General features: G+C 51.2%; 6 protein-coding genes and 1 long non-coding RNA gene across 15 annotated transcripts; 4 read left to right on the top strand and 3 right to left on the bottom strand.

Moving 5' to 3' along the window:
* The first annotated feature begins 22352 nt into the window (after window positions 1-22352).
* Window positions 22353-94888, top strand: KCNG2 (potassium voltage-gated channel modifier subfamily G member 2). 3 transcript variants are annotated; one of them, XM_057526735.1, is made up of 5 exons: window positions 22353-22520; window positions 47643-47735; window positions 50687-50997; window positions 62505-63194; window positions 93510-94888. In XM_057526735.1, exons 2-5 carry the CDS (start codon window positions 47705-47707, stop codon window positions 94296-94298), a joined length of 1821 nt encoding a protein of 606 aa, XP_057382718.1. In that variant the 5' UTR covers window positions 22353-22520; window positions 47643-47704; the 3' UTR covers window positions 94299-94888. The 3 variants fall into 3 exon arrangements, with proteins under 3 accessions (XP_057382718.1, XP_057382721.1, XP_057382720.1); XM_057526738.1 differs by lacking the exon at window positions 47643-47735; XM_057526737.1 differs by lacking the exons at window positions 22353-22520; window positions 50687-50997 and having other exon boundaries at window positions 47657-47735.
* Window positions 94889-97446: 2558 nt separating this feature from the next.
* SLC66A2 (solute carrier family 66 member 2) lies at window positions 97447-146135 on the bottom strand. 3 transcript variants are annotated; one of them, XM_057526739.1, is made up of 6 exons: window positions 146048-146135; window positions 145430-145749; window positions 140227-140360; window positions 132976-133026; window positions 110990-111206; window positions 97447-99180 (listed from the first exon to the last, which is right to left on the bottom strand). In XM_057526739.1, the coding sequence occupies exons 2-6, from the start codon at window positions 145630-145632 to the stop codon at window positions 98973-98975; spliced, it is 813 nt and encodes a 270-aa protein (XP_057382722.1). In that variant the 5' UTR covers window positions 145633-145749; window positions 146048-146135; the 3' UTR covers window positions 97447-98972. The 3 variants fall into 3 exon arrangements, with proteins under 3 accessions (XP_057382722.1, XP_057382723.1, XP_057382724.1); XM_057526740.1 differs by lacking the exons at window positions 132976-133026; window positions 146048-146135 and having other exon boundaries at window positions 145430-145775; XM_057526741.1 differs by lacking the exons at window positions 110990-111206; window positions 132976-133026; window positions 146048-146135 and having other exon boundaries at window positions 98969-99180; window positions 145430-145775.
* A 97-nt stretch (window positions 146136-146232) lies between these two features.
* On the top strand, window positions 146233-167007 carry HSBP1L1 (heat shock factor binding protein 1 like 1). The gene is made up of 4 exons (XM_057527387.1): window positions 146233-148431; window positions 162203-163071; window positions 163998-164064; window positions 166049-167007. Exons 2-4 carry the CDS (start codon window positions 163021-163023, stop codon window positions 166156-166158), a joined length of 228 nt encoding a protein of 75 aa, XP_057383370.1. The 5' UTR covers window positions 146233-148431; window positions 162203-163020; the 3' UTR covers window positions 166159-167007.
* On the bottom strand, window positions 148392-163458 carry LOC130704673 (uncharacterized). The gene is made up of 2 exons (XR_009005128.1): window positions 163328-163458; window positions 148392-148795 (listed from the first exon to the last, which is right to left on the bottom strand). It is a non-coding gene; the product is annotated as an uncharacterized LOC130704673 (long non-coding RNA).
* An 8485-nt stretch (window positions 167008-175492) lies between the features above and the next one.
* TXNL4A (thioredoxin like 4A) lies at window positions 175493-188104 on the bottom strand. 5 transcript variants are annotated; one of them, XM_057525965.1, is made up of 6 exons: window positions 187557-187695; window positions 185367-185436; window positions 183053-183140; window positions 181825-182006; window positions 179856-179959; window positions 175493-175903 (listed from the first exon to the last, which is right to left on the bottom strand). In XM_057525965.1, the coding sequence occupies exons 5-6, from the start codon at window positions 179897-179899 to the stop codon at window positions 175732-175734; spliced, it is 216 nt and encodes a 71-aa protein (XP_057381948.1). In that variant the 5' UTR covers window positions 179900-179959; window positions 181825-182006; window positions 183053-183140; window positions 185367-185436; window positions 187557-187695; the 3' UTR covers window positions 175493-175731. The 5 variants fall into 5 exon arrangements, with proteins under 5 accessions (XP_057381948.1, XP_057381945.1, XP_057381947.1 ...); XM_057525962.1 differs by lacking the exons at window positions 181825-182006; window positions 183053-183140; window positions 185367-185436 and adding an exon at window positions 188004-188104 and having other exon boundaries at window positions 187557-187725; XM_057525964.1 differs by lacking the exons at window positions 181825-182006; window positions 183053-183140; window positions 185367-185436 and adding an exon at window positions 187956-187980 and having other exon boundaries at window positions 187557-187725.
* On the top strand, window positions 187949-207234 carry LOC103000706 (glyoxylate/hydroxypyruvate reductase B-like). Its single transcript, XM_057527027.1, is given in 7 exon segments — window positions 187949-188449; window positions 200324-200708; window positions 202255-202426; window positions 203897-203967; window positions 203970-204149; window positions 205447-205579; window positions 206635-207234. Coding segments are annotated over 7 exon segments (1026 nt in total). The 5' UTR covers window positions 187949-188422; the 3' UTR covers window positions 206693-207234.
* A 2075-nt stretch (window positions 207235-209309) lies between these two features.
* On the top strand, window positions 209310-224226 carry RBFA (ribosome binding factor A). Its single transcript, XM_057525961.1, has 7 exons — window positions 209310-209652; window positions 212596-212638; window positions 213675-213851; window positions 214422-214534; window positions 217125-217209; window positions 222239-222309; window positions 223365-224226. Exons 1-7 carry the CDS (start codon window positions 209336-209338, stop codon window positions 223723-223725), a joined length of 1167 nt encoding a protein of 388 aa, XP_057381944.1. The 5' UTR covers window positions 209310-209335; the 3' UTR covers window positions 223726-224226.
* The last annotated feature ends 26802 nt before the right edge of the window (window positions 224227-251028 follow it).

Here is a 251028-nt window from a genome sequence, read left to right as displayed (position 1 = left end):
AGCGTGACAACAGGAATTTTAAACATGAACAGATGTGTGATATTAATGAATATTGTTCACTTATTTTAGGTGAAGTGTAGCTCTTTTAGGAGCCCCCTTTTTAAGAGAATGTACTGAAAGATGTATGATGGAATGACATGATGTCTGGGGTTTGCATTGGAACAGTACGAGGCACAGCGGGCGGGCTGAGGCTTGGAGGGGAGCGAGGTCAGTGCGATTTTCACTGGAAAAGCTTGAGTCCTGCCTACTTTTTATGTGTTTGGAATTTTCTGTAATAAAAAGTGACAACAACATGAATAAAGTCGCTCGGTCTGAGTTTTAAAGATGCACAGAGCAAGGCCAGTTGCTTTGTAGTAAAAGGACGGTTCGGTTGGTCCCGCATCCCAGGCTGCAGACCCAGGCCCCAGTCGTCCCAGACCCCAGGTGGGCAGCTGGGCTGGCCCCCGTTGTCTGCCTTCCTCCCAAGGGGCCCCTGGGGCCTGAGGCCAGCAACGTCTGTGGCCCACACTGGACCCGCTGTAGTGCTCGCTCAGTCCTGCTGAGCGTATGACCCGCCCAGACACACGCACACGTACATGTGGGAGCACGCGTGTGCACACACGGCGGGCGTGCACGCACACGCTGCCGCCCAGGGTAGACTGACGCCGCATCCACGGGAGATGGTCTCCCGCGGGCTCTGACCTCTCCTGACAGCTGAGCGCCCGCCACGTCCTGGCACCGACCAGGGGCCATCTGTGCGGAGACGAAGGCCCCTAAGGACCTGGCCCTAGAGTCTGAGCTCCGAGCAGCAGCACGAGTTGACAAGGTCACCATGTGACGTGTCACCCGAGAGGCTGGACCGAGTTCCAGCGCACTCTCTGGGCAGCTGCTTCCAGGCTCTCTGTCTCCCCCGAGACGACAGTGCTCCAGAAAAGTCGGCCTGGACTTGAGGTTGGGGACGTCCTGGCTTCCTGTGTGTGCTGCAGGGATCACGGTCAGGACCCCCGGCTCACGCCACAGCAGACGAGGGGCCGCGATAGGTTGGGTCAGCCCTGCAGAGAGAGCCCCCCGTGAAGTCTGGGGGCCCCGACCTGCTCTCCCCGTGAGGGGCCACCTCAGAGCCCGTCAGGGTCTCGGCCTCTCCCCTGCCCTCTGCAGAGGCCCCGGTCGCTGGGGAGAGGCTCAGAGGCAGGTCCCGTCCAGCTGCATCTCTGGGGGCGGAGCTGCTGCCCAGCACTCGGCCGCCATCGTCACCTCTGCTGAGAAGGAAACAGGTCAAGGCCGATGGATGCCATCCTGCTTGCCCTCGGGGAGGCGGGAGCCGCTGGGGGGGGGGGCAGGGCGCGGGGGCATGCGGGGCAGGAGAGGAGGGCACCGCCCACCCCCATCTGGACCAGGGTCTCCAGGGGCCACCCCGGATTCTGCGGGGCAGCTCAGCCTCTGACCCCCCCTGGAGGGTCCCGGGGTAAAGACCCGGGGCTGCGGAGCCGGCAGCCCCTCCTTGCCCACGGTGATGCCCCCCAAACCCCCCAGGGTTTCCTCATGGACTTTGTGAGGAGGCGCAGCCTCCCAACTCTGGGCTGAGATTAACGTGTGGCCTTGGTTCCTCTCTGTCCCCACAAGAGAGAGCCACCCCCTCGACCGGCACGGCGAGCACCGAATGCTGCTGTTCCGAGATTCAGTCCGACAGCAAGTATGTCGTGGATTCTGTTCCCTCGGGACGAGGGGGGCCAGTCCACAGCCGCTTTATCATTAGAAACAAAGCGAAGCCACGGGCCCCCGGGGGTGACAGGAGCCCAGCTCCCGGAAGCGACTCCACCCGTGCCCCCGGATGAAGTGACGCGGGAGCCCCCGTCTGAGCCCTGAGTGCCGGCGGCGCCCGCCAGGGCCCAGGCAGCACCCAGTGACCTTCTGCTGCTCGGGTTCCCGGAAGCCAACAGCATCCGTGTTCTCCCCCCGCCCCCCATGGCTCCCGGCCCCTGCCTCCCTCCCGGGACTCCGTGCGGCCCCATGGCGCCTTCGCGGGCACCTGGCGGGCGCAGTGGGTGCTCCCCGTCTGTCTGTCGAGTGTCTGAGAACGGCAGCGACGGCAAAAAGGGAGCCTCTGGCTTCGGGGAGGGTGTCGGCTGGACCGATGGATCCCGGACGGCGCCTTGTTGGGACCCCAGCGGTGGCCCGGCTTGTGCCCTTCCGGAAAGGACCTGCTGCCCTTCTGTCGGCTCACGTGCAGGTCTGCACACGGGACCCAGAGCGAGGAAAGGCTTCCTGCTAAATAAGTAAGTGATCAGAACAACAATGGGACTAGCAATGCCTGAAACATCGCTGGCTTAACGCCCCGACAGGTACTTTCAGCGCCGAAAAAAAATGAGACATCACCTTTTCCTCTGCTGAAAAAGTCACTGGATGTGAAAATGCAAACCCAGGGGAGACCAGCGCTCATCGTAACAGGTGTTGGTCTTGACGAGCGTTTCTGGTCAATGCAGTGTCGTAAGTGGCTCGTCTGTCCAGGGTGTCACAACCTGCACTTAGTGACTGGAGAGAAAACAGTGCCCGCGCTCTCAGCGCCCACACCCAGAGCGCCTACAAGGAGCACCTCGGGAAGAAAACAAACCCTCACCTGGGCCCACCCAGAGCCGACCTTGCGGGGCAACGCAAGGGCGTGAACTCTGGGATTGAAAGCCTGGGAGGGCGGGTTGTGTTCGATCCCCCCCAGCCGACGTGATCCACTCGGAAGAGCCAGGCTGGGTGTGGGCAGCGGGGCTGTCTCCAGCTACCACCACCTGCTCGTGCTGTCCCTGGGGGGCCCGGGCGGCCCATGGCTGTGTGTCACCGGGGTCAGTGGGTGAGGAGCTGGTGCCAGGGGCCCGGCCGCCTGACCCCCTGGGGACAAGGTTGTCCCCTAGGGTCCCCTGTCTGTCCCCTGGTCCGGCCCGGCTCCGGCGTTTCCTCGGTCGTCAGGCCCCCTCACCCGCTCCAGGTCCTCAGTCTTTTTCTGTCACGACCCAGACCTTTCGACGAGCACAGCCAGGGGTTCCCGGACGGTCCCTCCAGGTGGGCTTTTCTCAGGTTCCCGGGACCACGCCTGGGGGGGCCGGTCAGCCTGTGTCGGGACTGCAGTCAGAGCAGCGGCCGCCAGCTTTCTACTCCGCTTTCAACAGTTTCTGAGACCTGCAGTTACCCTGCCCATCATGGAGCTTCTGCACTAATTTTAGCCGCTGTGGATGGTCTTACAACAGTTACTGCTCTGGTTTTTGCCACATAGCGGGGCCTTGAGGCCCAGCCCGCTGTCCGGGGGCCTCTAGCAGCCACGGGCCCCTGAGGCCCTGCCCGCCCAAGGTCTGGGCGCACTTGGGGGTGGGCTGGGCCGCGGCCGGCCGGTGGCGGTTACCACAGCAACACAGGGGCTAGAAGACAGTGCTGGCCTCCAGCGCCCAGGAGAGCCTCAGAAGTACCGTCCAAGTGAATGAGCGAGCGGTCGTATTTGCTTTGAGCAGGGAAAACTAGACTTACCCCTCCTAATAGCTGAGCTACGTAGAGGAGGGTTTAAATTCTTTTTTGGTTTGTCTGTGTTCTTTTAACCCTCGCCCCTTGGGGAGCGGCACGGATGAACAAGCAAGCCGTACACCACAAGATTTCCTGAACGCCGGGCCAGGCCCTCCATCCCCAAGGCGGGTCCAGCTGTCCGCGTGGCGGGCGCCCGAGGGACCCTGGAACCGGCAGCACCTGCTCTAGGCAGAAGGTAAGCTCTCCGCGGCTGTGAGGACCACCCCCGGGTGAAAACGCTAAAGACGCAATGCCGCGAAAGTGCAGAGACCTTTCCCACGCGCCGCACCCCAGAGAAAGAGACCCTGTGTGACATGACGAGGTGGGCCCTGACAGCGGCGCCTTTGAGAATTCCAGGCGTGCTCGGAACCATGGAGGACTCGGCCATGAGAAGGACCTCCCGGGTGATGACGGCCAGAGTCAGGGGGGCCTCGGGACACCCAGAGGAGGGGAGACACGGGCTTCACACTCACCTCCAAGAGCCCTCACTGCTGGGACAGACAGCCTGGGCCCGGCTTCGCCCCACATGCCTTAGTGGTGAGAGCAAAGTGGGCGGAATGTACTGAACGAGATTAAGGCGGGATTAAACTCGGGGCCTGCGAGGCCAAGGCGCGCGAGGGCTTGAAAACTGGAGGCCCCAGTGGACGCCCCTCCCCGAGGACGGACACGGCAGCCTCAGTGTCTGGTCCCTGCACAGCCGGCTCTGGAGACAGGATCATCAAAGGAGTAACAAGGGGGCCCTGAAGCTTCCAGAAGGATAGGCAGGCACACAGGACGCAGAGTCAGACCAGTGCCTGGTGACCAGCATCAAACACGCCGTCGAGCTTCTAACGCCTTCGGGGGCTGTGTCCTGAGGACACAAAAGTATTCGGCTAGGCCGGAAAGAAAACCCAGCGAAGCCTGCAGCCCAGAGGCCAGAGCCCACTCTGCCGGCCTCTCCGCGCTGGCCGCTCCCTGCGGCTCCTCCTTCTCCGGCCCGGCCCCTCCCCTCCCGGCTGACCTCTCCTCAGGCCGCCTCTCACGCCCCTGCTCCTCGGCCTCCGCCCGTCGCCAGCCTCCTGGCTGTGGTCCCCACCGTGGAAGCCAGGGCCACGCTTCTAGAGGGACACGTGTGTGGTGTCCAGAAGGGCCGGGGGAGCCTCCACTTCTCTTAGCGTGATCTGGGGTCTCTGCGGCCAGCGGGGGGCGAGGGCTGCCCTCTGGACGGCAGCCTCCGTGCCCTGGAGCCCCCCCGGCCCCTCCTGTCTGCGCCCGGCTTCCAGGAGACCCGTTGGCTCATTTCACAAACCTGTGCTTCTCTGTTTCGCTTCCACTGACAGTTACTCAGCTGCCCGTTGGGCCCAGGGCACTTCCTTTGTCACCTTGACGCAGAGCCTGCGCTTTCCCATTTAAGAGGCTTTGTGGGGACAGCAGCTTTTACTGACCTCCACCTTCTCTGATCTGTGAGCCGCAGACCCGGTGCGGCAGCCCCTCGGACCCCTCGGACTCTGCCTGACCCGGGAGCAGCCTGTGGTCCCGCAACGGGGCCTCAGCCGCCCAGCAATGCTCAGGGGAAATCTCTACACAGAGCACACGAGGAAAAAGGAAAATCCGACCCCGAGCTCCAGAAGAACCACCGCAGGGGTTCGTGTCCACTGTTCAAACATCAGTGTTGTCTGAAGTATATTAAAAAGATAGAATATAAAAATACGCTGGAGACAACACAATCCGTGTATCTATGATTTATTTATATATATGTACGTATAACATATTTAGCAGTAGTTTCATTTCTGCAACGGAAAAACATAAACGTGAAGCCCACACGCGTGTGAACTTAACTTTTGCTTGCGTTTCTTCCACTGTAAACACATACGTGCATCGAGAGGAGAACGGCATCTGGACCCGGCCCAAACGCAGAGCCTGGGGGGCGGGGCCCCTGCGCCTCCATCCAAGTCCATGAACCTTCCTCCGCGGTGCGAAGTGGGTCCTGGTCAGACCCTCCGGGCCGCTGAGTCATCCCGCCGGCTCCGAGTGCCAGGCCAGGGGGCAAGCGGGCCCTGAAATCGGGCACGAGGCTTGGTTTTGAGCTCTCGCCGAAAATTCCTCCGACGCCTGTCAGCTGCGCCAGCCCATGGAGCGTCCGGGAACGCCCGCCACTCACGCCAACAGCACGCCCTTTGACACGCGTGTTAGTGCCAGCGGGCCGGTGACAGGACAGGACAGCCCCTCCCGGTGGGGTTGCTTTCGTCCTCATTCGTACGTTTAACACGTAGTTATTTGGTGCTGGTCACTGGACGTGCAGCCACGAAGCGAGGCAGGATGGCTCCAGGGGAGAAACGCTCTAGTGGTCATCACTCAGCAGGCCGGGCCGGGAGGAGGGCAAGGGGCAGCCCGGGAGGAGCGGCTCCGCCTGCCCCGGGGCGACCCGGCCATCTCCCAGCTCCGGCGGCCAGCGTCCCGCAGCTGCTGCTGAGGCAGGGCGAGCCCCCTTTGGCTTCTGGTGCAAAAGTCTCCTCCTAACCACATCCAAGGAAAGAGGTGCACACGCAGAGCCCCGGGCTGCTCGCAAGTGATCCTGTGACCCCGCTCGCCTTCTGTCTGAGACCAGGCCCTGGAGTTCCCGCATCTCGCTGGAAGCAGCCTTCTCCCTCCACTCACCGCGAGACTGTGGACAGACAGACGCCCGGCGCCGGGAACGGGTCAGGATCCACTGGGGCTGGTCTGTGGCATCTGCCGTCTCCGTGCTGTGAGTCCTCCCACTTGGGGCTGGTTTCAGACCCGACGCAAGTGACCCAAGAGACAAAGCAGGACAGCAGACAGGAACTGATGCGTTTTGTTCTGTGGTACATTATTTCATGGTCAGGTTGCGAATGTTAAATGGTCAATTCACAAACGTTCATTTTAGTAACAGCACCGCTGCACGGGGCCACCCGCACTTGCCCTGCGCACACATTAAACACGAAGGCTCTTCATCAGCATTGTGCTGTTGCCCGTTGGTGAGAGATTCTCTCTCTGCTGGTCCCTTTATGGCCTCTTAAGAGCCTTCCTTCCTTTCATAGAATCAAATAAATGCAGAGCTGGACGGACTTCAGAGATGGGGAGGCCCAGCCTCCGGCACGTGCTTGCGCGCGGATGAGTGGCCTGGGACCTTATAAAACGGAGATTCTGATGCGTGGTCGGGGCGGAGCCTGAGCCTGAACCCCCAACAGGCTCCGGGGGTGCAGGCCTACCCTGTGCAGACCACACGTGGGCAGCTGCAGTCCATTCGTTTCACATCCAGAGAGAGTCCGTAACTTCCCCCAAATCGCACTGCTAGGCACTTGGACAAACTAACTGCCTGCCTTTCCTCCAACTTATTACAGATCTTCAGCTATTTTCAGTACACTCACCTACACACGCACACACTTATTAAGCAAAGCTCAAGAATGATCAGAAATCCCTCTGTAAACAGAACCCCCCGGAGATATTTGGCTACGTAATTACACAGCGTGAGATACGCAGCCCCATACCGCGGAGTAACCCATGGGGCTCCGAGCCTGCAGACACTCGCTCTCCAGGGTTTCACCCCCCAGCAATGACCTCGGGACACGTAGGTGCCAGGACTGTGCTGCCAGGACGGTTCGGGAACGGCCACCATTGGGCCTGAGTTGTGCTGGCCTTTCTGGACCCGTTTCTCACAATCACCACGAGGCAGTAACCCGGCCTGCGGTTTATCAAACAGCAAATGTCCCCGTTCTGGAGCCGAGCGGACCACCCTGCTCACTGAACACAGCACAGGCACTGCTTCAGGCTCGGTCTGCAGCCACCTTCTTGGCCCCGCCTCTGCCCACGTCCGCCGATCCGTCCTGGCCCAGAGGCCCCGAGCACCAGGGCCTCCCCTGAGAACCCTGCTGCATGAGTTTCCCCGTGTGCAGCCCCCTGGGTCCAAGCTCACGCTTTGCGATTGGCTGAGCTGCCCCTCCCAGGCTCTGCGTCCGCTCCTGACACTGCCCTCTGGCTGCACGCCGTCCAGGGCAGGGCAGGCTCCGTCCGCTGGGGAAGCCGAGACCCACACCCTCCCCTTCGTCTCCGTGGGGCATGAGGGCAGGACCAGCCGGGTACGATCTCCGTCTCAGAGCCTCAGCTGCGGGCGAGTGGGGGGGTCGCCCTCCGGGGAAGCCTGTGTAGGCCTCTGGGCGTGAGGACTCCCCACCGAGCTCTTGCCTCGCAGGGGCGTGGACTCCGGGGTACGTCTGCTGCTGTGGTGAAGGTAATAACGCTGGGAAGTTTTTAAATTATGCGCTGGTTATAACTGGAAACAGTGCAGGGTACGGTTCATAATGAGGGATCTTTCTCTCTGTATGTGTTTCATAACATTTGTCTTCTGCAAGACCTGGTATCACTCTTGAACCCGTGGGCTGTAGCGTTTCCTTCTAAAATCTAAATGTTCAGCTTTATAAAGTGGCCAGAGTCCAATCTGATAAAAAAGAAGGATTTAAAGCTAGCAGCATTTGGTACTTTTTCCCCCAATAGCAACTGTCTCTCTAATTGCTTGGCTGTCTTGGAGGCCCTGATGGGGCCGGTGGAGGAGGGCTGGGGGAGCCTTCAATCACCTCGCTGCTCCTCTTTGAAAAGCTGTGGGTATCTTTTTATTTTTGGTTCTGGTAATCTCTGGCTCGTAGGCGTTGAGGGATGGGGAATTTTCCAGTCACTCACAGCAAATACAGGAAAATAAGCGAGCAGGGTAACCATTCAAGTACCGGGCCTCTGCCTTTCGAGCCTCTGCAGGGCCGTGATTGTTCCCGAATTGTGTTACCAGAGCCGCGTACCAACCAAGGGAGGGGTCAACCACAGACGCCCCAGCGCTGCAGACCCCTGAAGGCAGGGGTCTGTCTTTCAGCTGCTGAACCAGTCCCAGCGAGCGGCCCAGCACCCGGCCCTGGATGGGTCCCTGGAAACTACCTTCGCGAGAATAAACGAGGGGACAGCTGAGTGCTCACGGTCAACCTGAGCAAAGCAACACTCTCCTAGAAGCGCCCCTTTCAGAACGCCTTCACGCACTGCACGGCTGGGTTTAGAGACAACCGGGCCGCGTGGCTGCAGGCAGGAGGGGCTGGCCTGTCTCTCCTCTTGGTCCCTCGTCTCTTCCAGCCCTGGTCACCCCTCCTGTGACGCTGACCCCGATTCCTGACCCCGAGGTCGCTGTGGGAGCCTCACTGCTCTGTGCTCGGGCCGGCGGGGGTTGGGGGCGCCCGGGGCTCCTTCTCAGGCATCCGGGAGCTGCAGGCTGAGCCCAGAGCTGGGCCCCGATGCCGCACCTGCTCCCCCGCCCTCAGCAGACCCCCAGGTCATGTGCAGCGACACTCCTTGCAGGAAGTGAGGCGTGCCCAGGGCATCACTCGCCTGGCTGTTAGAGCCCATCCATTCCGCCCGGAGCTGGACAGGGACTCGGGGCCCAGCTGAGAGCCGGTGGAAACGTCTAGAAAGCCTTTCCAATGTTCTTCAAATAGGTCTTTCCAAAAAGTGATGTCCTGTCAACGCTTGTTATCTTGCTGTCAAACAAGTAAAACTTTCTACCCAAAGCAAACTTGTAACCAGCACCCTTGTCTGTTACCTACGATTCCTCACCTGGTAATTATCTTTCCCACTTCCGATAATAAGTAGGAGAATCCACCCCACTGGGGGAAGGAGGGTGTGCATGGGCAGAGAGCGAATCGAAGGGCAGTAGAAACAGCCTGCAACCAGCCTAAGGCTAATTAGCCCCCTGCCCCCGCCCCCAGCAGCATCGCCCGTTCACGGCGCGCCTGTTCCGCTTGTGACGTCACGTGGGTGATGATGTCACACTTGACGTCCCACAGTGACAGGCCCATCGCCTGTCCCTTAGACCGCCAGTCCAGCACTCTGCAGAGAGCCGCAGGGGGAGATGCGACTCAGCGTCTGAGTCACCAGGTCCCTCCTTTCCACGAGGGTCCCAGAGCCACCTCCACCGCTCTGTCCCGCAGCCTCGGCCTCCCCCAAGGACACCCACCCCAGACACCCAGGGCCTATCGGGCTCCGTCCTGTCGTGTCGTGAAATGACCCTTCTGACCCTTCATCCAAATACACAGCCCACCACCGCTGGGTGTGCCCTACATGTGTCCTCATGGGAGGGGATCGGGGGGAGGAGAGGTGCCAGGGCCAGAGGCCTTCTCAGCGTCCGACGGCGTCCCAGCTGGGAGCTCGGGGGAGGGGGGATGCATCGCAGAAGACCACCCTCAGGCTGGACTCGAGCCCACAGAAGGCTGTCACGCTCGGGGCTGTGCTTCGTCCCAGACAAAGGACACAGGCACGGCAGGCAGCGGGGGAGCCCGTGGCAGAACCCGGCGGGGCACCAACCTCGGGGCCTTCATGGTCCCGGCCCTCGGAGGTGGGCAGTGTCACCGTCCTGAATCTGTGCGCGGCCGCCGCCCAGGGCGTGTCCCCCGGGAGGCAAGCCGAGCCCGGCGCCCACTCTTACACGTGGCTCGGCTGGGGGCGTCCCCCCCGGGCTGAGTTCTTCCCTGTGGATGCACGAACTGCTCTCCACCGAGGAAGCCCAGCCCAGAGAGGGTCTGGGCCTTGCGCTCTGCACCCCAGCACCGTGACCATGAGCTTCACACCCCGTGATGTCCCCGCCTGCAGCCCAGCACCAGTGGGCCTGGGGTGAGTCTGTGTCTGCTGCCAGCTGAGAACGTTCTAGCATCTCTGCTTCCTGGGGCCGTCTGTAAAGAAAACGATAGCTCTTGTTTGTTTTGTTTTGTTTTCTGTGGACCCTGCTTTTTCAGACCACACATGCTCCTCTGAGAGTGGAAGCCGGGAGGGGCCCCGGGCCCTGCAGGCACCCGAGTTTCTGTGAGACCTGGGGTGCTGAGCAGGGGAGGGGCTCGCCCGCCCAGGAGGGCATCGGAATGCAACCTTTTCACCATCTTCGCCATCCTCACTGTGCTTAACGCTGCAGGGCTGGGTCACGGTTCACCAGGGCTTCTCCCCGAACCCTTGAGGGAAAAGGGCATCTCGGTCCTGGGATCTTCGGGACCCGGCGACCCCCATCAGGTGGCCATGGGGACTTGGCGTGATGAGTTGGTGCGGCGGCCGGAACTCAGAGGCCTCGAGCCCATTCACACCTTCGCAAAGGCCCTGAAAATGCCTGGTGCAGAGGAGCACCCAGTCCCGCCCGGGTCCAGACAGCGTCCAAGGAGCATTTTAACGACAGTGACGCGTCTGACCCCAGGTAGCCTGTCTCCTTGGACAGCAGGAGGGTGAGGACGCAGGAGGAGCCTTGTTTGCAGCAAGCTGTAGCTTCGTAACCAGGGCAGAGGCTGCGAGAGGGACCGCTGTACTCAGCGCCGCCCAGGAACTTCTGAGAGCGTGAAGCAAGGGGCGCAGGACCGTCAGAGGTCATGAGGCAGCCTCGGAAGGATGTGGACGTGCAGAGAGAGGTGCACTCGGAAAATAGGCCAGAGCAGAGTCAGCAAAGCGGGAGTGAGGGCGGGAGCGGGAGGGTGCCCCAGGGGTGTCTCTGGCCACTTCACCTCCCCTCCCCCCATGGCTCCGCCCAGATGAAAGGGAAGCCGCACTGCCTCGCTGCGTATAAACGCAAAGGCCCTCCGGACATTCCTTAAAGAACTTCCTGCCTGGCCAGGTGCCAGCTCTCCCAGGGGTCTCGGCTAACAGATGTCTTTCCCGGCCCTGGAGGAGAGACACTGAACCAAGGCCTGCGTGTGACAAAGGCAAGGGCATCCCGGTGGTCCGGATGCCTGCACAGTCACACCTGGCCACCTGCAATGTCACACGTGTCTACCTGCACAGTCACCCCCGTCTACCTGCAATGTCACACCCATCTACCTGCACCATAACATCTGACACCTGTCTACAGGTCTGTCTCCCCGACAAGAGCAGAAGCTCATTGGTCACAGGAACCCTTCGCATGACAAGCGTCTGGCACAGACCCAGCGCCGAGAGGGTAATTAAGGAAAGTTCATAAATGACAGAGAAAAAACTACAAGAATGGAAAATGAAACTAAGGACAGCGTCCACGCACACCAACAGGTGCTTCCACTGTGGATCCAACGGTCGATTGCATAGGAAATGGGAGCCTCCCAGGTAAGGGCGTCGCTGCTGGTAAAGGGCGTGTGGGCTGCGGTCGCAGGACTGGCACTGCGCCCCCTGCCACACCGCGCAGGGCGAGTTCCCCTGGAGACGCTCAGCTACAGCTCCTGATGCTACACGCTCTCTGCCGCCACCCGGGCCTCGAGCCGACTGGACCCACTTCGCGCGCTGGCTCAGCCCTGGACTCCCACAGCTTGGGAGCGAGAGGGAGGACTTGGGGCCATTTCATCCAGAGCCACACACGGCAGGTACAGGGCGGCGGCGAGGGCTTATGAAACATTGTAACAGAGTTGGGATATTTAGCTGGAAGAAGGGAGGAGACAGGCTGCATTTGTCACAGGAACATGTCTAATTTTAGCTCCTGCAACTCCCATTTTTGAGGTTTGGGGCTTCAGAAAACTATGGGGGGCCGTGGGTAACCAGGAGGGGCACACAGGGCAGCTCCTGATGTGGGCACACATTCTGCCCCTATTTTCTCCTGTGCTCACGTTCATTCGTTGCAGTGAATAGTCAGCCCTAAGGCAATGAAAATAAACCAGGGTTTGCCTTTTCTATTCCTCTAAGTTGTATTTGAGACATCAGTAACCTTTCCTCACCTGTAAATGAGAGCAGGCCCAAACGACCTCTGAGATTAAGTCCAAGCCAACTCATAACCGATTGCAGCTGCGAAACAGCGATTTCCTTGCTTCATTCTGACAGAGAATTCGTGACGGCTCTCACCCGGGGTGACTCTGCCGCCCCTCCGCGGGGAGACTCGGCAGCTGCTGGAGAGCCTTGGTGACACGATGGGGTGGGGGGCACTGCATCTCGGGCCGGGGGCAGGGATGTGCTGAACCTCAGCCCCAGGACCCCGGGGATGACCCGCCCCGGAAGCTGGGGGAGCGAGGCCCCGGTCTCCACCTCCCCATGGTCCCAGCCTGATACGCCGGGAGTCCATGCCTCTGGACGCAGTGACCCGAGCTTAACCACCCAGATCCCTCCTGGAAGTGCTGCCAGAACCTTCCCTCCCCTTGGAGCCGTCAGGGCCTTGGCTCAGGTGCAGTCCTGCCAAGAGCAGACCGAGGGCACAGGCCAGAGAGACACATGGGCCCCGAGACGCCGTCTGAAGCCTCAGCTCACGTCCTTCGCTGAGAGGAAGTGAGGTGCGGAGCTCGTGCCAGCCCACTTACCTATGTAACAACTGTTTCCAGTAAGGAGGCAATCTGTGTAATAAAATATAAAATCACTCACCATTTAATAGCGCTCTAGGGGAACAGGGAGTGTTTTGGCCAAGCCCACAATTCTCTGATCTGAAGTTGGAAATGTGATGTAATTCCCTTATCTGATCTGAGGCTGGAAATGTGATTCTCCAGCAGAATTAGTTTTCGTTCCTTCTTCCCTTTTTAATGTGAGGCAGTCAACACATTTGGTTTTTCTCTGTTGAACTTTTTTTCTTCGCTCGGCTGGTCTATGGTTAGAAAAACCACTTTCGATCCTCAGTTTTTACCAGATTGTAAAAAGAACCTGTTCTCAGAGCAGGGCTAGGCCTTCCCGGAGTAAACCTTGGGGAATCCTCAGGTTTTCCAGGTTAAAGCACAGGCTTTTCACACTGAGGGAGGACCCAAGGCTAGGAGGACCCCTACGTGCTGTTCATTTCCCACCGTTTATGGTTATGAAAGTTACCCAAATTCTTTGCAGGAAATAAGGAAAATGCATAAAAGTAAAAGTCACTGCAACCCACGAACGCAGGACACAGCACCGGGCGCCGATGCTCCCGTCCTCTGTTCTCTGGAGCAGACGCCCTGCCTCACCGTCGACCCCTCACGGTTTCACATCCTGCCCCGAAAGCAGGTGCTCCCAAACACCGAAGCACGTTCCACGAGCCGGGATCCTCGGGACAAGCTGAGCTTGACGCTGAGTAAATCCCCGTTTCCCAATATGATGAATGTGTCTCCTGTAAACACTCTTAGACCCCAACATTTCCATCTCCAGCCTGTTTCCTTCAGAGGGGTTTTCACCCAGAGGATGACTGGGGCCGTTGGAAGATATTTCTCTTCATAAGGAAAAGCGGCATCTTTTCAACTTGCAGTTTTTGCTTATAAGTGAGCTTAAACAGTTTTTCCAAATGTTTGTTGACATTTTTATTTTTTGTCACTTTCATTTTAGTCCCTTGGGAAGGAGCCACTATTCCCAGAAAGCAAACAAGCAGAATTAAAACATCCCCTGGACCCTGAGCGGACGGCTGCCCTTGCAGGGGAAGCAGCACCGTGAGGTGCGATGAGGTCTCAGGGGCCTTGGTCACAGTCTCCACGGGATGGGGTTGAGCCGTCCCCCGCCCCCCGTCGCCGCGTCCCTCCCCCACCTGCACAGAGGACCCGGCACAGAGAAGAGCCTCCTGCTGGAAGGGCTCTCTCTCATCCCCGAAACCAAACGCCACCCGAGGTCGCCATCAAGCCGGTCACGGGACAGAGGGTCGGGACCTGCTACTTCTAGAAATTCACACTAAAGCTCTGTCTGCCTTGAGAGGTAAGTCATGCAGCCCTTCTGATGAACAGAGAGCTGGTTTACTACTTTTCAGCGGGAAACTGGGGGTGGAGAGCCGCCACCCCGACTCTCAGAGAAGCTGGGAGCAGGGGCCACCAGCACCGGGGCCACGGCCGGGAGCCCGGTCCAGTCCGAGGGCGCGAGCGGCGGCCAGCCCATCAGCCAGTGCAGGGAAACCTCCAGACGCTGGGGCTGTTCCCCTGGCCACCACGTGGGCCCTCCTCCGCGCCTGGCGACATCCGCGCTCCACGGGGGGAGGACAGACCGAACTCTGCCCAGAGGCTGACCCCACCCTCGCCGCCCTAGAGCCACAGCCCTGGTAGCCCCCACCCGTGTCCCCGCTCCTCCGCCACAAGGCCCCAGGGGGCCCTGAGCCGGAGGGGCAGATGCAGACCCTCCCCGGAAGCAGGGGGACTCCACCGCCCGCCCGCCTGGCCCTGCTCCTTACAGGGTCCACCTGGGGCCGTCCTTCCGGAGGGTTCGTCCCACCTCAGCCGCTCCCGGACAGGAGGTCCGCAGGGGGCTCACGCCCAGGGGCCCGCCCTGCACCCCACACCGGGCCCAGCATCTCTGAATCCCGGAGGCTTCCTCCCCCAGGACGGGGAAGGGGCGCGGAGGGGCGGGGGACGGAGGGGAGCGGCTGACATCAGGACAGAAGGAAGCCCAGCATTTCCCACGCAAAGCGCCGTGCTCTTCCCTGAGCGCGTGCACCTAGCGCCTGCCATGGCACGGCGCACACGCACACACGCACACACGCACACACGCACACACACGGGCTGGCTGCCCAGGGCCCTCATCTTGTCCGAGGGGGGCGTGACCAGCCTCCCAGCGCCCCTAGGAAGCACGATAATCCTAGATGACTTGGCTGTTTCGTAACCAGGGCAGGAGCTCCGCCCCGCGCGTGTAACCGCCGTGGGCGTTCTGTTCTCTGGTGGCAGATGCGAGCAGGCCAGCCACAGATGGAAGTGTTGTGAGAACAGTGGGGACTCCTTGTAATTAGGGCCGGGCCTTGTTATTCCTCAGCAAAGAAAAGCCCCGAAGCCAGCATGGGAGCACGAAGCTTGCCTCCCTGCCAAGGCCTTCAGACGCCCCAGAGCCACGGCGCTCGAACGGTAATTAAAGACCAGGCAGGCTGAGGCACCCACCCTAGATGTCGTGAGGATGAATGTGTACGAGGGAACTGTTAGCAAGGGCGCGAGGCTGAAAATTTGCCCAGGAAAAAGGCCAACAAACAGGCATTTCTGCCTGAAACATAGCACGCTCTTATAAGCAATGGTCTTGCTGTGTGTTGGGGGGAGATGCAGCAGAGTTTTTAAAAGGCAAGTGCGGGAAGAACGTGCGTGATGAATGGCAGTCCGCCGTCCGAAGGAGGGAGGGAGCGTCGTGAGCGAGGACCACAGACGGACGGGGTCTGCGGCGAGGCCACCGGCAGGTCTGACCTTGGCGCCTGACAGCCGGCCACCTGGGTGGACTCGGGGAGACCAGCTTAGGCCCTGATAGCAGCATGTACGGGCAGGCAAGGGTCACAGCGCTGAAGGAGGCTGGATTTGAGGTATTTGCTTGCCTGCTTTTTAGTTAGGAAGCTCTAACCACCACCCCAGCGAGAAGAGGCGGCTGACCGGCCAGGGCAGCGTGGGGCGCGGGGAGGCAGCCCTGCTCTGCGCTTGGGCCTGACGGGGACGGTCACCCTCCTTCTGAGGGACGGAGGACAGTGCGGTCAAGCGCGGTTGGGATGTCACTGCTCGGCGTCTGGGTTCGTTACTGTCGCACCCATTCTGCTAAGCCTTTTCCAAGCGTCTCCTGCACCGCTTTTATTGTTACTTGCAGGAAATCCTTCCACGCAGCTCCTCTGATTCACTCATCATTATCTGGGGAAGGAGCCTACCTCCGGTACAGGCCATCAGGGGCCTTCTGCCTGCTACTGCTTCGTCCAGAAAGGCTCTTCGCTCTGTCCGGGTTTGTGCGTGTGTGCCGGGGCTGCGGGGTAGGCCGTAGCTTCTCCCTGTGTCTCTCTGTCCCTTTCTCACCACTGTTCTGCAGAGCTTACCGGTGGGGTGCGGTGGGTTCCTGTTTGCGGAGGAGAAATTTAAAGCTCGTTTAAAGGCTGAGCCAGGACGGAAAAGCCCTGCGTGTCAACATTCAGGCTCTTCCCATCCGCCCACCGCACGGCTACCGCAGAGCAAGGTTTTTCCAGCTGGGTCCAGTGCATCTTTCAGGCTGCAGTGCCCAGCACGCCCGGCACCGAGCGGGTGTGAACGAGGATTTACTGAGCTGGATGGGGGTGACTGGCCTGTCCCGTGACACTTGAGCCGCCGAGGGCTCTGCCCTATTCGCAAAGGCAAGAGAAGTATTTCTCTTCAGAGTGTCACCTGATGCCAAGTAACTCGGGAAAAAGCAAGTCCCAATCAGCCAGACCCTTACTCAGTATTCTGTACAGGATTAAGCAATTCAAACAATTTAAAATGTTATTGCATCAAATTTGAGGCCGCTTTCGAGAAGCATGACACAAGTGAAACTGCATGTTAAATTCATAAGCACAAAACAGAGAGGCGGCAAGACCCTTGCATCCCACTGTAGGTTTAAATTAAATGATGAGCGACTCCTGAAGAAACCCTGCTGCACTTCTGGGATCACGAGCATCTCATAATAACAAAAGCCATGTTGAGAAGTGTTGCACGAATCGCCCACTGAGGCACAGATTCTGAAGTTCACAGATAAAAAGCAGCAGAGCCGGGCCCACGGGCCTGGACCACAAGTGTGTCTGCTCGTTAGGACGAGAGGAAGACCCAGTCCCGGGAAGAGCCTCGCTCCTCAGATGCGTGGAGTTAAGAGAATTCGAACGTGTGAGCCGCCCACCCCCCAACCGTGGAGACAAGCTGGTTGCTTACACTTGGCAGGAATCCACCACAGGCCCCTGTCCTCAGAGTCTGCCCTAAAGCGATGCACGCGTTTCAGAAGGACATCTGTCTCCTGTTCTTGAACCACAGGCATGAGGAGAAGGCCCAGGGCCTCCTGGACAACGTGCTGAAGCAAACGATCTACCTTTTAGTAGGTGGTGTCCCTGTATGGAGCTCAAAGTAAGATGAGGAAATGGAAGAAGAGAAATGCAGAGCAGGGGAGTGCGGGTGGAGGATGAAAGGGATGAACAAAGGGGCAATTCTGGGGAAGCTCAAAGGCCCGGCCTCCCGTGATGGGGGGCGTGTGATCCATCAAAGCAGGAGGACGGGGTGGACACAGGGGTGGGACAGCCGCCAGTGGCCTGGGGGTGGGGGGAGCACAGATCATGGGCATCTGCGGGAACTACAAAGTGAACAGAACACGTGAAATGCTGCAAACGCTCCGGAGAAAGAAAAATCAGAGAACAGAAAGGCAGAAAGAGAAATGTTTTCAAGTAGCAGCTGAGTGAACCAGGAAAGGTGATTCAGGTGGGGAGAACCACTGACAGGGAGAGGGCTGGTTCCCCGCAGCACTCAGAGATGAAGGGTGACACACGTCAGAAACGGACATGAACAAGAAGAGACAGCAAAAAAGAAAGCCAAGAACAGGCAGATAAACAAACAAAAGAATGCAAGTGTCTGAAAGGCCGACAGACTCTTGAACGGAGCTCTGAGCACCTTGCATGCAAAAGGGACATGTGGACAGACAGACAGATGGACAGAAAGTGGGTTCATGTCACCAGGGTCCGGGGTTCTTTATGCGGAGGTGAAAGTGCTCTATCGCTGACTGTGACGGTTGTACAGCTCTGTGGGCATCCTAAAATCCACTGAATCGCACACCTGAAGGGCACGAATTGTGCGGTACCTGAATTCTTCCTCAATAAAGCTGTTACCAAAAAAAGAGGAGGGAATGTATCACCTTGTTTCAAAAAGGAGCCAATTCATGAAAATTATAGTTAAATACCCAGAAGAAAAGTACTAACTTGGAAAACATTGGTAAAGAATGTAATTAGACACGTACGTTCATAACAATATTCATTCCCTTCCTCACTTATACACTCACAGTAAACACCTTCCAAACACGTACATGGGTGCCAGGTCCCATCTATGCTAAGGACAAGGAAGCAAAAATAAAAATGTCCCTGCACAAGGGGATTACTATCTGCTAAGATAGAGAGAGAAATAAATGCATATGCAAACTTTCTATTTCTTCAAGAAAAGGATTTCATTCACAGCAAGGATTTTCCACTAATAACATACCAGTCAGTATTTACTAATATGCTACTATAGTCAAGAAAGTGGGTTAAGATATATCTAGAAAGCTGTTTTGGCAGAAGTATTTTATAATAGTGGAAAACTGGAGAAAACATAGATGTCAAACAATAGAGTTTCAGTTACAGTATGGTACCAGCCACAAGAAGGAATCCTGTGCAATCATTTAAAATGATGTTGGAGCCTGGAAAACACTGAAGATGTTCATTTCCTGTTAAATCCAGTGAAAATCCAGGAGCTATTATGATGCTATTTTTGTATAGAAACAAACAAAAATATATTCTTACATTTAAAAAGTCCAAAATGTTTTGGTACCAAAATAGGTCCCAAATAGTAGCAGTGGTAAAGTTTGAATGGTGGAGATGGGAAGTACAGGGATTTCTTATTTTCTCCTTTGTATTTTTCACAGAAGGTTTACTAATTTTCAACAATAAGCATGTATTATGTTCAAAAAACATTTTGTAAATGTTTGCTCCTTTCCTAAAACAGAAGCTACACGAAAAATGCAAATGCATCAAACAGCAATGAATTTAATATTATTCAGAAAAAGCAACGATGAGTCTACCGGGGCTGATGGTACCGTCTTTTGCAACCCTGTCCCTGGTTCCCGTCCTGTGGACCAGCAGCGAATTTATAAAATACCAGCAGTGCTGGATCCCCAGACACGTGGCTGCCAGAGGGTCTAACACCCGCAGCGTTAGCTCCTTACTGACGCTGCCTAACCGTGGTTTCAAAACTATCAGAAATACAGAGCAAAACATTCAGAAGTCCAGAAACAAAGCAATAAAAATAATAAAAGGGAATGAGACACACATAATGAAGGAAGTTAAGGGGCTTAGAGAGACGAGAAGAGTACTTTAAAAGGAAGTTTGAGAATGGTCTGTCCCTCTCCGACACGCTGAACTATTTGCTTGGTTTTAGGGAGAGGAGTTGGCCCACGTGGAAGGATGCCCACGGTGCCCATCGCATCTGCGGGTGCCAGGCAGCCCTCGGGCGGAGGCTGGACTGCGTGTCCTCCCCAAGGGCCCCTGGGCCCGGAGTTCAAAGCTCCTCGGTTTGCAGACGTGCTCAGTCTCTCGTTTCAGCATTCCTACCACATTCTAGATTGTTACTGCTCTGTAAGCGCCTAAAATAATGATGATAATTGGTTTTGTTTGCTATGGCCCAGATGTGTCCTAGCATTAACTCATTTAATTATCAAAACAGTGAAGGAGGTTCTACTGTTATTTCCATTTTATAGACAAGGAAAGTGACGCACAGAGAGGTAAGTGATTTGGCCAAAGATGCACTGAGGCTACTAAGTGATGGACCAAGATTTGCAACCTCTGCCAATCAGTTCACACTGCACTGTTCCTAAAACAAAGTGCTGACGGTTAGTCCATCACGACAAAGTCAAATTAAACAGACCACGCGTGTTATCCTTTCTTTTTCATTTTTGTAAAATTGGTAGACTTACCAGTTCAGATGCCTAATGAGTTTTGTTTCTATCTCAGAAAGGCATTCAATTAAGTTTCCCAAAGAAAACAGAAAATGTGCGTTGCTAGAACAGTCTAGATGGGGGTAGAGTGTCCCTGGCAGCACGATAAGGCAAGGTGATTGTCGTCGGCACCAAACAGAGGCACAGCTCAGTGGGGGCCCCAGCCCCTGGGCGTCCTCCTCTTTGGAGAGCGTGGAGTTACCGCTTTTCCACCAGCTCAAGGTGAGGACTAGAGCTAATACACTGTATGATAGGATTAAGCTTCTGAAACACCTGACGGGCTCACCAAAGAGGTTAGTAAAAACTAACAAACAGGGCTTCCCTGGTGGCGCAGTGGTTGGGAGTCTGCCTGCTAATGCAGGGGACGCGGGTTCGAGCCCTGGTCTGGGAAGATCCCACATGCCGCAGAGCGGCTGGGCCCGTGAGCCACAATTACTGAGCCTGCGCGTCTGGAGCCTGTGCTCCGCAACAGGAGGGGCCGCGATGGTGAGAGGCCCGCGCACCGTGATGAGGAGTGGCCCCCGCTTGCCGCAACTAGAGAAAGCCCTAGCACAGAAACGAAGACCCAACATAGCAATCAATCAATCAATCAATTAATCAATAAAAAAATAAATCTTTAAAAAAAAAAACAAAAAAACTAACAAACAAAATTTAATAGAAACAAATATACTGCACCTAGATTTTAAGGAACCCAATAGCTGAAAACCACAGATCAGGAGAAACCAAGAACAACTGCACCAGTAGAGACTGGGGAGATGGAGAGACTTTTGCGGACTGAAAACGCAGAGTTGACTGAGAACGTGACGTGGTGCCAGGGAAGGCTAGTGAGTGCTTCGGCCGGATGCACAGAGGTCTGGAGAGGGGAGGGGGAGGGGCATGGGCTCGTGCCACTCTGCACAGCACCACCACGGCACAAGCTCTGAAGCGGCAACCGCGGCGGAGCTGGGGCTGGAAGTTTCCTCCCGTGAAGGGTACGGGGCCGGGGAATACTTCGCCTGAGAAATCATACATACCCATCCACACTCAGACCTATGCAGCCCAGAGGCTGGGCACTCGCTGTGGGTCAGAGAGTGCCGAGAGATTTCCTTCCATAAGCCTTGTTTGCTCATTTATTGTTTAGTGTTTCTAGAGTTGGAGGGCTTCTGTGTTAAACGGATCCTCCACCTAGTTCTGCCTCAGCGGCTGCAATATCCATCCCCAGGGGGCAAATGCCCCACCACCCAGGACGGATTCTGCTCAGCCTAGGACAGATTCTGTGCCGAAAACACGGGACAGCCGGCGCCCAGAAGCCATCACTTTCTGGGGGAGAGGTGGCCTTTCAGGGACAGAGAGGCGGCCAGGCCTCTCCGGCTCTGATATTCAGTGAGTGTTTCTATGGAGAAAAAACCCTTCTTTCCAAGGTTTCGGTGTCCAGGCGCAAGCTGGAGAGGAGCATCCGCTTCGTGTAAATGCACGTGGTGAAACAGTCCCTCACAGAGGCCGTCAGGATCCACGACACACGCATCTGGCAGTGCGGCCCCCAAAGCAGGCCCTCCTGGTGACCGGCCGAGCATCTCCAGACCCCTCAAGTGCCCTTCCTCCGGGCTCTCGCGACCGCGCCCATTGGAGAGCCCCTCGCCTGCCCCTTTCCCGCAAGGGCCGCTTCCGCGTGTGGTTATGGAGGGGGCGGGGGTCGCTGCGCCTCTGGAGCCGCCCCTGTGTCGGGGGGGTGAGCGCGAGCGCCTGTCGCATCGGTGGGCGCGGGGCGCAGAGCGGGATCCGCGCCTCGTGCGCCCCCGAGAGTTCGCCCTGAGTGGACACGTCCCTGGACTCCCGGCTCCCGGCCGGACCGCCGCGCCTAGGGGTCGGCTCGCCCTAGGGACCCGCGGCCGGGCGCGAGGGGGCGCCGCGCCACAGCAGCCGGGCGGCTCGCCGGGGCCGGGCCGGGCCGGGGGCGGTGCGCGGGGCGGTGCCGGACTCCGCGGGCTGCGGGCTCCAGAGACGCCGCGCTCCTCCTGGAGGAGGCCGCCGGCCCGGCGAGCCGAGCGGCAGCCCGCGGAGTCGGGGGCCCCGAGGTGAAGCTGCGCGCGCGGTGGGGCCGGGGACCCACAGGGGAGGGTGCCGATGCCGGAGCGGGGCGGGAGGGCGCGAGGCTTCTGCGGTGAGGGCTCCGAGCCGGAGCGGGGACCGGAGACGCAGTAGGATCTACACCGGGGGGTCCCGAGGCCAGAGGGGAGACGGGGGGCGGGCGCGGCGGGGAGAGAGACCTACGCTGGAGTCTCCCGGGGCCGTAGCGGGGACAGGGGGTCTACACCGTGAGATCCTGGCGCGGGAGCGGGGGCGGGAGGGGCGCGGGGGTCTACACGCGAGCTTCTGGGCGGGCGCAGGGCAACGGGGGCGCAGGCACCTGTCCGGGAGCGGCGACAGTCCGGCGCGCGCGGTCTCTACTCGGTTGCGCAGGGGGCTGGGGCCAAGGAGATTGCGGGAGGGACATTTAAGCGCCCCTCCCCCACCCCCCCAGCCACCGGAGCGGCGGGCGGGGCTGGGCTGGGAGCCGCCCCCGGCCCCCCGTCAGGCTCCAAGTCCCGCGCTGGGCCGGCGCCCGGCCGCAGGCGCGCGCGGGCTTCGCCAGCTTCGTGCGCTTTCATGGAGGTCCGGGCGGCCTTGGCCCGAGCCTGGTTCCAGCTGCCGCCCCATCTGTCTGTGTCGGATCTGCAGGAGCCCAGGTGAGGGGACGGAGGGGTGGGACAAAGCGGCGTCCGCGACCGGGAGCGGGGCTGTGACCTACGGGGAGATCGGGGTGGGGGCACCCGAGTGGGATGACCAGGGATCTCCCAGGCACCCTCCCTGGCTGGCTGTGGGCGCACCCGGCTCCGCGGAGAGGGCGCGGGACGTGGGCGAGTCCCCGGCGCGCGGGTGCCCTTTCCTCGCCCCTTCCTGCCGCCCCTGCTGTGCAGAGGGGAACGTCGCCCCGTATACACAGCGGTGCGCGCAAGGGTAGCCTTACACACACACGCACACACGCACGCACGCACGCACGGCCGCCTTCCCAGCCTTGCCTTCTCTGGCCCGGGCGCGGAGCCGGGGCACGGACCTGAACCCAGGAGAGGGTCCACGAATTCTGCCAACTAGGAGCCCAAGCGCTCCCTGCGCCCTCCCCGTCCGAGCCGAGCCCAGGGGGCTCCCACACTCGCTCTCTGAGCCCAGCCCGGGGTCCGGATAGTGGCTCCGGAAATGAGGGGGGCGGGTGCTCAGGGGGTCCTGGGCTTCGGCAGCGATGACAAGGACGTCCAGAAGGGCGAGCCGGGGTCTCTCTGCGCCCCTAATGCTCTCCCAAGCCCCCGAGTCCCTGGGGACCCTGCCGTGTCCCTGCGCCCGCGCGGGTTTGCTCTCCAGGGGTTTCGGGTGACCGGTGGAGCCCCCTCCCAGGCTGCTGGTCCCAGCAGACTCGGTTTCTGATTTCCGACTCTCCGGGCAGGGCTCTGATCGGGGGCTGTGTCTCCTTTTGTCACCGTTTGTCACCTCATCCGAAACTCCAGGCCAGAGCTGGGTTAGGGCTGGGTGGATTCTACTCGGCCTTTGGAATTCCCTGCCTGGGCCTCCCCTTCTCCTCCCTCTCGCTGGGCTGCAAAGATGCCAGTTTCCTGAGTCCTGTACTCAAGGCCAAGATTTGGAGCCAGTGGCAGTTACCCCGCTGGGAGGTGGCCTCGTGGAGGCGGCGGTGGCAGCTGGTTTGCCCCCAGTCCCTGCCCGGGGCAGCTGCCGAGGGGGGTCAGTTAGTAGAACCCCCAAGTTCTCCCTGTCCACCAGGGGTGAGAGCACAGAGACCCTCCGTCTCTGCAGCGACCTCCAGGGCGATCTCACAACCCAGGCAGTTTAAGCAGAAGAGGGCGCCTTCCTTCCCCCACCCCTAATCTCTAGATGGTGCGGTGTATACAGCAGGCCTCCCGAGGCTTCACTACATCTATGATTCCCAGTTAGTCAATGGATGGACTCGTTCTGGCTTCCCTTAAACTGAATGCGGGGGGAGCATTGTGGCTCATGTGGGGCTGGAATCCCCTTGCTGCGGATCCCCGTTGCTTACCAGCCACACACACACTAAGGATTACACGGTATTGCCAACGAAAGGCTAGTATATCTGCACCTTCCGTGGGGACAGGTTAGGAGAAAACTCCCAGATCCCTTCCAAGGCCAGTGCCAAAGTGTCCTGATCCTTTTCATCTTACAATTTGTGTATTTCCACTTTGCAAAAGTTTTTTTTTTGAATACCTTGAGATTTCCATAATTTAAGAAAAAAATTGGATGTTTTTGTAGGCATGGGAGAAAAGGAGGGACACGAGTTCTTGCCTGGCACCGAGGCCTGCGCACACCAGATGCTCAGAAAATATGTGCTGGTTGATTCATTGTTTGAGTTTAATTAAGAGTTTCTAGCCAGGGTGTGGCTGGGAGCTGCCCTATCGTCATCACAGGTGTAGGTGAGATGATTAGCAGGTCGTGTGGAACACATGGGTTGGTAGGAAATGATAACATGTTGGGTTTGGCCCTGGCCAAAGCAGGTGGGGCCTGTGTCCCTGGAGGATTTGACAGCCAGGGGTGCGGGCAGCCCCCCTCCTACCCCAGCTCTCCCTGCACGTCGCAGCTGAAAGGGGGTCCGCTTGGGCGTTGAAGGGACAGCCGTGTCTCTGTCACCTCCCAGCGGCTCTCCTGAGAGCTCCAGCGCTTCTCAGCCGAAGCAGACGAGACAGAGGCCCGCTCCCGCTCGGCGTCGCGCCTGTGGGCACCTGCCAGGTACGGACGGTTACTCGGTGCCCCGTGCCATTCACGCAGCCAAGCAGGACCGGGTGCGCGTCGCTGTGAGGCCAGACACACGCGTACTGGGCCTCCTCGGTCGGGAGCCGGTGGGCAAATGTTTCAGCTGCTGCTGTTTTAGCTTTTCTGATCCCTCCCGTGTCAGACGAGAAGGCTGGACTGAACCATGCCAGCTCTCTGACTTTCGGGGGAAAACTCGTTTCTGTGAAACGGAGCCGGGCATACATTCACGCAAAATCAAACTCCTAACACTTTAATTTGATGGTCTGTTTAGAAAGAAGACAAATTGAAATGTCACATATAAATAGTACAGGAGACATTACGTTGTTTTTTAAATTAATGAAGCTAAGACGCAAGAGGAGACCACGCGCACCGAGGGGCAGACGGTGCCCTGGGCCCCCGACGCCCTGCGCTGCTGCCGAGGGGCTCAGGCTGGGCCCCGGCGCTCTGCCCCCGCCTCACCCGCCCGACACCTGCTCTGGCCCCCACCCCCCGCCTCCCTCCTCCCTCCTCACCCACCCGGCACCTGCTCTGGCCCCCACCACCCCCACCCCTCCTCCCTCCTCACCCACCCGACACCTGCTCTGTGCCCCCCCCACCCCCACCCCTCCTCCCTCCTCACCCACCCGACACCTGCTCTGTGCCCCCCCCACCCCTCCTCCCTCCTCCCTAGACAAGCCTCCTGGGGAGGCAGCAGATAAGCCCGGGTGGCGGCAGAGCCAGAGCCCTGGGCTGCAGTTCCCAGAATTTAATGACCTTCCTGGATATTTTTAACCTTCTCAGATATTTAAACGATGGAGTTTAAACCTTAGATTAGACTTGGGAAGTGTTGGGCACATGAAAGTCGAGGCTAGGATTATGGGGCCCAGCGGAGCCTCAGAAACCCTCAGGCTGACCTGAACGTTGGGTTTTTTTACTACATTCTAGCTGGAAGAGGCAGATTTATTTTTGTAAAGGATTAGCCTTTTCCGGTGGGAAAGGCTGTGGTCTCCGTGTTCGTGACTCAGTCCTCAGCGGCCGGCAGCCACCCGGCCCCAACAGGACTCAGGGAGCGGGTGTGTGGACGGAGGGTCTGCCCCCGGCTGGCGTGGCTTCCCGGGCCTCTGCACTCCCAGCCGGGGGTCTCCACACGCACCCTCAGCCCTCCCGTCCCCAGAGGGTGCCTGCCTCCATCCGGGGTTCTGTGCGGGGCTTGGCATGGGGCCTGGGATTCGGAGCTTCAGCCGGAGTCCAGGTGATTCCCATCACTGGGACGGCGGGAAGCTGGTGTGTGGGTTTTGGCTGGCGTCTTTGTAGCAGAAGTGGAACAGAAAGTACCGGCATGTCACGTATTATGGGTGCAGCTCTCTGTGTTCTGGGTCACGACGTTAAACGGGTTCAAAATAACGGAAAGGCCCTGCCCAGAACGTGTGTCTAGAAGCCGGATCTCCCCGCTGAGTTCAGCGTAGCCGGGCAGCCGAGAGCGGCCAGGCTCACAGCAGAGCGCAGGGCTGCCCACTGGGGTGGGGCCGGCCTTGGGGGGGGCGGGGCGCTGGCTCAGGCCCCGCCCCTTGCTAAGCGGGCACCTGCCGGACTCCCTGGTCCCGGAGTCCCACCCCCAGTGCGGGTCAAACTCAAGGGTGCCTCCGCCGGCCCCTGGGGCAGAGTCCCCGTGCGCTGTCTGAGCCCCCGACCTCCAGGCCAAGCAGATTTCAGATCGTCTCCCTGAACACACAGCGGCCAAACCGGGTCTGGTAACAGCCAGGAAGAGGGTTCCCTTCCTTTCCGGGGATCGAGGAGGCGTGTAGATTAACATGGGAAAAAGTGCATGACAAGTTTTAAATCCGAATGCTTTATGTAACATCATAGCAATTAATGCAATGGAGTGTAACGCTTCAGTGAAATAAAACGCATTAAAAATTAATGCCCGTTATGTAGATTAGCTACTTAGTCATGGGAAGGGAACAGTCTTGCTTCTCAGCCTCAGATGTTTGATTGTGGTGCTGTAATGTTGTGAGGCCCCTTTCTGGACAATTTAGCTAGTTCACAGTTACTTCAAGAAAATGACCGCTTCTGACTGTGAACAAATTTTCTTGATTCTTTTTTCCACCAAAAGAAAAAAAAAAAAGACATCTTTTAGATGAGGAAAGATAGGAAATATGTATCGTTGGCTTCTTGAACACTCACCAAATTGGAAGTAGAAAAATTCTAGAGTCTCAAGAAAATGCAGAGGTGTGCAGGGCAACAAGCACGATGAACAAGGTGGATGTTTATCTCCTGGAATCGTGACGTGTTGTTTTAACAAGAAACCTACAACTGGGGGGCGGAGGCTTGGCGAGTAAGAGGCTTCCGAGGGGCTGTCACTCCCGGGAAACACCTGCCGGCCCGCTGGGGGCCATGACGCACCTGAGCCCACACCTGGTCCCTGGGGAGGGGGGCACCCGGTGCGTCCACCGGAGCAGAGCTGCAGGCAGACAGGCCATTGGGAGGGAGAGGGGCCCGCTCTGCTCAGCGGCGTCATGGGTGGGTCACATCTGGGCTGACGCCCTTTTATGTGAAGAGATTATTTCACACCGAAGGAAACACGACCAAAAAGAAGCCCGCTCCGAGCCCGAGGAGCAAGTGGAAAGGTGGTGCCTCATGTTTCCAGATACAACAAATGCAACTAAAAATACCTGCTATTGCTTTTCCTTCACCATGAAAGAAGTACATTTTTATCATAGAGGAACTGGAAACATAGATTAAAGAGAAGCGTAAGTTTAGGCAAAAGCTTGTGTAATTCCACTCCTAGAGGGAACGGCTACTGATTTGTCAGGGTATGTCCTTCTTTCAGGGTTTATACACAGAATTACCACCCACATTCCCATGTCCACACACTCTCATACAAGCGTGTGGGATCATTTTATGTCTTCATGTTTTCACTTGTTAAATTGAATGTTTTTGGGTGGATTTGTCAAAATGTGTTTGTGTTTCCTTCTATTGTTGGCCATGTGGGTTGTTTCTCATTTCTCATGTTCTATAATAGACATCTTTATCTTCAAAAAGCATTTCAGGGCTTCCCTGGTGGCGCAGTGGTTGAGAGTCTGCCTGCTAATGCAGGGGACACGGGTTCGAGCCCTGGTCTGGGAAGATCCCACATGCCGCGGAGCGGCTGGGCCCGTGAGCCACAGCTGCTGAGCCTGCGCGTCTGGAGCCTGTGCCCCGCAACGGGAGGGGCCGCGATGGTGAGAGGCCCGCGCACCGCGATGAAGAGCGGTCCCCGCACCGCAATGAAGAGTGGCCCCCGCTTGCCGCAACTGCAGAAAGCCCTCGCACGAACCGAAGACCCAACACAGCCAAAAATAAATAAATAAATAAATAAAGTAGGGAAAAAAAAAAAAAATTATAAAAAAAAAAAGCATTTCATTTGGTCACAGTGCATGAGCTCTCAGGCTTTTGATACATGATGCCAAATGGTTTCTCGGGGAAGTTGTGCCGAAGTTCCCTGCACGTCCCCTTGACTCTCATCACATCTCGAATCTTAATCTCTACGTTTCCAAAGCCAAGGTCTTTCTGTCGGAAGGTACCACAGGGTCGTTACAAAACACTCGTGCAGGAGAAAGCGTGAATCAGGACGTGTGCTGCCACTGAGCTGGCCGGCTCCTGGGCTCTCTGTCACGCATGTCCCTGCATGTCCTGCACCGGGAGACGCCTGGTTTCCTGCGTGTGTTTTCAGGGATCATTGCTGCCTCGGTTGTCCCGTCTGTCTCCCAGGAAGGCTGAGCTGCTTCCCCCGCTGCTTTTCGCTCCTGTCCTCTGTATCTCTGTGGCAGCCTCGCTTCTCCCATTTTTGGCGTGTGCTTCTCCCCGGACCACCGTTTGCCCGCGCTGTTTGCATTTCCCTCCAGCCCTGCAGTGGGCCACCAGCCGTGTGAGCACCAGCACGCGGGCACCCACCCGCTGGCCTTGGCCACATGTCTGTGCCGCAGGGCCCAGCACGCATTAGGTTAGCAGACGTCTCTGAGTGTTCACAGTGAGCTGGGTTCTGTGCTAAGCATCAGAAAGTATATCTTGAGCCTCTAAAATCTGGAGTCCAGTTGTGGAGGAGGAGATGTATACAGATACAGAAGGATGGACGCAGCTACACACACATGCACATCCATACACACGTGTACACACCCACATATACACCTACATGCATGCATATCAACACACGTATATATGTATACACACATACATACCCACCCACATGTGTACACACATTCACACACACACACGCATGCACAAGCCTGGCGGGCAGGGGAGACCCTCAGAGAAGTCGCCGGGCAACGCCCCGTGAGCCACACGGCCTGGAGAACTGGAGCGGCGCCCAGGGGTGGGGGGTCTGAGCTGGGGGCCCGTGTGCGCTCATCTTGCTCACAGACCTCTTCTTGGTGTCAGTACGTGGGGGGAATGTAGGCGACTTTGAGACGTGTCCCCACAGAGCGGTGTGCGGCCGTCTTCAGGCCACACGCCTGCCCTGGGGCTCCCCCCCGTCCCCCTCCACTCCGCGTCCCCAGTGCAGGGAGGCTGCCAGCGAGGCCCTTTGTCCGCGCTCGGTACTCAGTCGGCCTCTCGCTGCACCTGCCCTGCAGCCCGTGCGGCCCTCGGGCCTGGCACGGGCTCCTCCCCTCCCACCGCCGCGGCCCCGGGGAACAGGAATTATTCTGTCCCCACACACACAACGCGCCGCCTAACTCGGCCTGGACAAGAAGGACCCCAGGATCGGACGTCTGTTGGCGCCGTCCACGGCTGCGGGGAGGAGGCCTTGGCACGCGGCTCTCCCACCACCCCGGCCTGTGAAGGGACATCCCGCTGTGCCTTTGGCGGTGAGACCAGAATAAGGGCTTACGAGCCTCATTTCAGGCAGGTGGAGGCCATGTTAATGGAGAACAAACAGGGCAGTGATGGGCATCTGTTTTCAAAACTGCCATTGGCTCAGGGCCAGAATTAGAAGTTACCGACTTGAGTCTTGCAGCATTTTCTTTCTTCACTCTCCCCATGGGTCTAGGCTCCATGTAGAGTCTCAAGGCTGAACACCCTCATCTTTTTTCATGTTTAAATATTAGAATTAGCCCCAAACCTGGGCCACCTGAGACTCCCAGGTGTTGAGCTGGAAAGAACTCGGGAAGACTCACCGTAAGGACAAGGAAGCTGACCTGCCTGCGACCGGTCACGGCCCTGGGCTCAGACCTTGACCTCGGCGCGGCGCCTGGGGTCTGCAGGCAGGGGGCGGCCGTTCTCTGCTCGCTCTCCCCCAACAGTGGGGCCTCCGGGGCGGTGTTTTGAGAGGTCTGTGCGCCCCGGGGCTTGTCTGTCCTCACCGTCCACGTGACTCCTGCGTCTCGGGGCTCCGTCTGCCTGGGGGTGTCGTCACCCAGATGTCCTCTCGCTGGGGGGACAAGCCCTGCCGCCAGAGGTCCTTGGGGGGGTCGTTTGCTCCGTTGGATGATGAGAAACGTCTGAGTGATGAGCTCAAGGCCACACAGCTCCCGAGTGAGGGGCCAAGGCTCACATTTTCTGACTCACAATCCTTTCCAGCCTCCGTGGTTGCGAGGCCCCAGACCCGGGCTGGAGTCTGCACTTGAGAGCCTGGTGTGCGGCCCCCAGCCCCACGCAGACACCCCGGCACACGGGCACCTGGCGGGGCATCCCTGCCACCCCTCCCTCACAGCAGGGCGGGCACTCGGACCCACTGATGACACCTCTAGAAGGCACCTCTAGGCGTCCCAGCCTAGAACAGAAGGCTTCACTTCTCCTAGGCAACGTTAACAGGAGTCTCGCCGAATGCCCGTCGACTTGGGGCCCAGCCTCCCTGCCTCCGTGATTCACTGCTGTGGTTTCCAACCCCTCCTCCTGCATCATGGGCGCCCAGCCTCCAGGGGTCGTGAGGTCGCTGAGCTGGTGGCCAGTGTCCATGTCACTCAGGCACCTGCGGCCGGGTTCAGTCTGGTCCCACACTGCTCACACGACTGCTGTCCCTGTCCGTGGCGTGGAAACGACCCCCGTGGCCTTGAAGGGAGGAGAGCAGGCAGGAAGCGCTGACGGCACCCAGTGTGGAGCGTCTTAGGTGAAACGCCTTTCTGTCTTTCAGGGCAGAAGCTGATATTTCAAAAAGAGGAGGAACTTGCAAATAGTCTAAAAGAAAAAAATCAAAGTGAAGAGGGACAAAAAGAGAAACTTAGAAAGGAAGCGTTGGGAAAGAGACAGGAGAGGCTGGAGAAAGAGGCCCATGTCGGGAATGCGGCATTCGTGATGGGGCACAGGCTCTCCTGGGACATGGGGTGGGGCTCCCTGGCACTGAGGGAGGCTCATCCTAGCGCTCCAGGGAGCAGGGCAGGCTGACCAGGATGCTGGGGCCGTGGCTCAACCAGTAAGAGGAGACCGACTTTGATCTCATCCAGTACCAGGTACTGAGTAGTGGCAGTACATACTGAAATCAACCATTTTAAAACAAACTAGAAAAATCTAGAAGTTACTATTTATAGTCTCTGGAGGGACAGGACTTTCCAGCCTCAGAAGCGGTGGGTGATATCAGTCAGCAATGACTGTAATAAAAACAAACCAGAACTTAAACAATACTCAAAAGCTGGTTGTGTTTCTATACACTAGCAGTGAACAATCTGAAAAGGAAATTAAGAAAACAATTCCATTTATAACAGCATCAAAAAGAATAAAATACTTAGGAATACATTTAAGCAAGGAAGTACTTGTACACTGAAAAATACAAAGAAATTAAAGACCTAAATAAATGGAGAGACATCTTGTGTTCATGGATTGGAAGGCTTAATTATCAAAGTGTCAGTACTCCCCAAACTGCCCTACAGATTCAGTATGCTCCCTGTCAAAATCCCTGCTTCCTGTTGGCAGAAATGGCTGGTCCTAAAATTCATATGGAATTGCAAAGGACCCAGGTAAGTCAAAAAAATCTTGAAAAAGAACAAGGTTGGAGGACTCACACTTACTACTTATTGAAACTTACTTCAAAGCAACAGTAATCAAAATAGTGTGGTCTTGGCATGAGAAGAGATGTATAGATTAATGGACTAGAGTGGGGAGTCCGGAAGTGAACCCCAAAATCTGTGGAGGTTGATTTTCAACAGAGGAGCCAAGACCATTCAGTGGGGAAAGAATCGTTTCTTCAACAAATGGAGCTGGAACAACAGGATTCAACATGCAAAAGAACATCCAAAAGTGTCTCTGATACAAAAAAAAAAAAAATCGCTCATCATACCAAGAACCAGAAATATCAAAACCTGACTGAAAAAAGACCATCAATAAATGCTGAGATGAATCAGATGTTGGAATTATCTGACTAGTCTTCTAAAGCAGACTTCACAAAAATGCTTCACCAAGCAATTACGGGTTTTCCTGAAACAAACAAACAAACAAAAAACAGAAAATTTCAGCAAAGAAATGCAAGTTATAAAAAAATATACAAAGAAATTATAGAACTGAAAAATACAATAATTGAATGTAAAAACTTGCTTCATGGGGTCAAAAGTAGAGAGGACATAACAGAGGATAAAATCAGTGAACCTGAGATTAATCAAAACTGACCTGTCAAAAAAAAAAAAAAAAAAAAACTGACCTGTCTCAACAACAGAGAGAAAAAAAGACTGAAAAAAAAAAATGCACAGAGTCATGGGGACCTGTAGGAAAATAACAAAAATATCAACATTTTTATCATTAGGCCTCAGAAGGAGAGAAGAAAGGGAATGGGACTGAAAAAGTATTTGAATAAAGAATGCCTGAAAACCTCTCAAACTTGGCAGAAAATACAAACCTACAGACTCAAGGAGCAGAGCAGAAAAATGACAGAAAAATCTCTAAATTCTTGGGAATTAGATAATACACACAAACAATTCATATGTCAAAGAGGAAGTCTCAAAGGAAATTTTAAAATACATAGCACTGAAAGGAAATGAAAACACAACAAATCAAAATATGTGGAATGCATCCAAAGCAGTGCTGAGGAAAATTGATAGCACTAAAATGCTTATATTAGAAAAGAGGAAAGATCTCTATATATCATACTATATCAATAATATAACTTTTTAAACTGTGTTAGTTCTTTAAGAACTCCTAAAAAAAAGAAATCTCCAGGTCCTGGGGGTTTCACTGGAAAATTCTACCAAACATTCAAAAAAAAATTAATCCTACCAAACATTTAACAAAAAGGAGGGAACACTTTCTAAATCTCTTTGAGGTTAGCATTACCTGGAGACCACACTAGACAAAGACAACACACAAAAAAGAAAACTACAGATCAATATCATTCATGAACTTGGACACAAACTCCTAAACAAAATATTGGCACTTTGAATCTAGCAATGCATAAAGTTACCAGACCAAGTGAGATTTAATCCAGGTATGCAAGTCTGGTTCAACATTCAAAAATCAGTCAGAATAATTCACCTTATCAACAGAACAGATATACAATCACATCAATTGATGCAGAAAAAGCATTTGATAAAATACAACATCCACTAATAATGAAAACTCTCAGAAAACTAGAAATAGATCCTCAACTTGATAAAGAGCACCTGAAAAAAACATACAGCTAACATCATACTTAATGGTGAAAGGCTGAATGTTTTCCCCCTCAGATCAGGAACAAGACAAGGGTGTCCCCTCTCAACCTAGTACTGAAAGTTAAATAAAGCAAGAAAAGGAAATAAAAGGCACACAGTTCAGAAAGGAAGAAATATAATTACCCCTCTTTGCAGATGCCATGATTATCTGTGTAGAAAATTCCAAGGAATGTACCAAGAAAACTCCTAGAACCAATAAGTGAATACAGCAAGGTCACAGGGTAAGATATTAAGACACAAAAATCACTCACATTTCTGTATACCAGCAATTAACATGTGAAACCAATTAAAAACACAGGACCATTACAGTCACTTGAAAGAAAATTAAATACTTAGGTATGAATGATGCAAAACACTTACAGGGTCCATATGCTGCAAATTATAAAATGCGGATGACAGATATCAAAGAAGACCTGAAGAACAGAACGACATACCAGGTTCACGGATTAGAAGACTCTACACAGTACAGTTGTCTATTCTCCTCAAACTGATCTATGGGTTTAATACAATTTCTATCAAAATCCCAACAAGAATTTTTGTAGACATGTACAGCTTATTCTAAAATTCATATGGAAAGGCACAGGCTCTAACATAGCTAAAACCATCTTGAAAAAGAAGGATAAAGTGGATAATTACTCTACCCAATATTAATGCTCACTATATAGCTCCAGTAATAAGACAATGTGATGCTGGCAGAGGGATAGGCAGATGCGTAGAACACGCAACCCAGTAGTGGACCCACACAGGTACACCTAACTGATCTTCAGCGAAGTTACAAAACCAATTCAGTGGAGAAAGCGTAGCCTTTTCAACAAATGGCAGTTCAGTTGGTCATCCACAGGAGAAAAAAAGAACTCATCCTTAACTTCACACCTTCTATAAAAATCAACTCAAACACAACACTGTAAATCAGTTATACTCCAATAAAATAAATGTTTTAAAAATTAACTCAGAAATGGATCACAGACTTTAATGTAAAATGTAAAACTGTAAGACTTTTAGAAAAAAATAGGAGAGAATCATCTGGATTTAGGGTTAGGCAAAAAGTTATTAGACTTGACACCAAAAGCATGGTCTGTAAAAGGTAGACATGACAAATTGGACCTCATCAGAATTAAAAACTGCTTTTCCAAAGACCCTTTGAAGAGCATGAAAGGAAAAGCTACAGAGTGGGAGACAATATTTGCAAACCACACATCCAATAAAGGACCCAAATCTGTAACATATAAAGAATTCTCAAAATTCAATAGACAACAGCAACAACAAAACCAAAAATATCCAATTAAAAATGAGCAAAATATATGAACAGCTATTTCACTGAAGAGGATATACAGATGGTAAATAAGCACATGAAAGATGTTCAGCATCATTAGCCGTTAGAGAAATGCAAATTAAAGCCACAAAAAGGTATCACTACACACTTATCAAAATAAATAAAAAATATACACCAAATGCTGACAAGGATATAGAGAAATGATCTCTCATACATCGCTGGTGGGAACGTAAAATGGTGCAATCACTGTGGAAATTTGTTTGGCGGTTTTTTATAAAATCGATTATGCAACTACAATATGACCCAGCAGTTGCACTCCTGGGCATTTATCCCAGAGAAACGACAACTTCTGTTCACATAAAAGCCTGTACACGACAGTTTATTGCAGTTCTGTTTGTAATATCAGAAACTGGATACAACCCAGATTCTTTCTATGGGTGAATGGTTAACTGTGGTCCTTCCACACCATGAAATACTACTTGCAATAAAATAGGAGTGAGCTATTGATACATGCAGTAGTTTGGATGAATCTCCAGGGAATTTGCTGAGTAAAAACACTTTTTACGATGAAAAATCTATTTATGTGTTAGTAATACACTTTAAAATATATTTCTATTGGGGGTAGGGAAGGCTTCTCAGAGAAAATGACTTGAATATGCAAAAGGGGGTTCTCTGCAGCCTTCATACAAGTGTCTAGCTGTAAAGTAACAGTAAGATAGTGTCCAGCGATAGGGCAGTGCTGAGGGAGCGGTAACGGCCCATCCTCGGGGTGAGATGCTCCCCAGTGCCCACCCACACGCTTACAGGCAGGCAGAGGAGCTTAGGTAGGACTTCGAGTGGCGTCAAAGAAGAGCCAACGTCCTATTCCCATGGGGTTCCCAGTGCCAAGGAGAGAACCACGATTTAGCAAAAATGTGGGCATTTCCTTACAGCCCTCGCTGCCCACCGACCCCGCCCCACCAGCCAGACCTCTGCGTGGAAGCCTTGCTCAGCCTTCCTGTCTGACTGGGAGGGAGCAGAGGAGAACTGTGGAGTCTGAGGACGTGTGAGCTCCAGTGCTGCCCTGGGGGCTTTCTTGCCTCTCCTGCTGTGGACGCGGGGCCTGCGGGCAGCCACTCGTGCATCTCCCTCCGCGCCGGGCACCATGCCCACCGCAGCTGCCAGCGGCCAGAGGTCAGCTCAGCCAGCTGTGTCAGAATATGCAAAGAAAGGGGTGGAGGACCCCCGGATCTACGACGGTTGTCAGTGGTGATGGGATTAAAGGTAATTCTTCCTTCTATGTTATTGTACTGTCCAATTTTCCCCTTTTCCCATGGCTTAGTTTTATAATTGGAACATTATTCTTTACGAAGATGAACATCTAAGACTCATTTATGCAAATTAATGTAGAGATGAATAAGAAACATCAAAACATATCCTTCTTGCGGCTGAAAAGTGTTGCGTCCGCGGTGGGAAGTCTCGTCCCACGCCTTTCTGACCAACCTCCCCCTCTGCACCCAGCAGCTGGCCAGTGACACCTGGGGCTTTTGCAGGGTGGACAGGGCAGATGCCCCCCTCACGGCTGGGCGCTGGATCGCAGGGGGATCGTAGTGATCTGTTTGGGCTAATTTCACCCTCTAGTCCCGTCGAAGCAGCTGCACCGCATGGGGCGGGTTGGGCAGGGGCTCGGGGCGGGGCGTGTCGTCTCGGGGACTCGGGATGCCGGGAACCACGTACACTCACATCCTCCCGTGAAAAGTTCGGAACCGCCTTAGGACCCTGCGACGCTCAGGATGCCACATACCTGAGACAGGGTCCGGCAGCCCCGCGTGTCCCCTGGAAGGCGGCCGCTGCAAAGGCCCAGTGCCGGGAGGGCTGCCAGGAAGCTGCTAGGATCAGGCGGTGGGCTCTTCCCTGATGGAAGGCTCTGGCGGGAGCGGCCCCCAGCCCCCTGCCCCCTCCTGACTGGGGCTGCTCCGAGGGACCTGCTCGCGGCCTCCGCCACACGCCCCCAGGAAGACTTGGCCTCTGCTTGGCGGTCATCCCAGTCAGGAGTGCGAGGGGCAGTGGACCCCCGTTTGTCCTCCCACCCCAGGTCCATCCGGGCCACCCTACGGAGGTGCCGGCGGAACCCGCTGGGTGGGACCCACAGGTGAGGCGCCCGGGTCATGGAGTCCCCTCCCTTGGGGCTGCCCTGGGCCTGTTGAGCCCCTCCCTGCTTCCTCCTCATCCTCGCCCCCCCACCAGCTCTCCCGCCCTCTTAGAACGAGTGTGCATTGGTAACGTGAGAAACTATTTGGGGGCTTCCCTGGTGGCGCAGTGGTTACGAATCCGCCTGTCAATGCAGGGGACACGGGTTCGAGCCCTGGTCCGGGAGAATCCCACATTCTGCGGAGCAACTAAGCTCCTGCACCACGACTACTGAGCCTGCGCTCTAGAGCCCGCGAGCCACAACTACTGAGCCCGTGAGCCACAGCTACGGAAGCCCGCGCACCTAGAGCCCGTGCTCCGCAACAAGAGAAGCCACCGCAATGAGAAGGCTGCGCACCACAAGGAAGAGTAGCCCCCACTCGCCACAATTAGAGAAAGCCCGCGCACAGCAACAAAGACCCAACACAGCCAAAAATAAATAAATTTTAAATATCTGTGTATATATATTAAAAAAAAAGAAACTATTTGAACGGAAGAGAAAATGTTCTTGAAGCAAGTGGCACAACTGTTTATTTTTGGGACTCTGTTAACATCAAGCTGTATAAAAATTAAATGACACCAGTTCACCCCAAGTAGATCATCGTGTGCGACAGCCCCTCCCCAGTCAACGGAGTTTCCTGCTGTGCTTCCACACAAGCCTCACCTGATCTGGACGCCTCGTTCAGAACTGGCCCGAGGGCCTGGGTAACCCTGGGCCATCGGAGAGCGGCTGCCCGTTGGCAGGACCTGCCAGCAGTCCCACAGGCAAACACGTGGGCTTTGTTGTCATTGTAGAAATGGTCACATCTGGGCTGCAGGAAGGTGATGGCGCTGCCTGAAATGAACAGCGATGGCCTCGCTGGTTCCCTACCCAGTGATACGGGCGCCGTCACTGCCACCCGCCGTCCCGGGTGGAGAAACTGGGACACAGGGTAGGCAGTTGACTTGCGAATGTCACATAGCTCTCGAGGAACAGACCTCGACCCTCAGACCCCAGGCTGGAGGCAAGAGCCCTTAAGTCTTTCTTGGCTGGGTTTCTGGAACCCAGCGGCAGGTGTTGACCTTCATGTGAGGAACACCAGGTGTGACGCCTGCGGAGCCGTGGCAGCCCAGCTTTGGGAGCAGACCAGAGGGTTGAGACTCGGGCCTCTGGTTTGTGTGGCTTTATCAGCTGGGCTCCTTTGTTATTTATCCTGAATAATTTCAAAAGAACAGGGTGCTTGTGGTCTTGTCACTGATTAGTTATTCAGACTGTAGGGATCATGGTGAAGGGGCTGACATGTTCATTGGTGGATGATCCCACAGGTTAAAGCTCAAGTATCTGGACAGGTGCCGACCCTGGCAATTCCCCAAGGGCCCCTGAGCACAGCCTCAGTGGGAGCAGGAGTGTGACCTGGGGAGGGGACACAGCTGGGAGGGGAAGGAGGGGGTCTCGGGATGCATGCCAAGGAGGGGAGCCCAGGGACCGGAGCTGAACCTGTCGGCAGGCTGACCCATGCGGGAGACCCTGAGGCCTCCCAGAATAGCCTCCTTTGTGCTGAGCCCAGGTCAGCCTCTAGCCCCAGTTCCCACCACCTCCTGGGAGAAGTGGCACAGCTGCCAGCTGTGGTCCCACGGGGACACCCTCGCGCCCCTCAGATGCCGCAAGCTTGCGAGGCCCCCAGGAGAGCAGGTGGGGGGCCCCCTAGGGAGGGGGTAGTTGTCAGTTTCTGGGAAGGCTGAGAGTCCCTGCTTGTGACCTCACAACACAAGACACAGCGGGTGTTTCCAGCGAATCTAGTGCGCGTCCCTGGGAACGTGAACTGTGCCCGGTCTGCTCTGGGTGTTCGGAAGCAGTCTTCTGAGCGGGACATCTTAGCTGAGAAGAAAGAATGGAAAGAGGGAAGCCTGAGGAACCACCGGGTGTACCAAAAGGAAAGTACAGATGCCACGGCCAGGGTTCCTTAAACATGACCGAAGTTTCATGTTTTGGGCGTCTAAACACTGCTTTCTTCATGATCCCTGTAATCTGAAAACTAATCAGTGATAAGATCTAGACAACTACATGGCTAATTGCAGTAAACTATACATAACGTAAAATTTACCATTTTAACCATTTTTAAGTGTACAGTTCAGTGGCATTAGATGCATTTGAATTCTTGTGTAACCATCCCCATCCTCCGTCTCCAGAACTTTCTCATTTTCCAGTTGACACTCTGTCCCCATGAAGCACTCACTCCCCCTCCCCTGCCCCAGCCCCCGGCCCCATCCTGCTTTCCGTCTCTGAATTTAACTCCTCAAGGGACCTCCTACAATATTTGCCCTTTTGTGACTGGCTTCTTTCACTCAGCACGGTGTTCTCAAGGTTGGTCCACGTTGCAGCGGGATTTCTTTCCTTTTTATAACGTAACATTGTAACATTCCCTGTGTCTATCACCACCTGCTGCTGATGCAGCTGTCTGCTGATGGACACCTGGGTTGCTCCCACCTTTGGCTGTTGTGAATCGCGCTGCTGTGAACGTGGGCACACAAGTATCTGTTCGAGTCCCTGCTTTCAATTCTTCTGGGTAGAGACACAGAACTGGCATTATTGGACCATACAGTGACTCTATTTTTAATTTTTTGAGGGATCCCTGTACTGTTCTCCACAGTGATTGTACCATTTTATATTCCCACCTCCAGTGCCCAAGGGTTCAGATTTCTCCACATCCTCGCCAATACTCTTTTTCTGTTTGTTTTTTCTCTTTATAATAGCCACCCTAATGGATGTGAAGTGGTATCTCATTGTGGTTTTGATTTTCATTTCTCTAATGATTAGTGTTGTTAGAGCATCTTTTCATGTGCTTATTGGCCATTTATATTTTTTTCTTTGGAGAAATATCTATTCAAGTCCTTTGTCCATTTTTAAAATAGGTTTTTTAGGTTGTCATTGAGCTGTAGGAGTTCTCCATATATTCTAGATAGCAGTCCTTTATCAGATATACGGCTTGAAAATATTTTCTCCTTTTCATCTGATCTGTGGGCTGTCTTCCCACTCTGTTGATAGTGTTCTTCGGTGAACAAAACTATTTAACGTTGATGAAATCCAGTTAATCTACTTTTCCTTTTTTTTACTTGTGCTTTTGATGTCATATCCAAGAAATCATTACCAAATCCAATGTCATGAAGCTTCAAAGAAAAGCCCCATTTTCTTCTGAGAGTTTTATGGTTTTAGCTCTTATGTTTAGGTCTTTGATCCATTTTGAGCTAATTTTTTTATATGGTGTAAGGTAAGGATCCAACTTCCTTTTTTTTTTTTTTTTTTTGCTTACAGATATCCAGTTTTCCCAACACCATTTGTTGAAAAGACGGTCTTCCACATTGAATGGTCTTGGCACCATTTAACCATGTATTCGAGGGTTTATTTCAGGGTTCTCGATTCGTTCTTTTGGTCATAAATCCGTCTTTATACCAGTGATGCACTGTTTTGTTTGCTACAGTTTTGTAGTAAGTTTTGAGATCAGGAAGTGTGAGGCCTCCACCTTTGTTCTTTTTCAAGGTTGTTTTGTCTATTTCGGGGCCCTTGAGTTTCCACATGAACTTCAGGATGGACTTTCCTATTTCTGCAAAAAACCTCATTGGGATTTTGACAGGGATTGCACTGAAGCTGCAGATCTCTTTGGGTAGTGTAGGTATCATCATATTAAGTCTTTCAGTCCATGAACATGGGATATATTTCCAATTATTTGTGTCTTCTTTCATTCCCTTTAACAACCTTTTGTAGTTCTCAGGGAACGGGCTTTTACCTCCTTGGTCGGGTGTATCCCTAAGTATCTTGTGCATGGAAGTTTCTTTCATTTACGACGGCCGGGCCTTGACACAGCCCAGCTTGTCCAGCAGGGGCCACACCAGCAGCCTTTTCAGGCACTGTGCCCCCGCCCCCATCCCCGGCCCTCCCCACACACGCCCCCCCCCCCTCCTGGGGCCCTGCTGCCGCGCCTCCCTCCCGCTGCTTCTGCCTGGAGGTCCTCTGGGCTTCCACTGTGGATGGAGGCCCCCTCCACCTCTGGTCCAGCCGTGTCCCCGGTGAACCCTGTCCAGTGAGGTGGGACCATGATTGGGACACATCCTTACTGCTAGTGCCCTTTGCCTCCGAGGAACTGACTTCCCAGAGGAGAAAATGTAACCAACACAGATGTTTCCCAGGAAGGGATCTCCCATCACTGACTGACACCTGGTCCCTCCAGAGCCTCATGGCTGGCACCCCATTGAAGGGAGGCGCACGGGGCCTCCACGTGGCAGGGGGCCCTCATGACTCTGCAGGAGCAGGATGTCAGTTTTTGCTTATTTTGACCCATTTTTATCTATAGCAGCTGTGGATAAAGGAGAAGGGGGGGAAAAGTCTTCCCATTGCTGACAGGAAGCAACATTTCTTCTAAAAATGTTGTTTTCTGAAGCCTGAAGTCACACCGGGGGCTCCCCCCACCAAATCACTTAAGGGCTGCGAAGGCGTCTCCTCAGGGGTCCTAATTACGGAGAATGTGGGTTGCTGTCAGAGCAGCTAAGTCATCACCTCTGGGGACGTGCGATGCTGAACCAGCCCAAACCTGCAGAGCCTCTGCGTCCCCAGACAGAACCTCGTCCTGGAGGCTCCGCAAGGCTGGCGCGGTGCTCTGCGTGCCGCTTTCAGGGTGAGCCGCTCCCAGGTAGCAGAGGTGGGCGTCCAGCAGCCCGAGCTCTGGCCAGGCTGCTGGGATCACCTGTGACTCTCGGGCCAGCCCCTCGGAGCCCAGGGCCCAGCCCAGTGCCTGGCGGTATAGCACCTCAGCGAACGTGTGTCAGACAAGAAACTGAGGCATCTGCAAATACCCAAGAGATGAAAGAAGCAAAGTAAGAAGAGCAGAGAGGTCACAGCCATGGTGGAAGGGGGGTAGGTGAGACGCCCTTGACTCGAGGCCAGCGAGGGGCAGGGGCCACATGGGGAGGCCAGCGGACGAGGCCACATGCCCACAGGGCACTGGCTATGGGAGAAGCCGGCAGAGGGACGCTGGGCAGGACAACGCGGGCAGGACCCCGCGGGCCATGGCCGCCTGGGACAGCTGCTCCGCCAGCACCGCCTGGCTGTCCCGGGCACCTGCCCTGGGGCAGGGCACTCGGCCTCACTGTCCTGGGAACTTCCCTGGTGGCCGATCGGGTACAGCTGGGGCTCAGGTCACAGCCTTGTGAGCAGATGGGGAGGGTTCCTGCATACCCGCCCCAGGTCCCGTCACTCACAGATGTGGGTCCACACCGGGTACCACGCTGAGCACACGGTCTACACTGGCTGGCGACTGCTGTCTGCTCTGGTTGGGCTGCGTCGGGGCCGTGTCACCGGGCAGGGTCACGAGTCAGCTCAGGCCACAGCTGGAGGCTCCCCACCATGTAAAACGTAGAGTTGGCTCTTTAAACGATTTTAAATTGTACTGTTGTGGCATTAACTACACTCACCGTGTTGTGTGACCATCACCACTATTTTCAGAATTTTTTCATCACCCCAAACAGGCCCTGTGCCCATTAAGCAATAATTCCCTATTTCCCTTCTGCAGCCCCTGGTAACTTCTTTTTTAAAAAATTTATTTTTATTTTATTTATTTTTGGTTGTGTTGGGTCTTCATTGCTGCGTGCAGGCTTTCTCTAGTTGCGGCGCGCGGGCTTCTCATTGCGGTGGCTTCTCTTGTTGCGGAGCACGGGCTCTAGGCGCGTGGGCTTCTGTAGTTGTGGCACACAGGCTTAGTTGCTCTGCGGCATGTGGGATCTTCCTGGACCAGGGCTCGAACCCGTGTTCCCTGCGTTGGCAGGCAGATTCTTAACCACTATGCCACCAGGGAAACCCCATCCCCTGTTAACTTCTAATCTACTTTCTGTCTATACAAATTTGCCTCTTCTAGATGTTTCATACAATATTGGTCCTTTTGTGTCTGGCTTATTTCGCTTAGCACAATGATTTCAAGACTCATCCACGTTGTAGCAGGTGTCGGTACTTCATGTCTTTCTGTGGCTGAGAAATATCCCCTTGCGTGGATGGACCACATTGTTTATTTGTTCATCTGTTGAGGGTTGCTCCCAATTTGGCTATTGGGAATAATGCTGCTGCAAACATTGGCTGACATATAACTGTTGGAGTCCCTTCTTCCGATTATTTTGGTATATACTTAGGAGTGGAATTGCTGGGTCATATGGTAATTCTGTGTTTACTTTTTTGAGAAACCATCAAACTGTTTTCCACCGAGGCTGCACCATTTTACATTCCCACCAGCGCTGTGTGGGTGTCCAGTTTCTCCACATTCCAGTCAGTGCTTGCCACTGTCTGTCTGTCTGACTAAAGTCATCCCCACAGAATCTCACCGTGGGTTTGGTTTGCATTTCCCCAGGGACTAAGGATGTGTGGCATCTTTTCATGTGCTTTTTGGCTGTTTGCCTTCTTTGGAGAAATGTCTATTCAAGTGCTTTGCCCATTTTAAAACTGGGGTGTTTCTCTTTTTGTTGTTTAGTTGTAGGAACTCTTTATATATTCTCAATATTAAACCCTGAAGAGGTATGTGATTTGCAGATATTTTCTCCTGTTCTGTGGGTTGTCTTTTCACTCTGCTGATAGAGTCTTTCAATGCACCAAAGTCTAATTTTAATCAAGTCCAATTGATCTATTTTTAGATTTTGTTGTATATGTTTTTTGTGTCATATTTAAGCACTGCCAGATTTAAGATCATGAAGATTTGACCCCATTCTTATTTAATTTTTATAGTTTTAGCTCTTAAACTTAGATCACTGACCCATTTTGAGTGAAGTGTTACATGTGGTGTAAGGTAGGGGTTCAAGTTCATCCTTTTGCACGTGACTGTCCAGTGTTCCCAACACCATTTGTTAACAAGACTGTCCTCTCCACGTTGAGTGGACCCGGCGCCCATGTCTAAATCAACTGACTGTGATTGTGAGGCTTTGTTTTGGGTTCTCAATTATGTCCATGTGCCAGGACCACACTCTCAGTTACTGCAGTTTTGTGGTATGTTCTGAAATTGGAGTGTGAGATCTCCAACTTTGCTCTTCTTTTGTAAGATTGGCTGTTCCGAGTCTCTGGTGTTTCATGTGAATTTTAGGGTGGTTTTTGATTTCTGCAGAAGGCGTTGTTAGGGTTTGATAGGCCACACTAGAAGTGGGCTGAGTGTCCGGAGGTTTTGCCTTTGAGAAAATCCCAGCGCTGCTATCTGGGGAGGGGGTGTGAAGGCTTAAGTGAAACTCATCAAATTCAGACTCAAGGTGCTTTTCATTCCAGTGCCTCAGGGTTTAAACAGAAAAAGTTAGATTTAAAAAAAACTTCTTATTTGAACTATTTTAAGCTTCCAGAAAAGCTGAAAAATTAGCACAGAGTTTTCCTGTATCCCCACCGAGCTTCCCCTCATGTTAAGATCTTCTGCACCAACACAGTGAAACCAGGGAATCAACACCGGTCCTGCACGGTGACCGCGCTGAAGCCCGTTCCGGTGTCGCCCGTTCTCACTTGGGCTCCAGGACCCTCGGATCCCTCCCCCCATCTGGGTTGTGTTTCTCCTTCATCTCCTGAGTCTGCAGGTTCCAGTTTTTCTTTGCCTATCGAGTTGCTGACACTTCAGAAGGGTGTTCTCAGCCTGAGAGCTTACCTACTCCACACAGCCTTTCACGCCCAGCTCTTTTGTCTGTCGCCTGGCAGCCATCAGTGCTGTTTCCCACGGCTTCTCAGGCGGGGTCTTGTCCTCCTCCCACCCCTACTGTGAGGCTCTTGCTGTTTTCTCTCCCACCTGGCTGTTGCTTGTTGGTGGCAAAGGGAGCGTGGAGCGTGTGGCCCTGGGAAATCAGGGGAGGCCTCCGCCCTGTCCCCCCACCTGCCCAGCCGGGGCCCAGGCCCTGTGGTTTCTGCTCATCCTTCCTAAATGTCTCCTGCACAGGCGGGCCCTGTGTGCTTTATGTCTCACCAGACGGCGCGTCTGCAGCTGTGCCTTTGGACACACGTCCCGGAAGGCGTCAGGCCCGGCTGCAGACATCTTCCTCGTTCTCTTTGCCGCTGCTGGTCCCCCACTGCGTGGGCCGCGGTAGTTACTCGGTCACTCTCCTCTGTGTGGGCAGTTAGTCGGGCTGTTTCTGATATTTTGCAGAAACACCGCGGCCGAACTGGAGAGGGAATTTCCGGTGCGTGAGGTCCTCACAGTGAGGCAGTTGCTTCAGACTTGGACTGAAAGCTTATTTCTGCGGGGAGTAGGCAGCACCCCCTCTCCTGAGGTGCGCTGCTCCTTCCGTGAGGGGCTCGGGGTGCACAGGAGGCCACTGCTGTCGGGGCTCCCTGGGGAAGGTGGCAGCACAGCGGTGCCCCGCAGCCTCGCAGGGGCTCACACGGAGGTCCAGTTACGTGCATCACGTTCTGCTGCAGACGGTGTGGGAGTGATTAATTACTTGTTTAATAAAATTGGTTTGAAAAAGGAATTACCAATTAAGAATTGTCCTGACTGGGCTTCCCTGGTGGTGCAGTGGTTGAGAATCTGCCTGCCGATGCAGGGGACGTGGGTTCGAGCCCTGGTCTGGGAGGATCCCACATGCCGCAGAGCAACTGGGCCCGTGAGCCACAACTGCTGAGCCTGCGCGTCTGGAGCCTGTGCCCCACAACAGGGGAGGCTGCGATAGTGAGAGGCCCATGCACCGCAATGAAGAGTGGCCCCCACTTGCCACAACTACAGAAAGCCCTCGCACGAAAAGAAAACCCAACACAGCCAAAAATAAATAAATAAATAAATAAAGTAGCTATTAAAACAAGCAAACAAACAAACAAACAAACAAAGAATTGTCCTGACTAAAAAGTAAAAATTCAATTATCTAGAAACTTTGCTCACTTCCTGCTCAGGGAGCTGAGATCTGATGTTTGGAGCCTGTGAGGAGGCCGCCTGCTCTTACTGGGAACACTGGGGGCCTCTGGTCTTTTATGGGGATGCGGTGGAGGCCTTGGGCCTCCTTCTGGGGGCCAGCCTGGGGACCCTCACTTAAGGCCCCGGAGAGTCCAGGGGCCCCGGAGCTGGAGTTGGAGGGTGTGGGGGCTGGTCTGGGCCAGCCCTGTGCCCTCAAGCTGCAGCCCCTCCTCTCAGGTGCCAGGGATATTGGTCCACACAGGGACACCCCCCCGACCCCCTATGTGATGGGCAGAGGGCGGTAGCGGGGAGCGGCCGTGACCCACGTGAATTTCAAACCATCATCTTTCCATTCACTGCAGTTTCAGTAGCTCCGTCCTGTACAAACAGCTGCTCTGGGCTCGGTGTCCAGGGCCAGGCTGGACTGCAGGCTCAGCCTCTTAGCTCGGGAAGTCCCCCGGGGCCCAGCGAGAGCTCAGGCCCCCACCAGCGGGGCAGGGCCAGGGGGCCCGCTAGCTCAGGACAGCAGCTCTCAAACTTCGCGGTCTATTTTAGACCATTCAAGAGCTTTTATTATGTGGGTTTAGAAATTGATAGGGGTGGGGACAAACCCACTGGGGGCCCTTGACACACTGAGGGTGCATCCCCCGTCCCCGAGAGATACTCAGGATGGATCTGGGAAACGCTGCAGAGACAGAATGCCAGCGTGAACCCCTCCCTCGGGGCCATGTTTCCTCCAAATCACAGGCTGGAGACCAGGAAACCACGCGTAAGGGACGGGGCGACTCCCTCCCCCCGGCTGCTGCCACAGCTCCGAGGCTGGGGGGAAGCCCCTCTCCTCTGGGCTCCAGAAGCAAAAGCACCTATGCCAATAGCTATTTCAGAGAGAAGATGGATGTAACAGACATCTGCATACAGATGTACTGACTATAATCCTCGTACCTGTACACTGAAGCAGACTTAGCAGTTACGCTTGTACTGGCACACAGACGCTTCCTCCAGCCCGTTCGCTCACGGGCACAGGGAGACGCACTGAAATCCACGAGGAGGGCCGTGCTGAGGACCAGAGGCCCTGACCCTGCTGAGGGTGAGGCCCAGGCCGCCTCTGAAATGGCCGTTCGTCCTGTGAATCACGCAGCAAAGCCCAGGGCCTGAGCGAGCCCAGAGGCCTGGCTCACGGGCAGGTGCTACAGTGCACACACGGGTCAGCTGGGCTCCGGGCGGCCGAGAGTGGTGGGCAGGTGGCCTGAGCCCTGGGGACGCCTGGGTTTCTGCCCCAGTGGCTCCTCGACTCGGGGACAGTCACTTACAACGTGCAAGGGCGCAGCTCACAGTCGTCCAGGAGGACGTCGGGCCCGTAGGGGCAGCGGGGCAAGCAGGGGAGCCCCGGGTGGGCCCAGAGAGGGGAGGGTCCCAGAGGGACGCGCTGCTACCCACCGAGTGCTCTGTGGGGGGGGGCAGGTGCGCGCGGTGGGGACTCTGGCCCAGCAGGGAGGGCCAGAAGCGGCTGTGCTGGGGAGTCGTCCTAGCGCTGGGGGCAGGGGTGTCCCTCTGTGAATTGTTCTTCTGCTGATTAGAAAGAGCCCACGGGGGGCTTGGAAGAGGGAGTAATTGGGGAGGCGAGGCGGGATGAGGACGCAGGACACACACTGGCCTCCAGAAAGAATCCTCTCCCTGAAACAGGGAAGACGTGGTCAGGGGCCTTGCGTTTGAGCCTGGAGGTGACAGTTCTTACATTTATGGAGCGATAGCCGGGAGACCGAGAGGAGATAAGAAAGGAACAAGTTCTGAGAAGCTATTATGTTTCCATTTGTCTCGTCAAAGCCCTGCACTCAGAGCATGTGCACACCTTCGAGACGCGAGTGAGAACGTTGATTGGGGAAAAGTACAATAACCATCACGATGTCATTAAGTGGGTAATTGGAATAAACATAAACATTCCCCTGGGACCGTGGGGCCCTGTGACCACGGCAGATTTCAGAGGGTCCTCAGAGCCCCAGACCATGTACTTTACATGGTCTTTATGTACAGACCGTGTACTTTATGAGGCAGTGAACCGTGTTTCCTGGGTTCTGTAAGAAGTCCATGACCAACCAAGGTCCAGACACGGCGCCCTAAAGGAGGGCCGACCTGTCGTTTCAGGGGTTGGAGAAGCACCCGCAGACGGCCTGGGAGACAGCAGCTCTGGAAGAGGGCTCCCTGGGATGAGCCCTGACGCGGGGAAACCAGCCAACGGTAAGAGGGTCCTGCGTGTGGCCCAGACGCCCCCGGGGAGAATGGGCTCATCGAATTAAAACCATCGCCTAAAGAGTCTCAACATGTGGACACCTGAAAACAGCGATTTCCTCAGAGGTTAATGCACAAGAGGGAGGGGAATAGAGCTTTGGGGAAAGAACCAGCAGGATGGACTGGCCACTCGGACGCCTGTCCCCACCGGACAGCTCCCCAGAGCCTGAGGCTGTGCTGGGGAGGAAGGAGAGAGACAGAGACAGAGGGAGAAAGACAGAGACAGAGAGAGAAAGACAGAGACAAAGAGAGAAAGACAGAGGCAGAGACAGAGAGAAAGAGACAGAGACAAAGAGAGAAAGACAGAGACAGAGTCGAAGAGGGAAAGACAGAGACAGAGACAAAGAGAGAAAGACAGAGACAGAGACGAAGACAAAGAGAGATGGCCATGAGGAGCTCTGAGTAGAGAAGAGTGGGGTGGTGGCGAAATGAAGAACTCGGGGCCCCCAGAGAGCCTGTGTCCACTGTCCCCTCCCATCCTTGTCCCCTGGGTGCCCCAGGCTCCAGCCGACCTCATTCTCCTCGGGGCTGCCTCACCCCAGGACACAGAGGTCACAGAGGAAACATCATTTCGTCCCAGGACCCGGACTGAAAGTTGAGCTGGTGGTCGAGGGTGCTAACCCCCGGGTGGAACTGTGTCTACCTGCCCCCAGGTGTCCCCCGCCTGCCCAGGTCTCTCTCTTCTTCAAGCTTTGCTGCTACTCTCCTCCTCCATCTTCCCGCTCTCTTTTGCTTTTTTCCAAGAGGCCAGGCTTTCCATCTTTTCCACCCTTATCTGGTATTTATGGACCTTGAGTCTGGAAGAAGCCTAGGGATCATCTCATCCAATCCCTTGATTCACCGACCGGACCCTGAGACCCTGAGAGATTTTAAGTAACTTTTAAGTAACTGACCCGGGCACCTGGCTTCTGGCTCCGTCCCGGGTTTTCCTGCCTACACGCGGGAACCTCGCTGTGTGCAGCACCTGGCAGGCTTACCAGGCGTTCACACATTTACATGTGTTGTTTGCAAAGAAATACCGTCTTGGCTTGTCCCCTCATCGCAGCACGTGCCGGCCCTGCGAGGGCTGGAGCTGGGACGGTTCCGCCTCACCTGCTCTCTGCCAGCTGGTACCTCCCCCCGTCGGTGGGGCAGCCAGAGGCCCGATTTCCCTTAAAAACTGGCCGGGAAGGATGTTATATAACTTTTCTCAGTGTTTCTCAAGCTTAGAATGAGTTGAGGCTCTCTCACCACGTAACCTAAATCTCTCCTGCTGCAGTTGGATGTGACTGTGACGGTCCTTGGGAATTTCCCTTGTGATTCTAATTGTTTTCCTTTCGACACCCACGGTGTGAGTGATGTTTGCAAAGTGAGAAATTAGTAACGACGAGTTTATAGAACAAAACCCAAATCTGTGGCCACGGTATTTTAAAAGAAACAGACTTTCGCAGAGCTCCCCACGGAAGGGCAGGAGCCATTGGGAGTAGGTCAAAGTGTGCTGTAAAAGTGAATGAATAATGGACAAGTCAATATGTGTGAAAGAGTCATTTGGCCCATGTGGCCAAGACCAGTGTGGTCGGTTCTGAGTGATGGTTCTGACTGAAATAGCACAAAGGCAGATCCACACAAGCAAAGCTGAGTCCTTGACCGGGGCCTCTGTGTCGGAGGGTGTGCGGGCTCTGTCCTAGCGCAGTTGGCAGACGCCAGGAAGGGAAAGGAAGGTGGGGTGACCCACAGCCGACGTAAGCTGCCAGCTCAGAAACGCCTCGAGCAGCAGAAGCAGGGACCCGGCGTCGGGCGTCGGTGGAGGGGGGAGTGGGGACCTTGCAGGGCCGCGAGGCAGCGGGCTTGGCTACATAGCAAGGTTTTTATCTCTAAAAACCTTCATGCTCAGACATAAGATGTAAGACACCCACGTCAGGGAGGGCAGTCTGCTTTACTCTACAGATTAGATGTTAATCTCATTCAAAAACGCCTCGGCGGAAACACCCAGAAAAGTGTTTGACCAAATATCTGGGCACGCCGTGGCCCAGCCTAGCTGACACAGCATAATCGTTATTAATGTTTCCATAAATAAAAGTGGAGGCGTATGTTGTTCTGCATCCTGCTTTGTGAGGAGAAAAGTAATGTCATTAGAATTACGTTTTGTTGGTTTTGGCAGGGGGCTGCTTTTTCCTAGCTCTTTTTTTAAATTTATTTATTTTATTTTATTTTTGGCTGCGTTGGGTCTTCGTTGCTGCACACGGGCTTTCTCTGGTTACGGCGAGTGGGGGCTACTCTTCGTTGTGGTGCGAGGGCTTCTCATTGTGGTGGCTTCTCTTGTTGCGGAGCACGGGCTCTAGGTGTGCGGGCGCAGTAGTTGTGGCTCGCGGGCTCAGTAGTTGTGGCGCACGGGCTTAGTTGCTCCACGGCATGTGGGATCTTCCCGGACCAGGGATCGAACCCGTGTCTGCTGCATTGGCAGGCGGATTCTCAACCACTGCGCCACCAGGGAAGCCCCTTTCCTAGATCTTTTTAAGTGAAAAATTTCAAACATACAAAGAAGTTGAAAGAGTAGCACAGTGAAAACCTAGCCATCTGTGTGGAAGTATATATATATATATGAAATGTGTATATATATATGTGTGTGTGTCCATATATATATGAAATGTAGGAACCATTTGGAAGTAGTTTACAGAAACCAAGACAATTATCCCTGAATAGTTAAGCATGCATCTACTAAAAATAAGGTCATTCTTTTCTGTAACCAAATTCCACTGTAACACCTAAGAAAGTTAACAATAATGAATATATCAGGTCCAAATTCAGATTTTCCCAGTTGTCCCAAAACTGTGTTTTGTAGGGTTTTTGGAGAAAATCTAATCAAGATTTATGCACTTCATTTGGTTATGTCTCTTGATCTCTTTTACCCCACATTCTAGAACATCCCTCCCACCTTTTATTTTCCCTGGTCATTGACTCTGAAGACCCCAGGCCAGTTGTCTCTCCCTCTTCCCGTATCCTCCGGACGCAGGGACTTGGGTCTGGACACCTGCTGGAGCTCGTCCTTGCCCAGGGCAGAGCCGGACGGCTGCTGGAGACTCTGACCGCTGCACCTTCACCACAGCCCAGACCCTTGGCGCCAAGTTCGGCTACGGGATTAGGGGTGAACATGGTTCGCACCTGTCGTGAAGCCCGCCCCCCTCTCGATGACCTGGTAGCCAGCACCGTGCGGATGTCTTGTTTTCCGACGGTGAGTGTTTTTTCTCTTTCTTCCTCTCTTTGTCACTGTGTAGACTGTATGTACCATAGACTCGGGGGCTTTACTCACTCGTGTTTTAAGTCCAGTCACTATGTATTTAGACTTTCAAAGTCTGCCTGACGGAGCCCTTCTGTGCCACCCTCGACCTTTGACACATGCCCTTTCACACTGGAGCTCTGCTTTGCTTTCTGGCACACGGTGTCTGATCTCACGTTGGACCTGGCCTGCTCCCATCAGAAATGAGCCGCTTCTGGTGAGAAACGGTTCTTCATTGGGAAGAAGTGGTCCCAGGTGGTGAAGTGCGATTGCAGTAGAAAGACAAAGCGTTTAGCTGTACGAACCTACAAGCTATGCTGGGCGTGTTCACGTCCACGCTCTGAGCAGATCGGATATTTCTTTCCTATTTATTCAGTAGAACTATCTGAGCTTAATAAACCCTTAGAGGTAAATTAACCCAGTCTAGGCTTATTGATTTCAAATCCCCAAAAGGCAGAGGTTGAACAGAGGGGTTTGAGTGAGAACTTGCACATTACTGCCACCGGGTACCGGTACAAGGTGGGTGGCAGGTGTCACAGGCTGCTGGAACCAAGGCCGGATGTTCCCTCAGAACTGGATGGAATGTAGGTGAAGATTGCTGTTAAAATTCTGAGTCATCCTGGGGAGACCAGAGCCACTTTCAGTGACTACTATTCTAAGAATAATTTTAGAAAAAATATTTGTTTAGATATCAGAGTCAATGGACATCTAAAACATCTGTTTACATATTTATATTTAGACACAGCTTCCAAAAAATTTGTAAGATACTGAGCAGCTAGAACATGAAGACACACTAGATGCTCAATACATATCATTTAATTAAATTTGGTAAAATTTTTAGAGGAAAAATTACATTGGTTTTATTTTATTGTAACTTGTTTCCAGAGCCGGCAGAATTTCTTTAAAATGACTCTATTATAAGTCACAAGATTAGCGAACATTTTATAGCTTGCTTTCAAAATCTTTGGGGGCTTCCACTTCTGGGAAGATGGTGTAGACGTATTTTCCTGCTGAGCACCTAAGTCCCACACCTTATACAAAAATTAAGTCAAATTAAGTCAGACTTAAACGTAAGTCAAATTAAGTCCGACTTAAACGTAAAATGTAAAACTATTAACTTTAGGAAAATAACAGTAGAAAATCTTTGGGATGTTGGATCATGCACATCATTCTTGATACCAAGAGCACAGTGAGGAAAAAAAGAAAAGTAAATTAGACTTTATCAAAAGTAAAAACTTTTGCTCCACTGGCTATTTAACCCAGAGAGGGGAAAAAACCTTTATGGAAATGTTTATAGCAGCTTTGCTCATAACAGCCAAATCCTAGAAGTAACCCAGCTGTCCTTCAGGCCGTGGGTGGTTAAAGAGCTGTGAGCATCTACACCAGGAGAGCTCGTGGAGTGAACTGTTGGTACAGCAACAACCCGGTCAATCTTCAGAGAATTATGCTGAGTGAAACGAGACAGTCCTCAAAGGTTACATAACAGTGTGGGTCCTTTTATACACCATTCTCGGGGTGACAGGAGTACAGGGACAGAGAACAGACCAGCGGTGGCCGGGTTAGGTTTGGGGGTGGGGCTGGGAGGGCTGGAGGGGGGTTGGGGGGCCCTGGTGTTGATGGACGCTCTGCGTCTGGACTGTGTCAGTGTCTGCACCCTGCGGTTTTGCGAGATGCTACCACTGGGCAAATTGGGTAAAAGGATCTCTACAAGCTCAAAATTGAAAGTTTAATTTAAAAAAAATCTTCGGGGCCATTATATGCAGCTCTGCGGTATATATATACATCATGCTTTGTGAATAAGAGTTATTAGTTACCAAATGTCTATGTGTCTTACAGATTTGGAGATTATATGTGGTTCTCATAAATCATAAGTGAAAAATAATCATCAATCTTTCTGTGAACAACATGGCTAAAAATTAGATCGATCTAATCAGCAAGTTTTGAGTTCTGTTCATATATACACTTTAGAAGCCTTTTGTAATTTGTGTAACTTTGACGTATAGAAAATAAATGCATTTCAAAACAAAATAGTTGAACACACTGGAGTTTAACAATTGCAAAGAAGTTATAGGAATGATCCTAATAGTACTTATTTTTAAGGCTGAACTTTCCTAAGAATCATGTTTTATTTAAAATTAGTTCTTTGCCTTTGGATCTTTGTTTTTAACCCATAGATGATTTTTATCTTAATTCATCTGATGTTTGCCTTGGTAGGACAATAAGAATTGAAAAACAAAAAATGCAGTGGCTCACCAGATATTAACCTGTGCTCTCTTTATCGTCAGGAAGTTAGATGCATTTTTATTTTAAACTAGCTCAGCCGCAGTCATCTGCTAGTTGGTTGGTTGGAGAAAAGCGTTTCTTATTTAGATCACTTTTTCCATACTGTCACATGGCCTGTTTTATGTGTTCGTTCTCGTGAACCTGTGTCAGCTCAGAGGTTAAGCGTTTCAGCGGTAAAGCAAAGCAGGTACCTGGAAGGAGAGACCAGCCGAGAGGCTGGAATGGTCTTTGTGGAAGGGCCGGGTCACGGCCCCCTTTTCCTGCAAACCACCGGGCGGCTGACGGTGAGAAGAGGTGAGGGAGGAGGTGGCGTGTGAACTGAACTTGTGAAGATTCCGAACCAGAACTGAGGCAGGGAACAGTTTAGCAAAGCCTTTAATCACTGGATTAACTATCTGGCAACATTTACGGTGTGAAATAATGTTTTAGATCCTAAAGCCACTGGCTTTTAAGCTGAGATGAAACGCCCACTTTTGGATGCATCTGAGGGCCTCCTGTGCCCTCGGGGTGCCTGGTCCCCCCTCCCCACCCCCACGCCCCACCCCCTATCCCCTCCCCACCCTATGCCCCACCCCCACGCCCCACTCCCACACCCCACCCCCACCCCACCCCCCACGTCCCACCCACCACCCCCACGCCCCACCCCCACCCCACCCCCCACGTCCCACCCACCATCCCCACACCCCACTCCCACACCCCACCCCCTACCCCACCCACCACCCCCACGCCCCACCCCCCTACTCCACCCCCACGTCCCCCCCACCACCCCCACGCCCCACTCCCACACCCCACCCCCTACCCCACCCACCACCCCCACGCCCCACCCCCACCCCACCCCCACGTCCCACCCCCTACCCCCACGCCCCACCCCCTACCCCACCCCACCCACCACCCCCACGCCCCACCCCCCTACCCCACCCCCACGCCCCACTCCCACACCCCACCCCCTACCCCACCCACCACCCCCACGCCCCACCCCTACCCCACCCCCACGTCCCACCCACCTCCCCCACGCCCCACCCCCCTACCCCACCCCCACTTCCCACCCACCACCCCCACGCCCCACCCCCCTACCCCACCCCCACGCCCCACCCCCTACCCCACCGGGGAGCATGAAGGCTCGAGCATCTGTGGCCTGTGCTGGGCAGGCAGGCAGAGGGAGTCCAGCAGAGACAGGTGCTGACAGCTGGGAGTCCACCAGCGGGTGCACAGGCCGGGGACGTGGGGGCCACAGGGGGGTGCAGGGTGCCCAACAGCACGGATCCCTCGTCCCAGGTTCAGCCAGGGGTCTCATTTTAAAGGTCACCTTCTCCAAGTAGGAAGCTGTCTGTTTTGTACAAGGAAAGAAATCTCTCCTGGAGAATACTTCGCTTGGTGACACCCAAAACTTTATCTATGCTAAAGAGGTTTTAGTCTGTTCCAGTTCATGTATTTAAGCCTAAATTGGTAAATTCAGCTACAGAATAAATATTTCCTCCGCTGTGGGTTGACCTTCTGGTATTTGAGAACCCCTTCCTAATCATGTGTGGTTTTCCCCCTTGTCATTTTCATTCCCACACACCCCTCTGCTGTGCTCCCTTGCAGGCCCCCCAGGAGACACATCCCTAAGCGGCCCCCCTCCTGCCCGCAGCTCCAGGGACCCAGGGACGGAATGCGGGGGTGCCGGCCGGGGCAGGACCCGCTGGGCGCGCAGCGTGCTGGGCAGACGCCTCCCTCTCCTCTGGCCACGGCTGCCTGGGAGGCAGCGGACCAGGCCCCTGGCCCTTTCTGCGGTGACCGCTGAGTGTGTCCAGCCCCAGTTACAGTGTCACGGGGCTTTGCGCTGAGGGAGCGGGAGGGAGGCTGTGCCGGACACGGTGGCGTCTTTCCCCAGAGAAGCTACGAAGCCAAGTCCCACAGCACACATTCCTTTAGAGGACTAAAGCCCCCAGGTCTCCCTGTAAAGTGTCAGGCGTGGAATCTCCTCATCCTGTTGGTCACTGAGCCTTTGCAGCTGGATGTCTTCCATCTTCACCACATTTTCGTCACTTGGTTTATTTTCACCTCTTCTTCTGGGATTCCTAGTAAACAGAATTGATCATTTTCCTTTCTCCTTTGCTTGCTTTATGTGTCCTTCTCTGTGATGTCTGTCTTCCATTGACCCCTTTTGGAGGGTTCCTGGGAGAGAATGCCTCCACCTGACCCAACCTGACCTCAAGCTGACCCAACCTGACCTCAACCTGACCTCAACCTAACCCAACCTGACCTCAAGCTGACCTAACCTGACCCAAGCTGACCTCAACCTGACCTCAAGCTGACCTAACCTGACCCGACCTGACCTAACCTGATCTCAGCCTGACCCAACCTGACCTCAGCCTGACCCAACCTGACCTCAACCTGACCCAACTTGACCTTAACCTGACCCAACTTGATCTCAACCTGACCCAGCCTGACCCAACCTGACCTCAGCCTGACCCAACTTGACCTCAGCCTGACCCAACTTGACCTCAGCCTGACCTCACCCTAACCCCAACCTGACCTCACCCTGACCCTAACCTGACAGACTCTACTTTCAGTCTCATCTGTTCGCCTCTGGAAACTGTCTTTCTTATTCAGCTCCTCCTGGACTTTGTGATAATGTCTTTCTTCCTCTGGGGTTTTAATTCCTTCTTTGATGTCTGTAAAGATTTTTGATAATCCTATCATCTCAGGTTCCCCGGAGCCTGATCCTGTTATTCCCGTGTCTGCTGGTGTTTGCTCGGCTGGGATTGGGCCCTGTGTACTTTATAATTTCGGTTTGTGAATTCATCTCAGTTGAGGCTTCATCAGCGGGAAGCTGAGGCTTGAGTGGCGAGTGGTCCCTCTAGACCAGGGGCGCTGATGGCATTGGGCTGGGTCTGCCCTTGTTCTGGGGTGTCCTGCACGTGTGCTGTAGGGTTTCACGGCACCCCTGGCTCCTTCCCACCAATGCCAGTCACACCCAGTCACGACAACCAAAAATGTCCCGGGCCTTGCCAGGTGTCCCGGGGGCAGAGTCACCCCAGTTGATTATGTGTGTCTCCAGGATATTGCCAACCTGGGACCACCTTTCACGGGAGATAATTTCTTAGCTTTGAGTTTCAGAGACAAAAACTTTCAACCTCAAATCCATTGTGCAGGTAGGCTTTTCGACACATATTCTTGTAGAGCCGGGCAGAGAAATCTTGTAATCCTCCTATCCCATAGGCAGATTTTTTCTAGTTTACCCTTTCACTAGGGTGTAGGGACAAACATCGGTGCTTCCTGTAGGATTAGTTCAAACCCTCCACCTCCTGTCATGATGGTTTACCAGTTTACTATCTATCAGAAATGAACACGTCCGAGAGACCCCACATCCTTGGCAATAAAGTGTGTCATCAAACCTTCCCACCTTACAATGTGGTAATTTGAGATGTTTATTTTTGCTATTAGAAATGAACTGGAGGGACTTCCCTGGTGGTCCAGGGGTTAAGAATCCACCTTCCAATGCAGGGGACGCGGGTTCGATCCCTGGTCGGGGAACTAAGATCCCACATGCCGTGGAGCAACTAAGCCCACGTGCCGCAACTACTGAGCCTGCACTCCTCAACTAGAGAGAGAGAAAACCCGTGCGCCACAACTAGAGAGAGGGAAAACCTGTGCACCACAACTAGAGAGCCCGTGCACCACAACAAAGCCCTCTTGCCACAACAAAAGATCCTGCGTGCCGCAACTAACACCCGAGGCAGCCAAATAAATTAATAAATTTAAAAAAAAAAGAAATGAACTGGATCATCTTTTCATATATTTAAAGTCTGTGTTTTCCCTTTACTGTAAACTCTGTGACAATTTGCCCATTTTTTCTATTGAGTTGTCAGTCTTTTTCTTAAAATCCAGGGCACCTGAATGCCTCTTACGCCCCAGACAGCAGATAGGGACGCACTTCAGGGCTCTCAGCAGTGACTGTCAGTCTCTTAAGAGAGAACCTGACTTAAAAACACTTAGTAACATATGTTATGTTTATATTTGTAAATGTATATTCCGGGGAAGAAAACCCTTTGCAGGAAAGTTGTAGGATCTGGCTGATTACCCAGTTATTTTAATGACCAGGCATCCCTACCTACAAAGAATTCGGAGCACACATTTGATGTGACAACAAAAGGCGCTGATTAGCCTGTGCTACAGCTTCGTCACGTGGCTCCCCGGGGATAGGAAGACGTGGAGGGCCCCAGCCTAGCGCAGGCAACGTGGGCTTCCCCGCTCCACACTTGTCTCTGCCCCTCACGGTACTCCAGGCGGAAGCTGCCGTCAGCTCTGGTTCTGACAGTTTTGGGGAAAAGGATGTGAGGTCACGGGGCACTTTCCCTCGGGCACAGCTTGGCCTCAGCCCAGAAACTCGTGAGCCTGCCCTGGAGGCTCCCTCCTTCCCGGTGGCCTCGCACGGCTCCAGAGAGTGGGGCGCCCCCCGTGAGGACCCCCGCCTGCCTCCTGGGCAGATGCTGAGTCCCCCTCCGAGCTGCCTGGGAAGGAGGTCGGCCGTGAGCCGCTCGCATCCTTGATGTGGAACTCCGAGCCGCTGTCCCCGGGTCCTCGATGAGAAGCAGCAGCTTGGGTGATCTCTGCAACAAGTTTCCGCCACCTAAACAACTGACTGCGTTTGAGGAAAGTAGGATCTTCCTCCTCAGCATGACCTCCTCAGATTTCCCCAACCTCCTGCCCGGCCAGCGAGCCTGCAAAGCCCTCGGGGCAGCCTCTCCTGTGCGCAGAGCCAGCCTCGCGGTGTTGGAAGCACCGGTCGTCCTCATGCCCTGACTCCCCCCGCTCCCCCCGCCATGAGCTCCAGCATCGCGTGTCCAGCACCAGCAGATGTTACCGACATTTGCTGCATGAAACGCCGACCCCGAGGCATCAGCAACCCAGCTGAGCCCTGAGCGCCTTCGCCCTCGAATCCTGCAGTGACTGGGCAGGCACGCTGGCTCTCTCCCCGCGACCCCTTCTATTTGGTTTTCTCCCCCTCCCAAATCTCAGGGTCAGTGGGCATCCGGGCTGCATGCTGAACACCCCTTGGGCGCCCCCCGCTTTACGCTTCGTGAGTCGCCCTGGTGGTAGGTTTGCCCGGCAGTGGTTGGACCATCAAATCCTTAACAACAGTGAAAGGTCTTGATTTTGGCAGTTGAAGCAGTGGTTCTCGGGCTTTAGTGCACTACACCTGCTCATTGACATGCACGGAACCGGATGTCAATTTTTTTTTTTTTTTTTTTTTTCAATTTTTTTTTAATTGAAATGATAATGTCCATTTTAATGTGTACAATTCAGTGTTTTTAGTATTTTAACCCTCACCACTACCTAATGCCAGAGCAGCCTCATGACCACAAAAAGAAACCCTGTAACCATTAATCGGTCACTCCCCCACCCCCCAGCCCGCAGCCCCTGGCAACCACTAACCTACCTTCTGTCTCTGCAGATTTGCCTGCTCTGGACATTTCCTTTCTGTCCGGCCTCTTCCACTTACACCATGTTTCCAACGTCCATCCGTGCTGTGTCCTGTGTCAGCACTTCACTCCTTTTTGTGGTTGATTGTGTCCCAGTATGTAGATGGCGCATATTTGCTTATCCATTGGTCAGCTGATGGGCAGTTGGGTTGTTCCCACATTTTGGCTATTGTAAATAATGCTGCTGTGAATATTCACGTACACGTTTTTGCGTGAACCTAGGCTTTCATTTCTCTTGGAGTAACATTGCTGGATCCCATGGTAAGTCTATGTTTAACTTTTTGAGGAACTGCCCAACTGTTCTCCACAGCAGCTGCACTATTTCACATTCCCACCAGCAGCGCACGGGGGTCCTGACTTCTCCACGCCCTCGCCGACACTCCTTTTTCCATTTGTTTGGTCGCAACCAAGCTAATGGACGTAAAGTGGTACCAAGTCGTTTTGATTAGCATTTTCCTGATGACCGATCACACTGAGCATCTTTTCAAGTGTCTATTAGCCATTTTTGTATCTTTTTTGGAGAAGTCCTTCAAATCCTTTGCCCACGTTTTAATTGGGTTGTTTGTCTTTTTGTTTTTGAGTTGTAGGAGCTCTTTATATATTCTGGACACTAGACCCTTATCAGATATATGATTTGTAAATTTTTTCTCATCCCATGAGCTATCATTTCATTCTCTTGATAATGTCCTTTAATGCACAAAAGAGTTTAAGTATGACAAAGTCCAGTTTATTTATTTTGTTTTTGTTGCTTATGCTTCTGTTGTATTTCAGAAACCATTGCCTACTCCAAGGCCATGAAGATTTACTCCTGTGTTCTTCTAATCAGATTCTTCCCCTCCCCAGGGTTTGTTGTAATTGCTGTTGTTTGTTTGAGTGACTTTTCTGGACGAATTAGGCAAAGTGTGAATGTTTTTGTCTTGTGTGGCCACTGATATCTCTGTCCCATTAGCTTAATGGTCAGCAAGTGACTGGACAGAGATTCTCAAATGCCTGGAACAAAAACAAAAACAAACCAGTCTTTGCAGATGGGCTCTGTGTGTCAGGGCACCCTCAACACCCAGCAGGCCTGTCCCTCGCCTCCCCCTTCACCTCCTGCTTGCGCAGAGCTGCAGGTCAGCTGGGGTCGGGGCGGGGGGAGAGTGTAGGGCCTTCTCAGGTCTTTCCTGAGCATGCACATGGCCCCAGGCACGTGAGCAGCATTCTAGATTTCGAGCAGTTTGTTGGAGCATTTCCAAAGCATCTCATTCCCCAGCCTCTTCTCCCAAGCTTTCTGCTTAGTCTATTTTTTGCCCCAACAATAATGTTCATCCATTGCCTCAGCAAACATTTTCGTGTAAGTGATTTCCACAAACTGCCCGGGTGGCCACTTTAGCCCTGAGAGAGTCCCGAGTTAGGGGAGGTACAGGCAAGCCTTCTGACGGGTCTTTTGGGGGAACCACCAGAAGGGTCCAAATAGTTATGGTTCATCCTGAGTCGGGTCCACTCCTCTTCCAGTAGCAGTCGTGGTACCAGGAACGCAGGCTGTCACCTTCAAGGCAAACGCTGAGCTGGGAAGCAGGTTAAAATGCTAAGAGCTCACTGTAGTTACCAAGATTCAGCTGTTTTTACTCAAGTGTCCCCCTGGCTGCTGCTACCCTTCGGTTAGTGTCCAGAGTTCCAAAAAAAGTTGATTCTGATGGTTTTTACCGGTTTTCTCATTGCTTTAATGGGGGGATATTTGGGGGTCCTTACTATGCAGTTTTCTAGTCACTCAGAATTTTAAGTGTAGAGCCAGGAATATACTTTTTTTTTTTTTGCAAGTTCCCTTGATAATTTTGGTGCTGTTGGCCCTCAGTCTACACCTTGAGAACAAAACTGGAACCGTGCCCCTCCCCTCCAGATTACTGCCTAGCCGATGTCTAAGATATACTCCCTGGTAAATGGGGCCTTTGGAGTTTACGTCCCCGGATTGGTATTTGCCTGTTTTCTCTGCTGTGTCACTGTTGCCACAGTGCAGAGAAGTGCCTGGTACCAAAGCGCTGACCCCACTGTGTTAACGAGTCAAGGGGGGCCAGCCTGAGCGGGATTTGGAGGAGGAACAGAACCGCCCTCCAGCGGTGTGGAAAGGAGCCCACAGGAGCCTCTGCAAAGGACAGAGTCATCAGCGTTACCTGTGGACCCTTTCTGATGTGGTCCCTGAGTCGGGGACCCTGTTTCCAAACAGATACATAGACGTTAAGGGGGGACCCAGCACCAGGCAGAGGAAGGAATGTCAGATGCAATCGTGGGTAAACACGCCACAAAACTTTAAATGTCCACATTCAGGACGAAAATGATTTTGTCTCAGTAACATATTTTGTGACACGTCCTTTTAACAAGTGCTGAGTAAACCAACACATTTAGGAATTTTGGTTGCTGGTCTATGCACAAGCTATGATGAGATACTCATTAAGAAGAAGAATATGATTTCTTTTGTGAGTTTCTTGAACCCTGGTCAAAGAGTAAAACAAGTAATCATTCATATAAGAAACTCACCTGGAATCTTACCTTTGCCCAAGCATTCTTAAGAAGGCATCTGACAACGAATGCCAAAGTGCACATGCCCACCAACTAGTGTGGGTGACCCATGTTCAAAATATTTTAAAGGGGATCCGGGCTAGCAATTCCCACACTACAAAGATATTTCCCTCCCTTATATGTTTGGAGCTGTGAGCTTCATTAAGCTTTGGGGCCACAGATCCCTTTGAGAATCTGAGGATCCTCTATTAGAAAAATGTGTACACACACAAGTTTGCATCTAATTTTAGAAGGCTCATAGATCCCTGAAGAATTCCCATGGACAACAAATAAAGAACCTCTGGTTTAGAGAATCAAGGCAACCGAAGCATCGTGAGTTTGTCTACATCAGTGCCTCCCAAACCCAGCTGTGCAGCAGAATTATCTGGAAGCTTTCAGAAAGCAAAACAAACCCGTTTTTATTAGGGACGTTTGTAAATGTACGTAAAAGCAGAGAGAAAATATAATGGCCCCAGTGTTCTCATTACCGGGCTCCAGCAGCAGGTGAAGTGTTTTGTCTGCACACCACTTGAGAAAGATTTGCTTAATGAAGATCCAGACCTCATTTCACGTGAATACCTCACTGCGGGCCTCTAAGGGGCCGAAACCCCCTGTTTTTCACGAGTGCAGTACTAGTCTCATGCCTTTAAAAAGGCTTTAAAATCATAGATAGTGCTGGGATTTTCTTATTTACTCTTAGATGTCTTTTTATAGTTGGTTCCCTCTAATCCGAATCCAAACATCGTCCACAGGCTGTTCTGGCAGTTTGGCTGACGCTTCTTAAGGATCAATACATCCGTAGCAGCCCCCTCCCCTGGCCCCCAGTTGTTAACCAGCCGGAAACCCCCCAGGTCTGGCCTTGCCATCATCTCCTGAGGCAGCATCTCCAGGGCGGCCCGCCCTCCTCCCTCGTGCTGCCCCACGTTGGCCGTGTCCCCAGTCTCCAGGCAAGAAATTAAGGCGGGTCCCTCGTAAGCGGGGCCTGCTGGAAAGCTGAGGGGCGGGCTCTTGGGACCACCTGCAGGCGTCAGGGATGCAGGAGAGAGGAACCGAGCGGCCGGGCCGACGGAGCCCTTGGTTTGGTTCGCTCCCCAAGCCCCAAGGTCGTGCGTGGGCGGGGGTGTCCGTGAGCTGCCGGCCGGTCTGCGGCCTAACGCGCGCTCCTTTCCTTCGCAGGCCCAGCCTCCGGACCCCGGGGCGGCGCACGGGGCCATGGCCCTGCTCCCCGGGCCCGCGGAGCCCCCGGGCCCCGAGCCCCCGGTTGGCGGCGGCGGCGGGGCCCGCGCCCGGCACGTCATCATCAACGTGGGCGGCTGCAGGGTGCGCCTGGCCTGGGCCGCGCTGGCCCGCTGTCCCCTGGCGCGCCTCGAGCGCCTCCGCGCCTGCCGCGGCCACGACGAGCTGCTGCGCGTGTGCGACGACTACGACGTGAGCCGCGACGAGTTCTTCTTCGACCGCAGCCCGTGCGCCTTCCGCGCCATCGTGGCGCTGCTGCGCGCCGGGAAGCTGCGGCTGCTGCGCGGCGCGTGCGCCCTGGCCTTCCGCGACGAGCTGGCCTACTGGGGCATCGACGAGGCGCGCCTGGAGCGCTGCTGCCTGCGCCGCCTGCGCCGCCGCGAGGAGGAGGCCGCCGAGGCGCGCGCGGGCCCGGCGGAGCGCGGGGGCCCCGGCAGCCCGGCCTGCGCCCCTGGGCCCGGCGGCGGGCGGCTGGCGCGCGGCCGGCGGCGCCTGCGCGACGTGCTGGACGACCCGCGCTCGGGCCCGGCCGGCAAGCTCTTCGCCTGCGTGTCCGTGGCCTTCGTGGCCGTCACGGCGGTCGGCCTCTGCCTCAGCACCATGCCCGACATCCGCGCCGAGGAGGAGAGGGTGAGCGCGGGGCCGGGGAGGCTGGGACGGAACCGGGGTGGGGGGGAGGGGCGGCGGCAGCTGGGCCGTGGGGCGCCCGCTGGGTGGTGGTCTTAGGCACCGCGACCCCGTTGGTCGCTGAAACTGCAGGCCCTGGGCCCCCCTGCACCCGCCCAGGGCAGGTTCGCCGGGAGTGAGCCCCTGGCGCGGCTGCCCCGTCAGGCCGCCCACTGCGCTGCCAGCAGAGGCTCCAAATTCCAGCCAATTTCGAGAACTCGGCAAGGCTGCCGGGCCAGCGGGCCTTCTCACGGAACCTCTCTGACGGCCAGGCCTTGAGGCTTGGGCAACTTGGAGTTAAAACGCCCGGTCTAGAGAGTGCTGTGCTCTGAACCCAAGTCCCGTCGTCCTGGACCACAGGGGCAGGACCTCTGAGTCCTTCCAGGCGCCCAGCTCTGGCGCACCCGGGGCCGGCTTTGTGGAGGTGCCGGGGCTCGCTTCTGAGCGGACGGCAGACTGCCTGCCCCCTCTGTTGTCCCGTGAGGCTGCGGGCAGAAGTGTCATCCTGGGGTCAGGATGTCCCCCGATGCGCACACTGCGGAATGTCTCGGAAACACTCGGGGAAGGCCCGAGTGGGTGTCGTCCGGGTCGGGCTTAGGCGAGAGGAGGTGCTGCAGTATTTGAAGCGTGTGGCTGCGTGTTGCCCTCAAAGCGTTGCCTGTGTTTTCTCACGGGGTGGCGGGGGCGTCCTGCCTTAACCTCCCCAGCTCCGGCTTCCAGGGCTGGCGGAGGCTCGGACTTGAACCCCCGGCCCCAGGCAGAGCTCATGTCAGCCTCTCAGTGAGAGCCCCTCCGCAGTCCGGGGTAGTGCCCGATGCTCGCCCGCTGCCGTCAGCTCGTTATTCAGAGACACAGAGCTCGGTTCTCCTGGAACATCAGGTGTGAGCGGTCTTGACCAAGAGCCTGGTGATCCTGACTGCAGATTAAACTTAAATGTAAATTTTAGGAAATTGGTTTGGCTTCCTTCGTTGTTTGGGTGTCTGATTCCTGAGCTGTCATTTCCAGTTGTCTTAACTAGGCTCCAGTTGGGAATTCTGCTTGTAAAGACACTCGACATGTTTGGACTTTCTCAGTAGCAGTAACTCCATACAATCCGAGGAAGGAAATCATTTACACAGGAATCAGGGAACTGAAGTTAGGGCTGCGTCAACTAATGACAGCATCACCAGAGGTCGAGCTGAGAATCCTCTAGGCGTCATCTGGTCCCCACGTCACCCACCATTCACATCCGTCACCCACCTCTTCCCCATTTCCAGAAACACCGCCTCACACCACCCAGATGCTGTCTCACCACATCAGTCATCAGATTAGGAAGTAAGGATCCCAGTGTTGGTGAGCACGTGGTGGGTGTGTCCATGTGCTTGTGAGGGGCGCTTACGAAGCCCCTGGCCCGCTGCACACGGTAGGTGCCAAATAATAGTAGGTGTTGTCACTGCCACAGGAAGAAAAAGTTTTATGTTTTATTAGCTGTGTGTGTGGTAAAAAAAAAAAAAACGTAAAATTCACCGTCTTAGCTGTTTTTATGTGCAGTTCAGTGGCGTTAAGTACGTTCACAATGGTGTGCAACCATCACCACTCCTCCGTCCCTAGAAATCTTTCATCTTCCCAAACTGAAACTTTGTCCCCATTAAACACTAACTCCCCGGCCCCTGGGACCCAGCCTGTACCTTCTGCCTCTGTGAATTCAGCTGCTTCAGGGACCCATTGAAGTGGAATCATACAGGCATCATCTTTCTGTGACTGTTTCACTGAGCACAGTATCCTCCGGGTTCATCCGTGATGCAGCAGGTGTCAGACCCCTTCGTGCTCAGGGGCTGAGTAACACTCCCTTGTATGTGTCGCCTCACTTTGTTCATCCATCATCCGTCCGTGGACACTTGGGTTGCTTCCTCCTTCTGCTGTTGGGAGTAACGCTGCTGTGGACACGGCACAGACGTCTGGCGAGTCCCTGCCCTCGCTTCTTTGGGGTTTATCCCGGGGGCGCGCTAGCTGGCTTCTGCGGTGATTCTGTGTTTACTTTTGCGGGGAGCCTCCCTGCTGTCGCCTGCAGCTGCACCCTTGACGCCCTGACCGCAGAAGTTTCCAGGCACGAGGCGTCAGGGATGGAGGGCAGAGAAGGGAATAACTTGGAATCGTTCATTATTTTCTTGTTTGTTGGGGTTTTTCCAGTAGAAATTTTTATTTTATTTTATTTACTTATTTCTTGGCTGTATTGGGTCTTTGTTGCTGCACACGGGCTTTCTGTAGTTGCCGCGAGCAGGGGCTACTCCTCGTTGTGGTGCGTGGGCTTCTCATTGCGGTGGCTTCTCTTGTAGCAGAGCACGGGCTCTAGAGCACAGGCTCAGTAGTTGTGGCTTGCGGGCTCTAGAGCGCAGGCTCAGTAGTTGTGGCGCACAGGCTTAGTTGCTCCGCGGCATGTGGGATCTTCCCGGACCAGGGATTGAACCCGTGTCCCCTGCATTGGCAGGCGGATTCTTAACCAGTACGCCACCAGGGAAGCCCTCCAGTAGAATTTAGCTTGAAAGTCACAAGGCTGAAGTATTATCTCTGTGTGATCTCTGATTTTAATTAAGTGGCTGCATAATTTCTTAGTGAGATGTCAGGTCTTCTCTTGAAGGCTCCAGAAAGCATCCTCTGAGAGGCACAGCACCGACAGCTCCGTGGGCCTGAGGTCCTCATCCTCCAGCAGTGACAGGCAGGGACGCTTCCCCGACGCACCCACGTTCTAGTTGGCACTCCAGTTAAACGCACCCAGTTCCCTCCTGGAAAATGATCCTGGGGGAGCAGGGAGTGTCGTGAAGAAGCAGGGGCGAGCTGGTGCAGCTCCCTTTTCATCAGTCTGTCTGGTGACATCTCTTGTCATCTCTGGCAGCGTTGGCATTGGTGGTTATTTTTGTGTGTTGGTGCAGAAAAGCATCGAGGGAGAAAAAAGATTATCATCCTCCATTATTCAGGGACTCAGAGGAAAGTTGATTCGTGCTGCCGATCCGTGAAATGCCCCTTGAGTGGCCGGGCCCGCGCCCGGGCTGGAAGGAGGCCCCCACTGCGCAGAAATCCCAGCCGCCGGCTCCAGGGTGGCCGGGACACGGCCTTTGGGCACAGGGCCCAGCTCCCTTCGCCTTCTGTCTCGGCCCCAGGACAGACTCTGCAGCCAGCCGCCCAGGTCCCCTCCGGCCGGTGACGTGGCCTGAGCCCCAGGGCGGCTGGCAGAGCTGGGCAAAGTCCCCGTGCTCCCGAGGCCGCGCAGGCGCCGTGTGCTTGTGGGTGGGCGTCCTTGCGGTCCGCCCTCCCCTAGAATCCAGGCTCTCGCTGTCCAGCGCTGCCCCTGTGTCTCCTCGGTGCCCTGGAAGCCCCTGTGCCCGGTGGTGGCTCTGTCCAGAATTTGCTCTCACGCATTGTAGCTGAGTGAGAGCTAGGTCTCCGCTTTCCGCGGCTTATAGGAAGAAGGATGGGAAAAGCATACCTGCGGGACGAATCTTGAGGACGTTTTGCCGAATGAAACAAGCCAACTGACAGTTCAGTAGGACAAATCCTTTCTGATTCCACTCCTATGAGGCACTTAGAGCCACCAGATCCGTGGAGTCGGAGTGTGGACGGGCCGGGCGGGCGCAGTGATCCGCAGGGCACAGGCCGTCCCAAGTCAAAGCAGCTGGGGCTCCGGTGCGTCCGACCGACTCAGGAGGCCCCGAGGACCCTCGGCCGGGGGGGCCCAGGACCCCCCCTCACGCTTAGCGAGAGCAGGGCAGCCCCGGGCCGAGCAGCCCCGGCATGGCTGCTGCAGGAAAGGCCGCAGGGCCCACAGCCACACCGGGACTCCTTGCTGCCTCCTGTGTCCCCGTCGGGGGGGGGGGGGGGCCCGGGCAGAGCCGCCTCCCCGACTCCATGGCCAGTCGGTGTCAAGGTCGGCGCGCGGGTGGGGCCGGGTCCCCAGGAGCGTCTGCGGGGCAGCCCAGGGCCGGGCTCGGCCTTGGGGTGGGACCCGTGGGGCCCCCACGGCCCCTCCTCTGGCTCCTGACGTCCTGAAGGCAACACGGTGAGCACTTAGGCCTGCTCCTTGTTCACAGTGGGGCCTTGATGGCTCCGACGTGGACCGCGTGTGTCCCCTGCCGCCGTGAAATAAACCCCCACGAACTGCCTCATGAAACGGCACGACTCGCCCTCGAGGCCCCAGTGGGACCCGGGCCTCAGGTCCAGGGCTGGTTCCTACGGAGGCTCCGGGGGACCCGTCCCCTCCCTCGTCCCTCGGCCCCTCCTCTATCCTCCCAGCACGTCACCTGGTTCTCCTCTCCCACCACCGTCCCCTCCTCGTGATGGGCTGTGAGGACCCTGTGCTGACATTGGCCCCGTAACCAGGACGCTCCCGGCTCCGGCCTCGCCGTCATCCCGCCCTCCACAGCCCCTTCTGCCATCGGAGGCGACGCAGCCGTGGGCCCGAGGACCAGGAAGTGGGCGTCTTCCAGGCATTACGTGGCCGACCACCGTCATGAAAACACTTGAGAGCAAGACTCCTGCTGCATGTCCCCAGGTCCCCGCCCCGGTCGGGGCCACGCCGGCGCTGCCCGAGGAGCTGTCTCCCTCCTGCACTGAGGTCTCAGCCAGGAGCCCCTCCAGTGCTCAGCTCTGCCCTCGTGGACGCCTGTCCTCAACCTCCCGTGTCGTGTTCATAATCTCAGACCCAGCAGACGTAAGGATGCCACGCCTGTCTAAGGGCTTCCAAGGGTTCGAAACCCCAGGTGACATCAGACTTGTCCATGCAGAATCTCCAGGCCCAGACACTGGTTTTGCTCTGGAGATGAAGACGGGTGTTTGCAGGGCGAGGAGCTGGCCAGCGGGAGGGAAGGAGACCGCCACCCGGAAGCCCTGTGGAACGCACACCAACCCTGAGTTATCTTAGCACAGCGTTCGCTGTGTGTTGGCAACAGCTCTTAGGAGCGTTGCTGTGGCGTCTTGGGTGTTTACTGGGTCAGGAGCACAAAGAAGAAGGACCAGGGACCACCTGGCCCCGCCCCACTGCTGCACTGGCGTCCCCCCAGCTGAACGAGACTTCTGGGGCTATGGGTGCTCTTGCCTCCGCCTGCAGGACCCAGGGGCAGGGGTTGGGGGCGTGCACGCGGGACACGCTCCATCCTGTCCCGGGAGGGACCCGCTCCGTCCTGTCCCGGGAGGTCCCCGCCGGAGTGGGCTCAGTCCCCAGTGTCTGGTCCACGGCGGGACCATCCATGCAGGAAGGAAGGCTCCCTGGTATCCAGCGGGTCTCATGACCTGGCCTCAGGCTGTCTGCTCAGCAGTCCCTCCTTGTCTGCAGAGATGAAGGTTAGTAATACCAAACCCCTGAACACCGTGGCCACAGGAAGTTACCCTGAACTCTCTGACCCCAAGAGTACATTCTGAGCCAACGCACTGCCTGGTTCCTGGGAGAAACGATCACAGCGGTCCTCACCCCGAGGTGCCCCCTGTCTCATTACTGGGCTGGACCGTCTCCCCTTGGCACACGAGCAGAAGTTTTAATGCCAGGCGCTCGGAGGGAGCAGGAGGGGTCTGTGGCCCCCGACCCAGTGAGGTGAGGCGGGGGGCCAGTGCTAAAGGGATGCCCCCCAGCTCCTGTGGACGGCAAGGCGGCTCCAGCTCCAGGGCTGACCCCAGACCCCACCTGCAAATCGCTGTGGGAGCCCCAAGCCAGAGGGGAGGCGAGCCCCCCGACCCGCTGCCTCAGGCGTCTCCAGTGGGCCTCTGGCCTCACTCCTAGGGTGCTGGGGGCTCCGTGAAGGAGACAGAGTGTTTCTCCAGCCCTCCCCTCCCCACCCCACCCCCTGTTGGGCAACACGCAGGCCCAGGGCCTGGGCACCAGGCCAACCCAGAGCCCACGATTGCGGCAGGATGGTCCATCCTCCTGAGGCTGTGTCGGACGTGGTTAGGTGACCGCGGGGACAGGTCGTGCCATCGGGGCCCTCCCCGTGCTGGACGTCACCCCGTGGCGCCTGCCCGGCCATCAGATGCTGAGGACAGGCCTTCGGAACCGCTGGGAGGATGGGACAGAAGCCTCTGTTTCAGCAAACAGCTCGCAGATTCCTTCATGCGGTGGCGGCCGTCGTTGCCTGGAGACAGTGCTGAGCCTGGCGGCGGCGGGACGGGCTGCGAACCGGCCTGGGGGGAACAGCGCGTCCTCACGCAGGCTGCGCTCAGAGCCAGCACTTCCTTTCCACGGAGGCTGGTGTTTGGCTTGCGAGTCGGTTTTTTCCTTTAAGCTCATATGATTAAATCAAGACCCACATAATTAGTTATGGGTTTCATGACTGGGACTTCAAGTATTGAATTCACTAAGGCATTTGGTAACAGCATCAGAAGCTGGAGACAGAGCTTCTGCTGCGTGTGGGCACAGACACACACGTCGAGTTTGCCAGCCTGGAGCTGGGGTGAGAGCTTTGCTGCTCCCGAGCTGTGTCAGTCAGGGTTCCCGGGAGAAACAAACAGAACCAGCGCAGCGGGCTGTCTCTCCTTGGTTCTCCTCTGTGGGACCCCTGGCCCACCGTGGTGTGTGGAAGCGCAGCACTGTCTGGTCACAGGCTCACAGCTGGAGGGACTTGGCCTCCGATGACTCGTTCTGGAGTCCCCCACCGCCCGCCCCCGGCCTGCCTCGGATGATGTCAGGCCTTAGACTCTGGAGGTGATGCTGAAGTGATTTAGACTTTGGGGGCTGTTGGATGGAATGCAGGGCAAAGGACACGAACTGGTGGCGGCGGGGTGCAGAATGCTACCGGCTGAATGTCATGTCCCCCAAATTCACATGCTGAATGCTAACGCCCAGTGTGTCGGGGCCGGGAGGCCTCTGGGGGCGATGAGGTCATGAGGGTGGAGCCCTCGTGATGGGATTAGTGTCCCTGTAACAGCGACCCGCCCCTTCGCCATGTGAGGACACAGTGAGAAGGTGCGTCCATGAACCAGGAGCAGGTCCTCAGCAGACACCGATTCTGCCTGGACCCCACGCGTCTGGCTCCAGAGCTGCGAAGAATGGACATCTGTTGTTTCAGCCCCAGCAGCAGCACAGACAAGACTGCGCCGGTGGCAAAGGAGCCCCTGAGCACGGGGACCTGGGCTTCTGTCCAGCTTCTGGCAGAGTGTCTCCTGTCCACGACGGCGTAAGAATGCTGCATTTGGGCCGCTGCCACAGGGCCGGACCATGGGGCTCTCCCACCAGCATCCGCTGGGCACTGGGGCTGCACGTGACCTCCACCTCGTCCCAGGAGGCTCCGGTCCCCACCCAGCAGGGGAAGGTGGCTTCCCTGTGGAAACGCGGCCCGTGGCCCTCTGTGTCCCATCGTCACATGCATGCGAACGGGCTGGTGGTGCTGTCCTGACCTGGTGCCCACAGGGCCCAATGAAGCTGAAAGGAAAAAGGAAGGATGGAAACTGGCCAGCAGCCTCTGCCGACACAGCCGCCCCGGGGCTGCAGGGAGGGCCCCTGTGACCCCAGGGCCCCAGGGACTGAGCTGGGAACAGAGGCTCCCAGGACCCCTGAAAACGGATAATAGGTTTGGCTGGTTTATTTTCTTGTTTGCAAAGATCTGATCCAGGAACCACCAAAATCTGGTGGCAGATATTCTGCTGTGGGCAAAACCTCATCTGAGAGCCAGACGTTCCTGGCTCAGGTCCTAACCCTGATCATCGTTCTCTTCTGTAAAATGAGGACGATGGCTCCAGGGCTGCTGAGAAAGGCGAGGCTTCAGCCCCTCCCGCTGACGCGTCCCTTCTCCGCCCCCCCCATGCCCCCACCACGCCACCCAGAATTGTAGTCCAAGGCCCCTAGCAGTCATTGGCCGCTACGTTGGAGGGACCACTGCCTGTTTTCATGGGAGACCCTCTTACGAGGCTCTTAGAGGCGCTGGAAACCGAGCCAGATGTGCCAAGGGATAACCATGGAGCTCAGGGCACTTTCCTCTACTTTCCGTGTAAATTTGGCAGGAAAAATAGGGGATTTTTGTTTTGGATTTGTGCTTTAGTCTGAGGGGAAAAAAAGACTTGTGCTCAAATGCCTAGAATAGAAGCTACAAGATTTTTTTTTTTTTTTTTTTTTTTTTTTTTTTTTTTTTTTTTTTTTTTTTTTTTTTTTTTTTTTTTTTAGGGTGGCATTTTACTTGATTTTATTTATTTATTTATTTATTTTTGGCTGTGTTGGGTCTTCGGTTCGTGCGAGGGCTTTCTCCAGTTGCGGCAAGCGGGGGCCACTCTTCATTGCGGTGCGGGGACCGCTCTTCATCGCGGTGCGCGGGCCTTTCTCTATCGCGGCCCCTCCCGTCGCGGGGCACAGGCTCCAGACGCGCAGGCTCAGCAATTGTGGCTCACGGGCCCAGCTGCTCCGTGGCATGTGGGATCTTCCCAGACCAGGGCTCGAACCCGTGTCCCCTGCATTAGCAGGCAGATTCTCAACCACTGCGCCACCAGGGAAGCCCTACAAGATTTTTTTTAAGACAATTTTTTAGAGCAGTTTAAAGTTCACAGCAAAATTGAGAGGAAGGTACAGAGATTTTCCATATGCCCCCTGCACCACCCCCAGATGCACAGCCTCTCCCAGCATCAACATCCCCAGAGTGTGGACGTTTGTTACAAATGATGAACCTACGCCGACATGTTATAATCACTTAAAGCCCACAGTTTACATCAGCGTCATTCTGGATAGTGTACGTTCTGTGGGTTTGGACAAATGTAAAATGACATGAATCCACCATAATAGCAACACACAGAATCGTTCCACTGCCCTAAAAATCCTCTGTGTACCACCCCCCCGTATTCATCCCTCCCTCCCCTTCCCCAGGCCCTGGCACCACTGATCTTTTTACTTTCTCCATAGTTTTGCCTTTTCCAGAATGTCCTATAGTTGAAATCCTCTTCAGGTTGGCCTCTTTGACTTAGTAATATGCATTTAAGGTTTCTCCACATTTTTTTCATGGCTTGATAGCTCATTTCTTTTTGGCCTTGAATAATATTCCATTGTCTGAATGCACCATAGTTTATTTATTCATCACTGAAGGACTGAAGGACATCTTTTGGTTGCTTCCATTTGGCAATTATGAAGAAAGCTGCTATACCCATCTCTGTGCAGGTTTTTGTGTGAACATAAGTTTTCCTTTGGATAAAGGAGTGTGATTGCTGGATTGTCTGGTAAATCTATGTTTAGTTTTTTAAGAAAGCACCAACACATCTTCCGAAGGGGCGGCACCAGTTTTGCGTTCCCGCCAGCAATGAGGAGCGTTCCTGTCGCTCCGCATCCTCGCCAGCCTTTCGTGTTGTCAGTGCTCCGGGCTTTGGCCATGCTAACAGGTGTGGAGTGGTGTCTCGTTGTTCTACCTTGCATCTCCCTGATGACATATGATGTGGAGCATCTTTTCACGTGCTTATTTGCCATCTGTATGTTTTATTTTTTTTTGAATTTTATTTCATTTATTTTTTTATACAGCAGGTTCTTATTAGTTATCTATTTTATACATATTAGTGTATACATGTCAATCCCAATCTCCCAGTTCATCCCACCACCACCCCCTGCCCCCGCCACTTTCCCCCCTTGGTGTCCATACGTTTGTTCTCTACATCTGTGTCTCTGTTTCTGCCCTGCAACCTGGTTCATCTGTACCATTTTTCTAGGTTCCACATATATGCGTTAATATACGATATTTGTTTTTCTGACCTACTTCACTCTGTATGACAGTCTCTAGATCCATCCACGTCTCAAAGATGACCCAATTTCGTTCCTTTTTACAGCTGAGTAATATTCCATTGTATATTATGTACCACAACTTCTTTATCCATTCATCTGTCGATGGGCATTTAGGTTGCTTCCATGACCTGGCTATTGTAAATAGTGGTGCAGTGAACATTGGGGTGCATGTGTCTTTTTGAATTATGGTTTTCTCTGGGTATATGCCCAGTAGTGGGATTGCTGGGTCCTATGGTAATTCTAGTTTTAGTTTTTTAAGGAACCTCCATACTGTTCTCCATAGTGGCTGTATCAATTTACATTCCCAACAACAGTGCAAGAGGTTCCCTTTTCTCCACACCCTCTCCAGCATTTGTTGTTTGTAGATTTTCTGATGATGCCCATTCTAACTGGTGTGAGGTGATACCTCATTGTAGTTTTGATTTGCATTTCTCTAATAATTAGTGATGTTGTGCAGCTTTTCATGAGCTTCTTGGCCATCTGTATGTCTTCTCTGGAGAAATATCTATTTAGGTCTTCTGCCCATTTTCTGATTGGGTTGTTTGTTTTTTTAAGATTGAGCTGCATGAGCTGTTTATATATTTTGGAGATTAATCCTTTGTCTGTTAATTCGTTTGCAAATATTTTCTCCCATTCTGAGAGTTGTCTTTTCGTCTTGTTTGTAGTTTCCTTTCCTTTGCAAAAGCTTTTAAGTTTCATTAGGTCCCATTTGTTTATTTTTGTTTTTGTTTCCATTACTCTAGGAGGTGGATCAAAAAAGATCTTGCTGTGATTTATGTCGAAGAGTGTTCTTCCTATGTTTTCCTCTAAGAGTTTTATAGTGTCCAGTCTTACATTTAGGTCTCTAATCCATTTTGAGTTTATTTTTGTGTATGGTGTTAGGGAGTGTTCTAGTTTCATTCTTTTCCATGTAGCTGTCCAGTTTTCCCAGCACCACCTATTGAAGAGACTGTCTTTTCTCCATTATATATCCTTGCCTCCTTTGTCATAGATTAGTTGACCATAGGTGTGTGGGTTTATCTCTGGGCTTTCTATCCTGTTCCATTGATCTATATTTCTGTTTTTGTGCCAGCACCATATTGTCTGGATTACTGTAGCTTTGTAGTATAGTCTGAAGTCAGGGTGTCTGATTCCTCCAGCTCTGTTTTTTTCCCTCAAAATTGCTTTGGCTATTTGGGGTCTTCTGTGTCTCCATACAAACTTTAAGATGATTTGTTCTAGTTCTGTGCAAAATGCCATTGGTAATTTGATAGGGATTGCATTGAATCTGTTGATTGCTTTGGGTTGTATAGTCGTTTTCACAATATTGTTTCTTCCAATCCAAGAACATGGTATATCTCTCCATCTGTTGGTATCATCTTTAATTTCTTTCATCAGTGTCTTATAGTTTTCTGCATACAGGTCTTTTACCTCCTTAGGTAGGTTTATTCCTAGGTATTTTATTCTTTTTGTTGCAATGGTGAATTGGGGTTGTTTCCTTAATTCTCTTTCTGATCTTCTGTTGTTAGTATATAGGAATGCAAGAGATTTCTGTGCATTAATTTTGTATCCTGCTACTTTACCAAATTCATTGATTAGCTCTAGTAGTTTTCTGGTGGCATCTTTAGGATTCTCTGTATAGTATCATTTCATCTGTAAACAGTGACAATTTTACTTTTTCTTTTCCTATTTGTATTCCTTTTATTTCTTTGTCTTCTCTGATTGCTGTGGCTAGGATTTCCAAAACTATGTTGAATAATAGTGGTGAGAGTGGACATCCTTGTCTCGTTCCTGATCTTAGAGGAAATGCTTTCAGTTTTTCACCATTGAGAATGATGTTTGCTGTGGGTTTGTCATATATGGCCTTTATTATGTTGAGGTAGGTTCCCTCTCTGCCCACTTTCTGGAGAGTTTTTATCATAAATGGGTGTTGAATTTTGTCAAAAGTTTTTTCTGCATCTATTGAGATGATCATATGGTTTTTCTTCTTCAGTTTGTTAATATGGTGTATCACATTGATTGATTTGCGTATATTGAAGAATCCTTGCATCCCTGGGATAAATCCCACTTGATCATGGTGTATGATCCTTTTAATGTGTTGTTGGATTCTGTTTGCTAGTACTTTGTTGAGGATTTTTGCATCTATATTCATCAGTGATGTTGGTCTGTAATTTTCTTTTTCTGTAGTATCTTTGTCTGGTTTTGGGATCAGGGTGATGGTGGCCTCATAGAATGAGTTTGGAAGTGTTCCTTCCTCTGCAGTTTTTTGGAAGAGTTTGAGAAGGATGGGTGTTAGCTCTTCTTTAAATGTTTGATAGAATTCACCTGTCAGGCCATCAGGTCTTGGACTTTTGTTTGTTGGAAGATTTTTAATCACAGTTTCAATTTCATTCCTTGTGATTGCTCAGTTCATATTTTCTATTTCTTCCTGGTTCAGTCTTGGAAGGTTATACCTGTCTAAGAATTTGTCCATTTCTTCCAGGTTGTCCATTTTATTGGCACAGAGTTGCTTGTAGTAGTCTCTTAGGATGCTTTGTATTTCTGCAGTGTCTGTTGTAATTTCTCCTTTTTCATTTCTCATTTTATTGATTTGAGTCCTCTCCCTCTTTTTCTTGATGAGTCTGGCTAAAGGTTTATCAATTTTGTTTATCTTCTCAAAGAACCAGTTTTTAGTTTTATTTGTCTTTGCTATTGTTTTCTTTGTTTCTATTTCACTTATTTCTGCTCTGATCTTTATGATTTCTGTCCTTCTACTAATTTTGGGTTTTGTTTGTTCTACTTTCTCTAGTTCCTTTAGGTGTAAGTTTAGATTGTTTATTTGAGATGTTTCTTGAGGTAGGATTGGATTGCTATAAACTTCCCTCTTAGAACTGCTTTTGCTGCATCCCATAGGTTTCGGATTGTCGTGTTTTCATTGTAATTTGTGTCTAGGTATTTTTTGATTTCCTCTTTGATCTTCAGTGATCTCTTGGTTATTTAGTAACGTATTGTTTAGCATCCATGTGTTTGTGTTTTTTACATTTTTTCCCCGTAATTGATTTCTAATCTCATAGCATTGTGGTTGGAAAAGATGCTTGATATGATTTCAGTTTTCTAAAATTTACTGAGGCTTGATTTGTGACCCAAGATGTGATCTATCCTGAAGAATGTTCCATGTGCACTTGAGAAGAAAGTGTAATCTGCTGTTTTTGGATGGAATGTCCTATAAATATCAATTAAATCTATCTGGTCTATTGTGTCATTTAAAGCTTGTGTTTCTTTATTAATTTTGTCTGGATGATCTGTCCATTGGTGTAAGTGAGGTGTTAAAGTCCCCCACTATTATTGTGTTATTGTCAATTTCCTCTTTTATAGCTGTTAGCAGTTGCCTTATGTATTGAGGTGCTCCTGTGTTGGGTGCATATATATTTATAACTTATATCTTCTTCTTGGATTGATCCCTTGATCATTATGTAGTGTCCTTCCTTGTCTCTTGTAACAGTCTTTATTTTAAAGTCTATTTTATAGGCTATGAGTATTGCTACTCCAGCTTTCTTTTGATTTCCATTTGCATGGAATATCTTTTTCCATCCCCTCACTTTCAGTCTGTATGTCTCCCTAGGTCTGAAGTGGGTCTCTTGCAGACAGCATATAGATGGGTCTTGTTTTTGTATCCATTCAGCAAGCCTGTGTCTTTTGGTTGGAGCATTTAATCCATTCACATTTAAGGTAATTATTGATATGTATGTTCCTATTACCATTTTCTTAATTGTTACAGGTTTGTTTTTGGGGTCCTTTTCTTGTGTTTCCCACTTAGAGAAGTTCCTTTAGCATTTGTTGTAGAGCTGGTTTGGTGGTGCTGAATTCTCTTAGGTTTTGCTTGTCTGTAAAGCTTTTGTTTTCTCCATCGAATCTGAATGAGATCCTTGCAGGGCAGAGTAATCTTGGTTGTAGGTTCTTCCCTTTCATCACTTTAAGTATACCATGCCACTCCCTTCTGGCTTATAGTTTCTGCTGAGAAATCAGCTGTTAACCTTATGGGAGTTCCCTTGTATGTTATTTGTCGTTTTTCCCTTGCTGCTTTCAATAATTTTTCTTTTCCTTCAATTTTTGCCAATTTGATTACTGTGTGTCTCAGTGTGTTTCTCATTGGGTTTATCCTGTATGGGACTCTCTGTGCTTCCTGGACTTGGGTGGCTATTTCCTTTCCCATGTTAGGGAAGTTTTCGACTATAATCTCTTCAAATATTTTCTCTGGACCTTTCTCTTCTCCTTCTGGGACCCCTGTAATGCAAATGTTGTTGTGTTTAATATTGTCCCAGAGGTCTCCTAAGCTGTCTTCATTTTTTTCATTCTTTTTTCTTTATTCTGTTCCGTTACAGTGAATTCCACCATTCTGTCTTCAGGTCACTTATCCGTTCTGCCTCAGTTATTCTGCTATTGATTCCTTCTAGTGTATTTTTCATTTCAGTTATTGTTTTGTTCATCTTTGTTTGTTTGTTCTTTAATTCTTCTAGGTCTTTGTTCTTTAATTCTTCTAGGTCTCTGTTAAACATTTTTTGTATCTTCTTGATCTTTGCCTCCATTCTTTTTCCGAGGTCCTGGATCATCTTCACTATCATTGTTCTGAATTCTTTTTCTGGAAGGTTGCCTATCTCCACTTTGTTTAGTTGTTTTTCTGGGGTTTTATCTTGTTCCTTCATCTGGTACAAAGTCTTCTGCCTTTTCATTTTGTCTATCTTTCTGTGAATGTGGTTTTTGTTCCACAGGCTGCAGGATTGTGGTTCTTGCTTTTGCTGTCTGCCCTCTGGTGGATGAGACAATCTAAGAGGCTTGTGCAAGCTTCCTGATGGGAGGGACTGGTGGTGGGTAGAGCTGGGTGTTGCTCTGGTGGGTAGAGCTGGGTGTTGCTCTGGTGGGCAGAGCTCAGTAAAACTTTAATCCGTTTGTCTGCTGATGAGTGGGGCTGGGTTCCCCCTCTGTTGGTTGTTTGGCCTGAGGCAACCCAGCACTGGAGCATTCCCAGCTCTTTGGTGGGGCTAATGGTGGAGTCCGGGAGGGCTCATGCCAAGGAGTACTTCCCAGAACTTCTGCTGCCAGTGTCCTTGTCCCCATGGTGAGCCACAGCCACCCCCCGCCTCTGCAGGAGACCCTCCAACACCAGCAGGTAGGTCTGGTTCAGTCTCCTGTGGGATCACTGCTCCTTCCCTCTGGGTCCTGATGTGCACACTGCTTTGTGTGTGCCCTCCAAGAGTGGAGTCTCTGTTTCCCCCAGTCCTGTCAAAGTCCTGCAATCAAATCCCGCTAGCCTTCAAAGTCTGATTCTCTAGGAATTCCTCCTCCCATTGCCAGACCCCCAGGTTAGGAAGCCTGACATGGGGCTCAGAACCTTCACTCCAGTGGGTGGGCTTCTGTGGTATAAGTGTTCACCAGTCTTTGAGTCACCCACCCGGTGGTTATGGGATTTGATTTTATTGTGATTGCGTCCCTCCTACCATCTCATTATGGCTTCTCCTTTGTCTTTGGATGTGGTTTATCTTTTTTGGTGAGTTCCAGTGTCTTCCTGTCGATGATGGTTCAGCAGTTAGTTGTGATTCCGGTGCTCTCGCAAGAGGGAGTGAGCACACGTCCTTCTACTCCGCCATCTTGAACCAATGCCCGGTATGTTTTCTTTTCTCCCATATTTACTGTGAGAACCTCATCGAGCTCCTGGTGGTAAATCTCACAATATTGAGGGCCTCCCCTGACAGGGTTCCCTGGAGCTTATAACTCTCAGACTTGTTCACACTGAGCCTCCAGCAACTGAAAAATCACAGTTCAGGTTTTCCTACCTGGCACTGGTTCCCATGGCAGCTTCAAGTCTCTGCCCCAGGAAGCTGGACTCCCTGCGTTCACCCGTCTGTCTCTCCAATCTTGGGGGCAGTGACTTGCCCTGTGACCTCACCTGTCTTACAGACCCAAGAAGAGTTGTTGACTTTTCAGTCTGTTCAGCTTTTTAGTTGTTGTTTGGAGGGAGCGGCGACTGCCAAGCTCTTGATGTGCAGAACTGGAAGCCGGTCCCAAGATTCTCTTTGTCATAATCTAGCCAAGGCCGTTGGTTCACCTTCTCTGTCGCCAGAAGAGGCACAACTGGGTGTTGGTTAAGTTCTCAGACTTAAACGCACACCAGGGCTCCCACCCCAGCTCTTGTAACCCACTGCTGAAGACCTGACAACACTTCCATCTCCTTTCAGAGCCAAAGTTTCCTCGTCTGTGAAATGCAGATACTTCAGAGCTGCTGAGGTTAAATTGAGTAATGCTTGGAAACTGCTGTGGACGGTGCTTTGCACACAGAATTAAGTGACAGCTCTTTACCCTTTTGCAAACTAGATGCTAAAGCACGTGCGGGATGCGGGATGGGTGGTGGCGGGGAGGCCGCGTCCAGGCACTGACTCTCCTTCTCCAGACACTGGTTTGTGTAAACGGCACAGCGGGAGTTGCTGGTCCACAGTGGGAGCAGAGGGGAAGCCAGTCCGAAGGGGCAGCTGGGGAATCGGACGACCGGCCCCTGCCTGGCTGTCAGCAGGCGCCTCATTGCACTCGGGATGTGACCCGGGCCCGTGGCGGGGGCCTCCGTCTCCCCAGCCGGTGTGGAGACCGCAGGGCAGGGCGACCGGGAAGCCGCTGTGCCAGGAAACAGCCCTCTGGTCGCTTCCCCCCCCCCCGGTGCCACCGGGGGTCCCCACGCCATCCCCGCACCCCAGGTCTGCACGGACCCCCTCCGGCCTCCAGGGGGGAGACTGGCCACTGCCCTCGGCTTCAAGCGAGGAGGCCTGAGTCCTGGTCTCCCGACACAGCCACCTCGATCGGGCGCTCGGACAGACCCTTGCTCCAGGACGGAGCGGGGAGAGAAGCGGACAGGGAAGAAAGCGGTGGAGCCCAGCGGGCCTTCCTGCGCCCGCCCCCTCCCAGCCCGTCCCCACTGAGGCCCCTCCCTGGGCCCAAGCGGGGAGGACGGGCGTCACCTTGTGTTGCAGTCAGTGCCAGAGGACCCCGTGCCCCCCTCCTCCACGGCAGCCGGTGTCGGGGCAGCTGTGAGAACACTGAACGTGCCTGGAAATGAGTGGGGATCAAGGGTCTCTCCCAGTGTACGCGAGGCCATGGCCTCAGCACTTCCCTCATGGGGCTGAGGTATTTTGCTTTATAAGCTGCACGTTTAAGGCAGCAAAATTCATCCAGCACCAGCCAGTTTGCGGGAACAGACCTGAGCATTCAGGTGGTTTTAGGCTCACTGAAGCCTGAAATATTAAGTGTAACGTGAAGGAATGTTTTTAATGAGAAGACGTCAACTATTGTAATTCAGCAAACCGGCTGTTCCCAGATGAGGGGTTTGTGCTGTTGATTTTACCCCAGATTCTAATTTATCAACGCCCGTGAGATCTTTGGTGAGGGTCGGGGTTACTCCAGTGGGTCGGCTTTCTTTGTGGGATCCCCGCGTTGGCAGCTCCCAGGGAAGCGGGCTGCGCCCCGAGGAGCAGGGTCTCAGCGAAGGTTGGGGGGATTGGGAGAGCTCCTGTGTTCTGATGTGACCTGGCAATGAGCATCTTGAGAAATAAACCCTGCGCTCCGGTGAGAACGGTCATGTGGGCTCAGTGGGGTGCAGAGCTGGGAGAAAACAGCCACCAAACCACAGATCCTGCCCTGGACGCGGTCAGCCAGGCCCCTCGCCCGCCCAGCGAGCCTGCCCAGACGGCCTGTACCCCTGCTCCCCACCAGCCTGAAGCGTACCCACTCTTCAGAGTTTTTCTGGTTGTAAACGTGATGCTCCTTTACGGAAGCTTGGCAGGTACAGAGCCATGTACAGAACAAAGTGAAAATAAGATGAGAGGTAATTGCTGAAGCCTGAATGCTTTTCACTGCCTCTGCTCCCGAAGCCTCTTCATGAAATTGTAAAAGTGGTGCAGTAGTACGTAGGCAGAGTCTTGTAGCCACTTGGTTCCCGTAACAGGAACGTCGAAGCACTCCTGTTATTTGGTAATTTTAAGCGTTCCCTCCCTGCAGCTCTTGTTTCCAGCCCTTCCTGTCACATTTGCTAATGGATCTTCCACCACTCGACCACTCTGCTCATTAGGTCCCCAGCTGTACCCGTCGGGGGGCGGGGCTGTGAGCCCAGGCCCCGAATGCTGCCCCACGAGGGCCTTGCGATGCCTTCGTGGGCTCCAGTCCCTGGACCCTGGGCCCAGCCAGTGCTGGGCGACCTGATAACAATTTGCCTGGCTCTAAAACAAAAAGCCATTTCCTGGCTTTTTAAATTTTCATTCGCTCACTAGCAGGCTAACGTCTTTTCGCATCTCCGCCTCCGTTTGTACTTCTGAGGATTTCCGTCTTCATCTGCCTGCCTTGGGTTGTTTGTTCTTGATTCCGTGTGTGCGTTGCGGACGCTCCCCCAGTGTGATGACGCACGTCTACTGCTCCCCTCCTGAGCAAGAGGAGCTGCCGGCCTCCAGCCGGGGTCCCCCACCGCGCGCTCCCCTGCTCAGCCTTCCCTGCCCGCCTCGCCCTCTGTCCCCTGCCCCAAGGATGTCCGTGCAGTGTTGTCACGGCCTTGGGTCCTACAGAAAACCTTGTCTGGTCCTGCGGGTCCACAGCGCTGCCGCTGCTGAGGTGGCCGTGATGGGCAGGGCCCCTGCCCCCGGCCCCTTGCATCTGTGCCTTTGGCTGCCGGATGGATGTGCTGAGGTTGGCAGGGAGGGGCTGCTTTCCCGGGAAAAATCACCTCCTGCTGAGCCCGGTCAGAAAGCGCACGGAAGCCAGGGCACGAGGGCCCTTCTGGTCGCCCCAGGAGCCGCCTCCTGCCCAGGTCACGGGAGCCGGCAAGCGTCGCAGGGCCAGCGCCCTGTGCGTGGCATCTCTGCCCCTCTCGGAGGGGCCGCGACTGAATCCAGCAGCCAGGAGGGTGCGATCAAGTCGCTGCCGCCAAGGGCTCTAAGGGGGGTTCGCAGAACTGTGCGTCAGGGGGGCCGCCCGGACGGGTGGGACCAAGCCCGGCACAGGACAGAGAGGAGGAAGCACGCCTGTCTCCCTGGAAAGAGCCCGCCCACCACTGCGGGAGGGCGTCCCTAGGAACAAGGACTGAGATTGGTGAACAGACGAAGAGCAGAGCCTGCCCACTTCGCGCCGTTGCCTGTGACTCAGATGAATTCAGGTTCGTGGCTGGGAACTGTTCTCCCCTGAGATGGACGCCCTCTTCACTAATGCGTGGCCGGTGTCGCTCTCTGTGGTCACCTTGTTCGTCTGTGTCTGTCTGCGGCTCACGTGGGTCGCTCCCGCGAGGGTGGCGGGGCCCTGGGGGCAGGATGCCCGGTGCTCACACTCTGCCAGCTGCTTGAGAGGGCGAGTGAACATCCTGTAGCTCAGACGTGCTCGCAGCTGTGAGCAGCGAGCGGTCTCGCTCCTCGGTACCGGCTGTGAAGATGCTGGTGGCTGCGGTTCCGTCTGCTTCTTGAACCCCTCCAGCATCTGGGCCAGCGCATCGTTCCCCGGAGGGACCAGCAGATGCCGGCGGGTCCAGCGGGAAGACAGGCTCATTGCAGCCAGCCAGAGGGTGGAGTACTTCGTGACCAAGGTGTCTTCATTCCTTTCCGTGTGACCCCAAAACTGGTTCACGGGCTGTGGCCAGGAAAGTGAACTGACAGCTCTGCTTCACTGCAGACAACTTGAAATGAGTTCATTCATTATTTCTATGTAGATGACGGTTGGATCTTTTTAACCATTGGTTCTCTTAAGTGGATTTAATATTCCTTCCCCTAATTATCTATTTGTACTACAAGAGCCTGTTACCATAGGTAACCGGAAAAAATAAATCTCAGTTCAGCTCAAACTATTATAAATTTGTAGTTGGTGAAATGAGTCCATAAGTATTTTCCTTAAGGTACTTATGGGCGGCAAAAAGGAGATCTGCACACAAAGCTGTTAATGAGCGACTAGCTAAATTCGTAAGGACAAACCCTTCACCCTTCGAAGTGTCCAGTGTGTGACAGGGTGGCTTCGTGACCCTGCTGATGCCCCAGCTGCAGACGACAGCTTGGCTTGGCTGTTTTGCCAGACACAAGGTCCGCGACGGATGGATGGAGGGATGAGAATCTGTCCAGAGCACACACAGGCAGCAAAGGGACGAGAGCATTTTAAGAGTCTAATTACACCCTAGGTAAACACAGGGAGAGCCTGCAAGCCTCGGGGTCTTTGGTGGAACGCTCCCTGGGGTCGGATCCCTCAGGCCGGGCGACAGGCGTCCAGGCTGAGCTCAGCGCTGCCCTCGCAGTTACGAGTCCCACCCTCCCGCCGCCCCCCACCCCCCCCCCCCCCCGGCCCGGCTCCTGTTCCTCTCCTCGCCCTCACGCCTGGGTTTATCTACGAAGAGTGATAGCACACGGTCTAACAGGGTCAGCAGGCTCCGTAGCAGGACGAATGCCACTGAGTCTTTGATGCTCTGAAATGAGAACAAAGCAGGGGCTGGAGGTGCGGCCAGGCCAGGCCTCTGCTGCCCCCCCCCCCCCCCGCCGGCCCACCGAGCCGCTGGCCGCCCCTCAGCCTCTGCTACTGAAGAAATCCGGCCGGCTGTTTATGTTCACTAGGAAGTCAAAGCAGGGTCGGTGTCGAGTGAGGGCCGGGCCGTGGAGGCCGCACCTCCCGAGAGCAGTTCCAAAACCACTTGGTTTCCAGAAGCCCCTGGTGTGGAACCAGCCTGACCTGTCCCCTGTGCTCCCACTGTCCCGACGGTGCTGCTTCCGGCCACCTGCCCCCCCAGGAGCCCTGAGCCTGGGAGCGGGTTTGGGGTGCAGCCGCGTAGGGTGTGGGAGAGCCTGCCAGGACCGACCTCAGCCACCCCGCACCCCCCCGCGGGCACCTGGGCGACCCTCCTCTGGAGGCGCTTTCTCCCGACGGGGGAGAGTCCCACCTGCCGGCATCGGGACCCCGACGCGGCCGCCGCCCCAGCTTTTCACCTGCGAAGCCCGGCGGCCGACGGGCCCGTGGTGCGGGCAGCTTCCACATGGGGCCTCGGCCTTCGGAGGAGGAGAGGCCTGTTGGGAAAGGAAGCCCACGGCGAAGACAGGTGAAGGTGGAGCTTGAAGGAAACAGGAGACCCCAAGGAGCCTCACTGGTACCTGTGGAGGCCCGAGGGGAAGGGCCGCGTCCACAGAGCCAACGGGGGTGAGAGCGGCCCTGAGGTGTAATCGCAGCGCCTGGTTGGAAGGGTTGGCGCTCCTCTAGGGGGCTCTTACAGACGACGTGGAGAGGTGGGGGGAGGGAAGGAGTCGGGGGGTCGAGCCAGGAGGGCAGCCGTCACTGGGAGGAGGTCAGGATGAGCAGACAGCGAGGAGGACGCGGGGACCCTCAGGCTCTGAGACTCGAGGGCCCGGCTCCTGGGTCGCCCAGCCCCGAGAAAATATCCGAGAACTTCCGCGAGAGAGGGAATCGTGACGGGTGAACAGTCCCCATGGCGCTGGACCTCAGGGGAGGGACCTTGGGGCAGACCTCGGGGTGGAGTGGGCCTGGGGGTGGCCCTCAGATGGACCTCGAGGACGAACTCTGGGTGGCCTCAGGGTGGCAGGCTCGGGAGGCCCAGCTGGCCACGTTCGGGTTCCGACCTCTGCCAGCTACACGGTCCCTTCGGTTGGAAATGCATTGACTGAGATTTAAGCACTTCTCCCTGTCGGTGTTAAGCTTCACCAGCAACGCTGAAAGCTTGGACGTGATGGGGCAGCCCCTTCAAACTTCCGAGTGGAAATGGACTTTCTGCCCAAGCATGGAGGTAGAATAAGCAGTCTCCAGACACGCAAAGGCTCAAAGATGTACCCGCCGCGTACCTCCTCACAGCGGGGTACCAGAGGATGCGCTTCGGCAGGAAAATGGGAGTAGACTGAAGAGGAGACACCGCGTATCAAGGTGTACGAGGAGCCCCAAACAGAGAGGAACCGAGAGCCGCTCCGGACCACAGTTTGCAGCCAGAGGGCAGAGGCCCCTGGAAGGGGAGGCGGGTCTTGGAAAGGAAACAGAACCCTCCGACGTGTTTTCAATTTGGAGAAAGTACACCATGATTTATAGCAAACTAAGCAACTTTAGAACAGGGCCATAAAACTTGAGGAAAAAAACAAAACATTTTATGAGGGAAAAAAATGTAATGCAGCGTAGCCCACAACCTGGCTCGGCAGTGAAGTGTCTCCACCTCATCTTAGTAGCTACAGATTTTACCTCAAAGCGTGACACTACTATTTCTAGAGGAAAGGGATCATGGATGCGGTGGGGATGGTGTAAGAAAACCGAATCCTCAGCTACACAAAGTCAAAGAAATGTATACAGTTAATACATCAATAAATAGCCAGGTAAGCCCATTATTTAAAAGTATACAAGTAACTATCAGAAGGAAGAATTGAAAACTGTCGCCCCTGGGAGATGAGTCGTGGTAGGAATACTGTTTTTTCCTTTATAAGTCTATCTTTTTTGTTTCGTAAAACAAAAATTAAATTAAAAACATGTTCAGTCACCAAAACTCATTCAAGGAGTAGTAGATAACCTCTGCTGATTACAGAAATTTAATTCATAGTTTAAAACCTTCCAAAAGGAAAACTCCAGTCCCAGATGGTTTCACTGGTGAATTCTACCAAAAGTTTAAGGAAGAAATGATACCAGTTCTGCACAATCTCTTCCAGGAAATAGAAGAGAACACTTCCAGTATTATCCTGGCACCAAACCAGACAAAGACACTACAGGAAAGAAAAGAAAACACAGACCAGTATCTCACATGAACATAGATGCAAAACTCCAACAAAATGTTAATAAATCAAGTATGGCAATGTATAAAAAGGGTAACACATCATGACTAAGTGGAATTTTTCAGGAAAGCAAGCCTGGTTCAACTTTTGAAAATCAGTCAATGTAATTCATAATATTAACACAGCAAAGAAGAAGAGCCATCTGGTCGTCTCAATAGATGTCGAGAAAGCATTTGACAAAATTCAATATCCATTCACGATTAAAACAAAAACATTCAATTCTAGAAATAGAGGGGATTTCTTTAACCTGGTGGAGAACACCTATTTAAAAAAACCTACAGCTGATGACATACGTAATGATGAAAGATAAATGACAATGCTTTCTCCCTGCCATTGGGAATAAAGCCTATTTATTCAGCATCGTTCTAGAAGTCCTACCCTGTGCAATGAAGCAAGAAAAAGAAAGACAAGTATATGATGGGAAAGGAAGCAATAAAACTATGAACACAAATCCCAGGAAATCCACAAAAAAGCTTGCAGAATGAATGAGTGAGTGCAGTTACACGGGGTCAGCACCCGCCTAGGTATTTATCCAAGAGAAAGGAAAGTGTCTCCACGAAAGCCCCCGGCCGCTTGCATCAGCCCCAGACTGGAAGGCGCCGCCATGCACACCCACGGGTGAAGGGGTGACTGGCACATGCATGCAACAAGCCGTCAGCAACAGAGCGCAAAGCAGCACGAGCCTCAGGATCCGACGTGGGAAAAGCAGACTCGGAAGTCGGCACGCGCTGTGAGTCCGTTTCTGAGGCGTTCTGGAAAAGGCAGAGGGATCCGTGGTTGCCAGGCCGGGGTGGGGACGGCCTGGCTGTAAGGAGGCGGCGCGGGGGCCTCGGGGATGGTAGCGGTGGCTCTGCGGCTCCACCCCCGGCCTCACTGGAGCGCATCCTTCCACGTAAGCCTGTGGGCACGTGTCTGACGGTCCCTGACAGCCCACTCCCCAGACGGGCTTTCCAGGTCCAAGGGTACGCACCCTGTGAAGGCTTTGCAGATGTATCTGTGAGACGTTCATACCGATTTATACTCTGCCCAGTGTCTGGGCCCCTCTCGATCCTTGGCCTGGGGCAGTGGCCCCGTGACCCTGGCCTGGTGGGGAAGCGGGTGAATTGCGGGCTCCTGAGCGGACAGCTCAGCAGTTTCTGATGCACGTGAAAATGTCCTTGTCTACCAGCCAGAGGCCGCCGCAGCCCTGGAGGAACGCGAGCAGTTTCGTTTGGTTGATTTTTCGGTGACGGTGGGTGATAGTGTTCACGTAAGATTTGCGTCCGGCACGGAATCTGATGTGTGGCTTCGAGATTTCTGGACGTGCGGGGACATGGACAGCGTGGCCACACGCCCTGCGTCCACGTCTGCGGTCAGCTCAGACTCGCCGCCGCGGTGACAGAGCTGCTGTCTTGGGGGCAGCTGGCCTTCGGTTCTCAAGCCACAAGGAATTGAAGGATGCCCAGTGACTATTCCAGAAGGACAACGAACTGAAGGAGAGGGGAGGGGCCCAGTGCCCAGGGCAACGCCTGCCAGAGCATCACGCACAGACTCTCAGGCTGGTGCAGAGGTCCCGTCCCGGGGGAGGGGGCGCGGCGGCCTGCGGCCTTTCCCCGGGAAGGGAAGTCTCCCGGGGGACCAGGCAGGACCCAGGGCCCTGGGGGAGGTGGCGGTGCCTCACGGGAGCCCTGGCGGAGCCCATGAGGGGCGCCAGTGCAGGCTGTGCGGGGGGAGCTGCAGCCTGGGGAGAAGGCCCTGCCTCCGGTGCTGGGGGCCCTGCCCACCCCCATCCCGCTGCCACCTCAGCCCCACCGCCGTGCTTCTGGCCTCCTGCCCTAGAGGACGACCAGGCCACCGCAGGGCTCCGCAGCCGCCGAGGCCGTCCCGGGCCACCCCCACCTCCCTGTCCCTTCTCCTCCCTCCTCAGGAACCCCCTTGCCTGTGGGGGACCCTCCCTCCCACCCCCAGCCCGGCTCTTGCACCCCCAGTGAGAACCCACTGCACCTGGTCCCGGTGAGTGGCGGGCCTGTGATGGTCGCGCGTGGTCCAGCCTGCGGAGCCCAGGGGTTCCTTACGGCAGACGCGCCCTCAGCTCCCCGCACCCGCGGGTGGCCGGAGGTGGAGGGGCCGAGAGGGGGTCAGGGCTCCAGTGTGGTAGCGACCCAGCCAGAGAAAGGGGCTCTGGGTCCTGGGAGTCCCTTTGCTGCTCCTGTGTTTCCTCTGTGGAGCCGAAAGGTGCCTGTGAGTCTGAAGGGGGAGCCCTTTCCCTGGGCTCTGGGGGTCGTTGGTCCATTAGAGTGGCTCTGGCACATTCCAGGCTGTCTTCCTGGGGTCAGAGGTGGCCCTGCAGTTCTCACAGGAACACCCCCGGGGGACGCGAAGGGTGGTGTGGAGGTGAGACGGTCCCACCCACTGAGACCAGACACGGAGGTCCCCACTGCCCGCGACCGTCCCGGGGTGTAGGGTCCGCCTTCTCTCCCTCCGGAAGCGACCACTCCGGAGTCTCCGTGTCCTCCCCAAGCCCCCGAGACCCGAGCCCTCCCCTCCCGCCCCGACAGTGGGGGGCAGCAGCTGTTAGCAGACGCCCCGTCCGGCCCCGACGGTCAGCCCCCGGGGGAGCAAAGGGCACGAGGAGGAGACGACCGGGGCCCCCAGCCTCGAGCCGGGCAGGGAGGGTGTGAAAGGTCCGCTCGGCTCGGGCAGGGGCGGCATTGCCCCGAGGCCGGCGCACAGCATCCCGTGCGGGGCAGCTATGGCCTAATCACCGGCGTCAGTGAAAGTGCAGGCAGTGGGGCCGTCACAAGTGGGTGAACCCGCGGAACATAGATTTACCGCTGACCCAGTTTTGGCCAAATAGGCCAGATGTGTCAAATTATGATAAATCAGCGTCATTTTCTGGACTAAAAGTTCCAGAAATAGCTCCCTCCAATGAACCTCCTGGCTGGTCCTTCAGGGGGTGAGGGGAGGCGCCCACAGTACGCCTCTTCCCGGACCCACCGGAGGGATCTGGCTCCAGGCCGGTGCACTGGGGTCGCTCCTCCAGCATGGGGCGGGGGGCCAGGGCCTTTGTCCCTCTCCCCACCTGAAGGGGAGCCAGCGGCTGCACTTGGCCCAGGGATGATGGGGGACCCAGAGCCCAAGGTCGGCCCGGACGAGGGGGCGTCGTCGGGGGTGCTCCTGGGGCGGTGGGTCATGGGACCCCCAAGCACCCCTTGGGCTGAGGTCATCAGAGTCCTGAGCAGGTGAGGCAGGTACGACCCGGGGCTCCACCCTCCCCTCCCCCTCACCGACCAGCGGGTCCCCTTCCCCTGCCCAGGGTTTCCAACCTTGTCAGTCCCCGAGGCCCCAGCTGCGTCTTCCTGCCTAAATCCAGTTTTCCTGGAGCTGCTGTGTCCTAAGGCCCCAGGCCCAGTGGGAGGCCCGTGCCAGGTGGTCAGAGGCCCAGGGCATCAGCGCCGCCTGGGGGGTGCTGTAACCTCTCAGAGCCTGACAGGGGTGTGCGCCAGGCTCACCCTCAGGGCTTGGAGCGCCCACCCCCTCTGCTCGGGAGTGGACTCCGCTTTTCCACCTGTGCGCCCCACGAGCGGGTCCGAGACCGAGATGGGGTGGGAGCCCTTCGTCCAGCTGGAGCCGGCATCACCTCTGTTTGAGGATGGACCTGCCCAGTGACATCCAGGGCTTTATCCTAAAGCTGTGACCTTCCCTGGGGCCCACCCTTGTGTCTGGGGCCACGCGGGGAAGTAAGCACATGGCCGGTTTTTCCAGGCGCACGACCGGGAGGGTGACTGCTGTAGAGGCCAAGGCGCTGCGCTCAGACAGCTCATTAATGAGAACGCCAGGCTCTGCTCGATACACATAAATCGCCCTGGGCGCTGGGAGGCTGGCTCAGAAAGTGCAAATCGGAGAGGTTTGCGGGAGTCGGGGTGCCCCAGGTCCCCTGCAGACCGTTGACACATTGGTGTCCGGCTTGCGGAGCAGCCCTGCGGGGTCCTGCTCACCTGTGCGCCCTCAGGGCACCGAGGCCAGTGCTGCAAATGTCTTCTGAACCACGACCTGCTCCCTGTTGGGAGCACCAGGCGGGTCCTCACCTCCGGTCCGCGTGGCGATGGAAGGTCACCACTTCTTGCTGGGCGGGGACTCAGAGGGACGTGAGCCAGGTGGGGACGGTGCAAGGCCCCGGGTCCCCTCACGCCCGGTGTGAGCCGGGCCGAGACTGAGAGCGGAGAGCGTGAGGGGCGTCCGCTGAGTCTGGTGTGTTCTCCTGACCTTTCCTCCTGTTCCTCAGCAGTGATAGAGGTAACCTGGGGAGGGGGTTTGGGCTGGCTGGGGGCTCGGGGGCAGCTGGGGAGGTCTGCACGCTCTCTGGCTTCTGCTCTGGACGCCCCTGCACACGGAGCCCCGACACCGGGGTCCCCACTCACTGTCCCCACCCAGCCAGCCACACACTCTGGGATTAATTAATGTCTTTTTAAAAAAATAGCTTTGCTGATATATAATCCACACACTATGCAATTTGCCCAGTTTGAGTGTGCAATTCAGCGGGTTTTCATATGTTCGCAGGTTGTGCCGCCATCACCACCGTCTGATTTTAGAGCATTTCTGTCTCTCAAAAGAGACCCAGTGCCTTCAGCACTCACTGCCCGGCCCCATCTCTCCCCCCACCAGCCCCAAGCAACCACGGATCGACTTTGTCTTTATAGATTTCCTTATTCTGGATCCGTGAGAACAGAACCATCCAGCACGTGTCTTGTGTAACTGGATCCTTTCACCCTGAACTATCTTCAGGGTTCGTCTGTGTCGTAACAGGAATGAGCGCTTCATTCCTTTCCATGGCCCGATAATGTCCCATTGTATGGAGCTACCAAGTTTTGTTGATCCATTAGTCGTCGGATGGACACTTGGGTTGTTTCCACTTTCTGTGAGTCACGCGGCCACGAACATCTGTGTACAGTTTCTGTGTGCACATGCATGTTGACTTCTCTGGGCTCACGCCGAGGAGTGGAATTGCAGGGTCACGTGAGGAACTGTATGAGGAACAGCCAAAGTGACTGGACGGTTGCATGTTCCCATCAGCAGTGCACGAGGCCCTGAGTTCTCCAGCACTTGTTGTCTGCTCTTTCATTCTGGCCGCGCTGGTGGGTGTGAAGTGGGACCTTCGAGTGGGTTTGATCTGCACTTCCTTGATGATTAACGGTGTTGAGCCCCGTTTCATGCGCTTCTTGGCCACTTATGTATCTTCTGCAGAGAAAGGTCTATTCAGATCCCTTGCCCATTTTTTTAATTGGGTTGTTTGTCTTTTTTTATGGTTGAGTTGTAGGAATTCTTTCTGTATTCTAGATACAAGTTCCTATCGTATATGATTTGTAAATATATTATCCCATTCTGTGGATTGTCTTTAAAGACCTCATCTCCAAAAAGTCACCTTCAGGGCTTGAACAGAAGGATTTTGAAGAGGAGCAGTTCAGGCCATAACAGTGTCCTTGAAGCGATTACGTTTTAAATTTGATTAAGTTTAATTCATCTATTTTATCTTGTTTGCTCCTGCTTTTGGTATCACATCTAAGAAGACTCTGGGATCACTGGTTTTCAGCCTGAAGACCTTCCTTTAGAGTTTTTGTAAGGCAGCTCTCAGTTTTTGTTTAGCTGGGCAAGTCTTTATGTCACCCTCATTTTGTAATGACAGCGTTGCTGGATGTAGGATTCTCGGGCAGGCGGGTGTTGTCTGAGCACTTTGAACACGTTGCCCACTGCCTTCTGCTGAGATGTAGGCGTAATCTCACCGGAGTGAGCTCTCAGGTGACCTATCGCTGTCTGCTGCTTCCAAGGTTTCCTCCTTGCCTTTGGCGGTCAGCGTTTTTCCTGTGATGTCTTTTCCCTGCTGGAGCTCAGTGAGCTTCCTGGGCGTGTAGGTCCTTGTTTTTCAATAGATTTGGACGTTTTCAGCCACGGTTTCTCAAACACTCTTCTCCTTCTCTCCTCTCCCCTTCCTGCTGGTACCTGGATTCCTTGGTGCCAGCACGATCCTTGCGTCCCTCTGTTCTCAGCCTGCGTAATCGTCACCAGTCGATCTTCAAGTTCACCAAACCTTTCCTGTGACAGTTCACATCCACTGCTGAGCTCATATAGTGAATTTTTTGTTATTGTACTTTTCAACTTCAAAATTTCCGCTTGGTTCTTTTTAAATTTTTCTTTATTGATACTCTCCATCTGATGCAAAGGATTGTCGTCATACCTTCCACTACTTCTTTAATCAAGTTCTCCTTAGTTCTGTGAATGTACTTATAATGGCAGTTCTGAAACTTTTTGTTAAATCTGACGTTTGGTCACTCTCATAGGCAGTTTTTGTTGCCCGATTCCTTTTCTGATGTATGGGTCATACTTCACTGTTTCTTTGCCTGCCCTATGATTTTTTATTGAAAACTAGACATTTTAGATAATACAATTTAGGAACACTGGATATTGCCTTCCCCTGCCCCCCAGTTCAGGGCACGTTACTGTTATTTGCTTGTTTAGTGATTGGTTGGATTATTTTAGTGAAGTCTATTCCTGCCCTGCCCCCTGCCACACACACACACACATGCAACACACACACACACACACACACACACACACACACACGCACACGTGTTCAGCCCTTGCCGCTGCTCCTCTAAGAGGCCCAGTCACCCTGGGAGGACACTGGTTTTGGTAGCACTTGGGTCTCTTTCCCTGACCGAACTTTGAAACTCCTCTAATTGCTGGCTGATTGCTCTATTGTTTTCAACTGCCCTTGGGCATAAATTCCTCTAGAAACCAATCCAGCTGCATTGTGGCTCTTAGGATGGAACAGTTTCTGAGGTCGGTGCTGATATTTGTTCTGACCCCAGGAGGGCTCCTCCAGTTCTGTACCCCAGTTCTCTCCTGCAAACTGGCCACCCCACAGCCTAGGCTGTGTCTTCATTAGATCCACAAATGTCCTCTTGTTTCCCTTCACTGCAACCTCTACCACTCTTGAGAGCACCCTTGGGTTTGAACGTCACCATTTCCTGTCGCACGTGAAGTCAGTTCCCCTGGGAAGTGGTCAGGGGCATCTCTCTTACTGTCTGCGCCTCCTCTACACAACACCTCTGTGCCAGGGCTCTGGGCCTGGGGGTGGGGCAGTGGCAGGCTCCTTCCTTGGTGACCCCCAGTCTCTGAGCTGAGTGCCCTCAGAGAGACGGGGAGCCAGCGGGCTGCGGTCCCCTCTGTCGTCTCTCCCGGCGTGGACCCACCCTCACAAGCTGGGGCGAGGGCTCTGGGGGTCCCGGCGTTCTCAGGGCACAGCCTCCATTCCACTGCAGGAGTGGGGGCTGCGCGGGAGCAGGTGCCCCTCTTCCCAGCCGCACTCCCCGGGGACTCAGCCCACGGGGCACAGGGAGCCCCGCGTTGGTGGCTGCAGCCTCGGGAGCGCAGCCCCCTCCTCGCTGAGCTGGGACGCTGCGGGAGTCTTGGTTCAAATACCAAAGACTCTCCTTTTTAAACCAGTTTCCACAGATTTTCTTGAATACGTTTTTCATTTTCTGTTGTCCTTAGGAGTGTTTCCAGAGGCTTTAAATGGTTGTTTTTTAACGATTTTCTCTGGTTTTGCTGGGGAGCTGGCCAGCTGAGCTCTGCTTGCTCTCCTGTGGGAAGCCAACCTCCTAGTAAATTTTTGTGGTTTGTATTTTTACAGGACTTGGGCCTTTGTGGTTTGCAGCCCTTGCCCTTGCGGTGGCACATGTGCACGGGTGGGCGTCAGGAGGAAGGGCAGCCCGGGAGCGACAGGCCTCCCTGCCCCCAGCACGTGTTCCCTTCTCCCCCCAGGGCGAGTGCTCCCCCAGGTGCCGCAGCCTCTTCGTGCTGGAGACGGTGTGCGTGGCCTGGTTCTCCTTCGAGTTCCTGCTGCGCTCGCTGCAGGCTGAGAGCAAGTGTGCCTTCCTGCGGACACCGCTCAACATCATCGACATCCTGGCCATCCTGCCCTTCTACGTGTCGCTGCTCGTGGGCCTGGCGGCGCGGCCGGGCGCGGGCGGCAGCAAGCTGCTGGAGCGCGCGGGGCTGGTGCTGCGGCTGTTGCGCGCGCTGCGCGTGCTCTACGTGATGCGCCTGGCGCGCCACTCGCTGGGGCTGCGCTCGCTCGGCCTGACCGTGCGCCGCTGCGCGCGCGAGTTCGGGCTGCTGCTGCTCTTCCTCTGCGTCGCCATGGCCCTCTTCGCGCCGCTCGTGCACCTGGCCGAGCGCGAGCTGGGCGCGCGCCGCGACTTCTCCAGCGTGCCGGCCAGCTACTGGTGGGCCGTCATCTCCATGACCACCGTGGGCTACGGCGACATGGTGCCGCGCAGCCTCCCCGGCCAGGTGGTGGCGCTCAGCAGCATCCTCGGCGGCATCCTGCTCATGGCCTTGCCCGTCACCGCCATCTTCCACACCTTCTCGCGCTGCTACTCAGAGCTCAAGGAGCAGCAGCAGCGCGCCGCCGGCCCCGAGCCCGCCCTGCGCGAGGACAGCGTGCGCTCCGCCTCCGCCACGGAGGACGACGGCTCGCAGGGCCCCGACGGCGCCGGCCCGGCCGGGGACTCCGTGGCTGGGGCGTGGGCATCCGCGGGGCCGCCCTGACCCGGCGGGGCCGCGGCACCAGCGAAGAGGCTGCTCCCCCGGAGCTCCAGGACCAGAACCGCGTTCTCGCCTCCCGCCGCGCACGGAGGGAAAGGGACGACTTTGGGGGCGCGGCTCCCTTTGCCGTGCATGTTGCTCGACCCGCACAGCCCGGAACTTGGCCCGGGGCTGACCCCGGCCTGAATCGGGGGTCAGAGCCATCCTGTGCTTTGAGTACAGAGTTGACCTCCGAGGAACATCACCAGCCCGCTCTCCGCTTTCCTTGTGTCTCTGGAGTTTTGCGTCCATGATGGCCAGCTAAAAATAAATGCAACGATCCCAGAAGCTCCAAGCCTGTAGCAGATGCCCCAGGCCTCACCTTGACCTTCCCCTGCTCGTCCCTGGTGGGGCGCAGTGGGGCGCAGTGGGGCTGGAGAGGGCACAGCCCCTTCCTGCTCCTGCCGTGCCCCCCACGGTGGGCCGTGCCCCATCAGAGGGGACTCCCCATCACATCTGCAGAAGCCCACGTCCCTGCCAAGCGATAGGGACAGAGGTGTGACACTGATGCGCGCAGCACCCCAGTTCCTTCGGGGACGGGTCCCAGCCCTGACATCTGACCTCCCTTCCCTGGCACGAGCTCCGTGGGGATCTTCCGGGATCCCTCCTCACCTGTTCGCCCCTGAAAACGCCCGGCAAAGCTGAAGGCCTGCACGTCAGCCGGCCCCCGCCCCCGCCCGGGGTGACTGCGCTGCTTCTCTGGAGGCGAGAGGACTCTCCGCTGACACGTCGCTCCTCAGCCAGCACGGCTGGTCGTCCGGGAAGAAACCGCTTCATCCTGCGGGGCGGGGAGCCTCGCCGATTTTCCCTCCAAGGGTTCGGTCAGCGGTGGAGTGACCCAAGGCAGCTGTCCCCTGTCCTCCCCCCCGCCTGCTGCAGTGGCTCTGAGGGCACCCAGGCGCCCTGCGAGACCAGAGGCCACCTCGGGTCACGGGATGGGGTGCCCGTCGGCCGTCCTGCTGGGAACCGCGGGGGTGTGGGGAGGGGCGCAGCGCCCGCCGCTGGCTTGGCCGTGCTGTCTCCCCACCGCCACCCCGACCCCCCCACACGGTCCCGCCGGCTGCGCTCTGGCAGGCTCCGCTGGCTGTGGCCTCGGTTGCCCATCTGGGTTGGGGGCCGGGAAGTGGCCAGGTCCCCGCCGGCCTGCTCCCTCATGCACACCAGGGAAACCCGGACTGGAGACACCCCTGTGGGACAGCTCTGTGCGTCTCCTGCAAGACGTGGTGTTGCCGTGGCTGCTTCCTTGGCCACCTGCTGAGAACGCTGGAAAGCACCGCGGGAGGGAGGGCAGGAGACTGAGCTTGCGAGTGCAGCTGTCTCAACCCCCCCCAAGTGCTGGGCAGAGAGCGATGGTCAGTTCCCGCCGACTCACGACGCGCTGACGCGGGGGCACTGGGTTTGGGTTGCCCTGGCCACCAAACCAGGGGGCAGGCTGAGTGGGCCAGGCACACTCCTCTGCACCTCAGTTTCCCCACCGGTAAAACCAGAGTGATCCCCAAGAACCCGCTGGCTCCACAGCCCCAGGATGCAGGACCCTGGCCTCCGCCAGAGCTCTCTGGTTGACCCCCAAACGTCTGTGAAGCGTTTAAGGGGGTGACTTGTGTCTGTGACACTCCAGGAATCAGCCAACACTCCCCTTCCCCTCACGGCTGCTTTCTGCACATGCTGTGCGTCCTCCCTTGGGCCCGACGGGCCCTCCCCCACCCCCGGCTGACCCGCGTGTGCCACTCAGACTGAACAGGGCAGCTCCGGGGCTGAACGTGCTCCACTGTCAATGTTGAGGGTCGGAAACCCCCATATTTGCTTCCAAAATAGCCCCAATTCCTGTACCCCTTATCTTCGGGGAAAATGCATCCCCCCCCACCCCGCGCGCACACACACACACACACACAGTTTCTTCTTGGCCAGCTGGATACCAGGGCTGGGGTGGCGAGGGCAGCTCGAGAGCTGTGGGCAGGGTGCCGGCGCCGTTTGCAGCTCTTTGTCTGCTCTAAGCTTTCAGAAGCTCAACTGAATGGGATGGACTTTCTCACGCACCCCAGGAGCTGGGGCAGCAGCACCATTTTGTTCCCATTTCCAAAATGCTATCCTTGTTGAGAGGAAGAGCTATAAAAAATAGGACGTTTTGGGGGAAAAGTGACCTTCATGTATTTTTTTCACTAGCAGCCCCACTTCTCGTGGGGCTGTTAAAAACGTCTGCCCTTGCCCCGGTGGATGGCTGTGCCCAGAGCTCGGGGTTCAGAGCGCTCTTGGCCGGGGCAGCAGCTGGGCTTGTGACTCTGTCTCTGAAGGGCAGCTCTAGGGCTCGCTCCTCAGAGGAACACAGGCGCCTTTTCAGTGCCGTTTCTTGGCTCATTAGTGAAGTCCCCAAAAGGCACCTTCATGTATCTTTTTGGTTTTTTACTATTTGAACTTACGGCCTTAATTTTTTAATTAAAATAGTTATTTTCAATTAACACATTACCAGAAGGAAAACAAAAACCCACCCCCCGAGCAGGACCCCTGTCCTGCGTGATTCAGTACACGGGCTCCAGGGTCCACACCGAGGCTCCCTGCTGCCGGGGCGGCCACGTCGGATGTCACCACCTTTGATCGGCTCGCTCAGACGCTCCGAGGCCAGCGCTACAGGCTGGGGTGACTGACTCATCGAAAAACTTAAAATAGATCGCTTCCATGTATTTTGACTTTGTTGATTTTTTTGGTCTTGCCCTCAGCATAAATACTCTCCGTGAAAAAAAAAAAAAAATGCTCGGTACAAACGGATCCAACCCTACTTGCTATACAGAATTACTGGTTTTCCTTGAAACACTTCTTTTGGCCTTTAAAGGAGACACTCCCCAACCTTCTGAGACATCCCGTCGTTAAGGGAACTGTGCGACTGGCGGAGACCCGGGCGCCACCACCTCGCCCCGCCTGGCCCTGCTGGCGCAGGGCGGTCACTGTCCCCGGGGGCCTGAGGGGGCAGCCCCGGTCTCACAGGGGCCGGAACTGTCCCCCGAGGAGGAGACGCTGGCCCAGCCCTTCCCTGGGGTCCCCTGAGGTGAATGAGGACGAGACCGGTCCTTTACTCTGCCCTGGACCCCCCACTCCGACTCCACTCACAAGGCCACACTGGATCCACGAGCAGTTTATTGAATTAAAGCCACCCTGACAGAATCACCAGTGCTCCCACACATGGCATGTAAGTCACCCCTGCAACCGGTAATGTTTTAGTTTGGAGGCAATGACTGCTACAGACATCTCCTTTCATTTTTTAAAAATAAACGTTTTCAAAGCATCTTGCAGGCCAGAGAACTAAGCAGGATCCTCAAACATTCAGGAGTTTTTGAGGAAAACTCAGGAGGAGGAAACGGCTCCGCACGCCTTCCACTGGCCACGGCAGATGCTGCAGCTTTGGCACCAGCCCCAGGTCCGTGGACACCACAGAGCCACCCCTCTGCCTGGGGGAAGGGAGAGCGCCTGCGGGAGCCATGTGGAAGCATCTAAACACTTGCCCTGCGGGGCCTGGAGTTGGAGCAGGGCCGCTGGGCACGGCTGAGATGCTTGTGTAAACCGAAGGGGAACCAATGCCAGACCAGCAGCTCCCCCCACCACCAGGCACAGCGGATGCGGAGGGCTGCACAGGAGGAGGGGGCGGCAGGGATGCCCTGCCCAGCATGGGGACACCCGCCTTGCTGTCCCCTGCCCTGACCCGCAGGCATCTCCAAGCCTGGAAGACAGACACCTAAGGCCGCGTCTGCAAGCACACGATTCCCAGAGGAAAGGGATGCCGGTGCGGTAGCCCTCTGTGGGGATGGCCAGTGGGTCTGCCCGGCCCCAGACCCGGGCCCTCGGCCTTCCCAGGCGGCCCTGGGGGCTGCTGCACCTGCCGTGCCCCAGCACCCCCAGAGAACCCAGGCCCCGCTCCCAACACCCTGGGGCTCACACTGGCTGGAGCCCGGCTGGAGACGGTGGGTCCACAGCAGCCCGCCCAGGAGGGGCCGGCAGAGCAGCAAGGCCGCTGGGGGCCCTGGAAAGGTACCTACCTAGGGTTTCGCAACCAGAGCCCTGTGATGCTTCGGTACCTCATCCCCACGTGTCCCGGGCCTGACACTGCCGTGAGTCACCCACAGCCAATCTGAGGCTGCGGGCTCCGTGGGCTGGGACCCGGGCTCTCCTGGTGCCGTTTCTCACTGCTGCCCCCCGTCTCACCCATCTTGGGGCTCCCCAGCCCCACTGCAGGCCCCCTCGGCCCCATCAGCCACGTCAAGGCCACGGGGGCTGAGATGTGGAGGTTTCCTGAGGTCCTCGGTCCTGCAGGGCCCAGGGTGGCCTCCTCCTGGTATATGAACATGACCCAGGCTCCAGCCAGCAGTATTTTGAGCCAAAGTGGGAGAGGAGACCTGCTTTTCCGTCACCTTGAGAACAGCAGGCGCCCAGCCTGGGGGGAAAACCTGCTCACACGAGTCCTGGGTAACAGAGCACAACGTCGGCACCCAGGCCCCCATCACCCCCCGAGAGCCACAGAAGCTGAGCAAGACCCCAATGGCTGGGACCCTGTCTCAGGGCCGCAGCACCCACCTGCCCCACTCGGGGAGGACAGGTGGCCGGGCCGGAGCCCACGGCCCGTGGTCCCGCATCCTCATCCTCCCGGCTGCCTCAGAGGGCCTTGGCGCTGGCGGGATGCGCTGCGTGGGGGGCTGGCTTTAGGGGGTGGCGGGTGAACACGTAGGCCTGCCCCAGGATGGCCAGGTCCACCAGCACCTGCAGCAGCCCGCACACGGAGAACTGCAGGGGCGCGCCGTTCAGCAGGAAGTAGGCCGTCTTGAAGGTGTCGCCGCTCGTCCACATGAGGACCATCTTGATGCTGTGGAGAGAGAAACGGTGGTCAGGGCTCACAGACCATGGTTCAGGGGTCACAACCCTGGGGTCGAGGGACATAATCCAGGGGTCAGGGGCCAAAATCTAGGGGTCAGGGGACATAACCCAGTGGTCAAGGGTCATAATCCAGGGGCCAGGGGGACATGCCAGGCCTCAGCCCACCCTCCCGTCCCTCCCGTCCCGGCCACGAAGCCACCGCGCGCATGGCTGCAGGGACAGGAAGGCCCTTCGGCAGGAGCAGCCTCCGCTCTCCAGAGCAGGGGAGGCGCCGGCACGGGGGCCGAGCCCACACGGCCTCACGAGCGTCCCATCCTTCCTGGCTGCGGGCACCTCAGGTGTGTGTCCCTCGGGAGACATGCCGTGGCCTCAGACGGGAGAGGGAAGACCGCCACCTCCTCACGCCGCGTCCCACAGGCTGACCCTGCAGCACGAGAACTGGCCTGGGAGGGGCGGCCCTCTGCCCCACACACCTGCACCCAGGGGTGCAGAGAAGGAAACCAGAGGCTGCCGGGCAAAGCAGGGTGATGCGGGCTTCTCCCGGGAATCCCCTCCCGGCCAGGCCCCTCACTCAAAAGACAGCCTGAGGGCGATTCCATTCCTGGTCAACGGTGCCACTCCCAAAGTCTCAGGTCGGTCCGTGGGGCACAGAGCGGCCCCGTGTCATCTATCGCTCACGTCTGCACACACCTCTCCACACACAGCATCTAATGCCTGGCTTGCCAGGTAACCAGCATCAGCACCACCGTGTTTTCCTGCATAAAGTGTTTAAATCAGACCCACTTCCACAGCAGGCGCACACTACGTGGCTCACTAAGCCAGACCCCGGTTTGAGGGGAGCTGCCTGTCACAGGGAGGAGGTGAGGACCCTCAGGGACAGGATGACACCAGGCTGGGAGCCGTCTGTGCCACAGGCAGGGCGGGCACTTTGCGCCCCTGAAGTGGCCCCGGTTCGCCGCAGAGCTGGGAGGCCTCCGACCCCAGGTCAGCTCTTATCAGTAAAACCAGGCGAGGAGCCCGTGGCCCAGTGCAGGGATGTCCATGTCCCCTGCTCTGCCCACCGGAGGGTCAGCCCGACCGCACAGAACCGGGACAGGAAGGGGACAGCTCCCCTGACCTGCACCCACGGCGGCTGGAGGCTTCCATGGTCCTTAATCAGGAGAATGACTCAGGGCTCGGGGAGGCCCCCTGACCTGCACCCACAGCGGCTGGAGGCTTCCATGATCCTCAATCAGGAGAATGACTCAGGGCTCGGGGAGGCCCAGAAGGCTGGCTCCCGTCGACCCCGCAGCCGGCCCACCCGTCTCAACAGCCCAGTGCGTCTCACTTGGCTTGTCGTGTTGACTCACATGGCGTTTAAAGACTTTTGTTTTTAATTAGCTGATAACTAACTCTGCATTTAAAAATCCAGGTTATTATATATCATCAGTCCTTTTTCTCTGGCTTTCAACATTTATTTGACTTCGGTTTTTAGCAGTTTGTGGTGTAATGCATGTTTGGGACTTGCTGAATATCTTAAATCTGTACGTTGATCTTGCATCAAATTTGGGAAGTTTTCAGCCATTATTTCTTCAACATTCTTTTCTGCACCACTCTTTCCCCTCTCCTGTGGTCTCAGGTGACACAAATGTTAGATTTCATGGTGCTGTCCCTGAGTCTATTCTCTTTTTTTCCCCCGATTTTTTTTCTGTTGTTCAGAATGGATGACTTATATTGATCTTCAAGTTCATTAATTCGTCCTCTGTCATCACCATTCTACTACTGAACTACTGAAGTATAGTTTTTATTTAGCTACTGTATTTTTCAATTTAAAATTTTCTAGTTGGCTTTTCTTAGAGCTTTTATTTCTCTCCTGAGATGGTCTGTCTTTGCGTTGATTTCAAGAGTGTCTGCTGTTGCTCCTTAGAGCTCAGTTATACTAGTGACTTTAAAATTGGATAATTCCAGTATCTGTCACCTTAGCTGACTGTCTTTCGATTCTTTGTTGTCTGTTGATTGTCTTTTCTTTTGAGAGTTGTTGACATTTTCCTACTCTTCATGGTAATTTTGGTTTATATCCTAGACGTTTTTAACATTACGTAAGGAGACTCTGTCGTGCTTCAATCCTGTGGAGAATGTCGTTTTTTATGTTCTACCAGGGAACTGACACGGTTAAGTTCAAGCTGCAAGTTCTGGCTGGTTTTCAGGGGCTACGGCTCAATTTCAGTTCAGTTTTCAAAACCACTGCGGCGCTATTTGTATCTGCACTGTGTGGGCAGCCCTCGGTGGCCAGGCTGGGACTTGGGTGGTGGTCTGCCCCACAGGTCCTGGAGGAGAGCCCTTCCTGCTCCTCAGACCAGGCAGAGCGGCTTCTCTCGGAGCTTTCTACCCAGCACACCGTTCTGGACTTGGGGCTGTGCTGGAGTCCAGGCTAGCAGATGTGAAAAAACAAAACACCTCGTGTCATTCATACTTCCTCCCCGCAATCCGTCCGCTCCAGCACCAGGCTGCTCCGCCCATCCCGTCCAGGTTTGTAGCTGCACCCAAGGGGAAAGACGGGCCCTTCACGGAAAAGATCTGAGATTAGTAGCATTCCATCACTGGCCACCCTGTGCCCCGTCCCGAGTTCTGCTGGCCTTCGCTGACTGGTCCCTGTGGGCACCTGACCTAGTAGACCCTGGACAACGGCTGAGGAGCAGCAGGGAGAATGCCTCGTTGCTGTCATCTCTTCTACGTGGCATCTGTCGCCGCAAAGTTGTGCCTCTCTCTCCGTCTGAATTCTGTCCTGCTCTGGTGCACCAACTTGGGATTTTGGAGTGAAGTAGCGGTGTGACAAATAGCCTGTAGGTGACTCTGCATCATGGCCCAGGGACACAGGGGACTGGACAGGGGCCGCCCACAGCGGCGCGGGTCAACCTGCACACGTGGAACCCCGGGGGGATTGCGGAGGCCGGGCGGGAGGGAGATGTACACGACACGGTGGAGAAACGCACCAGAGCGACAGCTGTGGCGGGAGCGGTGTGCGCCGGGGACTGGGCACCAGGAGGCTGCGGGCACCTGGGCAGACCGGAGCCAAGATCCCCCCATCCGAGCTACAGAGATGCCCGGCCTGCCAGCGAGGCTGCCCACAGCTTTCCACAGCTCGGAGCACTTCCATTTCAAAGGAAAACCCACACCCACAGAGCAAGCATTTCAAGGAGAAGCTCCGACAAGCAACCGCTATTTCTGCAAAAGGCCGTGAAGACAGGAAGAGAACCAACGAGTCATAAATGAGTCTAGTTCCATTTTACAGAATTGGGAGCTGAGGCACAGTCTCCCCCAGAGATACCCGAACTTAACAGGAGACCCAAAGACCCTCCCTCCAAAAATGAACAACACGGGTGGCCTGTGCGGCCCCTGTTATGGAGGAGAGGCTGAGACACAGAGAAGTCGGGTGGCTCGCCCAAGGGCACACAGAGAGTGCCTCGCACTGTGGGAAGGGCTGGGGAGGGGGCGGCAGGAGGCACAGCTGGAGCCTGTCCCGGGCTGGTGTCCCTCCGGGCCCTGAAGGCACAGGTGCACCTTCACCCCGGCAAGTGGAGACGTGAGGTCATCGCAGAGAGCTGGGCCCTGCCTGACGCACACGAACATTTTTAGCTGCCCAGGCGCCTCCCGGGGCCCCGGCCCACAGTCGGCTCTTGCCCCGGGGGCAGGAATCCGACAGGCCCCACCACCAGCCCCACGTGTGGAGGGCTCGGGGCAAATATTAATCAAGCTGCTCCTGGCCCGTCTGAGCAGAAGACCAGTGCCAGCCTGAGCGGTGTGAGCCCTCGTGCAGGGCGCTCTGGACATACAAGCTCGTGCCTCGCACCCTCTGGTCACCCCAGACCCTGGGGTGCCCTGTGGACGTGTGCCGAGCCCAGGCCCATTCTCCCCACACGGGTGTTAGGTCTTCCTTTACCCTCAACAGCTATCGGGCGGGGCGAGCCCCAAGGCTTGGCTACCACCGGCCAGCAGGCCAGGGACGTCCTCGTGGACACCACATCCGGAACTCGCCTGCTGCGCACGGCTGGGTCTCCAGGAAGACCCCTCCTTGAGCGAGGGCTCAGCCGGCCCAGGGCTCCGATGATGCCGGGGGTGCAGGGCTCAGAGAGCCTTGCAGAAGCCGGTCTGGGTGGGAGGGGACACTGTCCCCAGGCTGCATTCCTCCAGCTCAGGGGGCGCCTGGAAGCTGGATTCCTTTCTCTAGGTCCCTCCTCACTCTGGTCCCCACCCCAGCTGCTGCCTCAAGTGCCTGGCCCTCCCCGCCCTCCTGCTATTTTAATCCGGGCTCCCGTTACCTCATTTTTCCTCCCAAAGTGAGCAGGCAGATGACTATGCCTAAAATACCTCTCACCTCATCCTCCCCCATCCGGCCGTCCAGAAAGCCTCCACCCAGCCAGGGGCCGAGAGGTGAGAGCCTCACCCCTGCGCCTACCCCAGCCCCGCCAGCAGCCCACACACCTCCTCGGCCCCGCCAGCAGCCCACACACCTCCCCGGCCGCGCCTCATTCCCACCTCCCAGCCCGGGCCACACCTACCCTCCCGTCCGCCTATCCAGAGCTCCCCGAAATTCAAACCCTACCCGGAAAACATCCCACAGGAGTAGGTCTTTGTGACAGTGGGTCACAAGAAACAATGGTTTCTTGGGTGTGACATCCAAAGCATAGCAATTTTTTTAAAAGATACATTGGACTTCATCAAAGTCAAATCTTTTGTGCTGCAGTGTGAAAAGACAGCATACAATGGGAGAAGATATTTGCAAATCACATATCTGATAAGAACAGTTAAAGATCTCTACAACTCAATAATAAAAGACAAATAACCAAATTTTTAAATGGGCAAAGAATCTGGATAGACCTTTCTCTAAAGAAGACGCACAGATGGCCAATAATCACAGGAAAAGGTGTTTGATGTCATTAGTCACCAGAGAAACGCAAATCAAAGCCACAGGAGATCCCACTTCACACCCACGAGGACGGCTACTGTCAAGAGGTCAGATGGTAACGAGCGTTGGTGAGGGTGTGGAAAAGCCAGAACCCCCGAACACCCATGGTGGGAACGGAAAATGGTGCAGCCATCAACTCAGCAATTGCACTGCTAGGTGTATTCCAAGACAAAGGAAAACGTATGTCCACACAGAAACTGGTACACAAGTGTTCACAGAAGCGCTGTTCACAACAGCCAGAAAGACGGCGAACCCAAATGTCTACCAGCTGAAGAAAAAATAAACAAAACTCGATCTGGCCGTACACTGAAATACTATTCAACCTTAGAAAAGATGGACGCTGACAGATCGTACGTGGACGGACCTTGGGAACCTTATGCAGAGTGAAAGCAGCAAAGGACCTCGTATCGTCTGATTCCATTTACATGACGTGCCCAGAGCAGACAGAGCCGCAGAGACAGAAAGCAGACCAGTGGTTGCCCAGGCCTGGCAGCGAGGGTGGGGGAAATGGGGAGTACTAATGGGTATGAGACTGCTTTCTGGGTGACGAAAATGTCCTAAAATTAGATTGTGCTGATGGCTGCACAACTCTGTGAAAGTCCTAAAATCCACTGAATTGCGTACTTTAAATGGCGATGGTGTGATAGGTTACATCTCAATGAAGTTTTTTTTTTTGAAGTTCCAGGGCTTTTGCTGAATTCTAATTCCAGCCCTCGTCCATCGACTGTACCCTGGGTGTGGCGTGTGCGTGTGTGTACTGTGGCGGAGAAGCATGTGTGGGAGCCCACACGTGCGCTGTTACCACGTGCACCATGCATCGCATTCTCCATTCACACCATTGTGGGCTTATTACGTGTCAAGGACGACAGGGGAAGATGAGTAGGGGGCTGAGAAGTGACATACGTGCGGCCCCCGGGGGAGGCGCCGCCCTGATTCCCGAGCAGCCAAGGCTCCAGGCGCCCCGCTCCAGGTTCAAGGGCAACGCCGGAGCCGGAGCAGGTGGACACTTCCCGGACGCTGCCTGTCAAGGCAGGAAGTGTCCCCGCTGGGACAAGGCAGCGGGCGGGGCGGCCTCAGCTGCTGCGGCGCCTCGGCATCCCCACCACACCACGGCGGCCACGCACGCACGCGCGCACACGCGACCTCCTCTCGCGGCCCCTGCTCGTCCCCGGGCTTCCCGCCTGCCCCTCCCCCTCCTCGATCGTAACCGGTTCCCCGGCTGGTTTTCCCCACGCTGGCCTCCTCTTCCCGTCCCAGCCGCCCCCAGGCTCTCCAGTAATTACTTGTTGGGGAACGTCTTCCGATCCAGCAAAACGCGGAGGAAGGAGGAGGAACTTCACTCACAGTCGGCCTCTTAGGGCCGCTGCGCTAATTAGTAACATGATTCAAAAGCTGCAGCACTTTCTATTACTGGTTCAGAAGCAACAGTCACTTAACATTTTGTAAAGGGAAATCATCAAGTATCTCTTGCATTTCCTCCAAGAAATGTACGTGTGTGAAAATGTGTGTGCATGTGTGTGTGAGCATATGTGCACGTGGTCTGTGTATGCATGTTTGAGAATCTGCGTGTGGGAGTGTGTGCGTGTGAGCGTGTGCACACGTGTGTGTGAGTTGCGTGTGAGTGTGCACACACCTGTGTGCATGGGCTCACACCCTCTGAACGCGTCCATGGGTAGGCCCTTCCAAGCAGTTCCGCAGGAGACGAAGTTGGTCCTCGAATAGGACCTCACAGCCCCTTCCCTTCTTACGCCTCCTGACGGTCTTCTGTCTGAAGCAAGCTGAGGCCGAGTGTCCCGCAGCAGATCTGTGGTGGCCTTGACCACAGGGCTTTGAGAATCGCAAACCCCAGCGGGTCCAGGGCGTCTCCATCACGGAGGAGGTCAGGGGACGCAGCAGCCCTCCCGGCGGGCCCCCTGGACGGATGTCTGAGGACGCTGGGTCAGGCCACGCAGAGCGGCTGCTGGGAAGCGGGGACAAGGGCCAGAGGCAGCCCTGACACCAAGTCCTGAGCCCAGGCCTGGGTGCAGGAGAGGGAGGCAGGCCTCTGGTCCTCTGCTTGGGACAGGACAAGCCAACCTCAGGAGGCTCCTGTGTCCATGCCGAGGGGGGCTGACCACGCAGCCGGCCGGGGGGTCCCGTGCCAGGGCAAGTTCTGGGCTGAACCCAGGCTGAGCCGACCCCGCGGAGTGCACACAGGGAGCCCCCGCCCCTCTCTTCCAGGCTGGGATGTGGAAGGCGGGAGGGGAGCTTCCCTCACGGCCCCACCCTCCTCGCTCCGCCCCGTAGGAATCAGGCTACAACGTGAAGGTGGCATCGTGCTGGCCCTGGGGACGAGGGAAGGGTCAGGCGCAGGTCAGACCAGCCCAGCCTGCACAGGGACACCTAAGAGTCTCATTTTCAGGATCGAGGAGTCGGATTTATTGACCTTTGACAGCCAAGCTGTTCTGGGTGCTGGGGACACTTCACTGAGCAAGGAAAGAAGGCCCCCGCCCTGGGGCCAAAGTGACAACCGAGACAGACGGACCTTGGCAGGGATGGAGCAGAGACGGGGGTGGGGTTGAGGGAAGACCCAGCAGAGGGACACGCGGAGGCCCGGGTGCCCGTGAGCTGGGCTGGGAGAAGCCGATGCCGGTGTTGCACTGTTTACGCACCTGCTTCAGGTTTAATCCATCACTGCGTGAAAATTCCTTTACCTTAGAGTTTCGCTTACACAGGCTTCTTCGAAGAAGCACAGATTTTACAGGAAACAAAACTGTAACCGGGCTCCAGCCCTGCACTTGCTCTCTCTCCCAGCACTCGTCTGTGCTCACCGCTAAGAAAAAGGGTGTTGGCCCTTTAAATACACAGAGAGCAGGGTCACCTCTTCGTTAACTCCAGCTGAGCAGAGAACCTGTGACCCTCCCATCCCCTCCGGTCACCTGCAGGGCCCGCCCCCCCACACCAGGTGCAGAGGGCAGGACCTCGGCTCTCGGCCCAGCTGGCCCCCAGCGGCCCGGCCCTGCAGACCCACCCACGGAGCCCTGCCTGGGCATCCTGCGGCTCAGTGGACACGACAGCAACACTGAACAGGCCCCTAACCTAATTACACCTCCACCCAGAGCCCGTCTCCGGGCCGGCAGGGGCCACGATTAGGTTAGTCTTCTTAACAAGGATAAGTGGGCTCCTGAGAGGACCCCGCGCTCCAAGCTGATTGAATTAGCGGCCCGTGTCCGTGACACAGACTGGCCCCCTCCGCTGGCTCCGGGCCCTGCTCGGGCCCTGCCGGTTGGCGTGGAGCGGGTCTTCGTCCCCGCGCGGCTGGGCCTTCTCGCCAGACCTGCTAGCGGCACTGACCACAGTCTCCTTCCCTTCCCTTCCGCCTTTGCCTTCTGTCTCCTTTACCCAGTGCCGCCGGGCAGGCGGGTGGTCTGTGGGGGGGAGGGGCCCTGGGGGAGAGGGGCTGCGGTCACCAAAGGCTGACGACCACATGCATCCTTTACGCCCTGAAGTCAGAATCTCAGGAGCATGTGCTCCACTCGGCCCTCACACAGTTCCCCGGGCTTCCTCTTTTCAGGTCAGACGCCCCAGGTGCCAGGGCCTTCTGCACATCCTGTCACTCCCGAGGTCACCCCGAGACCTAAGTGGGACGGCCACGCCCACGGCTGCGCTTCTGCAGAGCAGCACAGACCTCCATGGTCCGGCCTGGCGTCTTTCCAACACCGCCTGTGCCGGATGAGCCACTGCAGCCCCACCAGGGACACAATTCCCAGAAAGGAGAAGAAAGGTGCCTTCTGCACCTTTCGCTGTTGTGCACAAATTCTCCAAGAATTAGCCCGATCAGCTAGGTACCCACACTGGTAAATCTTCCACATTCATACCTGCTTCCCCAAGTGTTCTCCTATTTCCCAAAAGTGAGTTAGAGAATCGACTATTTTAGTCCTTCATGAGTTCATTCAATAAATATTTACTGAACTGAACTGCTGTAATTTTCCAAGCACGTTGTCAGATGCTGGGGAAAGAAATAAATGGGATACAGTCCTTGCCTTCAAGGCCGTCAGTCAAGTAGATGAGCTGGGCAAATTAAAACAGTGCATCACTGTCAGATGGCAAGGATGTTTCCGGAGAAACATGGAGACAGTGGTCAAATAAAAGGAGGTTTAGAAGGTCAGCCTAAAAGGCAGCTGCAGTCATGTGTCCCGTACCCAAGATAAGAGTATCACACACAAAAACAAAGGGTTAGTTAAAATCAGGTGTGACACAAACTTCAGCTTCTTGGAAGACAGAATCGTCTCCCTGTTCCTCCCCTATACACCCTGGACATTACACAGAAACACCAGACTCTCAAAGGTGGGGAGAAGGCCACAGAAACCCCAGACTTGGAGCTGGAGAAGCAGGAAATGCCAAAAGGCCCCAAGAAGAGGCTGCTCTCTGTGCAAAAGACCAGGAAGGGCGCAGCCTGGCAAAATAGGCAACTTTTAGCCAATAACTGCTCTACTCTAGACAAACATAACAGAAAAAAAGGCAGCCCCACCACCACCCGTCATAGCAGAAGAGGGTGGAAATCCTAGACTTTTACTCCTGCCAGGCGTCCCAATCCCACCGCCAGGGTAGTGTCAAGAAAGCCAGCTAAAACCAAAGGTCTAAGTAAGACCCAGAGTCTTATAAATAAAATGGAAATGTCTAGGTTTAAACTGGAAATCATCTGTCACATCAAGAACCAGGAAGATCTCACACAGAATTAAAAAAAGACAGTGTTTAGATGCCAAAACTGTGAGAAAAAGCAAAGATTTTCAAACAGCCACTTTAAAACTGCTTCAATGAGCAATTATGAATATGCTTGAAACAAATGAAAAGAGAGTCTCAGCAAAGAAACAAAAAGCTTCACAAAAGAAACATATGTAAAGAAGAACCAAATGTAAGTTTTACTGTATTGAAAAATACAATAACCAAAAGGAATAACCAAAGTGAATGGGCTCTCAGAGCACAGTGGCTGGAACACTGGAAAGAACCAGTGAATCATAACAAAAAAAGAAATGATCTTAACAGAAGAATTATAGCAAATGACCTAACATTCCACATCATCAGAGTCCTAGAGAAGAGGGGTAAAGGGCAGGACTGAAAAAGTACTCAAAGACATAACAGCTGAAAACTTCCCCAAATTAGCAGGAAATACAACCCTAGGGATTCAAGAAGCTGAGTGAATCCCAAACAGGACAGATCCACACCAAGACACACGTCACAGTCAAACTTCTGAAAAGTAAAGACAAAAAAAAAAAAAAATCTCAAAAGCAGTTAGAGCAAAATAACACCTTACTTATAGGGGAAAACAAAAATCACAGTGGGTTTCTCATCAGAAGCCACAGAGGCCAGAAGGAAGTGGCACATTTTTCAAGGGCTAAAAGAAATGAACTATCAACCTAGAATTCTGTATCAGCAAAAATATCCTTCAGAGATGAAAGGGATATCAAGACATTCTCAGGTGAAGGAAAAGTAAAAAAATCTGCCACCACCTGAAATACCCTTAAAGGCTAGTTACAGGAGTTTCTCAAAACAGGAAAAAGAACAAAAACAAAAACAAAAACAAGAAAAGAAGGAATCTTGGAATAGCAGGAAGGAAGAAAGAATATCATAAGCAAAAATAAGGGTAAACACAATAGACATTCCTATTCCTCTTCAGTTTTGTGCATTATGTTGATTGAAGCAAAAATTATTATCTGATGTGGTTCTAAATATGAATAGAGGAAATATTTAAGAAAATTGTAAGTGGAGGGAAACATTATGTATATAAAATATACTACATTAAAAATATCATAAAGGGAGGTAAAGTTTCTACACTTCACTAAAAAAATCTATACAAAGAGATACCCACTCAAAAACACTATAGATAAATACTCATTAAACAGTAACTCCCCATTCTCCCTTCTTCCTAGCCCCTGGCAACCAGCATTCTACTTTCTGTCTATGAATTCGATGACCCTAAGTCCCTCATATAAGTGGAACCATACAGTATTTTTCCTGTTGTGACTGGCTTATCTCACTGAGCATCATGTCCTCAAGAGTCCATGAAGTAGCCTGTGTCAGAATTCCCTTCCTGCTAAGACTGAATAATATTCCATTGTATGGACAGACCACATTGTGCTTATCTATTCATCCACTGATGGACACTTGGGTTGCTTCCATGTTTTATCTGTTATGAATAATGCTGTTATGTTATGAACATGGGTGTACGATCTCTCTTCAAGACCCTGCTTTCAATTCTCTTGGTTATATGCCCAGAAGTAGAATTGCTGGGTCACATTGTAATTCTATTTTTAATATTTTGAGGAAATGGCATACTGCTTTCCACAACAGCTGTACCATTTTGCATTCCCACCAACAGAACACAAGAATTCCAATTTTTGCACATCCTTACCAACACTTGCTATTCTCTGTTTTTCTGACAGTCACCATCCAAACGGGTGAGAGGTGGCCATCTCACCGTAGTTTTCATTGTACAGGTCTTCCACCTCCTTGGTTAAGTTAATTCCTAAGCATTTTATGCTTTTTGATGTTCTCATAAATGGAACTGTGCCTGAGGGAGGCAGGGAGTGCCTGAGACCTGCTCTTGGTGGTGCTAAGGGGGAGGAAGCTGCCGCGTCATTTCCTACATTAAAGGGCTTGAAGCTTCTGCCTTCTGGAGACATCTGTGGACCCCGCCTCCCGTCCGTGGCCCGCAGTGAGCTGCTTCACGGAGGGTCTCAGCTTCCCCTCACCTGTTGCACAGGAACACACCTGCTTGCACATCAAGAGGTCAGAAGACCAGCGTCCTAACCCGGAACTGCTCTTGAGCTGGCAGCTTCCCAGATTTGTGCCCGGGTCCCCGCCGCGCCCCTACCTCATGCCCTCCGTGGACCGGTGGCGGTGGTTGCGGCAGAGCTGCGGCACGCCCAGCATGGCCTCGGTCAGCACGGCCAGGAAGCCCAGGCTCTCCACGAAGAGGGCCGAGTCGAGGGACAGGTAGGTGACGCAGCCCGCCACGCCGCTGAAGGCCAGGACACACTGCACGTAGTCCCCGAAGCGGCTCCAGCGCCAGAAGTGCCGGGGCTCGAGGTCTAGGGCAAAAGGGAGAGAGACGTGAACCAGGTGGGGAGGCCAAGGCCAGTGTGGGGAGGCCGGGACCGAGTGGGGAGGCCAAGGTCAGTGAGAGGAGGCCGGGACCGAGTGGGGAGGCCAAGGTCAGTGAGAGGAGGCCGGGACCGAGTGGGGAGGCCAAGGTCAGTGTGGGGAGGCCGGGACCGAGTGGGGAGGCCAAGGTCAGTGAGAGGAGGACGGGACCAAGTGAGCAGGCCAAGGCCAGTGTGGGGAGGATGGGACCAAGTGGGGAGGCCAAGGTCAGTGTGGGGAGGACAGGACCAAGTGAGCAGGCCAAGGCCAGTGTGGGGAGGATGGGACCAAGTGGGGAGGCCAAGGTCAGTGTGGGGAGGACAGGACCGAGTGAGCAGGCCAAGGCCAGTGTGGGGAGGACGGGACCGAGTGGGGAGGCCAAGGTCAGTGTGGGGAGGACGGGACCGAGTGGGGAGGCCAAGGTCAGTGTGGGGAGGATGGGACCGAGTGAGGAGGCCAAGGTCGGTGTGGGGAGGATGGGACCAAGTGAGCAGGTCAAGGTCAGTGTGGGGAGGATGGGACCGAGTGGGGAGGCCAAGGTCAGTGTGGGGAGGACGGGACCGAGTGAGCAGGTCAAGGTCAGTGTGGGGAGGCCGGGACCGAGTGGGGAGGCCAAGGTCAGTGTGGGGAGGACGGGACCAAGTGGGGAGGCCAAGGTCAGTGAGAGGAGGATGGGACTGAGTGAGGAGGCCAAGGTCAGTGTGGGGAGGACGTAAACTGTGGGCTCCATCTGCCTCCATTATGGCATTTCTGAAGGAGCCTTGATATAGGTATTAGCTCCACATAAAAGACACTAAAATCCTTAAATTCTTCCTAAAATAGTCTGATAGTGTACTGCGGGCTGGTACCAGAGCCTCTGGAACCTCTCTCCATTCCTTCCCTCTACAGCTTTGGATTAATTTTGTTTCTCCATTTCCTCAGATGTAATAGAGGAACAACAGTCCCTACCTCCTAGGGTTGTTCCATTGGTTAAATGAGTTAATCTTATGAATCTCAAAAGTACCCAGCCCATAATAAAGGCCCAGTGAAAGTGTACGATATCACCACACACTTAGCTGATACGATGTTATTGTTTGCTGCACAGACGTGTCCTACCGAAACCAAATTCACAAGCACTCACACAAATGAGCAGTTCACATGAGGTTCCTGGGCACTGGCAGAGACACGCGGGGGTCCTGGGCACAGAGGTGGTGGCCGGGAAGGTCAGGGAATGGGGATAAACACGGAGGGAGTCGGGGAGGGCGCGACGTGCCGAGCCTGACCCGGTCCTTAGACTGGTCGGGTCCAGAGCCCGGCACCCCTTCGGGGAAAGGCCCAGCAAGGCTGCCGGCATGGGCGAGGCCACCAGGAGTCGGCCGTCCAGGGGCCCGGGAGGCGCCACGGGGCAGGGTCCAGGCTGTTCCACACGCCCTGTCCCCCACATCCAGGTCCCCCGCTACCTCACCCCATGTGAGGACACTGTGGGCATCGGAGCTGGGAAGGGGGAGGGCCGGCAGGGGCGCCAGAGGCGGAATGGACACGGCCTGCGGCTCTGAGGGGCCCTCCCCGGGGACCTCAGGGTCCTGAGACTGGCTGCTCCCTGAGAAGCCCCAGCTGCAGTGTGGGGGCCTGAGTGGGGGGGGGGCAGGACACGGAGCAGGGGGCCCACGCACAGGCCCCGCAGACAGAGGGCCCGAGAGGGTGTGGCAGGGGAGGACTCGCAGGCCTGCCGAGTTAGGTCCTGTCTCTGTGCCCAAGGAGCGGGGAGAACACGGTCAGGGCTGAGAGCTCGGGCAGGACAGGGACGGCTGAGGACACCAGGTGAGTGTGTGGGGACTTCAGAAAGCTGGGTCTGTGGTCAATCGATCGGAAGCCTTTCTATTTTAGGTTCTCAGGGAGCAAGTCAGTTGGCAAATGGCTACCAGAAAATCCTTGTCAAAAAGTTTCTGAGAAGAGACTGAGGTTGGGCCCCTACCTTCATGTGCAAAAATTAACTCAAAATGGACCAAAGACTAAACATACTAGATAAAACTAGAAAACTCTTAGAAGAAAATACAGGGAGAAAGCGTCATGACACTGAATTTGTTAGTGATTTCTTAGATATACCAAAAGCACAGGCAACAAATGAAAAAATAGATAAATTGGACTACATCAAAATTTTAAACTTCTGTGCTTCTAGGGAAAAAGCTCCTTGATATGGGTCTTGGCAATGATTTTTTGGATATGATTCCAAAAGCACAAGCAACAAAAGCAAAAATAAACAAGTGGAATTACATCAAACTAAAAAGCTTCCGCAACTCAGAGATATAAAGAACAAACTAGTAGTTATGGGGGGCGGGGGGATCCAATACAGGGGTGGGAGGGTGCAAGGTACAAACTACTGGGTGTAAGATCAGCTACAAGGATGTACTGTACAACACAGGGAATATAGCCAATACTTTGTAAATGGAGTGCAACCTTTAAAGATCGAATGAAAAAAGAAACAAAGAAAAAGCTTCTGCAAAGCAGAAGAAACATTCAGCAGCATAAAAAGGCAACCTATCCAATGGGAGGAAATATTTACTATCTTCTAAGGGGTTAATATCCAAAATATATACAGAACCAGACCACTCAACGTCAAAAAACAAACAACCCAATTAAAAATGGACAGAATGGGACTTCCCTGGTGACGCAGTCATTGGGAATCCGCCTGCCAGTGCAGGGGACACGGGTTTGAGCCCTGGTCCGGGAAGATCCCACATGCCGCGGAGCAACGAAGCCCGTGTGCCACAACTACCGAGCCTGCGCTCTAGAGCCCGCGAGCCACAACTACTGAGCCCGAGAGCCACAACTACTGAGCCCGCGCGCCTAGAGCCCGTGCTCGGCAACAAGAGAAGCCACCGCAATGAGAAGACTGCGCACCGCAACGAAGAGCAGCCCCCGCAGCAACGGAGACCCAACACAGCCAAAAATAAATAAATGAATGAATAAATTTATTAAAAAATAAAAAAATAAAAACGAAAGTGGGCAGAGGAGTTGAATAAACGTTTTTCCAAAGAAGACATACAAGTGGCCGACAGGTAGGTACATGAAAAGATGCCCAACATCACTAATCATCAGGGAAATGCAAATCAAAACCACAGTGAGATGTCACCTCACACCTGTCAGAACGGCCATCATCAAAAAGACAGGAAGTAACAAGTGTTGCCGAGGAGGCGGGAGGAGGGAGCCCATGCGCTGCTGGTGGGGATGTAAATTGGTGCAGCCGCGGAAAACAGGACGGCAGTTTCTCAACAAAGTAAACACAGAATTACTGTATGATCCAGCAATTCCGCCTCCGGGCACACACCCAAAAGAACTGAAAACAGCTACTCGAACAGGTATTCGTACACCCAGCCCTGAGGCTACAGGACGTCAGCGAGAGCTTGGACAGAAGAGTGGTGCCCGGAGAGGAGGCGCGCCAGAGTCACGGCATCTCTGCCCGCCCCCCACCCCCAGGGAGGGTCAGGCCTGGGGCTTCACCTTGGCTCCAGGGAGGCCGCAGGGGGCCCGCGTGGCCACCTCCGACTTCTCGCTAGTTCTCTCAGGCCATCCCGGGCCCCTGGTCTGCTGGTCCACATCCCGCTGCGTCACAGGCAGGTTTGCAAAGCCGTTGTAGCCACAAAACCATCCACACAAATGCCAGAAACAGGGCACAGAGAAGGTCGAGGTCACCCCACGGGCGTTCGGTGGGGCCAGCATCCTGCCAAACCCCCCGCTCCGCTGACGCTGAGGACAGGGCCCCTCCCTGCGTTCACCATGACGGACTCACAGGAGGGACATGAGGACCAAAAGTGGGGTCAAGACGAGGGGGGACGGCGTCCGTGGGAGCGCGGAGGGGCCGGGAGCCCAGCTGCCGCCTCCAGAGAGTTTGGTTACATGGCTGCCATTTGCCAAAGCACATGACTGTATTAAGTCTGCCAAGCGATCTGCGTTTACACACGAAAACACAAAGTTGCATTTTATGTAATTAAGCTCATCTGTGGCAGAAAACACAGCCTCCTGGATACATTTTTAAAGAATTCCTTTTGAAAGTAAGGACTACGTACAGGCACATGAGGCTCACCCGCTTTCCGCCCCCAGCACGACGGACGGATCGGCCTCCTCCCATCAGCCTAGCACCAGCCAGGGGGCCCTGGGCGGGCGAGCCAGGCCGGGCTGGGAGGCAACGCGGGCCGGCAGGACGCACAGCGCGCGCCAGCTCCTGGGACTCGACGCTCAGGAAACTGCCCCCGCCGGAGGATTAGGTGCCAACAATTCACTTCGAGAACCCAGGAGACACGGCCTTTTTCACCGCGACTCACTGTGATGACCTGTGGAAATGCGCGTAATTCCTGCCGTTCAGGTTTATACAACTTCACCACGTGGGTCAGAGTCCAGCAGCAGCGCTCAGGCATCACAGCCGTCAAGTTCTCATCCGACAGCCCCTCACCCAAGCGTCCGCTGCTGTGGTGGCGACGAGGGTCTGGGCTACCCACCACAACCACTGCAGTCGCTGGGACGTGTCCCTTCAGTAAACCCGGCCTGAGACCAGCATCCGCCTTCTGCAGCCGAAGTGCTGTCCCTGCGCGAGGACCACACTCGGAACCAGCCGGCAGCCCGGGGCGAGTGGGCGAGTGAAGTGGGCGGGCGGGTGCAGAGGCGTGCCGGGGGGGAGGGGAGGGGACATGAGGGCGGCCCCGCGTCTGAGTGCGGGGGGGCTTCGAAACAAAAAGTCGTGCAGCTTGCTCACAGCTCTATGCTCGGGAACAGGTGGGACCAAATAAGCATGTTCTGCATGAGAATCTCAAGGTGTCTCCTCAAAAGGCCCGAATAACTGTAACAGGCATCCTCATCAATAAGCACGAATTCCGAACGAGGTGTAAAGCTGCCCAATTCAATGCTCATTTGGCAAACAGCACTTTGCCACCTCAGAGAACAAGATCCAAGAGGTCGGCGCCTCCAAGGCCACCGCTGCACAGTGACCGCCGCACGCCCTCCGGGGGGTGAGGACAAAGCTCCCTGAGAACGGGAAAGGGCAGGAGGAAGTGTGACTCGGAGGAGGTGGGATAGGAGCTGGTCATCGGGGGAGAGAGGACCTGTCATGATCGATGCCCACTTCCCAGAAGTCTGTCTCTGCCTGTGTCACAGGCAGGGGAATCGTCTCTTCCAGGAGCTGGGTTGACCACTGTTTCTGAAGTTCCAGGGAAACGTGCCAGCACCAGGGAGCACCTGGCCCTTTACAAGATGATACAGCAGTGAATTGCCAGAGGAAGCAAAAAGAACCCTCACGTGCGTTTTCACAATACTTATCACATATCTGAGACGAAAGAGGAAGGCAAAGTGTGACGAGATCAAGAAGACGAGAGCTGGGCTTCCCTGGTGGCGCAGTGGTTAAGAATCCGCCTGCCAATGCAGGGGACATGGGTTCGAGCCCTGGTCCGGGAAGATCCCACATGCCACGGAGCAACTAAGCCCATGCACCACAGCTACTGAGCCTGTGCTCTAGAGCCCGCGCTCTAGAGCGTGCAAGCCACAACTACTGGACCCACGTGCCACAACTACTGAAGCCCGCGTGCCTAGAGCCCATGCTCTGCAAAAGAGAAGCCACCGCAGTGAAAAGCCTGTGCACCACAACGAAGAGTAGCCCCCTGGTCGCCGCAACTAGAGAAAGCCCACGCGCAGCAACGAAGACCCAACGCGGCCAAAAATAAATAAAATTAATTAATTAATTTAAAAAAAAGAAGACGAGAGCCCCACAGATGACCAGCTGTGTTTCCATGGCAACAGCGTGACTCGATGCCCGTGGGCTTCAGATGCAGTCACTGTTCCTCTCTGTGGCCCAGCAACTGAACTGGAACGTCCAACCCCATCCAAGCCTGTCAACTCACTCAGCCTACAATGTTCACTGAAAATCAAGGCCCAGGGCCTTCCTAAAACATAGGCGCCGCTAAGCTGAGCACACCCTAAGCCACCTCAATTCATGCACTTACCACAAACGGAGCCATCTAAGGAGGGCCCCCCAGAGCAGCAGGGGGACAGCTGGTGTCCCCAGCGGGGAGGGCATGGGGATTCCCTGGGACACCCACAGTGGCCGCTCGCACCAGGGCAAAGGAGCGGAGGGGACAGCCCGCCACAGTCCCCACCGCCCTGAGAAGAAAGAGTAATCATCCTTCCACTCTGGCAAATTCCAGGCTGCAGGACAGGAACAAAAACCCGTACTAGCTGGGCATTTACACCGAAGCGGCTAGGGGTGCTTAGAAGAATACAAAGGCCGGAAAAGTGAAAACTGAGCTGCCACTTCTCTTTCCAGCCAAGATGGGGCAAAGGGGCCACATTTACTCTCCCCAACAACCAAAACACGGTCAAAATATGTGGAGTTTTGGACCAAAAATGGGCAAAATATATCCTTGTAAGACCCTGGACATTGGGCAGTGAAGGACAGCAATCTCTGAGATGGGAAACAGGTGCGGTAAGCCCCAAACTGTCCCAGTTGTACCCTGAGAGTTCCCAGGACATGGGACAGGAAGTGGGACCCTCACAGCCGAGCCGGCAGACACCCTGAGTGAAGGCGCTGGTCTGGGAACGAGCAGGTGGAATGTGCAGGTCTCGGGGCTGGAGGGAAGGCTGCATGGGGGCCGAGGGCCTGCAGAATGGCCCTCAAGGACTCGGCGGGGCCCCCACCAGCGAGGGAACCAAGAGGGTTCACATTAGCAGCCCTCACCCCAGCCAGCCTGGGAAACCTCAAAACGCACGGGCATTAGGCAGAGCACAGGGGCAACTTGCCCCAGCAGTAGGGAACAGTTAGCCCAGACTGGGCACTGCTTTGGTTCCACTGAACTAATCTTAAAAGCAGGATCTAAGAAGATCAAGCTGGGCCGTCCCTGGTGGTCCAGAGGTAAAGAACCTGCCTTACAGCGCAGGGGACGCACGTTCGATCCCTGGTCAGGGAACTAAGATCTCACACACCAAGGGGCAACTAAGCCCGCACACCACAACAACTGAGCTCACCCGCCTCAACTAGAGCCCGTGAGCCGCAAACTGCAGAGCCCACGCACTCTGGAACCCGTGCACCACAACTACAGAGCCCACAGGCCCTGGAGCCTGTGTGCCACAACTAGAGAAGAGAAAACCCACACACCACAACTAGAGAGAAGCCCGTGCACCACAGCGAAAGATCCCGCCTGCCTCAAAGAAGATCCTGCGTGCTGCAACTAAGACCCGACGCAGCCAAAAATAAACAAGATAAATAAATAAATAAATAAATCTTAAAAAGAAAAAAAGATCAAACTGTTTCCAAGTTACTTAACTGCACCCTAGAACAAAGCTCAAGAAAATTTATAGGCCCACAAAAATATCCATCACTCAGCAAAGTAAAATTCACAATGTCTGACATCCAATCAAAAATGACCATTGGGGGCTTCCCTGGTGGCGCAGTGGTTAAGAATCCACCTGCCAATGCAGGGGACACGGGTTCGAGCCCTGGTCCGGGAAGATCCCACATGCCACGGAGCAACGAAGCCCGTGCACCACAACTACTGAGCCTGTGCTCTAGAGCCTGCGAGCCACAACTACTGAGCTCGCATGCCACAACTACTGAAGCCCACACGCCTAAAGCCCGTGCTCTGCTACAAGAGAAGCCACCACAATGAGAAGCCCGCGCATGACAACGAAGAGTAGCCCCCGCTCGCTGCAACTAGAGAAAGCCCGTGTGCAGCAATGAAGATCCAATGCAGCCAAAAATAAAATAAATTAAATAAATCAATTAAAAAAAAAAGACCACTGGACACACTAAATAAGTGGGTGAACATATATGATTTTTTTCTTACCATTTAAATCTTATTAATAGATAAGTGACTATTTAAACAAAATAAGAACAATGTAGCATGGGGCTTTAGCACATGTAAAGTCAACCATATGACAATTACACTAAGGTAGGCAGGGGATAAACAAAAGTATGCTTTTCCCTAAGATCAAGAACAAAGTATGCTCACTCTTACCACTTCTAATCAACATTGTGCTGGAGTTTCTATCCAGAGCAACCAGGCAAAAAAAGAAAAAAAAAAGAAAGAAATAAAAGGCATCCAGGTGGGAAAGGAAAAAGTAAAACTATCCCTATTTGCAGATGACATGATCTTATTTAATAAGTATCTAAGGAACCCACTAAAATCCATTAGAATGAATAAATGAGTTCAGCAAGGTTGCAGGCTATCAGATCAATATACAAAAGTAAATTGCATTTCTACATACTAGCAATGAACAATCAGAAACTGAGATTTAATAAACAATACCATACATGATACCATAAAAAAATATGAAATACTTAGGGATAAATCTGAGAATGTGCAAGATGGGCACACTGAAAACTACAAAACATTGCTGAGGGAAATGAAAGCAGACGTAAGTGGAGAGCTACACGGTGTTTCCGTGCTGGCGGTCTCAACACTGCTGCGCCGGGAGTCTCCAAGACCATCCCCAGGTCTGATGATCTATCAGGAGGGCTCGCCCAGCACGTCTCCAGAGCCACAGCCGTGATTATTATACCACAGGATATAAAGCAAAATCCACAAAGGGAAGGGCAGATGGGGTGGAGTCTGGAGGACTCCAGGTGTGAGCTCCCAGGAGCCTCTCCCAGGACCCTCCCTCGGATGAGCTTGATTCCTCCAGCAACAGACGATGACCAGGGAAGCTCATTAAGGACTCGGTGCCCAGAGTTTTTACTGGGGGCTGGTCACGTAGACACCCTCTGCCTAGCACACACCAAAATCCCAGACTTCCAGAAGGAAAGCAGGTGTCCAGACCGTTGAAGCATAGAAAGCTCCTCTCATCAGTTCTGAGAATAATGGGAAGTATGCCAAACTCCAAGTTCCCAGACATCAGCCAGGGGCCAACTTGGCAAGTGGGTTTTTCTAAGGACAGCAGTCCCAGGCCTGCTGTGTTAACACTTTCTGCACAATCATAAAGACGTCAATTCTCCCCAAATTAATCTATAGATTCAAGATAATCCCAATCAAAATCCTACCATGCTTTTTGTAGAAAATGCCAAATTGATTGTAAAATTCATATAGAAATGCAAAGTACGTAGAACAGAGAACAAAGTTGGAGGACTAACACTGCCTGATTCCGAGACTTAGTACCAAAAAGCTACAGCGATTAGGACAGTGTGGTGCTGGCCCAGGAATCGAGAAATACATCAGTGCGACAGAGCAGAGTCCAGAAATGGACCCCCCACACACAGACAGCTGATTTCTGACAAAGATGCAGAGGTGATTTAGTGGGAAAAAAAAGACGGTCTTTGGACATCCATATGCAAAAACAATGAAGTTGGAGCCATACCTCACACCATGAACAAAAATTAACTGACAGATAATTAGATCACAGATCTAAATGTAAAACCTAAAACTGCAAAACCACCAGGAAAAAAAAATAGGGAGAAACCTTTGTGCCCTTGAGTTTGACAAAGATGCCTTAAACCTGACACTAAAAGCACAACCGATAAAAGAACAAACTGATAAACTGGGCTTCATAAAAATTTAAAACTTCTGCTTGTCAAAAGAAACCACTAAAAGAATGAAAAGACAAACCACAGACTGGGAGAAAATACTGCAAACCATGTATCTGATAAAAGGACCTGTATCCAAAACATTAAAAACTCAAAATTCAATAAGAACAATTTTTAAATTGACAGAAGATTTGGATACTTCACCAATGAAGATATAAGGATGACAAACAAGCACATGAAAAGATGCTCAACATCATTAGTGAAATGCAAATTAAGACAACAATGAAATGCCACCACATACCTATCTGAATGGCTAAAAATTAAAAAAAAAAAGGTCCATACAAAGTATTGATGAGGATGCAAAGCAACTGGAACTCACACACTGCTGGTGGGAATGCAAAATGGTACAGAACTCTGGAAGACAGTGCAACAGTTTCTTAAAAAATTAAACATACACTTACCATAGGATCCAGCCCGTCCACTCCTAGGTATACACCCAAGAGAAAAGAAAGCATATGTTCATATAGAGACCTGTATGCAAGGGTTCATTCACAGCAGTTTTATTTGTAACAGTCAAAAACGGGAAACGACCCAAATGTCCATCAACCAGTTAGTAAACACACAAATTGTAGTGCAGCCATATAACTCAACAATAAAAAGGAATGAACTATTGATATACTCTACAACCTGGACAAATTTTAAGACAATTATGCTGAGTGAAAGAAACCAGACAAAATAGTATATACTGTATAGCTCCAGTTCTGTCAAATTCTAGTAAACGCAAACGAATGTCTAGTGAGAGAAAGCAGATTAGGGCCTGGGGGTGGAGGAGGGGTCACAAAGAGGAAAATCTGGGGGGTGACGGTCATGTTCACAGTCCTAACTTGGGTGAAGGCTGTATAATGCCCAACCTGACCAAAACTGCACACCAAGTGCACTCACCATGTGCTGATCAGACCTCAGTAAAGCCGCGAAAAGAAAACGGAGCTGCTTAAACGGGGCGGGAGTTCAGAGGGTCCCAAGGGGCGAGCCACGCGGCAGGGGGACAGGCCCTTCGTCCCAGGAAGCCCACCCCCACGGCTTAGTGTCCGGAGCTGCACGTGGGGTCGATGAGAACTGGCGCAGTTTCACCTGCCGTTCTGCTTGCACGAGGGAGGGGGTCTGCTTCCCAGTTCAGAGGTTCAGACCGAGGCCCCTCCCAGGTCCCGGACCGACCGTCACTGTCACTCGTGCTCCCTCGGATGCGAGGAGGGGTCCGCGCATCCTCACACGAGGGAACCGCCAGTGTCCGGACCCCACCCGGGCTGCAGCCCCGGCGCAGAGGGCCTCACCGACCCTCTGAGGGGCTCCTCCCACCACGACCCAGCCCTCGGCCACCTCCCACACAGGCTTCGTCCAGGTCACGCAGTCACGAGAGAACAGAGCTGGAGTCCGTCCACCCCTCTGCCTTCTGGACTCGCCAGAAGTTAAGGAAACCCTCAGGGGACGTGCTCTCAGCACATCCTCAGGGCGATGGTCGGGAACCAGGCAACCCCGGAGGGCAGCGCCCAGAAGGCTCCTGAGGACCTGACTCCTCCAACCACTGGCCGTGACGCAGGGGCCAGGAGAGGAAGCATGGGGGCTGCTGTGGGGAAGACGCACGCGTCCTGGGTCACCTCCCAAGACGGCAGGGCCAAGGAAAGCTCTGAGAGACGCTAAATCAGAGAAATCTACAAAACAAGCATCACTTACAACGCCCGGGAGAGGCCAACAAGCACACGAAAAGATGCTCAACGTTACTAATCGTAAGGGGAACGCAAGTCAAAACCACAATGAGATATCAGGTCACAGTTACTACGGTGGCAAAAATAAAGAAGACAATAAAAAGTTTTGGTGAGAATGTGGAGAAATTGGAAACTTCATACAGAGCTGGTGGGGATGTAGACTGGTGCAGCCACTTTGAGAAGCAGTCTGGCAGTTCCTCAAATGATTCCACGTGGAGTTACCACATACCCAGCAACTCTACTCCTACGTAAATGCCCAAAAGAACTGAAAACATATGTCTACATGAAGACTTCCTATGAATATTCACAGCAGGGCTATTCACAACAGCCAAAAGGTAGAAACAACCCAAATGTCCATCGATGGACGAACGGATGAACAAAATGTGGTCCAGCCATACAATGGAATATTACTCAGCCTTAAAAGGGAATGAAGTACTGACACATGCTACAAACTGGATGAATCTTGAAAATATTATGCTCAGTGAAAGAATCCAGACACAAAGGCACATATTGTATTATTCCCTGATGTGAAGTGTCCAAAACAGGCAAAACAGGTTAGTGGTTGGCAGGGCTTGGCATAAGGAAATTGGGAGGTGTGGGGTCTCTTTCTGGGGTGATAGAAATATTCTGTAATTAGATAGTGGTGATGATTGCACAACATTGTGAATGTACTAAAAACCACTGAATTGTATACTTTCAAATGGTTAAAATGGATTACTTTGTGTGACTTTTATCTCAACTTTAAAAATTTTCAGGTTAAGTTTTATGGTATGTAAATTATATCTTAAAAATAAATTTTAATGTGTAATAAAGTTTTTCATATATATGATTTGCTTTTCATAGAGAGATACAGATGTAAATACCCACTTTAGTAAATATATTTTCTAATGCTGAAATTAAAAATAGTTCTTTTAAACTTCAAGTTTTATGTGCTGTCATTTGAATCCTGGACAACTTAAAATACATTTAGCAACCCATCTACCCATCAACTGTAACTGACGTGTTGCGGTGAATTAAATCAAGCAGTAGGGAGAAAAAAGTAGGAATTATATAAGGAAAAATGTCAGCTGAAAATACCACTGGGTAGATATAGAAAGCATGAAATGAAATTTCCACAGTTTAGCCAGAAAAAATTAGAGGAACACAGAAGCTGCTTAATAAAAAGTAGATTCCTGATCTGTAATCAGATGTGACCAAACATCTTTTCTACTTCTTTAGGGATTCCTATGTCAGAAGATTTTCTCATTAATAATTTAAAAAATAAGCTAAGAAAGAAGAGAGGTCTGGATTCCCTTTCAGAAAAACTGGTGCTAGCCCAGGCGCAGGGGAGGGCGGGCACCCCGACTCCTCAAAGAGAGCCACACCTTCCTCCCCTGGGGCCCCCGGCCTGTCAGGTGCAGGTGCAGGTGCAGGCGTGAGCAGACGGTGCTCAGAGAACAGGAACACGGGCAGAACACCGCCAGGAGGATGCCCGAGGAACTGGAGGTGCTAACATAAATTGCACCCCGTCACCATTTCCGCAGCGAGCCCCAAACTCAGGCAGGATATGCTTTCTCCCGGGATGTGGTTTCCAGACAGTGGCCCCAAAAAGGCAAGACTTGAAAGCAAGGCATGTAGAGCTGAAGGGAGGCACCCCGGACTGGGGGCCGAGCCGCGTGTCGCCGCGGATGCATCAAGCTCACCTGCTCCCTAACTGCCTCTAGAGACACCTGATGGTGAGGAGCACACCCCTGAAGCTTCCCAATTATTGAAATGCTACTCGGAAGGTCTGAAGCTCCCCTGGATCCACAAATCCATCCCTTCCTTGTTCAGTCCGATCACTTCTGGGTTAAGACGTGATTTACCATTTGGAGAATCTGCACCAGGAGACTGTGTCCTAGTGGCAAGAAAGACTCGGTTTCTTATCGGATTGTATTTTTATGCTCCAAACGAATATGGAAGACACTGGCCTAAGAGGGTGCAGACCGGCCCCCGGTGGGAAGAGCAGAGACCCCGGGGAGGCTTCCGCACACGGCTCCAGACACAGAAGCCGCTGCGCCGCGGAGCCGACTGGGTCGCCGCGCTCAGCCCGGGGCTTCCCTCAGCGCGAGAAAAGCGGGAACAGCGCGCAGGCGCCCCAGGCACCGCTGCACGCAACCTGCAGCCCGTCCGGGCAGCCCCTCCCGGGCCTCCGCTCCGGCCGGCACGCGGGCCCCTCGCCGGGCAGGAGCGCGGGTCCTCACCGGGTACCTGCGGGGGACACGCACCGGCCGGCCGGCCCGGGAGCCCCCCGCGCCCCCAGCGCCCGTCTAGAGCGCACTCCCTCCAAGCGGGGCTCCGCTGTGTGTAAACTGCGCCTCCACGGAGCTGATTTTTAAAATTACACAAACCCCTCACCTATCTCAATGCAACAACTCGGTCCTCTCAAATCGTGAGGTCACACTTCAAAGAGGAAGGAGGCTTCTGGGGACGCCTGGGCCTGGCCGGCAGCAGGGCCGATGCCGAGGCCGGTTTCCTGCCACCGGACTCGGCTGTCAGGTCCGCTCCTCGCGTCGCCGTCCAAGGCCACGGAGAACCGGCACAGCCGGCACCACCGCCTCCCGGGCCGCCGGCGGGGCCCGGACCCGTCCCGCCCACAGCCCGGGGCCCGCCCCTCCCCTTAAAGCCGAGACCCTATGAACCACCGGCAGTTACGGCTGCGCAGCAACTGCCGCTCAATCCTGGCCTGGCGGCCCGCGCGCGCCCCCGTGCGACCCGCTCCCGGGAACACGCGAGTGGCCGGCCGGAGGGGCCCGTGCGCCCGGCCCCGTGGGGACAGCGCGCGAGCCCCGGGGCGGGAACACCAACACCAAGGGGGCTCCGCACGCGCCCCACTCCCGGGGGCAAGGCCACCCGTTCTCAGGAGACCCTCACGTGCCAACCTTCCATCTCTTCAAAGCCCTGGTTCAAACCGAAACCCGGCTCTTAACCCCACTGCTGTCTCATTCACCTGTTTATATGACTCTGAAGTGCCCGCTGGGTCCTGGGACACAGCCCTGACCTCCGAGCCCACGTCCAGGGCTCACCCTCCAGCAAAGAAAGAGGGCGTGCCAGCCCCCATGGGAGCACAGGGCCATCTGCGAAAGCCCAGGGCCCGGCCCGGCTGGGCTCCGGGTAGGGGCTGACCTGGAGGGAAGCCCACCCAGGTGCAGACCCTTCCCAGCCCCCAGCTTCACTTAATCCAAATGACCAGGGACGACACAGGACTCAGCGAGGGTAGCCAGAGATCTGGTGCACGAGTATAAATGCCCTCTCAGCCTACAGAGCTTGGTTCACGTTTCGAACCCACCTTTAATCCCGTATGCCCCCAACACCACCCTCGCCCAAGGCAGGCAGGCCACGGCCCAGAGACTCAGAGACCCAGCCGAAAGCCCCACTGACCCCCTAGCTGGGCAGGACTGACCACTGAGAGGGGACACACCCCTCATTCAAAAGTGCTACCTGGGAGGTGAGCTCATCACGTCCCAAGGCGGCCCCGGGCAGTTGAGCCTCACCGTGGGTGCTGGTTGGTTGGCCTTCCTGGCTCCTGGCTGCAGGAGGCTTTTCGTCGTGTCCCGTCACACCTCCAGGCCCCACTGCTAGCTTCTGCCCAGACAATGAGAGAGGCCAGAAGCTGACGGCCTGTGTTCCCTGCTCTGCCATTCTGCCCAGCGAGCTGGTCACTGGTTGACGGAACCAGCTCTGTGCTGAACCATGGCCCCCACATGGCTGTAGCCAGCTGAACAAGCACCAGAAAGGCCCTGCCCCAGGCAGACTGGGGTAAGTAGTTTTCCCAAAATCAAAATAGCAGCTTCACTTTAAAAGTGAAGTTTTAAGGCTACTTCTCAAGACTTAAGGGAGGACATGGCCTTCCGGTAAGGTGAAACTTCCAGAGCGCCCACTTGACAGTAAACCCACAGACAGTGCTCAAGTTCCCTGAGTTCACCCATAAGTAAATAAAAACAGAAAAGCTAGTGCCCTCCTGGCCCGAAACATCCTCTGTAATTCGGCCAGCAGGGCTTCAGTCGGGTGAAAAGCAGCCGGGGGGATGGGCACGTCCAGGACAGGGGTGTGAGGTTCTCCGCAGACCCTTTCCCCAGCAAAGCAACCCTCACTGTTGTGCATTATAAGAAACGGGCATTTAAAGTCTCTGGAACGGAGAGGCATCTATTTGGGAAAAGAGCCTGGACATGGCCTGCTTCCTGCCCCGACCCCAAGTGTGATGACGGCATCACCCCAGGCGGGGGCAGCCCAGACGGGCCCCTCCCCGCAGCCCCCAGGAGCAGCAGGCACAGAACACCCCTCCTGCCTCAGTGCGCGCATGGGGTGGAGGCCCCACGCCGGGAGGGGAAGCCAGGAATGCCAGGGGCTACAACCCCCAGTGCCTGCTCTTAGAGCAGTGCAGTCACCCCAACAAGGGCCACCGCTGCCCGGCCTCCAGCTCCAGAGCAAGGGTTCAGAGGGTCTGCCCTGGAAGCGGGGGGTGAGAACAGAGAGCGCCACAGCTCTCCCCAGAGGGGTACCTTGCTTGGAACAGAGCTTGGTCAGGTTCAAGCCTAAGGGCACAGACAAAAACAACAGGTAACCTGCTGGAGGGGCAACTGAGGGGAAGCCGGCGGTTTATCAGAGAGAGACAGCAAGAGCAGCCCTCCTGGACACAGCAACTGTCAAAAGGCTGGCCTCAGGCCACCCCTGCCTGACTTTAACTGGATCAGACCTTAGAGCGCTGCATGGCCTAGGCCGTTATCAAAACCAACAGAGGAATCAGCTGTTAATCAGTGGTGGCAGACCCCGGAGAAGCTTAACAGGGGGGCCAAGGAGAGTCAAAGACAGTTGGTCCACAGCCAGCCTGGCGGGGGAGCGAGGGAGAGAGATTCTAAGAGGGCACCCATCAAGCCAAGTCACTAAACACACAGACACGCAAACAAGCCCCCCAACCAGGATGGGGTCAGTATCCAGAGTTGCTACAATATTTTACCTAAAATAGCCAGTTTTCAACAAAATATGTATGGCAAGTGGCCCATACACAGAAGAAGAAGAAAGAAAAGAAAAAGAAGGAAACATTGCTTTTGAAGGACAGAACCATTGGACTTAGCAGAAAAGACTTCAAAGCAGCCATTACAAATATGTCCAAAGAACTAAAGGAAACCATACATAAAGAATTAAAGGAAGTATACTGACAATGTCTCATCAAATAGAGAATATCAATAAAGAGGTAGAAATTATCCAGAACAGCCAAATGAAAATTCTGGAGTTGCAAAGTCCAGTAACTGAGGTAAAAAAAAAAAGCACAATAGGGGCTCAACAATAGAGCTGAGCTGGCAGAAGATTCAGCAAACTTGAAGACACATCAATAAAGATTATGCATCTGAAGAACAATGAGAAAATAGAATTCAGAAAATTGAACAGAGCCTCAGACACACATGGAACAATAGTCATTGCACCAACATGTGCGTGACGGGTGCACTGAAGAGAGGAGAAAGGACAGGAAAACAGCCTAAGAAATAATGACCGAAAACTTCCCAGATTTGATGAAAATATCAGTCTACACACCCAAGAAGCTTAACAAGTTCCCAAAAGGATAAGTACAAAGAGAACTACACCCTCACTGAATACCACAGTCTAAATGTTGAATGCCAAAGAAAAAGACAGACTCTTGAAATCAGCAAGAGAGGGAATTCCCTGGCGGTCCAGTGGGTAGGACTCCATGCTTTCACTGCCAAGGGCCTGGGTTCGATCCCTGGCCAGGGAACTAAGATCCCGCAAGCCAAGTGGCACAGCCAAAAAAAAAAAAAAGAAGAAAGAAATCAGGGACTTCCCTGGTGGTGCAGTGGTTAAGCATTGCCTGCCAATGCAGGGGACAAGGGTTCTATCCCTGGTCTGGGAAGGTCCCGCATGCCACAGAGCAACTAAGCCTGTGCGCCACAACTACTGAGCCCATGCTCTAGAACCCTCGGGCCACAACTACTGAGCCCGTGTGCCACAACTACTGAAGCCCGCGTGCCTAGAGCCCGTGCTCCGCATCAAGAGAAGACACCACAATGAGAAGCCCACGTACCGCAACTAAGAGTAGCCCCTGCTCACCGCAACTAGAGAAAGCCCGTGTGCACCAACGAAGACCCAATGCAGCCAAAAATTAAAAAAATAAATTAACTTAAAAAAAAAAAGAAAGATATCAGCAAGACATAATGAGTAACATATTCGAAATGCAGCAAAGAAACCGTCAACCAAGATTCTTACATCCAGCAAAAATTTATTTTTTTATCCTGGCTGCACAGCTTGTGGGATCTTAGTTCCCCAACCAGGGACTGAACCCGGGCCCTGGGCCCTCAACAATGAGATCGTGGAGTCCTAACCACTGGACCACCAGGGAATTCCTGCAAAATTTTTTTTTAAAACAAGGGCAAAATAGAGACATTTCCAGATAAAAAAGAACTGGGAGAATTTCTTGTTAGCAGACCCATCTTACAGGGAATACAAAAAATAAGTTCTTCATGATGAAAGAAAGAGACATCAGGCAATAATTATAATCCACTTGAGAAAAACAAAAAGTATAGTTAAAGGTAATTATGTAGGTAATTATAAAAGACAGTATACGTGCGTAGTTCTTCTCCTTTCCTCTCTTAACTGATTAAATAATTAAGTTAGTATAAGTCTGAAGTAGATTCTGGTAAGATGCATATCATAAGCCTTAGAGCAACCACCAAGAAAATAACATAATATAATATAATGTGATATAATGTAGTATACACACACACACACACATACATATGTATGTGTGTCTATATATATATTTAAGGTTCATTAAAGGAATTAAAATATTACACTAGAAAATGTTCACTTAATACAAAAGAAAGCAGTAAAGAAGGAACAGTTGGGGGTTAGGGTAGACATGAGGATAGAAAACAGAAACTGAAATGGCAGGTGTAAATCCAAACATATCACAATAACATTATATGTGAATGAATTAAACAATCCAATCAAAGAGCAGAATTGCCAGAATGAGGTTTTTTAAATGATCCACTATATGCTGTCTACAGGAGACATACTTTAGATTCAAAGATACAAAGAAGTCAAAAGTAAAGTGGAAAAAGACATACCATACAAACAGCAATCACAGGAGATCTTCAGTAGCTACACTACTATCAGAAAAAAATTGACTTTAAAACAAAAAAATTACTAGAAATAAAGGAAAATTTTATAATGATAAAAGGCCAATCTATCAGTATGATAAAACTATAAACATATGCACCTAACAACAGTGCCCCAAAATATAAAAAGCAAAAACTGACAGAAGTGAAAAGAGAAACAAATAATCTAAAGGTAGTTGGAGATTTCAATACACACTTTTAGTAATGGACATAACAACTAGACAGAGGAAAAAGGGAAGAGGAGACCTGACCACACTACAAACCTAACAGACACTCCTCCACCTCCACCTGACAACAGCAGAATATACATCGTCCTGAAGTGCACGTGGAACGTTCTCTAGGAGAGACCATCGGCCAGGCCATCAAACAAGCCTCAATTTAAAATGACTGGAATAGGGACTTCCCTGGTGGTGCAGTGGTTAAGAATCTGCCTGCCAATGCAGGGGACATGGGTTTGATCCCCGGTCCAGGAAGATCCCACATGCTGTGGAGCAACTAAGCCTGTGCGCCACAACTACTGAGCCCATGCTCTAGAGCCCGCGAGCCACAACTACTGAGCCCGTGTGCCACAATGAAGAGTAGCCCCGGCTCGCCGCAACTAGAGAAAGCCCGCAAGCAGCAACAAAGACCCAATGCAGCCAAAAATAAATAAATAATACATTTATTTTTTAAAAATATAAAATAAAATGACTGGAATAATACAAAATATGTTCTCCAACTACAATGGAATTAAATTAAAAATCAATAACAGAAGGAAATTTGGGGGATTCACGAATATGTGGAAATTAAACAACAAACTCAAAAATAACAAATGAGTCAAAGAAGAAATCCTGAAGGAAATTTTAAAATATTTTAAGACCAATGCAAACAAAAACACAACATACCAAAACTTACAGGATGCAGCTAATGCATTCCTTACAAGGAAATTATGGCTGTAAATGCTATATTTAAAAAGAAGATCAACTATATGTCAATTTAAAAAAAGAAGAAATATCTCAAATCAATAAATTAATTCTATCTTAAACTAAAAAAAAAAAAAAAAAAGCAAATTAAACCCAAAATAAGCCGAAGGAAAGAAATAATAAATACTAAAGTGGAAATAAATAGGGACTAGAAAAACAATAGAGAAAAATCAACAAAACCAAAAGTTGGCTCTTTGAAAATAAAAACCAATTAAATGGACAAACCTTGAGCTGGAAGGACCAAAACAAGAAGGAGAGGGAAAGGGAGGAGAGTCAAATTACTAAAGTCAAGAATTAAAGAAAGATCATTACCACCAACTTTACAGAAATCAAAAAGATTATAAGGGAATACCAAGAACAATTATATGCCAACAAATTAAATAACAGATTAAATGGACAAATTCCAAGAAAGAATTTCTATTGAAACTAACTCAAGAAGAAATAGAAAATCAGAAAAGATCTATAACAAGTAAAAGACTGAATTAGTACTTTTAAAACTTCCCACAAAACGCCCAGGCCCAGAGAGTTTCACTGGATAATCGTATCAAACATTTAAAAGAATTGATGAACTTGCAACAAGCAGTAAATAAGCCCCATAGATCTAATGCACAGTATAGTGAATATAGATAACAACATTGTATTATAATCAGCAAACTTGCTAAGAGACTAAAAGTAATTATTCCAACTACTAAAAAAAAAAAAGAGGGCTTCCCTGGTGGCGCAGTGGTTGAGAATCTGCCTGCTGATGCAGGGGACACGGGTTCGAGCCCTGGTCTGGGAAGATCCCACGTGCCGCGGAGCAGCTGGGCCCGTGAGCCACAATTGCTGAGCCTGCGCGTCTGGAGCCTGTGCCCCGCGACGGGAGGGGCCGCGATAGAGAAAGGCCCGCGCACCGCAATGAAGAGCGGTCCCCGCACCGCGATGAAGAGTGGCCCCCGCTTGCCGCAACTGGAGAAAGCCCTCGCACGAACCGAAGACCCAACACAGCCAAAAATAAATAAATAAATAAATAAATAAGAAAATCCTTTAAAAAAAAAAAAAAAAAAAAAAGATAATTATGTAACATGATAGAGGTCCTCATTATCACTACATGGCTATCATATCACAGTATATAAATGTATCAAATTAACATGTACACATTTAACTTACATAATGTTATATGTCAAATATATTTCAATTAAAACATTTTAATTAATAAAGAATTGATAGCAGTCCTTCACAAAGTCTTAAAAAAAAAAAAATAGAAGAGGAAGGAACACTTCCCATTCCCAACTTACTTTATAAGGCCAGTTCTATCCTGATACTAAAACCAGTCATCACAAGAAGAAGAAGAAAAAAAAAAAGACCAATATTTCTTATGAATATGGACACAAAAATCCTCAACCTAATACCAGCAAACAGAATCTAGCAACTTATAAAAAGGATTATACATCATGATCAGATGAGATTTATCCCGAGAATGCAAGGTTGGTTCAGCATACAAAAATCCATCAATGTAATACACTGTAATAGTAGAATAAAGAACAAAACCACATGATCATCTCAACAGACACAAAAAGCATCTGACAAACTTAAATATCCTTTTATGATGAAAAAACTCAACAAACTCAGAACAGAAGGGCACTTGCTTAACCTAATAAAGGGCATCTCTATAAAATCCATAGCTAACATCATACTTAATGGTCAAGGACTAAATGCCCTCTCATTACGATCAGGAACAAGACAAGCACATCTGCTCTCCCACTTCTGGCCAGGGTAATGAGGCAAGAAAGAGAAATGAAAAGCATCCAGATTGGAGAAGAAGGAGTAAGACTGTCTCTATCTGCGGATGACGTAATCTTGCATGTAGAAAATCCTCCAAAATCCACTAAAAAGCTATTAGAATAAATGAGTTCTGCAAAGTTGCAGGACACAAGATCAATATGTGAAAATCAATTTTATTTCTACAAAGTAACAATGAGTGAACCAAAGTGAAATCAAGAAAACAATTCCATTTACCATAGAATCAAAAAGAATAAAATACTTTGGAATAAATTTAACAAAAGAATTCCAAAACCTGTGTCCTGATCATTTCTCTTTCTTTCCACCTCTCCGTGCCCCTCCCTCCCTCTCCCCCTCCCCCCCCCCACACACAGAAAATGGGCAGGTTTCTAGGAGCTACTTCATGCTCGAAAACAGCAGGTGTGGTTGGTTAGCTGGCTGGAGGTTTGGCCACACTGGGTGGGTGATGTGCATGCAAGGTGAGGACGTGGCACAGACGGGAGCAGAGACAGAGGGGGACCGAGATGCAGAGAAGGAAGCTCATGCAGTGTGGTACCTACCCAGATGTGACCACCTGGGGGGGGGTCATGCAGCGTGGTACCTACCCAGATATGACCGCCTGGGGGGGGCTCTGGCTTCATCTTTATTATCTGCAGCTACATTTAAAGACAGAGAGAGAGAAAACAGGAAGGAAGAAGAGACAAAAACAGACTGGTTTTAACACTGGTAAGTCCTTGTTGTATTTCTTTAAAAAAAAAAAACAAAACAATGGAACAGGAAGACAGCAAGCTTTTGGTTTCTGTGCATTAGGAAATCCACTTTCTGAACCATTTTTCTCCAAACCTACCCTCCTCCAAATAAGTGCTAGGGACAGAGGGAAAAAAATGAAAAGTCACCTCATTTTCACTTCATTTCTAAGGTCAGAGGTGCTGACAGAGATACAGCAGATCCTACTTCTACTTTCCCCTGGGAACTCATCTGTACGCAAGCCCTGGTTGCAAGATAGCTGTCTCAGGGTGCAAACTCTCCTGAAGGTTGCTCGCTAGAGCTGTTTTCAGAGGACACTCAACAGAACACCCGCCGTAAACGGAGAGCTAGCTCAGCACGTGAACTTGACCGCCCTCGGACATCACACCCAGTCAGGGAGCAGGTCTGGCAGCTGTCTCCGCTGTGGCCCAGGAAGGAGCACCTGACCCAGTGTGCGACAATTCGATTGCCAGGTACCTTGCCCCCCCGAGCACGCCACCCCACCTCCCTAGTCGGGGCCAGCCCAGGACAATGACCGACTGACCTACCGACCAGAGGCCCTGAAGACAGAGCACCTCCAGCTGGGTTCCACCTGCAGGTGGGGTCTGGGATCGACGGTGGTTAAAGAGAAGAGTCACCGAGGTCAGAAAGCAGAGGCAGGATCAAAGGTCGTGGGTCACCTGCCCCAGGCCGTGTACGCTCTACCCCAAAATGGAAATTGTGCAAGTAATCAGCTAAAAGCAAATACCAGACTTGCTGCCTAGACCCGGGAGGAGCTGGGGGGTCGGGGCAGGGGCAGCGGTTTATAAACCAACACAAACCGCAGTCTCCTCTCCTCACCCCACCTCTCTCCCCAACACCCCCTCCTGGACCTTCTGGGTTCTGACTCCCCAGAGTTGGTCAGATCCTCTCAGCTTTTGGCTTCTATTTCTTTGATTCAGACCAATTTCACCATTCATGGGCACCTCCTTTATAGATCAAAATCCCAAAAGAGGGAAGGAGGGGAGGGGAGGGAGGCTGCAGGAGAGAGCGCTCAACTCAGTTACTTGTGCGTTTCAGACACGGCTTCCCTTCTCTTCTCCAGGCTTGATCACACTGAGCTGACAAGCGGAGCTTCGCACATGCAGAAACACCGGGCATGGCTGGGAGACGCAGAGGAGTGTGTGGGTGCAGAGCTGGGGGTCGGCAAGCAGAGGGCTGGGTAAGTTGGCTCAGGGTGGGAAGGTCACGCCCCTGTGCACTGCACCAAGCTACCTAAGGTTCCTTGGCTGGAAAGCAACATGATCAGATCTACGTTTTAGGAAAGACACCTTTGCATAGGACAGATGGAGGAAAGTGGGCTCTGAAGCTGAGAGACGCTAGAAGTGTTTTCAACAATCATGTGCTTCCACAGAGCTGTACTGAGGACACACTCCAGGCCAGGCACGAAGGTTCCAAAACAACCGCACTGGGACGTCCCTGGTGGTCCAGTGGTAAAGAATCCGCCTTAAAGTGCAGGGGACACGGGTTCAATCCCTGGTCAGGGAACTAAGATCCCACGTGCCACAGGGCAACTAAGCCCACGTGCCACAACTGGAGAGCCTGCGTGCCGCAAACTACAGAGCCCATACGCCCTGGAGCCTGCGCATCACAACTAGAGAAGAGAAAACCCGCACGCCACAACTAGAGAGAGGCCCGCACACGGCAACAAAAGATCCCGCCTGCCTCAACGAAGATCCTGCGTGCCGCAACTAAGACCCGACGCAGCCAAAAATAAATAAATAATAACTGAATCTTTAAAAAAAAAACACTCACACACAACCACACTGTCCTCAGAAGCCCCCTCCCCCACCAGGAGGCGGGTCTTTGCCCCCTTGACTATGGGTGGGCCTGAGACTGCAGGTCTTCAGAAGTGATGCTGTGTGAGTTCCAAGACTAGATCTTTAAAAAGATACGGCGTCCACCCGGCTCTCCCCTTGAAACCCAGCGCCACTTTGTGAGGAAGCCCAGGACACATGAGGAGGGCACGCAGGGATGTTCCAGCAGAGCCCAGCTGAGGTCCAGCCAATGGCCAGCACCAACCCAGACACATGAGAGAGGAGTGAAAGAGAGAGAGACACAGAGAGAGACAGAGACAGAGCGAGAGACAGAGCTAGACAGAGCTAGACAGAGAAAGAGGGGGTAAGGGGGAGAGACAGTGAGAGGGAGAGACACAGAGAGAGAGAGAGAGAGAAAGGGGGGATGGGAGAGAGTGAATGAGACAGTGAGAAAGGAGCTCAAGCAAAAAGCCCAACTGTGGAGTCCGAAGCAAAAATGTCCTTTGACGTCATCAAGTTTTGGGGTCACTCGTCGAGCAGCCCCCGAGACAGGAACCAGAGATGACAAGGCAGAAGTTCCAGCAGAGCTGAGACGGGAAAGTCAGCCTCTGGTGGCCAGCAGGAGGCTGGGGGGGGACAAGAGGCAGGCCCTCAACTGCCCCAGGGGCTTTAGTCCTGTCACACTCTGAGACTCACTGCTGGGGGCACCTCGGAGAGACCACGTGGGGACAACGGTGCCTGCGTGTGGTGGAGGGGACGGCGGCTACAGGGGGACGCAGGGGGACCGGGGACCGGGAGGAGTATCACCACGGTGGTCCAGGCAACACGGGAACACGAGACCCTGTGTCAGCTCCGGGGCAGTGGGCTGAACTGAAGCAGGATTGTAACCTGATGTCCGAGGACACCGCAGAGCCCTTGAAAATGCAGGATGGTCTGTGGATAAACATCTTCCTGGGGAGGGGGGTGTCCTCAGCTTTCATTCTCAGGATGGTATGTGACCCTCCCCACCCAACGTGTTTTTACAGCTTTACTGAGCTATAAGTACACACCACAGAAAAGTCACTCTCCCAGCGGTGTGTAGGGTACTCACAGGCATGTAGCGCAGCCAACGCCGCTACGGTATTTTAGAACTTGCATCCCCTCGCAAGGAAACCCGTCCCCTTCAGCAGTCACCCCCTCCCCATCCACCTCCCCAGCCAATGCCACCCCAGTGCTGAGATGCGCGGCAAACCTCAGGTGATTCACGCCTGCGGCCGGTTGCTGATACACCCATCGGGAGGCACTATTCTTAGTGACAGTACAACACGGGAATCTGGCGGGAGGGACGTGTGGCCCTGAGGACCCCCGAGGAAACGACCTCTCAGCAGCCTCGCTGTCGGCCGGCCTCGTGACGGAACCTGGCCGGGAGCCGTGAGGGAGGCGCCTGGCGGAGACGCAACGCTGTTATTCTTGGGTCCCTGAGCCGCAGCGGGAAGATCAGAGCCGACCGGGGCCCGCGAAGGGCCGGCCTGGGAGCGGGCGCTCTGTCTCCCGGGAGGCCTCCAGACCGGGCTCCTCGGACACCTGGCCGACTGCAGGGCTGGGGCGGGAAACCGGACAGCGAGCTCAGAGGATCCTGTCGCACCGACGTCCGGGGCCCACAGGACCAGAGGTCAAAGATCAAGAGCCGACGGCAGAGGCTCCCCCTGGCCAGAGGTGGTAAAGGGGCTTCCACCACACGGAACACAGGGTCACGTACAAACAAACGTGCTCATTGCTGCAAGATGCTGGGAACCAATTTTGAAAAGTGGCAAATACAGAGGAATAAGCAAGCCCTCACCGGCCTTCCTTTACAAATCAAACCGTCGGAAGACCAAGTAGCGTTTGTGGGGAAGTTTCTCTAGAGAAGCTGAGATGGCAGAGCCTCGGGGCTGGCGGCCCGGGACTGACTGTCAACTGGGCCCTGGGCCCCCACGGCCGCCACCACCCAGAGGGGCCAGCTGACAGCCATACCTCCTAGAGGAAGGACGCAACAGTCCTGCAAAGACAGAGGGCCAGACCTGGGTCCCATTCTCTTTTAAAACGTTCTCTACAGGGCGTCCCAGACAGACCTGGTCCAGCAGCCAGATTCCGTCCAGATCCCGTGGGCCTGACTCGCTCCACACTGCTGCTGGCCCGCTGGCCCTGTACCGCGTGTGCGGCGCTCAGCTCACAGCAAACGACCCGTTTCAACAACGGATAAGTTCCAAGGAGAAAGGGGAGTTAGGGAGAACCTACAGATTGAACAGACAAATCAACAGCGAAAAGACACCAGCCAATCACAGTGTGTGCTGGATCCTGATTTGAGGAAACAAACTGGCCAAAAAGTCAGGCAATGGACAAGACAGCTGGAAAGTCACACACAGATGGTGGTTTTATGCTAAGGAACCATTGATTTCTTATGGGTGATGATTTCTTTAGAGGTACGTTACAGACTATCTATAAAGAGGCTACATCTGGGATTTGCTTCAGAAACTGCAGGAAAAAGATGTGAACGGGGTCTGCAGGTGGTCATGGTCCCACACGGAGCTCCGTTATGCTACTCTCCCGACTTCTACGTAATAAATTTCAATACTTCTATTGAAATTCTCTACAATAAAAAGCAAAAAACAACAAGCACAGCACCTTCGAGACGGACACCACACCTCACTCCTAGTTCACAGTTAAACAGCAGGCGCGTATTAGCGTCTCCAGCCAATTTCTCCCTGAAACACGTGGTCTCGGTGGACGCCATTTCACCTGGGACAACCCGAGGAGGGGGACCTGCACCCCTGGCCCTGCCCCCATTACACACAAGGGCATGGAAAGGCTGCCAGTGGAATGAGAGGTTTTAAAACGTTTGATCCTAATTTTGAAAATGATCCCAATTTTGTGATAGGAGACTAGCAAAGAAAAAAGAAAAAACTGGAAAAATATACCAAAATGTTCAAAGCAGTCACCTCTGGGTGGTGGGACGGAAGGCTTTTTACTCTTACTGTATATCCTGTCTTCCCTGAAGCGTCTACAATGCGCACATGCTGCCCTTCAGATAACAAATTAGATACTTAATTTTCTAAGTAACCTGCTTTTTCTCCTCACCACCATCTATGTTTCTTTAACCTTAACTTTCAAGTGGAATTAGTGACCTTCAAAACTGCAAACCTCTATAGAAGTTAGCTGGAAAACATTTAAGGTTCTTTTTAGGCTGCCTGGCCATCCTACGAGAACCCTGAAACAAAGCTCCCCCGACTCTCCTGGAGAGTTACTGTAACGTGCATGGTCAGTTCCCCAAGAAGTCTGTGTCCCGAGGCCTCGGCTGACGCGTCGGGAAGCGGAGGCTGGCCACCTGCCACGCAGGGTGCGGGGAGAGACGGGGGCCGCGGCACAGCGGCCCACGGGCTCCCAGAGCTTCCAGGCCTGAACCGCTTGGCTTTTTCACAGCCCACCCGCCTACTTCTGGCAAATGAGAGGAAATAAACCCACACATTCATTAAAAGCTTCCCATAGCGGGGTGCTGAGACCTGTGTGTCTCATAAACAGTAGACACGGAAACATGTAAATCCGATCTGGATTCAAGTGTTGAATGCTCAGCCTCTCAGCCATGTGGGTGGAGGTTAGGAGACGACTCTCCCTGAGGCCGCAGGGGGCCCAGCGGGGGAGGGCCGGGGTCAGGAGGGGGCCCAGAGGTCAGGAGGCACAGCCCTCCCTCCACGAGAGCTGATGGCATGCACCCGCAGACCACCCATCGCCGTGAGCTGCCATCAAATGCTCAACATTAAACTGTAAGTTTGCTGCATGACCCAGAGGCCCCAGCACCTACCGTATCTGGCACCCTCCGCCTTCACCACCCACACACAGTTTCAACCAAGGTCACAAGCCTGGTCTCCCGCTGCAGAGCCCGAGGCGCAGGACCACTAAGCCACCAGGGCACCGTGTGTCCTCTGCAGGCCTTCCCCCCGCCCTGGGTGAAGACGCACACCACTGACCACCCCACACGGCCCACTCTGCAGTCGGCTGTGAGATCCTGCACCCATTAAAGGGGAGGCTCGAAAGGCCACAGACCACAGAGGGCAGGGGCAGAAGCCGCTTGGGCAGAAAGCCCTCGACTCAGAGAAAATTAAGAGCCAGCTCCTCAACTCATAGTGGGTCCAGGACACAGAAGCCCTGCTTTCTAGGCGAGAGCAGCAGTACAGCTGACACCACCTCTGGCGTGACTTCCTGAATCATAGCTGGGAGGACGGCGTTCATGGGAAAGCAAAAGCAAAAACACACCGGAAACAGACAGTGGCGGGTGGCCCTCTTTATCATCTCCGTGACCCTAACTGATCCAGGCTACTCATCGGAGCTGAGGCTGACCCATTTCTACAAAGACTGAAGTTAGCACACACTCACTCTCACTCTAAAAACAGAAGCTACACAAGAGGAGAGGGGTCACTCAAAGGGAGAGAAAATAGCCATCAAGAAAAAAATAGCGGGGCAAGACCTCAAGTCTGCAGGAGTCCCAGAACTAAACAAACTCCAGAGAAAACACTTCTCTAAGCAATAGCTGAGATTGAACACACCCACATTCTCAGACAAAATCGAAGGGGAGAGTGGTCTTAGACTTAGTCATTAGAAAAACCAGAAGGACGGCATCAACCCTCCTGCACAGAGAAGCCCACCAGCCCGCGCGGTCAAACACAGAACATCAGCTCGAAAGAAACATTTTCAAAGGAGAAGGCAAAACCAGGAGCAGCGTCTTCTATCTTCTGAGCCACCAAAAAGCTGTAGGGGCTGAGCATGGGATTCGCCTGCCCGAGCTTGTGGACCCCGCGTGCCCACCCGCGGCCCACAGAGCATGACGTCGGGGGAATGTTTAACAAGGTATGTGAGAAAGATCCCGGTTGACTCAGCCGCAGGGAATGGGAAAAACAGAGAGGCTGCGTTTGGTGCACAAGCCACAGACAAGGTCAGAGATAAAACCGCCTCTGCAGGAAACATCTGTCTCCGGCCTGATCAAGCCAGAAACAGACCAGCAGTGCCGCCCTCCTGCCCCAGCTGAGGGGCCCGCGTGACGACGGCCACGGCGAGGGACGCGGTGAGAACAGGTCGTAACTCGCCCGAGTTCCCGTTTCACATGATACAGTGTCGACGCAGTCACTTACCTGACTGCGAACACCGGTGCCGTGACAGACACGCGCGCCACCTGGCGAAGCCAGCGCTGCTGGGACAGCACTGGGTGGAGGCCCCCCCACCCCCACCCCCACCCCGAGAGCTCCAGCCGAGTCCCGCTCGCCGAGCTACTGGGCTCCGTCCCCAAAGCTGCGGGTCACCAACCTGCAAAGACCCGGCGTTGCACGTTCAGCTCGCTGGCCACGCGGACCTCGGTGCAGAGCTTCAGCATCAGCAGCATGGCCAGGATCATGACGACGCTCTGCCAGAGCAGCGGCGCCTCGAAGCGCCTCCCGAACCTGCGAGGGGAGACGCCGCGGCATCAGGGGGGCGCCGGCCGGGCGCCCGCGGCCACAGCCCGAGCGGCCCCGGGTGCCGCCGCCCCCCTGCACGGCCAGCCCGGGCCTCCACCGCCCCCCAGAGCCGAGTCACGGGCAGGCTGCACCCCTCCCCGGGAACCGCTGCGACCCTCCCAGGGCCGAGGGCCGGTGGGAGTGGGTCTCCTGCACCCGCCCCCCACCCCAGTCCGGCCAGGTGACCGTCGCCCTCCTGCAGAGGCCCAGCGGCCGCCAGGTGAGAAACCCAGGTTCTGGAACACCTGCCTCCCCAGGGCTCGTTCCAGAGTCTGGAGACCGACGGCAGCCCTGCCCCCTGGCCGTGGGGAGTGGGGTCTCCAGGCCAGCACGGCCCCCAGTGTGAGCAGAGCAGTGGGGGGCCGGGCCACCGAGCCCTCACCAGAGAAGAGGAGACGGCAGGCAGGGTGCGGTCCCCGCTGCCAGCCTCAGGCCCTGATGCCCGACCCAGGCCTGGCTGACCCACACGGAGGCCTCCATGTCCACTCTCTTCTCCGAGCCCCAGCCCGCCCAGCCCTCCCAGCCACAGGCCCCAAGGCCTTCCTGCTGACTTTTTTCCAGTGTGTTGAGCATTTTAGCAACTCGGCCAAAACTTCCTGGAGGCCAGAGCCACAGTCCAGCGACTGGCACCTGCTGGGCCCATCAGAAGACCCCAGACCCCAGGGGCTGACCACAGCACTGCCCTCCACACACCAGCTGGGGCCTCAAACGTGGCCACCAGCATCACAGGACTAGCCTGCAGAACTGTCACCCCTAAGGCGAGGCCGGGGCACAGCACCCTTCAAAGCCCAGGCCCCCATGCTAGCCTGGCTGCTCTGGAGCAGAGACCCCGCTGGTACCAGCTGCAGCGCGGCCTGACGGGGCCTCCCAAACCTGAGTCAGTGGCCGACAGGTCACAGTCGGGAGGTCCTGGATGGCAGTCTGACCTCCAGCTTCTCCTGGAAACCAGGAGACACGGAGACACGGCCCGGCCCGCCTCCCCGGGCCTCGCTCTCACACCCGCCCCTACAAGGAGAGGGCCACTGACAGCGGGCTGATGGGGTCACACACGCGCTCTGCCACAGGCTGGCTCTGAGGACCACGCTGCCCCCCGGCCTTCTCGCTGAGCCCCACCACCTCCGGGCTTCACCTCTTCTGTAAAGCGCGGACACAACCCTACAGCTGCTTGAGGACGTTTCTAGCAGTTCTAGGAACTAGTCCCCACTGGTTACCTGACTGACCCCGGGGGGCTGACTAATCAACAGATAATCCAGAGGAGAAGACAGAGAAGGCTCTGCGTCAGGCTGGGGAGACTGGAGCGGGTGGGCATCACAAAAAGTCGGTCAGTCTAGGGACCAAGCTCATTTCCAGTTAGATATAAGGCTGAAGACGTGGGATTTGGGCCTGTATGTAATAAACGCCACTTCCATTTTTTTAACTGTTCAACAGAAACAATGAGTGACTAGAAAACTGGGGCGAGGAGGGGAATGAAGGTTTGTGCTTCCCCTTATACCACACACCAAAAATCAAATCTAGGTAAATTCAGTATTTACAGTAAAGAATGAGACATTTACAGCGAAGTAAGGGAGGCAGAGTGAACATTAAACTGCTTTTAGGGTGAAGACAGGCTAAACAAGACACAAAATTTCAAAAAGCACAACTTTCCACAGAAGATATACAAGGGACAAAACAAATATGAAACAAAGTTCAACATCGTTAGTAATTTTTAAAAGCCAATTAAAATAGAAAGACACTATTTTTTACTTATCAAGTTAGTTAAACTTCTGCCTTTAATGCTAATAGTCTGTGCTGGCAGAGGTGTCACGGGGCACCTCTTCCTCCCCTGCCCCGAGAATGCGGTTGGCAAAGCCTGGTCTGCTGCAGCGGACAGGACAGCCCAGCAGACGAGCGTGTGGCCTGCTGCCTGCTGCAGCCAGTGGAAGCGCGGTCCCCCGGCGCAGGCACACATCTCGCTCCCAGGGAGACGCACGCGGCAGAGAACGTGCACCGCCTCACCGAGCTTGAGCAGAAGCTCCCACAAGGAACACCTTCTACGCGTCTTCAAAGTAGCAGAGGAAAGCCTGATTGGCAGAGAAGCTGTGTATCTACTTCCCTGACTGGCTTCGCGAGTAGCAGATTGTCACTAGCCCTCTGGTGCAGTGTCACCACATCTCCGATACAATTCTACTACATCTGCAATACAGTGTCACCACGTCTCCGGTACAGTGTCACCATATCTCTGATCAGATAGGGATGGGGCTGGAGAACTAGCTCTGTGAATGCCTCAGGCCCTGGGTCAGAAGGCCCTGCAGCACCGTCCTTGCACCCTGGCCCCCTCCCTCCCCTTCTCATTTACAGAATCACTCTGCCCTCCGGCTTCCGACACCACAAAGGCCAAATCCTGCATGTCAGCATTTTGTATGATCTGCTCAATGCTGGTTCTGCAAAAGGATGGGAAGAATTGCGAGAAATAAAGGCATGAGAGTTCCGTGAGTTACAGAAACGCCGGGTTTCTCTTGCTTGGTCAGCCTTCCCCCACCCCGCCCCCGACCCCCAGGACTGCAGAGCGGCTCACATGCCTCACACCACACATTCCCCCCGGGCGGCTTCCCAGGCAGACTGGAGTCCTTCCGAAGCCCGCATTCCCAGCCAGCCTTGGGAAACGTACCCTTCACTTTCTCTAGTCCGTCACTGCTCTCGTCCCACCCGGCACCGACCACAGCTCCCAGCCCGTGCGCTCTCCCTCCCCACCACCCATCACCCATACACACGTGTCTGGCACATTCCATACAGCATTTCTGAGGAAGCGTTAACCCTGCAGCATCTGCCCAGTGTCTGGCTCCTGGGAAACCCTCAAAGACCTATTAAATCAAACGGGCTGCTAGGGGACCCAGGAGTAGGGGCTTTGGAGGCTCCAGAGAAAGGAAGGAAAGGGAGAACGGGCATCACCCTCAGAGCAGTGGGGCCTTGGGACCACGTGGGCAGAGACGCGTGTATTTGTGACAAGTCGTAGACGGAGCCCGGCCTGTCCGCTGGGCTTCACCACATGAACTACAGAGTACTGCCAGGTGTGAAATACAGGGAAAGCACAACCCCAGGTCAGAGGGATCCTGGAGGAGAGACCTCTGCCAGCCCTCCCTTCTTCCCATAGGGTCCCACAGTCTTCAGGAATCCTGGCTGAAGGCAGCCCTGTGTGTTCCCACGGCAGCCACTGAACCCACAGAGGGACCCAGGACAGCTCAGGCAGCTGACGCTGTGGGAAAGGGGCAATCAGATGTGCAGAAATAGACATGCCAGTGGACAGAGTTCAGAATTCCACCAAAGACTCTTTCTTTCTCAAAGGCTCAGGCCCTACAATGGAGAGAGAACTCCCAGTCCCAACGCATCAAATAGCTTGCTTGTTAAACCCAGAAACACTGACGAGATGGCATTCAAGAAACTGGTTTAATTTCTGATTTCTCCAAAACAGATAGTTAGAGGTAGATTAGATATCCTATTTTCTTTTTGCAGTTCTGAATGATAAGCATGCCTGGGGGGAAGACCTCTCAAAGGAACTACTTCCCGTAAGAAATGCACCCTCAGCCAATCCTCCTCCACTCCTTCGAGAAAACTTGCCACTGCCTAAAGGAAACGCTGCTTCCCGACCTAAGGCCCGGGCCTGGGCTGGGAGCTCCGGGGGCCACACCCACGGTGCTCAGGGCTGACAGCAGTGTCACACACGATTACAGCTTGGGACCTGCTTCTGTGCAACCTTAGACCGAGTGAGGGGCAGCTGAGAGAGGGAAGGGGACAGTCTTGCTGCAGCCGGCGAGTGCCATCCTCAGCCACAGGGAAAGGAGAAGTCTTCAAATGCAGTTTTTCAACTTGGGCTAAACAAGTTAAAAGATAAGCGCCCTCTGACCCCTCCTTCAGAAGCGGACTGGCCCAGAGACAGGGCTCATGGTGTGACAAATTCTTCCAGGAGAAGGGGTCGGCTCACCAGCTCACCTTTTAAAACCGCAGACTGAGCAAAAACACGGTTGAGAGTGACCAAGGGCTGCCTCAGGCCAGGTGGACAGAAGGTGAAGGAGCAGAGAACTTCTGGACACAGGGGGCTCACACCCTGATGACCGCAGAGGGGATATCTGCCAAAACTCATCAAACTGCACATGTGCAACGGGCGATTTTCTTCCCTGTAAATCATGCCTCAGTAAGGCTGACTTAAACTCAACTAGCAAGAAAGCACGATTACTCCAAAAAGTCAAAAGAAGAAGCCAGCCGCCCGGTCCCAGGCTGTCCTGTCTGTGCTCACAGAGGGGCCTGGGACCGTCTAGAAGGTAGGAAAGTTCCAGGCTTTTTTGGCCTTACAGTGAGGCTGAGAGACCTCTTTTCACTTCCTCTGAAAATGTACCCTCCCAATTATGTCTGGCTTCAACAACTGTTAAAATTAACTTCAAGTTCCTGACCAGAATGCAAATGATAATAAGAGGAAGTTGGGCTGGGAGGAGCAAGAAAAAAATAGTCTCTTAAGTATTAGCCAGAAAGTTGACTCACTGGTAAAACAAACAAACAAACAGAAAACCCCGCACACACAACGCGGAAGGCAGGAAGGGACCACCCTTCAAGGCAGACCACCCCGCCGGGCACGCCTTCCTGTCTGGTTCCCTCCTGAGAGCCTTTACTGGCCAGTGGTTTGTCCTTCCTATGCTGACCACCTTCTGTTACTGGTATTCATTAATTCCCTTCGTTTTCTCTCCACTACCCCCAAACCTCACCCAAATTCCTAAGGGCATGGACCCAGTCCTAGGACGCAGCCCCACAGAAAAGGCCCTGGGCAAGAATCCAGTACATGTACGAGCCACCGAAAATGAAGACGCAGATCCGAGATTATGTGAGAGTCTCCACTTCAATCCCACCATTTTCCCTGGGAAAAAGTCTCATCCATTTCACCAGCTGCTTCCCAGGAAGTGCAGACACTTCCGCCCCCCGGCCTCACCCAGAAGAGGAGAAAGCCATCTCCCCGGCAGCACCCCACAGTAAGAAAGCCCTCAACCTACCAGAAGAGGATTCGTAAGATATTGGCCACCAGGAGCACCAGACACACGTAGGTCGAGAAGCCCTCGGCGTTCTGAGTCCTCCGGATGTCCCTGTACTGCGGGATGTACGGCACCGCCCCTCCGAAGACCATGGCCCCAGCTGCCCCCCAGGAAACCAGCTGGTGCAGCGGGACCAAAAGCCAACCCAGGCCTTCTGCGTCCATCCCGAGCGCCCGGCGGCCCCGCCTGGCCCGCGCGCGCTCCGCGCTCTCGGGCTCCTGGCGCGCGCGCTGTCACCCTCACATGCCGCCGCTGCCCTGGGCCGTCCTCCGTCGCGGGGCCTGGCGAGAGAGGGAAAGCGGTAAAGCGCTCGGGCCGGGCCTCCACGCCCAATGGAGGGCGCACCGCCGGGCTCGCGGCCGGGGCACGACCCCCTCCTCCGGGGCGCCGGCCCGGGGTGGACTTTCAGTCCGGGGTGGGGGCTCGGTTCCGGGGGAGGGGGTCGCACAGCCTGGGGGTCGGAGGGATGGGAGGAGGGGGGAAGAGGGAACACACTGCCCAGGGGGCCCGGCCCGGGGTGGACGCTCAGCCCAGAGCGGCGCTCGCGTCCACGCACGCTGCTGACCCCGCCGGGCTCACCCGCGCTGCTGGCTCCCGGCGGTCAGTCCACCGTCCTTCTGTCTGTCCAAGCGCCGGGCCCCGCCTCGGCGTGACGTCACAATACGTGGCCCCGCCCACGTCGGGCGGAGGGGCGGGCGCCGCGGGGTCCTAGAGAGCGCCGGTGGGCGGGGCGGTGGGGGCGGGACCCGGGGCGAAGCCGGGGATCGCGGGTCGTGGCCAGGGCGCTCCGTGGGCCCACCCGGCCCGGGTTAGGAAATCGCTGCCTGGCGGGGCCGCTCCTTCTGGGCCAGGGGCCCACGTGGACCCGGCGCCATCTGTCCCGCGGCGAGTGGCCTTGTAGACGCGGCGCGCCGCCAAGGGGAGCAGAGGACCGGGTCCTGTCGCCGCCCCGAGGGTCAGCGCGAGGCCTGCGGACGCCCCCCTCGTGGGTACTCGGGCAGGGTCCGAGCGCCCCGTGATTCCAGGGGTCCTTCTACCGTTCATGGTCTGCCCGGGTCTGTGGGGCTCCCCATCCTGAGCCGGGTCGGGTCCCTGAAGAGCGGCGTTCGGAAGTTTGCAGAGGGCCAGGGCAGTTTCGGCCAGGCTGGGGGGCCGGGGGCGCGACTCCTCCGGGGAAGCAAAAGCCCACCCCGCAGCCTGAAGCCTCTGAAGGTCCACTCTGGCTCTTCCGGGCCCAGGGCGGCAGCAACCAGGACTGCCGTCCGCAAGTGCGTTAGGTACCTTGTCACTGAAGACAGTGCTGGCCGGTGGAGCTCGGATCTGCTAAGGGTTTCGTGCTTCATCTCAACCGCACAATTCTAGCACTTACAGATAGAGAAAATAGGAATTCCTGAGTGTGTCACCTGACCAAGGTGAGCCCTCGGGAGCGCGAGGGAGGTAGGTGCTCAGAACCCAGATGCTGGTGGGCGAGGGAGGGGTGGGGGTCAGGGAAGGCCCTGTGAGAAGCCAGCCAGCCCGCCCAGGACCCTGTGCAGGTGGGCTCAGAGCAGAGAAGACCACCTGCAGGCCCCCAGGATTCTGTCTACAGAGGAGCTCCCCCAGGGCTCCCACCTCCACCACAGCAAGCCCGAATCACCCCAAAAGGGAAAGCCTGGTGGGTGAGAGAGGGGCGTCCCCAGGGGCACACAACCGGCCAGCCAGCTTCCTACCTGGTACGCTTCGTGGGAAATCCTAAGAACAGGTACAACCTCACTTAGAGCAACTCCCAAACGAGATTGGCGATAAGGAGAGCTCTCCGTGAAACACAGGTTGCTCTCGTCCTCTCCAGCCTCTGAGTATCCACCAGAGAAGGCCGAGAACACAGCACCAGAAATGTACAAAGAAATAAAACACAGGCGGAGAAGGAAGTCCTGGAGGGGCTGGGAGAAGAAAAGTGGGTGCTCCTCCTTAGCCAGATCCTCCCCCGAGCTCTGGAGCCTCCAGAATGTTCTGTCCTCTTTATGGTGGCGGTTGGAGTAGGGATATAGTCTTCCCTCCCCACTCACTGGAGCATCTGAGGCCACTGCATCTGGCCCTGTTTGTCCTGGAGTACATGGGCAAATTGCTGCCAGCCCATAGCCGGCTGCTGCTCTGGATTCATCAGCTGTGCCAGGCGGAGCACGGACGGCAGCAAGCCCCTCCAGAGTCCTGCTAAGTGGACACAATCCTGCATTCTTGATCCAAGATTTTGCCCCACAGAAGGGGCCTGGAATCCTTTTGAACACCACCTGTCTGGAATAGAGGGGCACCCACTGGTCCAGAACCATCGGTCAGGCAGAAGGAGAGAGCTCATCTCAGCTGCTGCACATTACCTGGCTTCCTGTGTTCCCAAACAAAAGAAGCCGACCAAACTGTGCACTCTGAAAAATGATACCCAGAACTATCACATCCTAGTTCCTGGAACCTGTGAATGTTACCTTATGAGAAAGGAAAAAAAATTGCAGATGTGATTAAGTTAAGGATCTTGCGATGCAGAGATTATCCTGCATTATCCAGGTGGGCCCTAAATGCCATCACGTGTGTCTTTATAAGAGAGAGGCAGAAGGGGACTTGAGACGCACAGAGGCCATGTGATGATGGAGCAGAGAGAGATTTGAAGGTGTGGCCTTGAAGGTTGGAGTAATGCAGCCGAGGAATGCTGGCAGCCACGAGCAGCTGGAAGAGGCAGGGAGTGAATCCTCCCAGGAGCCTCTGGAAGGAGCAGAGCCCTGCCAACACCTAGATGTTGGCCCAGTTAAACTGATTTCAGACTTCTGGCTTCCAGAACTGTGAGAGAATAAATTTCTGCAGTTTTATGCCACCCAGCTTGTGGCAATTTGTCACAGCAAACCACTGGAAACTAATATAGAATCCGTAAAGTGAAGGAGAAACACTTTCTCAGAAAAAAATGACACCAAGGAATTTATTGCCAGCAGACCAACCCTGTAAGAAATGTTTTGTTTTCTTAATTTATTTTGTTTTTGGCTGCTTTGGGTCTTTGTTGCTGCGTGCGGGCTTTCTCTAGTTGCAGCGAGCGGGGCTACTCTTCCTTGTGGTGCGTGGGCTTCTCATTGTGGTGGCTTCTCTTGTTGCAAAGCATGGGCTCTAGGCGTGTGGGCTTCAGTAGTTGTGGCACGTGGGCTCAGTAGTTGTGGCTCGTGGGCTCTAGAGCACTGGCTCAGTAGTTGTGGCGCACAGGCTTCGTTGCTCCGCGGCATGTGGGATCTTCCTGGATCAGGGCTCGAACCCATGTCCCCTGCCTTGGCGGGCGGATTCTTAACCGCTGTGCCACCAGGGAAGTCCCCAACCCTGTAGGAAATGTTAAAATAAGTTATTTAGTCAGAAGGAAAATTGGATCTCCATAAAGAAACGAGCCTCAGAGAAGGAATAAATGAAGGTAAATCTTTTTTTTTTCTTATTCTTAATCTAAAAGATTATTGTTTATTTAAAGCAATCAAAGAACAGTGTATTGGGTGATTATAGCACATGGATAAATGAAACGAATGACAAGGGATGTAAGGGAGGAATTGGGGAATATTCTCATATAAGGTACCAGCACTACACATAAAGCAGTATATGTTTTTTGAAGATGAACTTAGATAATTTTAAAATATATATTGTAAACCCTAAGGCAACCACTAAAAAAGTTTGGGTTTTTTTTGTTTGTTTGTTTGTTTGTTTGTTTTTTATTTATTTATGGCTGTGTTGGGTCTTCGTTTCTGTGCGAGGGCTTTCTTCTAGTTGTGGCAAGTGGGGGCCACTCTTCATCACGGTGCGCGGGCCTCTCACTATCGCGGCCTCTCTTGCTGCGGAGCACAGGCTCCAGACGCGCAGGCTCAGTAATTGTGGCTCACGGGCCCAGCCGCTCCGCGGCATGTGGGATCCTCCCAGACCAGGGCTCGAACCCGTGTCCCCTGCACTGGCAGGCAGACTCTCAACCACTGCGCCACCAGGGAAGCCCTGTTTGTTTTTTTTAATTTTTTTAATTTATTTATTTATTTTTGGCTGTGTTGGGTCTTCGTTTCTGTGCGAGGGCTCTCTCCAGTTGCGGCGAGCGGTGGCCACTCTTCATCACAGTGCACGGGCCTCTCACTATCGCGGCCTCTCTTGTTGAGGAGCACAGGCTCCAGATGCGCAGGCTCAGTAGTTGTGGCTCACGGACCCAGTTGCTCCGCGGCATGTGGGATCTTCCCAGACCAGGGCTCGAACCCGTGTCTCCTGCATTGGCAAGCAGATTCTCAACCACTGCGCCACGAGGAAAGCCAGAGAAGGCAGAAAATGAGGAGGAAAAGGAAACAAAGAATAAATGCAATTAATAGAAAACAATTATAAAGTGCTAATTTTTAATCCAGCTATATCAATAATCACTTTAAATGTGAGTGGTCTAAACACACCAATTAAGAGGCAGAGATTGTCAGGTCAGATGAGGTTCAGAAATAAGCCTCTGTAAGTGACACTGTCCCTGGGGTATGTGGTGTCCTGTGCAGCAGAAATACAGGGAAGAGGACCACGGAGGTCTGTGAGCAGATGGGTGACAGGGACGGCTGTCTCAGGTAATGATGCTGGCCCTTCACCCTCCCAAGGGAATTGCTTCTATGCTGCAAAAACGATGGAGCATCAGCAAGACCATATAGTAATTTATTCATGTATATGAGTAAGTACATGGGAAACAAGTCTGAACAGATAAAGCCTCAATTCTTAATACTTGTCTCTGATATGACTATTTTATACCTTTCTGTGTGGTTTAAATTTTTTTTAAGTAATTAATTAATTTATTTTACTTTTGGCTGCATTGAGTCTTTGTTGCTTTGCTGTGTGGGCTTTCTCTAGTTGCGGCGAGCAGGGGCTACTCTTTGTTGCGGTGCGCGGGCTTCTCATTGCGGTGGCTCCTCTTGTTGTGGAGCACGGGCTCTAGGCGCGAGGGCTTCAGTAGTTGTGGCTCACAGGCTCAGTAGTTGTGGCTCATGGGCTCAGTAGTTGTGGCTCACGGGCTCTAGAGCACAGGCTCAGTAGTTGTGGCTCACAGGCTTAGCTGCTCCACAGCACGTGGGATCTTCCCGGACCAGGGCTCCAACCCATGTCCCCTGAATTGGCAGGGGGATTCTTAACCACTGCACCACCAGGGAAATCCCTGGTTTAAATTTTTTACAGTGAGTATATATGATTTTTTTTTGGAGTATTTATTTTTTGGCTGCAACACAGCATGCGGGATCTTAGTTCCCCAATCAGGGATCGAACCCGTGCCCCTTTCAGTGGAAGCTCAGAGTCCTAACCACTGGACCAGCAGGGAATTCCCTATATGACTTTTCTAATTGAAAAAAATACGACTCCCCTTTACCAGAAGAAAAGGCGAGTTTCTGCATTGCTACCTCTCCCCAGAAGTGAAAGGCCACGTCCCATACTTGGGTCATGTGGCATCCAAATGTGTCCCCCGTTTGTCCTTGAGCCAAGCACATGCCTCTTCTTGGATACCTGTGGGCTCCACTGCAAGGCTCTAGCTGGGACAGATGGGCTCCAGGTGTGAACTCTTACTTTCTCCTCAGCTCACAGGTGCTATTCTTGGAACTAGTCGAGAACATGGAAACGGCACCAAGAAAGGTAAGCTCTCACCGAAGTCACTGGGCCCACCAAGCTGAGGGCTTGTGCTGAGCTGGCACGATGAGGACACTCGGGCTGAGAGCCACCCGCGGGCCCATGCATCCCGTCGTCGGAGGATGTGCTTACCGGTTGTTTCTGAGAACTTCATTCTGCCTCTGAATGTAGACAAGACAGAATCCAGGGGCTGTGGACAAAGCACCAGCTGAGGTTTGTTAGAAGGCTGCAGAGCTGGACAGTTGGGAAGGGCAGCTCCCGGGGAATCCTGGACCCGGCCTTGGCTTCTGCCTGGCGAATGTCTATTTTCGTGTATCCTGAGCTCGTACCTTTACCATGTGAGTCTGGGCTCACTGCTGGCCCCCAGTCCCACCCCTTGCCTCGGTGCGGCCATGCGGCTGACCTCTGGCCAGTGACACGGGTGGAAGTGCCCGGCCCCCCCGGTCTCCACCCCACCCTCCTTGCTCGCCCTCTCCTGCTGGCCAGGTGCAAACAAGGTAGTAGGGAGCTCCACTAGGACGTGGCCCAGTTCCTGCCTGCCGGCCTCGGACTGTGACACCAATGAGAACGTCACTGGGCTCAACCACTGGAACAGGGATAGTTCATTACAAAGGAGTGTCACTTCCCCTAACACGCACACCAATTTTGAAGTGTCCACAACTTTAGCACTTCCCAAATGGCATCTAACAACAGTCAACCGTACTACACAAATCCCCAGACCAATGACCCCTAACAACCCACGTCAGCCCGCTTCTAACTTTCCAGACTGGCACCTGTGTTGTGCCCAAGTACTGGAGCCCCTGCAAGCCCAGCCGGGTTGCCACTCGACCCAACACAGAGCAGGCGGTAGACATAAACGGCGCCTCTCGTTAAGGATCAATAGTCATTGAAAGCACAGCGGCTCTGCAGCTGCTCCATAAACAGTGGTTCTGCAGGCGAAGAACACCCGCCGAGAGCACAGGACCGTGCTCCAGCCCCGCACCCGCCGCACGTCCTGTCTCCGCAGGCTTGGTACAGGCCGTCGCCCTTCCAGGTCTCCTCTGGCCTCTACTGGACTCAGCTCAGGCCCTGGACATCTTCGAAGGTCAAGGATATGACCACCCTTCTCAGCCTTGCCTCTGCCTTCCAGAGCCCCATGCTGGCGGGCCCCCCACCTCAGCCTTTGTGCAGGAGTGTCATGCAGCCGATGGATCGCTAGGACCTTTTTTTTTTTTTTTAAAGAAATTCACGGTTTTTTATTTATTTGTTTATTTATTTATGACTGTGTTGGGTCTTCGTTTCGGTGTGAGGGCTTTCTCTAGTTGCGGCAAGTGGGGACCACTCTTCATTGCGGTGCGCGGGCCTCTCACCATCGCGGCCTCTCTTGTTGCGGAGCACAGGCTCCAGACGCGCAGGCTCAGTAATTGTGGCTCACGGGCCCAGCCGCTCCGCGGCATGTGGGATCTTCCCAGACCAGGGCTCGAACCCATGTCCCCTGCATTGGCAGGCAGATTCTCAACCACTGCGCCACCAGGGAAGCCCTGATCGCTAGGACCTTACACAAGAACACTGTCACCTCTATAGATTTTAAATGACAAACTCACAAAAGTAAGATAAAAGGACAACAAAGGGGAGAAAATATTCTTTTAAAAGCAGGAAAGGAAAGATGTGCACCCGGAGAAATGTCCTGTCCGGCTCCTGGTTGTGAAGCCCCGAGGTTTCCCTGGAGAGATGGAGACAGAGCTCCTGGGCCGCAGGCCAGTCCAGACGGAGCACCAGCCACGATGCACATGTCCCCTCCCCCAAGAGCAGTGAGGAACCCCTACCCGGAAACGCAGACTCCACCCGCCATGAAATCAGGAGGGCGGCAGAAACACCAAAGACCACACGGCACGTGGGGCGGCTGCCCGAGCCCAGAGGTGGGACACCACCTGAGCAAAGTGAACGGGGCGGGGGTGTCCCGCAGCCGGGAGACCACCGGCTGGGCCCCGAATTACAGAGCAAGCCCCCAGCTTGAGAGGCGGGTGGTAGGAAGGTTCGGAACTAGTTAGAGCCCCATCGGCCCCCAAGAGAAGAATAGGAAGCAAGGGCGCAGAGGCTGGTGTCGGAGACCTTTGAGATCACAAGTGCTGCCCACGCGGGTCTGAGCCTGGTTTTCATGAAGTGCCTGGGCGCCCGGCACCCTCACTGCTTTGTCGGGAATCGATTGCTTTGCCACTTTTCTTCTGGGAACTTCACTTTCCAGAAAGTGCAAAAGACGCCAGCGACCGAAGAGCAGAGTGTCCGAAAGTTTTTAAAATATCTTCAGAGAAATAGATGCAATTCTTAAAATTTGTCAGGCGATGGTAGCATTATGTACCAAAAGTAAGTGAAGAAGCAGACGTGCCTGTGAAACTGGACAGATCTAACGTCTGCAGTTTAGCCAGTAGCATTGTGGCAACGATGTCATTTCCCCTGGTTAAGTGAGCCGTCCTTGCGGGAGGCCGGAAGTGTATACAGCACAAGATGCTCTCTGAAAAAGAGGCTGAGCTGGGGGGTAAAACTGCAGTTTGAAGAAACTAAACAAATGCTAGTGGGAAGTCTGCTCATAGGTTGAAGACTAGAGGAAAGCTAGAAGGCTATGGAACTATTACAAATTTTATCAAGGAATTAGTTTGTAAAACATCCAGAGAAAAAAATAGCCCATAGTGAAATTAAACTGAGTAAAGATGAAGTCTGAATTTGATCACATCTAAAAAAGAAAAGCCCAGAATAAGCGTGTGCAGTTGCTAGACAAAGAACAGTCCAGATGTGAACAACGTGCAGAGCTCAAAGGACTGATGGGGTCACAACAGAAGTCTCAAAAGACCCAGAAAAGGTTTCGCTTATTTTAAAAAGTGATATGGAAGTTCCGTGCAGTTGGTTTATCCGGCAGGCTAGGTGGCAAGTGAGCACAGGGAAAGTAAGAGAAGGCATGTGAAGGCGTCTCGTGCTCAAAATTCTTTGTTAATAGTTGGAATAGAAACCATTTCAGATTCAAATCAGGTAATCAGATCCCAGCTACCTGTGAGATGAAAAATAAAAACAAAGAAGTTGGAACGTGACCTTTGTTCACTGTGTTTGGCTAAAAACCCACTGAAAATGAATGCAAGATCTTGTAGCACAAAAACAAACACAAAAAAAGCAGTGGTGGGCAACAAGCTCTAATAGCAGAAGTTCATGACTCTGCCAAGGGGACTGACCCAGGAAGGGAAACAGAGGACAGAGCTGGAGGCGGCAGCAGAGGGCGTGAGGGCTGACAGCAGAGATGGAGGAGGAGTCCAGAGGCAGCATCGCCTGGGAATTCGAGGTGGCTTCGCGGAGAGAAAGGCCGCGACGTCGGGGTTCACCACTCGCTCATTCGGCAAAAGGAACTCTTGCTGGAAAGAAGATGCAGAATGCAGGCTCGAGGTGCAGATTACTACCAGTCAGCCGAGCACAGCAGCGCTTACGCTGAGTGGTGCCTTCAGGAGCACACAGCACACACGCACGGTCCCCGTCTCCAGAAGCGCACGCTTTTGCCTGTGAACCTTCCTCATCTTTGTTTTTAATTGAGGCAAAATTCATGTAACAGAAAATTAGCTCTGTTAAGTGAACAACTCAGTGGCATATAGTACATTCACAATGTTGTGGGAGCACCATTTCCATCTGGTTCTGGAACATTTTCATCCCCCAATAAAACCTCGCGCCTCTTAGGCAGTTTCTCCCCAGCCCCTGCCCCCTCCAGCCCTGGAAACCAGCAGTCTGCTCTCTGTCTTTATGCCTTTGCCTGTTCTGGACATTTCAGACAATGGAGTCACATGATGCTGGCCTAGTGTCTGCTGCTTCTACCAGCATCATGTTTACACCAAGGAAGCAGGGGTGCAGGATGCTCATTCCCTCCAGGGGCCCCCTGACCCTCCTTCCTGCTCACCTGCCCGGTGGCCTGCTTTTTAAATGGTAATTAACGTGCTCGAGCTCCAGAAACGTTTCCGGCGACTTAAGTTTTCTGTCATTCACATTTCCTCAAGTACTTATTTTCTGTCATTCACATTTCCTCAAGTATCTTACCTCTTAAGACTGTGACCTGACCAGTAGCAAAAAGCACAATTTTATATTTGAAAAGTCATACAGTAAAGGGAAAACAGACTGTACTGAACAGAATTTTTAAATACAAAGTGTGCATTAACTTGCTACCAATCACCCAGAGGCTTCTTGTTCTTGAATGTTTCCTCCCTCCCTCCCTCCCTCCCTCCCCCCACCTTGCCTGAGAGTTTCCTGGGCCCTCACCCCTCGCTGTGGCTGGAACAAGCACCCCAGGCTCCCCAGAGAGCTGGACACTTTCGTCCAGCTGGACACTTTCTCTAAAGCTCATGCAAGTGTTTCCTTGAGGTCCCTCATTGAGATTGTGATGTGATGGGGAATTCCCTGGCAGTCCAGTGGTTAGGACTCAGCGCTTTCACTACGGGGGGGCGGGGGGGGAGTGCCTGGGTTTGATCCCTGGTTGGGGAACAAGATCCCACAAGCCACGTTGTGTGGCAGAAAAAAACAGAAGATTGTGATGTGATAAAATTGTTTACCTGGAAAAGAAGCAACTTCATTTTTAACTCAGACTTTGGGTTTTCTTTTCTTCCCAAGGCAACTGTGGGCCACGGACAGGTGCCCACTGAGAGGCTCAGAAGTACCTGTGAATGCTAACATGGGGTGGAGGATGGCCAAGAGCCAACCCTCAGCCCCAGAGTTTCTACCTCTGAGGGGCTGACAGCAAGACACTGATTTTTCTTAAGTGGAAAAAGCAGAGCTGATTTTATTTTATTTTATTTTATTTTAAATTCACGTTCTTTTATTTATTTATTTATTTATTTATTTATTTATGACTGTGTTGAGTCTTCGTTTCTGTGCGAGGGCTTTCTCTAGTTGCAGCAAGTGGGGACCACTCTTCATCGCGGTGCGCGGGCCTCTCACCATCGCGGCCTCTCTTGTTGCGGAGCACAGGCTCCAGACGCGCAGGCTCAGTAATTGTGGCTCACGGGCCCAGTTGCTCCGTGGCATGTGGGATCTTCCCAGACCAGGGCTCGAACCCGTGTCCCCTGCATTGGCAGGCAGATTCTCAACCACTGCGCCACCAGGGAAGCCCCGCTGATTTTATTTTTACTCGGCAAAGAAACCTACTTCTTCATTGTGTATTTTCATTGGGGTGGCTTTTGAGAGGAGTAGCTGGAGTGGTGGGGATACCAGCACTGGCACTGACCAATGCAGAATAAAAACCAGATGCTGGGCTGGTCAGAGCAAGAGTTGGGGCAACCTTGGAAGTATTAAAAAGCTTTTAAAGAAGTTTATAGCTTGGAGAGGATTCTGGGATGATGGCGGAGCAAGAAGCACCGGGAATGGCCCCCCCACCTGGACCACAACTGCAGGGACAGAATCCGTCTGATGTAACTAACTTGGAATCCAGAGCTGGTGAAGGCTTGCAAGTTCCAGGGAAAGCGCTGGATGGTTACTACAGTCAATTGTGGTGACTTTCAGGTTCTAGCACGTAGCACCTACCCGTCCCACCCTCAGCCACGTGGCAGGAGGCCATACACGTGTTTCTGGAGCAGCTTGCAGAAGCCAGGGTGGACCAAAAGGACCTTGTCCTCCAATATCAGGAATCTGTGCTCTGATGCTGCTTCTGATGGCAGAGATGCAGCCAAAGAGGCAGGTGGCCATTGTTGTCACACCTCCCCACTTGTTGCAAACCCCTGCCCGACCAAGTGGATTTCAAGGGCGAGTGCCCCATTTATCCCCCTTTGTTTTTCTCTTTTCCCCCTTTTCAAGCCAGACATTAAAGACTAGGGCATTGAAAAACAATTGCATAGAGGAGAAAATTAGAAAGTGACTGCGCATGCCCGAGGAAAGTCTCAGGAAAGACCTGAGCAGACATTAAGTTCCCACCCCAGGCTGATCCTCAGCTCACACAACCTACAACAAGCAAAGAACAAAAACAATAACAAAAAGCATCAGACCTTGAGGAAGGGGGAGAATCTGATTTACAGAGTTACCACATTATTGGATTCAAATGTCCAATTCTCAGCAACAACAAAATAAAAATCACAAGGCATACAAAGAAACAGCAGAGTATGACCTGTTCAAAGGGAACAATTAATTAATAGAAACTGGCCCTAAAGAAGACCTGATGACAGACCTACTAGATGAAGACTTTAAAACAACTGCCTTAAAGATGCTGAAAGAACTAAAGGAACATAGAACGTTGAGAAAGCAATGTGTGAACAATGTGGAGCTGTCAGTAACGAGGGAGAAAACCTAAAAGAAACCAAAAAGAAATTCTGGAGCTGAAAAGTACAAGAGCTGCAATGAAAAATTCACTAGAGAAATCAAAGGCAGATTTGAGCAGGCAGAAGAAAGAATCTTTCGAAAATCTATCTTATTTCAAGTTCTAAACAACTGGCAGTAGGACATTGGTCTATGTCCAAATTTGAGAACATGAAGACCTTTCTGCCTTTTGGGAGGTTTAAGCCAGTTCCTCCTTTTCTGTTTTCCTAAATCTGTTCATTCTGCAGTTTTGACCACTTGTTCACACACCGAAACCCCTGGAGGGCTTTAAAACCACAAATGCCAAGGCGTCCAGAGTGCTGACAAATGTTACGTGGCCCTATCGTGCAGCCAGGTCTGAGAGCCACTGTTTTAAAATTCACAACTAATACAGGAAGTCCTCATGACTCAGGATAATTGCTTCTGGGAAAGGCCACTCACTGTAAGTGGGGCCAGAATTGCATAATAAATACTTAGTGCGTTAAAAAAATAGTTAATTAGGTTGCATTAAAAATAAAAGTTAAAATTATGAAAACATTGCAACAATTTTAGAATCAATAAAAGGAAGCAAAAAATTCTATGCTCAAATCTGTATATCCAGATAAGTACCCTGAAAGAACCCTTCTTTTCTTACAGAATTTTTAAGTGAGAATTTCAAACATACACAAAAGTAGAGATTGTAGCACAGTGAATTCCGTGTATCCATCACCCAGCACCAATAACTATAAAAAAAGCTCTTTTAATGAATATAAAATAAAAAACAGCACAGTCTAATCAGCAGCATTCCTCCCTTTCTTGGTAATAATGGTGCATCTTAAAATCAGCAGCATCTTAGATTTAAGGCCTTAGAAATGAAGCCATTCACATGGAATCAAAGGGGCATCTGGGCACTTCCACTGGCATTCACGCTTCACGGGATAGAACTTCCTCTTACATTCGGTCACCCTATAATCTTCTCATCTATCAAAGTTAAAATTTTACTTTTCTAATTTAAAGTTTTGTTTCATACTTAGCTGCTGCTCTTGTGGTCTGTGTCTTTGATTCCATTATGTACTTCTTACCCAGACTCTGTTTTCTTCCCCAAACTCTCTTTGCACCATTGAAAACATCATCTAATTTCTGCAGCTTCACAGCGCACTTGAATACTCTCCTATTGTAGATTTGCAAGATGAATTGCATTCGAGAATTTTTCCCCTGAACCTAATTCCTGAAATTTAATATCCTTAACAAAATGAATTTTTGTTGAGTGATTCTCACTTCCATATTAATGATTTTGTCCCCCACGGATGCAGAACTAAGAATTTGATCCCTGATTAGGCAGCATAGGTGAAAAACCATTCAGGTGCTAGATGTAGAACGACAGATTCTATTTCTCCATTAGAGATTGGGTTCTCAGGGTTATCAGAGAATGTCTGAGTAGGTTTCCACTGGACCACAGAGATTACAGTTGAGAAAGATAGACACATACTAAAAAACACAAAGGGGTAGGGAAGGAGAGTCACAGGTTTCCTAGGTCCTGGAATTCTTAGCCTAGGGTTTGAAGCTGGGACGATGTACTTAAAATATATGTATATCGTGGTAGAATATACATAACATCAAATTTATCATCTTAATTGTTTTTTATTGAAGTACAGTTGATTTACAACATTGTGTTAGTTCCAGGTGTAATTTTAACCATTTTTAAGTGCACAGTTCACTAGCATTAAGTACATTCATACTGTTGTGCAACCATCACCACCATCCATCTTCAGAATTTTTCATCTTTCCAAACTGGAACTCTGCACTCACTAAACACTAATGCATTATCCCCCTCTCCCCAGCCCCTGGCACCCACCATCTACTTTCTGTCTCTGTGGATTTGACTGCTCTGGGGACCTCATATAAGTGGAGTCATACAATATTGATCCCTTTTATGATTAGCTTACTTCACTTAGCATAATGTCCTCAAGGAGCATCCATTCTGTAGCATGTGTCAGAATTTCCTTCCTTTTTAAAAATAAATTATATATATATTATTTTATTTATCCATTCACTCATCCATCGATAGACACGGGTTGCTTCCTCCTTTTGGCTATGGTGAATGATGCTGCTATAAACATGGTGTACAAATATTTGTTCAAGTCCCTGTTTTCACTTCTTTGGGGTTTATACCCAGACGTGGAATTGATTCGTATGGTAACGGTATGTTTGATTTCTTGAGGAATTGCGGTAGCATCCTGATTCCCGCTCTTAGGGAGCCCTCCAGGCTTCAGCCTCAGGCGTGCCCGAGGCTTTGCCTCCCCAAGGGTGGACCTGGGCCATCTCCACCAGATCCACCTGGGGAGACCCCTGTCATCCACCCCGACCTCCACCCACTCTGGGCGGGGGCCGGGGGCTTTGTTTCCACAGGTGAATCCACCTCCCCAGTGGCCCGCTGTGCACATCTGACGCTAGTCACCTTGGTCAGGCTGTTCTGGAAGCTTGAACTGAAAGAACCTCAGGCCAGGTGGCGGCCACACAGAGAGGCCCCCGTAGGGAAGGGGCAGCACTCGCGGCTCTTTTTAGCATCTTGCCACACAAAAAAGTGGCAAGATGGCCATGCTTTCAAAAAGTTATTGTATTTCTCCAAAGAAGACATGCAGATGGCCAACAGACACATGAAAAGATGCTCAACATCGTTAATTATTAGAGAAATGCAAATCAAAACCACAATGAGTTATCACCTCACACTGTCTACAAATAATAATTGCTGGAGAAGGTGTGGAGAAAAGGGAACCCTCCTGCACTGTTGGCGGGAATGTAAATGAGTGCAGCCACTATGATAAACAGTATGGAGGTTCCTTCAAAAAAAAAAAAAAACTGAAAATAGATCCAGCAATCCCACTCCTGGGCATATATCCAGAAAAGATGAAAACTCTAATTTGAAAAGATACAGGCACACCCATGTTCATAACAGCACTATTTACAATAGCCAAGACATGGAAACAACCTAAGTGTCCATCAACAGATGACTGGTTTAAGAAAATGTGAGATCTATATAGAGAGATATAGATTTACAGAGATATAGATACTCAGCCATAAAAAGAATAAAATATTGCCATTTGCCAGCAAAATGGATGGAGCTAGAGATTATTATACTAAGTGAAGTAAGTCAGAGAAAGACAAATATTATATGCCCTCACTTATATGTGGAATCTAAAAAATAATACAAATGAATGTATATACAAAACAGAAACAGACTCACAGACATATAATACAAACTTATGGTTACCAAAGGGGAAAGGGAAGGAGGGATAAATTAGGAGTATGGGATTAACAGATACACACCACAATATATAAAATAGATAAGCAACAGGGATTCACTGTATAACACAGGGAACTACATTCAGTATCTTGAATAACCTATAATGGAAAAGAATCTGAATATAGATCTAGATCTAGGATAGAGACAGAGATAGATATCTGAAGCCTTTTGCTGTACACCTGAAAACTAACACAATATTGTATACTTCAACCACAATAAAAAAGTTATAATTTTAACAACTCTATTGAGATGTAATTCACATATATATGAGATACAATCCACCCATTTAAAGTGTACAATTCAATGATTTTTAATATATTCACAGGGTTGTGCAACCGTCGCCACCATTTGACCTTAAATATTTATTTATTTATTTATTTATTTATTTATTTATTTATTTATTTTGGCTGAGCCAGGTCTTAGTTGTGGCACGTGGGATCTTTAGTTGTGGCATGCGGACTTCTTAGCTGCAGCATGTGGGATCTAGTTCCCCAACCAGGGATCGAACCTGGGCCTCCTGCAGTGGAAGCGCAGAGTCTTACCCATGGACCACCAAGGAAGCCCCCCCACAGTTTGATCTTAGAATATTTTTGCCCCCCAAGAAGAAGCCCCTTAACTATGGTACAGCCTCTCCCCTTCCCCCTCAACTTCCTGTCTCCACGGATCTGCCAGTCTGGACACGGCACGTGACTGGAATCCAACCACGTGTCCTCTTGTGATTGGCTTCTCTCACTGAGCATCATGTTCCCAAGGCTCATCCATGTTGTGTCATGTGTCAGGGCTTCATTGCTTCTTATGCCTGAATTATATTCCATCGAGAGGAGGGACCACATTTTGTTTATCCATTCATCTGTTGATGGACATTTGGGTTGTTTCTACCTTTTGACTATTGTTAATAATGCTGCTATAGACAGTTGTGTACACGTTTTTGTGTGGACATATGCTGTCATTTCCCTTGGGTACATACCTAGAGGTAGAACTGAGATTCTATGGTAACTTTATGTTTAACTTTTTATGGACCTGCCAGACTGGCTGCACGACTTTACATTCCCACCAGCGTGTGATGTTCTGACTTTGCCACACCCTCGCCCACACTTGTTATTGTCTCTTTTGATTTTAGCCATCACAGTGCATGTGAAGTGGATCTTGTGGTGGTTTTGATTTGCATTCTCCTGATGACTAAGGATGTTGGGTTTCTCTGCATGCAAGGCTGTGTTTCACACACATTCAGCAGCCAGGTGTCCCCACGTAGTCACTTGGCTGGGCTCCCGGGATGTTGGCAGGACCCAGACAGACACAGCCCTGCCCCACAGAGGGGTACAGACATGAAAACAAAGCAGGTACTTGCTAAGAACAGGGTCCTGGGACATCACCCATAAAGTGCCCCATGAGCCACAATCCAGACAGGCCTAAAGGACACCAGAGGGAGGGAAAGTCGCAGTGAGGTCTTCCTTCCAGATCTTCGATAAAATCAGAGCAGAGATGCGAGTGTTGGCAGCCTGGTGGAGTTGGTCGTAGAACATAACTATTCTTTTTTTTTTTTAACCATGCAGCGTGCTGCTTGTGGGATCTGAATTCCCCCAACTGGGGACTGAACATGGGCCTTCGGCAGTGAGAGCTTGGAGTCCTAACCACTGGACCGTCAGGGGAGTCCCAGAGCATAAATATTCTTCATCTTAAAGTTGACGGCAGACATGGCAGGGATCCAGAGGGATGGCCGAGCCTCCTGGATGGATGATCACAGGTCCCAGGACCGTGGTGCGAACCTGGGCTGTGTGGTGACTGCAGCCAGATTCCATCCCCACCCCTGCCTCCAGGATCCCCCATTAGACAGGCGACAACCTTGCAAAAACACGACGGGACACAGGGGAAGGGCGAGTGCCAGGGGCTGGCGAGGCTGGCGAGCCGGTGTCTCCTGGGTGCAGAGCTTGGGTCTGGGAAGGTTAGGAACTTGGGGGGTGGTGGTGGTTTGCGCAACAGTGTGAACGTACCTAACGCCACCGCACTGCGCCCTGAAAAACGGCGAGAATGGCAACTTGTAGGTTGTGTGTTCTTTGCCACAATGATAATTAAAAGGTCGTGCTCACTCTGGGCTCTGACGCAATGAAAACGAAGCCAACAGTATAGCTGGGATCGGCTGGTCCGGCGAGGTCCCGCCCCGCCCGCGACGGCCACCTGCGCCCCGCTCCGGCCTCACCTCCGCGCCCGGCTGCTCGGCCTGGTTCGGGCGCACAGCCCGGGTCGCGCGGGTGGATCCACGGCCATCGCCGCGGGAGCCGCGGGCGGCGGAGCGGAGCCGACAGAGCCACCGGCCCCGGGACCAGCCGACCCACCTGGACACCCCGCACCCCGGACCCGCGGGGACACCCCCATGGCCGCGCGGGGCCCCGAAGCCCCCAGCGGGCGCGCGCTGCGGGACGCGGTGAGTCGGACCCCGCGCGCGCCGAGCTTCGCTCCCGGGCTGGACCCCTCCCCCCTCCCCTCCCCTCCCCCTCCCCCTTCCCCCTCTCCCCTCCCCCTCCCACCCCGCCCAGCGCCGCGAGGCCCGCGGTCCTGCTTCCCCTTCGCCGAAGGAGCGGCAGCGCCGGAGAGGAGACAACCAGCGATCAGGACTGATGGGTTTGCCTCGTTAGAAAGAACTGGTTAGCTGGGCACACTCGAATCCACGTTCTCCTGACCTGATTGAAGGGAAGAGCTCCTGACAGAGGGCCTTCTTCCTACGTAAAAGCAGCCTCCAGGTGGAGATCCGCCTCCATGTCCTGGGCTCTAAAATGGAGATAACACACGGGTGCCAGGAGTGAACTGTGTCGTAAAGGGTATGAGATCTAAATCCGTAAACTCTAAGGCGACGTACGATACCGCCTGCTGCCAGTCACCATAGATGATACATCCGTACGGCCTGGTAAACAATTTCTGCAACCCCAGTCCCAGCTAATAAATACCCACAAGTGCAGGCGAGGCAAGAGGCCCACGGTGGGTGTGTCTGGTGATTGTCTCAGGCCTTCTTAAGAAGTCTTTGAGGAGCCCAAGGTTAATAAGATTTTCTCCTGCGTTATCTCCTAGACGTCTGATAGTTTATTGCGTATATTTAAGTGTCTGATCATTTTGAGTGACTTTTTGTGAATGGTGTGAGGTAAAGGTCGGGCCTGCTTATTTAGTGAGTTATGCATTTGGCTAGCACTGTTCCAGTGCTGCTGGTTGAATAGATCGTCCTTACCCTTTGAGTGGGAAGGCCTTAACACCTTGTCAGGAATCAACTAACTGTATATATAGGTGGTTCTCTTCCATGGTGCTTAGAACGCTCTGCATCACAAGTAAATATATATTCACTTGTGGTTCATTTTTCAGGCAGAAAATCTATTTCAGGAACTTCAAGAACATTTTCAAGCTCTGACTGCAGCATTAAACCTCAGAAATATCCTTTTCTATCTCATAACAAATACTGCAATGCTTTTGGACTATTGAACTGTCATGGACTATCTTGTTGTTTTCTGCTATTAGTGGATAATTGTTGACCTAAGACTTCCTGGTATTTACGTCTGTGCCTTTACATGGCATCCTGATGTATTAATTACCACTCACAGGTAATTACTTCCTGCTTGACCAGCAACACAGGGCATTTCATGAGGCAAGGATAGAACACAAGGACACACGTACGATACACACTGCCCAGTGGGGCTTTCCAGCAAGCTCTCAGTACATCTGGTTAGTCTGCTCAGTAGCATTTATACTCCCCCAAACAGTCAGAACCCTGCACATGTGCTGCTTAGGTCTCCCACGTAGGGTACGCTATCTGGCTCTCCTTACCTTGTTTTGTTTTGTAACTTCAGCAGCTCGGCGTTTGGTAAGCCATGGATTCAAACAGAGTTAGGTGGAATGTTTGTTTCCGGTTTAAGAAAATCCAGAAAAGGGGACACTTGCCCTAAGACTTGCCCAAGTGAACTCACTTCACACAATTAAACTCCTGCCTTAAAATGTGTGCAAATTGTTTGCAGAGAGATCCTGTAGATGGGTTCCCACAGGGAAAAGGAGATTCTGAAACAGGATAAAATTAAACAGTAGGAAAGTTTGTTTTAAACACAGTTAATTTTCATTGTATTTACATACTGATTAGAGTTTGGTTAAAACATAGTTAAACATACCAGACAACGTCACATCCCCGAATCCATGTCCACGGAAAGGGAGCCAAGGTTTCAGAACTGGGCTCACAGTGCAGAGATTAAAGGCACGTACAAACCCTCAGGGACGTGATTAATGTGCACTGACTTAAGGTGTTAGTACACGTCCACTGCCTTTGATTCCCTCATTTTAGATGCACCACAGGGCATTTTTTTTTTTTTTTTATTATTATTTTTTTCAAACATCTTTATTGAAGTATAATTGCCTTACAATAGTGTGTTAGCATCTGCTTTATAACAAAGTGAATCTGTTATACATATACAATATGTTCCCATTTCTCTTCCCTCTTGCATCTCCCTCCCTCCCACCCTCCCCATCCCACCCCTCTAGGTGGTCACAAAGCACCGAGCTGATCTCCCTGTGCTATGCGGCTGCTTCCCACTAGCTATCTATTTTACATTTGGTAGTGTATATATGTCCATGACACTCTCTTACCCTGTCACATCTCACCCCACCCCCTCCCCATATCCTCAAGTCCATTCTCTAGTAGGTCTGTATCTTTATTCCCATCTTGCCACTAGGTTCTTCATGGCCTTTTTTTTTTTTTCCCTTAGATTCCATATATATGTGTTAGCATACTGTATTTGTTTTTCTCTTTCTGACTTACTTCACTCTGTATGACAGACTCTAACTCCATCCACCTCATTACAAATACCTCCATTTCATTTCTTTTTAGGGCTGAGTAATATTCCATTGTATATATGTGCCACATCTGCTTTATCCATTCATCTGTCGATGGACACTTAGGTTGCTTCCATGTCCTGGCTATTGTAAATAGAGCTGCAATGAACATTTTGGTACATGACTCTTTTTGACCTATGGTTTTCTCAGGGTATATGCCCAGTAGTGGGATTGCTGGGTCGTATGGTAGTTCTATTTGTAGTTTTTTAAGGAACCTCCATACTGTTCTCCATAGTGGCTGTATCAATTTACATTCCCACCAACAGTGCAAGAGTGTTCCCTTTCCTCCACACCCTCTCCAGCATTTATTGTTTCTAGATTTTTTTGATGATGGCCATTCTGACCGGTGTGAGATGATATCTCATTGTAGTTTTGATTTGCATTTCTCTAATGATTAATGATGTTGAGCATTCTTTCATGTGTCTGTAGGCCATCACCACAGGGCATTTTTATCAGCCCCGGTGATGCTGTTTACGCGGAGGTTTTGAGGGACCTGGTAGGTGCCTGTATTCCATGTGCTGTCCTCCTTAACCTTGTACTGGAAGAAATGGGAGGTCGCATTGAAGACTTGCAGAAGAATGTGAACGACTTGATGGTGCAAGCTGGGATTGAAAGTTCTGCTCAAGAGCAAATGACGAGGCCTTATTAAGGCACTAAAATGTTCACCGTTTACATATCTTCTGTTTTCATCTTGAAACATTTAATCCCATATTTGTTCACTAAGGGAGCTACTGCTTCTGCACTACATGAAAAACCTTCAGGAATAATTTTTAAAAATTCACAAATGCTCTTTTCTAAATAGAACAGAAACACTCTTTGTCATTGTTCCTTAAAAAGGGCACATTTTAAAGGAAAAACTATTATTTAAAAACTGGATTTTGTTAAAGTACTTTTCATCCCCATCCCTCAAATTAGTTTTCAATCAAAACACAAGTCACGATGAATGAGTGCTTGGGGATGACAACTAGTGGCTTCTGTTTGAGACGTTAATGGAAGGATTTAAAGAAGACACATGTGCATTAGGTTCTCACCCCATTTCATGAGTGGTTCCTGAGGATCCCACCCCGCCCCCCAGAATGCAAATATTTCTTTTCCAGTGGAATTTTGCATTTCATCTTTTTTTTTTACTATTTTATTTTTAATTTTTAGTCTTAGCTTTATTTTTTAATTGAAGTTTTTATTGTAGTTGACGTACAATATTATATGTTACAGGTGTACAATGTAGTGATTCACAATTTTTAAATGTTATACTCCATTTATAGTTATTAGAAAATATTGGCTGTATTCCCCATGTTGTACAATGTATCCTTGTAGCTTATTTTATACATAATAGTTTGTACCTCTTAATCCCCTACCCCTAGTTGCCTCTCCCCCTTCCCTCTCCCCACTGGTAACCACTAATTTGTTCTCTATATCTGTGAGTCTGCTTCTTTTTTGTTATATTTCCTAGTTTGTTATATTTTTTAGAGTTCCCACATATAAGTGATATCATACAGTATTTGTCTTTCTCTGTCTGACTTATTTCACTTAGCATGACGACCTCCAAGTCCATCCATGTTGCTGCAAATGGCAAATTTCATTCTTTTTTAATGGCTGAGAAGTATTCCATTGTATATACACATCACATCTTCTTTATCCGTCATCTGCTGATGGACACTTAGGTTGCTTCCATATCTTGGCAATTGTAAATAATGCTGCAATGAACATTGGAGTGCATGTATCTTTTCAAATTAGTGTTTTTGTTTTTTTTCTGCACTTCATCTTGAAGATGCAGATACATGCTTGGCTTCAGGTCTTGGACTGAATATGTATCTGTGTGACATACCTGAAGACACAAACCTTTTGTCTTTTATGAAGATACTCAAGCATGTTTCACTGACATAATATTCTGATTCTATGAGCACGTTCTAATTTTAGTTGAACAAATTAGATGCCGTTGTTTTCCTTGCTTTCCCATTTCTCTGTCAGTTGTTATCCCAAGTCAGCTGGCAGATCATCTGTGCTTATCCTGCTGAATCAGAGTGAGTTCACCTGTCAGTGACTTATTTATAAATTTCTACATCTGCTGTTCTGGTAGAAAAGGTCATTGGGATCTGTGTCCTGCACACACGAGCTGCAGATCTCGGGGAGGGCGCTCCAGTTCTGTCTGCAGGATGAATACTTAGCTCCACCCAGGGAGGTTGCATCAGACGTCAGACAGGTCCACCTGCCCTGAAGCCTGTCCTCCCTCCACCCTCCGGGCGCTGAGGACCACGTTCTGCAGGGCCCCAAGCCCAGCTCTGGGCACGCTGCCAGGAAGGGGATGACCGCCAGTAACTCAGTTCCTTCCTGTCATCACCCAGACTCCAGCTGGCTGTTTTAAATTTGGTCAAAACCCACCATATATGAGGCATCAAATTAAATGGATGAGTAGGTATCAAAACTTCACTTTTTTGATGCACGTACAGCCATTATTTAAAGCAGTATGAGAGAAGGTCGGATATCTAAAAGTGTGTTTAAAAGCTGATAATGCCTTTTAAATTAAAAGAAGGACCTGAGTGAGTCTAAATCTGGTTGGCTAAATCTGTGCTTGTTGGTTTTGCTGGGTCAAGAGTTCCTAACACAGGGCTCGTGCCGCGGATTTCAGGGGATCTGGCAAAACCCCCTAAACTTGCTGCGTGCCTGCTGTGGGGAGGGGCGTCCATGACCCCCAGATGGTAGGAGCTGCTGTTCCGTATTCCAGCGGATTTGGCCCGCTGCCCCGACTCGGTAGGACATCTGAACACCTTTCCCGCTGTGAGGAAGCAGGCAGGCTGTTGTCTGAGGTGAACCTCTCCACACTTTTGATGCAAAGTAACGTTTTGTCACTTGAAGAACACGCCCCTTAAGTTGTGAATCCACGGACTCCATCTGACTAAAATGAAAATCATTTAACATTTAGGTTTTTCTATATTCCAAATTTTTCCTATGCAAAACTGTTCTAGTAATTACGGGAAAGTCAGCTAATTTTATTGATAGCTTTGGATTCCAGTTTACTTAACTGTACATTAATTGATATATAAATCAATCGTTACTTCTTTCAGTTTTTTTCTTACAGACTTGAAGACAGTAGACTAGTCATTTGAAAATGTGAAAAAGTGAAAACTGTACTTTTTGAGTAATAATCTGCATAACACGAGTTCTTATTTTTAGTATTTAAGAATTCATTTTAGGGGCTTCCCTGGTGGCGCAGTGGTTGAGAATCTGCCTGCCAATGCAGGGGACACAGGTTCGAGCCCTGGTCTGGGAGGATCCCACATGCCGCGGAGCAACTAGGCCCGTGAGCCACAACTACTGAGCCTGCACGTCTGGAGCCTGTGCTCCGCAACAAGAGAGGCCGCAATAGTGAGAGGCCCGCGCACCGCGATGAAGAGTGGCCCCCGCTCGCCGCAACTAGAGAAAGCCCTTGCACAGAAACGAAGACCCAACACAGCCAAAAAAAAAAAAAAAAGAATTCATTTTAGTAAAATAAAAGATTAAAAGAACAAAGGCAATGCAATAAGAATGTAATTAAGAAGGTGATTAACCACTTAACAAAGATGGTTGTAAAATGGCAGAACACTTTTCAATGCATACCTAATATTTGTAAATCATGGAGGAAAAGCATGAGTTATATTAGGTCAATTTTTTTTTCCAGAATTAAGTTCTATATAGATCCTTCTTTAAATTACCACAAGCAGTTTTCTCAAAGAAGTTGCCTTTTTTTTTTTTTTTTTTGGCCGCTGCAGCACTTGGGATCTAAGTTCCCCAACCAGGCATCGAACCCACACCCCCTGTATTGGAAGTGTAGAGTCTTAACCACTGGACTGCCAGGGAAATCCCAGAAGTTGCTTTTTTAATAGCTGCATTCCAATTCAATAATTCCAGTCACACAGTTTTGGGGAAGACTCTGTTTAATCTGCCCAGTCCAAGCAGATTCTAACAGTATGTTCTCCAAACCAAAGGAAACCAAATCAAAGGACAACCAAAGAAACAGGTGACACAGGAGCTCCATGATTGCTTCCTGGGACACCCTCACCCACTCCAGCCCCCATAGAGGTAGTTACCAAGGAGATGCACAAAGATTGCACCTAAGTTTACTTTGTCAGTTAGAGATGCTTTCAAACAATTGTTCAATTCACCTGTCTCTGAGCCGAAGTACAAATAGAGCTATGATCACCTAAAAAGGCTCTCACTGTAAAAAATAACATTATTCCTGCATATAAAATAAATCATACTCTTTATACAAAAGTCAAAATCACTCATAATTCTACAATTTAGAATTAACCACTGTCAATACTTTTTTCTATGCAGGCACTTGATCATATTGTTTATAATCTAATATCCTGTTCTCATATCATAAACACTTTTCCCCAGGTGAAAGTTTCATACACACTTTTTATGGTTACTAATATTCTATTATGTGGTTGAAATAATTTAACCACCCCCTTAACTATTCCTTGGACTTGGAGGTTATTTCTCACTTCCTTGCTACTCTAAATAATGCTTTAATGAGCACTGTTATCCACGAATTCTCTGCACATTTCACCAGGGCCAGAAGTATGACCACAGGCCAAGCACATTGAGCAGAACGCACCAAAGGAAAGAAAGGAAGGGTCCTCTCACACCCCCCACAGTGATGCAAACCCAAAGTTTAAACCCAGAGTTTTAAAATAGCATCATTTAAATTCAATATTCTTGGTGGTTTAAAATCACGATATTTCCATTTGATTATGTGAAAAATCTCAAAGCATCTTAGCCATAATTATAATTTTAGCAGAAACTGGAGCAGATACTTGAATTAAACTAAACAGATTTGAGTCTTCATCAGTAATATAGAACACAATTTGAAGTCCAGGATTTTTAAGAAATTAAATAAGTAGAAAAGAAAGCTTCTATTAGTTATTAACTAAAATAAAAACATTGATATTGTCAAAAATATACTAACTTCTTTCTAAAGAAAGTCCCAAGCTGATCCCCTTTTATTGGCTCATTTGTCTGACATCTCAATTATTCACTCAAACCACAGACATCTAGCTTTAAAGAGATTATTTGGCATTTTATAATATCATACCTGTTTCAATATCTTCCTAATGTTTTTATAAAAAATTGCTATTTTCCAGCACCCTGTTACATATATTTAAAAGAAGTGAGAATGTTTTCATAAGGAAAAGAGGGAAAGTAACAGATGGATTTACATGTACTTACTCTTATTCTAATCTAAACTGGACTAACACAAAATTTTAGTAGAAAGCAGTGTATTCATTGAATACTTAAGTAAAATGGAGTTACTTCAATATCAAATCCTGCATTCATGTATCTGTTATGAAACTTATGAAAACATAAAGCTTAATAATAAAGGGTTGAACCTATAAGGCAGAAGTTCTGGGTGCAGTTGTCTGAAGTTTTAAATTCTCACATTTCACTTCCTTTTTTACAATTGCCCAATCTATTACCATCGATTTTTAACTCCCCCCAAATCTCCCTTCAGCTCCAAGCTTGGGCAAGAAAGATCTTTTCAGAACTGAAATTCCATCACCTCACACCTCCTTCCCCAAGCAAAGCCTCCGCAGCTGCCAGCAGCCCCCTTACCCACCCCCACCCCCCGCATCCCACTACACTCTCCCCGCAAGACGAGCCCCGCTCCCTCCCACCATGGGGCCTGGCTCCCAAGGTCCCCTCTGGAATGGAGTTATGCGCTTGCACACACACACACACACACACACACACACACACACACACACACACACGCCTAGTTAGCACTTTTTATATCTGATCTCAGCTTGAAAATAATTTCCCCAGAGATTCTTTCCTTGAGCGCCTGTCTGGGCCTGAAGTAATTTTATGGGATCTCTTGCTGACTATCACAGTTGTAATCTTACTTTTACTTTTGATTGTCTTCTCCACAAGGCATCAACTGGATTGATTTTGTTCACCCCAGGTCCCCAGATGCTACTCAAACATTTTCTTTGAATTAATGAATGAATTTTGAGGGTTTCAGAATACTTTGCAATCTTTTATATGATGCTTTTTGTCCATGGAGACGTGTGAGAACTTGACCACTTTTTGAGCAAGAAAACCAGAGGCCAGAGGGAGGGCTGGGGACCACAGCAGTGACTGGAGAAGACCAGCGTGACGTGGCCCCCAGAGAGCAGGGGAGGTAACGCTGAGCTCCTGGGGGAGCTGCGGTGTTCTTACAGAACCTGTGATGATAAATGTAAGACTGCCACAGGAGAATGCTACGATCAGATGTATTTTAAAAGCCATTAATAAAAACAATGTAGGAAAAACAATTCAAAATGATACCCACTTAAAGCAAGTCTTCCAAAATGTCCTGGTCTGATTTTCAAGACCTCAGACTTTTCCAGGCAATCTGGGGAGGTCACGAGAACACCCTGCATTTTAACTGAGCAACCCAAGAAACCAAACTTTCAGTGTGGTTTTTGGAATCATCAGTGATGCGGTTTTCTAGGGTAGTTTTACACGGTAGATGCTTTGATTCTGTTGGTGCCCCAAGCTCCTCATCTCGTCCGGGCTCAGCGCAGGCAGAATAGGGCAGTCTAGCCTACAGACCCTTGGACGCCTACATAACAGCCTAGTGCAAACACAGGAGGCTGCTGATTGCTTTACTGTTTCAGATCTTGTTTTGAATGTCTTAAAACTATATGAATGGCATCATGCCATAGTATCCTTCTGGACCTGGCTTTTCCATTCAGTAGTTTGAGATTCGCCTGTGTTGATATGTATAGGTCTAGATCAATGTAACTAACTTCAGTGTAATAGTCCTTTGACTATTTGCCATTTGTTTCCAAATGATGCTGCAATGAATACTCTTGCATGTCTGCTGTGTGTATGTCAGTCTCTCTAGTGTACCTGATGACTTACTATATTCCTGAATATATTCTGTACCTCCTAGGCTGGTTGCCTCTGTGTCAGCTGCCATGTCTAATTCCTGTACTTTGCATAAAAGCCATCCTGGGAAGGTTGGGAAACAGAAGTCATTCGATGCCCAGAGAACCAGGGGTGTCAGCATACTTTCTCTACTAGTTAATTTCAACTTGATTAAAGCAATATGCACAGCAGTGAGGTAAGGTTTGGTAGCCCTGCAGATCTAGGTTTTGAATTCATGTCCTCTGCAACTAGTTGTAACTTTGGGCAATCTATGCTTTAGTTTCCTTCTCTGCAAACTATCTACCTGGCAGGTGCTTGGAAGGATTTAAGAAAATGGCTTATTAGTTACTTGGTTCAGGGTGAGGTAGATAGTAATAAGATATAAGCTTATTATTACAATGATAAGCTTACTACAATAAGATATAAACTTGGAATGAAGAGGCCAAATCATTATAAATTCAACAATATTGCAGTTACAAAGCACCAGTGAAAAAGATAGTTATTAAAGTCAAATGTGAATGAACTTATTACAACTTATAAATAAAACAAATTTACAATAAATATACAGTAAGTTTACAAATGTGAAGTGCAACCTTTTTGCTTGCTTATTTTTTGTTAACAGTTAATAAAGCTTTATCAATGAGAGATATAATTCACATGCCATACAATTCATCCAATTAAAGCATCCAATTCAATGATTTTTTGGTATATTCACAGAAATGTACAACCATCACCACAATCAATTTTGGAACATTTTCATCATCTCAAGAAGAAACTCTGTACCCATCAGCTATCACTACCCAATCTCCCCATTCACCCCAGTCTTAAGCAACCACTAATCTACTTTCTGTCTCTTTGGATTTACCTATTCTGGACGTTTCCTATAAATGGGATCGTACACTATGTAGTAACTAGCTTCTTTTACTTACCTTAACGTTTTCAAGTTTTGAGCCTATGTCAGTACTTCATTCCTTCTTATGACCAAGTGATTTTCCATTGCATGGTTGTACCACATTGCCTTTATCCACTCGGCAGTTGATGGACATTTGAGTTGTCTGCCTTCTTTGGCTCTTATGAATAATGCTGCCATAAATGTTCGTGTCCAACTTTCTGTGTGGACATACATGTTCGATTCTCTGAGATATATACCTAGGAGTGACACCGATGGGTCAAATGGTAATTCTACATTTTACTCTTTGAGGAACTGCCAAACTGTTTTCCAAAGTGACTACACTACTTTACCTTCCCACCAGCAGTGTATGAGGGTACAATTTCTCCACATCCTTGTCAACACTTGTAATAAGTGACCTTTGAATCTATTCACACCCATTCTAGTGGGTGTGAAGAGGCATCTCCTGGTTTTGCTTTGCATTCCCTCAGTGACTAATGACGGTGAGCATCTTTTCGGGTGATTACTGGCTACAGTATTTGTTTTGAGTAAGTGTCGGAAGTATATTATTATTATAATTTTTTAAAATAAATTTATTTGTGGCTGCGTTGGGTCTTCGTTGCTGCACACAGGCTTTCTCTAGTTGCCGCGAGCAGGGGCTACTCTTTGTTGCGGTGTGCAGGCTTCTCATTGTGGTGGCTTCTCTTGTTGCAGAGCACGGCCTCCAGGTGCGCAGGCTCAGTAGTTGTGACACATGGGCTTAGTTGCTCCAGGGCATGTGGGATCTTCCCGGACCAGGGCTCGAACCCATGTCCCCTGCATTGGCAGGTGTATTCTTAAGCACTGCGCCACCAGGGAAGTCCCGGAAGTATATTATTGAACGTCTCTTATATGCCAGGTACTCGGGGTCACGTTGACTTTTTTCATTAGCACCTCATTTGATATGGTATTATACTATATTGTAAATGGGAAAATTAAAGCTAGAGATATTAAACTGCAGATTTACATTTGAATTTTATATTCATTTAAAAGTACACTCCTTCGTGTGAGCGTGTAGCTTTTTTTTGTATTTGTTGATGTCATTCTTTGGTATGTACTCCTCATGTTTCAACAATGAGTCAATCTGAGGAGGCAGTGGGTGTTTTCACACCACGGAGGGCCCACCAGGCACTGTTCTAATTGATCTGCGTGTAGCACACGTCGGACAGCAGACACCATCACCCCCTTCACACGGGAGGAAACGGAGCTCCGGGGGCCACTCGCCCAAGGTCCTCAGTAACGACAGAGCCTGGCTGTGAAACCAGGTAGGGGCCCCAGGCTGCCTCCACGCCGTATGCCCCCTTCCACCTCAGAGGCTGTGTGCCCTGAGACGTGCCCGGGAAGATCCCAACCAACAGCACGCTGCTGGGATGAGACTCAGGAGAGAAACCTGAGATCGTGATAAGGAAACCAGCTGCACGGACTGAAGGGTCCTGGTTGCTATGGAAAATACGATGCATTCAAGTGCGTTAGATACCATCTGAGGAGGAAGGAGAAACACCTCTTACTTTTTATATTTAAAGGGAATCCAAAAATCATTATTTATTGCACTGTTTTTATAACCAGAAGAATAAAAGATGATTTTTCCCTTTTCCTGAACTCAAGCCTTTGGTTCTGCTGTGGGTCGAATTGTGCCCCCTGAAAGTTCGCATGTTGGGAATCCTCACACCAGGACCTCAGAATGTGCCCTTTCTAGAGACGGGGCTGTTGCAGGTGTAACTAGTCAAGATGAGGTCATGCCGGAGCAGGGTGGCCCCCACCCAGTGGGGACGCTTGCACACAGACATGCACACGGGGAGAACACCACGTGAAGACGAAGGCTGGGACTGGGGCGAAGCATCACCAGCCAAGGGACACCGAAGATGCCAGAAGCCAGCAGGGCCAGCAGGGGGCTAGGCACAGACTCCCCGTCAGGCCCCGGAGGACCAGCCCTGCCGACACGTGGGTCTGACTCCAGCCTCCAGAACTGGGTCAAGTCACCAGTCTGAGGGCCCTAATTACAGGAGACCCAGGAAACTCAGACAGACTCTCACTGACCAGTGTGCAAAACACAGCAGCCCCATGGGACCCACACCTGAACTTCACTCACCAGTGAAGAGTTAATTCTTGACTACCAAAATCGCTAATCTGTACACTCATTTTCATAAGAAATAAATGATTTTGACTGTTCCCATCACCATGTATTTTATTTATTTCAGCTAGATATTTACAGATATTTGCTGATACAAAAATACAAGGACCAGGCAGACCGAAAGTTGGGGCAATGCCACCCTCACTGCAAAACCCTCCAGCTCCTTGAGCTACGTGTACTTCCCCAAACGCTTTCTCAAAGGCTTTAAATAGTTGAAAATATCTCCACGTGAGAACGACTCCGCGGCACCGCGTGCACCAGGGCTGGGCGAGGGCTCAGTATCTGTACTTGGTGGAGTAGTCCTTCGGGGACACGACCAGGCCGCGACCCTTCCGGGCCCCCCGGTACACCGTCTCGATGATGTCAATCATCTCCTGCTTGTCTTCCATGGCCCAGTTGATCTTGTTGTTGTTGCCGGTGCCCAGGTCGATCATGATGTGCTTGTTCCTGTAGGTTGGGGAAAGGGGGTCGATGCTCATGAAAGTCCTTCTGAAACAGAATCCCATGAGAAACATACCTGTATCTCCCACCGTGAACAAGGACACACACAGTCAAGAGCGTCCACCACTGTTTAGCAGGCTGGAAACCACCTAAACGCTGCTTAAAGAAACACACAGCTCCTTCCTCGTGCTCTGCACTCCCTAAGACCAACAACCCACAGGGCAATCAACGCCAAAGGACACAGCTTCAGCCACCTGGAAAGACACACTGTTTTCCAGAGGGCTGCACTAATTTACCTGAAAAAAGCAATGTATGCGTTTGTCATGGTGTTCTTGTGAACACTTGGTGTAAATTTTATTGAAAGCCATGCTAATTGTGAAATAAATATGATGTTCTGCATTTCTATAATTCTTCGTAGACTGACCTTTCAAGACGCTTCTTTCTGAAATGAATTTATATGTGCACTGTATAAAATAAAGACATTAACGCGTGTTGTACCAGCTGCACTGACTTTTATCAATTTAGCTTCCTGTTTCTGCAAGGTTGTGCGTCTGGCCGGCCCCCCGCTGCTGTTCCATGGTGCGTGCCCCATCCACCCTGAGGTCACAGCGTGGCCTCCTTTCAGCCAGGGCGAGCTTCCAAAAGGCAGACCTGATGCTTCTCTCTTGCTGCAAACACTCACTTCCAGGAACCTTCCAAGTCCACACACTGGCCCAGGAAACCGGGCATCTGGGCCCCGCCCCGCTCTCCCCTCGGCACCCACCACTCCCCAGCCCTCAGCTGTCCGTCCCCCCTCATCCTTGCAGGTCCCCAAACGTGCGGCGTGCGCTGCCCTGTGGCCCTGCCTGCGCTCACCCCTGCTGGGATGCACGTGGCTCATGCCAACCTTATCCAGCAGCCTTTGAGCACTCCCATCGCCCTGTTGCACTCAGTGTCTGTGCCTCTGTAAATACCTGTTGCAATACTGTGATTTATAGGAAAAATATATCCTTGGTCACTCAGAAGAATATATTTCTCATATGTATTTGGTCTTTACCCACAGATTCTGGCTCACAGCTGCCAAAACCTTTGGAATTTCCTGCAATAAGAGTGATGGGATATTTGGACTCTAGTCCTCAGTTCCTGAAGACACTTTAGGGCCATAAAGGTGAAACAGGTGCATAAGCACCCTTTCTGTCACAGTGAATTTGTTAATGAAGGTGACTTCTAGATCCCACCAGCAGGGTGTCCAAGAATCGCCTGTTGGCGTAGGGAAGCCTGCACACACGCGCACACACACACACGCTGCAACTGGGCCTGGGAACCCCTTTATCACCTGTCCCCTTGCATCTCCCTGGTTCCCTGTGCTAATTTACTCAGCTGTCACCATCAGATGACGGTCTGTGATAGGAGGAACCCTGTCTTATCTGACTTAATGTCCCAGCACTAGACACAAAAGCCAGCAGGACTCTATACGTATATATCCTTGGTGAATAAATTAATTAAAATACTGTTACTACTTGTCTTAGAAACCTGGAATCCTGGGTCGCAGAAACAGTAGAGGGTTTTGTCCCCTTTTCCAAGTGCAGCATCAGTCCTAAACTATCAAAACACATGATGGCCACAGTGCCACTCGACTCCTTTCTGCAGCCTCCTTCCCCACCAGGGCAGCCGCCCAGCTGGGCCCTACACAGTGCGGTGCCCACGGCCCACCTGGAGGGCTCTGGGGAAACGTGAGGCGTGCGGCAGAGAAGGCCGGGATTGCCTTAAACAGCCTGTTAGTGGAAACGTGGGCTTGGAAGGAGGTGGGATGCGTTTCGGGGAGTGGAGGAAAGGGATCCTTGCTGCACAGAGGCAGAGTGTCTGTGCCGCTCCAAAGTCACGAGCACGGACCCCAGCCGAGGACACGTAAGCAACGTCTTGAAGGCGCCGCCTGGCTTCGTGCTGCTTATGGTAAAAGGAGGGAGACAAAGCGGAGTAAGATCCGTTAACCCACAAGATTTCTCAGCCTCTCCAGATAGCAAAAGATGCTGAAATCCAGAAACGGCTGCTGAACTGTGGACACAGAGGCCACACCACCTTCTGCTGAAACCTAGAAAAGACCTAAAAGTCAGAATGTTCAGTCACAGGACAGGATCTTCCCCCAGGAAGCAGCCATCGGGCAGAGGGCAGCCCCGGTGCCCAGGACAGAAACCCGACTTGCTCAGGCTGAGAGGGACAGAGCACGCAGTGAGAGGAGTTGATGCAACCCAAAATGCTGCCGGCAGCAAGCAGGTTAAAAATGAACCAGCTGCAAACGCCTTTCATAAACAAGGCAGAAAAAACTGGGTAGAACCCTCCCAGGGGCAGGCACTGGGCCAGGAGTATGATCCCAGCGCTGCATCAGAGCCCCCTTCCCAACCCTGATGCCCCCCGGTGAACCCAAATCGTTTCCTATGCCCGTCCCACACTGCGTCCTGGAGAGGGGGCCGCAGATAAGGAGCTGTGTCCGGGAGCTGTGCTTAATGGGTCGCCTGAGAAGCCTCATCCACACCCAGTTTTGCACATGGGAGGGATACGAATCTTTGGGAGCCGGAGGGCAGGCTGCAGTAGGCAAAATGCTAAAATAGCCCCTGCTGTTTCCTGCCCCAATCCCTGGGACTGCGCTACAATGAGACACCACGCCTCTCATCAGTTACACTACACTGCAAAGGGAATTCCGCACGTGTCCCTAAGGCTACTCATCAGTTGATTTTAAAATTAAGAGACTCTCCTGGATTATTGGGTGAGTCTCATCCAATCACAAGTGCCCTCTGAAAGCAGAACAGGAAGTTGGAGCAGCTGTACGAAAAGGACTCAACTCACTGCTCAGGCCTTCGAAGACAGAGGGGCCTCTAGGAGCAGAGAGGGGCCCCGGCGGAAACAGACCTCAGACCCCCAGTCACCGGGAGATGGATCCAGCCCACAGACCCCGTGAGCCAAGTGGATTCTTCCCTGACCAACTGCCTACATGACAGCCCAGCCCGCGGCTCCGGCCTTGGGAGACCCCGAGGCAGAACCCACTGAGCCTGCCTGGACTCTGCCCTACAGACCTTGAGCTCATAAGTGGTGTCGTTTTCAGCCACCAAGTTTGTTACAGAAAATAGAAACCGAATACACACCCTGCACACTCCACCCAGACCTTCCTCGACCATTAGGGAGCTCTGCTTCTGCAGTATGGCCTAATGTTCATATTGCTACTTACTAACTTTTGTAGTAACAATAAACAGTACGAAATTTTGACAAGTAAAAACAGTATCAAATGGTGATTTCTTTCCAAATTAAACTTCCACAACGGAATTTTTTTTTCACTCATGATGTTACTTAACTTTATTATATAAATACCATCAAAGGTATTTGCATGTGCATCAGACTCTTGTGTACCTAACCAGTACCGTGTTTTCCTTTCATGCAAAGCCTGTCAATCATGGGTACAAATTAATTTAAGGCGATTAGGGAAAGTCTATTCCTTGAGCCAATGACTGACTGACTAGGGTACACAACAGAATTTTTCAGCTGATAAAAGATTTTTTACAAGATTTTGTATTTATAAGCAAAGTAATTAAGTACAGGTTTTCCTCTTGGATATCACAAAAGGATGCTAAATAGAGTCATTGATACATTTAAAAAGTGAGTTATTTTAAAGACATTTTTCACCAACAGATTAAATTTAAAGGTATCTTAAATTTCAGTAAGAACATCTTCCATTTAATAACACTTCCCCTAGGTTCCTGGGCAGTTATTTCAAAAGGGTAATTTGTTACTGAGTAAATGCTAAAACTGGAATTGTTACTTTGAAAATTATTTAAAAGATTGATTGCCTGGTGATACAAACTATATTATGATATGACTACATAACCGACTTCCTCCTAAATAAAAGAATCTAAAGATATCTTGATTGCATTAAACTTCCAGACCATCTCTTCAATTTAAACAACAACTTTAAGATAAGACAACATACCTGAAGAAAAACATGACAGTGCACGGATCGTATAATTCATACATTTTGTTGAAGTCAGGTACTTCTGTAATATCCACAAGATAAATAACTGCGAAATTTTTAACCTAAAAGTAAAGGAGATTGGGGGAAAAAAAACTAAAATAACAAATCAACTTTTTATTCTGTAAAAGCATATTCAAAAACAAAAACAGAAGAATTTGTGTATAACAGGACAATTTTCAAACTGACTCTGCAACATTTTTTTCCCAGTAGAGCTGCCATGTAGGAAATTACTTCAAGAGGATCAGGGTCCTGAGCAACTGTCCATTAACATCTCATTTAATGTTTTTCAGAACAGCAAGTTATGAGAATCCTGCAGAAAATGTCCACAGATACATTATTCACGCTGATCTAGTAATAATCTATATGAACTTTTCCAATTCGTACTTTCACAAATACTGAATTACACGCGTTAAACAACTGCTTTAAAACATGCCTTTGGAACTCAGACACACACTCCCCTCTTACTGAGGTCTGGACGCTTGCACAGACTAACGTCCTAACACCCCAAATCACACTGCAGGTAACTAAGTTTCTTTAATCTCTTCCGCAGCTGCAAGCTCATCAGAGAACATCTGGAAAACCCAGAAAACTGTAAATAAAACAACCTTCGACCCCAACACCCAGAGCTGACTGCTGAGAATATACTTTTACTATATTCTTTCCCATTTTTTCTGGTATATATGTTTATACTCTTTTAACAAAACGTGACCAGAGAGTGATCACACTACAAGATTTTGCGTCCTGCTTTCATTGTGGGCGTCCTCTTGTATGAATCACATACTTTACATAAGAGAAAAACAAAAACAAAATTTTATGGCTACATAACAGTTCACCAAGTGGCTATGCCATTATTTTTACCATTCTTCTGTTATTTTCTTTGACTTTTCATGAATATAAATAATTCAGATTTTCATTGATATCAATAATTCACATGTGAACATTATTACCCTTAAATTCATATACATACTTCATTATTTCCTAAGGATAAACACCTAAAATAGAATCTTTAGAACGAAAGACATGACATTTTAAAGGCTCCTTATAAATACTGTCTCAATGCCTTTTAGAAAGCTTATACCAATTTATATCATGGGTTGAATTATGTCCTTTCACCCCATAAGAACATATACTGAAGTCCTGACCCCCAGTACTCAGAATGTGACCTGATCTGGAAAAAGGGTGCCTGCAGAGCTCAGGAGTGAAGGGCAAACGAGGTCATACTAGAGTCTGACCCCTAATCCAATCTGACTGGTGTTCCTATAGGAAAAGGGCCATGTGAAAACACACCAAGGGAGAAGCCACATGAACACGGAGGATTGGAGTCATGCACACCTATAAGCCAAGGAGTGCCACAGATCGTGGAAGACGCCAGGAGCTGGAAGAAACAAGAGGGGGTTCTCCCTTGAGGGTCTCAGAGGGAGCACGGCCCTGCTGACACCTTGATTCCGGACTTCTGACCTCCAGGCTGTGAGATAATAAATTCCTGTTGTTTTAATCTGCCCAGTTTGTGGTGCTTTGTTACAGCAGCCCCCGGAAATTCATAGAAAATGCACAACGTTTCTTCATATAAAACTAACTCTAAAAACCTAACTGTAGTTTACAGATGAAATAATATGGTAGTTGGGATTTGCTTTCAATACTGCAGCACGAAAAGTGTTTGAGGGGTTAAACGGTACAAGACTGACAAAATATTGGTGATTGCGATAGGTACAGAGGAGTTCACTGCCCTCTCCCCTTTACTTGGGAATGTGCAGAAGTATTTAACACGGAAATTTAAACCACCATCACCCAGAAAAAGGAGGGAAGGAAGTTTACATTTAGTGGGCACTCCTTCTGCGGACAGACCTCGGTGCTGGGGTAGGGGAAGAACAGGTGTCTCTCCCAGCCACCCCACATGGCCCTTTCCTGGTGAAAGGGGAGAACACACCTGCAGGAGGCGGAGAGAGGGAGCCGAGCACCACGTGTTCACGTGGCCGCAGGGGGCCACCGAGGCGGAGGACCGGGCAAGCACAGCCACGCGCTGGCGGAACTGCTTCCTGGCAAAAGTTGCCCCGCTGGTTTTTAAGGTTCTGCCCACATCCAATTTCGCTAAGCAGACATATTTTACTTCTTCCCACATAATAAAACAGATATTATAATTAAAAAGATAGATACTAACATCACAGTGTAACCAAACACAAACACACGCACACACACACACACACACATCTGCCTCCTAAAGCATAAAATGACAATCCAACAAGAGTCCCAGACACCCTTCAATCCAACGAAAGCCAATTGGTTCTGGTTCCTAGAACCTCCAAATCTCCAAGTTAAAGCAGAAATCGACCGGAGAAACCACATTCTCTTAAAAGTTACTAGAATATATCTCAACTAGTTCATGTATAAGGACATTCAACTATCCCAACTCAATGTCATATAATTTTCACACTGTAAACGCTGGTTTTTACGTGAGACTTTCTAAAAAGGCCTTATTTTCTTTTGCCTTCAGTGATGAGTAAGAAAACCGTAGCTCATTCAGAAGCAAGAAACAACTGACACTACAGGATTTCATTTTCTCTTCCCCTGCACATAAATCACATCATGGACAATGTGAAGGCTCACAAGGTCGGGAACCACACCTGCGATATTTATTGAAAGAATGAACTTTAGAAATAAACTTATATTTCAAAATTCAGGAAATATATTATTGTCACTATGGCCTTAATTACCTAATCCTGAGTTCTAACAAACCTGCATTAAGAGATGGTCTGGTCCCGCTTCTTCCTTAGAGGAGGTGCCCTGACGGGCCCTCCAGCCCCTGCAGCTCTGGGAGGAGAAGGCCCACAGCACCAGCTGGCCTTTCTCTCATTCTGTGACCCTCCCAGCTTCCCTCCTCTGGAAGAGCTTCTCCTAAAGGGGGTTGCACGGATTCTATCATGATGCTTTCTACATGGGCTGAACTATTTCTCCTGAATGTTTCACATCAATTAATGAATCTGCAATTAACTATAACCCTTGTGTATTTTTTATATAAAACTGAAATAAGCTAGGTGTCTATGATCTTTTCTCCATTTAAAACATGTCCATTTTGAAAACATAGAAATGGAATGGAAACATCACTGCTTTGTTTCCAGCCCAGTGTTTTTAAAACAAGTTATATAATTTAAACGTACATGACAATCAGGAAATTCCCTGGCGGTCCAGTGGTTAGGACTTGGTGCTTTCACTGCCAGGGCCCGAGTTCAATCCCTGGTTGGGGAACTAACATCACACAGCCACGTAGCCCGGCCAAAAAAAAAAAAAAATAAAGAAGTATATGACAGTCAAATAAAATCAATACTATATAAGTGCTTTAAAATGAAAAGTAAATGTTTCCCTTTCCCCAGACCCACATGTTCTCTTGTGAGAAAACTGCATACATTCTGCTTTTCTCCAGCTAATGTCATTAACCAATGTTTCCCCATGTTATTAAATAAAGCTCTTAGGAAATCATTTTTAATGGTCAAATAATATCCCATCCAGGGGAGAAGATGCTCCACTTTAAACCTAACGCCCCATTTCGGAGCCCGGACAAACTACTTTGTGGCACCTGACTCGGGGAGCTGCCGTGAGGACCACAAGGGAGTCCATTTCCCGCCTATCACCGTGACTGGCCCACGTGCCACACGCTGGAGATTACGGTCATAAGCTGCTCCCCCTTCACGGGGCATCGCGGTTCTTTCCAGCTTTGCTACCAATCGCAGCAACAGCCTCAGGGAGCCTAAGGCATGGCTGTCCTTCGGGCTCTTCACCCAATGCCGAGCTGCTTCCCAGGCGCGGTACCAGCTTCACTTCTGCCGGAGTGTTAGATCGGCTTTCAACATACGCCCTAAGAGTTAGACCTTTGATACTCCTGAAAAATGACAGTACGCTATTTTAACGTGTGCTTCTTTGAAGTTTATTTAACCGTTGGAATTCCCTCGTTTTTTCCAGTTCTGTGCCCATTTATGCACAGGGGTCTTAACCTTTTTAAATGGTACTTTAAACTGACCTGCAGGAGTCTACAGTATCTACAATAATATTTTGCCCACTATATTTGCAGTAATGTTAACCAGCTGTTGCAGAGTATTTTTTTTTAAATCAAGAACCAGATGTACAAATTTCCCTTCTATTACCAAGTTGTTTTCTAGTGTATGTTCTTTTGATTGCCTAAAATAGTAACTATCCTTTCCAACCCTGCTGCCACACACTTTACAAGCAGGCTGCTTCTTCAGCAAGTCAGTGATTACGCAGTTCAGTGGTCCTGCGTGCCGCCAGGTGCCTCCAGGTTAATGTAACTCGTGCAAATCACCAAGGCTGAAGGCCGTCGGTGCTGCCAGCCACCCTTTCACCTTCTGTACAGAGCTCCTCCACTAGCTAAGAACCCACCTAAAATTCTGGAAAAAAAGTTCTTGACTGTCAGTTGGCACTATGTATTTCTGAAGTGTCAATTTTTACATTTTTAGATAGTTCACTTCAAAGCCATCAAAAAACTGCATGATAACTTCATTTTCTCAAATTACTGTTTGCCCTGATTGGCTGTTGGTTCCTATGAGATTCCTCATTTGAGCATAAATTTCTGCTGATTCAACCTACTTTATCTCATGCTTAAGAATGACCCCCTGAAGTCATTCCTAAGTAGTTCCATGAATACATTTACCTTATGTACAATCTAATTAGCACGCATGGCTATGAGATAGTATCACTGAGGTTTTGCATTTGCATATTTTAAACTCTATCTGTATGAGCTTTTTTTTTTTTTTTTTTTTTTTTTTTATTATAGCTACTTTATTTATTTACTTATTTATTTTTGGCTGTGTTGGGTCTTCGGTTCGTGCGAGGGCTTTCTCTAGTTGCGGCAAGCGGGGGCCACTCTTCATCGCGGTGGGGGGACCGCTCTTCATCGCGGTGCGCGGGCCTTTCACTATCGCGGCCCCTCCCGTTGCGGGGCACAGGCTCCAGACGCGCAGGCTCAGCAATTGTGGCTCACGGGCCCAGCTGCTCCGTGGCATGTGGGATCTTCCCAGACCAGGGCTCGAACCCGTGTCCCCTGCATTAGCAGGCAGATTCTCAACCACTGCGCCACCAGGGAAGCCCCTGTATGAGCTTTTTAAACAGACCAAAATTAAACATCCCACTTATTCTTACATATAATGGGATTTAGAAACAGTGAGCTGCGGCAAAGTGCGTTCCTACAAAATGGCAAGACAGCTCAGAAGTACACAAAATAGTCTCACTTCGAAGCTGTGCATAAAATCACCCACTAAACAGGAACCTTTATTTTGGTTATCACTCTACCAAACTCCAGGCATCTGTCAAATCTTTAAATATATCTCTATGTTTTCCGTACAGCTCAAAACGAGCGCAGCATGCGGCGGGGCTGGAGCTACCAAGCAGCGAGTCGGTGAGCCCCGTTCCAGGAGGGACAGTGCGGTCAAGGCCAGCCTCAGCACTGGGACTCTTACTCACTTTAAAACAGCTGGGGTATCCAAACAGGGCTCGCAACAAGACGAGGAAGATCCCCCATTATCTGCCGTTTCTGCAGAGGGAGATAGACAGTTAAATTGTTCTTTATACTAAAACCTTAAATTTCAAAAATTCCTGTTGCGCTTCCCCGAAAAGGGCTTCCAGAATTATAAACTCATATTCTGCCCTTATACTAAGTAGAAAATAAAACATTAATAGTCTTGTAATGCATTTCAAGCTTGCATTCTGAATAACTATACTATAATATAGTATTGAAAGTTTATTAAAATAGAAATCCAAGTTTTGGACAAAAGAAATGGAAGAACTTAAAAGATCAAAGAAAAGCACTCAAAGTGAGCCCAGTTAAACTGTACCAAGAGAGCACGTCTGCTAGTACTACAGCGATTTGGTCTCTGACTGATATATAGGGATTAGAAAAGAACAGTTCTGGTAAAAGTCCCTAAAAACTTACACTGACACAAAATCTGCCTCCTAGCTAAGAGCACCTCGCTGCATTTTGCTCAGATATGAAGAGCAAACAACCCTCACGCCTCTGCCATCCTAGCCTTGTGCTGGGGGCAACCGGGTCTGGACAGCCCCTGGTGCTCATGCGCCACCTGTAAGGCAGAATCCAGAACACACACCAAAGTTACTTCAGGGTCAACACAGCAGTGATTCGCTCATTGAACAGTCTCTTTGTCCATCTTCACTGCAGTCTGCAGTCTCTGCCCTTGACTACTGCAGCTTAAGCCATGCAGACACGACTCCCTGGCACTCTTGACCTCTGACGGGACTGGGAGGACCCCTGGGGGAGAATCCTGCTCTCCTGAGTTCCCCAGGCACCTCCTCAAGCTCCCTCAATGTCTTGGCGCCCAAGAGGAAGAAGAGGGGAATGGCTATAATCACAGCACTCCTACTCTGATCCTGACCTCGTTGAGGGGATTCTGAAAGTCATGTTAGAATTCCCTGGGGAGCTTCTTTAAAAAGCCCTTTCTGGACCTCGCCCCAGACCTGTAGAATCAGGATCTCTGAGATGCACTTTGGTAAGTATTCCAAGCGATACTTACGCTGACAGACACAGAAGGACAGTCCCTAATGTTCACAAGGCCACCTCCCCCAACTCTGCCTGTCCCACCAAATAGGAGATAGTGAAAATTACCGATGGCAGGTCAGATAATTTTTCCTTTCCTAAATACAAAATATATCCTTACACCTGTTACTCTTTACTCAAAGGCATTATTTTAACCCAGCCCATGTTAGCATATCCTACTCCTGTGAAAGAAAAGATGGCTTCAATGTTTCTTACTTTTCTCTTCATTAAAATGAATAACCTCTCAAATTATTATGGAATATTAATAAGTTAAATATTTTATTAACATCCTTTTGCCTTTTGCCCTATTGCTACACCTGCAAAAATCTAAATCAAAGTTATCTTAGAATCCCTATGAGACAATTACAGAAAAAGAATTAAGCCCTGGTTATTCAACAGTGCCCTACAATTGCACTTTATTGTCAGCAAACAAAGGCCACAGATAATCCAGTGTACTAAATTTAAGAATTAGGAAAATTAGCTCTAACAAGTATAGTTCTACTTTCTCCCAATGTTTCCTGCATTTCAGTCACTCTAAGCTATAAATCGAGTCACTTAAAAGAGCACGGGTGGGGTAAAGAACCGATCCAAAGAAAAAGAACGGGATTTACTATGCTATCAACATAAATGTTCTGCTTTATAAACGCAACAAATAAACATGGTACCAAAAAAAGGACAATCCTTTTAAACTAAGCTATTCAAACTAAACTAAACTAAACTAAGCGTATTCCTACGCTCCTGCCAAAGTCTGCAAATGTGTTTTGCTCTGGGCACTACAGATGTAAATTTTTGAAAACACCCTCTCAGTTAAAACCTCTGTAAGTTAATAGGAATTATGAACTTCTTTAGGAGGGAGAGATCATGAACTTCTTAAAAATTTGAAAATCTATGGAAAATTCTCCCAGAAAAGAACATAAGCTATTCTGACCAATTTCAGGGAGCCCATCCTCACATCCCAAGGGAAGACTGTCCGTTTGTGAATCCTACTGCTTCTCTTTCACCGGTGAACGTGCCGCACTTTTAAATCTTACCGGCAAAGCCATCCAGCATGATGAAATGACCAAACCGAAGGCGGGACGCGTTGGGAGGCGGGGCTGCGTTACCTTTTCAGCTATGCTGTACAGAACCTCGTCCATCTTCATACAAGTAGGGTCCCAGTCGTGTCCAAACCGAATGACGACCACGCGGTCTTCTTCCGAGAGGATGGCCTGATCCACTTGCCAGCCATTGTGTAGGTGCGGGAGCATGTACGACATCTTGGGGCCGACGGGTCTGCGGGAGGGAACCACCGGCCAGCTCCTCCCGGCTCCAGCGCGGCGCACCCACGGGGCCCCCCACCCCACGGAGACCCCACCCCACGGGGCCTCACCCCGCGGGCCGGTCGGTGCGCTGCCGGGAAGGCCAGGCCCGCGTCCACCTCGTCCCCGGACCCCGACCCCACCAACGGATCGCCTCCGCCCCGCGGCCCAGAACCCAGGGCGAAGGGACCCCTGGGGCCGTACACCCACGCCTCCCTCGCCGCCCGCTCCGGCCCCCGGCCCGGCACGCACTCTGGGCCCTGCGGCTCAGCGGTCCTTCCGGGCGTGGACGCGCGCCCGCAGTGCGTGCGCGCCGGCGAGTGCGTGCGCGCGCCCCGGGCCGGGGCCTGGGGGCCGACTGGGCGCCGCAGTGATGGGCGTGGCTGGGAGGTCCTTATCGTGAGCGGCTCAGAGGCGGTTCGGCTGGATAGGGCTGGTCCAGACCTGCTCCCTCTCCGGTCAGTCCATCGGAGTCTGAGCTCCTACGGTGCCACCGGGGCCCGGGGCGGACGGAGAGGATGGCATCGCTGAGGAAGGGCTCGTCCCCGTTTACCCCCAGAGACGAAGTCCCCCAAATTAATCATTTTGGCGGTCACGCTTTCCAGATGTAAACACAGTTGCTTTACTCGTCAAAAGCAAGTAATTAACCGAGGAGTCCTGGTAAGACTCACATGCGCCCAAATAATTTATTTAAATTAGTAAGTATTTCTAAACATTTTTTATCGTGGTAAAATATATATAATATAAAATTTACCATTTTAGCCATATAGTTCAGTGGCATCGTTGACATCCTTGTACAGCCATCACCACTCCAAATACTTCTTTTGTTAAAAAGCTTTGTTGAGGTATTATTCACATACCATAAAGTGATTCCCCCATTTCAAATAAGATGGGTTTTCCCAGAGTTGTGGAACGGTACAGTCTGATTATGGAAAATTTTCATCACCCCAAATCCTGTACTCATTAGCAGTCAGTACCATACTCCTCCCATCCCTTTGGCTTTTGTCAACTACTAATCTATCTTAGACATTTCACGTAAGTGGAAGCATAAGTATGTAGTCTTTTGTGACTGACTTCGTTCACTTAGCCGAATACTCTCAAGGTTCACCCACACTGTAGCAGGCATCAGCCTACTTGATGCTTGAGCAACAGGGGTTTGAACTTACACATGTACTATGTGTACTACATGATCTGCAGTTGGTTAAATCTGCAGATGGGGAACCGCGGATATGAAGGGCCAACTGGAAAATTTTGCGTGGATTTCTGACTTCACAGAGGGTCATGGTTGAAGGGTCAACTGTACTTGGTTCCTTTTTGTTGCTGATTAATCTATTGTTTGGATATATTGCATTTTATCTCTCCATCAGTTAATTGACATCGGGGTTGTTTCCACTCTTTGGCTGTTATGAAAAATGCTGCTATGAACATTTGTGTACAAGTTTTTGTATGGATTTTAAGTCTTCATTTCTCTTGGGTATGCAGGTGGCGTGGTTGAATCATGTGATAATTATGTTTACTGTTTTGAGATATTGCCAAACTGTATTTAAAAGCGGCTATACCGTTTTACATTTCCAACTGCAATCTGGTGGGGTTGGATTTCTCCACATCTTTGTCTACTCCTGTTATTTGTGTGTTTTTGTTTTTGTTTTTTTACAATGATATCCTGGTAGTTATGAAGTGATGTCTTATTATGGTTTTGACTTGCATTTCCCTAATGGCTAGAGATATAGAGCATCTTTTAATGTACTTATTGGCAATTTGGAGAAATGTCTATTCATCTCCTTTGGCCACTTAAAAATGGATTAGTTTTCTTGAGTTGGAAGAGTTCTTTATATATTCTGGATAGAAATTCCTCATCAGATATATGATATGAAAATATTTCCTCCCATTTTGTGAATTGACTTTTCACTTTTTATTGGTATCATTTGCAGCATAAAACTTTTAAATTTTGATTAAGTCCAAGGTATCTGTTTTTCCCTTTGTTGCTTGTGCTTTTGGTATTGTTTCTGAGAAACCATTGCCTAACTCAAGATCATGAATATTTAGTCCTCTTTTCTTCTTAGACTTTTAAAGTTTTAACTCTTACTTTTAGGTCTATGATCATTGTGGATAAATTTTTATGTATGGTGTTAGGTAGGTGTCCAACTCTATTCTTTGGGTTTTTTGTTTTGTTTTGGCAGTGCCACGCGGCTTGTGGGATCTTAGTTCCCCCACCAGGGACTGACAGCTCTATTCTTTTGTATGTGGATATCCAGGTGTCCCAGCACCATTTATTGGAAAGAGTTTTCTTTCCCCATCAAATTGACTTGGCTCCTTTGTTGAAAATCAATTGACTTTAAATATAAGGATTTATTTCTGTAGTCGCAATTCAGTTCCATTGATCTATATGTCTAGCCTTATGTCAGTACCACACTGTCTTGATTAGTGTAGCTTCGTGATAAGTTTTGAAATCAGGAAGTGTAAGTCTTCTCACTTTGTTCCTTGTCAAGATTGATTTGGCCATTCTGGGTCCCTTGCATTTCCATATGATCTTTAGGATTAGTTTGTCAATTTCTGCCAAAAAAAAAAAAAAAGGCGTCTGGGATTTTGATAAGAATTGTGTTGAATCTGTACACCAATTTAGGGAGTATTGCCATCTTAACACTATTAAGTCTTCTAATCCATGGATATGGGATGTCTTTCTATTTATTTAGGCCTTCTTTAATTTTTATGACTTTTATAGTTTCCAGTATTCATGTCTTGCCCTTTTTATTAATTTTAGTTCTAAATATTTTATTCCATTTGATGCTATTTAAATGGAATTGTTATTTTAAATATTTTCAGATTATTCATAATCAGTGTATAGAAATAGAATAGATTTTTGTGGGGGGAGGGAAGAATCATTTTTTCTTTTTCTTTTTTTTTTTTTTTTTAAATATTTTATTTATTTATTTATTTATGGCTGTGTTGGGTCTTCGTTTCTGTGCGAGGGCTTTCTCCAGTTGCGGAGAGCGGGGGCCACTCCTCATCGCGGTGCGCGGGCCTCTCATTATCGCGGCCTCTCTTGTTGCGGAGCACAGGCTCCAGACGCGCAGGCTCAGTAGTTGTGGCTCACGGGCCCAGTCGCTCCGCGGCATGTGGGATCTTCCCAGACCAGGGCTCGAACCCGTGTCCCCTGCATTGGCAGGCAGATTCTCAACCACTGCGCCACCAGGGAAGCCCTATTTTTATTTTATTTTTTGAATCTTTTACAGTTGTATCAACCACACATAATTCAATGGAAATTTTTAGTTACTCATCTTTATTGCCTTTCTAAAGCATATAACTTAGTCGTCATAGATATAAGCATTCTATGCCTTTTGCACTCATACTTCGTAGTTTTATGGGACATTTAAATTATGTCACTTCAATAATCCACAAAATTTGCATAAACTGGTTTGGGATTAAATTCGATCACATATAATTCAATTGGTGACAGCAAAAATGCACAGGTGTACAGGGAGCCGCTTGAGCATTCAGCTTGGTTTGTGAAGAGAGTGAAGAAATGCAGTTACTCCTAAGAATCTATTAGGTAGAGGTCAATTTGAAGATCTTTGAATGTATATGGAAAGTGATATTTGCATGCTTGTAGATTTTACAAATCTATGTTATCACACTGAATAAATATAGTAATACGGAGACTGCAAAATAGAATCGATTTTTTTCATTTGTTTTTATTTTGTTTTTTCTCCAAGTTTTATTGAGATGTAATTGACATATAGCACTGTATAAGTTTATGGTGTACAGCATAATGCTTTGACTTACGTACATCATGAAATGGTTATCACAGTAAGTTTAGTGTAGATGCAAAAGAAAAGAAAAAGAAAAAATACTTTTTCCTTGTGATGAGAACTCTTAGGATTTATACTCTTAACAACTTTCATACATAATATACAGCAGTATTAATTATATTAATCATGTTGTACATTACATCTCTAGTACTTATAACTGGAAGTTTGTACCTTCCGACCACCTTCTTACAATTCCCCCTCCCCCAACCCCCCACCACTGGTAACCACAAATCTTATCTGTTTTTCCATGAATTTTTTGTTTGTTTTTTGAAGTGTAATTGATCTACAACACTATGTTAGTTCCTGGTGCACAACATAGTGATTTGATATTTCTGTATATCACAAAATACAATTGAGTTTTGTATAGTGATCTTGTAGTCTGCAACCTTGTTGGATCATTTATTATTTTGAATAGTTTTTTAGTGGATTCCTTGGGATTTTCTATATATAAGATCATATGATTTGCAAACAGGGACAGTTTACTTCTTCCCTTCCAATCTGGATGCTTTTTATTTTTTCCTTGTCTAACTGCCCTAAAACATCCAGTACAATGTTGAATAGAAGTGGCAAGAGCAGACATTTTGTCTTGTTCCTGATCCAAGTGGGGGAAGCATTCAGACTTTCACTGTTAAGTAGGATATTTATTGTGGGCTTTTCACAGATGCCCTTTATGAGGTTAAGGAAATTCTCTTCTATTCCTACTTTGTTGAGTGTTTTGGTTTTTTTGTTTGTTTTTTTTTAATCATGAAAGGTCGTTAGGTTTTGTCAGATGCTTTTTCTAGTGCATTTATTGAGATGATCATGTGAGTTTTGTCCTTTATTCTCTAAATATGGTGTACCACATTGATTTTTGTATGTTAAACCAATCTTGCATTCCTAGGATAAATCCTATTTGGTCACAGTAACTTTTCAAAATATGTCGCTGGATTTGGTTTGCTAGTATTTTATTGAAGATTTTGTGTCTGTAACTCACAAGGGATATTGGTCTGTAGTTTTCTTGTGGTATCTTTGTCTGATTTTGATAATAGTGGCCTCAAAGAATGAGTTGAAAAGTCACCAGCCCAGCCAAGAAAAATCGATTATTTGACCAAGACTCCGCATTTCTACTTCCATTTGAACTCTTCATTTAAAAAAATGACTAAACATAAGCATTAAATAATGCAGTCTCGTATTCTCAAGTAAGAGCAAGACAGATGTTTGGTGGAAGATGTCCCTGTGTCTCCTAACTGGGAAAGGATACACATGTCCAGACAGAGTGCCCATTCCTGCAGAGCAACTGGCTTGAGTTAAGTTGAAAAGAAGGCAATTTGACTGAACTAATTGTTACTAATAAAAAAATCACTGGAGAGGCTTATAACTTTTCTAGAGGGATTTGCATTTTTAAAAGGAGAAATGTTTTAAGTCATATGTAAGACAATGTTACAGTGAGACTTTCCTCTCAAATTTCAGCAGAGGCCCCAAATTGAAGATTAAATGATTTAAAATGCCATATTCCAAATAAAGAAGGCAGACCAGCTTTTTCCAGATTCTGCAGAGGAGAGAATAGTTTAAACACTCTTTGTCCATCACTCTTGAGGATATGGAAGAGGAGGTAAGAAAATGTGTTAGGGAAAAATTGTGACATCGTTTCTTTGGAGGAAGTTGTGGAGTGATGTACAGTCCCGTTCTCATTCTCTTCTCTTTGGGAAAGAGAGGGATGCTTCCATCCTGCCTCAAGCCAAGCAAAGGAGTTCTAAAAGAACCCCTCACTTTGGGTGGGAAATGGTCAGGAGGCAAAAGACCCTGTCACCCAGGACTGTATGCTTAGGTGAAGAAATTTCTACATCCAGGCCTGCTAAAGGGACGAGAGTTGAACTCTTGGGAGAAACCCTCAAATTTATACAGTGTGCTCTCTTTGAAAGTGGCCAGTGCTCAACCTTACTTACCCTAAGAGCAATGCAAATATCCAACTGCAGAAAAATAGATAAACTGAGGTGTACTTATTGATATTATATAGCTGTAAAGATGAATGACTACACCTCCATGTATAAACGGGGATGAATCTCACATACTGACAAGCTTAGAAAAAAAGGAGGTTACCAAAGACTACATAAGGTATAATTCCATTAACATAAAATGCAAAAATATGCCAAACCAGACAATATATTATTTAGGCAAATTTTCTATCTATCTATCTATATCATAAAATTCAAGATCGGAGTTATATCTGGAGCAGCAGGGAGTGGCACAGGGAAATTCAAAAGTAGCGGTAATGGTATATTTCTTAAGTTTGGTGGTATATAACCAGGGGCTCATTTTATTGCTGTTTTCATAACATGTATATTTTATAACATTGTGTATTTATAACATGTGTATTTAATTTAAAAGTTAAGGCCAGTTTTATCAAATTCTAATTTTTTCATTATATTTACTTCCAACTGAACACAGCAGGGATTCTGGCAATTTGTGAATTCTTCTTGCTGGACCAAATTCAATAGAGGCCCTCTGGCTAGGTAGCTGGTTGGTAATAAAACTCCAAATAATCTTTCGTGACAGGTAGTATTCACTTTTGCAAGGCGATGCTTTCTCAAGAGTTTTTTATGATCTTGAGATAGAATAGTAAAACTCTATGTCCTCTTTCAGTCTAGACTTTCCAAACAGTTTTAAGAAGCTTTCCTCCCTTATTTGTATTTTATTCTTTAGTTTTTCAACAAATATCTATTGAGCATGTACATGTGCCAGACAGGATATCAGGTGCTGTTATCAAGAAATAGAACAATAACAAGACTGAGTCCCTGCCCTCATGGAGTGTAGTCTAGCAGAAGGCCTGACATTACACAGAAGATCGTACACTGAATTTGGATTTACAACAAAGTCCTACAGGTAAAGAGTTTAGGGTATTACGAGAACATTTAGCAGGAACACACTTAGTTTAAGGAGTTCAGGAAAGGCTTCCTTAAGGATATTACGCTTAAATGGGGACCTGCTAGATGAGTGAGAACTAGGGGAAGAGCTGGGGTCCAGTCCAGGCAGCCAGGGAACAAGTCCAGTGCCAGGAGCATGGCAGTTTAGGGCAATGTGCAGCTGAAATGACCAGAGCACACAAGTGGTTTGCTGGGTGGACAGGACAGATAATGGGACCTCTGTGCTTAGGATTTTGTACTTTACCATATGAACAAGGCGAGCTGCCAAGGGGCTTTAAGCTGGGGATTAACATGTCAGATTTATATGTCCTTCAGGCATCTAAGCTGCCATGTACAGGAGAAAGGATTGCAAAGGGAGTACTTGAAGAGAGGGAAGTAGGGAGACTAGCATCAGCGTAATTAAAGCTGCCAGAGAGGAGTTCTGGGCTGGAGATAAAAATTTGAGAGCCATCAGAGTAGAAGGCAGCAAGTGAAGCCAGGACACTGGATGAGACACTCATCAGTGTTTCCCAAAGAGGACTACAAGTGTTCCATTACCTGTTCTCAGTAGTACCATCTAGTCTAATTTTAAAAATACCAGAGATATCCCCAGATAGTATTATTTTTGACTAGGTAAGTAAACACTTGAGTTGATTTTTAATTTACTTAGGGGGGAAAATGAGTAAATAGCAACACAGGTGGTGTGTGACTATGAAAAGTGACTGAATTTGTGACACACTGACCCAGAACCGTGGAGACACAGGAGTAAACCCTCGCGGGTGACTTAGAGCTGGGCGTAGGCAGTGCCAAAAAGGAGGAGGCCTCCTGCCGCAGGGAGGGCCTGCGTCATCCACCGCCCACTTTCCCGGGAAGAAGGCAGTCCTGATCTCAGGGTGAGACTTGCTCTTTTCAGAAGCCAGCCAGGCGCCAGCGTGCAGACCCTGCCCAACAATGCGCCCCCCCCACAAGGTCCCCCCACCTGACCACCTAAAACAATAAAATAGCTGATTACTTTACCAGCAGAGTGGGTTTATTCAGGAACAGCAAAAACCTGCAATTTAAAACGCTCAATCTATAGCAAACCACAGGCAAGTCCAGAGAACAAAGCAGGGGAAACTCTTTTATAGAGGAGAAGGGGGAGTTGGGCGTGGCTGCTTGTTATAAACAAAGAGCCCATTGGAGGGAACCCCGAGTTGGAAGTGTAGTAGCTTCCCATTGGCTGGGCTGTTTCCAGACTCGGAGAAAGGCTCTGGGAGTGGTGCCCAGAGCTATCCCTTCTGGCCTCTCGGCTCCATCTTAAATGAGGTTTCTGTGTATTAATTTTCACACTCCCCACGCCGAAGCAGGCCAGCAACCTTCCCCACCACACAGGCCCCACACCCGACCACCCAGACTCCGCTCCTGAAAGAGGCTCCATCCCAAGCCCGCCCGCCAGGGGTGGGGCCTCGGCAACCTGCCCTTCAGGTGGCGTCTCGCATGCGCACTCCTGGCGCCCAGAGTTCCCGGCCGCGAACCGAACGCCGGAGATGTGGGCGCGGCCTAGTTGATTGGGCGGGGCTAGCAGAGGAGGACCAAGCTGTGGGGCTTGGGACGTGGCCTTGGGCACGGCGGGCGGGCTTAGGGCGTGGCTGGAAGGTGTGGTCGGCGGTTTGGGGGCGTGGCTGGGGGTGCAGTCGGCGGGCTTTGGGGCCTGGCTCCCGCGTGGCTGGCCGTAGGACTGGGGCGGGGGCACTACGCTCTCTGACCTCGCGCCTTCGCTGTCCGGGTCTTGCCTGGGAGACAGGGCCTGCTGGAGCGTCCCTTGAATCTGGGGTCTTTTTAAAAGACCCGGATGTCGCGGTGTGGGCGGGAGACTGGACTGAGCTCTGCCGCGTGGGTGTGACTGACCTGGAACTTCACCTGGGGCAGGTGGGCAGCATTAGAATCCTAAGACCCTTCTGGGCTCGCAGGGCACAATCCTGAAGAATTTAATAAGGAAAATACATTGTTGTTATTTATACCTGCCTTGTTCGAGAGAAGACTTAAGGCGGCTTCAGACACTGCCAGAATCTAAAGGTCATTTCGGACAGGTACTCACTTTTTTCTAAGCTCCAGGCAGTGGCAGATTAAGCTTTAAATGAATAGATTCAGGTATCCACATCAGATTTTATAGTTTATTCCCCTGCATGAATCCAGGTTTGTTTGTTTTTTTAATATATTTATTTTTGGCTGTGTTGGATCTTCATTGCTGCGTGGCTTTCTCTAGTTGCGGCGAGCGGGGGCCACTCTTCACTGCGGTGCGCGGGCTTCTCACTGCAGTGGTTTCTCTTGTTGCGGAGCACGGGCTCTAGGCACGCGGGCTTCAGTGGTTGTGGCTCGCAGGCTCTAGAGTGCAGGCTCAGTAGTTGTGGTGCATGGGCTTAGTTGCTCCGTAGCACGCGGGATCTTCCCGGACCTGGGCTCGAACCCATGTTCCCTGCATTGGCAGGCGGATTCTTAACCACTGCGCCACCAGGGAAGTCCCTAGGTTTTTTTATCTTGTCTTTTTTTCCTTAATGTTTAGCAGGCCCTGACAAACCATTTCTTAGGAGGGAAGCAACTGTTTTTGCTGAGACACATTGTGACAGTATTGGTTTTAAATTACATTGGATTTGTTGATACCTGGTGACTGGAGAAACCTCACATAAAGGGTGTAAACAGTGCAGTTTTCATTAAGCTAGAACTAGCAAACACACCCTCAAGGATATGCCCTTTGGTATATCTTAAACTTTTAGGTGCTCTTATCTAGTCATGAGTGAACAGATTGTTCTCCAGCAAATCCAGAATATCAAGCTAAGGATGGTTATAAAAGCAGAGGGGCTAACCATGGCGTCACCTACCCCTCATTACGGAGAATTCTTTTTTTTCCCCAGGCTGTTTTCTGAGCCTCTTTGGAGCAGAAGCTGGGCTGGGAATCTGTAGAGGACAGAAAACAAACAACTTTAATTTTATACCCATAGACAGGGCAGAGAACTGCTTGGTAGGTGAGATGAGGATAGACTTTGAAAGGGATTGGAGAGAGGATAAGAGGACAGAGTGGCAGGGAGAGAAGATAGAAGTCAGTTGGCTCCAGCTTGAAGCAAGTCTTGGCACGTTGGGGATGTGAGGATGATGGGGGGCGGGTATTGGACTCACCTCTCAAATATTAAGAGAGGAAGCTTCATGAGGAAATAGGATTTTAAGAAATGTTACTGTGTTGTATGAATTCAGTCTCCCTCTTTGGTGTAAGTTTGTTTCTAGACACTTGGGTAAATATCTAAATTGTTGTTCAGATTTAAACATTAGTAACTCCCATTCATTGGAGGCTTGCAGTAGGTTCTCCAGGCTCTGAATGTTCTCTTTCACTGTCAGGGCCACCACGCCAGGCGGTCTGTTCCCCTCACTTTCCGTTGGGGGATAGCGAGTTTGAGGGAAGCACAGCCAGGCAGAGCAGCCTGAACCCAATGCCCAGCTCCTCCTTTGCACTTGGTCCTGCTTTGTCCTCTTTCTGCCCTCACCCCATCTTTGTTTCTTTCTCTCTGTCCCAAAAACTAAAACATATTTTTATTGGTTGCAATTGGTTTTTATTTTCATTTTTGCTTTTTAAGTTAAAAATACCTTCCTTACTCCCCTGCCCCTTGCCTGCCCCCGTCCTTGCCCCTTCTGTGATTTGAATTTCTTCTCTCTGTACTTGTGTTACCCCAGAGCTCCTCCTGCCCTGTCCTCCTCTGGGCCCAGCGTCCAGCCGGGCAGTCACAGTCACTGGTCACGGGTCTGCATGCCTCCCTCCACACTTCCCTCTCATGAGTGCTAGACAAACGTCGGTCTTACTTTCCTTTGAAAGAAGAGGTTGGAAGTTCATTCTACTTTATTTTTCTTTTTGTGGGTCTCAATTTTACAGGGACTTTAAAAGAAGAAAATCCTGAATTTAGAGCCTTGGGTCTGTTGAGGGCAATTTCAACAAAGTTAATACGTATTCTTTTATTTTTTAATTAAGCAATCATTTCGCAAGGAGAAAACCAATTTTTAATCTGTGCTAGCAGTTCAAATTAAACAGTGTAAGGAGAATGCACATAGCAGTTAGAAAACGTAGTCTAACTACATTTTCATGTCTGAACTATCACTCTGTTAACCAAAAACAAAGCTGTAAAATTTTTGACTTTTCCAAATTTCACATATGGGTTTATCTTTTGACTTAGACAAAATGCAGTTGTGTAAAAATACACCTACTTTGTGGTGAGTTCCTTTGTTGTCAGAATGTTCCCAACCTAACCATCATGTCAGTTCTGTGCATCCAAGGACACCTGCCAGAGGCATGTCCACTTAGCTCTCTTTATGCAGAAATTAGGGGAGGAGAATGAAATGTGATCTTACGGTGCAGCTGTAAAGCACTGCCTGTTGATATCACTGCGGTTTCACCAAGAACGCAGGAAGCCTGGGAGACGTTCGATGAGCCGCAGAGCTGTGCCAGAGCCAGAGTCCTCGCCTTCCGGCCCTGCCCGCTCCTCTGAGCCCAGGCATCAGCCCAGCGGCAGACACGGCTCACGCTCCCTTCTCCCGAAGCTGTTGATGGCGGGTCCCACTTCCTGTCTCGTGCTCCTTTGCTGGACTCCTGGCTGTGAGTGGAGATGGTCAGAGGCTGGTGCTCGTGCAAGGAGTTACAGAGCAAGAGCCAGAGCCCAAGGATGGAGCGAGCTCTTGCGTCTGCCCGGTGCTCCCACCCCTGCTCCGTCTATCTGTCCCGACTGCGACTCTCTCCCTCTTCGCACGTGGAGCAGCCAGGAGTCACTCGGAGGATCTTGCATCTTTTCCGTGTGCGACCACTGACAATAACGGCGTGATGGATGTGTGTCATTGCTCCGTAACCAACGTTCAAGCAGTCAGGAATTGAGACTCCTTTCTATAAAAATAACTAAAATCTTATCTTGAATGAAACTCTTTTAATCTTTTACTGAAAGTCCAAAAAGTAAACACAAGTTTTTTAGCCCATTATGCTCTGAGCTTTGAACACATTGTAAACATTTTTAGCTAAGTTTGTGACCCAAAGATAAAATGCATTCACTAGCCTCCACTCTTGAAAGCAACTGGTTTTCTTTTTGGAAGAAAGCTATAAAATGTTAAAAATATCTTCTTTTTAATTAGGAACAAAGAACATAAAACATTATTTAATTTGTTTGACAGACAGTAAAAAGTATCTTTTACTTTCACAGTAAAAAATGGTCAGTTTTATTTGTTAGTTATTGTTGCATAAAATTACCCTAAATTTTAGTGGCTGAAAACCACAAACCTCTGTTATGGGGGCATGTCTTCAGGTCGGAGTCCAGGAGTGGCTTACCTGGGTGGTTCCGGCTCAGGGTCCCTCGGGAAACTTTAGTCAAGGCGCTGGCCGGGGCTGTGGTCATCCCCAGGCTCCCAGGCCGTTGGCCAGCCTCTTAAGTTCTGCCTCCCACTCACTTGGGCCTTGGCACAGGGCTGCCTCCCAGCATGGCCCTGGCCCCCCGGGAGAAGGGGGAGCAGGGGAGAGCAGGACCCCCCTTCGCTTCTGCTGCGTTCTCTTCACGAGAAGTGCACTCCAGGCTGGGGGTCTCACGAAGGCGTGATCACCAGGAGTGGCCATCGGAGGGGGCCCGGAGGCTGCCACCACAGCCGAAGGGCAGAAATAAAGACCCCTGTCGGGTGGGGAAGAAAGTGGCAGTGATGGGAGCATTGGTACCTTCAGAGTCCAGCTCTGCTGCGTTACAGGTTTTACAGGAATTTATCCAGGAAATAAAATGAATTCCAGTCCTGTTGTAATTTAGAAAATCTAAAGAGCAGTAGAAGAGCATATGGGTTGTTCTCTTGGAGACTCTCTTTGACAGCAGAAATTGCATCTATCTTTCTGCAGGCCACGGGCGATCAGGACCTACCTGGAGTTTTGGTGTCTGGACTTGAAGGACAATATGGTATATGTGAAGATCATGCTGGAGACCTGCAGAAACACTTTAATCTCATTACCATGCAAGAATTTTTGGAAAATAAAACACAGCTGGGTCCAAAGATCCAAGCCATGTACGTCTGGGGCGGAAGGCCGGCCGTTAGCCAGGAGCTGCTGCGCAGCCCGCCCTCCTTGAAGACCGTTGCCAGCGTAGGGGCGGGGCTGGACCGCCTGGACCCGGGACTCGTTGCCAGCTTTGGTGTGAAGGCGGCCAACACGCCACACGCTGTTTCCAGCCCCACGGCAGACCTGGGGATGGCCTTGCTGCTGGCCGCAGCTCGGAGAGTCATGGAAGGCAAACAGCCAGGAGATGCTTGTTTTCCAGAGATCAGATGACAGATACTTAATATCACACCTGATAAAGCCCTGACCTCTTCACACTGCGTGCAGGACTTTGTTGCCCTGGACTTGGTGCCACTTTTGGTTGTTTCAGCCTAGTCAGGCCCGAGCTCGGCACCCAGACACATGCAGTCCGTGTGATCTGTCGGATACACTGTTTTCTCCTCCACCAAATTCCACTCACTACGCAACGTGTGAAGTACTTTCAGCACCGCTGTGGAAATGCCCTTGGGGTAGTTCACTGGCCGCTCAGCATGCCACCCTGGGGTGAAGGCCCACAAGTGAGCAGGCAGAACCCCAGCTCCCCACACACTGGACATTGCTGGGCGCGTCCCCGGGAGGAGCAGTGCAGCACTTCAGCACTTGGCCGTTGTCCTGGTGGAGCTCTGGGGTGAAGGGGCTTGAGGAAAGAGGAGGCAAGAACCAAGCATGTTCTGCGTCTTTTTTTTTTTTTTTCCAATATTTTAATTTTAATTTTTAATTTTTGGCTGCGTTGGGTCTTTGTTGCTGCCCGCGGGCTTTCTCTAGCTGCGGTGAGCAGAGTCTACTCTTTGCTGCGGTGCGCGGGCTTCTCACTGTGGTGGCTTCTCTTGTTGCGGAGCACGGGCTCTAGGTGCGTGGGCTTCAGCAGTTGTGGCACGCAGGCTCAGTAGTTGTGGCTCGCGGGCTCAGTAGTTGTGGCTCACGGGCTCTAGAGTGCAGGCTCAGTAGTTGTGGCGCCCGGGCTTAGTTGCTCCGCAGCATGTGGGATCTTCCCTGACCAGGGATTGACTGTGTCCCCTGCCTTGGCAGGCAGATTCTTAACCACTGCACCACCAGGGAAGTCCGAGCCGGTTCTGTTTCTGACTGCTGGTTCACATGTGCACACTCACAGACACATGCACACACACATGCACACACAAATATATGCACAGTCACACACACATACACATACATGTAGTCACAAATGTACAGACACTTGCACACACCAAAACCAACAAATTTTAACCAGAAATCCTCCCTTAATGTGAAAGAAGTTGCTGGGTTTTTTTTAAAATATTTATTTATTTATTTGGTTGCACTGGGTCTTAGTTGTGGCAGGCAGCCTCCTTAGTTGCGGCTCGCCTGCTCCTTAGTTGTGGCACATGGGCTCCTTAGTTGTGGCATGTGAACTCTTAGTTGCGGCATGCATGTGGGATCTAGTTCCCTGACCAGGGATCGAACCCGGGCCCCCTGCATTGGGAGCCTGGAGTCTTAACCACTGTACCACCAGGGAAGTTCCAGAAGTTGCTCTTTTAAAGCATTCTGCCAGGAGGCTGGGGTTTGTTGCGAGGAAACTGCCCTGTTCCTGTCATTCTTCCCTTGCAGAAACATTTTGCTGTCGGATAGGAATGCGTGAGCACCCAGGGTCAGCCCCGGGCTTCCTGTAACCTCGTCTCCCCTTCAGGCGGCCCGGTGAGGGTTGTGGGGATTTTGCGTGTGGTGCTGTCCACACTGCCCACTCCGCATCGTGTTTATTTCATGTCATCAGTTGGCTATTTCGCCACATACGGAGAACCTTTCTACAAACTGGATGGGTTAAGAAGTGACAGGGGCCACTCTGGGAATTATCGGCCTGGGCAGCATTGGCTATAAGATCGCTCAGCGGGCCAGAGCGTTTGACATGGAGATTCTCTACCACAACAGGAAACGCAGGTAAAATTCGGAAAACGGACTTGAAATTAACTGAGCAGAACTTGCACCGTCACTGCCTTAAATACAGTTTAGATATATTATTCCTCCACTTTTCATACAATTCCCCTATTCTGTTTCTCCAAAAAGTAGGATTGATGATCAAGGAAGGGACTGTGGTATTTTTATGATCACCCAGAAATGCAGCAGATAATCTTCTCTTCATTGAAAAAATTTCACCAGAGAGAAAGGAGATTTTGGCTCACCTACAGCTGTGCTCTGTTTCAGTTTGTAAAGTGATTCTTCCTCATCATGGGAGACGCTGTCCACACTGGAACACACATAACACACAGGTGTGTGCTTCCCCCCCACACGGTATTCAGTCTGAAGCCCTCTTCCTCTTACTCCACCAGCAGCATTCAGCCCAACACCCAGCCTTGTTAATTCTGTCTCAAAACAACCCTCAGACCTGCCTGTTCACTCTCACTTCATCGCTGCCACCTGCCACCGGCCTAGGCCCTGGCCTTTCTCACCTGCAGTATCCGCCCCCTAAGGGGCTGCTCTGTGCTCTCGAACTTCAGCGCCGTCTGCAGACCTGCCAGATGATGGCGCTGTTCACAGCCTTTCAGTGGCTTCTGTTGCCACGGAATAGATTTCCACTCCCAGAGGCAGGGTGAGCTGGGAGACTTTACATCAGGACCGCCCCCTTTTCAGCCACCCTGTTTGCACAGTGGATAGTGGCGAGGCTTCGGTAGCTGTCACAGCTCCCAGCGCGGTGAGGGCCGACGCAGAGGCCAGGACAAGGCGTGTGAGGTGGGCAGGGCTTTCTCAGTGGCAGTGTGTGCTGGCCGTTCCTCTCTCCTTCAGGTGGTCCGCTGGCCAAGATGTGTAGAAAGAATTCACGTAGTTTTGTATTCCGTATTTGTAGGGCAGTAGTGGCTACCAGGGGTGCTGTGACCCCCTGGAGCTTGGAATTTCTGTTGAATAATCAGCTGTCTGCGGTGCCCAGAGCAGGAGTTAGGACTGGACCCGAAACAGAGCACTCATTCCTGCCTGGACCAGACCCCTGGATCCTTGCTCTCTGTTGAACAGATGGCACTCCCAGGCTCTCTCCCGTTTTGTTGTTTTTCTCTGGAAATTCTGATGTGTTTGCCCATATTCAGCAATGCTGGACGTCACTGAAAGCCTGTCTGACACCATCGGGCGTGTACCCTACTCTGGGGGCTCAGAGTGGAGTGAGAGGAAGCTCCTGACCTCAAGGGGCTCGCCGTCTGGTGTGACACCCCACAGACACGGGGCTCAGAGCACCCAGAGACGCCCACGTCGTTTCCATGGGTGAGCCCTGGCCTCGGGGTCCGGCCGCCTCTGGACCCACGTGAGGGTCTGGCCCAGGGGAGGACAGACTGAGTCCATGGCTCCTCTCAGAAACTCCTTCCGGGAGTTGATGAATTTCTAACTAGAGAACGCGGTTTTTCTCCCTTGTGCCCTTCACAGAAAATCGGAGGAGGAGGAAGCCACTGGGGCCACTTACTGCGAGGGGCGGGATGACCTGCTTCAGCGATGGGACTTATGATGCTGGCCGTGAGCCTGACGCCCCAGGCCCGGGGCCTGATGGGGGGCGGGAGCGGGGTGGGATGGAGCTCAGCGCCATTCTCCCAGCATCAGCAGAGGTGCCCGCCCCCGCCGCTGTGTGTCGGCCGGGGGGCTGTGCAGGAGGGCCCCGCCCCCAGCCCTGGGCAGCCTCTCGGCACTCCCAGTCAACCTTTTCCCTGAACGGTCTGAAAAATCCACTTAGACTGCTGGGTGGTGAGCTAAAGGGGTTTTACTTTATATTTAGAAATACGTCTGATTTTTGTCTTCACGTCATTTTGAACCTCAAATTAGTAACAAAAAGAATGAGAATAGTACACTGTGGGGTTTCAGATCCAAGTATGGGCATCTCCTTGGGGAGCGGAATCACAGTTTGACCATCCCCTTTATGGGGATGAATTTTCTGAGCCTCAGTTTAAAAAAATAACTTTGTGTTTGTTTGGTTGGTTCTTTGACATTTACGTGGAGCTTTGTTTGCATACAGGAGGCTTTAGGCCCTGCGCGATAACCAGATTTTCTGGTGGCTTGGTGTGGCATTTGTGAAGAAGAAAGCGTCGGAGTGCTCAGCGCTGGGGGAGCCAGCACACGTGAGGACCGGTGCTGGCCTCAGACGTGCGGGCGGCTTGCCTTTGGGATCGGCGGCCGGAAGACATGAGAGAGCTGGCATCACCAGGAACCACCCGTGTCTCTCCTCCGTAAAACAAGGAAAACAGGGCTTGCCGTGAACCCCCACAGGGCCAAGCTAGTGTGCTTGAAGGTTTTCTGAAAATTCAGACCCTGTAGGTGAGCAGGAAGGACCAGTGCATTATATGCTTTTGGTAATGTCAGAGGTCGGTGACAAAGTAAAGATTCTGGAAAAACAATCACCCCAGGAAAGAGCTTGGGACTAGTTTCTCCACCAGCAGCACAGGCAGGCTGGGTGCTGTGTGACCTGTAGGGCGGCCCAGCCCGCCAGCAGGAAGGAGGTTCCTTGCAGGTCTCTGCTGGGAGGAAGGGGTTTCCTTCTCAGCTGCTGCTGCTATCTTGTATTTGAAATGCAGTTATGGGCGATGTTTGTGGCTGTTTGGTTTTTTAATGTGTACCTAAAACTACTATCTGGGGGCTGTTTCCTGGAACCCTGCGGTGGCTTTGGGAGGCGGTGTGGTGAAGTGGCAGGGCCTAGGCTCAGGGTCAGACAGACCTGGGCTCAGATCTGGGTAGATGCTTTAGAAGCATGTGACTTTGGCTGAGCATGTAACCTACAAGCCTCACCTGTAAAAAGAGTATTGACTTCTGCTGGGTAAGTGGAGGAGTTGGCGAGACAGCATCTGTGAAGGGTTTAGTGCACTGCCTGGCATGTAGCAGGCTGTCAGTGTCCGAGAACGAAGTGGCAGAATGAAGTTCACATGCTGTCAAACCTCTGACAAGATCAAGACGTGTCAGAACAGTAGTGAATGTGACCAGAGTGCACTAACTGTGGGACCTACCGAGGAGGGGTCTTGTCCACCCAGGTCTGTTAGTTGATCAAGACGCCCTTGTGGAAGCCCTTCAGACCGGGGTCATTAAAGCAGCAGCGCTGGATGTGACGTACCCAGAACCCCTGCCCAAGTAAGGAAGCCACACAGGATCTACGGTTTTCTCGATCCAGGTGGAGCAGTCCTCAGACAACTGCTGCTTTTGGCTTTTGCGGCCATGTTGAGCCACGTGTTGTAATCGCGTAGGGTCTTGGCCTTGGAGGGGCCTGAGCAGGCCCCTGGTGACCTGTCCAGTTCTGCAGCGGGTCAGGCCTCTGCTTCAACACCTCGCGGACAGGGTGCTCAGGGCCCTCAGGCCCCCGACCCCGCGGATGGAGACTGCACAAAACAGCCTTTCTCACATCAAGCCAAGTAGTCCTCCCTTTACCCACCGACGCTGGTTTGCCTTCTGGAGCATCAAAGGCGAACTCTGATTATTCTCCTCTTTACAAACCTTCATGTATTTTAAGACAACCACTACATTTCATCTTAGTCTTTTTTTTTTTTTTTTTTTGAGGCTGAGTATCTTCATATCCTTCCGTTGCAGCCTAAATGATGTCATTTCCAGACACCCTGCCTTCCAGCACTTTAGATTTTACAGTCCTTTGAAAATGTGCTCCTGAGAATGGCACTGTACAGTATTCATGTCGTGGCCTGACCACTGTAGAGAAATTACGCAAAGGTTGTGTTGGCAGCCTCACTGCACCTTAACTCGTTAAGTTTTTAGTCAGCTACAATTGAAATTGTTATTCTCTCAATTGTTTTTTTAAGTTTACGTGTGGAATTTTACATTTATTTGTATTTAATTTCGTTTGCTTGTGTGTTTTGACCCAGTGATCCAGCCTGTTGGGACTGGAGTCTTGGTTCTGTCATTTATTTTGAATCTTGATGCTGTCATTCATTAAACCAGCTATTCCTAACTTTGATTCCTCCAGCTTTGATTTCTATCCAGTAAGCAAATTACTGTCAGATGAATGTTTGACATTATGACCAAATTTAATACCTAAGTTTATCGAGATTGGTCATAGAACTTACAGACATTTCTGAGAAAAACAATAATTTATTCTGAACAGAGTTTCTCAAAATGTGGTCTGGAGACCCTTTCAGGGGGTCTATGAAGTCAAAACTAATTTTTTTTTCTTTTTAAAGGTCTAACTGGATTTATTTAATAATTCATGAATCAGGCAGCATCCTATCTAGCAAGTAGAGAGGAGCTTCCAAGTCGAAACTATTTTCATCATACTGTAAGATGTTATTTATTTCCACTCATGTTTTCTCACACAAGTGTACAGTGGAGTCTTCCAGAGACTTAAGGACATGTGATGACATCATCACTCTAACAGCTAATGAAATGTGTGCTTCTGTACGATTGTATTAAATTTTTTTCAGTTTTCATTTCTAATACAATAAACGTTGACAGGCATAACCCTCATAAACACATGTTCTTTGGGGTTCTTAATTTTTAAGAGTGTAAAGACCAAATAAGAGAGCCACTAATCTAGAACAAAAAATAATTTCAATATAAATAAAGAAGCATGACCATTTTAGACAGTTGTCAACTTACTCAAAAATGGAGAAGTCATGTTATCACCCCTGTTGCCTACTAAAATGAACTTTTACTCACAAGTCACAGGGCAAATACCAGGGTTATATCCCAAAGCTTAGTTTATTTTAATAGGTGATGCACTCCCAGTGTCCCATGTGAAATCATTTTTGTGGCCAAGAGGTTTAACAACTATTTTATGAATAACTTATATTCAGATACCCATGTTAATTTCTTTTTTTTTTTTTTTTTTTTTTAAATGTATGTATTTATTTATTTATTTATTTATTTATTTATGGCTGTGTTGGGTCTTCGTTTCTGTGCGAGGGCTTTCTCTAGTTGTGGCAAGTGGGGACCACTCTTCATCGCAGTGCGCGGGCCTCTCACTATCGCGGCCTCTCTTGCTGCGGAGCACAGGCTCCAGACGCGCAGGCTCAGCAATTGTGGCTCACGGGCCCAGCCGCTACGCGGCATGTGGGATCTTCCCAGACCAGGGCTCGAACCCGTCCCCTGCATTGGCAGGCAGATTCTCAACCACTGCGCCACCAGGGAAGCCCACCCATGTTAATTTCTAATCTGTATATTTATCAGATAGGTCTGAGTTTTCATCTTGGTTTTTCAGGGAGACATTTTGATGCCGCTTACTGTGAAAAAAGTAATTTAAAAAGTAGGAAACCTGTAGTTGTTTAGTCATACTACGTAAGTATTCTTTGCTTTACAAAAGGATTTACTGTGTATTATTTTAAACAGAAAATATTCATTTGCCAATAGTGCCAGGAGTCCCCAAGATCACCTTCAGCCTTAATGATTTGCTAGCAAGACTCGCAGAACTCAGAAAAGCTTTCCTACTCACAGTCACAGTTTATTACAGTGAAATAATATAGTTTAAAATCGGCAAAGGGAGAAACCTTACAGGGGAGTCGAGGAGAACCAGGCTGGCACTCCCAGTTGTCCTCGCAGTGGAGCTGTGTGGACGGTGCTTACCACCTCCAGCAGTGGTGTGTGACAACACACGTTAAGTATTTCCAACCAGGGAAGCTCAGCCCAGCCTTGGTGTCAGGGGGTCAGTCACGTACGTGTGGAGTGCCCACATGTCTGACACTGGCTTCTTAGTCTCCAGACCCTGCAGAGGTCAAACTGATACAGATTGGTCCAGAGCCCTAGGCGAACAAAAACAGGCATTCACCACAAATTAAATCACTAGCATAAACTATCTGGCTTTGCTCAGGGCCCCAAGTATAAGACACTCTTACCAGGCAGTATATCTCAAGGGCTCACAGGTTATCTTCCAGAGGCCAGTCAACGGCCAGTCCTATCTTTGGAATGTGCAAGTTTCAAGAACTCCAAGCCTGCCTGCTGAGTTAATTCTTTACTACACAGGCCAGCCACTGGCCCTTGGCCTTAGCTGTCTCAGAGCAAAATGGTATTTATTGGATTATCTACATTTATTAATTTATATGACAGATCCAGCAATAGTATCAGTATGACTTCACCTAACATTTGGAGGAGCCAATGTGGGGCAGGGATAGATTTAAAGAAACTAACCCATTGTATTTTTGTACTAATTTGATTACTTGTTCCCCCCAACCCCTTGATCTACCACTATTTGTACATTATGATGAACTTGTGTAGCACTATTTAGTATATAAATTAGCTGATACTTACCTAAATCCAGTATTTCCTCAGGCCAGTCATTTCCCCTTGATCGTCAATATCAGTATTATCATCTGACTTACTTACATAAGGTACTTGGTGCAGGCAGAAGGGGCTCTGCTCCGGGACGCCCACCCAGTGAACACCTCTTACCTCCCTGCTGTTCATCTGATATTCTGTGGCAAGGGAGTTGAAATGCACCCTTCTCTGTTAGCTTCGTGCTTTTGCGTAAAGTGTATTCCTCGCTCCGCAATCTCCGCATCCGGGTGGTTTGTGCGCTTCCCCACCACCGAGTCCTACCCTACCTTGCACTCGGCGGCCTGTGGCTGAACCCAGCTCGCCGTGGGAGAACGGCGGGGGGCGTGGCCCGGCCGCCCCGCCCGCGCGCCAGCTGGCCCTGCCCCCGCACAAACGTCATCACGTCCCGTCCCCGCTCCTCAGTTACGTCATCAGGCTCCGCTCCCCACCACGTGTCGTCTGGCCCCGCCCACAGGCGTCCCGCCGTTCCCCGTCCTTCACGTCACCCGGCCCCGCCTACTACCCCACCCACGCCGTGTCTAGCCACCCCTCCCTCACGCGTCGTCCCGCCTGTCCCCGGCCTTAACGGCACGTCGCTCCGTCCCGCCGCTCCACGTCCCGCTACCTGTCCTCCAGATGCCGCCTCGTCCTCTCGTCCCACCCATAGTCTCCCGGCGACTTCGCAAGTCGCCTCGCCCCACGTCGCTCCGAGCCGCCTCACGTCGTTCCGTTTGCACGTCTTCCCGCCCCGCGTTTCCCCGCCCCACGTCTCACCGCCAACGTCACCCCGCCTCGCGTCACCTGGTCGGCCGTCGCTCGGCGGACATGTGGGCGGCTCTCGGCGGGGCCGGGGGCCTCCAGGTGGGGCTCCTTCTGGGCGGCGCTCGAGGCCTGCACAGCTCGCCGGTCTCCTGCGGCAAGAACCTACTCAAGAAATTTGCTTCGAAAACCAAGTACTGTTCCCCGCGTGGGGGCGGGGGCGCCGGGGACGGTGGCCCGGGATGGGGGCTCCGCGGGGCGGGGGGCTCGGCGGGGCGGGGGCTCGGCGGGGCGGGGGCCTCGGCGGGGCGGGGGGCTCGGCGGGGCGGGGGCCTCGGCGGGGCGGGGGGCTCGGCGGGGCGGGGGGCTCGGCGGGGCGGGGGGCTCGGCGGGGCGGGGGCTCGGCGGGGCGGGGGGCTCGGCGGGGCGGGGGCCTCGGCGGGGCGGGGGGCTCGGCGGGGCGGGGGGCTCGGCGGGGCTTGGGGCTCGGCGGGGCGGGGGCCTCGGCGGGCGGGGGGCTCGGCGGGGCGGGGGCTCGGCGGGGCTTGGGGGTCGGCGGGGCGGGAGGCTCGGCGGGGCGGGGGGCTCGGCGGGGCGTGGGCTCGGCGGGGCGGGGGGCTCGGCGGGGCGGGGGAGTCCTCGGGAGGGGGCCTCCGCGGGACCGGGGGCTTCGCGGGCGGGGGGTCCGCGGGGCGGGGGGCTCGGCGGGCGGGGCGGTCGGCGGGGCGGAAAGCTCCGCGGGCGGGGGCGGGGCCGGGGGGGTCCGCAGGGGGGTCCACCGCCGGCGCGTTGGCCTGGCGCCCGAGCTCCCAGCCGGGTCAGTAAGCGCAGCCTCTGCCTGTTAGGTTAATGGTTGTTGAAAGCTCAACAGGGAGCGCACCTCTCACAGTTAAGGTTTTTCCCACCCAGCCTTTTTTCTGTTCTTTTGCATATCTGTGATGGTAAAGTTTTAAGTCTCCTAAAAGCTAGCAGTGCATCATGAATTTATGAAGCAAAGTGATGTATACATTTACAGTCCATCCTGGGTCCGAGGTTCCAATCCTCGGATTCAACCAACCTTGGATTGAAAATGTTCCGAAGAAATTCCAGAAAGTTCTAAAACACAAAACCTGAACTTGCCTTGCTGGCAACTATTGGCGTAGCATTAAGTAACCTAGAGATGATTTAATGCATCCGGGGGGATGTGCGGAGGTTACATGCAGATACAGCAAGTGGAGCATCCTCCAATGTTGGTATCTTTGGGGTCTTGGGACCAGTTCCCCACAGGTACTGAAGGATGGTGATTCTTGTTACTAGAAGCGTGTTTTGGGAGAGTAGTTGGCATCACATAAAGAGAAAAGGAAGAATTTCCTTTTCCATGTTAGTGCTTTCTCTGTGGGGTTAATGTGAGGAATAAAGAAAGCTTGTCAGGATAGGTTTTTTATGATGAGGGATAAGTATAATAAAATAGATTGATTTCATATCATTTAAATTCAATTGTAGATATGTATATATGTGTGTTTTTGTTTTAATACTCTTTTTTAAAAGTTTAAGGATTACAGAAAAATTGGTGAGGATGAGTAGAGTTCCCATATAAGCACACTCAGTTTCTCTTCTATTAACTTCTTATATTAGTGTGGCACATTTGTTACAATTGATGAACCAGCATTGATACGTTATTATTAACTAAAGGCCATGCTTTATTCACGTTTCCTTAGTTTTTCCCTAACGTCTTTTTTCTGTTCTTGTATCCCATCCAGGGACCGCATTACATTTAGTCGTCATCTTTTTAGGCTCCTCTTGACTGTGGCAGTTTCTCAAACTGTCCCTGTTTTGATGACCTCGACAGCTTGAAGAGTACTGGTTAGATATTTTGTAGGATGCCCTTTTGTTGGGATTGGCGTGATGTTTTTCTCTTGAGTATATACTAGGGTTTGGTTTAGGGGAGGAAGACCACAGATGTAAAGTGCCATTTTCATCACATCCTGTGAACACATGCATGCTCTCAGCATGGTGTACCACTGTTGATGTTGGTCTTGATGACCGACTGAGGTCATTTGTGTCTGTCAGGTTTATCCACTGTAAAGTTACCGCCCAGCCCCCCAATTCCATACTGTCTTCTTTGGGGGGAAGTCACCGTATGCAGCTCACACCTTAAGAGTGGGGAATTATTCGAAATTCATGAATTATTCGAAATTTTGCAGGGGAGATGTGTCTCTTTTTCTCCATTTATTAACTCATCAGGATGGACTCACAGGTTATAATCCAGTACTACTTAATTTTGCTCAAGTTGTTCCAGCTTTGACCATTGGGAGCTCTTTCAGGTGGTTCCTATATCCCTTTGACACACCCCGTTGTAACGGGGTTTTGAAGTAGTTTTTAAATTAGAAAACTTTTTTTTTTTTTAGCACTTCCTTACTTTCTGGCACCACAGGATGCCTCGGCCCTAGAATCAGCCATTTCTCCAAGGAGCTCTGGTTCCTTTATTGGAAACAGGCATCAGAAACCATGATCTGAGAGCTTAGTATGTTCACTTCTACTGGGGTGTCTGTCTTTTAGACCCTTCCAGCTGACAAAGCAAAAAAAAATATGTGTTTATGTTAATCCCTGTGTCTGTGCCTATCTAGAAACGTTTCTGCATGTCACCACCTGTAGCTGTAAGAAGTGAAACTTGAGTTTGTACTGATCTCCAGCCCTAATCCACTAGCACACGGATCATTCTCACATCCTTCCCTTGCTTGTCTGCAACAGCGAGGAGCCTGGATCCCCCCATCTGCCTTCTGTTTACTTAGCTGTTCAGTCCCAGTGGATGTGTGGCGGTATCAGTTGTTAAGCCTCCCCCTGGAAAGAGCTTTATTCAGTAGAGGACAGTGCTCATGTGCAGTTTGGAAGGTGTGTGTTTAAGGTCCTCGTTCTCTACCTTTGGGACTAGAGGTAGACTTTAGGTAAAAGTTACGAGCTTGAACTGAAACTGTTGTCTGTCTCTCCCCACAACCCGTGCTGCTGTCCATTGGGTATCTAAATCTTTTAGGCCCCTAGTAACCTAATTTCTATGTCCAGGGCTAGCCCCTTAGAAAGGGTTATGGTGTTAGCTTTTGTAACTGTTTCTTATTTGATTGCCGTCAGTATCCAGCATAGTTCTTATCTTCTCCCCATAGGAAGAAGTTTTGGTATGAAGGTCCTTCCTTGGGCTCTCACTTGGTAAGTATAGAGTAGTAGCGGCGAGCCACTTGAGAATCTCGGTGGGTGTGAGGCTCCAAAGGTCGGCAGCTCTCCAGCCCTTCCGTTTCAGTACTGGAGGGGACGGCGTCTGTGGAGGTGGGACCAGATACACTGGAACCACGGAGTTTTTACCTTTAAAAAAGAATTACACAAGGGGACGTCCTGGCGGTCCAGTGGTTAAGGCCCCGCACTTCGGCTGCAGGGGGCGTGGGTTCGATCCCTGGTTGGGGAACTAAGATCCCACGTGCCGCATCGTGTGGCCAGAGAAGAAAGAAAACAAAATTTACGGGACGTCGTATCTGTTACCAAATTCTAATATGGTAATGTCCATTCAGTGTGTGTGTGTGTGTGTGTGTGTGTGTGTGTATAACACAGATATGTGTAGATACACAGGCATACCTTGTTTTATTGCATTTCCCAGATACCGTGTTTTTTACAAATAGAAGCTTTATGGCAACCCTGCATTAGCAGGTGATGTTAGCACTTTTTTAGCAATATTTTTAATTAAGGTATGTATATTGTTTTTAGACATATTGCTATTGCACACTTAATAGACTACAGTATAGTGTAAACATAACTTTTATATGCACTGAGAAACCAAAAAATTCGTATGACTCACTTTATTGTGATATTCGCTTTATTGCGATGGTCTGGAATGAACCTGCAGTATCTCTGAAATATACCTGTACTGTGAGAGTTTATGTAATGAATGGTGCACGATAGAAAAAAATACACTGTATATACTAGAAACCACCGAATTGTACTTTTTAAGAGGGAGAATTTTATGCTATGTGGATTATATTTCAATAAAATTTTTTTTGGAAAAAAATATATGCTTGGCAGTACTCTTGATCTTTAAGGGATGGTAGGTAAAATCTAGAAGGGTCCTGGTCTGTAAAATAAACTGTATCTTCATGAAAACTAAGATGGCTGAGAATGACCTTTATCGTCAGTTAGTACAAGTTTATGTACAGTTGTAACGTTGCCTATGTGTCTGCCTTTCTTCTTAACGGAGACTCACAAGCCGTCTCAGTGGGCATCCCTGACCAAGAGCACCTCCAAGAGAGCCAGGAGGGAAGACCACGTGCGCCTGAGGGCCCTGAATGGCCTCCTCTACAAAGCGCTGACTGAGTTGCTGTGCACCCCGCAAGTGAGCCAGGAGCTCTGCGACTTGAATGTGGAGCTCTCCAAGGTAGGCCTCGGGGCCAACGAGGGACTGCGGGCTTCGCGCCTCTGTCATCGCCTGACAGTTAAAAAAGGCGGAAGGGATGCTCAGTGTGGCCGTCTGGGTATTAAGGAGAGGAAGGTGCTTGTGGGGTGCAAAAGCAGGTGTCTCGCTGTGCACGGGGTGTGGGGGGGGGATCTTTGCCCAGACAGCACCGAGGGTGCTCAGAGCCCAGTAAGTGATGAAATGGGGCGTCTGAAGGTCTGGGGGTCAGATGAGTGGTGGATCATTGCCTTTATCTTGGTGTAAAGACCCGGGAGGTGGCTCCCGCCGTCTGTGCCCTCAGAGCGGAGCGCGTCCAGCCCAAGGGAAAGGAGGAGGAGCGGTAGCAGAGCTGAGGCACTTCTGTGCGTGGGGCTGAGGCTGGGGTCAGCTCAGGGCAGGTGCAGCTTCCGCCTTGCCCAGCGCTGCGCTTGGGGCACCAGCCCTGACGGCCGGTGCCTGAAGCCAGGACTGCCCGAGAGTTAGTGCTGCTCCCCTGACGCCCTCTGTCTCCAAGGGCCCCGGTGAGCTGAGAGTAACTGGGGCTGGGCTCAGGTCTCTCTGACTGCAGACTTCTCTGCCTGCCGCGTGTTCTGGAGGACGACCGTCTCTGAGGCTCGGAACGCAAGCATGGAGGCCGTGCTGCGGAGGAGCGCTGCGCCCATGAGGTGAGGCCTCTCCTCGGCCCTGCCTTCCCGCTGGCTTTGGTCACTGTTTCCTCTCCTCGGCCCTGCCTTCCCGCTGGCTTTGGTCACTGTTTCCTCTCCTCGGCCCTGCCTTCCCGCTGGTTTTGGTCACTGTTTCCTCTCCTCGGCCCTGCCTTCCTGTGGGTCTTGGTCACTGTTTCCTCTCCTCGGCCCTGCCTTCCCGCTGGTTTTGGTCACTGTTTTTGCATTTAAGGAACATTGGGGAAGCATTTTCTTGAATTTCAGAGCGGAACTTACGCTTTCATATAGGCCACACTCTAGGTCAGCAGTTCTCGAAGTGGGATCCCGGGTCCCCAGGGACCCCTGAGCTCCTTTGTAGGGGGAGGTTGATGAAGTGAGAGCTTGTTCGCAATGAGGTGTGGTTTTCCGTTCGCACCGTGTTGACGTTTTGTACTGAAGCCATGGGGGTAAAACGGCTGGCCCAGATGTCCCGGTGGTCATCGCAGCATCGGCACGTGCTTGTGGTAGTGCCCTGCCAGCTTTATTTAAGGATATCCGTGATGCGTGTCTCAACCCTTTGGCACGTGTTTTTAGTATCTGTGGTGGGAAGTGTGCAAGAAGCTCTGATGGTTGTCTCGGAAAAACACTGCAGTTGCTGATTGTGACCCAAAATAGACACTTCACTTGAAAGAACAAGTGAACCAATTATGGTTATTCAGATGTGGGTATAGGACAGACATTTTCTCCAAAGTGAGCAAAGTGAACCTGTCACTTCAGGGGCACAACTGACCATATTTGTTGCCAGTGGTAAAACGTAAGCTTTCAGTGAAAATCAGAATTTTAGAAAACTTGTATCCACCACTTTGAGTTTGACAGCTTCATGGTACGTAAGACCCTTTTGATGAGATTGGAGGTGACGTATTGTAAAATACATCATCATTCTGAAAATCTGTGTGACTTGGTGAACCAGTCTTTTCTAAAAGACCAAGGCATTGGGTTACAAAATCACACACGGGGAGAGATCAATTCAAAGGGCAAGAGGGCCAATGGATTTTAATGTACAGAGAATGCTGTTCATTGATCTGGTTTCAGATTCCATATTGCAATCTTTAATAAACTGCTATTTGTTGAGTTTTTGTGTAGCATCAAAGAAGATCTACACTTTTCTGAAAGGCTGTTTGTATACTCTTTCCTTTTCAGTTGCAGATCTGTGTGAGGCCAGATTTTCTTCTATTTTAAACAAAATAACAGAACAGATTGAATACAGATACAGAGATGAGAATCCAGCTGTTCCATTATGCTAGGTATTAAAGGAATTTGCAACTACATAAGCAATGCCACTCTTCTCATTAACTTCTTTTAAAATATAGTAGTTATTTTAAATGAGTTAATAAATACATATTTTTACACTTTTCAGCTTTCATTTCTAGTCTGGTATGTATTGGTAGATGTAACCCACATAAACAAAAGGTCTTTGGCCTCCTCAGTAATTTTTAAGAGTATAAAGGGGGTCCTGAGACCAAGGATTTTGAGAACCGCTGAGCTGGGTGAGAGTAAAGAAGCTACTCGGTTTTCTCCTCAGTCTTAAAGATGCAGAGACCTGGCCGAGCAGCCCTCAGGACTGGAGTTCCTGCTGTTTTCTGATTAGTTTTTAGGTAACAGAAAATTCAGTTGAGCAGAATGTCCCTTTTCCCAACTCTTTTGATCACCAAGTTTTAGTGTAAAGGTTTTCCCGTAACTGCGTCACTGAGCAGATGTGCTGTGTGTCACAGCAGTGTTTTCACTGGATACTTGTCGCCCCGGGATCCGCATGTGTTGCATGACTGGGTGATACGAAGATCGTTTCTGTGTCTGACGTCCGGGAAGCACAGGCCGGCAGCCGCACTTCTGCGGCGCTGTTGCCGATGAGTGTGGGTCAGATGGAGGGACGAAGCACCGGCAGGTTGTTGGTGCCAAACCACAGAGCCCAGGCCACAGTGATGCCCAGGAACGTCCCAGGTTCACGTCAGACTATTTATAAGGATCTCAGAAGTTGCACTTACAGAATTAAAAACAATCGTGATCATGCATTTTGTATCCCTGTTGAAATGTGGCAGTTGGCTAAGGAAGACTTTTCATCTTTGAAGAATGTGATAAGCAAAACTCATGCCTCGGGGCTTCCCTGGTGGCCCAGTGGTTGAGAATCTGCCTGCCAGTTCAGGGGACACGGGTTCGAGCCCTGGTCCGGGAAGATCCCACATGCCGTGGAGCAACTAAGCCCGTGCGTCAGCTACTGAGCCTGCCCTCTAGAGCCCGCGAGCCACAACTACTGAGCCTGTGTGCCACAAGTACTGAAGCCCGTGCACCTAGAGCCCGTGCTCCGCAACAAGAGAAGCCACCGCAATGAGAAGCCTGCGCACCGCAACGAAGAGTAGGCCCCGTTCGCCGCAACTAGAGAAAGCCTGCGCGTAGCAATGAAGACCCAACACAGCCAAATAATAAAATAAATGTATTAATTAATTAATTTAAAAAAAATCATGCCTCACCTCTTTGTGAGATGACATTTTCTGTTTCTTGAACTGTCACCCCTCCACCAAGTGTCACCTGTGACTGCACAAATCTCTTTCTCCAGGCACCTTTTGATGTCCCAGCAGACCCTGAGGAACATGCCGCCAATAGTGTTTGTTCAGGACAGAAAAAATGCAGCTGTAGCGGAGGTAAGGCTTTTACATAATTACCTTTTTAGATGTAAACTTTTATATGGGTAAGATTTTAAATTTAATTTTTAAATATTCAGAAGATAACGTATACAGTTTTTAAAAGGTAATAGAAGGGTACAGATGAAAAGTAAGGCACCTGTGCCCTTGTTCTCAGCCCTGTTCCCCAGAGGTAACCACTTTGTATGGCTTTAATGTTTTAATGCTTGTCGGTATAGCCCTAACTAGTAAAAGCAGATCCCTCTGTCGCTCAGTTTACAGACTTGAAGCAGTCAGAGCTGCCCTCCTGTGCTTACCTCCTTCTCTCACTTCCCTAGATTTCAGTCTGTCTGTGGTTGCTTTACACTGTTAAGGCTGACACACTTACATCCTGTCCTGTAACTGTAATTGTTTCATAATTATTTTCCTTGTTTTAGGTATAGGTTAATTACAAAGGTTAAAAACCTGTTAAAACATACATACGTTTTACTCTGGGTGGTGGTTACTTCGTGGTTATTGAGGTATGTTATACCTTTAAAAAGTTTACCGAAAAAAACAGTAACATTTACGGGATTAAGATTAGGTGCCTGTTACTCACTGTAGGACTAGGTAGTATTTAGATTCACAGAGGGGAAAAAAAATCTAATTGTACATTGTCGTCTTTTGTTATTTATGATACAGGCGATACTGAAAACATTATGTGGGTAATAACCTTGATAGATGTGTGATTTCCTAGCTAGAAAGGGGAACAGGAGTGAAGTTGCAGTGCCGCTTACAGCTCAAGTCATGGGTGTGCTGTGCAGATACTCAGCAGGAATCCCGGGCACGTCGGGTGGGGCTGGTGGGAGGACCCGCCTGGCTCAGAGGATGAGCCCTCTGCTGACTCGTCCCTCTCTCTGTGGAGGAAGAATTCAGAGCTGCAAGGTCCTACCTGGCTGTGTGGGTTCCTTTCCAGAAAAAGTCACTGGAGGGAGGGAGGTGCGTGTACTCTTAAGCGTTCCCTTATTCCAGAGGCTGTGCTGATGGGCGTTTGCATTGGACACCTCTAGCGTCCGTCCTGCCCCGTGTGCTCCGGGGAAGTGGCCACAGGTCGGACACGTGCCGCGCGGTGATGGTGGGTCCTGCACGTGCCCCGAGCTCAGCTGTTGACCTGGGGGCCAAGGGACGGCCAGGCCTCGGCAGGCGCCTCAGAGTCCCGCAGTGTCTGCCTCACTGTAGTGAGGAGTGAAGGCTGGACCAGAGGGGTTTCTGATTTGGGTAGGTGATCATTTGAGGGCATGGTCATAGCTTCCCCTGGCGTGAGTCAGGGCAGTGTTTTTCAAACACTGCCTATGTTTTTTTTTTTTTTTTTTTTTTTTATAGCTACTTTTATTTATTTATTTATTTATTTATTTTTGGCTGTGCTGGGTCTTCGGTTCGTGCGAGGGCTTTCTCTAGTTGTGGCAAGTGGGGGCCAGTCTTTTTTTTTTTTTTTTTTTTTTAAATTTATTTATTTGTTTGTTTATGGCTGTGTTGGGTCTTCGTTTCTGTGCGAGGGCTTTCTCTAGTTGCGGCGAGCGGGGGCCACTCTTCATCGCGGTGCGCAGGCCTCTCACTATCGCGGCCTCTCTTGCTGCGGAGCACAGGCTACAGACGCGCAGGCTCAGTAACTGTGGCTCACGGGCCCAGCTGCTCCGCGGCATGTGGGATCTTCCCAGACCAGGGCTCGAACCCGTGTCCCCTGCATTGGCAGGCAGATTCTCAACCACTGCGCCACCAGGGAAGCCCACTGCGTATGTTTTTAATAGATTTAAAGTCAGCCGTTGATAAAGCACTTGGCTAGAGACAGAAATTTGAAATTGGGAGTCCTGGACGAAACTTTGAGTCTTCTATCAGTCAGTTTATTTCTGTCTTATATTGGTTGCACCAAAAATCACAGGTAGCTGCAACTGCTAACATGTTACCAGTTTCAGCAGCTTACTTTGCATTCTCAGGATAGTCTTCAGGTCACCGGTCTGGACGTTTGAAAGAGGACTAGTGATAAGCTCTGTCTAAACTGAACCCTGAGTAATTGAGCAATATTGATGGTACTGTCAGTAAACACACGCAGAGGTGCTCGTCAGGAGAGCAAGAATGAAAAGCAGATTCCAGCGCACACCCGTCCGTGAGGGCTTTCCTTACAGGGGTGAGGGTGCGAGCGCCGAGGGGGGGGCCTGGCGGGAGGGCGGCGCACAGCGCCCCGGTGGAGACTGGCCGTCCCCGCGGAAGCTGAGTCTGTGACCCTCGAGGCCCCCCTCCCCCCGCAGTACCCACAGACACGGCCGGGAATGTTGTCACGGGGTCTCTCGCGAGTGCAGTTAGCGGAGTGGACGGACGTGCTCTGGAACGGTCACCTGACCCACCTCCCACCGGACGTGAGCCAAGGAAAGGCCACGCTCTGAGTGCTTCTGTTCATAAAACGCTCTGAGTGCTTCTGTTCATAAAACGTGCAGGGAAAGCCTGACTAACCTTTGGTGATGGAAGTGAAAGTAATGGCTGTCATGGGGAAGGGAGTGAGCAGGAGGGGCCTGAAGGAAGCTTCTGGGGTTCGTCTTCTGAGTGTCGCGGGGGTGTCCACAGGTGGGTTCAGTTTGTGGAATGTCACTGAGCTACACTTAATGATTTGTGTACCTTTCCCATAGATGTTACACTTCAGTCAAGAGGTTTTTAAAATGTTGATTTTTATTGTAACTATAGAGGGGAAAACTTTTTATCTGAATTTTTAAGGGAAATACATAAACTCTGACACCAGTATTGTGGTGCACGCCCACTCGTCTCCGCGCTGACCGTCAGGCTTCCGAGAGCAGGTGCCGGGCAGCCAGCGCCCACTGCGCAGGGTCTGGCCCGCACCGTCTGAGCCCAGCGCTCCCCTTCCACACGGGGAGTTAGCCCGGTGGCCTGTGTCAACGTGTTAGAATTTGAGGTTGTGTTTGGATTTGGTTCTTTGTTAATAAAATAAGCTTTACCGAGGCGTAACTTCTGTTGGGGTGTGCCTCTTTGACACACGCGTACCTTCGTGTCATCGCCGGCCCTGCTCACCCCGGTCAGCTCTCCCCTACCACCCGTCTGACTTCAGGCACTGTAGGTTAGTTTTGCCTGGTGAGATTTCTGTAATTTCACGTGACTAGAATCGGGATGTTGTCTTTTGCATCTGGCTTTGCTCAGCGCAGTGTTTTTGAGATCCATCCGTGTTGTTTCATGTGTAAGTAGTTCCTTTTTTATTGGCAAGCAGCATCCATTGTACAACTGTACTGCAGTTCACTTACCCATTCACTTTTTGATAGACATTTGTCTTTTTTCCCAGTCCTTGGCTATAAAGAGTGAAGCACTGTGAACATTTGTGTACAGACTTCTGTGGATGTGTGTTTTGTTTCATTTAGGTCAGTTCCTAGGAGTAGCAAGTGTATGTTTAACTTTCAGAAAACTGCCAGGCTGCTTTAACCACGGCCGTGCCGTCGGCACGCCCACCGTAGCGTCAGGGTTGCTGAGCCTCACATCCTCGCCAGCCCCTGGGGTTGCCATCCTGATGGCTTACACATGCATTTTCTTTTTCTTTCTTTTTTTTTTTTTAATTTTGGCTGCGCTGGGTCTCTGTTGCAGCATGCCGACTCTTCGTGGCGGGCTTCTCTCTAGTTGCAGTGTGAGGGTTTAATGCCCCGCGGCATGTGGGATCTTAGTTCCCTGACCAGGGATGGAGCCCGCGTCCCCTGCGTTGGAAGGCGGATTCTTAACCACTGCGCCACCAGGGAAGCCCCCTAAACTTGCACTTTCTTGATGACTAATTATATTGAGCATCTTTTCACGTGCCTGCTGGTCCTTCCTCCTTTTGTGGATCAGTTAAAGTCTCTTGCCCATTTTTAATAAGGTTTGCTTATTATTGAGTTGTGTAGGTTCATTGTATATCTGGTACAAGTCGGCAGAAATCTTCATTGTGAATATTTTCTCCCACTTTTAACTTCGGAGGAGGCCAGTTTGTCCTTGTTCTGTAGCATCGTCAGTCCTGTTCCTGGTATTTTCTGTGGACTGATTTGTCTCCAGTTCTGCTTCTTTTCACCTTTGTGGTTTGATGGGTGTGTCACCGGTTGGTGGTGATGCTTTAGTTCCTGCATATGACAGGGCCCGGTCGTGGACCGGGCTCGCCTGGGCTTGCATTGAAGCAGGAGGTCGGGTCTCAGTGCACGGCCCCAGTAGGACGAGCTGGCGGCAGTCAGAACAGCCGCGTGAAGGTGGAGAGGCCCTCGACGGGCCCTGCCGAGGAGCAGGGTTTGTCCGCAGCGCAGGCCCCTCAGCCCCGGCAGGAGCGGGGCCACACGCTAGACTCTGGACACTCACGTTACCGCACGGGGCTCCCCCGCAAATCCTACGGCAAAACTGAAGCATTTTATAAAACTCCATTAGAAACCAGTAAGCATTAGTAATTCAACTAATATTTAACTGGTTTCTTTGTAAATTTGACTAACATTTGCAAGTTTTAAATGTAGTTTTTAAAAAGCCTGAGTTCAGGGCTTCCCTGGTGGCGCAGTGGTTGAGAATCTGCCTGCTAATGCAGGAGACACGGGTTCGAGCCCTGGTCTGGGAAGATCCCACATGCCACGGAGCAGCTGGGCCCGTGAGCCACAGCTGCTGAGCCTGCGCGTCTGGAGCCTGTGCCCCGCAACGGGAGGGGCCGCGATAGTGAAAGGCCCGCGCACCGCGATGAAGAGCGGTCCCCGCACCGCGATGAAGAGTGGCCCCCACTTGCCGCAACTAGAGAAAGCCCTCGCACGAACCGAAGACCCAGCACAGCCAAAAATAAATAAATAAATAAATAAATAAAATTAAAAAAAAAAAAAAAAGCCTGAGTTCATTATCAGAGAAAGTGTGATGAAGGTAGCGGGTGTGGGCAGCGTCCCCGGAAGGGGCGATGTCGGGCGGGCTTGAGGCCTGTGGCTGAGCTGGCGCTGGGCAGCGGGTGCGCGCGCTCAGCTGGCGCCCGGCTCCAGCGCAGGCAGTGGCGGGGCTCGAGAGTCACCCTCTGTCTGTTCCTTTTCAGGTTGATCGGTTACTGGCAGTTGCTGATTTTGGACCCCCGGATGAAGAAGACTTTGTGCAAGACGATTCCAGGTGATACGTGGGGGCATATGTTTGGATCCGCGCAGACGCCCAGGTGTGGCCTCGCTGGTGCCCACAGCAGCTGCACCTCCTGCCTGTCCCCAGCCAGGTGTCGAGGGGCGGCGGGCCCTGCTTTGTGCCCTCGGGTCTTGCCCTGGGGCCCAGCCCAGTGTCGGCGTGCGGCGGGTGAACTACCCAGCAGCTGGGCAAGGCTGTCAGGAGGGCCTTGGGGGTCCACACAGAAGTGCCGGGGCCTGGACTCAGTGCTGGCAGCAGCGGTTCATCCTCTCCACTCCCTTGGCGCACTGCTGCCTGGCAGGCCCTGTGCTCGCACTGAGGGAGCAAACATCAGGGCGGGCCTCGGAGGAGGTGGCGTGAGGATTCGGGGGTGGGGGGCCCGCTCCAGGTGAGGGAGCAGCTGCACCACGTGTCTGGCCTCTGTGCCACAGACCCACTGGGCCAGCATCTCAGCGGCGCCGGCAGGGCCTCGGGGTGGGGCCCCCAGCCTGCCTGCCGCGCTCGGGCCCCTGAGCTAGAGCAGGGGCCCCGGGCGGCCGGGAGTCCCCGGGGTCCGGATCAGCAGTGAGTGGGCGTGGGGAGAGGCAGGTCAGGAGCCCTTCCAGATCAGAGAGTTAGGGTTAGAGGCATGATGTGGCCAGATTTGGGCTTTGAAAGGATTGCTCTGGTTTTGCTCTCAGAATAGACTCTTCTCTTTTGGTCCGTCAAGTAACCTGAGCGACAGATCTAAAGACCCCTCCCCCGCCCCGCCCCCCCCACCCCCAATAATTCTGTTTAACTAGCCTAGTGCACTAGCCATGTTTAAGTGGGGAAAAAATGAAAACGCATTTTATGTCAGTATACAATGGCTGCACCAGAAGTATGCTGGCCTGAGCCACGCACGGGCTCCAGGAATGCTGGCTGAGAGGTTCTGGACTGGAGAACGCCAGACCAAACCCCACTTCTGTCCAGTTTCCACAATTTCCCTTAGAGAGGTGTTAGGACAGTGCATAAGCAAATGGCTGTAGGAAGTATTGTGCATGGCGTGAATTTCTTCTTCTCCCCTCCAGCGACCCCGAGGCCCTGGACACTGCATCGCCGTGTGATACCCTGGGCCCTGCCGCACCCTCGAGTCTGTGTGGGATCGACCACGAGGCTCTCAACAAACAGATCCTGGAGTACAAGAGGAGGAGAGAGAAAGGGCATGGGAGCGTGGGCCCAGCGTGGCCGGAGCACACGACTGAGCTGATGAGGAAGAGGAAGGCCAAGCCCCGCGTGGACGACGACCTCTCTCCCAAGGACTGCCTGTGGGAGACGGGGAGTGACGAGCCCCTGGATGACGGGGCCCTTCCCGAGGAGCACGGCCCGGGGTACGCATGGGGGCTCCAGGGGCAGAGAGAAAGGATCGCGGATCCTGACCCGCGCCCGTGAGCACACGGAGACCCGCACTGCTGGTGCCCCCGGGACGCCCTTGTGCAGGTGCACGCTGAGCTGTGCGGGCGTCATCCCTGAGCCCTTCAGGCCTGTTGCCGTGCTGCAGTGAGAGGAGGGCGAGGCTGTGAAATCTCCTCGGTCCATGGCGTGCGGTCCGCCCTCCGTATTTGGGGTTCCAGGCTTGCATGTTTGCTTGCTCGCTAGAGTTTCTCCACGGCCCCCAGATCCACGCTTGTGGCACTTTCGTGGTCGTTCTTGGACACGCAAAGACCAGTGGGATGCACACGTGGCCTTGTGGTCGCACGAGGCACTGCTCCGTCTGCTTTGTTCATCTCGGGCTGTGAACAGCCGCCCTCTCTGATCGGGTTAGCGCCACGTTAGTGCCTTCTGACAGATTTCACTCATGGTGCCTACGTGCAAGGGGCCGTGATGTGTCTCCTAGAAAAAGCACGTGTTAGATGAGCCTCGTTAGGAAATAAATAAATCATTTAATTCTGACACAGAAACGTTGTCTTGGGCTTGGGGCATCTCCATTTCCCAATTAGCATCAACCTTGAAACACTGAAAATGATAAAGTTCAGATGATTGGAGAAAGGTACACTATTAAGCTAAAGCAAGGAAACCTGTAACGTGGCTTTTCAGGGAGTGTAATTTCCCTTCTTGTAAACTGTTTCGGGAAGGAAAGCATTGCCTTGCCTCCGCAACAGTGGCAAGCCCCAAATGCTGCTTTCCCTGTCGGCATCTGGGACCAGGTGCGGTGCCCCGGCAGGGATGTGGCACCAAGAAGCTCCGTCTTTGCCGGGACCGTGGCCCCCGCTGAAGGGACGGCATCACGGGACGCCCCTGTGGATGCTGCAGGCACGTTGCTGTGCGAGTGGTGCTTGTGTGGTCCTGCCCTGGGAGGGTGCATGCGGCCTGCGAGTGGGCTGTTTCCATCAGGAGGGTGGGTGCTTACACAGCCTCTTCTGACCAGAGAAGAAGTGTCCAGAGGGAGGATTGACCCGTGTTAAAATGTACACGGGATGTGTCCTGATCAGGTGTGATAAGATGACAGACTTGGAAACTGCTGCCTTGAAAGAAGAGTGCTTGACGCACAGCTCCCGAGAGGAGGGGTGCACCACGCTGCACGGGGCCCACGAGAAGCACCAGGGTCTGTCAGCAGGCCGAGGGTGAGGAGGAAGCGTGGCCGAATCCGTCTCGTGGCTCCTGGAAGAAGGAATGGGCGAGGTAGGGTGAGCAAGTCTGGGCAGGCCTGGGGTTGGATAGCTTGAGTCATTTCAGCAGACTCTGGGCTCCAGGGGTGGCCTCCAGTTGTCCACTCCCTGGCCGTGGGGTGACCTGGGGCAGAGGAGACCCTGGCCTGGGAGGGTCAGAGCTGGGAGTGGTGGTTGGGGAGGACTCCGGCTTGGTAGGTTTGCGTATGAGTGGCGTGCTCACAGGTGTCCCCTGCCACCCCTAGGAGTCAGCCAGCTTGGGAAGGGGTCTCTTCCCAGCCCACAAGGCCCCCAAGATGTCGAAACATTACAGAAAATAAAAACCGTGGTTAATACCCAACAGCACTGAGCAGTCTTCTCCACTGACTGCGTCTGGGTCTACACTGCAGAAAGTGCCCAGATCCCAAATCGCGAGGGGCAAGCATGGTGGCAGGCGCCCGTCAGCAAAAGGCGATCAGTGCCCCAGCCCTGTGTGTGCAAGAAGCCGGGACCGTAGGAGAGGCTGGTGCACGATGCCGCTTGCCCTTCTTCCCGCCTGTGCCCCAGCCTAAGTTCTCTACGAAGTTAAACGGCAGGAACAAGGGTATTTTGCTCAGACCAGGATTTTTTGGTTTTGCTCCATACTCTTACAGGAAGGAGTTACAATGGTTTGTAAGGGTGCAAGAGGGGCCAGGAATCAGACAGACGGAGTAGAAGGAAGGAGCCTGGAACGTGACCCTGGATGTCCTCCACACAGGCCGTGGAATGGCGACGCCGGGATGGCTGATCCCTGACAGCTCTGCGTCCGCCTCACCCCAAGTGCAGATGCCTCTAATAGCTGCAGGCACGCTGCACGTTTGATGTGAAAAGAGACAAAACTGAGTACAGGACGCACCCAGTCCACCTTTCGTTTCATTCAAAGGGCGTAGAACTTTGCTTCCTCAGAGCACATGGAAGGAGCTCCCAGGCTGCCGGACACGTGGAGCCGGGGGGTGACCGCTCAGAGATGGGGGCGGCTCGGTGCCCTTCCTGGCCCCTCGCCCTGTGCACCTCTTCCGCCTGGCTGTTCCCGGGTTACCTCCTTTCATAGGAAACCAGTGACCTGCAGGTGGAGCTTATCAGCAACTTAAACTCACTGAAGACAGAACAAAGGGACTGACGATGGATATCTTAGAAAGGGCCGTCTGAGCAGCCAAAGAACAAAGCTGAAAATGACCGAATATTGTAAAACTTGTAAAAACACCCAACAGGAAAGAAAAATTGACAGTCTTACAGGGGAGCACTGCCCATGAAAGACAGTTACTTGTAGTCTTGAAAAACTTCATGTTCTTCAAAAGGGTTTTTGTACCTTGAGTTTTCGTCTGATGTCTTGGCCTTCCAAGTCCTATCAATAAAGTTCAGAATACCTAAAATTTTTTTATGGCATCTTCTGTTCAAGAGTTTGTGATACGTATAGTTTTGTTTTCTGTTTGTTTTTTTTTAATAAAAAGAGTAAGTACTTTTCATCATATGTTTTAAAAAGCATATTCAAGTCACCACCATCAAAACTGTGACGTATCTAAGCTCTAGAGTAAAAGATGAGGAAAGCCTAAGCAAGTGAACTGCCCCATCGTTTACCTGCCTGTGGGTTCAACACCAGCCTGTTGAGAGGTGTGGACACCCCTATCCGAAGGTCGCATTTCAGAATTTGCTCAACACTTAATTGAAGGTTATCAAAGCTATGTAAAATGGACACTGGAAAGAATAATGCATCATGTGACAAAATAGAGCTCAAATTTGCCTTTCAACAGTTCGAGATGAAGAACCAAAATCTACCAGATGAAATTTGACAGGAATACACATAAACTCCTATGTTTGAGATTTAAAATGTTAATTATTAAACTACAGGATTGTGGGTTAGGTGAAAAGGGTCTGGTGGTCTCACTGTGTGAGTTCTGGCTGAGCTGAGGCGGGCGCGCTGCAGAGGGTGTGGATGGAAGCTGCGGCCTGGCCGGGGCTGGCCGTCACTCTGGCATCTGACACTGTGGAGCCGAGTTCAAACAGGACTTCGATGGTAGGGGACGATGCCCTGGGAAGGGTTGGGGAAGCCTGCTGTGAGACACGCAGGGGAAGCTGCAGGGTTATTCCGTGGTAGAGGGGAGCCAAGGCCAAGACCGGCAGGAGCTGCCGAGGAGGAGGCCTGAGCTCCCAGCCTGGGGCACCTGCAGGTCCGCTTTGAATCTGCATGTTTACCTTGAGATGGACTTCTGTTAGAAGCAAAGGCTCCTTGCTAAGTGTTTGTCTCACATTTACCCCTCTTTTCCCCAGCCCCCCACTTGTCACCCCCTTGCAGGAGTGCTTCTTTCCAGGACCGCTCAGCACAAGAGGCCACTCAAGCCACAGCCCCGTGGGCAGAGACCACACGTGCGCACGGCCTCCACTCCCGGGGCCTCACTGCGCTTGCTCCCGCGGCTGCATCAGGGCTCACGCCCTTCCCGCTGCTCCCGCCTCTCCTGGTGAGGAGCCCACACGCCCGTAACCCAGTCCCCAAGGCCCTGAAATGTGAGCGTCAGCCTCTCAGGCAGAGCCACGGTCCTCGAGACCTGCTAGGCAAGACTGAAGCACGTGTCGATCTGCCAGCAGTGGACTGCTGTTCAGGTTTGCCCCAAGGTCGAGGGCAGACGTTCTCGCTGCTCAGAGGAAGGAGAAGACAAACAGCAAACGCAGGGGTGGCTTTGAGGCTCTTTCTCACCCTGTGCCTGAGAAAAGCAGAGAAGAAACAGACGTGGAACCAAAAAATGAGACAGACATTGGTCATTTGGATCACTGGAAAAAATCAGGGTTTGAGGGTGAGTGGGAGAAGCAGAAAGAAGACAAGGCACAGATTCTCTGCATACAAGGAGGATGGAGCCCCGGGTCACCCAGGTCCGACTGAGGCGGAAGTGGCAATGTGCTGCAGAGAAGGGTGTTTCAGCCATTTGGCTCTTAAACCTGTCGCCGTGGGTTCAGTACTGGGATCTGACACTTGGTGGCTGAGTGGCCTCTGCTCCGTTTTCTCTGTGGTCGGGATACTGGTGGCATCCGCCTCACGGGTCACTGGGAGGACTGCGTGGGTGGCACGTGTGGCAGCACTTAGCAGAGCCTGGCACGTGGTATGTGCTCCACGAGTCCCAGTTCTCGATGCTGCCTTCCTAGGGCTGTGGTTTCAGCGACAAGTAAAGGGATTGAGGGGGGCACTTGGTTCCGCCATGTCCGTTGGTGGAGATGCACACAGCCTACCTCGTGAGCACGTGCAGTGCAGCACCGTAGGTGCCCCTGGCTGGAGCTGGCTGGGCCTCTGCAGGGTGGGCCCACAGACGTGACGGAATTGTACACGTGGCCAGGTTTTCATGTCCTTGGGACACGAAGATGAAAGGAGGAGATCAAAGTCTGCCTGTTAGAAGTGAAATTCGTTGATCAGAATCCAGAGCACTAAGGATACACCTGAAGCGTCTTATTTATGCAAACATCTCTGCAACCCCAAAATAAATCCTGTTGGGAAAGCAGAAGCACAAACAGCCTTCTCTCTCAGGTTTTGTCTTTGGAACATGAGTGCCCCTGTGTGGCTCTTCTGCATTAATTTGAATACCGTCCAGCACTAGACTTGAATAAAACCCGAACAGGAAGCTGAATGTTGACAAGTTCTTTTCATTCTGGAAAGTGAAGCTTAGTGTGATTCTTAGGTGTGGACTCCTTATAACCGCCTATGTTGAGATTCCCAAGCTGCGGCCACAAGTCCACCCGGTTAAGCCCTCAGCTGGTCATGGGGTCTCAGGAGCCCCCCTCGGAGGAGATGGGACTCAGACATCCAGGATAGACAGTATGGAGGAGATGAAAAGAGGCAACAGAGCATCACACAGTCCAAGGCCAGTGGTCAACAAAGACCCATCAGGTCCCGTTAAGGACTTCTCTGTTTCGTTTCCAAGCCTCCCTCCCCAGCGTGGCTCGTTTGCAGGCCTCAAGCCCCACGTGCTCGGATACATTGCCTTGTCTTTCTGGATGCCTCCTGGGCATTTCTGATGCTCCTGTCTTGCCAGGCTGAGACCAAAACTCACACTCATGCCCTCAGAGGCCGAAGAGATGCCATCTCAGTTCTGCATGAAAATTCACGGCGCTGCAGTAGCATTCACATTGAAGAAACGACGTGTCATCTACTGCTTGCATTGGGAGGAACCCCTGCTTTGCAGCGGTAACAGCACCAAACTGGCCAAGTCTAGCAAGATGGCAGCAGAATTCCAGCTTTCCTAGATCTCGGGGCGCCTTCCCTTTTTAATCCCCCCCTCCAACACACACACTCTCAGTGCAGTGTCTTAGTGCCAGAGTCTTGGCAGCCTTCCCTGCTACTGGGCCTTGGTTTCTGAAACTGGATCTTGGTGCGACGAGTGTTGGAGGCGGGGTGGAGGGAATTGTGCTTCTTTCCCTTCTAGAACAGGAGCGATGCAGATTGGTGCATCTTCCAGATTTTGGCCATGCAAGGTGTCAGGAGTGATTCTCTGTCCCCAGGTGCAGAGGGCAGATGGGAGGTACTGTCACATTCCCCTGGGCATGGGTGCTCCGGGTGCCCAAGGACTCACCTCTAGAAACATCCAAGCAGCAGCTTCTTTCCCTGAGAAAACTTAAGCTCTGTCTAACCAGGCACTTGGCTGGACATGCTGTGTGGCAAGCAGTTCTGACTCGGCCTTTCAACGTGTCCCTTTACCCTCCGTGAAGTGCACACAGGTAATCAGACCAGTGTTAAGAGAACTCCCTTCCCTTCACAGCTCTGAGGAATCTTTGGTGGAAGACGGATGTGGGACGTCTCATTGTGCCGCGTAATCCAAGATGACATGCAGTCACTCTACAACTACTGCTGAGATCAGAATCCAAGTGTTCCTGGTAAATGTGGAAGCAATCTAATTTACATCTATTTTTTAAAAATAGGTTTTCAGTAACCGAAGGAAAAAAATGTAGCCTACAATATTTCGTTTAGCTCTGGGTAACGGTTCCCAGTTTTATAGAATGCAGGTCCCTGCAACACTGTTTTCTGTACGTATTTTCAAATTCACTTATGCATAGCGCCTCTCAACGTGGAGCATGACATTACTAGGTACAGCTTGTTAAAGTAAGCTGTTCTGGGAAGAATGTGTTTAGAAGGAACTCTCAAATGTCCAGTAAAGCCTCTTCACTCAGCCCCAAACATAAAATTCCCCTCTATGCCTCCACTGCATGCAGATGGCTCATGCACTGGCTTTGGAGAAGTGCTTGATGCAGGTTCTGCAAAAATTAGTGAAATGCAATGGGGAGAGATGCCCCTGCAGCTAGCAAACATTCAGTGTGGGGCGGGGGCTGGTGGGCGGGTGCTGAGCCGCGTCAGAAGAGCAGCCAGCTGTGTTCATACTGTGACCAGCATGATGGTGGCATCTGTGTTGCGTGGGCTGGTCCTTCCATCTGGATAAGTGGAATTCCCGATGTCAGTCCCTGCTCAGCCCATGACTTGCAACTTGGCTTGCGGGCTGGATGGCTGCATCACACAGTATTGGGATCAAGAAGCCCCATCTGGCTCCCATGCTCAACTACTGGAACTTCAAAGCAGGTTTCATCAGAGATATATTAATCTTGGTCACAAAGCCAAGAATGATTTTGTATGAGTGTATTTTAGTGACCAGAAAATGAAAAGCGGAGAAAGAACCATTGAGAAATGACAAAAGACTCATTGCAAAATCTTGCCTGAATTCTATCTGTGTAACTCTTAGAGACTGGCAGTGTAGTACATATAACAGAGCACTGTACCCTAACTTCCCCCCCCCAAAAATGAAGAGGCAGGAACACTTCCTACCTTATTCTAGAAGGCCAGTGTAACCCCAATACCAAAGCCACACAAAGACACTACAAAGTAAGAAAAGTAAAGACCAATATCCTTTATGAACATTGCTGTAAAAATCCTCAACAAAATACTAGCAAACAGGTTTCAGCAACATGTTGAAAGGATTAGGGCTTCCCTGGTGGTGCAGTGGTTAAGAATCCGCCTGCCAGTGCAGGGGATGGGTTCGAGCCCTGGTCTGGGAAGATACCACATGCCGCGGAGCAACTAAGCCCATGTGCCACAACTACTGAGCCTGCATTCTAGAGCCCACTATCCACAACTACTTAGCCCATGTGCCACAACTACTGAAGCCCGTGTGCCTAGAGCCCATGCTCCGCAACAAGAGAAGCCACCGCAGTGAGAAGCCTGTGCACTGCAACCAAGAGTAGCCCCTGCTCGCCTCAACTAGAGAAAGCCCACGTGCAGCAATGAAGACCCAATGCAGCCGAAAGTAAATTAAAAAAAAAAAAAAACTGGCCTTAAAAAAAAATAAAAAAGGATTATACACCACGACCAAGTGGGATATATTCCTGGAATGCAAAGTTCAACACAGGAAAGTCAATGTTACGTGCCACGTCAACAAAATGATAGGAAAAACCACATGATCATCTCAAATCATGCAGGTAAAAACGAGACAAAATTCAACACCCTTTCATGAAAAAACACTCAACAAAATAGGAATAGGAGGAGACCTTAATATTTATAATAAAATCTGTATATGAGAAACCCACAGCAAACATAATAATGGTGAAAGACTGAAAGCTTTTCCTCTAAGGTCAGGAACAAGACAAAGATGTGTGCCTGCTTTCACCATTTCTATTCAACACAGTACTGAAAGTTCCAGCCAGAGCAATTAGGTAAGAAAAAGAAAAGGCCTCAAATTAGAAAGGAAAAAGTAAACTGATCTGTTTGCAGATGAATGGTCTTATGTGTAGAATATTGTAAAGATACCACATACACACAAAAAGCTGTTAGATCTAATAAATGAATTCTACAAAGTAGCAGGATTAAAAGTCAACACACAAAAAGCAGTTGCATTTCTATACATGAGGAATGAATGATCTGAAAACATTACAGAGAATTCCCTGGCAGTCCAGTGGTTAGGACTCAGCGCTTTCACTGCCAGGGCCCGGGTTCAATCCCTGGTTGGGGAACGAAGATCCCGCAAGCTGTGTAGTGCAGCCAAAAACAAAAAACAAAAAACCCACCCACCATATTACAATAATAATTACATTTACAATAGCACCAAAAGGAATAAAATACTTAGGAAATAACCAAGAAGGAGAAAGACTTGTACAATGAAATCTACAAAACATTCTGAAAGAGATTAAAGAGGACAAATAAGTGGAAACACCCTGTGTTCACTAACTGGAAGACTTACTATTAAAACACCAATATTACTCAAAAGTGTTCTGCAGGTTCAGTGCAATCCCTATCAAAATCCTGATGATTTTTTCTCAGAAACTGTAAAACTTATACTAAATTTCATAAGGAATCTCAAGGGATCCTGAATAGTCAACACAATCCTGAAAAAGAACAAAACTGGATGACTTTCAGTTCCCAGTTTCAAAACTTACTGCAAAAACTAGTCAAAACAGGGTGTTACTGGCTTAAAGACAGACATATAGACCAATGGAATAGAATAGAGAGCCCAGAAGTGAACCCTCACGTATATGGCCAGATGATTTTTGTTTGTGTGTGTGTTTTTTTAATATTTTATGTATGTATGTATGTATGTATGGCTGTGTTGAGTCTTAGTTGCAGCATCCAGGATCTTCGTTGTGGCACAGAGGCTTCTCTCTAGTTGTGGTGTGTGGGCTCGGTAGTTGTGGTGTACAGGGTTAGTTGCCCTGTGGCATGTGGGATCTTAGTTCCCTGACCAGGGATCGAACCCATGTCCCATGCATTGGAAGGCGGATTCTTAACCACTGGACCACCAGGGAAGTCCCTGGCCAGATGATTTTTGACAAAGGTGCCAAGATCATTCAATGGGGAAAGGAGAGTCTTCTCAATAAATGATGCTGGGAAAATGAGATATCCACATGCAAAAGTATGAAGTTGGGCCTTTACCTAACACCAAATAAAAAAATTGACTTAAAATGTATTAAAGACCTAAATGTAAGACTTAACAGTATAGGGAATAACCTGGCGGTCCAGTGGTTAGGACTCCATGCTTTCACTGCCAAGGGCACAGGTTCGACCCCTGGTTGGGGAACTGAGATCCCAGAAGCCGCGCAATGCAGCAAAACAAACAAAAAAACCCACTATAAAACTCTTAAAAGAAAACATAGAACTAAAGCTTCAGAACATTGAATTTGGCAATGATTTCTTGGACATGGCACAAAATGCACAGGCAACAAAAGAAAAAATAGGAACTTCCCTGGTGGTCCAGTGGCAGGGGTTAAGACTCCATGCTTCCAGGCTTCCCTGGTGGCGCAGTGGTTAAGAATCCGCCTGCCAATGCGGGGGACACGGGTTCGAGCCCTGGGCCAAGAAGATCCCACATGCCATGGAGCAACCAAGCCCATGCACCACAACTACTGAGCTCACACGCCTAGAGCCCATGCTCTGCAACGAGAGAAGCCACCGCAATGAGAAGCCCGCACACCACAACGAAGAGCAGCCCCTGCTTGCCACAACTAGAGAAAGCCCGTGCACAGCAACGAAGACCCAACACAGCCAAAAAATAATAATACTAAAAAGAAATTCATGAATCCTGATTGGTTCATATATATATAAAAAATTAAAAGACTCCACGCTTCCACTGCAGGGGGTGTGGGTTCAATCCCCAGTCGGGGAACTAGGATCCTGCATGCTGCATGGTGCGGCCAAAAAGAAAAAAAAAATAGACAAACTGGACTTCATGAAAATCTTAAAATTTTGTGCAGAGCCAGTATCAGTTAAATAAAAAGGCAATCCACAGAATGGGAGATAATATTTGCAAATCATATATCTGATAAGGAATTAATATCTAGAATATATTAAAAATGACTACAACTCAATGACAAGGACAACAAAACAATTCAAAAACAGACAAAGGACTTGAATAGAAATCTCTCCAGAGAAGATGTACAAGTGACCAAAAACCATATGAAAAGATGCTCAATATCACTAATCATTAGGGAAATGCAAATCAAAACTACAAGATACCAACTCACAACCATCAGGATGGCTACTATTTTAAAAAATAACAGAAAATTACAAGTGTTCTCGAGAATGTGGAGAAATTTGAACCCTTGTGCACTATTGGTGGGAATGTAAAATGGTACAGCCACTGTGGAAAACAGTATGGCAGTTCCTCAAAAAATTAAAAATGGAACTTCCAAATGATACAGCAATTCCACTCTTGGGTATACAGCCAAAAGAATTGAAAGTAAGGTCTCAAAATCATAGTAGCATTATTCACAATAGCTAAAACATGGAAGCAACCCAAGTGTCCATCAATGAGTGAATGGATAAACAAAATGTGGTATGTCCATACAATGGAATATCATTCAGCCTTAAAAAGGAAGGAAACTTTGCAATATGCTACAACATTGATGAGCCTTGAGGACATTATGCTAAGTGAAATAAGCCAGTGACAAAAACACAAATTACTGTATGATTCCACTTATATGTAGTACTTAAGAGTCCTCAAAAATCATAGAGACAGTCAGTAGAGTAGTGGTTGCCAGGAGCTGAGGGGAGAGGGGATAGGCAGTTAGTTTTTAATTCTTATAGAATTTCAGTTTTACCAGATGAAAAGAGTTACGGAGATGGATGGCAGTGATGGTTGCACAACAACATGAATGTATTTAATACCACTGAACTGTACACTTAAAAATAGGATGGTATATTTTGTTTCGTATATTTTACCACAATAAAAAGTTGGAAGAATGTGTGCAAATAGCTGACATACAAAGATTCAAGAAAGACAAAATTTTATCTCATTTACACTAGTAACACCTGTGAAAAGTACCCATAGGCCTGTGGTCCCTTATCTGATATCCTTACGGTTTGAGGCAGCACACTGTATCAAAAACATTAATATTTATGCAGTTAAGCATTTCAATATCCACACTAAGTAGTTTAAGTAGAGGAAGGCCCTTGGGAGAAAGGAGGCAATGATAGTTGTAGCAGCTAACATTCACCACACTGACCGAGGGCAGTCTCGGGTGTTCCTTAACAACAACCCGAGGATGCAGGTGCTGGCAACCCCACACGACAGAGGAAGCGCTTTAGCTCTGGGCGCTTCAGTAACTCGTAGCAGCAACTCTGCAAGTAGCTGGCAGCTCTGGACTGTCCACCAGTTTGACTGAAGTCCCGCTGTTCCTGGTGGGCTTCTTGGGGTCGAAGCATCACAGCATACGGGGTAATGGGGTTCCCCCTCTTGCTTGCTCACCGAAATCCTACTGGGGCAGCGTGTGTTCCCTGCTCTTCGTGCCAGCACTGGGTTTAGAAACGGACACTCGGCCGATGAGAAGTGGGGGCCGGAGGAGACTGCCCCTTTTTCTGCCTCTGGACGCCGTGGCTGAGGTGCGCTGGGCAGATGTGACGCAGCACAGGGAACCATGGCCTGGGCATCTCTGCCCTTTCTCTTGTTAGTGAGATGAGGAGTACCTGTACTGTCAAAGCACATTCACTTTGTCCTGTCAGTTGCGTCCAGACGTACCCTGACAGATGTAATCCCTGAGAACTCCCCAACTGAAATCCAGATGCTGCACGGAGGGGGACAGGCTAACTCACTACTGGCCATAAACACCTCAGTAGTAATGAGTTTATCAGACAAAACCTATCACGTTTGAGAGCGGGAGCATATGGTGCCGAGGAGAGTAATAACAGAGCGCGTTCCGCAACCTCGGAGGCAGACTCCGTTATCGCCTTTACTTTATAGATGAGGACACTGAGGCAGAGGCTATGTAACCAGTCCAAGGTCACAGAGCCAGAGGCAGCCTGCCGTCCCGACCTCTGCTGCGTCCCATCATCTGTGGGCGGGGAGAGGGCGCTCTGAGGCCACCTTTAGTAGGGGAAATGTGCATCCTTGGTCACATTAAGATGGGCAGGCTATTTTCTTGCTACCAATGATATTGTTGCCTTCGTTTTGTCTCTGGGGTCCTTTCCAGCGTGTGACAGGACTGGTGTGTCCCGGGGCAGCGAGGCCGGCACAGTGGAGAAATCCAGGGACGGGAAAATGCAAAGGGGGGGGGGGGTGGGCTGGGGGTGGAGAGCGGGGCAGAAAGGCGCGGGCTTGCAAGCTCAGCCCTCATCTTACAAACAGGGAAACAGGTCCAGGCAGAGGTGAAATGCTGTGCTGGAAGAGCTGACCAGTGTCTGGGTCAGCGCCGGGCTCCTACCAGCGCATGCTTAGTGTCTCCAAAAGGGCAGCAGCAGTGGGCACGTCTCCGAGATACTGTCCTAGATCTTGCTGTTCGCAGAGTGAACCCAGTTAGAGATGCAGAACCTCGCTCCCTGTCCTGTGGGACAGTCCACACCTGGGGGTTTCCCGAGACCCCCAGATACCTCAGTCCACAGTAAGCACGAGAGGTTGGGAAGTGCTGATCTAGTGAAGTCCTCAAACCAGCCTTGTGAGCACATCCGTGAACTCATTCTCTGCAAACACTTCTCACTGCGAAATGGCTGCTGAAACGCGAAACGAGTCTACGCGTTTCAGTCTAAGAAACTCCTGCATTCAGCGCCTGTTATTCTGTTAGATAGGTCAGCGGTTCTCAAGCTTCAGTGTACACCCCTGGGGCGCTGGTAAGACCAGACGCAGGCCAACCCTAGCCCTCCGGATTCGCAGGCCTGAGGCCCGAGCACCTGCACTTCTGTCGAGCTCCCTGGAGATACGCATGCTGCTGGCCCAGGAAGTACACTCTGCAAACCACCGAGGCATTTCCAGGAGAACTTCTCCCAGGAGGCAGCACCATTCACCGTTCCCCGTTGCACCGCGTGGACCGGAGCTCTCATGGGCAACACTGGCCGTCTCGGGGCCGCCGCGGACTGACCGAGACACACCTGCATCCGGACCCAGGCTCAGGGCTTGGAGACCTGGGCGAGCCTCTTCCCCTTGCGAACCTCCGTCTCGTCTGGGTCGCGGACAAGGCCCCCAGCCTCCGGCCAGCACGACCGGCCCGGAAGAGGTAGCGGGTAGGAGTGGGCGCCGCGTCCCCGCCGCCCTGAACCGCAGCCCCGGCCCAGGATGGCCACCTGAGCGCGCACAGGTGTGTTATCTTCGGGCCTCATCCCCGGCCCCCTCCCGCCGCCCCGCCCCGTGGCGGGGGCCCCCTGACCGCCCTGCCCCCCACCGCCCCGCCCCGGCCCCTCCCTACCGCCCCGCCCCTCCCCGACTGCCTCCCGCACCTCTCCCTCCTTGGCTCCTGCGCCGGGGGCAGGCCCCGCGCCCCGCCCGCCCAGGCTGCGCCCATGCACGTGCGTGGGGCTTGCGCACCGAGGCTGTCCGCCTAGCTGCCCCGGCCCCGCGGCTGCGGCTCCGCCCGGCTCTCAGGAGGGTGGTCTTCCGTCGGCCTGGCGGCCGTCCACCTCTCCCGCGCCCCGGGCCGGGGTCGCCTGCGGCGGTGGAAGGAAGGGCGGGAAGCCTGAAGCCTCGCCTGCTCCGAGGTCTGAGGAGGAAACGTCTCGAGCCGCCGAGCCCAGTGGACGACCTTCGCTCCGGCCCTTTTCACCTGCAGGCGGACCTGGGAGCTCGCGCAGGTGCGGCGCAGGGTGAGTCCGGGACACGGCGCGTGCGGGGCTCAGTGGCAGTGGCAGGGCGCTGCGGGCCGGCGCAGCCTTCCCCCAGGCCGAGCGGGAGCAGCTGCCGGCCCCGCCCGATGCCCTGGACACGTGGCGCCGGCGACCCCGGGCTGTCCCCCTCCCCTGACCGCGGGCGGGCAACTCCGAGGGCGACGTGCTCTGGCCGGGCGGGTGCCGGCGGAGCCCCGGGTCTCCAGCTGTTGCAAGTACCGCCCACCTCCTCTGAGCCGGGGAGCGGACCTTCTCTTTAGCCTGGGTTGGGGCGGGGGACGGCGGGGCGCGGGGCGGGGTCGGGAAGAGGAGTCTCTGACCCTGGGCCGTGGGGCAGCCGGCGGGGAGCCTGCCCCAGAGTTTCCTGCCCGCGAGGTCGCAGATCCCGCCCAGGCCGGTCGGCTTCGGCGGCTCTAGGTGGGAGAACCGCCAAATGTTCTTCTGCAGGCTTTAAAGCAGAACGTGGAAGCAAGGTCGAGGGGAAGAGACGTTAAGTCCCTTGTTTAAAAGAAAATCTAGCAGATGGTTTTCTCCTGTGTTTTGTGAAAGTCAGCAGGTAAGTGGGAGGGGACCAGACCACCTTCTAGAAACCCCTCAGTGTGAAGCCCGGTCTCTGGTGCTCTCGCCAGGTTCCTGAGCGACTTTGAAGGGACTGGATCATTCTTCCTGGGAAGGAATGCGCCAAAGGACAGAGTAGTGTGGTCTTTTCTGAACTGACGATTAGAAGCAAAACATCCATTTGCGTTTTCTTGGTCTGAGAGCCAAAACCCAGGAGGCCTCTGCTCAGCTGTCCTTGTGAATCCCACGAAATGGATTGCTGGATCTTACGGTGTTCTATTTTTTTTTTATAAATTTATTTATTTATTTATTTTTAGCTGTGTTGGGTCTTCGTTTCTGTGTGTGCGAGGGCTTTCTCTAGTTGCGGCGAGCGGGGGCCATTCTTCATCGCGGTGCGCGGGCCTCTCACTGTCGCGGCCTCTCTTGTTGCGGAGCACAGGCTCCAGACGCGCAGGCTCAGTAGTTGTGGCTCACGGGCCCAGTTGCTCCGCGGCATGTGGGATCTTCCCAGACCAGGGCTCGAACCCGTGTCCCCTGCATTGGCAGGCAGATTCTCAACCACTGCGCCACCAGGGAAGCCCCGGTAGTTCTATTTTTAATTTTTAAAAGAACTTCCATAGAGGCTGCACCAATTTACATTTCCACCAACAGTGCATGGGGGTTCCCCTTTCTCCACACCCTCACCAACATTTGTTATTTGTTTTTTTGATAATAGCCATTCTAACAGGTGTGAGGTGACATCTCGTAGTTTTAGTTTGCACGCCCCTGATGATTAGATGTTGAGCATCTTTTCATGTGTCTGTTGGCCATCTGTATGTCTTCTTTGGAAAAATGTCTATTCAGGTCCTCTGCCCGTTTTTTAATTGGGTGGCTTGCTGTTTTGATGGGGGGAGACCAGGGAGGGGCCCTGGTGAGCGTCTGTCTCGGACTAGAAGGGGGCGCGGGAGGCCCAGGGGCTCCTGTTGGCAGCGGCTGTGCCTCCCTGTTCTGAGTCTGAGGGGCTCTGGGGGGCTGGGGCCCTGCAGGCCCCTCTGAAGGCTGGAAGCAGGCATTATCGTAGGACGTCAAAACAGGATTCCCCTGCCCGCTGCCCCTCACCCTCCTGCAGCTGCCATTGGGGGTGCAGCTGCCCCCCAGGACGGCCAAGAGCTAGCGCAAACCCAGACTGTCTACAGGGCAGACGATGCAGGTTCCTGTTTATGATTTTTGAGCATTAGCAGTGTCGCAGGGCAAGGCCAGACACAAATTTTACTTCTAACTTTATAATTTGGAGTTAGATAAAGGACAGTAAAACCCAAAAGAGAAGGATAGGAGAAGATCACTAAGGAAGAAAAAAGAAGTGAATAGATGACACACATAAAAATTATACTACATTGTGCAGACAAGCTTCTGTGTGACATGTAATGCTGGAGACAGGGGAAGCTGCTTTTATCTTAAAGCCTAAGTTTTAAGCTTTGTGCCTGTTTGAAGAATGGTGAGCATTCTGCTTTTATAGGAAAAGAAGTAAAATTTATGAAAACATGACAATTATGATAAAGGAGAAATTCTGAATTAGGTATTGTACTGTTTTGTTTTCTATATAAAATAGATAGTTTGAATTTTTGTAAATGTCTACTCTTAAAGCTTCCTTCACTGCATTCCATTTCATCTGCACCTGCCAGGGTGCTTGGCAGAGTAGGTGTGACTGTGTGTATGTCGCCTGGAGAGCCAGCCTCTTAGCTGGGATTCAGAGTGAGTTCAAGTGAGTTCTCAAAGTGAGCCTCACTGACATTTTATTTTAAAATGCAGTCATAAACTTTTCCTCTAAACAATTCAGAAATCATTTTTCCCATGGCTTTTTGAAAGAAAGCGTGTCCTGGTATGTAAATGAACAAGAATCACCTCCATTTCCAGCTGGTTGGGACCAACACTTTATGAAAGAAAAGAAAGGCAGTGACAAAGGCGGGAGCGGAGAGGTGTGTCCGGCAGTAAAAGCTGTTTCAATCACAGTGGGGAGAACGCGGAGGAATGACTTGGCAGACGAAGTCCCAGTGTCATTAAGTGGTGGCTTTGAACTTGAACAAAACCCAGAAAGTGAACCTAAATTAGATATGGGGGGAGAAGATGACCAAGAACGAGGTTTAGAAGACCTCAGCGTTCGGGTAGTTCTCTGGTCAGCTCCCTCGCCGCATCGGTGGTTTGCACTCTGCCTGCCGTGCGGGCTCTGTTCCGGTGTCGGAGGGTGATTACGATACCTGTGGCAGTCGTGCAGAAAAATGGGAAGACCAGGAGCGTGCAGTTGGGTGGCCTGTCTCTGCACACAGTTGGGGGTGTGAATTCAGTCACCTCCTTCGTCTCTCTGAGCTGCAGTTGCCTCACCTGTAAAATGAGACAATAACATCTCTGTGATTTTTGAGAATTAAGTATTAATTCTCCTTCCCCTTTGCTACCTTTTATGATAACTGTGTGTTTTTTGTTTTTTAGTTTGGGAATAAGTGTGTGTAAACCAATTTTTAAATGATGACTTTTTCCCCCTAAAAATACTTGCATCCCTCTTCTTTTTTAAGATTTTTTTTTTTTGGCTGCGCTGGGTCTTCATCGTGACATGCGGGCTCTCTAGTTGTGGCGCTCGGGCTTAGTTGCCCCGCAGCATGTGGGATCTTAGTTCCCCGACCAGGGATCGAACCCACATCCCCTACGTTGGAAGGCGGATTCTTAACCACTGGACCACCAGGGAAGTCCCACTTGTATCTCTCTTCTGATAAAAACTTAAAAATACCACCGGGAGGCCAGAAGTTCCCAATGTTTTGCTATTTCTCCATTAAGGCGGGATGAATCTGATTAAAACAGCTTGTGAGACTTAATTCTGGGGAACCTGAGAAGCAGAAGAAAATGACTGGAGCAAAGACTGGAGACACGAAAGGAAATGGTGAAGCGAGGGGGGGCTTGGGATGCAGCCTCTCTGTGCTCTGCGGTGGGACATCGTTGGCTGCGTTCTCTTCCGTCAAGGGGCAAAGGGTCGTGCTCTGCAGAGCACCACAGGGGCACATACAGTTGATTCTTATGATCTGAGGTCCTTACGCACAAAAAGCCGCTGTGAACCCTGAACGCTGGCTCCTCGGGAATTAACCCGGGCAGCTTCCCCCAGGCCTCTGGTCACAGCATTCTCCTCACCCGACCAACAGAACCTTGCTTTATGTGTGCTTTTGTTTAAAGATGCCCTACTTCTGCATATTGTTGATGCATTAACATTGACCTCGTGGCCAGCAGCGCCTGATTCAGCCTGAATGCAGCTCATCTAACACTGAGTTTTCTCCTCCTGGGCTCAGGAACCCTGAAAACACAAAGAAAAGGGACCAAAACGCAAAAAAAAAAAGGGTCACTAAATGGACCACAAAAGAATATGTGTACCTGTGAGCTGAAACAGGAAGGCAGAGTGTGGCCTGTTCCGCGTCAGCTAAGTCAGGGTGTCCAGAGCACGCGGCGGATGCTCAGAAATCAGCCTTGTAGTCAAAGGCCGCGAGGCTCCCGGGAGGAACCAGAGAGGGTGCCGCTCTCGAGACGCTGGCTGGGTGGCCCAGGGGGGATGCGCACTTAATGCCTCACTGGTAAAAAGCTTCCTTAGTAACGGCAAGTTTTTACTTTCTTTTTTTTTTTTGGCCGCGTCACGTGGCTTGTGGGATCTTAGTTCCCCAACCAGGGATTGAACCTGGGCCCTGGCAGTGAAAGCGCCGAGTCCTAACCACTGGACTGCCAGGGAATTCCCCTTTACTTTCTATTTGTAAGCAGAATGAACCCAACAAAGTAAGGCTTCAAGGAGCAAGAGTGACTGCGTTCTTCTCTAAATTTGCTTCTTCTCTTGACCGTGAGCCTGCCCCAGGCTTGCTAGGGCCTCTGCTCCACACCCTCCAGCGTGTTTCAGCTCTGGTCTGTGACGCACGTGTGAGCTGTGGCCTCCACACCTCTGTGCTGTGAAGGTCCCCACTTAGCTTCTCCTGTCTAAGCCATCACTGCTGTTCTCCGAAACACCAGACAGTTTCGGAAACTTTCTCCTCCTCCTCTTCTCTGAATGACGCTGTACTTCCTCTTTTTTTTTTTAAATTGGAATATAGTTGATTTACAATGTTGTGTTAGTTTCAGGTGTACAGCAAAGTGAATCAGTTATACATACATCCACTTTTTGGTTTGTTTTTTAGATTCTTTTCCCACATAAGCCATTACAGAGTATTGAGTAGATCTCACTGTGCTCTACAGTAGGTCCTTATTAGTTATCTATTTTTTTTAAATAAATTTATTTATTTATTTATTTATTTATTTTATTTTTGGCTGTGTTGGGTTTTCATTGCTGCATATGGACTTCCTCTAGTTGCGGCGAGCAGGGGCCACTCCTCGCCACGGTGCGCGGGCTTCTCACCGTGGTGGACCCCCCACTGTTGCGGAGCATGGGCTCCAGGCTCGTGGGCTTCAGTAGTTGCGGCATGCGGGCTCAGCACCTGTGGCTCGCGGGCTCTAGAGCGCAGGCTCAGTAGTTGTGGTGCATGGGCCCAGTTGCTCTGCAGTATGTGGGATCCTCCTGGACCAGGGCTCGAACCCGTGTCCCCTGCATTGGCAGGCGGATTCCCAACCACTGTGCCACCAGGGAAGTCCTAGTTATCTATTTTATACATAGTAGTGTATATATGTCAATCCCAATCTCCCAATTTATCCCCCCCCACCTTATCCCCTGGTAACCATAAGTTTGTTTTCTACCTTTGTGACTCTATTTATGTTTTGTAAATAAGTTCATTGGTACAGTTTTTTAGATTCCACATAGAAGCAATATCATATGATATTTGTCTTTCTCTGACTTACTTCGCTCAGTATGACAATCTCTAGGTCCATCCATGTTGCTGGAAATGACATTATTTCATTCTTTTTTATGGCTGAGTAATACTCCATTGTATATATGTACCACATCTTCTTTATCCACTCCTCTGTTGATGAACATTTAAGTTGCTTCCATGTCTTGGCTATTGTAAATAATGCTGCAGTGTAAATTGGGGTGCATATATCTTTTCAAATTATGGTTTTCTCTAGATATATGCCTAGGAGTGGGATTGCTGTGTCATATGGTAGTTCTATATTTAGTTTTTTAAGAACCTCCATACTGTTCTCCATAATGGTTTACATTCCCACCAACACTGTGGGAAGGGTTCCCTTTTCTCCACACCCTCACCAGCATTTATTGTTTGTAGATTTTTTTGATGATGGCCATTCTGACTGGTGTGAGGTGATACCTCATTGTAGTTTTGATTTGCATTTCTCTAATGATTAGTGATGTTGAGCATCTTTTCATGTGCTTTTTGGCCATCTGTATATCTTTTTTGTCTATTTAGATCTTACACGCATTTTTTGCTTGGGTTGTTTGTTTATTTGTTTTTTGATATTGAGCTACATGAGCTGTTTGTGTATTTTGGAGATTAATCCCTTGTTGGTCACTTCATTTGCAAATATTTTCTCCCATACTGAGGGTTGTCTTTTCATTTTGTTTATGGTTTCTTTTGCTGTGCAAAAACTTTTAAGTTTCATTAGGTCCCATTTGTTTATTTTTGTTTTTATTTTCATTACTCTAGGAGATGGATCAAAAAAGATATTGCTGCAATTTATGTCAGAGAGTGTTCTGCCTATGTTTTCCTCTAAGAGTTTTATAGTGTCTGGCCTTACATTTAGGTCTTTAATCCATTTTGAGTTTATTTTTGTGTATGGTGTTAGAGAGTGTTCTAATTTCATTCTTTTACATGTAGCTGTCCAGTTTTCCCAGCACCACTTATTGAAGAGACTGTCTTTTCTCCATTGTATATTCTTGCCTCCTTTGTCATAGATTAGGGGACCATAGGTGCATGTGTTTATCTCTGGACTTTCTATCCTGTTCCATTGATCTACATTTCTGTTTTTGTGCCGGTACCATACTGTCTTGATTACTGTAGCTTTGTAGTATAGTCTGAAGTCCGGGAACCTGATTCCTCCAGCTCTGTTTTTCTTTCTCAAGATTGCTTTGGCTATTCGGGGTCTTTTGTATTTCCATACAAATTGTAAACATGTTTTTTTCTAATTCTGTGAAAATGCCATTGGTAGTTTGATAGGTATTGCATTGAATCTGTAGATTGCTTTGGGTAGTATAGTCATTTTCACAATGTTGATTCTTCCAATCCAAGAACATGATATAACTCTCCTCATCTGTTTGTGTCCTCTTTGATTTCTTTCATCAGCATCTTATAGTTTTCTGAGTACAGGTCTTTTGCCTCCTTAGGTAGGTTTATTCCTAGGTATTGTATTCTTTTTGATGCAATGGTAAATGGGATTGTTTCTTTAATTTATCTTTCTGATCTTTCGTTGTTAGTGTATAGAAACGCAACAGATTTCTGTGTATTAATTTTGTATCCTGCAACTTTCCCAAGTTCACTGAAGAGCTCTAGTAGTTTTCTGGTAGCATCTTTAGAACTTTCTATGTATAGTATCATGTCATCTGTAAACAGTGACAGTTTTACTTCTTCTTTTCCAATTTGGATTCCTTTTATTTGTTTTTCTTCTCTGATTGCCGTGGCTAGGACTTCCAAAACTATGTTGAATAAGAGTGGTGAGAGTGGAATCCTTGTCTTGTTCCTGATTTTAGAGGAAATGCTTTCGGTTTTTCACCATTGAGATAGATGTTAGCTGAGGGTTTGTTGTATATGGTCTTTATTATTTGAGGTAGGTTCCCTCTATGCCCACTTTCTGGAGAGTTTTTATCATAAGTCGGTGTTGAATTTTGTCAAAAGCTTTTCTGCATTTATTGAGATGACCATATGGTTTTTATTCTTTAGTTTGTTAATGTGGTGTATTACATTGATTGATTTGCATATGTTGAAGAATCCTTGCATCCCTGGGATAAATCCCACGTGATCATGGTGTATGATCCTTTTAATGTGTTGTTGGATTCTGTTTGCTAGTATTTTGTTGAGTATTTTTGCGTTTATGTTCATCATAGATATTGGCCTGTAATTTTCTTTCTTTCTTTTTTTTTTTTGTGGTATCTTTGCCTGGTTTTGGTATCAGGGTGATGGTGGCCTCATAGAATGAGCTTGGGAGTGTTCCTTCCTCTGCAATTTTTTGGAATGGTTTCAGAAGGATAGGTGTTAACTCTTCTCTAAATGTTTGATAGAATTCACCTGTGAAGCCATCTGCTTTTGGACTTTTGTTTGTTGGAAGTTTTTAAATTACAGTTTCAATTTCAGTACTTGTGATTGGTCTGTTCATACTTTCTATTTCTTCCTGGTTCAGTCTTGGAAGGTTGTACCTTTCTAAGAATCTGTCTATTTCTGTACTTCCTCTTAAAAGGAGTTTGTTCACACAGGGGCACTTCATTTTACTACCTTGCCTCCTAAAATGGTCAGACCTTTATTCTGGCTTTTGAAAGCACTAAATCAAACAAAACATGAATTGACAGCATTAAAAAGGTGTGTGTGTGTGTGTGTGTGTGTGTGTGTGTGTGTGTGTGTTTTAATTGTGGAGGTTCTCTGAGCTTCTAAGAGAAACTCATTACAAATCTCTAAGAGAAGCCCGTGAGGATCCCCTCAAGGGTGAGGGGCCTTCAGGGTTGTCTCAGATAACTCTCAGGTAGGGTGGAGACAGAAAACAGTAATGAGGGCATAAACGAGGTGAAGGATCCAGAGAGGAGAGCTCAGAGCAAGAAACTTTCTCAGAGTAATAAAAGCAGGGCTTATGGAAAGGGGCTAAAAGGAAATCAGGGAATACTGTGAGGGAACTGGAGTCTTGGATGTACTCATGGGAAAGGGGCTTGATGGGCTGGGCAGGGACTTCCTGCATACAGAGTCCCAAGGACACCAGGTTGGTTATATTTTCATGAGCTGTTCTCATTTAGAGTCAAAAGCAGGTGGGCTGGTCCCCAAGCTGTAAAAGAGCCCACTTCTCTGTGTTTGACCCACATCTTATCCTTCAGGTTTCTGAAGAACAACACAAGATGATGTCACACCTCTCCAGGCATTTTACCAAAAGTTAGGACATTGACTGGGGAAGAGCGGAGCCCTCAGAAGTGGAATAGGGATCTTTGGGTGGATTCTGATGAGTATGAGAAACTTGAACCTCCAAGTTCCTCTGTACCTCCCTGCTAGAGTCCAGTGTCCTTCTCTCATCCGAGGAGACCAACCTCCCCTTGTGAAGACTTTGTAGTGTTCTCAGCAAGGCAGTTAGCTTTCAAGAGAATGCCATTCTCAAGACCCACCCACCACAGTCAGATCCCTGTGCCTGGGGGATGCATACCAAGTCTGGCCCGGGGAGAGAGGTGTGCAAAAGGCTTGTTCTAGTTGTTATCAACGGATATCTGAGCATAATGTTTGAAAATGGATTTTATTGATATTATACGGGAGGAAAACAATGCTGGATTGAACAGAATCTATTGATATGGGGTACTTAGCAGATATTCTGGACTCAGCGTTAGCCTCAGCAGCTGGGAGTTCCTCTCACAATTTGCTTAGTTGGTTGACTGACAGCCAGAGTATTTGGTGGCCACAGTAAATGAATTTGAGATCCATAACTTTCTTGATTTAATGTATACAAAGGAATCTCCAGGCTTAAGGAGTTAAAAAATAATGGAATGGGTATGTCAAGTAAGACCCACTTGTACATTTTCTCCCTAGGTTCTGGTAAGAAGGCACTGAGACACTCTTACCAAAGCATGGAGAAATATATTAATTAAGAGAACACTAATATAATCCGCTTCTACTTGATAATGGGACGCTACTGCACATGCACGATCTGATGCCTCTCTTGCCTCAGCCTGAGGATGGTCCTGGGGTGGGCGTCCCTTATCCAGCATCAGAGCCGAGCCTCGTTATTGCTTTCTCCTTGGGTAGCAGGAACTCTGGAGAAGGTACTCATTTTAGGTGTGGTCACAAGGTGGTAAGAGAAAAATTAGACTGTTCTGTGATGCAGGAAGACTCCTCGTAAATCTAGGGAGTCGACGCCATGATGATGGTGTGTGTATGTGTGTGCACGTGTGTGGTCACGGGCAGGCACCACGACTCATCCATTGTTGTCCATGCTGATCCTCTACGTACAAGGCCTTTACCTTCCTGCTCTGATGGTCTAAAACTCCATCTGTTTTTCAAGATTCAAGTCAGGCCTCATCTTCTCTAGGAAAAGTTTTCCTACACATCCCTTCTCCATCCTCCTTCTTCCAGAAGATACAGTAGATCTGTATCTGTATCTCTTGCCTACCCTTCCCACTGACTGCCTTCTCAAAGGCAAGGACTGTCGGTGAACACTTAACAAGATATAGCAAAATCTCTGTTACAAAAAGGTGAATAATTCAGCAAAATGGTGACTTTATTTTTTTTGGTTTTACTTTACTGTTTGGGTAAAAGGTTCAGATATGAAGTATCTGAAATAGATTACAAAGTTCATTTGGAACTAATAAATAGGGATGACTGCAAAGGTGATAAAAAGAGAATAAAGGAATAACAGAGCTTCTGTTTTGTTACATTTTATTTTTTTTTAATTTAAAACTTTTTTGGCTGCACTGCATGGCATGCATTATCTCAGCTCCCCGACCAGGGATCAAACCCATGCCCCCTGCAGTGGAAGCCCAGAGTCCTAACCACTGGACTGCCAGGGACGTCCCCTGTTTTGTTCCATCTTAAATCTTCTATTCTGCTTCCCTGCTCTGACCTGCTTTCTAGTAATGTAGACTTTGCATAAAGAGAATCATATCAAAATCTGAATTTGCTCCTGAGGAGAAGAAAACACTTATAAGCAATGGAAAGGTAAGTTAGCTTCCTTCCTGTTGTCAGGTTTAACGTCTGTAATAAACGTGCCACATCAGTCAAGACAGTGGACTTGTTAAAGACTGACTTTTCCTGTCCCTCATGTGAGCTGTATCCCCTCCTCCTGAAAAAATTGACAAGTGGGGAAGCAACAACATAATTTTAATTCAGGTACAGTTTTTTACTCATCACCAGTCATTCTGAGTGGGCTTCATGCACATCAGGTAGACCTGGTGGACCAGGAAAATGCTTGTTTGTGCTTGACACTGTCCTGGTAGCTGAGTGTGCAAAGCACGTTAGAAGTATTAGAAACAAGGGCCACACGCGGCTCCAAAGGCAGAAGTGAGTAATTCTGTTTTTTCTTACCAATAGCCAGTTGATCAAAAGAACAGACACTCAGGCTGCCCTCGTGGTGCAGTGGTTGAGAATCCGCCTGCCAGTGCAGGGGACACGGGTTTGAGCCCTGGTTCGGTAAGATCCCACATGCCGCGGAGCAGCTAAGCCTGTGTACCACAACTACTGAGCCTGTGCTCTAGAGCCTGTGAGCCACAACTGCTGAAACCCGCACGCCTAGAGCCCGTGTTCTGCAACAAGAGAAGCCACCGCAATGAGAAGCCTGCGCACTGCAAAGAAAAGTAGCCCCCGCTTGCCGCAACTGGAGAAAGCCCGCGCACGGCAACGAAGATCCAACACAACCAAAAATAAATAAATAAAAATAAATAAATTTTTAAAAATTAAAAAAAAAAGAACAGACACTCACTGTTGATTCAAAATTTAATGACCAAGGTGCACTTAAGAATATGTATTCTGCTGCTGTTGAGTGGAGTTTTCTGTGTATGTCTGTTAGGTTTAATTGGTTTTTAATGTTGTTCAAGTCCTCTGTTTCCTTATTGATCTCCTGTTTAGATGTTCTATCCATTATTGAAAGTAGAGACTTGAAGTCTCCAACTGTTCTGGTAGAACTGTCTCTTTTCCCCTCCAATTCTGTCAATATTTGCTTCATGTGTTTTCAGACTCCACCTTTTTAGTGCATATATATTTATAACTGTTATATCTTCTTTTTTTTAAATTACTGAAGTATAGTTGATTTACAATGTGTTAGTTTCTGCTGTACAGCAAAGTGACTCAGTTTATATATATATATATATATATATATATATATATGCACTCATATATACTTTTTCATATCTTTTCCATTATGGTTTATCACAGGATATTAAATATAGTTCCCTGTGCTGTACAGTAGGACCTTGCTGTTTATCCATCCTATATATAATAGTTTGTATTTGCTAATCCCAAACTCCCAATCCTTCCATCCCCCCTGCCCTTGGAAATCACCAGTCTGTTCTCTATGTCTGTGAGTCTGTTTCTGTTTTGTAGATATGTTCATTTGTGTCGTATTTTAGATTCCACGTGTAAGTGATATCATATGGTATTTTTCTTTTTTTCTGACTTACTTCACTAAGTATGATAATCTCTAGGTCCATCCATGTTGCTGCAAATGGCATTATTTCGTTCTTTTTTTTAAACGTCTTTATTGGAGTATAATTGCTTTATAATAGTGTGTTAGTTTCTGCTGTATAACAAAGTGAATCAGCTATATGTATACATATATCCCCATTTCCCCTCCCTCTTGCGTCACCTCCCCCCCTCCCTATCCCACCCCTCTAGGTGGTCACAAAGCACCGAGCTGATCTCCCTGTGCTATGCAGCTGCTTCCCATTAGCTCTCTATTTTACATTTGGTAGTGTATATATGTCCATGCCACTTTCTCCCTTTGTCCCAGCTTACCCTTCCCCCTCCCCGTGTCCTCAAATCTGTTCTCTATATCTGCATCTTTATTCCTGTCCTGCCACTAGGTTCTTCAGAACCATTTATTTATTTATTTTTCTAGATTCCATATATATGTGTTAGTGTATGGTATTTGTTTTTCTCTTTCTGACTTACTTCACTCTGGATGACAGACTCTAGGTCCATCCACCTCACTACAAATAACTCAATTTCATTTCTTTTTATGGCTGAGTAATATTCCATTGTATAAATGTGCCACATCTTCTTTACCCATTCATCTGTCGATGGACACTTAGGTTGCTTCCATGTCCTGGCTATTGTAAATAGAGCTGCAGTGAACATTGTGGTACATGACTCTTTTTGTTCTTTTAATAATTTTAAAAAACTTATTTATTTGTTTGTTTGTTTATTCATTTGGCTGCATTGGGTCTTCGTTGCTCCACATGGGCTTTCTCTAATTGCAGCGAGCGTGGGCTACTCTTCGTTGTGGTGCGCGGGCTTCTCATTGCGGTGGCTTCTCTTGTGGAGCATGGGCTCTAGGTGTGTGGGCTTCAGTAGTTGTGGCACACAGGCTCAGGAGTTGTGGCTCGTGGGCTCTAGAGCACAGGCTCAGTAGTTGTGGCACATGGGCTTAGTTGCTCCATGGCATGTGGGATCTTCCCAGACCAGGGCTTGAACCTGTGTCCCCTGCATTAGCAGCTGGATTCTTAACCACTGCGCCACCATAGAAGTCCCCATGACTCTTTTTGAATTATGGTTTTCTCAGGGTATATGCCCAGAAGTGGGATTGCTGGGTTGTATGGTAGTTCTATTTTTAGTTTTCTAAGGAACCTCCATACTGTTCTTCATAGTGGCTGTATCAATTTACATTCCCACCAACAGTGCATGAGGGTTCCCTTTTCTCCACTCCCTCTCCAGCATTTGTTGTTTGTAGATTTTTTGATGATTGCCATTCTGACCGGTGTGAGGTGATACCTCATTGTAGTTTTGATTTGCATTTCTCTAATGATTTTTGATGTTGAGCATCCTTTCATGTGTTTGTTGGCACTCTGTATATCTTCTTTGGAGAAATGTCTATTTAAGTCTTCTGCCCATTTTTGGATTGGGTTGTTTGTTTTTTTGATATTGAGGTGCATGAGCTGCTTGTATATTTTGGAGATTAATCCTTTGTCAGTTGTTTCATTTGCAAATATTTTCTCCCATTCTGAGAGTTGCCTTTTCATCTTGTTTAAGGTTTCTTTTGTGTGCAAAAGCTTTTACGTTTCATTAGGTCCCATTTGTTTATTTTTGTTTTTATTTCCCTTTCTCTAGGAGGTGGGTCAAAAAGGATCTTGCTGTGATTTATGTCATAGAGTGTTCTGCCTATGGTTTCCTCTAAGAGTTTTATAGTGTCTGG

The sequence above is a fragment of the Balaenoptera acutorostrata genome, chromosome 13, assembly GCF_949987535.1.
Source record: "Balaenoptera acutorostrata chromosome 13, mBalAcu1.1, whole genome shotgun sequence".
NCBI classification, from domain to species: domain Eukaryota; kingdom Metazoa; phylum Chordata; class Mammalia; order Artiodactyla; family Balaenopteridae; genus Balaenoptera; species Balaenoptera acutorostrata.
This window is presented reverse-complemented; position numbering and strand designations above follow the sequence as displayed.

Bases quoted from the DNA above. Each gene is read 5' to 3' on its own strand.
- KCNG2 (XM_057526735.1), top strand. From the start codon at position 47,705: ATGAGCCCTGACGCGGGGAAACCAGCCAACG. The intron at 47,736-50,686 runs GTAAGAGGGTCC...CCCACATTCTAG, and splicing joins CGCGGGGAAACCAGCCAACG to AACATCCCTCCCACCTTTTA. The intron at 50,998-62,504 runs GTGAGTGTTTTT...TTTCCTTCGCAG, and splicing joins GGATGTCTTGTTTTCCGACG to GCCCAGCCTCCGGACCCCGG.
- HSBP1L1 (XM_057527387.1), top strand. From the start codon at position 163,021: ATGGCCGCGCGGGGCCCCGAAGCCCCCAGCGGGCGCGCGCTGCGGGAC. The intron at 163,072-163,997 runs GTGAGTCGGACC...TTCATTTTTCAG, and splicing joins GGCGCGCGCTGCGGGACGCG to GCAGAAAATCTATTTCAGGA. The intron at 164,065-166,048 runs ATATCCTTTTCT...TTAACCTTGTAC, and splicing joins TGCAGCATTAAACCTCAGAA to TGGAAGAAATGGGAGGTCGC.
- RBFA (XM_057525961.1), top strand. From the start codon at position 209,336: ATGCCGCCTCGTCCTCTCGTCCCACCCATAGTCTCCCGGCGACTTCGC. The intron at 212,639-213,674 runs GTAAGTATAGAG...TTCTTAACGGAG, and splicing joins CTTCCTTGGGCTCTCACTTG to ACTCACAAGCCGTCTCAGTG. The intron at 222,310-223,364 runs GTGATACGTGGG...TCTCCCCTCCAG, and splicing joins TTTGTGCAAGACGATTCCAG to CGACCCCGAGGCCCTGGACA.
- TXNL4A (XM_057525962.1), bottom strand. From the start codon at position 187,709: ATGTCGTACATGCTCCCGCACCTACACAATGGCTGGCAAGTGGATCAG. The intron at 179,960-187,556 runs GTAACGCAGCCC...CTTTACTTTTAG, and splicing joins TGTACAGCATAGCTGAAAAG to GTTAAAAATTTCGCAGTTAT. The intron at 175,904-179,855 runs GTATGTTGTCTT...CCCAACCTACAG, and splicing joins ACTGTCATGTTTTTCTTCAG to GAACAAGCACATCATGATCG.
- SLC66A2 (XM_057526739.1), bottom strand. From the start codon at position 145,632: ATGGACGCAGAAGGCCTGGGTTGGCTTTTGGTCCCGCTGCACCAGCTG. The intron at 133,027-140,226 runs GTTGGTGACCCG...CTTTAAATGTAG, and splicing joins GCAACGCCGGGTCTTTGCAG to CTGCAGATAATAAAGATGAA. The intron at 99,181-110,989 runs GTAGGGGCGCGG...CTCTCTCCACAG, and splicing joins CGGTCCACGGAGGGCATGAG to CATCAAGATGGTCCTCATGT.